This window comes from Schistocerca gregaria, chromosome 9 (assembly GCF_023897955.1).
Source record: "Schistocerca gregaria isolate iqSchGreg1 chromosome 9, iqSchGreg1.2, whole genome shotgun sequence".
Lineage (NCBI taxonomy): Eukaryota > Metazoa > Arthropoda > Insecta > Orthoptera > Acrididae > Schistocerca > Schistocerca gregaria.
The window spans coordinates 140,984,743-141,213,085 of record NC_064928.1 but is presented as its reverse complement, the minus strand read 5'-3'; the positions used below and the strand labels follow the sequence as shown (position 1 = coordinate 141,213,085).

Below are 228,343 nucleotides of genomic sequence, written 5' to 3'. Positions count from 1 at the left end.
TAATTAGTCTGGTAACTCACAAATAATTCGCGGAGGCATGTAATTTACAGCAAGTAACGGAACGATTGAAAACAGATAAAACTGATGATCACAAATAATTGATGACAACGCCCGCCACCGCTATCGCATGATCGATTTACGATCGCATGTTCGATATGTATCGTTTGGTTCCAGCGACTTCGATAGGTAATCATTTTGAAAATTACCCTGTGCTCAAAAAGGGTTTGATTATTTTGTAGTATCGTTCGCTCTTTAACTTTGGTGGATTAATCAATGAATAAAGTCTATAATCTTTAATCAAGTTCTGCCCAGATTAATTTTACACTCTTGCAAGTAAGTTGAATTCACGTCAAAAGTTATTTTTGCGAGCTGTTATAAAGCCAATGTTCATTAATGTTGCCAAAGATAGTATGTCTGTGTTAAATTTCGTTCGACTAATGAAACCATGACAATTGGTGTACTGTGCTGTGTGGTACAGTGATCGAGAATATTTAAATTTCTCGCAGTTTCAACTATGAATTAATTTATATTCACTGAAGCTCCCTATTTCTCTTCTCTGAATTCACTTAAAGAAAAATAATTATCAGTTCATTTTAATAATAAAAATTTCCCCATTCCCAGTGTTAATTACTTCCAGGTAAGGTGGAAGGTACTTCTGAAATAAAAGCATTGAATAGTTAAACACTATTTTCACAATTAAAAGTCGTGAGGGCTCACACGACCAAAGAGAATACAGGCAGTATGAGACAAAATGAGCTGACATAAAATGACAAAAGATAGAAACAAGAGTGAGACTCTATTCTCTCCACTATTTATAGACATAGACAAAACAGAAGTGATGTAACTACAACTTCTTCTGCCTAGAAGTTCTTAATACACTAATTATTCTTTTGAAATGGTTATTCTTAAATGATTCACAGTTATACAAAAACATTAACGAAATTGTTTAAAACCGTGGCTTATGGTCGTATAAGAGTGGCTTCACAGGCCAAAACAACATGTCGACACTCTGTAGAGCATGTTGGTTTACGACAGCTTTATATGAGCGGGCATTATCCTGCAACTGGAATGCTGTTCATAAATGGTATCACAACAAGCCGAATCACCAGATTGACATACAAATTTGCAGTCAGAGTGCGTGGGATAACCACGAGAGTGCTCCTACTGTCATACCAAATTGCACTGCAGTCTGTAACTCCAAGCATAGGTCCACTGTGTCTAGCACTCGGACAGGTTGGTCGCAAGCCCTCAATTGGCCTCCTCCTATCCAACAGATGGCCATCAATAGCACTAACGTAGAACCGGCTCCCATCAGAAAACACAAGAAACCTCCATCCTGCACTCCAATGAGCTCCTACTTGACACCACTTTGTTGCAATTGGCAGTAGTTTGGGGTCAGTGGGAATTTGCACTACAGAACATATGACTCGGAGCTGTCCTTGAAGTAACCAATTTGTAACAGTTCACTGTGTGCCAACATTTGGTCAAATTTTTGCTATAGATGCAGTGTGACGCGCTAGAGCCATACATTGAATACAATGGTCTTACGTTTGGCAGAGCCATGTGGCCTTCCAGAGCCCAATCTTGCTGTGACTGTAATTTCTCATGATCATCACTGACAGCAATCATGTACAGCGACTACATTCCTTCCATGTCTTTATGCTGTATCACAGAAGGAACATTCAGTTCTGCTGTCATACGGAATTGCACCCCAGCCCACAACTCTGGGTGCAGGTCCAGTGCCTCTGCAGTCTACAATGCAGACAGGTTCGTTGCAGGTCCTCAACTTTCCTCCTCCTAACCAACATATGGCCATCACTGGCAGGGAATCAGAACAAACTTTCATCAGAAAACGCTGCAGACCCCCACCCTGCCTTCTAATGAACTCTCGCTTGACACAATTGAAGTCGCAAGTGGTGGTGGTAGTATTGGGTCAGTGGAATGCACGTAAGGCTCTGAGCTGTCTTTAAAGTTACCAATTAGTAAGAGTTCTTTGTGTTGCTGTGGTTCCAACTGCTGCTCAAATTGCTGCGGCAGATGCAGTACGATGCAACAGAGCCTTATGCCAAACGCGATGGTCTTCCCTCTCGGTATTGCTATTTGGCCGTTTGGAGCCCAAACGTCTTGCGAAGGTACATTCTTGTGGCCATTGGTTCAAATGGTTCAAATAGCTCTAAGAACTATGGGACTTAACATCTGAGGTCATCAGTCCCCTACACTTAGAACTACTTAACCTAACCTAAGGACATCACACACATACACGCCCAAGGCAGGATTCGAACATGCGACTGTAGCAGCACCGCTGTTCCGGACTATGCAAAGTGCTTGGCCACAGCGGCCGGCGTGACAATTGGTACCAGCAACCATATAAAGTAGCTATATTCGTTCCAAGTCTTTGTGCAGTATCACAGAAGGAACATCCAGCTGCTCCTAGCCCTATCACACAAGTTCTTTCACTGCCCCCGTTAGCTGAGTGGTCAGCGTGGCTGAATGTCACGCCAAGGGGCCCTGGTTCGATTCCTGGCTGGGGCAGGAGATTTTCTCCGCTCAGGGACAGGGTGTTGTGTTGTCCTCATCTTATTTCATCCCCATCTCCGAAGCGCAAGTCGTCCATTGTGGCATTGAATGCAAGAAGTACTTGCGCTCGGCGGCCGAACTTCTCCGGAAGGGGGGCTCCTGGCCCACAATGCCGTATGCTCATTTCCATTTTTCCACAAGCTCTCTCAAACTCAGTAAGGTGCTTATAATGGCATCTTTGTCGCCTTAATTCATACGTGACTAACATCAACTCATCATGTCCAATATCAAAGGTAACCTAAAGCTCAAGACCGTTACAGCGTATATTTAAAGCAAATCTGATATACAGGGTGTCCGAAAAGACTTTCCCTGATTACATTAATTGAATACTCAGGCTAGAAGTAAGATACAAATATGAAACTTGTGTCGAATTGTTTACAACTATCAAAGTTTTTTTTCTGTTTTAGGTTCGCTGTACGTAAGTAGTGGATGAGGTGCAGTGCCCAAGAAGCCATGTTAACCAATCAGGAGAAGGCACAGTGTGTCCTGTGTTACCATGAGACACGATCACCAACCAGAGTGCAGAGACACTTCCAGACAACATTTGGAAGGAATCCACCTGATGTCAAAAGCATTAAAGCCTGGTATGAGAAACTCAAGAACACAGGATCGTTTGCTGACTTTCCGAAGTCTGGTCGACCAAGAACCTCAGCAGACAGGGTGGAAGCTGTAAGGCAATCTTTTCTGCGAAGTCTGAAGAAATCGGTGCGCAGGGCCTCACGTGAATTACAGATGCCAAAAAGCTCTCTCCATGATATTTTACACAAACGTTTATTGTTTCGTGCATACAAAGTGCAAATCGTTCAGGCCTTGTTGCCCAATGGCAGTACACGTCAATGTGACTTTGTGGTCGAAATGCTATCACGTATTGAGGACGATGATCGTTATCTCAGACGAATTGCCTTTTCAGACGAAGCGACCTTTTTTGTCAGTGGAGTAGTGAATCGCCATAATGTGCGCATTTGGGGTTCACAAACCCCTGGCGAGGTGATGCAGTGCACCAGTGGCAGTCCAAAGGTGAATGTTTGATGCGCACTGTTGCACGATCGAATTATCGGGCCATTCTTCTTCGCTGAGGCTACCATCACATCTGCAGTGTATCTGGACATGTCGCAACTGTATGCTGTTCCTTAGCTGCTTTAGTATCACCCCGACGTCTTGTTTCAGCAAGATGGTGCACCGCCTCACTGGGGTTTGGACGTCCGTGCCTATCTAGATATGCCCTTTCCTGGGCTATGGATTGGTCGTGATAGACCAACGGTTTGGCCTCCACGCTCTCCTGACATAACCCCATTAGACTTCTTTTTATGGGGTTATGTCAAGAAGAGGTCTACCGAACACGTGTACTGGATCTTGAAACCCTGTGGCAATGGATGAGACTCCGTAAATATCGTGTATCTTCGGGAACGAAGTTTATCGCGACGGCACTTATATGTAAAACATTCTCGGTATTCTTGCCGCGTCAGTTCTGGATAAAATTTCGAGCTTTTGACGATTACCTCCATCGTCATCGTCAGCAGCTGACTGTCTTGGTCAGTTGTTGGAGGACAGTACGCACAAATGTCTTAAACGGAACACAACTTTGACGTACAGCAGGAAAACCATGAAGTTATTGAAGAATTCCAGGCTGTCAGACGATGTTAAAAAAAAATCTCAGAGTCCGAGCTCCTAGACCGACCAGGTTGTACGGACTACCGAAGGTCCACAAGGATAATGTTCCCATGAGACCTATTGTCAGTGCCATTGGTTCTCCTACTTATAAGCTGGCCAAATACCTAAGAAAGTTGATGACTTCTATAGTCGGCAGGTGTGAACATCACAACAAAAACTCCCAGATGTTCATTGAGAAAGTCAAACAGAATAGAGTTGGTCCAAATGACATTTTAGTCAGCCTGGATGTGGTATCGCTCTTCACAAAAGTTCCTGTAGAGGACACTCCTCCTGAATCTATAAGGTTGTTCCGGAATGTGATGACGACCACCTACTTCTTGTATGGTAGCAAATTTTATGAAATGTCGGATGGTATGGTGATGAGGTCTCCGTTGTCTCCATCACTGGCTAATATTTTCATGGAGAATTTTGAGGAAATTCGGCTCCCCTCTGTCCATCCTTATTTTATCATTACATTCACGATACATTTATGATCTGGCCACACGGCGCAGAAGCTCTCGAATAATTCATGGAACACATGAACAGCATGCATTCGAACATCCAGTTCACTGTCGAGATGGAGAAGAAAGGGAGACTGCCTTTCTTACACGCTTTAGTACAACGACAGGAGAACGGCGGTCTTGGCCACTCTGTATACCGTAAGCCGACGCATACAGATTTATACCTGAATGCACAGATTTTCCATCATCCTGCTCAGAAGAGAGCCGTTTTGAACACGTTGGTATATAGAGAAAAAACTGTTTCTGACGAGGACCAGTTAAGGTCCGAGATTAACCATCTGTGTTCCGAAAGATTGGCTATGGTGCACGCGATATAAAGGCAGAGTTCTCCAAAAAAAGGAAACGTGAAAATGCTGCACACTCACAGGATGAAATAACGATTGCGGTTCTTCCTTTTTTGCGCGATTTCTAGCAAAATAGTAAGAGTCGTGCGTAGACGAGGTATAAGACCAATTTTTCGGCCTCCTAAGAAAATTAAGAAGATGATGCGCCCTATTAAGGACAATCTCGGCCTCAGGGTCCCTGGAGTTTATAATATACCCTGTGAGTGTGGAAGCAACTATATAGGTCAGACGCTTCGTACCGTTTCCGACACCAGCGCCATATTACAAATAGGGAACTGGAGAAATCGGCAATTGCGGAACACAGCCTCACGAACAAACATAAAATATTGTTTGATGAAACAAAAATTCTGTCCCATGCCTCCACGTACTTGGATTCTGTTATTAAGGACGCTGCTGAAACAAGAGTGAGCCAAAATAACTTTAACCGCGATAGCGGATACCACCTGAGCTGTGCATGGAAGCGAGCGCTTGATGCAGAGAAGCAACAGAGACTTTCCTTCCAAGGTTTACGTCTGCGACAGCAGTACATAATCGCCGACCAATCAGAAGCTGTCCGTGGGCTATAAAAAAGGCTACCACAGCAGCAGTGAAGACAGTCACAATGCCGATGGAGGGAATGGTCGAAAGCTCGAAATTTTATCCAGAACTGACGCGGCAAAAATACCGAGAATGTTTTACATATCGTGTATCTTCGTCACACTAACCGTAAAAGGACATTAATAACTGCTCATTCTTGACTTTAGTATTTAGCATACCCTTTACAGTGACATCTAGAATGCTTGACAGTACCCTTAAACCATCATGCCTGTATCGTAGTTATGTGCATAAACACGATTTCTTCTCTTTAGGTTGTCATTCCATTATGAGATACTTATTCAATGTGACTGATGCTGACACTATCTAATCTAGAATATCCAGTCATCCATTACTGGACATTAACAAGGAGTGTATCCACCCTTCAACTTTGTGACTGCTTGAACTCTGCTGGAGACACTTTCAGTGAGGTGTCTGAATATTCGTAGCAGCCCATTCCTCCTCAAGAGCCAGAACCACAGAAGACAGTGATGTTGGCCACTATGGTCTGGCGCGAATTCGACGACCTAATCCATCCCAAAAGATGTTCCATTGGGTTCCGATCGGAACTCTGGGTTGCCAGTCCATTTCAGGAACGTTACTGTCTGAAAACCGTTGCCTTACAGATGATGCTTCATCGCAGGATGTGTTGTCAAGCAAATATAGGCAATTATCGTTTCCCAACTGTTCCTCTACTGTATGGAATACAGAATGCTGTAAAATGTGTTCGCATACTTCCGCATTTAGTGGTTTGTGTACAGTAATTATGAGGCCATAGCATAATCATGACAAACACGACGATACCATAACACCATTTCATCGATTAATTTACTTTTGGCATTATGCATGATGGTAGGCAACGTTATCCATGCATTTGTCATACAGGTAGAGCGTGATTCATCACTGAAAATCACTTGTTTCCAGTCAGTCACTATCTGGTGGCATCGTTCTTCACACCATCTCAAGTATTGCTGAGCAGTGACTACAGAAATTCGTGGCTTGTGAGGAGTTGTCCGACCATTGTAACTCATTCTTCTTCTGACTCACCCAATCTGCTGTTACTGCTTGTCCACTGACAACACTCCTTTTATAGGGGCAGGTCCTCCTCATGTGGCATCCAGTGGCCTATCTGCATAATATAGGAGTGCCAGGATACTTTTTATTGCATGGTGTGGTTGTCTGTTAGGTGACTGTGGTTTCTCGATGTAGTTCTTAAAGAATAACCTGGTTGTATTATCTCTTGACATGAATTTATTGCAGAGTTTATAAAGAGCAGTATAATGACCTACTTGTGATTGTATTGTTTCATGGGCATGTACGAAGCAGACACTAAATGTTACTGAAGCGGTACACTCAATATTCGTCCATATGGCTTCGTCCAGTTGTTGTGTCAGTGTCAGAAGGGTTGTAGAAGACGTAACCGTCTGGTAATTTACAATTTCAAAAAGCATCAAGTCTTGAAGTACCCACAGTGGAGCAGAACTCACTCCCCGAAAAACTAACAGTTATCCAGAAAAATTTACAGTCTCCAATGCGAAGATTGCAGTCACAATGACTACGACATCGATGTATACTACCGATGACCGTTGTCGAGCGAAGACTTCCGATCTTTCCAAATCAGTACCCCACTACATGGGCGGTCATAATGTGGTCGCTATAATCGCCCAACGTCAGTAACTGAAATTAAAAAAGAGTCTGTTTTCTTCAGTCAGATCGGCCGACGTTCTCACTCACGAAATATGGACTGTGAGAAACTGATAAGATTAGTCCAAGACAGAAAGAGTTCGTTGCATCCTCTGGATGAAAAATATCAGAGTCACGATGTAGTTCGGAGTCTACGGATTGATATCATAGGTTTATTGGAACCCACAAGTAGGCATAATCAATATTGGAAATTTTAGACGTAAATTATAACCTAAAAATTTGTTTAGGTGAGAAGGGTGACATCTTATGTGTAACCCTTCAAGTACCAAGAGGTGGGTGAGGGAGGGGGGGGGGGGGGTTGTGCCCACCTTGTGAAAATATCATAGTCTATTCTAATACAACGTATTTTAAAGTTTTGAAAAAAATTTTCGTTGCTTTTTATTTCTTCTTCTTCTTATTTATCTTCTTCTCCTTTTTTTCATTCCTTCTTTTTCGTATGTCACACCAGCTGTTACCTGTGGCTGTGTTCCCATATCAGTACCTCTGGTATGATGTGTAATGATGAGGGAGTCTTTTAGCAATTTGTCAACAACTGGATATGTAGTTTTGCAGATGTTTGTAGTGGTGGTGTATAAATACATAGTGAATGTGTGTGTATTATTTTTGTCGTATTTGGAACCTTAATAAAAACATTAAAAACTACAAAAATATGATTTCCTATCAATTACTTATAGCAACATCTTATTTCAACACAGTTGTATAAACAATGTTTTTCGTCTTACCTTCTTTTGCTAGGACGTACAGCTTTCGTGGGTTGGATGCACGCGAGTACACCACATAGAGCTGTCCAAGAGAAAACACCTTTATCTAAATGAACACCAGCAGCTTTGAGTGTCTGCCCCTGGGCTTTATTTATGGTCACAGTATAAGCTACTAATTATAGTAGCTCTAACAATATTTCGACCCAGATGTGTAATTTGTAAGCATATAACATTACACAATCTACCCACATCAAGATTTCTCACTGTTGTTGTTGTTGTGGTCTTCAGTCCTGAGACTGGTTTGATGCAGCTCTCCATGCTACTCTATCCTGTGCAAGCTTCTTCATCTCCCAGTACCTACTGCAACCTACATTCTTCTGAATCTGCTTAGTGTACTCATCTCTTGGTCTCCCTCTACGATTATTACCCTCCACGCTGCCCTCCAATACTAAATTGGTGATTCCTTGATGCCTCAGAACATGTCCTACCAACCGATCCCTTCTTCTAGTCAAGTTGTGCCACAAACTTCTCTTCTCCCCAATCCTATTCAACACTTCCTCATTAGTTATGTGATCTACCCATGTAATCTTCTGTAGCAACACATTTCGAAAGCTTCTATTCTCTTCTTGTCCAAACTATTTATCGTCCATGTTTCACTTCCATACATGGCCACACTCCATACAAATACTTTCAGAAATGACTTCCTAACACTTAAATCTATACTCAGTGTTAACAAATTTCTCTTCTTCAGAAACGCCTTCCTTGCCATTGCCAGTCTACATTTTATATCCTCTCTACTTCGACCATCATCAGTTATTTTGCTCCCCAAATGGCAAAACTCCTTTACTACTTACAGTGTCTCATTTCCTAATCTAATTCCCTCAGCATCACCCGACTTAATTCGACTACATTCCATTATCCTCGTATTGCTTTCGTTGATGTTCATCTTATATCCTCCTTTCAAGACCCTATCCATTCTGTTCAACTGCTCTTCCAAGTCCTTTGCTGTCTCTGAGAGAATTACAATGTCATCGGCGAACCTCAAAGTTTTTATTTCTTCTCCATGGATTTTAATACCTACTCCGAATTTTTCTTTTGTTTCTTTCACTGCTTGCTCAATATACAGATTGAATATCATCGGGGAGGGGCTACAGCCCTTTCTCACTCCCTTCCCGACCACTGCTTACCTTTAATGTGCCTCGACTCTTGTAACTGCCATCTGCTTTCTGTAGAAAATGTAAATAGCCTTTCGCTCCCTGTATTTTACCCCTGCCACCTTCAGAATGTCAACTTTGTCAAAAGCTTTCTCCAAGTCTACAAATGCTAGAAACGTAGGTTTGCCTTTCCTCAATCTAGCTGCTAAGATAAGTCGTAGCGTCAGTATAGTCTCACATGTTCCAACATTTCTACGGAATCCAAACAGATCTTCCCTGAGGTCGGCTTCTACCAGTTTTTCCATTCGTCTGTATAGAATTTGCGTTAGTATTTTGCAGCTGTGAGTTATTAAACTGATAGTTTGGTAATTTTCACATCTGTCAACAGCTGCTTTCTTTGGGATTGGGATTATTATATTCTTCTTGAAGTCTGAGGGAATTTCGCCTGTCTCATACATCTTGCTCACCAGATGGTAGAGTTTTGTCAGGACTGACTCTCCCAAGGCCGTCAGTAGTTCCAATGGAATGTTGTCTACTGCGGGGGCCTTGTTTCGACACAGGTCTTTCAGTGCTCTGTCAAACTCTTCACACACTATCGTATCTCCCATTTCATCTTCATCTACATCCTCTTCCATTTCCATAATATTGTCCTCAAGTACATCGCCCTTGTATAGACCCTCTATATACTCCTTCCACCTTTCTGCTTTCCCTTCTTTGCTTAGAACTGGGTTTCCATCTGAGCTCTTGATATTTATACAAGTGGTTCTCTTTTCTCCAAAGGTCTCTTTAATTTTCCTGTAGGCAGTATCTATCTTACCACCATTATATAATCTATCTGAAACCTCTCAGTATCTCCAGGCTCCTTCCATGTATATAGCCTTCTTTTATGATTCTTGAACCAAGTGTTAGCTGTGATTAAGTTGTGCTCTGTGCAAAATTCTACCAGGCATCTTCTTCTTTCATTTTTTAGCCCCAATCCATATTCACCTACTACGTTTCCTTCTCTCCCTTTTCCTACTACCGAATTCCAGTCACCCATGACTATTAAATTTTCATCACCCTTCACTATCTGAATAATTTCTTTTATTTCGTCATACATTTCTTCAATTTCTTCCTCATCTGCAGAGCTAGTTGGCATATAAACTTGTACTACTGTAGTAGGTGTGCTCTTCATATCTATCTTGGTCACAATAGTGCGTTCACTATGCTGTTTGTACTGGCATTCCTATTTTCCTTTTCATTATTAAACCTACTCCTGCATTACCCCTATTTGATTTTGTGTTTATAACTCTGTAGTCACCTGACCAGAAGTCTTGTTCCTCCTGCCACTAATTCCCACTATATCTAACTTTAACCTATCCATTTCCCTTTTTAAATTTTCTAACCTACCTGCCCAATTAAGGGATCTGACATTCCACACTCTGATCCGTAGAACACCAGTTTTCTTTCTTCTGATAACAACGTCCTCTTGGGTAGTCTCCGCCCAGAAATCCAAATGGGGGACTATTTTACCTCCGGAATATTTTACCCAAGAGGACGCCATCATCATTTAATCATACAGTAAAGCTGCATGCTCTCGGGAAAAATTACGGCCGTAGTTTCCCCTTGCTTTCAGCCGTTCGCAGTACCAGCACAGCAAGGCCGTTTTGGTTATTGTTACAATGCCAGATCGTCAATCATCCAGACCTTTGCCCCTGCAACTACTGAAAAGGCTGCTGCCCCTCTTCAGGAAGCACGCGTTCATCTGGCCTCTCAACAGATACCCCTCTGTTGTGGTTGCACCTACGGTACGGCTATCTGTATCGCTGAGGCACGCAAGCCTCCCAACCAACGGCAAGGTCCATGGTTCATGGGGGGGATGATTTCTCACTAAGAGACTGAAACATCAACCTTTAAAGTCAGCTTATGAGAAGGCACTCCTGAGAGTTCCAAATAAGTAAGAAACTTTCACGGGTAAGTAATGGCTTGTTCAGTGACTATAATATTAACGACAGAGAGATACTCTAAAAATTTTGCTTCTACTTGTGACTTTTTTTTTCGTTTATCTGTCGTACAAATTCACTAGTCGGAGCCAAAGTTGCTCTCCGACACAACCAGTCTTTGTTTCCCATATTTGCTTGCATTTCATGATAAACTTTGTTCACCAACTCTTCTCTACAGATAACATATTGCAGAATCCACGACGTAATGTGATCATGCCGTTGGTGTCTTTATCAAAACCATTCTCCACGATTTGCAGAAGAGCATCTGCACATTGACCATGTTTTTGTGTCATTGTGCAGTTGTACAGACATATTTGTTTACAAATTAATTTTTTTTCACTTGTTGCCTTAACACTGACGCCTTTAAACATCCATTCACTTCATCTGCCAGTGTTCTTTTAGTTACTACTGGCAGTGTCTGTTTAAAATCGCCAGCCAATGATACGACCTTCCGTTCTACAACAGTTTGGTTGTTTGTAATATCTTGCATGGTACGATTTAGTGCTTCAATTGCTCTTTTGCTGGATGTTGTACATTCGTCCCAAACCAATAGCTTACACTGCTGCAACATCCATTGACGATCGCTATTTTTTTCTTTTTCTTTGTGAGCTAAGTTAACGGTAGCTTAAGTACTGAATGAGCCACTTGGCCACCATCCAGTAGTGTGGCAACTAATCTTGTGGAGTTGACTGCAACAACAACTCTTATCATTCCAAATTTGGGCTACGTGCAAATTTAAAGGAAAAGTCTTACCAGTTCCTGTCAGAGCATCTAAGAAGAAGAAAAAACAACCACCTTCATCCTTTTCAGTTTGTTACATAATATTGTTGAAAACAGTTGTCTGCTCTGGATTTAATTGTGGAACATATGTATTGACTTACTGTTGTGAGGAAACAGTATCATAACTCATTTTTTGTAGTAAATAACTACTAATATCTTCAGTTCTAATTGATCTATTCAACCCAAAGTCAGATAAGTCTTTTCCATTCATCATTATTATGTGGTCTTCCACATTCATGAGAGCTTCATTGAAGAGTAAATCATTGTATGTAACAGTAAGGGATTCCAATCTGTGCAATACATCTACTGCAATGTCACTTTTGTATTTTTCCCATATTTGTTGCGGTTTTGAAAGCTCACAGATTGCTATTACTATGCAACAGTCTCTCTCAATTTGATCACTAATCTGCATTGTAGGGCCTCCTCCAGTGCTGGATCACAATGATTATCATTTTCAAATAACCCTTTGGTCTCACACCTGTCTGAATGTTAATAAACCTGACCATTGTGTTTTTTAAGTCCTTTGAAACAGGTTGGGCTTTGCACATCGTGTAGAATCATCCTCAAGCAGAAGCATTCCATGTTGCTCACATGCACCATGCGAAATCGTCCCTTCCACATAGACAAAAAAAAAATGCAGTCAGGTTGTTTTTGGCGTGCTTAATATTCGCTCACGAAAATTATTTTCATTAACATGCACTATTTCACCATTCTCTAAGTGAACATTGAGGTGTGTTACAGTGGGATATCTTTCGTGTAGTGGAAAACCTGAAAGATGCTACACAGCTTCGTGTCTGCTTACATAATGGCTGGACTGATATGCGTGTATTTCATTTATGGGATTTGTGAGGTCTTTGTTTCTGAAGTTGAAAATAGCTTGACCATTGCCTTGTTAATGTATTTAGAGATACATTCTATAGCACACACTGAACTACAAGCCTCCAGATTGGTATGCACATTAAAAAAAATGGCCAAGTTGGGGAATGGGGACCACCCAACTATTATTGACATTAACGTCATTGCCGTTTCGAAGCTTTATCATTAGCTTCCAACCGCTGTCTTCTGGTGCTCTTCATTTGTTTTTATTGTGTATGGTCTCCTTTTAAAGCCAACATGAGAACTTTTATGCATATTGTCCATCTTCCACGCAAGGAGGCTGGAGAGTCTTAGGGCCACACGGGCCATGAATCATATTTTTGAAATAATTTTGTGTAGTGTCTTGCCAATGGTTGAATCAGGTATTTCTGTACTGATGATGTTATCAGTTTTATTAGGTCTCAATTTGTCTCTTAACCTAAGTAAAATATGCTCATGTGGTAATCCACGCTTTTGCTATTCAATGGAATATATAAAACATAACATTTCTCCATATAGATTTCTCTTAGTTATAACTGACACTAGTTTCTTTACTTTTCATCCAACAACTCTTGTAACTATATCAAGTCTATCAATAACAGCCTGTCCCGGTAATAATTTGGTGACTACTTACTTCCATGATGAGTTACAAGTGAAGGTTCTGAATAGATCAGTATGTCCATATGTACAGACATAGGCGAATGCATCTTGAGTATTCTCATGCAGGTATCCTATTCTATCAATAACAGCCTCTCCCGGTATTAATTTATCGATTATTTACTTACATGATGAGTTACAAGTGAACGTTCTGAATAGGTTGGTTGGTTGTTTCGGGGAAGGAGACTATACAGTGAGGTCATCGGTCTCATCTGGTTAGGGATGGACCGGGAAGGAAGTCAGCCGTGCCCTTTCAAAGGAACCATCCCGGCATTTGCCTGGAGCGATTTAGGGAAATCACGGAAAACCTAATTCAGGATGGCCGGACGCGGGATTGAACCGTCGTCCTCACGAATACGAGTCCAGTGTCTAACCACTGCGCCACCTCGCTCGGTGAAGGCTCTGAATAGATCAGTATGACCATACGTACAGACATAGGCGAATGCATCTTGAGTATACTCGTGCAGGTATCGTAGACCATTCACAAATGAAGAGGGTAGGATTACTGTCTTTCCCATTATTAGGGTTTACATTTGCAGCATATACCACTCTCTAAGATGAATGAAATTCTTTAGTCTCTGCTTGATTTAATGATTTGTATTGCAGTCATTCACTTTCCACCTTAACATGTGTATCCACATAAAACCGATTGGCCAGTTATTTGCATTATGTTATCAAACTAAAATCTTTTCTCATATCATCATACAATATGCATAATAGTCCGTACATGACACTTTTTGTTTGGCGAGGACAAGTACACTTCAGGGTCGAATTGCAGAGCTGTAAATGATAACCTTTCTGTCCCTTGGTAAAAATTAGTGTATACTGCAATGCATCATAGTATTTATGTATATCAAATACCCTGGTTATCTTGTTGTCAGAGGTGTAAAAAACGATGCCATGACTTGCAAAATGTCCACCCACAATCAAGGCTGCTACTTCATTTACCAATGATGCATTAAATCGCCTCTCATGTTCCCCACTTGGTGTATGGTCCGAGTGGATCACAAATTTGTAACTCTATCCTGCTATTTTCTCCAAAGCAGTTTTAAAATTGGTTATTTGATGGTTACATTCATGCGAGATTCTCTGAAAAAACGAAACTATCTCGTTTTCTACTCAGATATTATTACACACCTAGTCTGCTTCATTGGTTTCATTCCCCACAAAATAAATCTGTAGGAACTTATGCTGATGACTATCTGGTGAAAGGAAAAATCCAGTTATATGGTAAATTTGACCCCAAATCGTAAAAGTAGGTGAAAAACGTCACATTTTGACTTTTGCATACACACCGAATGAAGTCATCTGAAAGCATGCATTATATTTTCTAATTACATTTAAAAAACACTTCAATTAGCTACATTTGGACAGAAGTAGACTTCTCAGGCGTTCTTCAGGAGTCATCTAGTGCCAGAGCAACACATACCAAACATTTTTTCCTTCCATTTCAATGTATTACAATGCTTACATTTTGGCCCTTTCTCCCTAAGATGACTAATGAATGATTAATATAGCCAATTAATGGATCTTAGTGAAACGCTACCTCACTAAATACCTCCCATGCTCTACATGTAAAGGCATGACGTCTCCCTGTTTGTCGCACAGCCTCTAAATGATGCCATCATTGTGAACCTCCAAGCTTCTCAGAAGCTACAAGAAGAGATGCGTGAAGCTCAGTGTCTAAAAAGCGGTGGAGTTGTGTCTGTTCTGCTCTCTCTGTAGCTCTTATGGCTGCATGACGTTCTGTATCTAAGGGCTGGTAGACCTCAGATGATTCTCAGCTTTGTTGCGGTCTAGTGGCTTCAGCAACTCGAGCTCTCTTTGATCTGTGTGCTAAATCAGACATAACGTTTTCGAATCATATCGTAATAGTTTTGAATATACAGTAGTTCTCAGGCTTACCGTCAGATTTTATTGTGTATCCACAAAAACTCTCCAGCTATGCTAGATGGTGTAGCAACTGAATATTATAATAGCAGGATTCACTCTGTCACTGAATAAACACCATAGCTTTTATTAGATTAAGTTGAATACCTCTGCTGTTGTGGCTCATGTGTATATATTTATTCAGAAATGCAGACTGGTTCACGTCACCCAATTACAGTGCGTGCAAAATACTGTTCCTGCTACATGCATAGTCGGCTGCGTAAGCATGGGTAGACTGGCAGTATTGGGGGGGGGGGGGGGTCAGAACTGAGGGGGAAATGCTGAGCGCTGGAGGGGAAGTGCCTTTCTAAACTGAAGCCTACTCTCGCATCTTCTGTAAATATTTGGATGGTGACCATTCAAAAAGATTTATTTTCACCTCTAGATTTGGCCAGTATCTAAAAAGAATTCCGCTGAAAATGCGGTGGTTTATTTTCCCCTGGCTTATTAACCATTTCTAACTTTCTGAGAAGCATCACGAGTGGCGAATTTTGAGTAAAATGTACACATTTATCTAGTTGACATGTCAAAATTTGCTTCTCCTGCCAAAACACAGCAGAGTTTACACTGTCTGACCTCACTAACATGTTGTGCAGACAGTTATGAGAGAGTTCTGAAACAGTGGTTTATTAAATTTATTAAGTGAGAAACTGAGGAAAAGTAAAGTCATTAGCTTATGAAAAAGCCCAGCCTCAGAATAAAAAAAAGTGTACCGTCTTCACACATGTTGTTCCAAAATCCATAGCATTTCTCGTTTCACTAGCTATCGATGGCCCCTAAAAATTAAATTGTTTCACTGAAACAGCCTGTAGTTATTGGAATAACATGGAAAATAATGAAGTTTTATATAATAATTATATGGTAAAATAGTCTCCAGTTTGCATTCTATCACTTGCCAAAATCTCATTTTGATATCTGAAAGCGTTTGCCAAATGTGAGGAATGTTGTGGGTGTTTCACTCTGGTTTTATTAATGGTGTGGCGCAATCGCAAAGGAGTGTACTACATCGGATCAGTTTACTCTGTATTGGTGATAGATAGATACCTCTATGCAAGTGCAAAAGAAAAATTCAATATGTTAGCTAAGTTTCATATGCAAGAACATACTATCTACAATGGTCATTCAGTAATTAAAGAGACAAATTGGTATGGAGAAAAAAGAATTTATTTTTACAAAACAATACTTTTTCTACTTTTCAACATAATCCCCTTGAATATTTATGCACTTGTTCCAATGTGCTACTTGCTTTTTTATTCCACCTGCAAAGAACTCTTTATCTTGATGTTTGAACCAATTTCCCACAAACGTTTTCACATGCTCGTTGCCCTGGAACCTCTTTCCATGTAATGCCTCATTCGGTGCACCAAACAAATGGAAATCACTAGTTGCTAAATCAGGACTGTATGGAGGATGAGGCAGTACTTCCCAGCCCATTTTGTCGATGGTTTCACGGATTAGCTGAACAATATGAGGGCGTGTGTTGTCTTACTGGAGAATCATACCTGTCCTATGAGATCCGTCCACAGCTTATGGTCTCGCAGTCGCGTTCTTGCTTCCTGAGGACAGGGTCCCGGGTTCGATTCCTGGCAGGGTCAGGGATTTTCACCTGCGTCCAGATGACTGGGTGTTTGTGTTGCCCTCATCATTTCATCATCATTCCTGGAAGTGGCGAGATTGGACTGAGTAAAGATTGGGGATTTGTACGGGCGCTTATAACCACGCAGTTGTTGCCCCACAATCCAAACAGCATCATCATCATCCTTTGAGATCCGCGATGTCTGTCTCTCATGGGTGGGTTCAACTCGTTTAAAAGCAAAACCGGGTAGTATTGGCTGTTCATTGTACGCTGCTCTTCGAAATAATCATAAAAAAACTGGACCTTCAGCATCCCAAAACACTGTCAGCATGACTTTTCCAGCTGGTGCTTGGGTTTTGAATTTTTCTTGACAGGTGAGATGGTGTGCTTTCAGTCCATGCTTTGTCGTTTTCATTCTCATAATAGGGAATCCAAGTTTCATCACAAGTTAAAATTTTATTGGGAAAGTGCTCACCTTCTCTTTCATAACGTTCCTTTATCTCTGTGCACACTCTCAGCCTTGTTTCCTTTTGTAGCTGCGTCAACTCCTGTGGCACCCATCTTGCACACGTTTTGAGGTCCTTCAGCTTGTTACAGATAATGTTATGAACCTTATCAACTATAATTTCCACAGTCACACGGCGGTCGCCCGAATAATGGTGTTCGTCAGTCACTGAGTCGTGACCATTTTTGAACTGCTCTACACACTTAGGACATTCTACAGTACATATTCACTGGTTTTCTCGCCATCATAAAGTAAAAAACGAATAACAGATAGTTGTTGAACTAACGTGGAGGTTTCAAGTGGACTCGCCATCTTGAAATGTATTTTTGAGGTTGTAAGCAAAACAATGGTGATGCATCAGCATATCAGAGATCATGCAAGTGACGCCAACTTAAAGCTATAAAAGTAACTAACTTGCCCTGCTAACAGTTTGTTCCAGATCAATTTGTCTCTTTGATTATTGAATGAACCTCGAAATATGCACCAAACGTAAAGACATAGCGACCTCTACTTTTCATTGCACACTTTTCCGAATTTCCACAGTGTTTTACTTTCACGTAAATATCACAATAAGTATAAACATTAACGAAATACAGGGCACATCATCATGAACCTGACACATAAAGCTACAACTAAAGCAAGAATGAAGTTTTTTACCGAATAGTTTCTGTTAAATCGTTTGAGAAAGATTGTAGGATACTGCCATCTCCTGTACATATGCAACAAATTCTGTTAGTCCTATTTGGTACGAATTTCACATACATCATAAATATTCTAGGATGGGTTGCTCAATTGATTTGTAACCAATCTCCTTTGTAGACTGATTATATTTCTCCAATATTATATTTTAATTTATGTTTGTACAGTATTTGGCACAATTGTTTTTGAACCTATTGCCTTGGCAATGTTTGTAGCCCTTAAGATTAGGGCAAGATAACAAATATGAGAAGCCAGATGTTGTAGGAATCAGACCAGTCTGGGAAGTAGAGGCGAAGGCGGTGTCAAGGAATAAATATTTGTCTCTAATTTGCAATATTCTTCAAAATAATGTGTATCTTTTACACTTTTTGAAGTAGCCTATGTTCATCTACAGGGTTCAAGCTATCTCATGTCAAAAATGTGATCGGCATTGGGTCAGTGGTTTTGTGCTGCAAACGTAATAGTGTTGCCTTCACATTTATGATATTAGAGTAGAAGTATGGATTAGTATGGACTAAACACATGGAGCATTGTACAGACATTATATTCTAGCTGTTACCTGAGGCTGCGTTTGCATATCAGTAAAATAAAATGAAATGAAATTTGCATATGGCATTGCTGGTTGTAAGGGCATGTTAGATCTGTTTGGGCTCGTGGTGCAAGCGTTTATTTGATGTCATTTCAATTACTTGCTCTTCAATAATGATAATAAGGTGATTGTAAGGACAAAGCACACACCATGAGGACAAAAAAGGGACCTGCTTGGGAATTGAGCCCAGGGCTGCACAGCTAACATTTTACGATGCTAACCACAAAACTAAGACATGATCTCCATAGCTATTGCCCAGTTTAGAGTTAGAACAGCACATGGCGCTGAGCAGCTAAAATGCGACAGGTATGTGACTGAAACTTCCTGGCAGATTAAAACTGTGTGCCCGACCGAGACTCGAACTCGGGACCTTTGCCTTTCGCGGGCAAGTGCTCTACCAACTGAGCTACCGAAGCACGACTCACGTCCGGTACTCACAGCTTTACTTCTGCCAGTATCCGTCTCCTACCTTCCAGGTATGTGACTGATATTTGTATGAAATCCTGAACTAAACACACAGAGGATAATGTAAACATTGTATCATTACATTGAATCGCCTTATGTAGAACATATCAAATAATAAAGGGTTTTGACAAACATAATGTTCGAAATTTAAAGAGTAAGTAGCTTTGTCAAGGAGTCATTGTTGATCCATATTTCGCGTTATTCCCTTAAAATCAATAAATATTTTGTACCACACAGTTTCTAAAGTAGATTGTGTTTTTCTTCAGCATTCAAGCTATCTCCATACCAGATTTCATCAATATCGGTTCAGCAGTTTAGTCGTGAAAGCGTAACAGACACAGTTACTTTCACATTAATAAAATTAGTTCGGATTCCGCAATTGTTTTAAATTTTTCAGTAAAACTTAACCCAAAAATTTAAGTCTTTATAGTGAATGTTACTTTTTGCAACAAATGTCATATTCATTTTTCAGGTTCTTAGACATTTATATAACTTTAAAAGGTGTGTTGTGAGCGAATATCAACGGCAATTAATGAATTTGTACTTTTTTAAATTTTTTGTGGTGCTCATAAAATACTGCTCCACTCAGTGTGAACATAATGGAAAATGCTTTGGTGTTGCTAAGACAGCGCTGAAAGATACTTTCAGGTTCTGTACCCTACTTATATATCAGTACTAATTATGTTGTTCATAAAAGTTACTTTCAACGAAATTTGTGTTTTTTTGTTGGTGGGCATAAAGTACCGCCCCCCCCCCCCTCCTATTGGTATTATGGATAATGGACAATGCATTGGTATTTCTAGGGTTAAATCTCCTGTAGTGGATCTCTCTTGTGTTGTGGTACCAGGGCATTACTTGCCTACAGATTAATATTGCTGCTTCATGGCGTTTTTATGCTAGTATTTTGGTTGTTCTGCTATATGAGGTGGTTAGCAAATGTTGTGTATATATTTTCAATGCTTTAGGTGTTTAGAGTATCTTATTCTAAACTTCATGTTTGTCTCTTACACGTGTACTGAATGATAGTCACTGAATATTAATTGACATATGTTTACACAATTTCAGAGAAATTCAGCAATATAGAGCGTTTGTAATCTTGCTTTCCAAGATCCCCATGAATTATACTGAGTACCTAAGACAACGCTTTTCCACCTCATGTATTCGGGTAACTTGTCTGGTAGTTCCAATAACAGAGTACAGAGTATACAGTACTCGCCATCTTCTTTTCAAGACAAATATAGCTCATTCACACGTATTGTGTGTCTTTTTTTAATAGCAAAAAGGACATTACAACACTCGTTTCCAACCACAGAGGCGCCATGGTAGCCATTCCACAGTAAGAAGTTAAAATTTGCCATAATTAATACATAGAACAGGATGTAACTTAACCTCATTAACCCCGCCAAAAATTGACGAAGGAGATCTACATCTATGTTGATACTCCTCAATGCACAGTACGGCGCGTGGTGAAAAGTACCCCATACCTCTACTAGTCATTTCCTTTCCTACTTCACTCGCAAATAGAATGAGGGAAAACGACTGTCTGTACGCCTCCATGTGAGCCCTAATTTCTCGTATCTTATCTTTGTGGTCCTTACACGCAATGTATGTTGGAGGCAGCAGACTCTTTCTGCAGTCAGCTTCAATTGCCAGGTGTCTAAGTTTTCTCGATGGTGTTCCTCGAAAAGAATGTCGCCTTTCCTCCAGGGATTCCCACTTGGCTTTTCGAAGCATCTCTGTAACATTTGCCAAATGTTTGAACCTACCAGTAACAAATCTACCAGCCTGCATCTGAATTGCTTTGATGTCTTCCTTTAATCTGCCCTCATATGGATCCCAAACACTTGAACAGTACTCAAGAATAGACCGCGCCAGCTTACTCTATGCAGTCTCCTTTCCAGACGAACCACAATTTCCTATAATTCTCCCTACCGCAATCCTCACATGATTGTTCCAATGGATATTGCTTTGCAACTTTACACTCAGATATGTATTCTCAATGGAGAGAAGTCTTCCGAAGTAAGAGTGATTTCAGGTGTGCCGCAGGGGAGTGTCATAGGACCGTTGCTATTCACAATATACATAAATGACCTGGTGGATGACATCGGAAGTTCACTGAGGCTTTTTGCAGATGATGCTGTGGTGTATCGAGAGGTTGCAACAATGGAAAATTGTACTGAAATGCAGGAGGATCTGCAGCGAATTGACGCATGGTGCATGGAATGGCAATTGAATCTCAATGTAGACAAGTGTAATGTGATGCGAATACATAGAAAGATAGGTCCCTTATCATTTAGCTACAAAATAGCAGGTCAGCAACTGGAAGTAGTTAATTCCATAAATTATCTGGGAGTACTCATTAGGAGTGATTTAAAATGGAATGATCATATAAAGTTGATCATCAGTAAAGCAGATGCCAGACTGAGATTCATTGGAAGAACCTTAAGGAAATGCAATCCGACAACAAAGGAAGTAGGTTACAGTACGCTTGTTCGCCCAATGCTTGAATACTGCTCAGCAGTGTGGGATCCGCACCAGGTAGGGTTGATAGAAGAGATAGAGAAGATCCAACGGAGAGCAGCGCGCTTCGTTACAGGATCATTTAGTAATTGCGAAAGCGTTACGGAGATGATAGATAAACTCCAGTGGAAGACTCTGCAGGAGAGACGCTCAGTAGCTCGGTGCAGGCTTTTGTTAAAGTTTCGAGAACATACCTTCACCGAAGAGTCAAGCAGTATATTGCTCCCTCCTACGTATACCTCGCGAAGAGACCATGAGGATAAAATCAGAGAGATTAGAACCCACACAGAAGCATACCGACAATCCTTCTTTCCACGTACAATACGAGACTGGAATAGAAGGGAGAACCGATAGAGGTACTCAGGGTACCCTCCGCCACACACCGTCAGGTGGCTTGCGGAGTATGGATGTAGATGTAGATGTAGACATGATGGCGTCGAGTTGGACACTACTTATGCTATATCCAGACATCAAGGGTGGTTTATCCTAGTCATCCGCACTAACTTACATTTTTCTACATTTAGAGTCATTTACCATTCACACCAACTAAAAATTTTGCCTAAGTCATCTTGTATCCTCCTGTAGCCACCCAACTTTGATACCATACCGTAAACCACAACATCATCAGTGAACAGTCACAGATTGTTGTCCGTCCTGTCTGGGGAACTCCTCACGATAACCTTGTCTCTGATGAACACTTGCCATCAAAGGCAATATACCGGGTTCTATAACTTAAGAAGTGTTTGAGCCACTCACATATCTGTGAACCAGATCAGTATGCTCTTACCTTCTTTAACAGCTTGCAATGGGGCACCTTGTCGAACGCTTTCCAGAATCTTGAAATGTGGAATCTGCCCTATTCCCTTCGGACTGAGAATATGTTCAAGGATTCAATCAGGCACTGTGACAAAGTTGCTGGCCAATGTCATTCTGCGACTTCTGGCGATGGTGTGCATTTGATATTCACAACAAAGTTTTAAAGTTATCCTAAATCCATAATGTCTTTTACAATTTTCATAATTTTCGGTTTTACTGCTGTTAAGAAATGATTAGGTTCAACAGAGTTTATGTTACTTTCAAAATTTATTGTTTGTAATCTGTTTATAAAAGCAGTATTAACTACATAAAAGCTAACCATTATCCTGTCTCTTGGTTTCGCAAATAAATTAGTGTTAAGGGGAATAGCTTTTCTTCATCACATCTAGGTTTTGGTTCTGCAAACACATTGGTAGAAAATAGAAATTTTTTTCCAATGGTTTACCCACTTTAGTTTCGAAAATTTCATCATCATTGTCAATATTATGATAAGGTAATTTATTTCTCTTATAGTAATCACAATGTTAAACAACTGTGAAGTTCTCCATTTGGCCTCCCAATAATCATCTGTGAATTACTTCATTTGGCTCTTCTGTTTATAGGAAGTGATAAATACCAGCTTTGGAAAAAAAATTAGATTTCCCAAATTTAATACTTCTGCTTTTTTATTTAAGTAACAGGTTATTTTGCTTTCTCAGTCTTCATATATTCTAAAGTATGCTTCTTACATTTATTATTATGTTCATTTTTATGGGAATGATTTATATAAAAACAAATCTTTAATGTATTGACAAACTTTACATTTCTTTGTAAATGAATCAGTTTCCTGCTTTTCAACATTTTCCATTGACATTAGTATTTTCGAATGTTCTTCACCCAGAATCCGCCCTAACTGTTCTTTGCAATAATATTTAGCAATATTTTTTCCACATTCACGAGAAATTCGATTTTCATTGCAAGTTTTTACATGATATTTATTTTCATATGGTCTACACACCGTTCTGTAACCATTTGTTGTGTATTTCTGTAATGTAAAAATATCAATTGGCTTCTCAGTATTTCAATATTTTCATAATTTGGATTTAATCAGAAACAGTCCTAAGGCTGGTGCAGACTCCATTTATATAGAAACTAATTTATTAGACTTGTGGAAAGGTAAAATTTTCTAATTTTTCCAATGTGTCATTCAAACTAGTAATTACTTCAGGAACTAAAGCAGATGGTTGATTACAATCAAACCAAATAGAGATAAATTATTTATATAAAACAAAAATATTTAAAGATTTCACTATGAGATGTACTAAACTTTTTATTATATTTTTAATAAGACTTCTACACACTTTATCATGTTCTTTCAACCATTCATCAATACACCCTTTGTGAAAAATAAGATTACAACCTGTTTTACAAAATGGTGATTTTTGTCAATTAAGCATATATGACATTCTTCTTCTTCAGAGTGCTCAATTAGTTCTTAAGGTTTAAATTATTTTTGTAAGAATAACTCAGGTAATTTTTATATGTTAAAGTTATTTCCCAATTAACTATCTTTAAATACCATTATAAATTCTTCAGAAAGTGCTTTTGCACTTGATATAATTATGATCACAATCCAATTTAACTTGAAATTTTCTCATAAAATCTTCAGACATTTCTTGTGTAAATGATATTTCTTTCCAGTTTAATTTGTCTTGAAATTCTATAATAAAATCTTCAGTTGGTTTATGATTACCTAATATTTCTCCCCAGTTTACTTTATCTTGAAATTCTCTAATAAGCTCTTCAAACAATACTTGTGTATGTGATATATTACCCAATTGAATTTATCTTGAAACTCTCTTATAAATTCTTCAGATAAGACTTGATTTAATGAAATAGAATCCCAGTATAGTTTATCTTGAAATTCCCTTATAAAATTTTCAGATAATTTTTGATAGATTGATAAATTTACCAATTTAATTGACCCTCACAGTCTCTTACAAAATTATCAGATAACTCACAACTTCTTAGTATATTATACAAATCAATTTCCTGAATGAGATTTTCACTCTGGAGCGGAGTGTGCGCTGATATGAAACTTCCTGGTAGATTAAAACTGTGTGCCTGACTGAGACTCGAACTCGGGACCTTTGGCATGTCTGGAAAAGAAATTAAAAAATAAACATGGTATTGTTGTTGATTGGTGATGATATTTTAACTTTTCTATACGGATTTCCAGGTTCTAAATGTTTAGCACCCGGAAATTTTAGACAAAAGAGATTATGATCAATTTCTACCACAGAAATACAACATAACGAACAACGAGCTAGAACTTTGTGAACATACAAGAGGAAAACATTGTAATATTTATGGAATACTAGGGGTGAGCAAATCACGCTCCCTGCAAACATGCAACCAAATATTGTTTCTATCAATGAACCAGCGACAGCTAAAACAGTCTTTAACTGCATCAGGTTTATATTCTCTGATTATGAAATCACTTTACTTTTCATTCAGCTCCTTCTTATTTTTTGCAAATCTAATAAAAATTATTTATAATAAATGGAGGTGATTGTAGATCTGCTCAACAACAACCTTACATAAAATAATAAACAACTGTTTACGATTGTTGATAAAAAGAATAATCTATGGTTTTATGGAAATCAAGCCACTGAACTTCTAGTATATAATCATCTTCGAGATGCTGTAGAACTTCATGTTAAAGAATAGTATTTTAAAACATTTGCAAATTTCAGTAGCAGTGAATTGATACTACCTAAATATATACAAAATTCACAAATTATATCAAGGGACCTTATCTATATTCTTTAGTTATGGACTCTAAAATGCCTTTTGCAGAAAATATCTTAGGTTTGATTATTGAAGAAGGTTAGCTTCAGTTCAAAAACATGGAGAATATAAAATTTAGGAGATGTATAAAGGTCAAAAAACTTAATTACCAAATTTAAATAGAATTCAAGATCACATTCAAAATTTAAGTGGAGTAGTTGGTGGAGCTATAGAAACTTTACATGAAAGAAACAAAGAAATAAATACTTTATTACCCCATGTTGTTCCTCAACTATCCACTAAAGGAAAGAGAATTCACAAAATCGTGCTTAAAATCTTCCTTGCCATAACATAACATCGATCTTTAACAATGTGGTATATGACCAAGCTTCCAATAAACGATACTGTAAACCTAGGTCTAGCTACGACTGTGAGGCTATCAACATAGAGCTACATCTTATCAGAGTGGGGGGCTGTATAGATCAACATTTTTTTTTTGGTCATCAGTCTACTGACTGGTTTGATGCGGCCCACCACGAATTCCTTTCCTGTGCTAACCTCTTCATCTCAGAGTAGCACTTGCAACCTACGTCCTCAATTGTTTGCTTGACATATTCCAATTTCTGTCTTCCTCTACAGTTTTTGCCCTCTACAGCTCCCTCTAGTACCATGGAAGTCATTCCCTCTTGTCTTAGCAGATATCCTATCATCCTGTCCCTTCTCCTTATCAGTGTTTTCCACATATTCCTTTCCTCTCCGATTCTGCGTAGAACCTCCTCATTCCTTACCTTATCACTCCATCCAATTTTCAACATTCGTCTATAGCACCACATCTCAAATGCTTCGATTCTCTTCTGTTCCGGTTTTCCCACAGTCCATGTTTCACTACCATACAATGCTGTACTCCAGACGTACATCCTCAGAAATTTCTTCCTCAAATTAAGGCCGGTATTTGATATTAGTAGACTTCTCTTGGCCAGAAATGCCTTTTTTGCCATAGCGAGTCTGCTTTTGATGTCCTCCTTGCTCCGTCCGTCATTGGTTATTTTACTGCCTAGGTAGCAGAATTCCTTAACTTTATTGACTTCGTGACCATCAATCCTGATGTTAAGTTTCTCGCTGTTCTCATTTCTACTACTTCTCATTACCTTCGTCTTTCCTGATTTACTCTCAAAGCATACTGTTTACTTATTAGACTGTTCATTCCGTTCAGCAGATCATTTAATTCTTCTTCACTTTCACTCAGGATAACAATGTCATCAGCGAATCGTATCATTAATATCCTTTCACCTTGTATTTTAATTCCACTCCTTAACCTTTCTTTTATTTCCATCATTGCTTCCTCGATGTACAGATTGAAGAGTAGGGGCGAACGGCTACAACCTTGTCTTACACTCTTCTTAATACGAGCACTTCGTTCTTGATCGTCCACTCTTATTATTCCCTCTTGGTTGTTGTACATATTGTATATGACCCGTCTCTCCCTATAGCTTACCCCTACTTTTTTCAGAATCTCGAACAGCTTGCACCATTTTATATTGTCGAACACTTTTTCAGGTCGACAAATCCTATGAACGTGTCTTGATTTTTCTTTAGCCTTGCTTCCATTATTAGCTGTAACGTCAGAAATGCCTCTCTCGTGCCTTTACTTTTCATAAAGCCAAACTGATCGTCACCTAGCGCATTCTCAATTTTCTTTTCCATTCTTCTGTATATTATTCTTGTAAGCAGCTTCGTTGCATGTGCTGTTAAGCTGATTGTGCGATAATTCTCGCACGTGTCAGCTCTTGCCGTCTTCGGAATTGTGTGGATGATGCTTTTCTGAAAGTCAGATGGCATGTCGCTAGTCTCATATATTCTACACACCAACGTAAATAGTCGTTTTGTTGCCACTCCCCCTAATGATTTTAGTAATACTGATGGAATGTTATCTATCCCTTCTGCCTTATTTGACCGTAAGTCCTCCAAAGCTATTTTAAATTCCGATTCTCATACTGGATACCCTATCTCTTCTAAATCGACTCCTGTATCTTCATCTATCACACCAGACAAATCTTCGCCCTCATAGAGGCTTTTAATGTATTCTTTCCACCTATCTGCTCTCTCCTCTGCATTTAACAGTGGAATTCCCGTTGCACTATTAATGTTACCACCGTTGCTTTTAATGTCACCAAAGGCTGTTTTGACTTTCCTGTATGCTGAGTCTGTCCTTCCGACAATCATATCTTTTTCGATGTCTTCACATTTTTCCTGCAGCCATTTCGTCTTAGCTTTCTTGCACTTCCTATTTATTTATTTCCCCAGCGACTTGTATTTCTGTATTCCTGATTTTCTCTGAACATGTTTGTACTTCCTCCTTTCATCAATCTACTGAAGTATTTCTTCTGTTACCCATGGTTTCTTCGCAGCTACCTTCTTTGTACCTATGTTTTCCTTCCCAACTTCTGTGATGGCCCTTTTTAGAGATGTCCATTCCTCTTCAACTGTGCTGCCTACTGCACTATTCCTTATTGCTGTATTTATGGCGTTGGAGAACTTCAAACGTATCTCGTCATTCCTTAGAACTTCTGTATCCCACTTATTTGCGTATTGATTCTTCCTGACTAATGTCTTGAACTTCAGCCTACTCTTCATCACTACTATATTGTGATCTGAGTCTATATCTGCTCCTGGATACGCCTTACAATCCAGTGTCTGATTTCGGAATTTCTGTCTGACCATGATGTAATCTAATTGAAATCTTCCCGTATCTCCCGGCCTTTTCCAAGTATATCTCCTCCTCTTGTGATTCTTGAACAGAGTATTCGCTATTACTAGCTGAAACTTGTTACAGAACTCAATTAGTCTTTCTCCTCTTTCATTCCTTGTACCAAGCCCATATTCTCCTGTAACCTTTTCTTCTACTCCTTCCCCTACAACTGCATTCCAGTCGCCCATGACTATTAGATTTTCGTCCCCCTTTACATACTGCATTACCCTTTCAATATCCTCATACACTTTCTCTATCTGTTCATCTTTAGCTTGCGACGTTGACATGTATACCTGAACTATCGTTGTCGGTGTTGGTCTGCTCTCGATTCTGATTAGAACAACCTGGTCACTGAACTGTTCACAGTAACACACCCTCTGCCCTACCTTCCTATTCATAACGAATCCTACACCTGTCATACCATTTTCTGCTGCTGTTGATATTACCCGATACTCATCTGACCAGAAATCCTTGTCTTCCTTCCACTTCACTTCACTGAGCCGTACTATACCTAGATTGAGCCTTTGCATTTCCCTTTTCAGATTTTCTAGTTTCCCTACCACGTTCAAGTTTCTGACATTCCACGCCCCGACTCGTAGAACATTATACTTTCGTTGATTATTCAATCTTTTTCTCATGGTAACCTCCCCCTTGGCAGTCCCCTCCCGGAGATCCGAATGGGGGACTATTCCGGAATCTTTTGCCAATGGAGAGATCGTCATGACACTACAGGCCACATGTCCTGTGGATACACGTTACGTGTCTTTAATGCAGTGGTTTCCATTGCCTTCTGCATCCTCATGTCGTTGATCATTGTTGATTCTTCCGCCTTTAAGGGCAATTTCCCATCCGTAGGACAAGAGAGTGCCCTGAACCTCTATCCGCTCCTCCGCCCTCTTTGACAAGGCCGTTGGCAGAATGAGGCTGACTTCTTATGCCGGAAGTCTTCGGCCGCCAATGCTGATTATTTATCAAAATTTAGGCAGTGGTGGGGAAAGAACCCTGGACTGAAGACGTTTTGATTATGAATCAAAGACGCTACCCCTAGACCACGGGTACAACATCTCACCTGTTAATGTGTCTCATCCCGACCCATCCCCCTGGACAACCACGCTCATGATTTTTCATGTTGTGAGTCTAGCATTGACTAGATAGGCAAGCTAGGAAAATGTGCAAACTTCCGCCAGAAGCCAGCATTGGTACTGAGAAAGCCTGTCCTACGTAGAAGCTCTTTGTCATGCGTCTAAATTGTCCCCGACTACATTTTTATGGTGACTGATTCTAGAAGAACCTTAGAACTTTTGGATCATAAACGGAAGTCAAAATGCAATGGAGTATTCTCTACAATACTCTCATTAGCCAGAACATTATCGCCAACTACCTAAGAGCCACTATGTCCACCTTTGGCACGAATAACAGTGGTGATGTGTCGTGGCACGGAAGCAATAACGCCCTGGTAGAAAACTGGAGGATGTTGGCACCACATCTGCGCACACAAGCCACTTAATACCCGTAAATGCCGGAGAGGGGGCGATGAGCTCTGATACCACGTTCAATCATGTCCCAGATGTTCGCTCAGGTTCAGATCTGGAGAGTTGGGGTACTATCACATCAATTGGAATTCGCCACTGCGTTTCTCGAACGACTGCATCCACACATCAGTGTGTATACGTTCACATTTACTTTGGATAAAAGGAAACACCATCATCACACAGCATGAGACAGTAGGACAAGCGGTAAAGTGGGATGGAGCAGGAGGATACCTTTGTTACCATTGATTTAGTCCCTTTGATGTTGTTTCTATCGTGAACAAGCACAACTGACTGGGATGGCGAGAGATGTGGTAGTCAGTGCAATTCACGAAGATTCGACAGTATATAGCGGTACAGTCTTGTATATCTAAAAAGTATATGTCCGTCAAACTAGATTGTCTAAACGTCAAACATTAGAAATACATTAGAAATGGCGGTACAAGGATGTTACTTGTCACACCTATACGGCTTGGAAAGACTGGCATCCACATGCTGCGATTCTCTTTCGGTCTCAGCTACCTGATATGTGGGATATTCAGAACTTGAAAGGTACCGGGAAAAGCTTGATACATTACTAATCAAAGCTGGAATTTGTCTACCGACATGCATTATGACAACGCTCTGGCAGTTAAGCAATGCGGAACACGTCATCCTTGTGATTTTGGGTTAAGGATATGTAAAAACATGCAATGAAATCCATGTCAGCCAATCCAACAATTGCTAAATATGTTTGGTTATCATGAAGAGGCCAGTCCGCCCCCAGTAGCTGAGTGGTCAGCACGACAAACTGTCAATCCTAAGGGCCCAGGTTCGATTCCCGGCTGGGTCGGAGATTTTCCCTGGTTAAGGACTGGGTGTTGTGCTGTCCTAATTATCATCATGATTTCATCCACATCGACGCGCAAGTCACCGAAGTGGCGTCAAATCGAGACTTGCACCAGGCGAAAGGTCTACGCGACGGGAGGCCCTCGTCACACGACATTTTGTTTTATGAAGAGGCCAAATAAAAATGAGATTAAAAGCGAGCAGTCCTTGAACAGCTTTTTCACGCCACACACGTGAGTCATAATAATTACTTGTCCTCTGTTTCGACAATGGACGTACAGCCGCCGTAACCACGGAAACACTTATTTGGTGCTAAGCTGTCGGACAAAATGGTTCTGATCGTGCTTATCGCTATCCTCGACGAGTTCGCAGTCGGGATTTTATGTTGGTAAGTCGTCGACAGCTGTCGCATCCTCGCAAACTCGTCGTTCTAAACGCTGCTGGCCGGTATCGTTGCGTCAGCCATACTGTTTGGTAGCAGACGAGCTATAATGTGGCTGTCTCCAAGTTTTTACAAAGTTTCGCACCGAAATACATGTTTCGGAAATCTATTGTTGCTTTGAGATTTTACTCTTTGTAAATCAGGAGTGCTAGGGGTGAAACCGTAACAGAGTACATTTGCTGAAACCTGTCTACTAGTGCTTGTTATTACTCAACATAAATAACCTACCTACGTCAATCGATACGAAAGATAATATTGTTTCGTTTTCTCTTTCAGGATTCTCTGGGAGCTCATGTTCTCAACTTAAATGTAAGTACTAAGTATTCGTGAATAGTAGATGGTTTGAAGATTCCTCAGTTATATCAATTATGTAAATTTGTTTACTGAAATTCACATAACTACAGGTGTTCCCTACAGGGGAGGGACAGGAAACTTATGTTGAATATAGCCAGTACACTGATCAACATGAACACAGCGCAATGGGGGAGAACGAGTAAGGGAGGTTGTGTTACTGGTGACTTGACTGTTGTAGACGCTGTCCGTAACTTACACTAACCTTATGGAGATTGTACTGTAACACCCGTCCACATCCGTGTTCTTGGTGATAATACTGTATTAAAAGTTGACCGATTTCATACTCCTTAACAGGCATATAATGATCGATGTCGCGAACACGATCGTGTAGTCCTGCAACATGCAGTCCGCGAGTTATGTCAGTAGTGTCACGACACATATGGAGTTAATCGCTTTAGTAGTATTGAATGGCCAGCATTAGAGATCGATGTACTTTGTTAAATTGTGTTGAAGCATTGTTTTACAATATGGTGAATGTGCAATGTGGGATGGTAGGTAGTGCATGACGAATTCACATATTCAGTACGGTTTAGCTTACCTGTGTGTCGTACCGTTTACTTACAGTCTGCAAACGCTTTGTGTAAGTTAGTCAGAAAATGTGTTTTAGAAGTACGTCGGCTTGCTGCTGATAATGCTTTGGATGTAGCCTCTCCCCGATGTTATTCAATCTGTATATTGAGCAAGCAGTAAAGGAAACAAAAGAAAAATTCGGAGTAGGTATTAAAATTCATGGAGAAAAAGAAAAAAATTGAGGTTCGCTGATGACATTGTAATTCTGTCAGAGACAGCAAAGGACCTGGAAGAGCAGTTGAACGGATTGCACAGTGTCTTGAAAGGAGGATATAAGATGAACATCAACAAAAGGAAAACGAGGATAATGGAATGTAGTCGAATTAAGTCGGGTGATGCTGAGGGAATTAGATTAGGAAATGAGACACTGTAAGTAGTAAAGGAGTTTTGCTATTTAGGAAGTAAAATAACTGATGATGGTCGAAGTAGAGAGGATATAAAATGTAGACTGGCAATGGCAAGGAAAGCGTTTCTGGAGAAGAGAAATTTGTTAACATCGAGTATAGATTTAAGTGTCAGGAAGTCGTTTCTGAAAGTATTTGTATGGAGTGTAGCCATGTATGGAAGTGAAACATGGACGATAAATAGTTTGGACAAGAAGAGAATAGAAGCTTTCGAAATGTGGTGTTACAGAATAATGCTGAAAATAAGGTGGATAGATCACGTAACTAATGAGGAGGTATTGAAGAGGATTGAGGAGAAGAGAAGTTTGTGGCACAACTTGACTAGAAGAAGGGATCGGTTGATATTACATGTTTTGAGGCATCAAGGGATCACAAATTTAGCATTGGAGGGCAGCGTGGAGGGTAAAAATCGTAGAGGGAGACCAAGAGATGAATACACTAAGCAGATTCAGAAGGATGTAGGCTGCAGTAGGTACTGGGAGATGAAGAAGCTTGCACAGGACAGAGTAGCATGGAGAGCTGCATCAAACCAGTCTCAGGACTGAAGACCACAACAACAACAACATCTTGGTTTGCTGTACTGTAACGTTTCCTGCTAGAAAGTGCTATGCGACAGTTATAGTTTTACTAATGCTGTTTAAGGGTACGATAATCGTGGTGCAATAAGTTCCAAAACAAAGCAATTTTGTTGTCTTTGTTTTTGTAGGTGGCAATCGGAACTGGATTTACTGGACAATGAATTGGAGGAGTATATACTGGACATCGAGGCAGACCTAGCCGAAGAAATCGATCTACCCTAGTTTGTCCCTGACCAGACGGATTATTCAGCTCCTCATCTAAGGTCGATTGGCGTGGGTGCCGAACTGATGACAGAAGATTATTTAGCCGATGTAGGGGAGTTGGTGGAGGAGGAAGATTTTTCTCCTAAGAGAGAAGTCGTTGTCATACGGATACATTTCACTGATGTAAAGGAATTTATAATTCCGAAACGTACAATAATGGCTTTCTTTGAGTATTTACGAAGCCAAGAAATAAATTACGTTTCTTAAATTTCTGAAATTCCTTTTTTCACTCCATGGGCGAACACCTAGTGGTAAAGAGCAGTACTGTAAATATTCTGTGTTCAGTCTCCAGAAAATAAATACTGGAATTATTTTTCTTCGGATCTATAAGCAGTCGTTTTTGACACCGTCCGTCACTCAAAATTGAAGTTACCATGTCGAAACTATTATATCGAGCAAAAAATGAAGAAACATTTTCTTGAGAAGTCATTTTCTATTAGTTTTAAATTTTCATCAAAATAAAGGACAGGTGGCGAAAGTTTGTGTACTACTTGTACAGAAATCGAACTTTACTTATAACGGTTAAAGAACCCGAAATGGTCTTATCCGTTGAGGAAAGGGCGACAAACGGTTCTAGTCTATTTTTACCCATGTTGTTTGAATCTGGAGATGGAGCACGAAACAAAGGACATCAAGTATAATTTGCAATGTGAATTAAAGTTTGGGAAAGGAAGGGCTTGCCAATAGCAATGTCAATCTGTGAGAAACGGCAAAGATCCTTTGGGAGATCTCTTGAAAGGAATGAATAGTACCTAGAAATAGGTTATAAGATGAAGAAAAATACAAGTAAACAACGATACTAAGACGCTAAATTAAGACACTAAACTTAATAGACAAGTTTTGCTATGTTATTGTTTAGCCACTGTTTGGAGAAGTTTTTACTCAGCGATAGTCGCAGTTTCGAATTCCGGTCCGGCAATCACATTCAGTCTCTCGAGAAGCTCAGTAATTTTTATTATTTACTAACAAATTTTAACCGATAATAAAATGGCAGACTTATGTGCGGCCTTGGATAGAAGAACGAGGAAATCATTGTGCCATTTAACACTCCTGACTGCTGTGTCCGAAGCAACTGCTCACAGGGGTGCAGAAAAATTCACATTGAAAAGTACGGAAAGTAACGGTAGTGCATCGACGTTAGAGACTGTTGGTGGGAGTGAGAGGTGCAACTGGCTGCTGCAGTGTGTGCATATGGTGAGGACGATCATCAATGGCTCTTTCACTATGACGAAACATTCCCTCAATTAGCAGAATTACGCGAACACGCAACAGGATTGACGCTGGAGTTGTGAAATTTCCCGTGAATTATTACAATAGTTCGTTATTGACGGAATATGATGTGCGATTAGCGTAGTATGACACTGATATATTTCAACAGAACCACGATTTCTGATGGGTGTGGTCACCGTATACAGCGATCCCTCTAATTATACAACCAACGGCTATTTCATGGTGGGGAATGTCAAGAGCCCAAACTGCGTAACTGTCTAGGACAAAATACTACGAGGTGGTTTTGATGATGCGGTATTCGGCTGGTCTCTTTGTTCTACGGCTTTTGAAACCATGTGGATTTTATCCGTGGGGAAACGTTTTAAGAAGTTGTCGGTCTGCAGCAGCTGATTCTCTGCAATCGAGGCCTTCCTTAGTTTCGCAAAAGTTGCACACATACACTCAAGAGAATTTTATGAAAGAATTAGATTATCACCAGTAATTTATGTGTGATGTGATCAGGATGCGGGTAGTAAGAACAGAATAGTGCGAATTTTTGGGTGTACATGTAGAAAGTTTGAATGGCAGGAAGCAAGTTTTTGAGCTCCGAAAAAATGAGTTATGCAAATTTTTGTCGCGATACAAAACCAGGCCGTAAAGAGATCAACTACTTAAAGTGTATTCCACATTTTGAGTGAATAATGTTTTACGGTATACTTATCTGCTGTAACTTAGGGTAGAAGCAGTGGCTGGTACTATAAAAGAAAAGCAGAGAAATAATGTGCGTCTTTCGCCCGCACTTCCACTGAAGGTGTCTCCTCGAAGAGTTATGTATTTTAAGCAGATAGAGCATGTATTCAGTGAAGAAACAGGCCATAAATAATACTTCGAGATTTGGACACAATAGTAATGTCCACAGCTATGACAAATGGTTCAAATGGCTCTGAGCACTATGGGACTTAACATCTGAGGTCATCAGTCCCCTAGAACTTAGAACTACTTAAACCTAACTAACGCAAGAACATCACACACATCCATGCCCAAGGCAGGATTCGAACCTGCGACCGTAGTGCTCGCGCGATTCCACACTGAAGCGCCTAGAACCGCACGGCCACTCCAGCCGGCCCCGCTGAATGTATTTGTGTAACATCCTCAATATATCTTGGACTACTACTCGTCTCAATCTACTGATATATTTGCATCGTGATGATAATCGAATTTCTTCATTCAAGCAACAGAACCCTGTATATTTTCTAGGCGGTCTTGAGTTCGCAACGTTTTATTATAAGATTGTGTCGCAAATCTTGAATCTTCAATCCGTTCATTTCCTCTGGTTGTCACGGTGCTCGTTCTCGTTCGTTGGGAACTTAAACGTGCTTCAGAACTGGCGAGATCTCCTCCTTTTTTAAGTATGGGCACTGTCTAAAATACAAATCAAATCAAGTTTTTATTAAAAATACACTAACAACACTTTCCTTAATTTATTTTCGATTTATAGTCACTGCATCGCTTTGACTACTATTACTTCACTGTTCATTTTTATTCAATCATTGCACTACGTTTTGGGGGGCTCCTCCCTTCGTCATTGATAAGAAACGACGTTCGAAGCGACAACGAGTCTTGCTTTATAAACCGATACCGATGGGGACACGGCAGTGGTGGTTACGACAACATACCAAAAGGGCTTCAAATGGTGCACAATGTTGAAGGACATTTCAAATCTTTCGAGTGCGTTGTAGAATATTCCACAATAATCTGGTCTGTTCCCGAACATTCTGGAATTTTCTCCAATTTTCCAGACTGTCCTCGAACATTGCAGAATTCCCCAGATCATTGTGGAATATTCCGAAACAATATGGAATGTTGTAGAATGTTCTCGAACTCTCTAGAACGTTCTGAAATGTTCTCGAATACTATCGAATATTCAGTAAAATTCTACAAAATTCTAGAGGGCGAAACTTCCCACCCATTACATCTTGAGATGCACGCCCTTCAGGTAAAACCTTCTTCATGGATGGCGTATAGATGACTACCGACCATATATATAATTCGCTTGATCGTTACGGGTCTTGGCACACACATTGTACACTTGCATTTGTAATATGTATTGATTTGTGGACTCGAAGCACTTGCCCACAGAGAATGATTCCACATTAGATTTAATATCTGCTTCACTATGTGCAAGACATTTCATGCTATTACGCAAATGCTCAAAGGTCTGTGTGGAAGCATCATAAGCTCGTATCTCATCTAATTAGGGCTTTAATAATGGTTATCGAAGGTCATATTTTTCCTCTTGTGTCATAGCTGTGGCCTGCCGCGGTGGGCTAGCGGTTCTAAGCGCTTCAGTCCGGAACCGCGCAACTGCTGTGAAATAACTAAAGTAAATATAAATCCTGATTGCAAAACATAGTAAATGGGTAGATCACATAAATAATGATGAGGTATTGAATAGAACTGGGGAGAAGAGGGGTTTGTGGCATAACTAAACAAGAAGAAGGGACCGGTTGGTAGGACATGTTCTGAGGCTTCAGGGGTTCACAAATTTAGCATTGGAGGGCAGCGTGGAGTGTAAAAATCGTAGAGGGAGACGAGGAGATGAATACACTAATCAGATTCAGAAGGATGTAGGTTGCAGTAAGTACTGGGAGATGAAGAAGCTTGCACAGGATAGAGTAGCACGGAGAGCTGCATCAAACCAGTCTCAGGACTGAAGACCACAACAACAACAACGTTTAGTTACGTCGACTATAACTGGAAGGATGGTTTTATTTTAGTTTACCAAAAAAGTTTACGAAAGGTATAGCTTTTCTGTATGTAAGTGCCAATATTCATCAAACGAATAGTTCTACATTCAGTGTAGACTGTCGTCCCCGCATTTCGCTACAGAGTAAACGGAGTAATGACGAGAACGTTCGGGCGGAGATTCGTCACTTGCGGCGTTTTCCAAATACACTCCTGGAAATGGAAAAAAGAACACATTGACACCGGTGTGTCAGACCCACCATACTTGCTCCGGACACTGCGAGAGGGCTGTACAAGCAATGATCACACGCACGGCACAGCGGACACACCAGGAACCGCGGTGTTGGCTGTCGAATGGCGCTAGCTGCGCAGCATTTGTGCACCGCCGCCGTCAGTGTCAGCCAGTTTGCCGTGGCATACGGAGCTCCATCGCAGTCTTTAACACTGGTAACATGCCGCGACAGCGTGGACGTGAACTGTATGTGCAGTTGACGGACTTTGAGCGAGGGCGTATAGTGGGCATGCGGGAGGCCGGGTGGACGTACAGCCGAATTGCTCAACACGTGGGGCGTGAGGTCTCCACAGTACATCGATGTTGTCGCCAGTGGTCGGCGGAAGGTGCACGTGCCCGTCGACCTGGGAACGGACCGCAGCGACGCACGGATGCACGCCAAGACCGTAGGATCCTACGCAGTGCCGTAGGGGACCGCACTGCCACTTCCCAGCAAATTAGGGACACTGTTGCTGCTGGGGTATCGGCGAGGACCATTCGCAACCGCCTCCATGAAGCTGGCCTATGGTCCCGCACACCGTTAGGCCGTCTTCCGCTCACGCCCCAACATCGTGCAGCCCGCCTCCAGTGGTGTCGCGACAGGCGTGAATGGAGGGACGAATGGAGACGTGTCGTCTTCAGCGATGAGAGTCGCTTCTGCCTTGGTGCCAATGATGGTCGTATGCGTGTTTGGCGCCGTGCAGGTGAGCGCCACAATCAGGACTGCATACGACCGAGGCACACAGGGCCAACACCCGGCATCATGGTGTGGGGAGCGATCTCCTACACTGGCCGTACACCTCTGGTGATCGTCGAGGGGACACTGAATAGTGCACGGTACATCCAAACCGTCATCGAACCCATCGTTCTACCATTCCTAGACCGGCAAGGGAACTTGCTGTTCCAACAGGACAATGCACGTTCGCATGTATCCCGTGCCACCCAACGTGCTCTAGAAGGTGTAAGTCAACTACCCTGACCAGCAAGATCTCCGGATCTGTCCCCCATTGAGCATGTTTGGGACTGGATGAAGCGTCGTCTCACGCAGTCTGCGCGTCCAACACGAACGCTGGTCCAACTGAGGCGCCAGGTGGAAATGGCATGGCAAGCCGTTCCACAGGACTACATCCAGCATCTCTACGATCGTCTCCATGGGAGAATAGCAGACTGCATTGCTGCGAAAGGTGGATATACACTGTACTAGTTCCGACATTGTGCATGCTCTGTTGCCTGTGTCTATGTGCCTGTGGTTCTGTCAGTGTGATCATGTGATGTATCTGACCCCAGGAATGTGTCAATAAAGTTTCCCCTTCCTGGGACAATGAATTCACGGTGTTCTTATTTCAATTTCCAGGAGTGTACGTATTTCGACGTTCAGTGGTGTCGGAACTGATTAAGGACGCCATTTCGTGGCTGCATTATCTAACTAGACAAGAAAGGAGCTTCCTGGCAGATTCATTCTGAACAAGACAGCGCAACAGCAAACGATATTTCCATGCCACCACGAATTAACCTCAATCTGACGGAAATATAATAACCGAAGCATGCTTTCGCAATAGCTGGGTAATAATTAACACTATATGCCAGCAAAAAAAAAAAAAAACCTCATCTAACGGCATCTCCAGACATGTGCATTACATTGATTTTCGTACAAAGCCAAGAAAATAAACGACGCACCACGAAGGAATTATCCAAATGGGACGGAAATCATTACATGTGACGTACGTCTACAGACAAATAATGATTACAATTTCCGAAAAATTGATTTGATTTATTCATGAGATAAAGTTTCACAAATTGAGCAAGTGAGTAAAGTGTTGCTTCCCTTCTGTCCCCTTATATAATCAGTTATTCCTCTTGGCACTAATTGATAAGAATAGCGCCAAATTTTGCCGAACTGGCACGTTAGACCATCAACATCCCGAGCTGGTTGGATGGCGTTGGGAATAATGCTGAACCATTTCTAGTACTGCTTGTCATTAATAAAATAAACAACTCAGCTACGTCAGTCTGTTTCAGGTTTCTCTGGGAGCTCATGTTTCTAAACGAAATATTATTGCCAAGTATTCGTGGAGAGTAGATGACGCGAAGATTCTTCAGTTACATGTTACGTAAATCAGTTTACCGAAATATGTAGAACTTCTGGTGTTGCACACGGGGGAGGGACAGGAAAGAGGTGTTGAATATCGCCTGCACAGTGGGCAGGGTGGACACAGCGCTGCAGTGGAGAGCGAGCAACGGAGGTTGAATTAGTGGTGACTTCACTGATGTAGAAGCAGTCCGTAACTGACACTGACATAAGGGAGATTGTACTGTAACACCCGTCCACATCTGTTTTCTTGGAGATGGTAGTATATCAAAACATGACCGTCTTCAGGCCCCTTACGGGCATCATGTAACGATCGATGTCGCGAGCACGATCGTGTAGGCCTGCAATATGCGGCAAACGAGTTAAGCCGGTAGTGTCACGATAGATATGGAATTAATCACTTTAGTAATAGTTAACGAGCAGCATGAGAGACCGACGTACTTCGTTAAATTGTGTTCAAGCACTGTTGTACCACATGTTCTATGTCGCATGTAGGATGGTAGGTAGTGCATGAAGAATTCACACATCCAGTACGGTGTAGCTTACCTGTGTGTCTTAGAGTTTACTCTCAGTCTGGAAACGCTTAGTGTAAGATCATCAGATAAAGTGTTTTATAAGTATGTCGGACTACTGCTTTGAATAAATCACTTTGCAATGCGTTAACGGTTCTTACAAGCACGTGTAATGCGAAGTTACAGTTTTAATGTCACTGTTTAGGGGTAAGATGTTTCAGGAACATTGTGGTGAAATATCTTCCAAAAGAAAGCAGTCTTTGTTTTTGTTGGTGGCAACCGGAACTGGATTTACTGGTCATTGATTTGGAAGAGTATGTACTGGACTTCGAGTGCGACGTAGTAGAAGGAATCCATCTATCCGAGTTTTTCCCTGACGAGGCGGATTATTCAGATCCTGATCTATGGTCGATTGACGAGGTTGGAGAACTGATGCCAGAAGGATATTTAGCCGGTGTAAGGGAGGTACTGGAGGAGGAAAACACTTTCCTAAGGGAAAAGTCGTTGTCATATGGACACATTTCATTGCCGCAAAGGAATTTATACTTCCGAAACGGACAGTAATGGCTTCCTTTGAGTCTTTTCTAAGCCAAGAAATAAATAACGTTTCTTAATTTTCTGAAATTGTATTTTTCCTTCCATTGTCGAATAGTACTAAGGACTATAGTATTATTTGTTCAACCTCCAAAAAGTAAATACTGGAGTCGTTTTCTTTTTCTTTGAAGCTATCAGCGGTTGTTTTTGACACCGTTCGTTACTCACAATTGAAGTATCCCTGTCAAAATTATCATATCGAGCAAAAAAATGAAGAAACATTTTTTGGAAAGACATGTTTTCTTAGTTTTAAATTTTCAGCAAAATAAAAGATGAAGATTTGGACATTCCTGCATGGAAAATGACATTCTGGTGTTACATAAAATACAGATAGCGAAAGTTTCTGTACCACTTCTACAGAAACCGAATTTTACTTGTAATAGTTAAATAAGCGGAAATGGCCTCATCCGTTGACAAAAGGGCGATACACGTTCGTAAGCTATCTTTCTCCATGTTATTTGAATGTGGATATGGAGAAAGAAAGAAGAGAAACCAAGGATAATTTGGAATGTGAATTTCAGTTTAGAAAATAGAAAGAAACTGTATAAGGCTTGCCAATAACAATGTCACTCTGCGAGAAACGTGAAATATCTTTGGAGAGATCTCTTGAACGGAATGAATAGTGCCTAGCAAATAGATTATAAGATGAACATATATAAAAAGAGACGAGGATAAAATGTTCAAATGTTTGTGAATTCGTAAGGGACCAACCTGCTAAGGTCATCTGTCCCTAGACTTACACACTAATTAAACTAACTTATGCTAACAACAACACAGACACCCAGGCCCGAGGGTGGACTCGAACCTCCGACGGGAGGGGCCGCGCAGAACGTGACATAACGCCTCAAACCGCGAAACCTCGCCGCGCGACGCAACAAGGATACTAAGACGCTAAATTAAGACACTAAATAGACAAGTTTTTCTATGTTGTCGGTAATACACGTATATAACTGACAACGATAATTACAAGGAAAATACAAGTTACAGACAGGCAACACTAAAGAAAGCATTTCAGAAGCAGAAATATTTTCAGTCGACATATAAATATAAGTGTCAGGAAGTGCGCTGAATGTATTTCTTTGGAGTTCAGCGTTATAGGCTCTATGGGAATAAAAAACGACGTCCGAATGAGACGAAAATCAGTAGATGTGATGCACACGTGGAACAAACAGTTTATTACAATTCCAGAAAAATTGCAAGTTTTACTCTCGAGAAAGGGCTTCACAAATTGAGCAAGACAATAACACGCTGGACCACCTCTGACCCTTATTGAAGCAATAATTCGGCTAAGCACTGAATGAATTTCTTGATATCCTTCTGAGCAATAAATTTCTTGCAGGCGTAAATACGTGCTGGACAACACATCGCACTTCCACTGGCAAGACCAGGCATTGCTGCCACACTTCCGGAAAGAGGATGAACTGTCCACTCCACCTACACTGCTGATTACAGCCGAAGAACAGTTCCCCATATGTAAAATCCTAAAACCAGCTGGACGGGGTGAACTTCTAAAGCAAGCTAAAATTACATTCTGGTACATACAAATATACAATGGCACGTAAAAAAAAAAAATTACTCGAAGCCATTCACAGAACATTACAAGAATTGCGAGTAAACTATTAAATGAATGGAGGGGTCCAACTCACACTCTCAGGAGTATGAGTATCCCCAAGTCAACACCATCAGACCAGATGAATGCATGCTTTAAAAAAATCATAACACTGGCCACACTAATCATAACACTGGTGACTAACAAGAAATATGAGATCGGAACTGTCGAAAGACGAAACAGCGTCACATTTTGCTCATCAACTTTTACAAATAAGCCCAGGCACATATGCTACTGACCAGATGGCCGGCCTCGTTAAACTCAGCAGATTTCTGCAAAATGACCACTGCTGAAAACTCCTCCGCCAAATTTAGAGAAACACTGTTCGCAGTTATACCAGTCAGGACCGTCTTTTTCAAAGGGCAATTCTGGCAACTAAATAAAGTTTTGTTGACGATATCAGCTTTTTTAATCAAAAGAAACAGATTGCAAAACAAAAACGTAAAATAAACAATGTCCCAGGAAGAAATTATCACTTCTGGTTGTTGGGTCGCATGGCGGGAGACAGTGATCTAGGTATCCCACCGCTTTCATAAGCACCTCGAGACACGGCTTCACTGGTCACTGGTCATTTAATTCAAATCAAGACCCATCACGGGAGACAGTTGTACTCCAGCTCAAGCTCCTTTCCGTGAGCCTCCTGTGAGTGGTCCTTTTGGTCACTGAAGCACCAGCTGTACGTCGAATTGATGATGATGATGAATCGGTGGCTCTGAGTGCCTCTCTGGTGACTGCTGGGTCGTCACGTTGCGTTGTCTCCGTACGTTGACCACTTCCTTCTTGACGTTGTATTCCGCTGTGCTACACTCACTCCTGTCAACATCGTTGAATTGTCGCATAGCTCCTAATCAAATGTCGAACGATTCGGCGATTACTCCAACTGGCTTCTTTGAGTACAACCTCACGTCCTCCCTCAAGTGCAGACATCTGTATATATTTTTCATGATCCTGTCTTCTTAACCGAGCGAGGTGGCGCAGTGGTTAGCACACTGGACTCGCATTCGGGAGGACGACGGTTCAGTCCCGTCTCCGGCCATCCTGATTTAGGTTTTCCGTGATTTCCCTAAATCGCTTCAGGCAAATGCCAGGATGGTTCCTTTGAAAGGGCACGGCCGATTTCCTTCCCCATCCTTCCCTCACCCGAGCTTGCGCTCCGTCTCTAATGACCTCGTTGTCGACGGGACGTTAAACACTAATCTCCTCCTCCTCCTCCTCCTCCTGTCTGCGAGACATAGTTACTGCAAAGACTTTATGCCTGGTATCGAATGCCCCTGTTTACCTTCCTTGCCAACTGCACGGCCAAACTGCATTGCAATGTAACACGTTCACCCATCGGCTGCCAACGCTTACTATTTTGCACTTTCCACCGACACCTGTATGAAAATCGATTTGTGAGCGATTTGCATAACACCTTCATTATGTGCCGCTATTTTTGTTCTTTTTTTTGCCTTACAGTGTATATAACCGATGACGGATGACTTATAGAAAATACAAATACCATACAGGCAATAGTAAGAAATGCATTTATAAACGAGAGATTTTTTAACATGAAATATAAATTTAAGTGTTAGGCAAATTTTGGAGTTTAGCGTTTAATGTAAGTGAACTAACATCATAAAAACTGCCCCAATAACACACAACAAACTTTTGAAACGTGCTGTTGAAGTGCCAACGAGTATGTAGGTAGGCCGTGACTAAAAGAAGGGCTGGTTTGAAACGGCACGCAGTAAGATAGCAAGGAATAGTTAATACGCTAATGGACGAAAGAATGAGACGATGCAAGTCCAGAGAAAGTGCAAAATTGCCAAAAGCAAGGGAATACAACAGATGCAAGATGAGTAGTTGAGCAGAGGTAAGAGGAATTGCTCAGGACACGCGTAGGTGCAGAGAAACGTCAAACCTGATTGAAACCAAATGTAGGTGGATAGTCCGACCTACTTTCTTACGGACAATTGGATGACAGTTAATTATAATAGTTGTTCATGGAATAAAAAATATTGGCTAAGTAGTTAAAAAAAATACTCATCTCATTTCTTGAGAACCACCTTCAATCCTTTGCTTGAATTTTTTCTGTCTGGAACCCAGATTCTCTTGCAGGTCTGGAAACCTAATAGGTTGACGTGTTTCTTGCATAACATAGACGACAAACTGATCCGTATGTAATTTGCATATTTTATAGTCCTAAATGCCTTACTGCCACAATGTTCACTCCGTGAAATACATTCCATTTGCACGCAACTCGAATTTACAATTAGGCCAATAACTGAGCACAACAGAAAACTCTTCAAATGAGTCGAGACTCTGCGACCAGAGAGAATAAGCAGATGATAAACAAAGTGCGTAACAGTAGACTGTTTTCAGTCGTGTGACGTAACCGGTACCTACTGTGGTGCTCCCCATATCTCAACCTTGAGATGCCTAACGGACCGGACTGATGACCTCAGATATCAAGTTCCACAGTGCTTAGAGCCATTTTGAACGTAACGGGCCACCTGTGTGACAGTACAAACAGAGAAGACAAAAAGAAAGTGGTACAGATACACGGAAATTTACACCACCTAGAATCGAACGCGGCATCAGTTTCGGCGGGGAGAGAGAAGAAAATGGTCCGTGTCCTTTGAAAAGGAACTATTCCGCTATTTGCCTTGTCCGGTCTAGGGAGTAGGCAGAGTGGGTAAATTTTGATGCCTAGATTGTAATTTCAAACCCTGTCATTTTGAATGGATTTCCAGTGTTCTGTCCACTCAGCGACTTGGTCGATGCAACAGAATTAAGGCTCCTATGGAACATAGCAGCTCTGATTCCGTAACACTGATCTCCACATGATATATTTTGCCGACGCCAAATCGCTTTTTCTCATTATATGTTTAACGTTTTGTTGTGCTTATTGTAACTTAATATTCACGCAAGGAAATAATTCGACTTTGTTCACTTATATTTGAGAATGACTATATTTACAGTGAGGCTGAGTTCAGTTTACTTTTAGACTTCAGACTATAATCACCTTATGTATCTTTTTGTTTCTCTTCTGAAACATCAGCTTCGACTGTAACATGTGATTGTCGGTAGTTGCACAATTACGACATTTAGTATCGCCATATCATGCTGGCAATAGATTTTAATACGTTTTATCCAAAGTGTTTGCTTCTGTAATCCACGTCACCAACAGATACCCGTGTGATGACATGCAACATGGACGTAGGCGACTGGAATCCCAGTGTTTCGAAAAATGCTAATACCCATAAATGAAGATCTGCAGGACTGCTCCCATGTGAATGCTATGTTGCATGCAAGTCTTTCAGCCCACGTTCATAAGTGCGGAGTGGGCAACGTTCCACAGTATGTGTCACTCTCTGTTTTTCTGCACCAGAGTACCACGCAGCACCGTGGAGACCCCCGCAGTCTGTTCTCAGCAGTGCTGCAGCACAGACGTCTGTTCACACCTCTGCCACAGAGATTCGTGCATGGTGTTGTTTATATCCTCATAGTCTTCGCTGGTGCATGTAACTTTCAGTGTAGAGTGGCTCTTTCATGCCAACAATGTACTGCATAGATCAGATTTAATAATTAATCTGTATCACCGAAATCACCTGAAGTAGATAGTTTACGTGAGAAGAGATTGAAATTGAATCACAGGATATGAATTGAATCTCCTTCTCAACCACAAGCATTTCGATTTACATTACATTGCATTACAATGAAACAGCTGGACAGTCCGATCGAGGAACCAATAATAGTGGCCAACGACACAAGCCCTTCAGCGAGATGCAACTAGCGATGCATTCAACAGAGAGATCGCGAGAGAATAGGGTATCGACACTAGGATAATGGCAACGGCTGCTTTCATTTCAGGCAGCAAAGATGAGAGAGGCGCAAGGCCGTAATCGGATACAGAAAAGCACACACACACTATCAACGATCCCCGAAACGACACAAGAGGTAAGACCTCATCCCATCAGACGACTGCTTAATATCCACGACGGGCAATGATCAACAACTGGTTGAGGGTGACGCCTACACGATAGACGGAACGGAGATCTCACACACAGGAAACTACCACATCGAGAGTATAATGCACCAATGGTGACCTCAAGACCTCGATTACGCAGGGCTACCGTCAGTCTGTTACAAATCTGTAGTACTAGAAGAGACGAGACAGAGAGGCGGGGCTGGAAAGACCCAGCCAATGGCAAACTTGTCCCAAGCAGACTGGGCTGATGACTGTGAAGGTGACATGTTGACGGCAGCAACAGGTGGAACAGCGAGGGTGACACCCCTCTAAAGTTAGATATATTACCAATGTCGGCAGACAGTACAGAACCACATAATGTGTCAGTACGCATTCAAATGAGATAAGCTTCCATGGCCGATACATACACAAGGAGGAACGAAGACAACCATGCTGACCTTCCTCTCTTAATATTAATACCATACAGTCGCTAATTACGATGTCTTTACTCAAAGATGTGTTACAAGCGGCGGAGATCGACAGCGTCCTCCTACATGTAGTATACGCCAATGATCTTCCTGTCATGTACAGAAACGCGCCTTCGAATCCGTCAATGGCATTTCAGTACTTCTTACAGACGGCATCGCAGTGAAGGATATCTTGTACCTTCATCCAGATCCGCGAGGATTTTATATTAGGCGGCGATTTTAGTTCAGTACTCGTACTGAAAGATCAGTTTCCTCGATATGTCACCAGGGAGCGAAAGGCTATTTACAGTTTGTACAGAAATCAGATGGCAGTTATAAGAGTCGAGTGGCATGAAAGGGAAGCAGTGATTGGGAAGGAAGTGAGAGCCTATCCCAATGTTATTCAATCTGTATATTGAGCAAGCAGTAAAAGAAACAAAAGAAAAATTCGGAGTAGGAATTGAAATCGATGGAGAAGAAATAAAAACTTTGAGATTCGCCGATGACATTGTAATTCTGTCAGAGACAGCAAAGGACTTGGAAGAGCAATTGAACGGAATGGACAGTGTCTTGAAAGGAGGATATGACATGAACACCAACAAAAGCAAAACGAGGATAATGGAATGTAGTCGAATTAAATCGAGTGATGCTGCGGGAATTAAATTAGGAAATGAGATGCTTAAAGTAGTAAATGAGTTTTGCTATTTGGGGAGCAAAATAACTGATGATGGTCGAAGTAGAGAGGATATAAAATGTAGACTGCCAATGGCAAGGAAAGCGTTTCTGAAGAGGAAAAATTTGTTAACATCGAGTATAGATTCAAGTGTCAGGAAGTCGTATCTGAAAGTATTTTTATGGAGTGTAGCCATATATGGAAGTGAAACGTGGACGATAAATAGTTTAGGCAAGAAGAGAATGGAAGCTTTCGAAATGTGGTGCTACAGAAGAATGCTGAAGATTAGATGGGTAGATCACATAACGAAAGAGGAGGTATTTAATAGAATTGGACTGAAGACCACAACAACAGCAACATCCCATGCTCAGAAATATGAATGTTGTTGCAGAATGCGGATATGATTCACACCTGGGAGTACGTCTATGGCCTCCACCCGATATACATTCATGTAACGAGTCATTCCGATAGTTCTCTTGTCCGGGTATAAGATGTGCTATCTTAACCCTGAAGTCCTCCATCCCTAACTGTAGCCAGTAACCTACATCGACCATAAGGCATTCACACCGAAGAGCCAAAGAAACTCATACAGCTGTCTAATATCGAATGCGGAAGTGTCGAAAGACAATGTGGCATGGACTAGACTAATCTACATCTACATCTACATCTACATCTACATCCGTACTCCGCAAGCCACCTGACGGTGTGTGGCGGAGGGTACCCTGAGTACCTCTATCGGTTCTCCCTTCTATTCCAGTCTCGTATTGTACGTGGAAAGAAGGATTGTCGGTATGCTTCTGTGTGGGCTCTAATCTCTCTGATTTTATCCTCATGGTCTCTTCGCGAGATATACGTAGGAGGGAGCAATATACTGCTTGACTCTTCGGTGAAGGTATGTTCTCGAAACTTTAACAAAAGCCCGTACCGAGCTACTGAGCGTCTCTCCTGCAGAGTCTTCCACTGGAGTTTATCTATCATCTCCGTAACGCTTTCGCAATTACTAAATGATCCTGTAACGAAGCGCGCTGCTCTCCGTTGGATCTTCTCTATCTCTTCTATCAACCCTACCTGGTGCGGATCCCACACTGCTGAGCAGTATTCAAGCATTGGGCGAACAAGCGTACTGTAACCTACTTCCTTTGTTGTCGGATTGCATTTCCTTAGGATTCTTCCAATGAATCTCAGTCTGGCATCTGCTTTACCGACGATCAACTTCATATGATCATTCCATTTTAAATCACTCCTAATGCGTACTCCCAGATAATTTATGGAATTAACTGCTTCCAGTTGCTGACCTGCTATTTTGTAGCTAAATGATAAGGGACCTATCTTTCTATGTATTCGCATCACATTACACTTCGCTACATTGAGATTCAATTGCCATTCCGTGCACCATGCGTCAATTCGCTGCAGATCCTCCTGCATTTCAGTACAATTTTCCATTGTTGCAACCTCTCGATACACCACAGCATCATCTGCAAAAAGCCTCAGTGAACTTCCGATGTCATCCACCAGGTCATTTATGTATATTGTGAATAGCAACGGTCCTATGACACTCCCCTGCGGCACACCTGAAATCACTCTTACTTCGGAAGACTTCTCTCCATTGAGAATGACGTGCTGCGTTCTGTTATCTAGGAACTCCTCAATCCAATCACACAATTGATCTGATAGTCCGTATGCTCTTACTTTGTTCATTAAACGACTGTGGGGAACTGTGTCAAACGCCTTGCGGAAGTCAAGAAATACGGCATCTACCTGTGAACCCGTGTCTAAGGCCCTCTGAGTCTCGTGGACGAATAGCGCGAGCTGGGTTTCACACGATCGTCTTTTTCGAAACCCATGCTGATTCCTACAGAGTAGATTTCTAGTCTCCAGAAAAGACATTATACTCGAACATAATACGTGTTCCAAAATTCTACAACTCTCTGAACAGGACGTTGCAAGGCATCTCACAGATGTCTTGAAGGTGTGGTTACCAACGGAAGCGTTTTAATCTCAGAAGAGTGTTCCTGGACCCACTCGGTTCACCAGGCAGAATCGTATCTTGACGTATAAGGGGTGCCATATAACTCCAAATGCGCACGCCCCATATCGTTGCAGAGCCTCCATCAGCTTGATCAATCCATACTGAAATGCAGGGTCCATGGATTCATGACGTTGTCTTCATATGCGTACACGTCCATTCGCTCAATAGAATTTAACGTGACTCGTACGACCAGGCAATATGTTACCAGTCATGAACAGAGCAGTGTCATTAAGCTTTGTGTCGTGTAGTAATCAAGAATGCACGAGTGTTCTTTCGGCTTCGAAAGTCCATATGGACAATGTTTTCTTTGGAGGGTCGCACACTGACGCTTCTATCATGCTGATCGATTCTCTTCAGCTGTCGTTGGTCCCTCTCTTGCAGGTTCTTTTTCCGGCTTCAACGATCTCGGAGATTTGATGTTTCTCCAATTCCAGATATTCATGTTACACTCGTGAAATGGTCGTATGACAAGCCACCACCTCTGAGAAGCTCTGCCCCATGGCTCATGCACTGACTATAGCACCTCGTTCAACCTCACTTAAATCTTGATAACCTGCCATTGTAGCAGCAGTAACCGATCCAACTACTGTACCATTTTTTTAAAAAAAGAGGTGGAGCCGTCGTGATGGCCGACACAAAACGTCTACTGTCACTTCTGTTAAAGGGTTAAATTTCACAAGAGTGAAGTCTCCCGGGATGTGGGTTCTGCGATGTCTGGGTACGTCTGGTAAAGGTTAACCATTAAAATGCGCCCATCTGGAGATAGATTGCGTCGAAAGTAGAACGGAGGGTAGCTGTTTAAAGGGAACAGGAAAAAAAGTGCCAAGGCAAGAGCCAAGAGGAAAAATCTTTGCGTTAGTTGGGTCGGATTATAAGGCCAGTCGAGGTTTTCTTGCTGCCTGCGATAGGTCATGCAAGGATAGGCTTTGTTAGTAGTGGGTATCATGCAGGTCGATAACTTTGACGTTGTGCGGTGGTGTTACTCGGCGATGCCGCTGGATGCCGGTGTTGATTACTGGCTCAGCGTCAGCAAACCTGTAACAGTTAGGTTCATCATCGTTTGTACGCAACTTGTCGATAAGCCATTGGAGATGTTTGGATCTTCGTGAACGACGTCTTCAGCCGTATCTCGCGACTATATGTTGGTGGGTGGTTTGTGCCAAACTGGTGCCAAGGCTGTGCAATGATGACATGTTGTCGTGAGCAGGAAGTGTGGTAATGTGAGACAGTGCTACAGAAATGTGCTGACCTCGCACCTTGTCTGAAGTGGCAAGAGGTAGTAGAACAAGCTAAAGGCAAAATTACATCCGTCGTGGCACCTCGCAGGGGCAGTTGTCCTGGCATCGACACTAAAGTGGGTTACAGGCGAACACCCTCAATCTTTCAATTCATTAACAAAAGCAAATTACGATGAAGAGCCCTGATAGATGTCGTGGAGAAGGATGATGGCAAACACCTAAAATAAGAACATTACACATATTTTACCCCTGCAGTGGATAGCGATATGGCGGCCATTACCGAAGTTACGCAGACGATTTCTGCCACCATTAAACCAGTTTTGGAACCCACTACTATTGGAGGAAGGAACTGAAGAGGAACTGGTGGAATCCATTGATAGGGGAGCGGTGAGTAAATCACTCGGAGCAGAAGGGGTCCCTTTGGAATCTGATAGGACCTCTAGCTATAAGATGGCATTCCGATGGACTATTTGTCGTGAATTAATGTCTTCTGATGGCCCTTATCGTAGGCTTTGAGGACCCTCTGATTATTCCGATACACAATACCTCGGATGGCATATTCATACGGGACTACCGACAGCAGACGCTCCATAACCTCAGCTTTGAAATATTCATCAGGCTATTGGCAGCAAGCTTCCAGACAGCATTGCGCTGGTGATCTCCCTCGGTCATACTGCGCCCTACGAAGGTAATGTCCAGACGGTGTTTCGTGAATATCACGATGTGCTCTCCCTAGAAAAGGCGTTCTGTCTTCCTGCAGCACTACAGCCGATAGACATTGATCAAGCTTTCGATAGAAAGGGTCGTACCTACTTAGCAGGATTCCTGACACACATACGGTTTCCACGGCCTTTTATCACAGTCGCGCTGTTGTAATTCGTCCTTCAAAGACCTACTCAATGCCTGTAATTCGGCCTACAAAGAGCTAGTCAATCCACGTAAGAAGAAATTCCTCATTGTATTGAGATACGTCAGACGGAGGTATCCTTCGTCTATGACATCATATGTACCAGCCCTTGATCCATTACCCTGTGGGCTTCGTCACTTACGGACAGGATTGGCTTTTCAAGGGTACACATTTGAATGTAAAGCATTCACTGATGACATGGTGCAGGTGGTGCTGGTGCTGATTGATAAAGATGTGCATGTGGCTGTAGACACAGACTCACAAATATGGAATGGCCACCGGCAGCCATATAAATGTGGTTAAGTCGATAGGAATGGATCTGGTGTTAGGCTATCAAAAGAATATGTAGCACCTTTACGGATCACAGATACATTTAAATGCCTAGGAATCATTGTTACCAACAGCATATGTCACACGGCAGCGAACACCAGTATGAGAATGTTACAATCAGTCTGAGGGTCGTCAAAGGGAACTTCACATGGGCCTTAGACATCCTCCATCGATTCACATATGTAAATACCCACCACGATTCACAGATTCTGCACCTTCCCCAACTACTCCAAGTGTTGGTGGTTGTAGCACGGCGCACATTGGCAGACTTTGGTTCCTTCGTTAGTGCAGGTCTAATTTTTAAACTCAGACACGAAGCGCCCCCCCCCCTCCCGGGGTGCGCACCCCCCCACTCCCACCCTCTTGGTAGGCTTGGACTGGGTCTTGAACATGTTCACAATCGAGTGGCAGCACAATGTATCAATACGATGTCGAGACGACATATCTGAATGGAATTTTAGTAGAACTATCGCCAGGAGGGTCCACCATATTTCACAGTCACTTCGCCATACACACAGTTTTTCGACCGAATACAGCTGTGTTCAGATGGTCCTGGTACAAATCGGACCTGCGACAGCTGGCAACTTCTATCCAATACTAACGGCAGGACGACGTAGATGCCCTGTTGTGAGAAGGCCTCCACGAGTCAATTTTCGTGTGGTATGGCGATCAGTACACCATCTTTACTTAGATACAGAGCCGTGTGCAATGTGGTACCTAAAAGTAAATGGTAAATCGTTGACCTGATGCAGACACCATGCGACGCTGTGATTGATTGACAGTTAAGCCCTCAGTATCAAAGTCTGGCCAATGATAAACACCGACTTGCCTGTGGCTCCACGGCAGCGGTGTGGGCTTTCGTGACACAGGTGATCACTTTGTTTGTACGTGTGAGACAAGATATTGGTACCGGTCTTGTATTCTCCCTGGGTAGGACATACTATCTATTTGTTTATAACAGTTCAACAGTTTGTCGCTAGAGTGACCAGCAATAGCTTCACACAGAGACATGTAATTAATATTTTTGATACAAAATTCTACATATTTATTTCCGTATTTTCTACAGTTTTATGCATTGTACTAAAGTACGCTAGTTACTTGTCGTCATCGTCTCAGCATTGTCCGGACCCACCGAACAAACACTTATTTTCGCGCTCGTCGCTCGACTCCATCTCTATGCAGCGCAGCCGACCACGAGTAGCAGCCACCATTATCACGCCGCCCTGGCCTGTTGGCTTTCAATTCATTTGTCAGCCGCCCAGAATTCGAGTGAGGATTCTCACTGGCGGAATCTATAGGACCATTTTGCTTCCTTAGTTGGTATCGTGGTATTGCATCCGACTACCCTCTTGCTCATCGTTACTACGCATTTCACCTGTTGTCTTTGCTTCCCCTTACCGTAGTAGAGAAACGCACTAGATAACTTGCAGTATCGTTTATATTAAGTTCTTTAAAACATGTTATCAAATGAGGACTATTTTTATGTTTGGCTTCCGTTAATATACTTGTCTGTCCCTTATACATATTTACGATCAATTTTGTTTTCCATTTACAAATATCAATATAACTGTAAATTTTCAGGACAGCATTGATCTGTTCAACAGTTACGTTCGCTAGAATACTTCCCCATCACAATTTTTAGAGCGCAACTTTGATCATTTAATTTAATGAATGATTTATATAAGAAGCTAGCACCCCACCTAGGGTTTATATGACGGCCATCGTAGGATTGCGTTACACAGCTTTTGCACGTCCAGTATAAACCCCCTTTGGTGTAATCTGCATAACATCGTGTTGCTGCCCCCTAACTTGTATAACAGTGAAGTTCAAGTACAGTAGAGACGTGGCCATTTTCCAGGTACATCGTGTTGCCTCATATTGACTATGTCACTCAGTCACAATGCTAAGTCTGGATTTACGTATCATTGGTAAGCAACCATTTCGTTGCTAGTGTCTGACGTCATAGTGTTAGAAGCAATCGCATTCATTGAAACAGTGACGTCATACATAATTCTATAAGCACTACGGATTTCTAATCAAAAATACTGTATGTAAAATAAATACCACATCGCAACAGAGAAACCACCGCTACATTACTAGATTATGGGACGCCACATAAAAACGCATGTGCCAGCATTAAATGTTCGATATTTCTAATGCACTTTGGGGCGGGTCTAGCTTTGAAAAATGGGGGATTATGCTTGGAGTGGACCTACATGCGCTGTAATTGCTGGTTACTGTTCCATGTGGATCCACCCACGTATGATCGGGGGTAGCATCTAAAATGTTAATCAGCCCGCGTTAGGTCCAATGCTGCCGCCAACGACTACTTGAACGATGCCTCCGACAGCAGAGGTGGGAGGGAGCACCTGTTGGAAGTCAACAAGGGTAACAGCGTAGCTGTGCTATGTGTGTTTACGGCACTCAGTGTTGCCAATTTTATGTATAAGTAGATACCCTGGCTGAGTTGTGACACTGTATCACAAATGTTTAGTATGAAAACACAGCAAACAACAGATGGCTATGTAAGCAGTAAGAGCATATTTATACTTGTACACTTACATTATGGATCATCATCATCATCATTTAAGACTGATTATGCCTTTCAGCGTTCAGTCTGGAGCATAGTCCCCCTTATAAAATTCCTCCACAATCTCCTATTCAGTGCTAACATTGGTGCCTCTTCTGATGTTAAGCCTATTACTTCAAAGTAATTCTTAAGCGAATCCAGGTACCTTCTCCTTGGTCTACCCCGACTCCTCCTACCCTCTACTGCTGAACCCATGAGTCTCTTGGGTACCATTGCTTCTCCCATGCGTGTAACATGCCCCCACCATCTAAGCCTGTTCGCCCTGACCGCTACATCTATAGAGTTCATTCCCAGTTTTTCTTTGATTTCCTCATTGTGGACACCCTCCTGCTATTGTTACCATCTACTAGTACCTGCAATCATCCTAGCTACTTTCATATCCGTAACCTCAACCTTATTGATAAGGTAACCTGAATCCACCCAGCTTTCGCTCCCGTACAACAAAGTTGGTCGAAAGATTGAACGGTGCACAGATAACTTAGTCTTGGTACTGACCTCCTTCTTGCAGAAGAGAGTAGATCGTAGCTGAGCGCTCACTGCATTAGCTTTGCTACACCTCGCTTCCAGTTCTACATCTGCATCTATATCCATACTCCGCAAGCCACCTGACGGTGTGTGGCGGAGGGTACCCTGAGTACCTCTATTGGTTCTCCCTTCTATTCCAGTCTCGTACTGTACGTGGAAAGAAGGATTGTCGGTATGCTTCTGTGTGGGCTCTAATCTCTCTGATTTTATCCTCATCGTCTCTTCGCGAGATATACGTAGGAGGGAGCAATATACTGCTTGACTCTTCGGTGAAGGTATGTTCTCGGAGCTTTAACAAAAGCCCGTACCGAGCTACTGAGCGTCTCTCCTGCAGAGTCTTCCACTGGAGTTTATCTATCATCTCTGTAACGCTTTCGCGATTACTAAATGATCCTGTAACGAAGCGCGCTGCTCTCCGTTGGATCTTCTCTATCTCTTCTATCAACCCTATCTGGTGCGGATCCCACGCTGCTGAGCAGTATTCACTATGTTGCCATCCTGTGAGAATATGCATTCTAAGTACTTGAAACTGTCCACATCTTCTAACTTTGTTCCTCGTATTTGGCACTCAATCCGTTTATATCTCTTTCCCACTGCCATTACTTTCGTTTTGAAGATGTTAATCTTCATACCATAGTATTTACATTTCTGATCTAGCTCTGAAATATTACTTTGCAAACTTTCAATCGAATCTGCCATCACAACTAAGTCATCCACATATGCGAGACTGCTTATTTTGTGTTCACACATCTTAATCTCACCCAGCCAGTCAATTGTTTTCAACATATGATCCATAAATAATATGAACAACAGTGGAGACATGTTGCAGCCTTGTCTTTCCCCTGAAACTACTATGAACCATGAACTCAATTTACCGTCAACTCTAACTGCTGCCTTACTATCCATGTAAAGACCTTTAATTGCTTGCAAAAGTTTGCCTCCTATTCAATAATCTCGTAGAACAGACAATAACTTCCTTCTAGGAACCCAGTCATATGCCTTTTCTAGATCTATAAATCATAGATGCACTTCCCAGTTCCACTCGTAACACTTCTCCATTATTTGCTGTAAGCTAAAGATCTGGCCCTGACAAGATCATAAACGGAAGTCAAAATGCAATGGAGTTTCCTCTACAATACACTCATCAGCCAGAACATCATGACCAACTATCTAAGAGCCACTATGTCCACCTTTGGCACGAATAACAGTGTGATGTGTCGTGGCACGGAAGCAATGACACCCTGGTAGAAAACTGGAGGATGTTGGCACCACTTCTGCGCACACAAGCCACTTAATACCCGTAAATGCCGGTGAGGGGGCGATGAGCTCTGATTCCACGTTCAATCATGTCCCAGATGTTCGATCAGGTTCAGACCTGGTGAGTTCGAGCGCTATCACATCAATTGGGATTCGCCACTGCGTTTCTCGAAGGACTCCATCCACACATCTGTGTATACACGTTCACATTTACATTGGATAAAGGAGCATATCACCATCACACAGCATGAAATAGTAGGGCAAGTGGAAAAGTGGGATGGAACAGGAGGATACCGTTGTTACCCTTCATTTAGTCCCTTTGATGTTATTTTTATCTTGAAGAAGCAGAACTTACGGGGATGGGAAGAGATGTGGTAGTCAGTGAAATTCACGAAGATTCGACAGTGTATAACAGTACAGTCTTCTATATCTAAAAAGTATATGTCCGTCAAACTAGATTGTCTAAACGTCAAACATTGAAAATACTTTAAAGAGGGTGGAACAAGGATGTTACTCGTCACACCTATGCGGTTTGGAACGACTGGTATCTATACACAGAGATTATAACACAGGTGATCCTTTCGGTCTTAACGACCCGATTTCTGGATACACAGAACTCGAAAGTTAGCGGAAAATGCTTGATACATTACTAAGCAAAGTCCGATTTTTTCTGTCCACATGCATTACGACAACACCCTCAGAGTTAAGCACTGCGGAAGAACGTAATCCTTTTTTGGAAAAAGCGGATATCCAGCTGCGAACGAGCTGTGTGGATACCAAAAGACTACCGAAAGTGGAACCTCGGGACACCTCTCGAGTTTCTGCCAAATCCAACTTTTTTTTATTTATCAGTCACGGTATTTTCACGGTACTTTTATGTCGCACTTAAGGATATGTTAATAACAACCCTTAAAGCATTATGAAATGCAATAAAATCTATGTCAGCCAATGCAAAAACCGTTAAATATGTTTGGTTATCATGAAGAGACCAAATAAACATGTGATTGAAGCAAGCATTCCTTGAGCAGATTTTCCCCGCCACACACGAGAGTCATGATAATTACTTGTCCTCAGTTTCGACAATGGACATACAGCCGCCGTAACCACGGAAACATTTGGTGCTAAGCTGTCGGACAAGATGGTTCTGATCGTGCTTATCGCTGCGCTCGAGAAGTTCGCATTCGGGATTTTATGTTGGTAAGTGGCCGCCAGCTGTCGCATTCTTCCAAACTCGTCGCTCTAAACGCTGCTGGCCGGTATCGCTCCTTCAGTCACGTGGTTAGTTCGCAGGCGAGCTATCGTGTGGCTAGCGAGGCATACCGACACTAACACCTCTCGTGTCTCCAAGTTTTTACAAAGTTTCGCACCGAAACACATGTTTCGGTAATCTAGTGCTCCTTTGAGCTTTTACTCTTTGTAAATCAGAAACCGTAACAGAGTACTTTTGCTGAAGCGTATCTAGTACTGCTTGTTATTAGTCAAAATAAAAAAAAAAAAACTTATGCATGTCAATCGATACAAAAGTTAATATTGTTTTGTTTTCTTTGTCAGGTTTCTTTGGGAGCTCACGTTCTCAACTGAAATGGAAGTATGAAGCATTTGTGAATAGTAGATGAGTTGAAGATTCCTCAGTTATATCAATTATGTAAATTTGTTTACTGAAATTCACATAACTACAGGTGTTCCATACAGGGGAGGGACAGGAAACTTATGTTGAATATCGCCAGTACACTGATCAACATGAACACAGCGCAATGGGGGAGAACGAGTAAGGGAGGTTGTGTTACTGGTGACTTGACTTTTGTAGACACTGTCCGCAACTTACACTAACCTTATGGAGATTGTACTGTAACACCCGTCCACATCTGTGTTCTTGGTGGTGATACTGCATTAAAACCTGACCTATTTCGGACACCTTAACAGGCATATAATGATCGATGTCGCGAACACGATCGTGTAGTCCTGCAACATGCAGTCAGTGAAATATGCCGGTAGTGTCACGACACATATGGAGTTAATCACTTTAGTAGTAGTGAGCGACCAGAATGAGAGACCGACGTACTTTGTTAGATTATGTTGAAGCATTGTTTCACCATATGTCGAATGTCGCATGTAGCATTGTAGGTAGTTCCTGACAATTTCACACTAACAGCACGGTGTAGCTTACCTTACCGTTTACTTGCTATCGGCAAATGCTATGTGTAAGATCATCAGATAATGAGTTTTATAAGTACGTCGGATTGCTGCTGATAATGCTTTGGATAACTGTACTGTACTGTAACGTTGCTTACAAGAAAGTGCTATGCGACGGTTATAGTTTTACTAATACTGTTTAAGGGTACGTTAATTGTGGTGCAATAAGTTCCAAAACAAAGCAATTTTGTCTTTATTTTTGTAGGTGGCAATCGGAACTGGATTTACTGGACAATGAACTGGAGGAGTATATAGTGGACATGGAGGCACACCTGGCCGAAGAAATCGATCTCCCCTAATATGTCACTGACGAGATGGATTATTCAGATCCTGATCTGTGGTCCATTGACGTTGTTGCCGAACTGATGACAGAAGAATATTAGCCGATGCAAGGGAGTTGGTGGAGGAGGAAGATTTTTCTCCTAAGAGAGAAGTCATTGTCATATGGATACATTTCATTGGTGTAAAGGAATTTATAATTCCGAAACGTAAATGGTGGCTTTCTTTGCGTCTCTACTAAGCCAACAAATAAATGTCGTTTCTTAATTTTTCTGAATCTTTTTTTAACTCTGTCGGCGAATACCTACTGTTAAAGACTAGTCCTGTAAATATTCTGTGTTCAGCCACCAGAAAATAAATACAGGAGTCATTTTTTTCTCTTCGGATCTATAAGCGGTCGTTTTCGACACTGTTCGTCACTCAAAATTGAAGTATCCATGTCAAAATTATTATATCGAGCATAAAATAAACAAACATTCCCTTGAGAAATCATTTTCCCTTAGTTGTAAATTTTTAGAAAAATAAAGGAAGAAGAAAATGATAGCCAGGTCATACATAAAATACAGAGAGCGATAGTCTGTGTACTACTTCTACAGAAACTTAACGTTACTTGTAACTGTTAAAGAACTCGAAATGGTCTCATCCGTTGAGGAAAGGGCGACATGCTGTTGTGTTCCATCTTTCCCCATGTTTCCAACAAAGGAAACCAAGTATAATTTGGAATGTGAATTAAACTTTAGGAAAGGGAAGGGCTTGGCAATAACAATGTAAATCTGTGAGAAACGGCAAAGATGTTTTGGCACATCTTTTGAAAGGAATGAATAGTGCCCAGCAAATAGGTTATTAGATGAACATAAATAAAAGTAAACAAGGATACTAAGACGCTAAATTAAGACACTAAACTTAGTGGACAAGTTTTTCTATGTTGACGGTAATATGCGTATATAACTACGATCATGGTAAGAAAAATACAAATTGCAGAAAGGTAACACTAAGAAAAGCATTTTTAAAAGCAGGAATATTTTGAGACGACGTATAAACATAAGTGTCGGAAAGTGCGCTGAATGTTGTTGTTGGGAGTTCAGTGTTATCCGTTGCATGGGAATAAAAAACGATGCCCACATAGTAATTATCCGAATGAGACGAAAATCAGTAGATAAGATGCACGATTTGCGACAGACAAGCTTCTAGAATTAAAAAAAAAATGCATTATTTGCTCTCGAGAAAGGGCATCAAAAAACGAGCAAATCAATAACACGTTGGAGCAGCTCTGACCCTTATTCGAGCTGTTATTCGGCTAGACATTGATTGAGTTACTGGATATCAGTGTGAGAAATATAGTGTCAAATTCTGTGGAATTGACGAGTTAGATCGCCAAAATTCCGAGCTGTTTGGGTGGCCATACCCATAATGCTACAAACTTTCTCAGTTGGGGGCAAACCCGGCCACCTTAGTGGTCAAGATAGGTTTCGGCAATCACGAAGACAAGCAGCAGAAACACTCGCCGCGTGCTGGACTAGATTATCTTGCTCAAATTAAGTCCTGGATGGCCTGTCATGAAGGGGAACAAAATGAGGAATAAAATATCGTTGACGTACGGCAGTGGTTTATGCGTACCGTGGATGATAACCGAAGGGGGCCTCCTATGAAAAGATATGTCAACCCAGCCCGTCACTCCCTGTAGTCAGGACGTATGGCGGGTGACACTCAGGCTGGTATCCCAGGCCTCAGTTCGAAGTGATCACTGAACACTGTTCTGCTGCAGTCAATTACACTCCAGGCCAAAGACGTGTGACAATGGCTATATTCACAGCGAGGCTTAGTTCAGCTTGCCGTAAGTCTTCACACTCTGACCTTTGTACGTATTCTCTCTTTCTCTTCTTTTTCTTGACTTCTCGAACGTCAGCTGAAGTGTACTATGCGGCTACGAGCAGGTGTAAATTATTTTACATTTAAAATATAAAAATGCAGTAAATGAATCAGGCAAAAAGGAATACAAACGTCTCAAAAATGAGATCGACAGTAAGTGCCAAATGGCTAAGCAGGGATGGCTAGAGGGCAAATGTAAGGCTTATCTCACTAGGGGTAAGATAGATACTGCCTACAGGAAAATTAAAGAGATCTTTGGAGATAAGAGAACCACTTGTATGAATATCAAGAGCTCAGGTGGAAACCCAGTTCTAAGCAAAGAAGGGAAAGCTGAAGGGTGGAAGGAGTATACAGAGGGTCTATACAAGGGCGATGTATTTGAGGACAATATTATGGAAATTGAAGAGGATGTAGATGAAGATGAAATGGGAGACACGATACTGCGTGAAGAATTTGACAGAGCACTGAAAGACCTGAGTCGAAACAAGGCTCCTGGAGTAGACAACATTCCATTGGAACTACTGAAGGCTTTGGGAGAGCCAGTCCTGACAAAACTCTACCATCTAATGAGCAAGATGTATGAAACAGGTGAAATACCCTCAGACTTCAAGAAGAATATAATAATTCCAATCCCAAAGAAAGCAGGTGTTGACAGATATGTAAAATTACCGAACTATGAGTTTAATAAGTCACAGCTGCAAAATACTAACGCGAATTATTTACAGACGAATGGAAAGATCAGTTTGGATTCCGTAAAAATGTTGGAACGCGTGAGGCAATACTACCCTACGACTTATCTTACAAAATAGATTAAGGAGAGGCAAACCTACGTTTCTAGCATTTGTAGACTTAGAGAAAGCTTTTGACAATATTGCAGGAATACTCTCTTTCAAAATCTAAAGATGGCAGGGGTAAAATACAGGGAGCGAAAGGCTATTTACAATTTGTACAGAAACCAGATGGCAGTTATAAGAGTTGAGGGGCATGAAAGGGAAGGGAGTGAGACAGGGTTGTAGCCTGTCCCCGATGTTATTCAATCTGTATATTGAGCAAGCAGTAAAGGAAACAAAGGAATAATTCGGAGTAGGTATTAAAATCCATGGAGAAGAAATAAAAACTTTGAGGTTCACCGATGACATTGTAATTCTGTCAGAGACAGCAAAGGACTTGGAAGTGCAATTGAACGAAATGGACAGTGTCTTGAAAGGAGGATATCAGATGAACATCAACAAAAGGAAAACGGGGATAATGGAACGTAGTCGAATTAAATCGGACAATGCTGAGGGAATTAGATTAGGAAATGAGACACTTGAAGTAGTAAAGGAGTTTTGCTATTTGGAGAGTAAAATAATTGATGATGATCGAAGTAGAGAGGATATAAAATGTAGACTGGCAATGGCAAGGAAAGCGTTTCTCAAGCAGAGAAATTTGTTAACATCGAGTATACATTTAAGTGTCAGGAAGTCGTTTCTGAAAGTATTTGTATTGAGTGTAGCCATGTATGGAAGTGTAACGTGGACGATAAATAGTTTAGACGAGAATAGAAGTTTTTGAAATGTGGTGCTACAGAAGAATGCTGAAGATAAGATGGGTAGATCACTTAACTAATGAGGAGGTATTGAATAGAATTGGGGAGGAGAGGAGTTTGTGGCACAACCTGACAAGAAGAAGGCACCGGTTGGTTGAACATGTTCTGAGGCATCACAAATTTAGCATTGGAGGGTAGCGTGGAGGGTAAAAATCGTAGATGGAGACCAAGAGATGAATATACTAAGCAGATTCACAAGGATGTAGGCTGCAGTAGGTACTGGGAGATGAAGAAGCTTGCACAGGACAGAGTAGCATGGAGAGCTGCATCAAACCAGTCTCAGGATTGAAGACAACAACAACAACAACAACAACATCGTCGTATCGCTCTAGTGCGGTCACATTCGATGCGTACTTAAACGACTCGATTTACCCGTTGTGGTGAATTTTGACGTCCATTATTTTATGTGGTGATTAAAATTAAACATTCCCTATCTGGAAGGGCCCCCATGAACAACGAGAGATCTTTGGAACATGAAACCTTATGGAAACTTCTGTAGAGACATGCCTAAGACAAATAAGGAATAAAGGGTTAAAAAAGCAACATTTTAATTTCCACATGACAGGGTGATACTTGTTACTAGCATACCGTGTTTACGGTCAAGGTTACAAACATAGTTCATTGTGACGACCATCTACATCTTCGACAGCCCAGAGTAGCACTAGTTATGCCGTTTCTTAATTGAATGAGATTTTCACTCTGCAGCGGAGTGTGCGCTGATATGAAACTTCCTCGCAGATTAAAGCTGTGTGCCCGACCGAGACTCGAACTCGGGACCTTTGCCTTTCGCCGGCAAGTGCTCTACCATCTGAGCTACCGAAGCACGACTCACGCTCGGTACTCACAGCTTCACTTCTGCCAGTACCTCGTCTCCTACCTTCCAAACTTTACAGAAGCTCTTCTGCGAAGCTAGCAGAACTAGCACTCCTGAAAGAAAGGATACTGCGGAGACATGGCTTAGCCACAGCCTGGGGGATGTTTCCAGAAGGAGATTTTCACTCTGCAGCGGAGTATGCACTGATATGAAACTTCCTGGCAGATTAAAACTGTGTGCCCGACCGAGACTCGAACTCGGGACCTCTGCCTTCCGAGGGCAAGTGCTGTACCATCATCCATTTATTTTTTTTAATGAACCGCTGCATGAGCACGACGAGCCTGGCCATCCCGCCGCCACACCCATCCAAAGTGTTCGAGTTCGAGGATCGAAGGATCAGGAAGGGGATGTAGTGGGTTTGTCGATGTCGTTTTATTTCTTTCTTTCTTTAAGTTTTAGAACATTTTTAATTTTTTTATTTTATTTTCATTTTGTATTGTATTTACACAACGCTGTATAGTAAAATTCCGATGTTGCCCTTTGCCAGTTCGATCTGTCAAGCCCGTAGGTCAACAAGGTCTTTCGGAGTGCAGGTTTGACACATCGCAACCACCACAGCAACGTGGAAGCATACATGGGTAGGCGCCTGATACATCGACGCCACGTGTCAGTGACTGCTCGCCGACACGATTCCTCGCGAAGGAGGGAGACGTTCAGCGTCCATGGGCCCTTGCTGCCTCTTGTGAGTTGTCGGGGTAAAGTGACAGTGCAGATGTACGCGAGTTGTTTGGAAGGTAGGAGACGAGATACCGGCAGAAGTGAAGCTGTGAGGACCGGGCGTGAGCCGTGCTTCGGTAGCTCAGATGGTAGAGCACTTGCCCGCCAAAGGCAAAGGTCCCGAGTTCGAGTCTCGGTCAGGCACACAGTTTTAATCTGCCAGGAAGTTTCACATCAGCGCACACTCCGCTGCAGAGTGAAAATCTCATTCTGGAAACATCCCCCAGGCTGTGGCTAAGCCATGTCTCCGCAGTATCCTTTCTTTCAGGAGTGCTAGTTCTGCATGGTTCGTAGGAGAGCTTCTGGGGACGAGATACCGGCAGAAGTGAAGCTGTGAGGACCGGGCGTGAGTCGTGCTTCGGTAGCTCAGATGGTAGGGCACTTTACCGCGAAAGGCAAAGGTCCCGAGTTCGAGTCTCAGTCGGGCAGACAGTTTTAATCTGTTTGGAAGTTTCGTTTCTCAATTGTTTGCAGCACTATTCGAATTGTGTAGCATAGAACGGTCAGCTGTCGTGGCACAGAACATAGACTGCCTGAAGATCGCACATATAATCCAGCATTCTAAACGTTGGGAAAAGTAGCTTCTTCGATAATTTGTGGTGCAATTGGCACTCGTCTTCCACCAGAGAGGTGATGCCAGGAAAGAGGATATGTCCGAATTCCTTTACTGCTTCGATATTCACCAAAAGCTGCAGCACTATTACTGTCGTTTTCATAAAACAGCTTTACGAGTCATGTAGAGCGACGAGGAGTAGAAACAACAGCATAAACGTGCATTACAGTTGCAGACAGTCACATGCGGCTGGACAAGGTGAGCAGGAAGATGATCTGTCAGTAAGGGGTGATACAAACGTTTATAATATTGGTATTTCTCCTTGTGTTGTTTACCCACGAAGAAGAACAACGATTAAAAGCAGAATCAACAGGTGAAATTACAGTGTAGCGCAGCTTAGCTGTGTCGAAGTATTTCCGGATATTTCTTGTAGTGAAATTTGCACTGAAACTAAGCTTCTTCGAGTGTTACGTAAATAGCTGCTCAAACGACAGTGTCTGATAAGTAGGACACACAGATTTTCAGGGAAGCTCTTGTGGAAAGTTTCGATCCAATGAAATATCTCGTGTGACTCTAGAGTACCTAGGCTTACGTACTGTCGATCCTACTGGTGCGCTAATGCCGGCACGGTAGGTCGGTGTGTTCTGTCAGCGAACTGACCAGCGCCTTAGTGGAAAAAACTGAGTGGAATTCTCGTCGATGGTATTTGAGAGATGTCAAGTGCACGAACACAGAACTTTCGTAGGTAAACGACGAAGAAAGGGGCAAAAGAATAAAGCAAATAACGCAGTTGAGGCATGCCTGGAATCATAAATGTGAGATCAGATCCTGGTGTAACCAACCAAGCAATATTTCAGCCTACCTTTAACCCAGTCTCCATGTCTGACTGAAGGATCGAGACGTGATTCAGATACTATGTTAAAGTGTTGATCTTTATTCGTGGATAGTATTAGTATGGTTGGTTTGGCACACGCTAGTCACCGAAATGCCGTCCAATTGGCAGTTTTGCTCCAGGCCGTTGTCCCAAACGGGGTTATCGTTTTTGTGGACCTTAAGCGCTGCGACCGCTGTTTTATTGGCTTTGGCTGAAGTCTCCATTTAACAGAAGACAGAAGATATCTCTGGATGCCTGACGCTGGAAGAAAAGGGTTTGAACCAACGATTCTGCAAAATACTAAGATCTCCAGGTTACATGCTTAGGCCAGTATCCTGACATATCTCAAAATTTTAAAAGCTTGACCACACTCGTCATCAGACAGAATAGAGAGCAGATCCCCGCTTAAATTCCCTTCTGCTTGCTTGTCACGAAATAAACTGCACTCCTTTGAAATGTGGCGTGCTACTCACATGCACACCACAAGTATCACAGACAGGCAGGTAGCGAGTTTCCTTCGCCAGATTAAAACGCCATGCGTGAGCGGAGAATGCCATTATCCGCAAGCCAGGAACGTTAAAACTGAATGTGAACGGTTAAGAAAGACACACACAGTATTCTCGGTTGAGAACTTAAGACCCCCCTCATCTCTCTCGATTCAACCAACCGACACAGTCAGTTGCAACTGACGAGTTGTTGTTGTGAGGCTTAGAGAGGAACGAAAGATGGAGAAGCCGTCAACAAATGAAGAATACTGGATGGGAAATTTAACAACAGATGCGAGATTTTTAATAGCTATTGTAAAGACAGTCACACTTACAACATTACAAAATGGTTCAAATGGCTCTGAGCACTATGGGACTTAACGTCTCAGGTCATCAGTCCCTTAGACATAGAACTACTTAAACCTAACTAAACTAAGGACATCACATACATCCATGTCCGAGGCAGAATTCGAACCTGCGACCGTAGCGGTCGCTCGGTTCCAAACTGTAGCTCCTAGAACCGCTCGGCCACTCCACCCGGCTATAACATTACCTCGAGGGATTTCATTCTCCTGTTAAAGCAGTCAGAGAGGACATCACTGGATCGATATCTAAAATAGTGGGGAGAGGAGATGGACCATATAAAGATGTCAAAAAATATACCCAGCAGGTGACAGTGGCGCAGGAAAGCCTGTTGTATGGACGCTTCAAGGAAAGCCATGCTATAAAGGTGGAGCAATATCTCCTGAATCGACACTTAAAGCGATATGGAGCTGTTTGATGCTAAAATCCAGACAAGGCGGCAGTTGACCATCTGCTCCATGGATTTCCCCACACAGCTGGTGAGGTCTGCACTAAGATAACTACTCAGGTAAGTTCGGTACTTTCCAGATTTTAAAAGTGGAACTGAGATGGCTGCTCCCCACGATTTAGGTATGTAAGCTGACGTCCCAGTTAGGTTAAAAATGGCAAAGTGACCTCTTACCTAGCCCTGTGAGGTGCCTTCGCATACAAAAATGTATCTATCATAAGCAGGGAACAACTCACGAGCTGCATAAAATGAATAATCCCGCTCACACATGGATCATAAGTCCCAACCACACCTCTTAGCAACCATTCTGTGGCGCCAGAAAGCTGCATTATGACTGTCAGTGGCAGTAACAGTGGCAAAATAGGTTTGGAGAGTGTTATTCCCCAGAACAGCAGCCACTGAGTACCTCCAATCTCTCCCAGAAATCCTGCTGATAGCCTCCCATACAACTGTACTTTTAACGCAGCGACGTGTGATGGTTAGGAACTGCTGCCACGCTCTCTTCTTGCTCTCACTAACAATTCGGCGATATTTCATCCTTGCTACCCAGAAGGCTGCAAAGTTCTGGACCTGATAGCAGTATGACATTCACTGCTCCACCAATGAAGAGATTGCCTTTTCGACTGGCAGAATTGATGCTTCAGGGATAATTTGGGTAAAATGTTCCAACCATTGCCGGATGCTGTCACGGTGTTCAAACACAGCTAGATTACTGCCACATGTCCAGTCTACCCAACATAGTATTTTTCATGGCAGATGTCTTTCAGGTTCTGAAGGTGTGGGGAAACTTCAGGTAAATTGAGCATATCATCAACTGATGGTGCACATGTACAAGTACAGCGACTGCTTGTTGGGTGATTGTGAGGGAGAGAAGCGAGTAGTGATAGGCGTTGCTGACAAAAATAGTCACTCCTGCTTTAATTGTTCTCTCTCCACACTAAGGTCATCCTCCTTGTGGAGAATGTAGCCACGTAGCTCAAGGATGTCAGGGGATTTAAATGTGTTTCTTGAAGACAGAGACACTTTTGGTTTACCCTGTGCTGATAGACAGAGTTCCTTCACGTGTCCTTAAAGCATTCAAGTTTCACTGCAGTATGAAAGCCATTTTAATGGTGAGGTTTTCCACTGTACTTCCCCTTGTCCTTCCTCTGTGGTGGGGAGATTGCATTGGGACGGGGCGATGGGTGATGGAACTTGAAAGAGTAGCCAGTTCCCTCTGGCAGATATTGATGTTCAACCATCGAAATTACAGTCATTTTCTATTCCATCAGACAGGATCAAGCTTGCATGGTACGATAGTTTCTGAGCTGAACATTTTGCCTTGATGGTTTTCGTCCTCAGCTTGGATATTAGGAATGGTGGCAAGGCTTGGTCTCGTTACTGTCTGCCATGAGGTTCCGTTATCTTTTCCGACACTATGCTCTGCAGCCGGTACTGTTGCTGTGGTGGGCAAGCTGGATTGTTGGACTACCGGTTGCGCTTACACCTGCATTTACAAGTGAAGGTGGAGTTGCCTTGATCAACTGCCGAGGCTTGGGTCCCAAACTAGTTTTCTGTACAGGCTGCTTCAACACTGAGGCAAACAACTGCACGTAAGTAAGTGGATACGAAGTCTTAAACATCTTTTTCGCGTCGGAGCGTGAGAGGTGTTGTGTCACTTTACTCTCCTGGATTTTTTTCTTTTCTGCGAAGATAGGACACTGAATGCCAGGTTAGTCGGCAGTGAAGCCACAATTTCTGCATGTAGCCTGACCATTGCAACCGATGACTGAAGCATGTCACTTGTAGCACCACAATTGGTTAGGATATACAGGGGTGAAATTTAACGTGCGTTTGGCGGCTGCAATACGTTGAGGCAGATTTGGTAAACTGAATGTCAGAATAAAATATGTTGACTCTTTAAATAGCATGATTTACTTCAGTGTCCTTCACGCTTGCCCATTCCCAATGTAGTTAACCATATTCATAATGTCACAGCATCTCACAGCTTCTGTACAATAACTGAGCCTAGTGTTGAGTTCATTGGATGTTCTCGAAGTAAGTTACCATTCAATAGCTTGTTTACTTCGTTAATCCGCACTGTCTCAATCAGAATCAGGCTGTTACGAAGATAGATTTAAGGTGTCCTGCATGTCCCTCTAGAGCTTTATGAAGGTATTTGAAGGTGACAACTTTTCAAACGAACCTTTCACACACCTTACAACAATAAATACATTAATAAGACTGGATGCACTCAAAGGCGTCTCAGGTGGACTAGTCACACGAGGTCTCTTCGAGGTTTATGTTCTAATACTGCCCAAGCGACTCCTGTACCGCTGGGAATTCACGAAACAGGTTTAGACTTCACAGAAGTCCAACGTGTAGCTGGAGAATCAGGTGTCTGCCTCGACAGAGCTACGCTTGTCTGGATAAACCCTATGCAACTGAGGGGCAACAGATTCCCCAGAGGTTGCCTTCAAACGACTGTTCCGCCTTGGCCACCATGCATCATATTTGTGTACGGCACACCTTGGCTTTGATGGTTTATTTTATAGAGGTTTTTACATCTGAACGATCCAGGCAGTCAAGGGAAGATCCCCTTTCGCTGTGGCACACAACATTCCACTGTCGCACCACATACTGGTCACTAAAGCATGCCCAGAGCTTACAATGGAAGAGAACTAGCGCTGCTTACTACTCCTCAGTTCAGGAACCCTGAAGTCACCAATCCCATACCAAACTATCGAATAATGGGCCCCTGAGGGGACCAGTCTTTGAACCGAAAATCAGAACAATAAGAACAACAGTGACAACATGTGGAACTGAGAAAGGGATAGGGAACTAAGAGAGGTTCAAAACAGGCTTTACCTAGGTAGAAAATCTGATAGAAAATGTGGGAAAGGTATAGGCAATCATATTACCAGCTGTCTGATAGATGCTACAACAATTACACGAGAAGCTACTAGCAATACGCAAAGTCAATGTGATGGCCATGAAATCTGCGTTAGGACAATTGCATACACTAAACGAGCATCGAGGAGACGGCTACCCAGGAAACAATAGAAACCTGGGAGAAATTCTGGTCATCTATAAAGGCTGTTGCTGGTGCTAAAGTTAGTGTCGAGACTGTCACTGACGAATCAGAGACTGAAATTGAGAATAACAAAGCAAAAAGTCCATTGTTGAACTTCGTTTTAGAATGTTCCTTTACAATGGAAAACCGAGAAGCACTGCCCCAATTTAATCTTAGTACTTCTGCAAAGATGACTGGTATCGATGTTAGTGCCACTGGCGTTGAGAAACTACATATATCGCTAAAATTGAACAAAGCTCTAGGGTCCAGTGAAATCCCTATCATATGGTATGACTTATTTTCAGCTGAGTTAGCACCTTATATGCATTAACAAAGATCCATGACCGTTAGTTGGAAGAAAGTGCACATCACACCCGTCTACAAGACAGCTAGCAAAAATTATCCACAAAACTACTATCCAGTTTCCCTGATATCCATCTGTTGTACAGTCTTAGAACATATTCCGAGTTCAAATATAATGAGGTATCTTGAACAGAATGTATCTTTCATGCATACCAGCATGGGTTCCAAAACATCAATGATGTGAAAGGTAATACGTAGTTTTCTCACATGACATCTTAAAAGGCAAGGATCAAGGCAGTAATGTTGTTGCAGTATTTCTTGATTACCGAAAACCATTTGACACAGTATCACATCTGCACTCTTTATCTGAATTACGATCATATGGCACATCAAGCGAAATTTCGTACTGGGTTCAGGATCTCTTAGTAGCAAGGATGAGGCATGTCATTTTAGATAGAGTTGTTGATAGACAACTTGTAACTTTTCCAGGGAAGCTACAAATTTATGACGATGTAGACAAAATTAATAATAATCTCAGACTTCACTATATGATGCAGTTATCTATAACGAAATAACGTCTGCAAAAGCAGCACAAATAGTCATATCTTGATAATATTTCAGAGTGGTGCAAAGATTTTGGCAACTTGCTTTAAATGTTCAAAAATGTACCCTAAAACATCAGTGAGTCACAGATGGATTCGGTCAACTCATACAAATACCTCGATGTCATTATATTTATGGATATGAACTGGAACGATCACATAGCCTCAGACACAGGTAAAGCAGCTGGCAGACTTTGCTTCATTGGTAGAATACTAGGCTACTGCAATCAGTCTGCAAAAGATATTGCTAATGAAACACTCGTTTGACCATTCCTACAACATTGCTGAAGCACATGGTACCAGTACACGATACGACTAAAGGGGCGTAGTGAATGTATACAAAGGAGGGCTGCACAAATTCTCACAGATTTGTCACACACACATGAAAACCTCAAAGCGACGCACAACAACAAACTGTCCCGAGAAAACATACTTACAAGAATTCAAAATCCAGTTTTAAGTGATGCATCTAGGAATGTGGTATAACCCCCTACACATCACTCCCATTAGGATTGCGAGGACAAAATTAATTTAACTACAGCGCGTCCAAGGTTTTAAGCAGCCATTCTTCATTGGCTCCATATGTGAATGGAATTGGAAGACGATCTGTTAAGTGGTACAGTGGTATATGCTCTCTGCTATGCCCTTCACAGTAGTTTGAAGAGTATGGACGTAGATGTAGAACTTTGACACAAGACCTCTTAACACAGGCAAATATGATTACGTGCCGCTACCACGACGTGCATCAAGGTGAAGAATTAAGTCAGATTTGAGAGGAATTCTCGCTGAGCGGCAGCTACACGCTCTACCAATCAGAAAACGCAACAATATGGGGAGAAGAGCCAGTAGGTGGGTGACAAAATGACAACAACCATGGTCGGCCACATCACGATATTTGTAATGTAAACTAAACAGTTTTCTTATGAGGTCTGGTGGTGGATGAACGGTATAGTTCCAGTGGTGATGTTGACAGGTTGAGTGGGCAACAACAGTGATTTTCTGGATGACATGTAGAAGAAAATCAGCAAGATACTAGTGAGACAGTACGATTAGTTGTTACGATCTATTTTTGCTTCTTTTTTTTCCTTCCTTTCATAAAGGTGTATGAAGACCTACAGTACATTAGTGGTAGATTTACGGAAACATCTGCAAGGAAAATTAGGTGACCTCATGAGTGGAGGTTAGATCTTTGAATTTCATACATGCAGTTTAAAAAATATATCACTACGTTCAAAGAAAAACAGCAATTGAGATAACTGCTGCATGCTGGTCGTTACACTTGTGGCACTTGCAGTTGACATGCAGCTAGCCTCATAGTCGTAGTCACACGAAAATCAGAACAGAAAAGAAAGCAGTATCAATGATGCTGAGGTACACCTAGCCACTTCTGAACAAGAAAGGAAGAAAATCAACCATATACTGTTTTCAGTAAAAATTGTACAGGAGTTACAACGATTTTAGTTTGTTGTTTAGTTCGCCTTGAGACATGAGACGAAGTAATTTTTTTGATGTTGACAAGAGATACTTGCCAGTTCACAGCTTCAGGTTTCAAAGTTGTGTTGAGAGGCTTAAATTACAACTAGAAACGACCTTTACTCCTAGTATGGTACATGTTGGCACTAAATTTCAAGTTATATGATTATTGCTGAGTATTTGCGGTGAAGTTTAGTTACGATTAACACGAGAAGTGGAAAGTAGGATGTGGATTAAATGTAACTGTGGTGTCGTCCAAAGAGTGACATCCCAAGCGGAGCCGCAAGGTAAGTACAACCACTAACAGACATGTCCAAGAATACGAGACGTCGCGGAAGACGCCCTCAGGAGGTTTAGTACATCACCGCTGGTGGAAGTAAACTTAACATCAGAGCATAGCGCCGCTCGCCCCACTCTTTGATAGCTAAGTCTGATAACAGCATCATCATAACTGAGATCCAGGAGCGAGCTAGTGTCATTAGTCACATTATTCAGAACTGTGTACCAAAGGTTACAGTTAAATGAACGAGTAAAACTGTCTTCAGTGAGGAGTTCCACTTCCAACTGAGTCCCAATTACTGGCAAAGTTGTGCCTTGAGATGCCCCAGACACTAGTGGGATACCAATCTAACTGTCTACCAATTATGGTCCAACAAACACAAGTGATGGTCTGGGTTGCCATTTCATTCCAAAGTAGGACTTTGGTTGTCATCTGTGACACCCTTACAGCACAGTGCTACGTCGACGAAATTTCAATGCCCCCTCTTATTGCCCTTCATGAAATACCCCTCTGGGCTTACATTAAAGCAAGGTAACTCCCTTCTGCACACAGCAAGAGTTTCTTCATGCTTGCCAAACCCTAACTCGACCAACAATGACACCATTTTCCTCGCCCACTGAGAAAGTCAATGTTCTGGGCAGGGCCCTCCAACCAGCTCGAGAATTTGACGATCTGACATGGCCATTGGATATAAATTGGAACGATATCCCTCAGGAGGACATCCAATAACTAACTCGTATATCAATCAATGCGAAGCCAAGTAAGTGCTTGCATAAGGTACAGAGGTGGATCAATGTGTTACTGACTTTCTCAGCCAGCCGCAGTGGTCTAGCGGTTCTAGGCGCTCAGTCCGGAACCGCCTGACTGCTACGATTGCAGGTTCGAATCCTGCCTCGGGCATGGATGTGTTTGATGTCCTTAGGTTAGTTAGGTTTAAGTAGTTCTAAGTTCTAGGGACTGATGACCACAGATGTTAAGTCCCATAGTGCTCAGAGCCATTTGAACCATTTTTTTTACTTTCTCAAGTTGTGAAGCTACACTCCTGGAAATTGAAATAAGAACACCGTGAATTCATTGTCCCAGGAAGGGGAAACTTTATTGACACATTCCTGGGGTCAGATACATCACATGATCACACTGACAGAACCACAGGCACATAGACGCAGGCAACAGAGCATGCACAATGTCGGCACTAGTACAGTGTATATCCACCTTTAGCAGCAATGCAGGCTGCTATTCTCCCATGGATACGATCGTAGAGATGCTGGATGTAGTTCTGTGGAACGGCTTGCCATGCCATTTCCACCTGGCGCCTCAGTTGGACCAGCGTTCGTGCTGGACGTGCAGACCGCGTGAGACGACGCTTCATCCAGTCCCAAACATGCTCAATGGGGGACAGATCCGGAGATCTTGCTGGCCAGGGTAGTTGACTTACACCTTCTAGAGCACGTTGGGTGGCACGGGATACATGCGGACGTGCATTGTCCTGTTGGAAGAGCAAGTTCCCTTTCCGGTCTAGGAATGGTAGAACGATAGGTTCGATGACGGTTTGGATGTACCGTGCACTATTCAGTGTCCCCTCGACGAACACCAGATGTGAACGGCCAGTGTAGGAGATCGCTCCCCACACCATGATGCCGGGTGTTGGCCCTGTGTGCCTCGGTCGTATGCAGTCCTGATTGTGGCGCTCACCTGCACGGCGCCAAACACGCATACGACCATCATTGGCACCAAGGCAGAAGCGACTCTCATCGCTGAAGACGACTCGTCTCCATTCGTCCCTCCATTCACGCCTGTCGCGACACCACTGGAGGCGGGCTGCACGATGTTGGGGCGTGAGCGGAAGACGGCCTAACGGTGTGCGGGACCATAGCCCAGCTTCATGGAGACGGTTGCGAATGGTCCTCGCCGATACCCCAGGAGCAACAGTGTCCCTAAGTTGCTGGGAAGTGGCGGTGCGGTCCCCTACGGCACTGTGTAGGATCCTACGGTCTTGGTGTGCATCCGTGCGTCGCTGCGGTCCGGTCCCAGGTCGACGGGCACGTGCACCTTCCGCCGACCACTGGCGACAACATCGATGTACTGTGGAGACCTCACGCTCCACGTGTTGATCAATTCGGCGGTACGTCCACCCGGCCTCCCGCATGCCCACTATACGCCCTCGCTCAAAGTCCGTCAACTGCACATACGGTTCACGTCCACGCTGTCGCGGCATGCTACCAGTGTTAAAGACTGCGATGGAGCTCCGTATGCCACGGCATAATGGCTGACACTGACGGCGGCGATGCACAAATGCTGCGCAGCTAGCGCCATTCGACGGCCAACACCGCGGTTCCAGGTGTGTCCGCTGTGCCGTGCGTGTGATCATTGTTTGTACAGCCCTCTCGCAGTGTCCGGAGCAAGTATGGTGGATCTGACACACCGGTGTCAATGTGTTCTTTTTTCCATTTCCAGGAGTGTATTTTTCTTAAATAAATCAACCATATTTTCTAATATTTTAATCCTTTGTTTGTCAGTACATGTGTGCCACATCTAATGAGTTCCATCCTATTTGAATATACTTTCGTGGTCCTTTCTTTTTCTGTTTTCCTCTTAAGACTGTATTACTGTGCTCTTTGACAGTGCTAAATACGAGAGTTATTCGGAAAGCAAGGAACGATCGGTCGCGAAATGGAAAACACACTGAAAATCTGATGAAGCTTTGCAGAGATGCGTTGGGCACTGTGTGTAATATGCCCGTCGATCGCATCATGTCGCTCTTTTCGCTTCTGAGCTAACAGTGAGAACGTAAAGATACCTATAAATTAGCGTCTCCCGCCAAGTATGAGGGCCTGGTGAAAGATTTCGCCTGAAACTATGCAATCCACATAACATAATTATCAAGCGGTTCCTTCTACACGACAATTCTCAGCCGCTCTCTGCAGGGGCAGTGAAGATGCTCCTGCAGCGTTTTCGATGGGAAGTGTTAGATCACCCACAATACAGCCCGTAATTGGCTACCCCTGAGATGCATCTCTGCTCAAATGAACCGCTAGATATGAAGAAAATATTTTGACACAGACAACGAGCTTCAGTCCAGAGTAGAAGTTTGTCGAAAAGCACTGGCGGCTGTCTTCTATAACGAGGGAATTGAAAAGTTGGTAGAACGCTACGACAGCGTGTAGAGAAGTAGCTGGAAGGTGTAGCCAACCATTTCAACTAATACAGTTTTGATTTTTCCTCTTCGCGACCAATCGTTCCTTATTTTCCGAATAGCCCTCGTACATGTTGACATACCTGTGGACATGGACTGCATCCAAATTACTGTATTAACGAGCTTTACTAAATTAAACTAATATTCTTCTTATGTGTCACAGTATCTGCTGGACCTCTTCAAGACTATTGAGCTGTCATCTAGGCCTGCTACAACACATACAGGGTGAAGAAAAATTCGCGCACTCGGACTTCGCAGAGCAATTCCTCACATATTGTCTATCCTCTTTCTCCTGACTCAGGGGAAGAGTGTGTACAAAGTTGTTCATCACAGCAGTAGACTGAGATGCTCTTAAGTTTGAAAACGTGTTTTAGAATTATAAGAGGCATGGGTCAGTGCTTTACACGCAGTTGAAAAGATAACTGCTACTATGGCAATCAGAACGTGAGTGTCTGAGCTTGATAAGCCATTGCAGCGCCTTGACAACATAGCCTTTCATGTTGCAACATGAAACACCACACACAGACAACCACAGTCTGCCGTTGTTTACCATCACTGTACCGGCAGTCTGCCACAGTACACCATCTTGCCTGCCACCTTGTCTACTGACATTATATATTATATCATAGTCTGACATCCTCTGACCTTGAGCTTGAGGAGGAAGGAGGGGAGTGACCTTAACCTTAACAACCCATTTGCATAAATCTCGCTTGCATAAAAGTGGCTGAGAATGCCCATAGCCGTACCACTCTTAAATTCCTGTGAATCATGGGACAGTATTTAGTTGATGTGGAACTGGGGCATGATAGTGTTCCAAGTGTGTTGCATGGTTCAGATCACATTCATTTGTGGCCAAGACATCAATGTGAGTTCACTCTATGTCTTCATACCACTGCAATGCAATTCTGGCTGATGATGCAGACTGTTATCTTACTGGCTCATGTACAGGGCAACTGTGTTATTGATGCATGTACAACTACAGTTGTGCTAAGCCCTGCCCTCTGAAAAACTAGCTCTAATTATCTGAATGTATGAATTACAAGTAACTGGAGACATTCTTGCTCCTTGAATCATTAGCTATGATGCAATTGGGTAAAGCTGTAACTAAACTTACATTTCTTTAAATCAGAGATGAGTTTCACACAACTACTGCAAGAGATACTACTTAACTGCTGCTTGTCTGCAGATAAACAATTTCTGTAGTGTTCCTTTCCCAACAATAAGAAGATGTTATCTGATATTTTGTGGGTATAACAGACTGCTTTAATTATTTTCTTTAGTGCAGTCGTTAATGTTACCTCACCAAAGAATAAGACCAGTTGAACTGTATTTTTTTTCTCCAATTGAATTAGGCTGTACATTTCCTATGTCGTTCAGGAAAGTAATCAATACATGCGCTCTTACAACACTTTCAGTAGGCTATAGTTACTTTATACAGAGTGAAGGAAAATTCCCAAGATCAGACTTCACAGTGCAATTTCTCACATGCTAACTATACAAAAAATGCCATTCACAAAATTTCATCCTACTTATATCTCCAGCAGTAAAGGGACGTTAGAGATTGACAACCTGGTAAGACTGTAGTCACATGTACGGTAATCACCTCTGTCAACATGAAGGAGTAGTGTTGTGCAATTGATACAGTGGATAACGTTTTGGGTTAGCATGCAAGAGCTGGAGAGTTGTATTTGTTTTTATTTGCTAATTTCATTCTGGCATATAATACTGTAGTATACAGCGTTAAGCCATATGTATTTGATATTGACATGGTAAAGTTTCTTGCAATGGCGAACGTAACAAGAACGTGGTCAGACAAGTCAGAAATAGACAGTTTAAATAAATCACGTGTCATAGGACCAATTAACTGCAAAAACAATTACAGCTTTTAGATGCAAAAGACGATTGTACGGTTAAATAACTCAACATCCACTGGACATTTATACTACATGCAGTGTGTCTGCTTAAATGTAACGAATTAGCAACCAGTGACAATAATAATTTCCATGTTAATGAACACATGACGTTTACAAAAGAGTACATTGTCTTCAGAGCAGATGCACAAAGTGACCCGCCCCCTCCCCCTCCCTGCACATCCACACATTGCACAACCCACTGGATCATACAGCTCCAGACTCTTCGCAACATGGCTGCATCTGCAGATAGAAGAGCACCATGAAAACACAGGCTATCAGTTATGTCAGCAGAGTGGAATGCATATGCTCCTTCAAGTGCCTCCACATGAAGAAATCAAGGGGATTTAGGTTATGAGAACATGGAGACCATACAACTGGATCGCCCTGTTTGAGCCATTTTCCTGTAAATGTTCTGTCTAAATATCATCACACATTCATTCCAAAGTGTGGAGGTGTTGTTGTTGTTGGAACCATTCACAGACTTGCACTGCAGACAGTGATACGCAGGATGCAGATGTTGTGTTACAGAATAATGATAGTGATGCATTCCATGTTCATCCAGCACATCAATGATATGACCATGTGGTGTGAGACGTGCAGCTACCATGCTATAGAACCTCTGTCATGCAGTGATGGAAGGAGAGAAACTGTAGCCCGAAGACGAAAGTCCAGATGACAAAACACATTTTTATCTGGATGAAGCCGATGAGGAATCTAGCAGCATATTTATGAGCAGCAACATCAGTCCGATGAGCAGATGCACCAAGGACCAGGACTCATCTTCTGTCTATGCCATATGTCTGCCACAATGTCTTAAAATAACACAAGAAGAAAATAGGGTATGTGTACGAATGTACATGGAGTCTGTCTAGGGTGCAAATTCTGATGGCAACTAGTATCTCTCTGCTGAATAGAGCATGCAGTATAGACACATCATTACTCACAGTAGGCTGTTCCAACTAACGCCATCACCTCTCGTTTGTTCTGCATGCTTCATTCTGACACTGCTAATGGTGAAATGTTTGTTTCGAATTACACTGTTTCCCTAATAGTAATGGACATGATGATTCCACTTTTCCACCGATAATAATAATAATAATAATAATAATAATAGAAACAGCAGCAGGAGTAGTAGTAGTAACAGAGAGGTACTTACTAATTAGCAGGCGCTTATCAGATTCAATGTTGAAAGGCATAATTTGTGGTTCCATGGTGATAATACATACAAATGATAACCGAGTTTGGAAATTACTTGCAAAGCACTTTGCTAGCCCTACTGACAATGTAAGGCCCTAACAAAATGTAATGGACCTGAACGTGGCAAGAATAATAGTTGTTATTAACCTGTGGGAAATTGGGGGACAGTAAGCTGAAAACAGCTTTGGAATCTAGTAGATGCAGTAGTGTGAAACAATCGAGTCCACAACATGCAAAAGGCAACTTTAAAAGTAGCCAATCAAAACGATTGTACTTCCATTTTCTGTATCCAGTGCACATAATTGCAAATGTTTTATAGAAGATCCACTGTAATTGCTGTCTGACAATTAATGTACTATATATATACTAAGATGGTATCTGTTCTTTTGGACGAAATATGTGAAGTCTTCATATGACCACAACCATATCTTTCTGCTATTTCCGATCCAGAGAACATTTTCTTAAAAAGGTCACTAGCATGAACAGGAGCAGCTAACAGAATATTATTTTCAATTAAAAATGAAGTGAACAAACATTCTGCTCTTACGAGAATGAAATTTTCACTCTGCAGCGGAGTGTGTGCTGATATGAACGTTCCTGGCAGATTAAAACTGTGTGCCGGACCAAGACTCGAACTCGAGACATTTTGCCTTTCGCAGGCAAGTGCTCTACCAACAGAGCTACACAAACACAACTTATGACCCGTCCTCACAGCTTTACTTCTGCCAGTACCTAGTCTCGTACCTTCCAGACATCACAGAAGTCCTGATGAGGGGTGTTGCCATGACTGCATTAGTGCATGCACACCAAATTCGTTACCCTGCAAGCACTGAGAGCATGGTAGGAGTGGACAGGTGAAGGATTCTGCAGTTCCAGCTATGGCCTGTTCCATAATTATCCATGGCTCTGGAGACAACTTGGGATTCTCAACCACCAGCAGCAGCATCACGACCAGCAACAGAGGCATCTCAGCAGCATCATCAGCCATGTTCTTTGTCATCCACACGGCTACAACATCATAAGAGCGTAAGGTGACAAAATATAAGTAACCTTGTAGTGGCATTATCCAGTACATTTCTTTCACAAAGTATGACTAACATGAATAATAACCTGAAATAGTTAAAACTTGTAGGGCACCAGTGTTGTCATTGTCCTTAGACATTATTACCTAGCAGGGCTCCTTTCTTTTCCAGGCAGTCCCCAAGGGTTATAAAATATGAAAATTCGTTAACTATTTACTGCCAGATTCGTTTGTTTACTAATGACCAGTTTTAGTCTAATGCCTCAGTAATTGTTCTTCCTTGTAAAGGGTAAACTAATTTGCAGTTTTGAGTATTGACTTTGTTCACTTAAAGTAACATAAAATTTCACTGGAAAAACCAATAATTAAGGTACAATACAAATTAAGAGTGCACAATTTCATTTGTTTTGTATTTAGCTAAAGCAAAAGACTTCTGCTGATTTGGTATGTATTTTATTGTTGTTATATTAAAATCAAAATCAATTACTCATTTGATTCAGTAAATTCAATTCAGTCTTTCAATAATCAAAAGTAAACTGCTTGCCTTTTTCTAAATTTTGCATTATTTTATGCTGAAGTGACTGATAGTCATTTTTTACATAGCAAAGTTTACGTTAAAGCAATTCATTTATTTAACCCATAACTTCATTTAACTTTACCTTCAAAATTTAGTATTTCAGAATAAGTGATGGCAAACTCAGGGCTTTCTGATTCGTTTACTTTCTCATGGACTGTAGAGAAGTGAAAAAGTGTGAAAATCTCCTGTTGCCAAGCCAGTGATTACTTGCTTAAATTTCTTTGCCTTAACTTTCTTAAGGTTCTTGAGATTGATTGCCCTAGGGAGCTGGTGACCATTTAATTTGCTCCTTTTAGGTAATCAGTGGCAACGGTGTGGCTGCAGTGGATACACTGGTTCCAGTGAGATAACTGAAGTTAAGTGCTGTCGGGCATGGTCAGCACTTGGATGCACTGTTGCCATTTTTTGGGGTTCCCTCAGCCTCTTGATGCCAATTAAGGAGGTACTTGACTGAATAGTATCAGCTTCGGTCAAGAATACCATCATAACAATCGGGAGAGTGGTGTGCTGATCCCAGCCCCTCCTATCCACATCCTACACTGACGATGACGTGGCGGTCGGATGGTCCCAGTAGGCCGCTCATGGCCTGACAATGGAGTGCTTTTTAGGTAATCAGTAACTTTTTGTTTTTTCCAGTAATCCTGGTATTAAATAGTATGTGTTACTGTTTTCCCCTGAGGGTTGGTTTGTGAGCAGTTTGACTAGGTTTCCATCCATTTCAAAATTATCATCAGTATTTACATGAGGTTGAGAATGGATTCTTCTTTTAGGAGGATTTGTTGTACACTTTCCACATACTAACAGGTATTACTTTCCTTCAGTAACGAGAGCCTTACCCAATGTAAAATTTCATTAGGCATAAGCGATGACAGTCAATTATATCGCAATCCAGCCAATTAGGAAGGGGTAGCCAACAAGTAATATATTCATACCGATTCTGGTTCAAAAACATTTTTGAGTAAAAATTTCAGATTATAAACCAGTTTTTCTCAATTCTACATAAATACAACAAAAACAATATAACCAACAAATTTGAGTTATTTAAAAACTTGAAAATTTATAGAAATTGAAATCTTAAATTAATTAATAGAAAATACAATTTTTTTAATTTAAAAAATTGTATAATGTGAAATGATGAACTTTGTTTTCTTTACCATGATAAATAAAATCTAAATTGACAATTTAATTTAATTTATCATCACCAGTTGAAAAGATTTTAATATATGTATCTGAAAGAGTATTTTTATTACTATCGTCTAAGAGTAATAAAACTTTTTCTCCAAATTTATCAGGTATAATTTATGTTTTTAAGTATCTGATAATATAGTCAAGGCTTCTGAACAACCATTACTATAACTGTTAAGTTCAGTTAAAATATTTTCAGTGCTACCATTAATATTCACTCTTATTTATATAAAAAAAGATCTGAGGAATCAAAAATTAAAACATTTTCCAAAGGTTCGAAAAATGTTGAAAAAGTTTTAAATTTTGGGAAACTAAAGTGTTAAGTTTCTTTTGTCTCTAGTTTTCTGATATTTTTTAAAAACTTCTTCAATTTTATCTAATCTTTCATTCATTAATATAAATCGAAATTATCAGTAAGTATTCTATGCTGTGAATCATAAGCTAAATTCCTTTTACCAGACATAATAATATATACAATTGTATCATTAAAACAATTTCATTAATGCATATACATATTTTCATTGTTGTTCCTGAGTAGTTAAAACATTAGTTCTTCTAAACATATAATCACGAAAATATGTTAATTTTGAATAAGATCAAATGGAATCACATTTACATCATTATTTAACTGAGTTATTCTTTTAAAATGTCAAAAAGGATAATAAGCTTTTAAGAATTTATTTGATAGTTCAACATTCCATAATTCTCAAGGAAGAACTTTTTCCATTTATAACATTGATATTTTGTACTTTAATATGATCAAATAAAGAATAATCAAGCAATTGGTTGTTTTTTCGCTTCATTTGAAAAACATATAAAATAAAGTAAGGCATATCAAATTCTGTAGAATTATAAAGATGAGTAATATCTAATTCAAAATTTGTTTTCTGTGTAAACCAGCAAATTCAACTGTTTGATATTTGAAGAAAGAAATTAGAATCGTTGGATTATTCAGTCTTTCTTGTTCTATTTCAAGTCAATATCCTAGTTCATATATAACAACAGTGATTGTCACGCTTTATACAATAAATTTACCTTCTTTTGGAAGTGAAGAACTATCGTTTTTAGTAGTTCAACGAAAAATAGAATCTTCCTGATCGTTTCTCGAACTGCAAGTAATAATTACAGTTAAATTACCTTCAAATATAGTTTCTTTATAATCCTTAAAAACTTCACCAGATAACTCTAATGGATACAGTCCATGATTTTGATAATTTTTCAGTTTTCCATTCTTAAGAATATGTCCTTTCGTATTTAATTCATTAAAAAGTGAAGTTGTTCAAATGAGTTAGAGAAGAAATAAATGGTTGTTCGATTCTAGATAAAATATTATTCCCTTTTTCAGTTGTAATAAAATCAATCAATTTTAACATATAATTATTTTTTAATTTAAAATTTCATTAACCATCATATGCAGAAAACAAAGTTCTTTCTCTATGAATATCATCAAAAGTCATATAAAGATGTGAAAGATTTGGATGACTCCAACAATCACCAATATTAATATTAATTTCAGTTATGTCATTAGGAAGCTATAAATTATTGTTTTCTCATTAACAGGAATTGAATAAAAATTGGTAACTTTCGATTTGGTTCATGAATTTATTAAGGATAAAATTTAATAATTCATTTCTAAAGCAGCTGTTACATAAGAACCTTTAAAGTAAATTAAATTATCGTTTTCATCAGTTATACTAATTTCTAAATTCTGAATAGTATCAAAATTTGAGGTTTTATAGTATGATTTGGTCATAAATTGTTGTACCACCAAATTCAGAATTAGGTTTAAATGAAGAAATAACATTAGTTTTTTATGAAAATGAGCGGTATTTCTTCCATAAGCCAAATTAAAACATGCTTTAATTACATAAAATGGAATGATTTTAGGAACATCGCTAGCAACAGCGTTTCATTAAGTTCAGTAATTTGATTACTAAATACTAAAACTTGTCCAACAAAATCCAAGTGCAATTTTTTATTAAATAAATAATTTTTTCTAAATTTCTTGAGCTGCGCCCACCAACAATAATTTCTATTGCTTTACCATGAAAATAAAGTTTATTATTAAATGATGCAATATTTGGAGTTAAATATGGTCAGTGAAAACCAACTAGTGAATCGTTTTTTAAGTTTCTCTTATTGGAACAGTTAGATATTATTTCAGAACAGAAGTGTCATCAGTCAACTGAAATAGTCTACTCATTTACGCTAGTAAAAATTATGTAAATAATGGATTTGGAACTAAAAATAAGAATTCCAGAGAAGAAATTAAAAAATAAACATGAAAAACTTTTGTCAAATAGAATTTGTTGTGCAGTTACAGAACCAAGTTGTTGTGGCAAATAACATTAATGATTGATAACTACATTTTAGCATCTGGAGGGTTAAACTGGAAAAAATTATCATTTGTATATTTATTCTAAAAGTTTAGATGAACCAAAATATGAACATTTATGAGAAGATGTGAAAAAATTGTGAATAAAATTAATGGAAAAATTGTTACTTTCATTGAAAATAATGATGAAATTATTCCATTAGGTGAAGGTCAAAATAATTCAGTTTTCATTTCTGATGATGTCATTATTGAAAATCACAATATAATTGGAGAATGTTTTACTAGAAGAAGACATAAAGGAATACAAACTAACTAATGAAAAATGTACACAATTTGTTGTAGATTACTGTAAATTTTTAAATATTTTTAGACAAGATAATAGGTATTGAAAACGTATGTCACACATCAGACTTCAATTGTTGGTGTTGATGTTAAGTTCAATGAATGTAAGGAAATGTGTAGTAATTGGAAGAATAAAGATAAAATGGTTTTATTACAAGCAATATGACAAGAAATACTACTGAAGGTAAATATAGAAAAAAGTCTAAGAATTTTTCAAAAATTGAACATAAGCACTGAACATTATTATTGAATGTACACATTAAACATAGATGTCGAACATAAACGATGAACATAAAAAATTGAATGTAAAGGATAACATAAATGTTAAATGTAAAATAAAAATAATAAATGTATTTTTTATTCTTAATAAATATTTGTAACATAAGAGATGGAAATTGTTAAAAATCCTACCAAAATAAGAAGGCAAACGAACAATTAAAAGATGAGTTTAAGAAATGAAAGAAAAAAGAACAAACTAAGAAAAATTTAAGAGAGAACATTGAACAGTTATCTATATAACAGCAATAATTAACCAAGGAACTGAAGGATTAGGAGAAAATATTTAAAAGCTATTGAAGAAATCAGAGAAGTTGAGAAACAAATGGTTCCTTATAATGTTTATACATTATTTTAGGAATTTAATGATATTCCAACAATTAGAAATATGAAAGTTCACAGCTCGATACTATTTTAAGTGAATCATTAATAATTATTTTGTTACCGAATTATGAAAAAGAAATAATAAACAAAGATTTTCAAAAGAAATATAAGTGAAAGACTTTTAGAACTTGTAATCAAAGTGAAGGAAACGTTTTTGGATTACGATCCACAGGAAAATTTAAATTTTTTGCAAAATTACTAGTAGATTTCCATGGTGAGAAATTAAAAATGGATGAAAAGGATATGATAGAGCAGATGGATTGCTTATACTTTTAACTAGAAAACTAATAATTTTGGACGATTGAGGAACACAATTTGATTCTCTTGATTTGCAAAATTGTGCAAGAATTTATTCGATTCAGCTGTTGTATATATGAAAAATCCGAAAAAATATAGACCAAAAAAGGTATTACATATAATGGGTTTGTAAGAGCAATTGTTGAAGAACATTCCCATAGTTATTCATAAAGAAATCTTGGTGATTCGTTTCCAAATATTGGTGAATATTTAGTAAAAAAATTCAGTAAAAACAGCTGGAAATAAAAATTATCATGATGAGATGTTGGTATAGCACAAATGTTAACAAAAAATTTAGTGATTTCATAATCGATAGTTCAATACGAAGTCCATGTTTGATTAGGTACGGAATAATTGGCACATACATTTTGGAAAAGTGAAGAACATAGTAAATGATTAGTAAAGACTTTGGTTACTAAATTGGCATACATGCAGATGAATGATGTTGCACATTTAACTGAGAGATAAACAGTAATTTATGGTAAAGAATTAGCTGGAATAAAAATTTTCACAATGAGATCTTGCCATAGCATAGATGTTAACAAAATAATTTAGCGATTTCATCATTGATAGTTTATTACTAAATCCATCTTTTATTAGATATTGAATAATTGCCACATACAATTTGGAAAAATGAAGAACATAGTAAGTGACTAGTGAGGACTTTGATTACTATATTGGCATTTGAGATGCATCTTCTGAGCTATCGATTTGGTGGACCAGAAATCACATTAGAAGAAAGATTAGCTAGAGGAGATCAATGAATGTATCCATTACATGAAGCATGTAATGCCTATGAAATTTCTTATATAGATAATATGGAAATTTTCAGTCAGCTGCAAAAGAAATAGTGCATGCTAGTAATGCTTCTTGAGGAGAAAAAAAAAATGATGAAACTGGAGTTACAGGATCTACATATAAAAAACGATAAAAGAGGAATGGGTTTACAAGTAGAAAAAAATTGCCAGGTTTATTAAAATTTGTTATTATTTTTTGATCTATATATATGAACAACTTTTCAAATGATTATACTTAATAACCTATAGGCAAAACTAAACCAAAGTCAATAAAACTTAAACTCAATAATGAACATTATTGAACGATTTTTAACTGATGTTTTAAAAAGAAATAAAGTGGAAAATAACTGCTGGTAATTTTCTTGTTTAGTTAACAAATCGTGTTGCAAAAGAGATTGTTATATATAAAAAAAGTTGAATGTTTACGATTATTAGCTATGTTACTCCTTTTTGCAACAACCAAGTCACTTGGTGGAATTGCAACATTTGCAGATTCAGTTATGAAAAGGTGATAAGGAATTAGAAGAACATGAACGACAAAAATCGAAACTGAAAAGAAAGGAAAAGGAGTAAACAAATTTCAAACAAATAATCGAAATATTTGATAATCCATTACCTAGTTTGGACATAGAATTATTAGGTAAACAATCAAAAATAAATCATTTTCATGGCGCTTTTATTATTGTTGAATTACCAAATGAACCAAAGTAATTCAGTATGTGGAATGATAAATTTAGATACTTCTGATCATCATTATTAAAATAAAGATATAAAATTTGTTTCTAATTCATTTGGAGAAAATATAACAAAACAATGAATTAACTATTTGGGAAAATAACCTTTAGCACAATATGGACAGAATACAAAATTCCTATGCATTAATTAGTGGTCATTTGTGATTGATTTGTAACTGTTACAAATGAATTTTTAGTTTTGTGATATTTTAAATTTACTAAATGGAATTTTTTTAAATAAACTCAATAACAATTTAGGAACAATCAAAGATTTAAACAATTAGATCAAAAAATTAATATATTTTTTAAAATCAAACATATTCATCAACAAGAGATGGAAAAAATGAATTAAAAAATAATTTCTCAGAGATTCACATTACATTTTTGAACTCTCAGAATATTACACTCATTCTAAATATAAAATAATTGTTAACATCAACAATCCACTTGTTGATTTGAATGCATTTAGTAAAAGATATGTGGAAACATGACTGTTAGAACAAAAACAATAATATGTAAATGTGTTAACTATGTTTCAAAATAATTATTCCAAGAATGATAGTCAGAAAGTTTTCTCAAATCTTGTTATAAAACTTGAACTAAAAATTTGTTAAAATAGTTGAATAGTTAAATTAATAAACAAGAACTAAGTAATTATTTACAAAAAAGGAAATTGGAGATAATTTAGCAACAGATTTAACTCCATACTCAAATGTATTAAAAAACTTTAATTATAGAGTATATGAGAAACAAATAATTAAATATACTTTTATGACTGAAGGCGATCGAAACTACACAATTTCAATGAATATAATTTTATTCTTAGAAATCTTTTTGTTGTTGGTGGAAACATAAAAAGAGATTCAACATTTGATGATTTTTATATACAGATGAATGCTGAACACCATTTTTAGAAAATTAAACCGCAAGTTTTGGGAAACAAAGTACTGTCAAAGTCAAAATTTCTGTTACGGTAAAGGATTCTGTAAAACGGTTCCAGTTGATGTAAAGATAATTGTATTTGATGAAACAATTTATTTATTTTCATCTTTATATAAGAACAATGGTAATCATATTTACCAACTGATGTGCAAACATTTTACTCAACCACTTCATATTCAAATTAATAACTAAAAATGGAAATCAAAGAATTGAGGGCATTTGTTCAATTAGAAAAACCAAGAAAACTATTATAATTAAAGCAATTTGTCTTGAAGGTGTGAATATTCGTGAACAAGTTATTAATTATTCCATAATCAAAGAGGCAAAAATTAAAAAGAAGTAATTTTTTTAGAATTGATGATTTACACGATTTATTCGAAATGGATTCAAGTTATCTGAAAACAATTTTGAAAATAAATCAATGGTATTAATATTTCTTAACAATTGTAGATTTTTCAATTTAATACAAGGGGCAATTCCAGTAAAAACAGGTAAAAATACAGTTGACTCATTCGAAAAAAAATTCCAGCAAGGATACCAAAATATTTGCAAACAGACAATGGTAAGGAATTTTATAACAAACAATTTCAATTAATTACTGAAAAAATTTAACATTGATAATTATTCAACTTTTAATGAACTAAAAGCTACTGTTGTGGAATGATTTAGTAGAAAATTGATGGAAAAACTTTGCACTTGATGGAAGTTAGAAATGAGTTGACTCAGTCTCTAAATTAATTGATGAATATAATACCACCATACATTCAAATATATAAATGTAACCAGAAGAAATACATAAAAATCTGTAAATATATTTAAAACTGTTTATGTAACAATTGAACCTTAATATAAAACTGGCCATAAAGTAGAATACATAAAGTAAAGGAATAGTTGAAGAAGGATATAAAACCAATCTGTCAACAGAAAATTCTGAATAGTTCCAATCAAATCCAATGACATATAAACTGTACATGGCAAACAAATAAAAGGAAATTTTTATGAACAGGAACACTGAAAAACGAATTTTCAAAAAGTTTACTTTGTTTATATAAGAAGGATAACAAGGTTTGTTTTAAATGGTTATGTATTGTTAATTCACACATGGTTAACTGTATATAAAAAGAATTATACGCAAATAAAGGTTGTTAGTAAAAATTTAAAATTATTAGGTACTGAACATAACTTTAATTAAAGAAGAGAAGAGATTATTTTGAAATTTCAAATAGAGGTCACTGAACGAGTTAATGTCAAAATTATTTGACGGCCTTATATCTGCATTGGTTGAACAAATGGATTTAATAAATCTTGTTAATTGTGTGCATATAAAATTCGTAATATCATTATTTTAAATCCGATTCCAAAAAAAGTACTTGGAAAACTAGTTTTATATACTAAGAAACGTTTGATAGTTGATTTATAACTTCATGCAACTGTTCTGGTGAATATTAAACCAAAGTATTTAAATAATTACGGTTGCAAACAATTCTTAAATTTTCATTAATTCATTTTTATAAATTTACAAGATTCAGTAAATTATTAATTCTTAAAAATTCTTCACAATATTTATGTCTATGTATCATAACATATATATACTTTTACAAATTCTTTAATAACATAATATTCGTAATAAAAATGCTGTAATCTCAAAATAACAAAACTTGATCTTAAATTTCAATCACTTAATTGAGGAACAACTTTTGTTAATTATTTATTTTTTCATTTATTTCACGATAAATTTCTAGGGCTTTACCAAAGTATTCATGTGATTTTTGAATATAATTATTTTTCATTTTACTTAGTTATTTTAAATGATTTATTTGCACTTTATAAAGTCGTTTTTCATTATTCTTTATCTTATATTCACCATATTTTCTAATGGATGGTAGACTTCTACATAAAGCCAATTGATTTCATAATTAAAGAATATAGTCCAGGTTTATTAATAAATCCTGTTTTCTTGATAGAACAAGAAAGAATTGATCACATTTAAATGTTTACTTTTAATATGGCCCATTTCTCTAATATAATCTATTATTGCCTAACTTGTGTTTATGAATTCTATAAGATGAACAACATCTTTTGCTTTAAACCAAAATTTATCAGTTTTAGCAGCTGTTATTAAAGCATGTTCATTACAAAATTATACAATTACTTTTAGTTCCATAAGACACTCCATGGTAGTAAAATTTTTATTTTTTTTAAGCCCAATAAGTTTTTTCCTTGTATATAGAAAGCGAAAATAAAATGATTTGTCCACTTTGCAATCAAGAAGTAGTAACTGAGATACAAATATAAATAACAAGACATAAGTTATCCAGGAAATTGAAAATTCTTCAATATATATTCGTAACTATGATCAGTCAAATGACATTTTAGATTCAAAATAGCAAAATCATAACAGAAGCTGTTATTATCAATATGCTGAATGTTTTTGCGGAAAATTTCATTGTTAATTGTATTTGAAAGTATATGAAACATTGTCATATCATGAAAAAAATTATAAACAAATTTTTTTATTTTTATTTTATCTTCTATGCAACTGTTTCATTCATGTAAGAAATCATTTTATCATCTTTTATTTTAATACAATTTAATTTATTATAACCATGTGATAGTGTATTACTTAAATAATGTAGTACTACTTTTTTATTATCATCAGAACTAAGACAATTAAAAAAAAATTCAACTGCATATAATTGATGCTTAAATGATATAATCAAATTCATTGTTGTTATTTTATTTTTCCAATTAACCATTTTTATAATCATCAAGAGTAATTTCATTTTTCACAACGATTTCTTAACGCCTATAGAATTTGATCTTCTTTTTCACTAACTAAACAGATATAAATTTTTTATTTTAAACTACAATGTTCTGACATAATTTTTCCACAATTTTCTCTTTTCATTTTTCATAAAACGTCCTTATTAGTTCCAGAAATTCATAAATACCGTCTTCTGGATAATCTCTGCTGTCCAATTCATTTATCACTGATTTCATGTCTTTGCAAAAATCTTCCATTCTTATATAGTGAATAAATGAATCAGAAGGAATATAACCTAAATCATCATTTAAACTGCATTTTAGTTTCATAACACAATGAAACCCATACATTATTATTTTCGTAATATCAAGAATTCTTATACCAATATATATTGATCTATTGAGCATTATTTCAGTATTCTTCATATGAGATGCTTCTAAATTTTCTGAAAACATATTAGTATGTTCATTATTTGCCTTTGAAATAGAATTTGTTTATTTTCTAGTGTCTGTCATTATTTTAGTATTTTGTCCATTTCCAATATTTTCCATTTTTTCCAAACCCTGAACTATTCATTAACTTATAGAAATTGGTTTAAATGGCTCTAAGTACCATGGCATTTAACATCTAAGGTCATCAGTTCCCTAGATTTAGAACTACTTAAACCTAAATAACCTAAGGACATCACACACATCCATTCTAGAGGCCGGATTCAAACCAGCTTGTGCACAGTTGCCAGCATGTAGAAATCATTAGCCGCTTTTTCCACATTTTTGTCTTAAAATCAGTATATATAACTTCAACCAGGCTGATTGTTTTAACAATAAGGTTATATGATATTATGTAATTTTAAACCTTGTATAAGATATCCATAATGTAAAACATATTTCTCTTTATCATTTCAAGTTGTTAAAAATTTATTGACTCTTTCATGTGCTGATGGTAAATCATGTAATTTTCTGTAATATTCCATAACAGCTTCTAATATAAAATCATACTTACAACCATCTGAAATTTTAAGTATTTTTTTAGCATTATAAAGTTTATGTTTATCAACCTGAAATTTTTAAATGGTAAAAATTGACACATTTCCCCACCATTTACATATCTGCAACTGAATATTCAATATAAGTTGAATGTGTTTGGTCAAAATTTCATATATTTATTAATTGGTTTTGCTTATTTTTCAATACTTTGAGAAAACCAACTTCAAATTCATTTTTCAAGAAATAAACTCATATAGTAATCATGAAATAAATCCAATTTAGTATTTGTTATTTTTAAACAAAGTATTCCAAGATAATCTTGGAACTTAAAATACCAAGTTTGATCAAGTTTATATAAGATTTAAGAGATACATATCAAATATTTTCGAAAATATCTGCTAAAATTAGAACTTCAGGTTTATTATAAAATTCGTATATTCATCTAAGTTTTTAAAATTAAATATTTTCCAAACTGTTTTTTGCGCTTTTGTAATCTTCATAAGAAATATAATCTTAATAAGTTTTGAATACAGACATTCTTTTGTATGTAAATAAGTTTCTTGTAACTTTTCTTCAGAATCCATATAATTGTAAGGGTAAACTAGTTTATAATTATTAAATCTAATTTTTTACCTTTAAAATATTTTTCTGTTTCTATAAACTACCTTTTTTTAAGATTAAAGGAAATACCTAAAGCCAAAAGTTTGAATCTATCGAAAAATTTTAATGTTCATCCATCTCCAGCATGTTTACTAATAGAAAAAAATTTCTTCATTATTTGTAATTGCAACAATATTTTTATGATCAACTTCTAATTCAATAATAAACAAACGAGGATCACAATATCGTAAATTATGAATCTGAAGTGGAATAACCTTAGGATTTTGGTACTTATTTATACAATCTTTACATGCTCGAATTTCCTTAGATTTGCCTTTTAGCATTTCAATGAGTATGTTTACCAGTAACTAGACTTTTACAATTTCCTTTACAATATTTAACAGAATAACTGAATGAAATTGGTTTATGTTTTTGATCATTGTTATTATAAATTTTTCAGGATTAGGTTGGCAAGTTTAAAGATCCTTTGATCAAATTCGAAATCTGCATAAATTACAAATGGTACGCTTAATAAATTATAATTTTTGAGTTCAATTTTTGTGACCTTTTACAGGCATATCTATTTTACTTCTTTATATTCTTTACAATCGTATTCATAAATGTCTAATTTTCCTTGTAAGTGAAAATATTATAAATATCGATCAGAAAGATAAATTTAAGTCCATTTTTAGTTACTCGTAAACAAATTAATCTATAAAGATTTTTTATCTACCAATAATGTGAATTTTTTCATTTCGAATTGAAAAAGATTACCGCGTCTTTGTTGTAAATTTTGTAATATGGTAAAGAGGATATACAATTTCTTTTCCTTCTTCATTGCATTCATGTGCATAAAGTTTAAATGAAATATTTCTTTTCCAATTCTTGAATATCTGTTAACTGAACGGGAAAATTAATTTTCGCTTTTTCATAAATTTCATCCACCTGTAATCGAATAATTTTATAATTATTAATTCTTTCTGAATTTTTATCTAAAGGATATAATGCAGATTTTATTGCCCACAGGAATCATTTTTGACCTGAGTCTCTTTTGTTAACTACTGCTTTTTTTCTTTAATTACTTTTCGTTAATCAATATAAGAAAACCAATAATTGGATTCTGTTTATTAAAATTTAATTCTAAACTATCTATATAAAATAAAGACCAATCTTCTATATCAGTTGTTCTTAATAAAACCTGATTGGCTTTTTGAAATTAAATTTTTACATTTCTTCTTGTCTTTTAAAATTACAATAAAATTACATATTAACCTTAATTCCTCTTCTTTGAATTAAATTGCTATAATTTGGTAGTTAATTCTTCTTTAATTTCATAACAAATTTCTCATGCTTCAACAATATTAACATTATTATTAATTCAATAAGTTATTATTCTTGATTTAAAAGTAGAAACTTTTCAATAAATTCGTGTAGTTGATTTCAAAAGATCTTCATCACATAGGAAATTTAATTGGTAAATTTTTTAGAGGTTTTCATTGTTCAGTTTCTTGATATTTATGTACTAGCTGGTTTTGAAAATAATTCACATAAATGTTATATCTGATATTTTTATTATGATCATTACTATTAGGTTTGTGTTCACTTAAAGATTTTCTACTCAAATCTTTATAGATAATAACTTTCTAGTGAAATAATTAATCGACTTTTTCCACATTTCGAATAATTTATATTATTTCCTTTTACAGGCTTGATAAGTTCCTTTAAGATTTTTTATTCAATTCATTATCGTTATCATTGTTATTAGTATTGCCAACAGGACTTAAAATAAGATTTTAGTTATCTCTTCTTTATTTCTTTCCTATACAATAATAAAGAAATTCCAATAAATCTTCTCTAGTTTCATTTGAGTAACCATTTTTTTATAATATTTTCCTATATCTTAACAATGCAATCCATACTTTCCTTTACTATAATTCTGCAATTCTTTAATAGTTTACATTTATAGTTCCTTTTTATTTCTGTTGAATTTATACAGAATGAAATTTGATTCTTTACTTTATTAAAACATTTATGGCAAAAATGAACGTTTCAGATTTTAGGTTAGATGGTTCTTATTTATAAAGTATAAAATTTAATAGATTTGAAAATTTCTAAATTAGAAAATGGTAATTTGGTTTTTTGACATACACAAATGAGATTTTATATTCTTATGCATAAAAGAGAAAATTTATTAGATTTGAAAATTTTTAACTGAAAAAATCTCAATTTGTTTTTTTCGATATAGGCAAATGAGATTTTTTGGTTGGGAAAAACAGAAAAATCAGATTCTTTATTTGCAACTTGGAATTTTTACTCGAAAATGCTCTTTGAATCAGGATAAATAAGAAAATAATACTGTTACATGTGGCGACCATGACAGAACACGCAGGTGCCATATTCGGATAATGTTGCTGATACACGGCAGTACTAAGTGGTGGAAGTGAGATACAAAATTTCTAAACTAGTTTTAATCAGTAAAACAGGCAACATGACGAACATAAATGAAACTGACAATCTGATTGTACTTAACAGTAGAACAAAGGCAACACAGGCAGAGGAAAATGGAATTCATGGCATTGGCAGATGCTACAGAATACGGACTAAAAATCAGAATCGTATCTATACATTGTAGATACGAGGAAATCGTTAAGAAAGAACCAGTGTTGTGAGACAAAACCAGTAATAGCTGTTAATATAAACGATTTATTGAGCAAGTTGAGCAGTACAATTAATGCTCAGTCCTCATCAATTAATGCTAAAATGCTGAGTCAATAATAGCTCAATCCAAATCAATTAATGCGCAATCCAAAGCAATCAAGACTGTTAATAATAATACTAGAGTTGTTAACACAGATGTAGATGAAATCAATAAAGAAATAATTGTAATGTCTATCGAAAATGGTAATCTTAAACAGGACATGAGAGAGGTACAACAAAAATAGGAATCATAAATAGTTGTCTTAAGATAGAAGTAGAGAGAATCGAACAGAATATGGGACAGACTGTTGACACCACTATTGAAAATAAAGTAATTAATAAGGTAGAATTAGCTCGAATAGACGATAGGGAAAAGGTTACTTTGGTATCAGACATAAGTAATGAAGTGAAGAAACAGTTGAATACATGTGATGAGAAAAAGTGGGAAGTGGAAACATTAGCGATGACCACATGCCAAGTATATACAAAAGTAACCAAACTCGAAAAGAGATTATCCAAAAACGTGCACTATGTGTTATGCCACATACATAATACTGAAATATTAGCGGAGGAGGAGCATTTCGATCCCCTCACAAATTGGATGGATAAGAGGAAAATTAATGCTCTAATTGACATGCCAGTGGAAGAGCATAAGTGATGGGAGCTTAAAGCTCGATGTAATCAACTTGGGGTTACAAGAATTTAAGAACGTGTTTCTTGAAAAATATTGATCAGACCAGATGCAAGAGAGTGAATGGTAGGATTTTGTTGTGTCAAAATCCTATGACGCTCATTCGCTTGTCTCGATGAAAGAATTTTGTGAAAATTGTATCCCCAAATTAGAATATTTGCGTAATCAAAAACTGAATTGAAGATTGTCTGGGAGTTGTGGAAGAAGGTTTTAGATGATTCCAGGAGGTACATAGGCAGTAGTTATAGAACAATTACTGCAATCCTAGAAAAAGTGGAAGATGAAGACAATTGGCAGAATAACTGCGAAAATTTAAAGAGTCGTGGTAATAGCAACAATTACCACAACAGCGACAACCACAATAACAACAAGCATGGCAATAATGGTAATCATCACTATGGAAATAACAATACACATCACTGTAACAAAACAGTCATAGTGAGAACAATAATAGTAGAAATAACAGAGGCCAGTATCAAGTGAATATGGTACTTGGGTCTCATGAGAATGTTATTAGGCAGGAGCAAAATCAGCAGTTGTGACAGATGAATAGAAACAGGCCTGTCACATTTAATCATGGATACCAATAGCCAAGATGGTTTGTGATCCACCAGGCAATGGAAGACATTGGCAGCTCCGAAGAAATCCTAGGCAGCGTCGCTACGATAGACCCCAATGGATAAATTAGCTATGGGAGAATGTGCAACAAAACAGAGCAAGGAATGCATCCGCAGTAAGAATTGAAATCGCAGTCAACAAAGTGATCACTGTTCATATTAATGATGGAAATAGAGTACTGGTCAACAAAGAAGAGGTGGTGGCTATTAAAACAACCAATGATACCGCAGGCTATAGTATAGTGTGATTCGCCGGCGGAATTAAAGAAGCCAATATCAGAGAAAACTTCCGCTATCGTGTAGGGAACACAGAATGCGAGGATGTGTGGCTAGGACAATTCTGTCAGATATATGATGAATTGAAGAAATACAGAGGATTGTAAGGGCGGTGTTCTAATGATGAGAGCAGACAATATTTGACGCTTCTCAACCTGTTTGAAAATAGCGTTTATGAAGAAATGAAAAGCTCTCTACCAAAGAGGCAGGTTTCTCCAAATGCTGTAGTCATTGAAGTAGCCAACCACAATCAGGACTGTCCTAAAGAAAACTGAGGTGAAATTTCTGAAGCGAGACAAAGCGAGTTTGACGAAGATGACCAGGTTGAACCAATTGAAATCCACATAGTTTACAAATGTGAGGTTGAGGCTAATGTCAAATAGTCAGACAAGAGTGGTATGGGTTGCATGAGCTCGGGAGAAGAATTGCAAGCAAAAACAGAGCACATTTCACCAAGCAATCAGGAAGATGGTAGCCATTTTTACGAAGAAAATTTATCTGATTTGACAGTTAGCAAATAACTTGGTAATACAACGTTCGTTAATCGAAGAAATTGATAAAATGGTTATATGTTGGGGTCAAAACGACTGCAGAACAGGCAGACAGAAATTAAGAAGTTCAAAGAACAGACAATTAAAAACCACCAGATAAACCGCTATTGGTGTCAGAGCTGGGTGGATTTTTCTGGAATGATCTTGATGTGAATCAGGACTTGTTATATGATAACGAATCCGAAGGTGTACTGAAATTGTACTAATTTCAAGATGTAGAAGGACGAAAGAAGATAGAGTGTATTTGTAAAAGTATGTGTCGTCATCTAAACGAGGGCGAATGCTTGAATATAGTGAAGACCAAGTATAACAAAAAGAATAGAGATGGAGAAGAGATGAGAAAGTATTACAGGATGTACAACAATATCCTGTATACACGCAAACATGAGAATGAAGGAATTTGGTGGGTGTGTTGGCTTACCAAGTACATCAACGAAACAGTAGACTATTATCACTTAGCCTATGGTCATTGCATAACAAAGAAATGTACAGAGAAAATGGCTGAAGTTGTGAATTTTAACATGTTAAAAGAATAACAGATAGAATAAAGACTTGTGGTAAGTGTCAGAGGTTGAAACTGACCAACTGTACAAATAGTGGTCCTACATAGAGTATAACATCTGATGATGTATTAGAGTCAGTGTGTATGGTCTCCTGTCAAAGACCTCTGGTAATTTCGCCTACATATTAGTAGTGCTCGAAGCCTTTTCGAAGTTCATTCAGTTATATATAATAAGAAAAGTAACAGCTAAAGCGGTTAATAATAAACATGAAAACGATTACTTTGTACACGTTGGCAAAACTAAAGAGATTTTGTACGATAATGGGACACAGTTAACTGAACTGGAGGGATGGAAAGCAATGGGGTTGAAGTGATACACATGTGGGCCTATTGTCCACGTGGAAACCCAGTGGAACAATACATGCTTGAGATGCTACAACTTTGCCTGTCACCACAATTACCGGTGTGGGGCAAATATATAAAAGATTTTGAAGAAATTATGAATGCTTTGATGCACGAATCTATGGTGGAAATCCTGTTACACAATAAGTCTAAGAGTTTGGTGTAAGAGAAAACTGATTTCCCTCTGTGAGTTAATTTTAACATTGAGCAGAAGAAAGAATGTTTACGAGAGGTAACGAAAAAGAAAGCTGAGGTGCGAAAACGGCGTCATGACGCGAAATGTTCTCATTAAAGCGAACGAGAAATCCAGTGAGATTCATAATGAGATTTCAAATTTTAAAGTCATATATAATGGACTATGTAAGATTGTCAGTAGACCTCACACTAACGTTTACTGGTTAGCTTTTCCTAAACCTGGCAAGTTGTTAGGTGTACATTGTTCACTTGAAGTTGTATCAGTCAAGAACTTATTAATCTTAGAAAGAATTTCCAGTAAAAAACTGAGTTATTTTTTTATTTGAAAATTTATTGAAAATTTATTTCTTGGACCAGATTGTCATCAACGAATTTGCAGAAAGTGTGAAGAGAAATTTAGTTTACAAAGTAGATGTTCTAAAAGCACCTGAAATTAAAGTAAAAGCCGAGGTATGACCAATGTGTATAAATGTCTCTATGATATACATGTCATTTGTAGTTTAGTAAATAATACAAGGGATATTAAAAAGAATCATCCAATTTGGCATATTTATATTTCTCAAACTAAGACACACATACAATAAATTTTGTTTTTTGATGAATGGTAAGCTCAAAATTTTTTTTTCATACCTATTCCTAGCTGTTCAAAATGGTCCCCTTGAGATGCATGGCATATGCAAATGCAGTGTTCAAATTGTTCCCACACTGCAGCAAGCATGTCTTGAGTTACAGCTTCGACAGCTGCTGTTATGTGTTGTCTCAGTTCATGTATTGTTTTTGGTAACAGTGACACATAAACTGTCTTTTATAAACCACCACAAAAAATAATCACATATAGTTAGGTCTGGTGATCTTGGAGACCAGTAACGGCAGGCTGAACATTTGGTCCAGTGTGTACGATCCATCATCCAGTAATTCTTGTATTTAAAAATTCCATTCATTTAAAGCCGAATTTTGTAGCGTTTCATGTGTAAACGTCAACGCTACACACGCCAGACAGAAATTGGGGTCATTTTGACCTGTTGAGCTGCTTGGCGAACAGGTTTCTACGGATTTCTTGTGAAACTATAACGTAAGCATTCTATGTCTGTATCAGGCACTTGGGGACGGCCAGGCAATTTGTCTTTACAGTAACAACCTGTTTGTTGGAATTGTTCATGCCATTGTCCAATGCTCCAATCTATAGCAGGATCCACACCACAGAGTGAAAGTCATGCTGAACAGTTATTAGCAGCCCACACTGCACAAACATAGAACACAAAACGCTTTCTGTTGTCCTGACATCAGTTTTACTAGAACTGGGCACACACGGCTGCTACCTAGGGGGACCCATTTAAAACTCGAGAGTGTTCCGAAAGATACAACAATCACCGCATCTGACATCATCTCCAAAGCTGTTCTTGCATGATAATTCGGCCAGGGAGAGAAAAAACAATGTAACATCCCAGCAACATACTAGACCCTACAGTTTGTTGGGGTATTCCCCTCTGGAATGCAAGGAAGCAGCAACGACTTTAACTGGGTATTGGTGGAAAAAGGATTACTGGAAGACCATCAATTTCAGAATTTTATTCCTGACATGAAATTCCTTCATCCCCTTAGGTTTATAGGATATTTTAGAGGGGTGCTGCCTATGTTATGGACAGACTACCAGTAAATACAATTCGTGGCAGCTTATATGCAAGACGGATTAGATTGCAATGTTCTAAATACGATCAGTTCGAGCAAGCATTCTTGGCCAAGTACTGGTCACTGCACACACAAGCCTGCCCATTTAAAACCAGAAATGTACACTTGGATAATCCCATTGCATGCAAGGATGAGATCAGGATGCTAAAAGGCAGATTACCAGTGGACATACGTGAGAAATTAATTCGGGTGCAAGAAGATACCATAACTGTCTGTTGTCAGTGTATTAGATTTAACCCGTGACAACACGCGACAGACGAATGGAAACAGTGGCTCACCAATAATGCATTCCTGCAGCGATAACAACAATGGTCAGACAGGCGCTGCTCACAACAATGCGACCCCTCCCACACAAGTCGCGCGGCAACACATAAATTGAAATAGGACGCACATTAGCGATGGATACCAGCGTAGAAACCGGAATAATAAGTTCCACCCTGGTTACCATAATGGTAAAGATGGATCACAAGCAGGGCAGTCATCATCGTTGGAGAACTGTGGTAACCAGTGCAGACTAAAGTGTCCAGAGAATTATAATCAACTGAATGGCAGTCACACTTGGAATCAACCTGTTTCCAACCCGAGACCAACAACTGGATAGTCACAAACCCCACGAAATGAGACAATACAGATTGTGGAGTGCCTGGATGAGTGCTCTCCACACATGAACAATGCATCAAACTGAACACGGTCTCATCGCATTACCTGATTGTGGCCGCAGGAGTTAATGGGACAAAAGTTCTCGTAATCTAATGAACATGCTTTGTTGTAATGATAATCAAGATATCCATGATGAACTGTGTATTGATCTGATATCACATAGGGAAGTCTGGGCACACCAGATACAAGTGACAGCGAATGGTGTAATCAGACCTATTCCAGTCATCATAGTGTCCGACACTGGGGGTAGTATGAGTGTGATGGCCACTCATTTCTTAAAATTTTTTTTGGAAAGAACTAAGGTTCCAGCGTTGTTGATACAGAATTGTGTTGCGTTGGGAGCTATTGATGTCTGGACTCAAAAGTAGAGATATAAGTACTGGTTTTAATAGCATTTGAGAGTGGAGATGTTGGGTGCACATTCTTAGTGGTCAAGGATCTAACGGTACCTTGCTTAGTGAGGATGGAATTCCTAAGATGGAGGAATGTGTGTGTGTGTCTCAAATATGGAACACACAAACTATTTGTTATCGAGAAGAAGATGAAATTAAAATTAATTCGTACCACAGAATGCATGCTACCAGTGTTAAAGACTGCGATGGAGCTCCGTATGCCACGGCAAACTGGCTGACACTGACGGCGGCGGTGCACAAATGCTGCACAGCTAGCGCCATTCGACGGCCAACACCGCGGTTCCTGGTGTGTCCGCTGTGCCGTGCGTTTGATCGTTGCTTGTACAGCCCTCTCGCAGTGTCCGGAGCAAGTATGGTGGGTCTGAGACACCGGTGTCAATGTGTTCTTTTTTCCATTTCCAGGAGTGTAGTTCTTAAGTTCCTAATTAGTAAACCAATTTTAAATTCTATGATTTCTGTGTTTACTATTATGTATAACTTGATACTTTTTCTCAAATGTGTGTGTGTGTACATGCTTTGAGCATATTTATGTATGTATACTTTGTCTATGCTATGAACACGATTCAGACCTCGAGTTATTAGGTAGATGTTTAAAGTGTGTCATGTGAATTTTGTTTTTCTGGCTTTGATCATTTTGCTTTAATTTCTACCATGTTTGGTTTTTGGGGTCTTTATGTCCCAAACTTTTACCTATATTCTCTTTTTTGTTATATCTTGAGCCATTTGCAAGTGTCTGATTGACTAACTTTTACTTATGCTTTGTGTTTGAGAATCACTAATTACTTGTTTATTGACCATTAGTATTTGATTAGATAATACGAAAAAGAATCTTAAAAAGACAGTTGTTATGATCCTGGGACTGGGGTGCAAAATATTAGGCACAGGCCTTGTGCAAAAGTTATTCATACACAGTTGTGTGATGAATAATGATGCACAGACACACTGAAATGTGAGGAAACTCTGAACACTTTGTCAAAGCTAAACTTTCTCATCTCCCTGTAAAGTCGATAAACATGAAATAGAAGAATGTATGTAATAATGATCTTCATTCATTACGACCCATCCTCAATCAGGTACCACACCGATGTATTGTAAATCCCTTGGACACTGTAATCCTGTGATCCTGCAGGTAGTGCACTCTTCAGAAACAATATCACAGAATGAACATGCATGTGACAAATCTAATAGTATGAGAAGATAAGAATTGCCGCCTGCCCATGCACATTAGCCATCACACACAGAATCACCTATAAATCTTATTACTGACACGGCATGTGCATTATTAACCTTTAAATCTTTCTGCTATTGCAGCAAGAATTTACATATATTCCACATGTGGACATTCCAGCAGTGTGTGTGTGTCATCATTTTAATATAAATGTGAATTTCAGTCACATTTCTACTTTCTCGAGCAGTGTTGCTTGTCTAGGATTAAATGTTTTGAACATTAGTGAATGCTGAGTCAGCAGATAAGCTTTAATGTTTCAACTTACAGACAATGCATATATAAAGCGAGTCTCCAGTAAAGCAGATTATGACCCAAGTTTTGCATGAAACCAGAATGGGTGTCAGTACATCAATACAGAGTATAGCCTTCGCAGCAACATGTGAAGTAGTCTTTATTAACCACTGATGCTGAGATTTTACTTTGTTTCATGAACCCTGTGGAGAACTGAGCAAACAGTTGGTAACACTCCAGAGCCATCCAGTGCACATCTGTGCTCTCGAGGCTGATAGATCTTGCATGCAGCCATTGCACTGCAGTCATCAACCCAAGGGGCTGGCCTGCTCTCATCTCCTCTCCCACCACGTGCTCGTGCAGGATGAAACTTTCATTGAGTTTATATCATTAAAACAATTTTATAAACCATCTGCCAGATGACCACAAGTCTACCTTGTTATTGTATACATTTGTCTTCCCAGAAGATTCTGATGTTGCTCAACATAATATGACCTCAAGTCTAGATCGCTTTATTTAAATTCCTTAAAATTTGGACACTTTCATCAACAACCATCACCAAAAGACCTCGAGACTACTTTACTTTGTAAAAATTCAATATCTTCGAACTTTTGCACATCAACAATCGTCACAACTCTACAAGTGTACTTTGTGTTTATAAATTCACTTATTGCCAAACTAAATTCCTTGTCCATCCACAAACGCCATCGAGTCAATATTGTATTTGTATAACTTCAGCCTTTCTTTGGAGGATCGCTGACCACTGATCCATGGAGATGTCAATTCTACTTAGCATTGTATTGAGACAAATTTCTAGGAAACAGTAATGATTTGAAGCACAATGATTCCAAAATTCATTGTTCGCAAACTTATGACATGAAATAATTTGAACCTGCTGTACTATGTGAAATCTTTAACAAACCAAGTTGGTGTGTTATGACCAACTTCTATAGCACTGTAGTTCTACAAAAACTAGTAATCCTTTTAAGTTATCAGTGATCCATGAATACGTGTATCACTTATAAAGATGCAAATACTTGAAGACTGGATCTGAATTATAACTTGCTGAAATATCTACAACATAACCAACTAAATCAAAATCATTATCTGATTCTACTGTATGTAATATGATCTTAATTTCTTATGGTATATGCATACTTAACCTGTGTACCACTGTATGGACTGAAATACTTCGTGGAATGAATATATGGCAACCCATTCCACCATGGCTTTTACCCTAATGTTGGTCAAAGATTTGACAATTTTCAGTATGTTGTGTACCCTCAAGCCTTCAAAGGGGCCATGTATTATTACTTTTAATTTCATCCTATTTTGTATGCATGAACTGTTTGTGAAATAACTGTAAACGATGCACCTGTGTTCATACATTAAATTTACACATTTATGTGAGTGTATCAACACCTAAAACCACATATCTAATTGACGGGCTATTTTCGTTCATCTGATTATTTTCTATGCTGGATGTTTCGTTATATCTTGTGAGTTTTCTCTTTTGTTGCCTCGCTCTTGTAAGGTATGGACGCCATTCTGCTGTGCTCATTGTAAAGATTATCCTGTAACTGATAACTAGGTTTTCTTAATAAGAGTATGAAGCTAAGGTTATTCAGCCTTTTGTGTATAACAAAAACCATGTTACTTTTATATGATTTTTAATCTTTGTGATGTTTTCAGACAATCATGGCTGGAAAACGGGTGCCAGCAGCAGACTGTTTGAACGTTACTACCTGAATACTTTTCATCTTCAGTCATTACTTTTCATTGTGTCTTACACTAGACTTCCCTGAGATACTTCGACCAGTAATTTTTATTGTATCTCACAGGATTTTCACGCAGTCTATGCAATGAGTTATTCAGTCTTCTGTCTAATACAATGATGTTGTCATGCGGCCTACATTAGTTGCATGTGTGCCCACAAACATTTAAGGTTTTTGATGGTGGTTAATATCCCTTATATGTTGCATTCTCAGCCTCATGATGAACTCAATATGAAGCACTGGGTGTATTACAACAGTGGGTCACACATATTTCACACATATTGTAGGTAAAAACACACACACACAGAGAGAGAGAGAGAGAGAGAGAGAGAGAGAGAGAGAGAGAGAGAGAGAGAGAGAGAGAGAGAGAGCAACTCTTGTTAACATTTATGTAAGATATAAGCCTGTCTGAGGGTTAAATGTATATAAATTTAGTATTACAGAATAATCAACACAACTACATACCAACAGTTAATCACATGAAAATTAAAGATGATCCAAGCATTCTGGTAAACAATGAACTCCCATATCTTAATAGAATTTGCAGTAGCATATATCTGTAAAACATTTTTAATGCACAAAACATTATTATCTAAAATGAAAAACATATGTCTACAAGATGAAGGCATTATTTCTATTGTACAACATGAAGCATGATTTCAAAAAGAAGTGAATTCTGAAGATAATCACGTCTTGAAGGCAAAAAATGCTACTGTGACTTTGGATGGAAAAGATAGCCAAATGTCACTGTATCAGATAACCAACCAGCACATTTTTTAATCAGAGAAGAAGGAAAGAGAAGGGAAAAACTAAATTTAGGTAGTTGTTGTTGCAGATAAAATTGTCGAATTCTGATATGCACTAACATCTCCGTGCCAAACTACTGTAGCACACTGCCATAAGAAAGAGAAGGAAATGGCACAAGTTACTGATAAAGGGCAGCTGGGGTTCTCCACTTTCTTTTGGCTACTCTAACTGCATGCAGCTGCATAGTGGCACAGGGATCTCAATGTGTACTGGGTATGTACATAAAAAAAGTAGGCACATTAATAATGTATGTTTACCTTTTAGAAGAGTTAATGAACATTCTGTCGCTACTTCTTGTGACCCTACAGGACATACACACATCTGAATTACACTAGATGTGATATTTCACAACCGGTTTTTCATCTGTTTCTCCTCTTCAGCAGATTACAGTACAATCAAATCATTACCAGTATACACTACTGTACGCTCATAGTGTATTTTCAAGTGCTACTTATACGACCTCTGAGCAAATGTGAATGCTTCTCCAATCTGTGGCTCATTGTGAATAACTGTGGTAACACATAAGTATAGAATGTTCCCTTGTTTGGAGAACTACGTGTACTCTCAAGTTTCTACAGTACAAAAATTACATTTGATAAATGTTGAAAATGTATGTTTTTTTTCATCAGTCTGCAATCACAAGTGTTCCTTCAACTTGATCATGCTTCTGATCTCTTATCCTTTTCCGCCTGATGCCACACGATCGTGCTGATTCGGTTTTTAGTTTTGTATGCCGACCTGTTGCTTCTGCTTTGCTTCCAACCAGCCTGAAACGATAGTTCAACTTGTGTGCTTCACGTTTCACTTGTTTTTGTTCCGATTACACGCCAACAGAGCGCAGCAGCAATGGTGAAAGTGAGTGTTAACAGAAGCGTCACGTGTTCTTCAGGTTAGTAGCTGACTTCTTTGTGTTGTTTAAAGTCTTTTGATGTATATCCATTTGTGTGTGTTTGATATTGTATATACAACAGACTGGCAATAAATAACATCAGTAATCTCATACTTCTTAACAGTAAATTGGGCAGGTTGTTACGTCGCTATTTAGATGGTTTTACTTCTGATTTCCGTACAACATTAGGCATTATATTTATTACTTACCATACACCTTGAATTTTTTTTCTTCTTTGTTACAGAATCCTTCGCCCATTCAGTGCCCCACTCGGTATTTGGACACAACAGCTTGAGAAATTAAGCTCTTTTTTGGAATTAACTATGGGGTGCATAAGGTATCCTAGATTACCTATGTATTGGCAGAAATGCATTTCTCTGAGCACAGTTAGTGACAGTATGCCTCGAGATCGTTTTATTGCCCTCCAATACAACATACATTTTGCAGATGCTGTAGACGAATAGACTGTAGAAGATTTAACCACACATTGATGCTGAGAGAGAGAGAGAGAGAGAGAGAGAGAGAGAGAGAGAGAGAGAGAGAGAGAGAGAGAGATGCCATACTTCATTCTGTACATTCAATTGTTGCAGCATCGATGAACAAATGATATCCTTCACAGGGCATTGTAAATTAAAATAATATGTCAAAGGCAAATCTAGACCTTTAGGGTTTAAGAAATTTATTTTGGCTTCAGCTTCAGGTATAGTTTTAGATTTTGAGATATATCAGGGTGCCAGCACGAATTTTGGTGAGAGATCATTAGGCTTAGGACCGCCAAAGATTTTGCAACTTTCCCAAACTCTACCTCAGGAAAGTTTCATTTACTTTGATAGATATTTCACTGCCATTCCTCTCTTAGAGAAACTCAGGTATGATGGCTATGACCATTGGCCAACAGTGGATGACATTTATTCCCCAAGGAATTGCCAGCTTCAGTACTGCAACAGCAGGACAAAAACTAAATGTAGCAAATATGATCAGTACTTAAAGTCTATTCAAAGAAAGAAACTGTTTCAAGTCATTTCACAAAAAATAATGTTTGATTTTATGATGTAATTATTAAAACATTTTTGCCATGATTGTAATATTTTTGATGACAGCATGAGATCATATGAAATTTCTACTGAATTAAAACCTGACCTGTATGATCATTGTTGTACTTTTTTGGATAATTATACATGAAAAATGTTTGCATTATTTTTTCTGCAATCAATGACATCAGGACACTATAATAATGCTACACAATGAAAAATATTTCAGGCTGTAAAGGGATATGCACACTTGACAGTTTTATAGACGTTCGTCAGTGTGCAGCTGTGAATGCTTCTTCAGTGCTGAACTTCGAGTGAATGTCTTGTTGCAAATGCCACAGCTGTGTACACGTTCACCAGTGTGCAATCGTGAATGCTGGGTAAGCGCCCAGCTTTGCGCGAATGTCTTATTACAAACGCCACATACGTACGGGCGCTCGCCAGTGTGCATGCGCACGTGCTTCTTCAGGCTATTACTGCATCTGAATGCCTTGTTGCAAATATCACAGCTGTGTGGGCGTTCACCAGTGTGCACTCCAGAGTGCCGTTTCAGCGAAGAACTTAAAGCGAAAGTCTTGTTGCAAACACCGCAAATGTATGGTCGCTCGCCAGTGTGGAATCGTGTATGCTTCTTCACTTCTTCTCTGTCTCTGAATGTCTTTCTGCAAATGCAACAGCTGTATGGGCGTTCACTACTGTGCAATCGTGAATGGTGCCTCAGTGCCCAACTTTGAGCAAATGTCTTGTTGCATATGCCACATACGTAGGGGCGCTCGTCGCTGTGGATTCGCAAATGGTCCTTCAGGCTACTACTGTGTCTGAATGTCTTGTTGCAAACACTACAGCTATGCGAGCGTTCACTAGTGTGCACCTGTGAATGCCGCTTCAGTGAAGAACTTAGAGCGAATGTCTTGTTGCACATACCACAGACGTATGGACGATCGCCAGTGTGCAATCGTGAATGATTCTTCAGTTTATCACTGTCTCTGAATGTCTTTCTGCAGACGCAACAGCTGTATGGGCGTTCACCAGTGTGCAATCGTGAGTGCTGCTTCAACGCACTACTTTGTGCAAAAGTCTTGTTACAAACGTCACAGGTGTACGGACGTTCACCAGTGTGCACCCGGAAGTGCTTCTTCAGATCGGATTTTTGCATGAATGCCTTGCTGCAAGCGCTGCAGTTGTATGGGTGTTCACCTGTGTGCCGCCGCGAATGCTGTTTCAGTGCCCAACTTTGCGCAAATGTCTTGTTGCAAACGCCACAGCTGTATGGGCGTTCACCACTGTGGACTCTGAAGTGTTTCTTCAAATAGGTGCTCTTTGTGAACGTTTTGTGACACACACTGCACGAATGCAGTGGAATGCTGGTAATCAAACTGCTGTTGTCTCCGTTAGTGTCGTTGTCCACACCAACACCAATGGAACTGCAGAAAGCAGAGAGAATGGTATCAGAAACTATTGTAGTACCAGTGCAAGTATGTGAATGAAAAATTATAGTAACAAATACTAGGTTCACAAACAACTCAAAAATATCAGTGAACTATGCTATGTAGTAGGAGCACAATGAAGGAAATTAAAAAAATTTTTAGGTCATTTCAAGAGGTGGCAGTGGGAGATGAGTTCATCTGAAGCACTACTTTAGAACCCAGAACCCTGTAAATTTGTCAGAGTTAAATGTAGGCAGATTTGATGATAGTGGAATTGCTGCAAAGTGAAACATCTTTAAAACACAAACAACAATAATTACTCCTACAGATGTAAGAAAGAAAATGGAAGGGTCTGTAGAACTCCAATGCATACCAAATGAACTTCTACATCAACAAATATACGCTACAAGCCACTGATGATGTGACATATACGTAACTTCAGATATGCCTTTATTAAGCTGTTGTATACTGTTTTATAGCTATCCTACTACCTAAAAGTCATTGGTCATAAAAACAAATGAGCGAATTTGTTAGAATGGTTCAAATGGCTCTAAGCACTATAGGATTTAGCATCTGAGGTCATCAGTCCCATAGACTTAGAACCACTTAAACCTAACAAACCTAAGGACATCACACACATCCATGCCTGAGGGAGGATTCTAACCTGCGAGCATAGCAGCGGCCCGGTTCTGGACTGAAGTACATAGAACCACTCGGTCACAGTGGCCGGCGACTTTGTTAGATCATTATAAGCAATTCCACCTTGCTTATGGAGCAGTGGTGGATAGAACCTTGACAGAGTGACGGACCATGGAATATATGTTGCACTATGGTGAACCTAAATTAATCTTACAGTGTTGGAAAGAGCTATTTAAATGATAGTGGGAGGTAGGTAAAGATTAAAGTAGAATGTGGTTGAAATGTGTGTAAATATACAACTTGAAACCTAAAGTAGCCCTGAGGTATACAAGCAATATAACATATAAAATATATAGTTTATTTTTATTGGTTAATATACTTATGCATTCAATACCATCAAATAATTTGATTAAAATGGGTTATTAGTTCTGAAAACAATGGCAATCAATATGATCAAGACACAAAGTATCTCTTTCTGATAGCACAATACTCAACAAAATCAAAACTAATCTGAATGCATATCGTTATTTACCAACTTCAAGAATATGTCTCATAAACTAATGAAGAGCAAATAATTGAGACACTATAATTTATAAATAACAATGATCATACACAATCTCAAGACTTTCATGTTCACTTCTGGATGATCAGATACTACTTTGTAATTCACATGACCTAACCTGTACTCTGGATATGTGAGACTGATATATGCAGAATATATGGTGTGAACATTTTCTCAAGCTGTGCTGATAATTGACCCAGTATCCTCATGTTTTCTTTATTTCTACAGTTTTCCCAACAATTGTCAGGCTTGTAATGATTGGAGAGGGATAAAGACCTAGTAAAGGGTACAATGGAATGTACTCTCTGCCATGCACTTAACGCTAATTTTAAGAGAATGTATGTGGATGTAGAACTTCAGCAGATGGCCTCTTCACACAGGCTACTTTATGACCTGCAGCTACCATGGCCTGCATTGCACCTACCATGAACTGCATCAATGCCAAAAATTACATTACATTGGAGAGGAATTCTCGCAGAGTGGTAGCTGTAGCGACTACCAAGCGGAAAAATGCAACAATGCATGATATTGAGCGAGTTAGCAGGTAGCAAACTGACAACACAAAGGCTGACCACATCATGACATTGGTGAGGTCTTGAAGTGGTCAGATGGAGGAGAAACTGTAGATGTACAATAGTGGTTTGACAGGAAGAGAGGCCAACAACAATATTTTGTTGGATGAACTGTTATGAGAAAATTAACAAGCACAACTAGTTGTTATGACCCTTCACGATCCTTTATTTTTTTGCCCTCCTCCGTGGCTGTACACAAAGACATACAGTACAGTGGTATTAACTTTACAGACTGTCCTACAAACAGCTCATGTCAGGAGTGGAATATCTCTGAATATTCCAGATGCATTTAAAAAAAAAAAACTTTATTAATATGTTCACACAAAAAAAGGAATAGTGGTAAGCACAGCACATTACCAGTTCGATACATGGTACTTTCAGTTCATGAGCAGACACATCTGTAAGTCATGGTGCTAACCACTGTGTTGTACGAAATTCAGAACGGAGAAGAATGAATGTCAGAGATGCCGAGATACATCAGGTTATATCTGAACATGACGAGGAAAAATGACAACTATAAATTATCAATCTCTGTTGGCCCACCGTGGCCAGGGGACATCAGCTGGTATGTAATTTCCAATGTCAATAAAATTCATCAACATAACAAATGAAATTCACAATATCTTAAAGTGTACAGTTGTTGGTTAATTTTATTGATGCTGAAGAAAGGAAAAAAAAAAACAAATTATTGTCAGTAAATACAGTACAGGAGCTAGAATGTTTTTAGTTTGCTGGGAGTTCACGATGAGATGTGAAACAAAGTGGTTGCTTTGATGTCCATGACAAGATACCAGCCAATTCTCAAATTTGGAAGTTGGGTTGAGAATCCAAAATTCCACCATGAAATGATGTAGAGTCATTGTTTAGTGTAGGTTGGCACTAAATTTAGCATTACGTCACTATTCCTGTGTATGTGGTATATAAACTCCAAGAAAAAAAGATGATGAACCATTAAGGACAAATCCGACTGGGCTGGAAATATGTATATGTGATTTACATGTACAGACAAACAAATGATTAAAATGTGACAAATTGGATAACTTATTCAAGAGAAAGAGTTTTAGAAAATGAGCAAATCAGTAATGGGTTGGCCCCCTCCATCCCTTATGCTAGCAGTTGATTGGCTTGGCATTATATTTCATTAACACTGGTTCCATTGCTCACGAAAATGACACTTCGTAATGATCTCGAATATGTCAATTTAACGTAAATTTTCTTTGCACTATAAAACTGTTACTTTCTTTTTTTTTTACAACTACTCTACTTTGTATCTAAAAATGCATCTACTAAGTAGAAGTTAATTGCTCGTTGGCTATTTGCAGAACTTTTAATGTTGTTTTGTAAATAACCAAAGACTTTTGTGGCAGCATAATTCACCCCTACTTGTGCCACAGTCAGACTTAATCCAGTATAGTGAAGATCATCCTTTCATCCAGTATTGTAGCTATGCACTTCAACATTATTTTTGAATTGGGATGGGTTATTAATAACAAATTTCATATGTGAATATACATATTGTGAAGGTACTGTGAATATCCCGAGTTCCTTAAACAAACGTCTCCATGGTGTCTTGGGTGGGCTCCAGTTATTATACTGATTACACACTTTTGTGCAATGAAAACTTTAAAGGTGAATTACCCCAAAATCTGATCTCATATAAAAGTAGGAAATGAAAATGGGTATAGTAGCCCAATTTACTGATTTGTTTATCACCAAATCCTACAATAACCAAAATAGCATAAGTAGCAGAACAAAAACATTTCAGCGTATCTTCAATATGTTTCTTCCAATTCAATCTCTCAGCGATGCACATACCTATGTTTTTGCAAAATTTAGTATGAGTCCATTTGCAGAGAACAACCTAATTTTCTAAAAGACATTATTTACAATTCCCTCAGCTAATTCTTGTTTCTTTGAAGTGATTACTATTTTTTGAATCACCATAAAAAAGAACTAGGTTTGCATTTCCATGAACATAGAGTGGCAAGTCATAAATATATATTAAGAACAATAACAGACCCAAAACTGAATATTGTGGGACATCCTCCTCGATACCTCTCAATTAGAAGACTGTGCTGATTTTTGCAAACTATCTGTGCTGTCAATTTCAACGTTCTGCATTCTCCCTATTAAGTAGGAATTAAACCATTTGTGCATTGTCCCACTCATACCACAATATTTGAACTTATCCAGAAGAATGTCATGACTCACAGTCAAAAGGCTTTGAAAGATCTCAAAAATCCCAATGGGTGATGTTACATTATTCACAGCATTCTACATTTTATTAGTGAAAGCATATATAGCATTTACTATCAAAAAGCCTTTCTCAAAACCAAACTGACATTTTGTTAGTACTTTATTCTTACGAATATGTGAAGCTACTCCTGAATACATTAGTTTTTCAAGATGTTTGGATAAATCTGTGAAAAGTAAGTTTGGGTAGAAGTTGTTAGCATCACACCACACCTATTCCCCTTTTTTGCAATGTTTTAACAATAGCATATTTCCGTCAAACTGGAAAAATTCTCTCTTTCAGTGCACTACTACATATATGGCTACTTACCTATTGGAAACAAGCTTTTATTACTGTGTTGGAAATACCATCAATTCCATGCAAGCTTTTACATTTGAGTGTATTTATTTTTTCCTAATCTCAGTAGGAGAGGTGGGCTGAATTTCAATTTTATCAAACTGCATAGGTATTGTCTCTTACATGGACAAAGACCACTGTGTTTTCTAATGAGCAACTAGCTGGATCCTTTATTTCTACAACAGTTAAAAAATTATCATCAAAAATATCTTCTACTTCTTACTTTTTGTTAAACTTGTCACTCACTCTCACAGAAAAGCAGCCTTCCTGTGCCCTCAGTTGCCGTTTCCCTTTTAACAATATTCCAATTGTTTTAATTTTATGTCATCTCCAATATAATGCACATACCTACGAATTTTTTAATAATTTTCCTTAATACACTGCAGCAGTGTTCATGATTTTTGACTGTTTCCGGATCATTACTCCTTCTAGTTATAAGACACATTTCCCTCTTCTTTTTGCAAGATATTTTTATCTCTCTAGTATGCCATGGCTTTGTAGATAGTTTCTTACAATAATAACATTTTCACAGTCTTCTTACAGAAAACGTTTTGAAATATACTAAAAATAGTATCATGAAATTAGTTACATTTTAAATTTGCGTCATTTTCCCTGTACACCTCATTCCAGTCTAAATGTTGCAAGCTTTCCCTAAGATCTGTGACTGTTATATCATTATTCGAAAACACCATTTTTTGCAGACTGTATAGAGCTATTGTGTATCCTGTAACTGCACTCATGCTCGTAAATTAAGGATAATTGCAGAGTATGGTGCCACACAACGTGGCACTACACAAAACTGGTCCTAACAGCATAGGCACATAGGGAACACACGAGAGAGATCTGTAAATCCACGTTATTGATGATAAGTTGAGAAAAACGTCCCGAAACACATGTTCTACAAAACGCCACTGTTTCCTGCATATGTACCCTGACATCAATATGGGATATGATCACCATGCACATGTACACTGGTCACACAATGGGTTGGCATACTCTGGATCAGGTGGTCTGTGGCCAGTGCCTGTCGGAGCTCCTGAAGTGTCGTAGGGGTTTGAAGACGTCAACCGAGGGCATCCCAGACGTGCTCAATGTGGTTTCGGTCTGGAGAACAGGCAGGCCACTCCATTCACCTGATATCTTCTGTTTCAAGGTAATCCTCCACGATGGCAGCTCGGTGGGGCCATGCATCATCATCCATCAGGAGGAAGGTGGGACCCACTGCAACCCTGAAAAGGTGGACATACTGGTGCAAAACAATGTCCAGATACACCTGACCTGTTACAGTTCCTCTGTCAAAGGCATGCAGGGGTGTATGTGCACAAATCATAATACCACCCACTCCATCAAACCACGACCTCCATACAGGTCCCTTCCAAAGACATTAAGGGGTTGAAGGGTTGGTATCTGGTTTCTGGTTCACACCAGATGAAAACCCAGTGAGAATCACTGTTCAGGCTATACATGGACTCGTCTGTGAATGTAACCTGGGACCACTGTTCCAATGATCATGTACTGTGTTCTTGACACCAGGCTTTACGGGCTCTCCTGTAACCAAGGGTCAGTGGGATGCACCTTTCAGGTTTCCGGGCAAATAAACCATATCTGTTCAGTCGTCTGTAGACTGTGTGTCTGGAGACAACTGTTCCAGCGGCTGCGGTAAGATCCCGAACAACGCTACCTGCAGTACTCCGTGGCTATCTGTGGGCACTGACGGTGAGATATTGGTCTTCTTGTGGTGTTGTACACTGTGGACATCCCGTATTGTAGCGCTTGGACACGTTTCCTGACTGCTGGAATTGTCCATGGAAGGACCCATGCTAAGACCTGCTGTGTCTGACCAGCCTCCAGTCGCCCTAGTATTCTAACCCTCATAACGTCATCAACATATGTTCTTTGAGCCATTTTCAACACACAGTCACCACTAGCACATCTGAAAACGTCTGCAAACTTACTCGCTGCACCATATTCTGAAATGCACCAACACACCTCTGCATATGTGGACTGCTGCCAAAGCCAGCGTGCGATGACCACAGGTCAAATGCGCTGCATTGTAATACCCCAAGGTGATATAAACCGGCAAACCACCTACCACAGCGTTTCTTCACCATGTATCAGCATTGTCCTTAATTTATGAGCATGAGTGTAGCTGTCGGGTTCACAAGTTACATGGCCGGCAGTGCAAACGTTTCTGTTCACAGCAGTATACTTCGGTTTTCACCACAGCACTCTTAGAGCGCGACAGTACATCAATGATATTCTACATCCAGTTTTGTTGCCCTTTATGGCAAGCAATCCCTCGCTTATATTGAGCGAGATAATCCCCACCCATCCATGGTTGAAGTTTCCACTCCTTGTCTTTGAGCTTGCCAAATCCTACGTCGGCCAGAAAGGTCACCAGATCTCTGCTCAGCTGAGAACATTTGGATAATTACGGGCAGAGCCTCCAGCCAGCTTATGTTATTGATGACCCAAAGGGGTAAATTGGTCATAATTAGGTACAGTACCCCTCCTCAGATGGACGTCCAACAACTGTCAGTCAAGAAAATTATTTTTTGTGGGGATTTCAATGCAGATTTTCTGAAAGAGTCTGACAGAAGCACGACCTTGAAGTATTGCTTGGTTCTTTCAATTTGAAATCATTTACTGAGTTTCCTACTTGGGTACTACAGGAAAGAAGCACACTGATAGAGTGGTCAACAACATTGCCAGATCTCTCCCCAGAAGAGAACATTTGCAGCATTATGGGCAACATCCGCCACCATCTCAGGATTTTTGACGATCTAATGGGCAAATTGCAGAGAATTGGCATGTTATCCCTCAGAAGGACATACAATAACTACCAATCAATGCCAAGCCGAATAACTGCTTGCATAAGGGCCAGAGATGAACCAACGCATTAGTTAAGCTCTTTCTCTTAAATAAATCATTCAACTTTTCTGAAACTGTAGACATTTGTTTTTTGTACATGTACATCACATCTGTAATTTTCCATCTCATTCAGCTAATTCCTTCATGGTACATCGTCTTTTTATCTTAGTGTAGTTTTAAATACAGCTAACATGACAAGTGGAAAATAGGATGAGGATTAAATATAAGTGAGGTGTCATCTGAAAAGTGAGGTCCCAGATGGAACCGCAAGCTAAGGACAGTTGCTGCCAGACACATTCATGAAGAGAGACAGCGAAGACACGTCTTCATGAGGTTCAGAATGCCACTGCTGCCGGAAAAATCTACTAACATCAGAGCACAACACTGTTTGCCCCATTCTGTTAGCATTGATATCAGTATCATTGTAACTGGGATTCAGGAGTAATCCAGTATTGTTAGTCAGAAGCGAGTACCAAACTTTATAGTTAAATGAATGTGACACCTCACTGTCATTTAGTACATATCAAAATAATTGACAGTTATTATTCTGTTACGCAACAGAACTAAATATATATTGTCATTTCCATGGGCATGGATTGCATCCAGGTTAAGCATACTGTATTAAGAGTTTTACTAAATTGAACTAATATACGATATGTGTGTTGCAGTATCTGTTCAACCTCTGAACTGCCATCTGGGCCTGCTACAACATACACTCCTGGAAATTGAAATAAGAACTCCGTGAATTCATTGTCACAGGAAGGGGAAACTTTATTGACACATTCCTGGGGTCAGATACATCACATGATCACACTGACAGAACCACAGGCACATAGACACAGGCAACAGAGCATGCACAATGTCGGCACTAGTACAGTGTATATCCACCTTTCGCAGCAATGCAGGCTGCTATACTCCCACGGAGACGATCGTAGAGATGCTGGATGTAGTCCTGTGGAACGGCTTGCCATGCCATTTCCACTTGGCGCCTCAGTTGGACCAGCGTTCGTGCTGGACGTGCAGACCGCGTGAGACGACGCTTCATCCAGTCCCAAACATGCTCAATGGGGGACAGATCCGGAGATCTTGCTGGCCAGGGTAGTTGACTTACACCCTCTAGAGCACGTTGGGTGGCACGGGATACATGCGGACGTGCATTGTCCTGTTGGAACAGCAAGTTCCCTTGCCGGTCTAGGAATGGTAGAACGATGGGTTCGATGACGGTTTGGATGTACCGTGCACTATTCAGTGTCCCCTCGACGATCACCAAAGGTGTACGTCCAGTGTAGGAGATCGCTCCCCACACCATGATGCCGGGTGTTGGCCCTGTGTGCCTCGATCGTATGCAGTCCTGATTGTGGCGCTCACCTGCACGGTGCCAAACACGCATACGACCATCATTGGCACCAGGGCAGAAGCGACTCTCATCGCTGAAGACGACACGTCTCCATTTGTCCCTCCATTCACGCCTGTCGCGTGAAGACGTGGAGGCGGGCTGCACGATGTTGGGGCGCAAGCGGAAGATGGCCTAATGGTGTGCGGGACCGTAGCCCAGCTTCATGGAGACGGTTGCTAACGGTCCTCACCGATACCCCAGGAGCAACAGTGTCCCTAATTTGCTGGGAAGTGGCGGTGCAGTCCCCTACGGCACTGCGTAGGATCCTACAGTCTTGGCGTGCATCCATGCGTCGCTGCGGTCCGGTCCCAGGTCGACGGGCATGTGCACCTTCCACCGACCACTGGCGACAACATCGATGTACTGTGGAGACCTCACGCCCCACGTGTTGAGCAATTCAGCAGTACATCCCCCCGGCCTCCCGCATGCCCTCTATACGCCCTCGCTCAAAGTCCGTCAACTGCACATACGGTTCACGTCCACGCTGTCGCGACATGCTACTAGTGTTAAAGACTGCGATGGAGCTCCGTATGCCACGGCAAACTGGCTGACACTGACGGTGGCGGTGCACAAATGCTGCGCAGCTAGCGCCATTCGACGGCCAACACCGCAGTTCCTGGTGTGTCCGCTGTGCCGTGCGTGTGATCATTGCTTGTACAGCCCTCTCGCAGTGTCCGGAGCGAGTATGGTGGGTCTGACACACCAGTGTCAATGTGTTCTTTTTTCCATTTCCAGAAATGTATATGCAGTAACTATAGCCTACTGAAAGTATAGTAAGAGAGTTGGTTCTTATTATCTTCCTGAATGATATCAGGAAGGTACAGCCTAATCCAGTAGGAGTTAGTCTTATTCTACAGTGAGACAGTATTAACCCTTGTGCTAAAGAAAATGATCAAAGCAGAGTTTCTTATATTCAAAACATATCTTGTGTTTGAAATCACTGCTTATGTAAGGACCATCACAGAAATTATTCAGCTGAGAAAAAGGAGCATTTAAATAACATCCCTCGCAGTAGTTGTGTGAAGCTTGCCTCTGATTTAAAGGCAACTTAAGTTCAGCAGATAGGGATTAGATATTTAGTTATGGCTTTATCTCATAGCATAGTAGCCACTGATTCAAGGGACAATGCCTGCAGCTATCAGGAATTTACTCATTCACACAATTAGAGTTAGTTTCTCACAGGACTTGGAGCAACTGCACGTTAATAACACACTTGCAGTGTTTGTAAGCCGGCAAGATAACAGCCTGTAGCATAAGGCCAGAATTCCACTACAGTAGTCTGGAGACATGGTACTGAACTCATATTGATGTCTTGGTCACCAAATGCAACTGAAATGAGCAATGTAAGACATCTGGAACACTATCCACTTCCAAACCAAAAACTCTCAGATTCACAATTCACGGGAAAGCATAGAAGTATGACTATGGGCACCCAGGACCACTTTTATGCAAATGAACTTAATGTAAATCGGTTGCCATAGTCAACTGTTTTGTTTTGTTTTGAGGCGCAAAAACAACTAGTGGCATACAGTCCACGTGAGAACTGTAGAACATGACGACAGAGAGAGAAGTAAAAAACGACTACACATTACTCCAAATGGTCAGAAGAGAAGCCACCTAGAAACAAGGATGTGGAGAGATGTCTATAACATACGCCATAGAGAAATGGAGGTCCTGAACTAAAAACTAAATGTCCTTCGCCATATTGCTATAACGGATAAAAAGTAAAACTAGGTCGACAGTCTGAGTGTTGTTTGCTAAAACGGCCGGTAAGTCCGATGGCAAACACAAATGAGAACATAAGAGGTTTAAAAAATGGCATTTCATCAGGAAATGGCGGACCGTCAGGGGTTGAACACAATGAGCACAAAGTGGTGGGGGAGCACCATTTAACAAATGGTAGTGGCCAAAAAGACAGTGCCCAATACGCAACCTAGGTAAAATGGTCTCCTCACATGGAGAGGGTCGTCCAAGCCACTAGAAGATGCTGAATAACCTGGCGCTTCTCTCATAAAGGGAAGACCAGTGGTGATGCCAAAGTGACACCAACTGCTGATGGATGGCAATACAGAGATCATCGGAGGAAATGTAAAAACTAGAGGGTCAAGGTACAAGATCTGTAGCCTTGGCAGCAATGTCAGCGGCTTAGTTTCCTATAAGACTGACGTGACCGGGAACCCACATAAACATCACAGTGGCTCTATCAAGAGTGTGCAAGTGACAGCTTTGCTGAACCCACTTCATAAAGGGACGGACAGTTACAGCACACAGAGGCTTTGAAATGCACTGAGAATCAGAGTACTTGACACAATTGAAAAGCCTGTATCCCCAGATGTACTGTGTGGTCTGATACAGTGGAAAGAGTTCAACTGTAAATAATGAGCAGCATACCGAAAACCAATGCCGAAAAATGTCAGTGACAATGACGAAGGCACACCCAACACCGCTGTCAGTTCAAGAGCCATCAGTGTTCACAAAGGTACTATCGCGAAGTTCCATGCAAAAGGTGATGAAACTGAAGGTGACAGGGTGAGGCTGGATCAATGTCCTTAGGGACTGAATGAACGCCAAGGCGAACACAGACCACCGAACGAAGCCAAGGTTCACACCCAACGGTAAAGTGGCAGATAGTGTGAAGTTAAGCTGTCAGAGAAAGAGCTGAAAACGAACTCCAGGAGGTAACTGAGAATAGGGACATGCACCATACTGGTGATCAATGGAGACGTAGGAGAAGGAGCCATACGATAAGTGGCCATGCATAGCAGAAAATGGCATGCATACCTGCTGAGGAGAAAATTACGATTGTAGGACAGTGGTAGCTCTGCATAAAGACACTCTACCCGACTAGTGTAAAAGGCACCAGTGGCCAAATGCATCCCACGATGGCAGATAGTACTGAGACAGAGGGATGGATGTGCTGATGCATAAACACCCATTGTCTATTTTTGAATGGACAATACCCGACTAGTGTAAAAGGCACCAGTGGCCAAATGCACCCCACGATGGCAGATAGTACTGATACAGAGGGATGGATGTGCTGATGCATAAACACCCATAGTCTATTTTTGAATGGACAATACCCGACTAGTGTAAAAGGCACCAGTGGCCAAAGGCATCCCACGATGGCAGATAGTACTGAGACAGAGGGATGGATGTGCTGATGCATAAACACCCATAGTCTATTTTTGAATGGACAAAGGACCAGTAAAAGTGGAGGAGGGTGGTTCGATCGGCTTTCTAGGAACTACCACTGTGGACATGTAGGAAATTGAGGGACCGCAACAGCAGGCTGCCAGGTAGAATACCTTGGAAGACCAAGAAAGTTCCCTATCAAGCAGGAGACCCAGAAATTTCATAGTTTCAATGAACAGAAGGGCAACAGGCACAAGATGTAAAAATGGTGGAAGAAACCAATTGCATACAAACGGTTTTGACAGTGGAAAAATGAAAGCCACTGTCAATGCTCAGTCAGTAAAGAAGATCGAGACATTGCTGAAGGTGCTGCTCAATGAGGCAGGTCTGTGGAGAACTGCAATGGATGCAAAATCGTCGACAAAAAGGGTGTAGAGGAAGCCCAGTGGGAGACAGGCCATTATAGGGTTAATGGAGATAGCAGTCAAAGTAAGCCCCTCACCCACTCCTACGCCAAGGCCAAGGCGAAGGTCACAAGATGATGGACTACGACATCGCACAATATGGGGCCAAACATGAAGAGGGTTTATGACATCATACAAGGTGGGGGCAGTGGCAGGCCATGATGTCACAAGCTGTTGGACTGCGTGTTCAAGGTGCTGCAGTTGTTTAGGAAACTCTGTAACTCATGTTCTGCTTGCCATAGTGGCAGTTTTCTTTTCAACAGCATATAAAGCACTGAACAATGCTTCTCAGAATTCGGAAACATGTTTTGAAGCAGAAGAAGTTCTCAACATGCAGCTGTGATGATGAACTCTGCATGTACCCGCCCGCACGCATGCACGCACGCCCGCCCGCCTGCCTGCACACACACACACACACACACACACACACAACTTCCCCCAAATCAATATAATGAGGGATAGAGTATACTACATCATACAAACCAGGGGATCCAATTTCAAGATGTCGCGCACACACACACACACACACACACAAACACACACACACACAACTTCCCCCAAATCAATATAATGAGGGATAGAGTATACTACATCATACAAACCAGGGGATCCAATTTCAAGATGTCGGCTTTCACAGTATTCTGACAAAAAGTGGAACATTGAAAAACATTAAGGAGCCATGGGATCGTCTGTAAAACAATATGAGGAAGTTATTATTGACAGAAATTGTTACTGTCTATAGACAAACATAATGCATATGTCTAAAGTGAGCTAATGGTAGTGGCAAGACTTGATAATAATAACTAGGAGGTTGGCATTGTTATATAAGCTCATGTATGCTGTTGCCTTCAAGGAGTTTGTCAGAGAAATCTTGCCAGTAAAGAAAATTATATGCATTTGATGAGACCTCATCCATTAGGAAAAAATAATGTTGTTGCCAAATGCCTACTTCTCCTGTCCCATCCCCATTTTCAAACAACTGGTAAAAGTTGGAACAGTTTATGATGTCACATAGCTGTTGGTGCTGCAACAGCTTACCAACCAAGTCAGGAGGAGGAGGAGGAGGAGATCAGTATCTAATGTCCCATCAACAACAAGGTCATTAAAGATAGAGCACCTGCTCAAATTAGGGAAGGATGAAGAACAAAAGCAGCTACGCTCTTTTTAAGGAACCATTCCAACATTTGCCATAAGTAATTTAGAGAAAGTATGGAAGCCTAAATCAGGATGTCTAGATGCATGTTTGAACTGTTGTCCTCCCAGATGCAAGCCACTGCACCACCCAACTCGGTACCAACAAAGCCACTTGTGTACTGTGCACTGTAGTGAAAGGACCATGAAGCCTCATCATCAGAAGAGATCAGCTCTGAAGAAAAGAAGAAGAATACTGCCACACAGGAATGTAACTGCTGTATTATTATTATTTCTTTCCTTTCTCAGACGTTATGTCTGGTTAAAAATGCAAAGTAACATGGACCTTGATCAAGGGTGACTTCCTTTTAACTGTACAGTATATGTTACATTGCATTTAGGAACTTTTGGGTAATTGAACATGAATCAATAATTACAGATTTCTGTAGTTGTATATATATATATATGTTTGATGTAGCTGTATTGTGTTGATGTACTGGTGGATATTGTGTGGTATGACTCCTGTAGTTGATAGTATAATTGGTATAATGTTGACTTTATCCTGATTCCACATGTCGTTGACTTCCTTAGCCAGTTGGATGTATTTTTCAATTTCTTCTCCTGCTATCTTCTGTATATTTGTTGTATTGGGTATGGATATTTTGATTAGTTGTGTTAATTTCTTCTGTTTATTGGTGAGTATGATGTCAGGTTTGTTATGTGGTGTTGTTTTATCTGTTATAATGGATCTGTTCCAGTATAATTTGTATTCTTCATTCTCCAGTACATTTTGTGGTGCATACTTGTATGTGGGAACGTGTTGTTTTATTTGTTTATGTTGTATGCCAAGTTGTTGTATTATTTTTTTTTTTTTACACTGTCATGTCTTCTGGTGTATTCTGTATTTGCTAGTATTCTACATCCGCTTGTGATGTGAGCTTCTGTTTCTATTTGTTGTTTGCAAAGTCTGCATGTATCTGTTGTGGTATTGGGATCTTTAATAATATGCTTGCTGTAATATCTGGTGTTTATTGTTTGATCCTGTATTTCAATCATGAATCCTTCCATTTCACTGTATATATTGTGTTTTCTTAGCCATGTGTAGGATGCGTCTTGATCGATGTGTGGCTGTGTTCGATGATACGGGTGCTTGCCATGTAGTGTTTTCTTTTTCCAATTTACTTTCTTTGTATCTGTTGATGTTATATGATCTAAAGGGTTGTATAAGTGGTTATGAAATTGCAATGGTGTAGCCGATGTATTTATATGAGTGATTGCTTTGTGTATTTTGCTAGTTTTTGCTTGTTCTATAAAGAATTTTCTTAAATTGTCTACCTGTCCATAATGTAGGTTTTTTATGTTGATAAATCCCCTTCCTCCTTCCTTTCTGCTTAAAGTGAATCTTTCTGTTGCTGAATGTATGTGATGTATTTTATATTTGTGGCATTGGGACTGTGTAAGTGTATTGAGTGCTTCTAGGTCTCTGTTACTCCATTTCACTGCACCAAATGAATAGGTCAATATTGGTAAAGCATAAGTATTTACAGCTTTTGTCTTGTTTCTTGCTGTCAATTCTGTTTCCAGTATTTTTGTTAGTCTTTGTTTATATCTTTCTTTTAGTTCTTTAATATTTGTATTATCTATTCCTATTATTATTATTATTAACCCATCCATTATTATTCTGTGTGTTGTCTCGCATACTCATGATCTTTTCTTATTTTCAACAGCTCAATAGCAGCCTACTGATGTGTCACTAGCTACTATGTTGTAACAGGACATGCAACACATGCACTGTTACTTATTGAGTCACAGCATTACACAGATAGGCTATGGATTTATCTGATCAAAATACCCCTGGCTATGAGTTTCCAGCATTTAACAGCCCCAGGCAGGATAAGAAGAGAGAATTTGCATGTAAGTACTAAGTCACACTTCATAATAGTTGTTACTATCTTACATTTATTTGTCGTAAAGTAGTCTTTACATTTGCTCTCTCATTTTCTGTGTGCTTTCTCAAATACTTATAATGTTCTTTTCAACAGCCCAACACACCATTGAGGTATTAGAGCAGGGCACACATCTGTTTGAACAAGTGGAAATCAGCATCTTGGAACTGGATCCCCCAAAGTGATTCACATGGACTCTAAGATGTTCAAACATCTACTTGTTGGGCCACAGCAGTGCATATATATATGATTAAAACACTCACCCTTTCCCAAAGTGACAGTTATGTGGTTTGTTTACTACTGTTTACAACAACACACAATTTGACCATCAGTGGATCTATGTGTGGGAATAAAAGCAATAAAAGCAGACAGTGAATACCAAGTAGTAATAAAAATCAAGAATACTGAACACTGTACTACAGTGCAGTTTGTACAGAGTGAGTGAGATGAGCTACATTGTGCAACACTGTACACCAATAATCAGATGACAACAGAGTATGAACCATCTCAATCTCCTCTTCCAGATATAGTTCTACATCGTATTAAGGTCACCATCACAGAGATGTATGGGAATGCAACAGTCATGGTAAGATCTGGGGACTCATCCATTTACCTGCGTCATTCAATTATTATCAACTTATGTGAACTACAGAGTGCATTATCAATTGTGTTAGAACGACTGAGTCCATGGCACTCATATGTTAAAACTATATACAATAATGATACCTGTTATAGGCAGGAGCACAGTGTACAAGTGAATGACTCAAAGCAATGTACAAATTCATGTACCCAGAGTACCTAAGCCTGCACTTGTTGCACTCATAAGTATTAAATCCATCCATGTTGAATTTGTGAATTCCATACCAAAGTATCTTGTTGCTCCTATTGGTTTGGTCACCATACAGGCAGAATTTATGATGTACAAAAAACAGTTGCTGGGAAAATACTGTATCAGTGAAAAATGGCTCACTGCACCTCACATATGACATAAAACAGTATACTACCACAAAATTGCTTGTATTTCCCAATCAAATGAAGGATAAATATGTGTAAGGTAACAAATGAAATAGAACTGTACATGGAGCCTTCTAGCAGTGACTTAATGGGTGATTTCAGACAGAGTATTGGCAGCTGTGGAAGGACTCTAGATAAATACTAAAGCAGTCATCCCTAATCTGGACCTCAATTATGTAATAAATGAAAAAATGATCATATGGCATTGTCGGCTGGGAGGTCCCACTTGGGTTCAGCCAGCAAGCTCAAGTCTTATTTCAGTTGGCACTTCATTGGGCAACTTGTGACTGATGATAAGGATGAAATGATGATGAGGACAACACACCACCCAGTCCATGAGTGAAGAAAATCTCCAACCTGGCCAGGAATCGAACCCCAGCCCAGTGCATGGGAAGCAAGCATGTTCCCACCCAGATAAGCAGGCATATGATTATGTAATTAACACCAATCAAACTGGCTTCCAGTGCCAATAAACATACATTTGGAACAAGATTAGTCATTCCTTCAGCATAATGGCATCAGGAAAGATATTTCCTTATGTTTTCTTATGTATGGATGAACCATCCAAGAAGACTGCTCAAACCATAGTTCACTCACAAACTAGAAAATGTCATTGTGACCTGTCTTGCAATCGATTAATGGTGTAACACAAACGGCTACATGATCAATGTTAATATAGCAATGGATGGATGATGGGCAGACAAACTCCACATATGAATCCAAGAACTGAATGGAAAGTTTGGACCCCTTGTATCAAGGGAAGTATGAAAACAAAAAACAATGAACTCCAAATATCTTTGTAGATGCAAGTGCAAGGACAAAGATGAAAGAACATTTGCAGACATTTCTTCTGCATTTTGAATCCACATTTCCGGACAATGTCATTAGTACTTTGTGACTCCTGGTCTGGTCATAAGGATGAGGAAGTAATACTGGAAGCCTCTGAAGTAGAGGATGTAGCTTTTATTTTTTTTTTAAGTAGATATCCACCTAAAACTACCAAATATGCTCAACATCTGGACATGTATTTCTTCAGGCAGTATATAATATATGCCAAGGGAATAACAGACTTTCCTAAACTACATTTTGGGAACATGCATCCAAAATCAAACAACAGATTCTGTATCATGAATCTGCATTCTGTCATTTACAGTCAATTATCTGCTGAACTATATAGGGCAATCCTTTGTTATGCATAGCAGAAGCTGGATACGATATTGGCGAAAAACTACAAAACTGTCAGTCACATGATGTTCAGCATTAACATTAGAGATTCATACTGCTTTGAGGTTTGCATTTTAAGTCCTCAATCACATTTATAGTTAAGATATCTGCATTACATTTGACATCTAAAATAACATCTGCAGAAAAACGACTTGCACATTGGGAGGCACGTAATGATTGTGAAGGTATTTAACAGAAATTCTACATCTGACAAGATCATGGCATGATGTACATTTAATATGGATGTAGTGTCCTGCAGACAATCATATCACATTGACCATACATGCAATCTTGTGAATTACATAATATATAATAAGCACCACATTTCAATTATGTATGTATGTTGTAGAGGGACCAGCCCTGAGTACCTGGCGAGTGGTTTTTCATGTGAAGAACCCCGATTTTCGGCCAAAACTGATGCTGAAGTTTTAGACCTATCACCATTATCTGTAACATTAATTATGTTTTGACAAAACAAGTGTAGTGCACACCACATGGGTTAATGTTCATGATTAGAATTCTTACCAGTATACCTTTTTTTGCCATCATCCAGAATATTACTAAGCTGTAAATGTGATGATAAATAGTTAAGAAAATACTTTCACCTTGGTAATTTCAGTAATAAATTAATTGTTTGTGGTGCATAGTTGAAGTTCCAAATGTTTGCACAGTTTTCAATGATGGAACATTAAGACAAAACTATCTGAACCTCATATATCTCCCTGAAAAGAAAAACACACTGCAAAGGAATTACCAAAATAGTGCAGAAATCTGTAGATGTGATGTACATGTATGAAGAAACAAATGATTAAACTTTCATAAAAAATTGGATAAATTATTTAAGAGGAATAGCTCCAAAAACAGACAGTGTTGCTAATGCTTTGGTCCAGCTCTGCCACTTAGGTAACCTGTTATTTGGCTTGGCACTGATTGGTAGACTTGTTGGATGTGCTTTTGAGGCCTATTGTGCCAAATTCTGTCCAATTGTCACATAATATTATGAAATTGGAGGGCCATGCCCACAATGCTCCAAAAGTTCCCAATTGGGGAGAGATGCAGTGACATTGCTAGCCAAGATAGGGTTTGGCAAGCATGAAGACAAGTAGTAGAAACTCTCATCTTGTGTAGATAGGTTTTGTCTTGCTGAAATGTAAGTCCACTTGCCATAAAGGTCAATAACATGGTGCAAAGAATATTGCCCACTTACCAGTGTTGTAGCAATGCCATAGGTGACAACTGAAGGGGTCCTGCTATGAAAAGAAATGGGAGTCATCACTGCAGATAATTCTATTCCAGTCAATGAGATTACAGGCCAAAGAGATGTCTCTAAATGCTCTGAAAAATGGTGGGATGCCATACACACTGCTGTCTAATGCATGGCCTGACAACCTGGGGTAATGGTCTGGAGTATTATTGTTTTCACTACAGAACCCCCCTGGGATGTTGTCTGCACCAGTCATATTGCACAGTGGTACATTGACAATATTCTACTCCCTTGCCCTTTTTTATCGATTGTTTTTATGTAGCTTCCTAATACACTTTTCAGACTTATGTGACTGATTTTCGATGGTCATGCCATAAGTTCTTGAGCTACATGGAACTTTCTCATTTATTGATCTCTTTTGTTATATGGCTTCCTATGATGCTAATTTGAACATATACAATCAGTTTTTTATGATCATGTGATTGGTAGTGAAGCCAACACGTTCCCTAAATTCCAACAGGATAATGGACAGATTTTTTCTACTTGTACAATACATGTGGTGTCATCATAACACAAGTGCCTTAAAAAGGGAGGTCACAATCTATGTGACATAACTGTTCACCATCTTTTCTCTTCTGCCACCTGGTGTGACATCATAGTCCACTGCCCTCTTTTTTCTGCCAATACCTTGTCACCTGAGCTTGACAGTTCATTTGCATAAAAGCAGCCCAGGATATCCATAGCTACATTACTTTGCATGACTTGTGCATAAACATGTGGTGTCACATTCTTCTGGAAACCTATGAAGGAATTGTCAAATCAATGCCATGCAGTACTGCTGCTGTACTGTGTTCCAAAGTGGGAGCAGTATGCTTTGAAGCAGGGAGTCATAATGTTTTGAGTCATCAGCCTATGTTCCTTGTACAGGGCTGCATGAGAATTTTTTTACTTAGTGAATTTAACTTATTTATCTTAACCATTCTCTACATCACTATGTAATATGCAGTTGTTGTTGTCTTCAGTCCTGAGACTGGTTTGATGCAGCTCTCCATGCTACTCTATCCTGTGCAAGCTGCTTCATCTCCCAGTAACTACTGCAACCTACATCCTTCTGAATCTGCTTAGTGTACTCATCTCTCGGTCTCCCTCTACGATTTTTACCCTCCACGCTGCCCTCCAATGCTAAATTTGTGATCCCTTGATGCCTCAAAACATGTCCTACCAACCGATCCCTTCTTCTAGTCAAGTTGTGCCACAAACTTCTCTTCTCCCCAATCCTATTCAATACCTCCTCATTAGTTACGTGATCTATCCACCTTATCTTCAGTATTCTTCTGTAGCACCACATTTCGAAAGCTTCTATTCTCTTCTTGTCCAAACTAGTTATCATCCATGTTTCACTTCCATACATGGCTACACTCCAAACAAATACTTTCAGAAACGACTTCCTGATACATAAATCTATATTCGATGTTAACAAATTTCTCTTCTTCAGAAACGCTTTCCTTGCCTTTGCCAGTCTACATTTTATATCCTCTCTACTTCGACCATCATCAGTTATTTTACTTCCTAAATAGCAAAACTCCTTTACTACTTGAAGTGTCTCATTTCCTAATCTAATTCCCTCAGCATCACCCGATTTAATTTGACTACATTCCATTATCCTCGTTTTGCTTTTGTTAATGTTCATCTTATATCCTCCTTTCAAGACACTGTCCATTCCGTTCAACTGCTCTTCCAAGTCCTTTGCTGTCTCTGACAGAATTACAATGTCATCGGCAAACCTCAAAGTTTTTACTTCGTCTCCATGAATTTTAATACCTACTCCAAATTTTTCTTTTGTTTCCTTTACTGCTTGCTCAATATACAGATTGAATAACATCGGGGAGAGGCTACAACCCTGTCTCACTCCTTTCCCAACCACTGCTTCCCTTTCATGCCCCTCGACTCTTATTACTGCCATCTGGTTTCTGTACAAATTATAAATAGCCTTTCGCTCCCTGTATTTTACCCCTGCCACCTTTAGAATTTGAAAAAGAGTATTCCAGTCAACATTGTCAAAAGCTTTCTCTAAGTCTACAAATGCTAGAAACGTAGGTTTGCCTTTTCTTAATCTTTCTTCTAAGATAAGTCGTAAGGTCAGTATTGCCTCACGTGTTCCAACATTTCGACGGAATCCAAACTGATCCTCCCCGAGGTCTGCATCTACCAGTTTTTCCATTCGTCTGTAAAGAATTCGCGTTAGTATTTTGCAGCCGTGGCTTATTAAACTGATAGTTCGGTAATTTTCACATCTGTCAACACCTGCTTTCTTTGGGATTGGAATTATTATATTCTTCTTGAAGTCTGAGGGTATTTCGCCTGTCTCATACATCTTGCTCACCAGCTGGTAGAGTTTTGTCATGACTGGCTCTCCCAAGGCCATCAGTAGTTCTAATGGAATGTTGTCTGCTCCGGGGGCCTTGTTTCGACTCAGGTCTTTCAGTGCTCTGTCAAACTCTTCACGCAGTATCGTATCTCCCATTTCGTCTTCATCTACATCCTCTTCTATTTCCATAATATTGTCCTCAAGTACATCGCCCTTGTATAAGCCTTCTATATACTCCTTCCACCTTTCTGCCTTCCCTTCTTTGCTTAGAACTGGGCTGCCATCTGAGCTCTTGATATTCATACACGTGGTTCTCTTCTCTCCAAAGGTCTCTTTAATTTTCCTGTAGGCAGTATCTATCTTCCCCCTAGTGAGATAAGCTTCTACATCCTTACATTTGTCCTCTAGCCATCCCTGTTTAGCCATTTTGCACTTCCTGTCGATCTCATTTTTGAGACGTTTGTATTCCTTTTTGCCTGCTTCATTTACTGCATTTTTATATTTTCTCCTTTCATCAATTAAATTCAATATTTCTTCTGTTACCCAAGGATTTCTAGCAGCCCTCGTCTTTGTACCTACTTTATCCTCTGCTGCCTTCACTACTACGTCCCTCAGAGCTACCCATTCTTCTTCTACTGTATTTCTTTCCCCTATTCCTGTCAATTGTTCCCTTATGCTCTCTCTGAAACTCTGTACAACCTCTGGTTCTTTCAGTTTATCCACGTCCCATCTCCTTAATTTTTCACATTTTTGCAGTTTCTTCAAGTAGGAGCCTATATTTGCCACTTGCTCCTGTGTCATGGGACATCTGATATCACACCTCCCCTTCTCTGTTTCATACCCAGAGAAATGTACACATCTACTTATTGAATTTTTTGACAACATTTTTGAAAGGTTTTGCTGCAGAAATGTAGACATACAGCCATATCACTGCCTGGTGCTCATATTGACATCATGCTCCCTGTGAAAGCGTGACTGTAACTGTCACAAATAGCAGTCAAAGTTAAAGAGTAGCATGTATTCTAAGACGTTTTGTCATTCACTACACTCCACAATATTTCGACTGGGCATGTGCCAGTCATTCACCATTCTGCAATTTATTTACATGCTGGGTCTCTGTATTCCATGCATGCTTCAAAATCATACTCACAGAGTGACCACATTATATGGCAGGCACTGTTGTCACATGTGGAATTGTGGAGCTCTGCTTCCTTCAGGGTTGCTGCTCACTGTTGGCATTGGTGTACCCTTTCATTTTCATTTAGAGCAAATGGCAGAAATGATGTGATTCCACAGATCATCTCACTGATACCTGTTGACACAGTTAATTTTCTGCCATGTTTATTTCCACAGATTCTTTAATAATGGAGTCCAAACAGATGTTTCTCTAGCTAAATGTTCATCAAATACAATTGAATTCTCTGTGGGGATACAATGTTGACCAATAGCAGACTTAATTGACCCCAAAAGCTTAGTGCAGTGTTGATATCCAGGGCAGCATTTTTCCCTAGTGTGCATGGCCTGGCATATGTAAGCCCTACCACACAGCCAAGGTATTTTGGGAATTGCAGCCTTTCGCAACAACAAATCTTCTTTCACTGATCACTGGAGGTCTGCAATCTTCAATGGTAGGAGAAAAACCACATGAATCTGAACTTTCTGGAGAATCCTGGGAACATTGATCAAGATATAGTCAACAAATATAAAAATCCTAAGGATGTTGCTGCCTTACACTTTTCTTTACCTACTTTCTAGTTTTTGGCTTTAAATGACAGTGCTTGCGATTCATGAGCAACAAAGATATTTCCAAATGCTCGCTATCACACTGAAGAGTATAATATTGAGCTGTATAATATATGGGCTCTGTCTAGTCTATACGGGTAAATAATAATATAAATATTGCTAGCTTTTAATTACGCGTGACACATCATGGAGGTTACCTAACATGTGCACTTGGGCAGTTTTCAGAAGATGTGAGCATGTATGGATTTGATGCTTTTATATGAATATCAGTGCAAGCAAAAGCATACTCTACAATGTAAATGACATGATAATGATCAAGAAGTGCCAGAAATTTCATTTCTTATCATGTTGCAGAGACTACAGTCATCTGCAATGCAAGAATCGCTCTCACCATTATGAACAGGGACTGAGCACTTTGCATGTATCAGCAACTGTACTAAACAGAACATAATACATATTAAAAGCTGTATACATCAGGCAAGATGATTTTAAATATGGATTGCCATTAGAAATTAGCAACACTTTCAAATGAGTATAGACTGAGAAGTGCAGGAATTTTCTGCTCTCAATATATGAACAATTTTACTAGAGATCCATAAAACTTGATGAAATCAGAAAGAATAAAACCCTGTTTGCTGCTAATATTTTGGCTACAAGCCGTTCATCCACTTTCAGAGTTAGCCAGAAAGACTGATGGCAAAGCAATTTTGTCCACCTGATATACTGATGGAGTGAGCCAAGTGTGTATTACTAAACGGTAAATCATTGTGGAAGAAATACAACAAGGATGGCAAAGATACATCTTAATGTGGTCCCACTGTGAAAGATGTTCCACAATTCTGGTCAACAGTTGTTGTCTATAAGAGAGAACTACTGCCAGTGCCAGATTCAATATTTTGTGAAGGTTGACACCATCACCACCATTAATTACAACATGCATCAAATATATTTCAGTACCCTCCCTGCAAATTGAATATCAGAAGGGTGAAACAGATGTTGAAATCTGCATGTTCTTGCAGTCTACTGCTTGATTTGCTTGACTGCTTCTGGAGACAGCAGGTTTACCATGCCAAAGCAGGAGAATATAAGGTCAATGTTTCATGTAACTTTCTTGAACTACATGTTAAGTATGTCCTATATTTGATAAATCACACTGACAGAGAATCTTATACACATCTGCCATCTGTAAATCAAGTCATCCTTCACACAGTCAAGGAGAGTAGCAATCTTTGGTGCTGATACAAAAATAGCCTCAACCATGTTTTATGAGGGTAGGACCTATTTTACAGCAAAGATTTCTCATGATGTTTAGGAAGGTCATGGACTTGAACCTTTCCTCTTCAGCCACTTGAGATGGTACACACTCCTTCAGTTTTAATTGCAAAGCCTTTCAGATCTTTCATGGCAGATATCATTTATTTTCAAAGAGTTTTTTGAGGTGTTCAAGTTCTACCTGTAGATGATCCCGGTACCCGTCAGCAATAATATGTGCACCATGAACAAGGTTATTGGGGACACAACTGTCTACACTGAATGGCAACAGCTGTCCCCTCGAAAGTAAATATATTTAGTTGTTGGCTTGTGGAAGACACCATGACCCATGGTGATGTCAGTATTACATTGAACCAAGACATCCAACAATGGGAGGCATCGATAATTTCCAAACTCATGGTAAATTTGATGAAGTTTCTCCTCACTGTGGGGCCCTCTACCAAAGTGTAATCCACACATCTTCAAAATATGAAAACTTACGGAGTCCAAAGGCTTCTCTCAAAATCTTCATCATGATACGCAATTTTACTGAAGGTTCATGTAAATAATTTCAAAGAGCTGACATTCTCCAGCACTACAGATACTAACTAATTAATGGAACACAAGCTGGTGGTGGTAACGAGTTCATGGCTGAATGTGTCAAGGCAGATCAAATGTGTAAACACAGCAGGCACTTGTCACCAATGTTCAGATTATGTGCATACATATGTAACATTATTTTCTGCCACAATGCTTACAACATAAAGCTGTAAAACAACATACGCACAAAATGAAAAGACGAGATATAAAAAAGTTACACAATACCTTTCTGGTTCACTGCCACTACTTCTTGACTCCACTTCATGCTTGAGCTCCTGAAAAAGAGTATTAAGAGCATTTACTGTAAAACACACTAACTAGTTTTAACCCGTTAGTATAGATGGTTAATTGTTTTTGCGTTTGTCAGTATCCTCAACCATATTTCCTCACAACAAATAATCTTTGTTTCCATTCTCCTTTATTTAATAGGTCTTTCTGTGTAACCTCACACACCATCAACTTCCACATTAGACAAGCATACCTGACCTCAAACATCCCCACGTTCTCCTGTCTCCAATCTGCTTGTTGCACTATGTGCATCACTCCTTTTCATCACATACGATGTCTGTCTCCAAAGCAGATATTCTTTCTACATGCAGGATTACACTGGAAACAATTTGCAATGGCCATACACTGTAACTTGCCCATGTGAACGTTGAGACCTTAACAGACCAGATACGTATTTCATGTCATGCTCCAGTTGGGAAAGTGCCTAATGCCGGATGCACATTCTTTCCGGTTCTGCAAGTCTTGATGGCTATGTCTTTCTGAGACATAGTAGATATAACTGATGAAGCGGTGGTGTGGTAGCGTGTGTAAATGCAAATTTATTCCCCAAGGTCGTTCTCACGTCCAGACATAAAGACAAACAACCCAAACACATGTTCATTGAAATTAAATCTCTCAACAGAAAGTATCATCTCGTGTAATATATCATCATCATCACCCTCCCTCTCCCCCCCCCCCCCCCCTGCCTCTAAAGTTGGGACAGCTCTTGAGCTTAGAATTCACTCTCAGGTCTGGAATATTTGTGGTGAACACACAATTCTGGCCAGAGATATGAACACAAATATTCTAAACAACAGTCTCTCCATATCAAAATTAACATGTAGACTTTCCTGCTCAAACATTTCACTGCTTTCACTTGGACCATATCATCATGCAGTAGACACTCAAACCAACCAAGTCTCCAAAAAGGGAAATTCACACCGATCAGATCTCCACGGCTGTCTGGTTTGCTCATGGTGTAAGATACATGACTTACTTGTTATAACGTCCAAAGAATGAATTGCAAGTGATGATTTTTAAAGATTTTAAATGCTGGAATATTTTCGAGTTTATAGCTGAGATCTGACATGCAATGGCAAAAAATATGTTTTACATGAATTATGAAGTAGCTAACTTCGCTGAGACACTCAATAATTTCTACAATAAACAAACTCCTATAAAAACTGTATGAGTCAGGTGAAAATCAGCACCACAGCTTACTGATCAACTTGAAATCTTATGAGTATCAGAGATGCAGCACACAGGAAATATACATGGCACCTGACCTCTGATAATCATCACGCATACAATCAATGATGGGAACAATTTAGAATGACTGTAAGAAAAGTAAAACTCAGGTATGCCAAATCATTAGCTGAGGACTTTTACATACTCTTCATATGGCAGAAAAACCTATGAAGACAAGGGAAAGCAAAACCCAAATCCAGAGCTGAACTGCTAATTCCTATTGAGGATCTAAATGAATATTTCACTGCACCAACATTTTCACTTCACCAGGGTATAAGAGTACATACAATCATCCATTCCCTCAACGAATCAGTGGTTGATAAATAAATTTAAAAAATTCTGCAGCCAATAAGCTTTAATAAGGTCCAGAAGACAAATTCGTTCGGCAGCTGCAGGACATAACAACATTACAGTGCCAATGATCAATTTCCTTGTCAATCCACAACTCTGTCCTCTGACCCCCAAAAGCTCCCCAATAGCCTAAAAGCATTGACTCATAAAACCACTCCCCAAAATGGAATATTCCAATCAACACACTGACTACAAGCCCATCTGTGTTCTACCAGCATTATCTAAGCCAATTAAATACATAATTCACAACCAGCTTTCAAATTGCTATACATCAAATAACCTTTTTCCCAGAGAAAGTGCACCATGACAATTGCTCTTATAAAAGTGACTGACAAACTGATACCAGCTATGAACAAATGAGAGGAAATTATTATGTACTTTTAGGATTGCAGCAAAGCTTTCAATACTGCCAACTTGGATGCTCTACTTGCTTAATCAAAAGTCAAATTTTTATACACATGCTGTACAATGATACCACTCACACTTATATTCTGCCAACATTGTGTAATAATATCAAAGCAAAAACACCACAATGGAGGAATGTATTAGCAGAGGTCCTACAAGGACCAGTATTAGGCCCATTATTTTTTCATTTTATGTTAATGATGGTCAACTATCATCTCAAAGTGACAATATTATTTATATGGATTTCCAGCATAATAGGTAAATAATGGGACAGCAACTTGTGTTAACCAGTTTCATGTAGAAAACAGCCAAATTAGTAAGATTCATTTTTTTTTAATTTTCATTTTTAATTCCTGAGCCTAATTTCAAGTTACTCGAACCCATTTTCAAATCATTCTGCGAGACAGAAAGTTAAAATTAATATTTATTCATAAACTGTTATAAAAACTGAGTGCATATTACAGGATACAAAGCATATAATACCATGAGATATTTACCAAATACAGAAAATGGTATATTCTGTAACAGCATGCAATCTGTGTTAAGATTGTACGTACATGTCTACCAAAGTCATATTTTTCTATGAACACTGGCAGAACAAACATAAAACTGATGGTCTAGGTCCTACACTGACACAAGGAAACCTCAGTTGGGGGGGGGGGGGGGCACCCTATCAGGATTCAGGGAATTTCTTTATTACAATTTCCAGTTACCATGCACAAAAATTAATATAATGAAAGTACAGACAACTACCACATTTCAGGTTTTTAAAATTTTCCAGAAACACAGCAAGGCATTTAAAGGCTCTTTCATATATTTTTTTAAAATTTTTCCCACAGCAGTAGTACATTTAAAAGTAATGAACAGTAAACAACAGTAGCACATACTAACAGTTGATGCTACAGTGATACACAACATTGTTCATTGCAAACCATAAATAGTATGGAAAGAAACCAAATTAGTATGAAATTCAAAGTCATCACCACCATCTGAATTATATCATCGTAAACCACTTACTCCCAAACAAACCAAACAGAATGAATAACTATGAAATATTTTTAACATGACACTTCATTGGTGCAAACAGTGTTAAAATGCTAAGCTGTGTCTAACACTACCAAATGTGACAGCATATAAAAGTACGTGAGTGGTTTCATCTCAAATTATACAGGTCATGTCAACTTGTGGTCATGAATCTCCAAGGTAAAAATATATATTAGACCCACATATTTCAAGTGTTAAGAAATAAGGTAGTTCATTTTATCTTAGTTTCTGTAAATGGTACAGCCCTTTGAAAAAGTATATTTTGTAAATAACTCTTAAAACAATGGAGAACAAAAAATATAAATAAGAATATAAGAATATACAGCCTACAGTTGCAGGTTAACTTTATCATTTAACTAGGTTTCAACATTAGTAATAACGTCTTCTTCATTGACTAGAGTCTCTAGTCACACAACGAGGCCCATACAATGGGCTTAAAGTGAATTTGCTACAGCTTGTTTAATAGAAGTGACAAAACCTTATGGTTATGCATCAAGTTTAATAAAGTTGACTTAGGACCTGGTTTGTTTTAGGCAAACATTTAAATAATATTTTATATTCTGAAGAAGACGTTGAAACCTAGGTAAACGATAAAGTTAACCTGCAATTGTAGGCTGTATATTCTTATTTAAAGAATATCAGTTGCTGTCACAGCATAAAAATTTTTAAAAAAATATATAAATAATAAACAAAAAGTACTGGAGAGATGACAGATGTTTTGCATTAACGCTCTCTCTTAGTGTGCTGAAATTTAGCTGACACCTGCTCACTTATTTGCTTCCTTTAACTTACAATTTAAGACAAAAATACAAAATTTAAATTAATTTTTACATTTTTTTCTTATTTGGAAAGTCACAGAATGCTATCTTTTCTGTTGTATTACCAGATACAACTGATGTAATTATAAACAGTATCTTCTCTGCTCCAGCTACCTGCATTATATAAATATGTATTACTAAAAATGTAAAAACTGCATTTTTACAGTTCTTACAAATTATTTACTCAAAAATCCCCTTCTGAAAACTTTTGAGAATCACACAAGATGTTGTTTGGTTAATCTGTTACCAGTCAATGCAAACACAAATAGCAATATTTTTTTGTGTAAAGTGATAAAAAATTTTCAACATTCTGCATATTTTGTAGCACTGAATTTCTAGTGTAAAATATGCATGTTGGCAACAGTTTGCAGCACTGCACATACCACTCTGCACTGAGTTTTCTCATTTGACATACCAAAAGCTCTGGATCAGGGCAACCAGGCAGAGGCAATGTTTCTTGATTTTCAAAAAGCGCTTGACTCGGTACCACGTCTACACTTATTGTTGAAAATAGAATCATATAGAGTATCAAGTGAAATTTGTGGCTGGATTGAGCACTTTTTGGTAGGGAGAACACAGCTTGTTATCTTGGAATGAGAGTCATCATCAGATGCAGAAGTAACTTCAGATGTGCCCCAGGGAAGTTTGTTGGATCCCCTGCTGTTCATGTTGTATATTAATGACCTTGCAGATGATATTAATCGTAAAATCAGGATTTTTGCAGATGATGCTGTTATCTTCAATAAAGTACTATCTGAGAGAAGCTGCATAAATATTCAGTCAGATGTTGATAAGATTTCAACACTGTGCAAAAATTGGCAACTTGTTCTATTTGTTCAGAAATGTAAAATTTTGCACTTCGCAAAAAGAAAAAATGTAGTTTACTATACTATCAATCAGTCACTGATGGAACTGCCCTACTCATACAAATACCTGGATGTAACACACTGCAGGGATATGGAATGGAATGATCACATAGGTTGAGCTGTGGGTAAAGCAGGTGGTAGACTTCATTTTATTGATAGAATACTGGCAAAGTGCAATCAGTCTACAAAAGAGACTGCTTACAAATCACTTGTGTGACCCAGCCTAGCAATCCTAGAATATCGTTCAAGTGTGCGGTACTGTACCAGATAGGAGTAACAGGGGTATTGAATGCATACAGAGAAGGGTAGCACGAAGTACTAATTCTATATTTTGTGCATCATATAAAGTGTTCAACCATATTTGGGCTGCCACAGCAAATGTTTGTAAATTATACTGTTTAGTTTCAATTGCAGCAGATTGAATGACTTCTTCATCAGCTTACAACAAATGGCTACACTACTAACACAACAAGCAGTACCACAGCTGGTTGCTGCACCCAAGTTTCACCCATTTAACAGTAATGAAGAGGATTAGTCAGAATATCAAATGCAGATGGAAGCTCACTTCACCGCATACAGCATTACAGATATGGCACACAATGCTTTTTCCTTTCACTGGTCGGAGCCGACAAAGTACTGTATGTTTAAAACTGTGCTAAATTTCTCACCCAGAAGATGCTAGTTACGATGACCTTGTTCGGCTGCTAGGTGAACATTTTGATGGTCAGGTTCATGTCACTGAAGTGAGGTTTAAAATTTTCTGGCTCGAGCAGCAGCCTGATCTGACTTTAAAACAATGGATATCCAAAATTAGGGGACTAAAAAGTTCAAGTGTTCTTGTGAACTAAGCTATAGCGGTGTTATGTTACATGATGCAATCACTTAAAATGGTTCAGATGCACACATTCATGGTGCTATTCTCAAATAGCCTGAAAAAAGATTTGTCTCTTGTGGAATTACTGAGGTTGATTTTGAGGCTCCATGTATTTCTCATGTTAAAAGTGCACAAGACACTCAGTCCATGCTAATTTTAATGTGAATAAAGAAAGGGTGCAGATTAACAGTAAACCTAAACATAAAAACTTTTGAAATATTTCCAGTGTGGCATATACTGGCCATGAGACATCAGAACTTGACATATGCAGTTTGTCAGCAACTTTTTGTGATGTTAGATAATGTGTTCCATTTCATGTACTCAGTTCTAGTGCAAAAACTTTTCTTTAGACTTGTTTGATTTCTTCAAACTGTGCATACAAGACAATTTGTTACAAATCAGAGTTTCTGTGGTTCATACTAATCTTATGACTTGTGTAATGAGTACAGAGAACTGTTTGTAGGATTACGAAGTGCTAAAGATCTTAATGTGTACATTACCATTAAAGACAATGTGCAACCATGGTTTTCTAATGCAAGGTCTGTCTCCCATGCAGTATGTCAGAAATCTGCTCAGGAATAGCAACAATGGAAAAAGTGGGGTTACACAACATTTTTCTGCAAATCAGTGGGTATCACCTTTGGTCAATTCATAAAACCTGCTAGGAAATTTACTTGTATGTGCTGATTTTCATATATTCACTTCCTCTCCCACAGCTGGAGGAATTAATGGACAGAACTGAGACAGATCAGAGTCTTTTACAGGATTGATTTACATGAGGGATACTACCTGTTACCCCTGGACAAGCTGCCCAAGCAATATTTTGTGGTCAACACTCACAATTGGACTGTTACAGTTTCAAAGAACTGCTTCGGCTCCAGCTATTTTTCAACAGGTGCTGCAACAAATAACTCTGAAAGTCTCTCCATGCATAAACTATTTTGACACTATTGTTGTCATGGTTCGTATGCCTGTTGAATGTATAGCAAATTTAGACCGCTTGTTTCAAGTTCTTTCAGTGCCTGGTTTAAAGTGCAACAAGAAAAAGTGCTCCTTCTTTCAAAAGAACCTGAACATTTAGGACAGGTAATAAATGAACAGTGTTCATCCTGCTAACACACACTTATCTGCGAATGGAGATCTACCAGTGACGTGTAAGATTCAGGAGGAGGAGGAGGAGATTATTGTTTAAAGCCCCATCACCATTGAGGTCATTAGAGACGGAGCACAAGCTCTGATTAGGAACGGAAGCGGAAGGAAATTGGCCATGACTTTTCAAAGGAACCACCTCGGCATCTGCCTGAAGTGATTTATGAAAATCACAGAAAACCTAAAAGAGTATAGCCAGACACAGGTTTGAACCGTTATCCTTCTGAATGTGAGTCTAGTGTGCTAACCACTGCACTAACTCATTTGGTGTGTAACATTCAGTAACTCTAAGCTCACATAGGGAGACCATCTTAAAGATTTTTCTTTCCTTCTACCACTCATTTCCAAGTGACAGGAAGTCACTCGCAGAACAATTATATAGTCATTGCCAGCATAGCCTGTTGTATCTTCCATGGCCACCTTGGAAACAACGTGTTCTGTCAGGTCGGGTAAAGTTTCAATCACAGAATGAAGTCTTATTTTAATATTTTGGAAGTAACAGTGTTGAGACCATGGTGTCATCACAAAGGTTTTTGGATGTACATCTTATGTCTTCCAAGGCTCCACAGGGCTGCATCAGTGTCACTACAACCAGCATCAGCACTATGTCAGTGATTTTGTCACAGAATTTTTACCAGCAGACACAGCACATCACTGGAGTCAACAACAGCAGCAATCTTCACCTCTACTCATCATTGCTGGCACTACCAGAGTGGTGCTGACAGAGATTGATGTTGCACCACCAGTATGACTCATGTCTCCATCATCAGCACCTATCCTGCAGCCTGAGCTGACGTCTGCCAAACCACAACATGTGTCACTGGATGCAGATGTGCGCCCTGTGGCCAGTTTTTTAGCTGGTGTTCCTGGTCACTCACAAGGTGGCTACTGAGGTCCCTACAGCCATCATCTGTCATTACACTCCCTGTCTCCTACATCTACATCTACATACATACTCCGCAATCCACCATACGGTGTGTGGCAGAGGGTACCTTGTACCACAACTAGCATCTTCTCTCCCTGTTCCACTCCAATACAGAATGAGGGAAAAATGACTACCTATATGCCTCTGTACCTGCCCTAATCTCTCTTATCTTATCTTTGTGGTCTTTCCGTGAAATATAAGTTGGCAGCAGTAAAATTGTACTGCAGTCAGCCTCAAATGCTGGTTCTCTAAATTTCCTCAGTAGCAATTCACGAAAAGAATGCCTCCTTTCCTCCAGAGACTCCCACCCAAGTTCCTGAAGTATTTCCATAACACTCGCATGATGATCAAACCTACCAGTAACAAATCTAGCAGCCCACCTCTGAATTGCTTCTATGTCCTCCCTCAATCTGAACTGATAGGGATCCCAAATGCTCGAGCAGTACTCAAGAATAGGTTGTATTAGTATTTTATAAGCAGTCTCTGTTACAGATGAACCACATCTTCTCAAAATTCTACCAATAAACCGAAGATGACTATCTGCCTTCCCCACAACTGCCATTACATGCTTGTCCCACTTCATATCGCTCTGCAATGTTACGCCAAAATATTTAATCGACATGACTGTTTCAAGCGCTACACTACTAATGGAGTATTTAAACATTACGGGATTCTTTTTTGTTATTCATCTGCATTAATTTACATTTATCTATATTTAGAGTTAGCTGCCATTCTCTACACCAATCACAAATCCTGCCCAAGTCATCTTGTATCCTCCTACAGTCACTCACCGACGACACCTTCCCATACACCACAGCATCATCAGCAAACAGCTGCACATTGCTATCCACCCTATCCAAAAGATCATTTATGTAGATAGAAAACAACAGCGGACCTACCACACTTCCCTGGGGCACTCCAGATAATACCCTCACCTCCGATGAACACTCACCATCGAGGACAACGTACTGAGTTCTATTACTTAAGAAGTCTTCAAGCCACTCACATATTTGGGAACCAATTCCATATGATCGTACCTTAATGAGGAGTCTTCAGTGGGGCACTGAGTCAAATGCTTTCCAGAAGTCAAGGAATATGGCATTCGTCTGATACCCTTCATCCATGGTTCGCAAGATATCTTCTACATCTGCACTCAGTGTCTTGCCCCTCCTCTGCCATTGTCATGTGACACAACAATATGACAATGGTATGGAAGTTTGTTGGGGGGAAATGTGTGTCATCTAAAGAATGAGGTGACATGGCAAGATTTGTACTTTGCAACAAAATCACAAGTGAGTACAGCCACTGCCAGGTGCAACAATGAATGGGAGGGAGTTGTGCTTTGTGACAGTCGCAAATATACACGACATTCCTGTGGCCATGGATTATTTCAAAGGTAAGCATTTCATCTTGTTCAAGCCATAATAAAATAATCCATAGTGCTGAAGAGTGTTATTTTGTCTGATACAGAGCAATGGACAGATGTTCTGTGAGAAGTGACATGCTCTTCGAAGAAGATGGTACAGGATAATTGTTTCAATTATTCAACTGCTTAACGTCAAGACATTCATGATGGTGTTGAGGCTATGTTTCCCTGTAGCTGCTCCACAAGGAATCAGTTTGAGCAGAGAGTAATTCCCGTACATTCTAACTGAAGCTTTAGAACAAATAAGAAGAAATAATTTATTTGATCTTTACTGTAATACCTGTCAGGAGTGACATGCTTCACACTTATTTTACCTTCTTTTCAGTTTAATGCATGGATATTGATAGTAAATGCATGACTTTTTGATGTGATTTGGCCATTATTTACATATAATTACATAATCAGTGAACAGTTTGCAAACATTCTATCTGTACTAATGAATATTTTAAATAATTAATGGAAAATCTCATATAAAATTGTGAAACAAATACTAACAAAGAGATAGAGGGGCTGGCCAGTACTTACCTAGCTCAGTACAGCCGATAGATACACAAAAAACAACTGAAAATGTACGTTCCTAGCTTTCGGAATAAATGTTCCTTCATCAGGGAGGAGAGAGGGGAAAGAAAGGGAAGAAGGGAGAGTGAATTTAGTTACTCACAGCCCAGGTTATGAAGCAACAGGGAAAGGAAAACAGGGAGGGTAGCAAGGATGCTTCTTTGACCCTGCCAGGTTCCCTTTAAGAAGAATGTATTTGCTTGGAGCACAAGTTCATAGCATTTTCATGTAAGTTTAATAAACACAACAGATACACATAACAGAGACTTAAGTCATCCATAACATATTCTCCTTCACTATTTACAACAGTCTGCCAATGCTGGAGTAATGTTCCAATACTGTGACTGTAGAAATCATGTAGCTTTCGGGTGAAAAACTCATCACGCCATGTTTGGAGCACTTTTTCATCCTGAAAAGAACTTCCTTCAAGTTTGTTTGACACGGTGGAAAAAATGAAACTCTTAGGGCATGAGATAAGGTGAGTAAGGTTTGTGCAGAATGACTTCTCAACCGAACTCCCGTCTGCCAGAAAGTGACAAGAGGGGTGGAGGGGGTGGTGGGCACTAATATGGAGTTTCATCACTTCGCATAGTCTTCCCAGTTGTCGTTCTTGGATTGTGTCTGCAAGACATCTCAGTTGTTGATAATAAATGTCAGCACTGATGGTTCCACGTCAAGGAAGCAATGCATAGTGCATCACACCACTGCTGTTCCACCAGGTGCAAACATTATCTTTTGTGGATGTGTGCAGGTCTTTGTACAAGGAGTTAATGCTTTCTTTGGGCTCGACCATCTATTTCGTTTCCTTATGTTAACATAAAGTCACCATTTCTCATAACCAGTAATGACAGGATAGGAATCATCAGTATTATTCAAGTGTCAATTGAAGATGAATAGGCAGAGATGCACATCTGGCCACCCGTTGACTTCTGTGATTTTGGCTTACATTACACGGAGTCTATACATCCAATTTTTGAATCATCTCCATTGTATGCAAATGTCATATGATGGTGGAATGACAACAGTTCATCACATTTACCAATTTTAGAGTACACTGAAGTGGATAACTGTTGATTAATGCATTTGAACCATCTTCATCAAGCCACGAAGGTCTTCCTGAATGTGGCAGGTCACTAATGTCAGAACAGCTATCCTTATAACGAGAAATCCATTTTCTTGCCATGGTCTGTATAATGGTATTATCCCCATACACAGCACAAATATTTCTAATCGCCTCTGCTGCTGTCACCCCTCTATTGAACTCAAACAGAAGAGTATGTTGGAAATATTCGGATTTCTCTGCTTGATACTCCGTTTTCGAGCATCCACTATCTCCTAATAACAAAATGACAATATGTAAACTCAAATTCGGACACTTTATTATAAATAAAAAATGAAAATCAATAAATTACCCAAAGCAAATGGAATATTAACACACAAAATGAAAATAGCATAAACTTATGCACAAAACTAATATTTACAGGCCTCAGTAAAACAGTTCTCAACATGTGTCAAGAATTGGAGGTGGTCCTTTTTAGACACCTGCTGTAAATTAATCACCACAAAACATGTCTTGTAGTGGAGGCTGCACATTGTATTCCTGTGAAATATTTTCTGAAAGTTCATACATTTTCAATACAAATGGTTTACAAACTCTTCCTGCCAATACCTAAAGTCCCTCCATTTCACAGGGAAGCAAAGGTTCAATGGCTGCTTCTTCTAAAATGTTCTGGTGAATTGGACAAAAATGTATGCAGTGGAGCAAGCAAATGCCAGTTCAGCTTTCACTGTAGGATTGTACAGAAGCTGAACAAAGTGTCTGTTTGCACTGTTTGAAGTTAGAGCAGCAAGTGTAAGAAACATTTTCTGACACGAGCCCGCAGCTGAAGCATTCTCCCTGTAGCTGATTCCAGGATTAACTGTCTGGATGAACAACACATTATGACATAACACCTAGACAATCTCAATGAATGCTGTTATGTCCAAGAAGTCTTCTTCTCCTTATGGCGAACCATTTAAGACATTATTTACAGACATGCATACACAGTCAGATCAGAAGCATCCTCTCCTAGATGATGCAATTCTTTTAAGAAATCAGTTATGCTGGAGGTGAATATTACAGAAGCCTACATCAATAAGTTTCATTTTTCTTACAAGACAGACTTGTGAATTAAGGAGCCTCATTACTTTCTTATTAACATTTGGGGCTCACTTCCACACATTAACTGTTTATGCACAGAAAGTTTTGCTGAAACTAATGTGCTTGGATGTTTACAAACTATATCCTCAGATGTTGCTTTACCACTGAAAAATTCTGGAAACAATGGCTCACAATTTTACTCTGAGCTGCTGACCAACAGCAAACCACAGTTTCTTATTACTTTGCACCACCACTGTTCGTTGTTTCATTAAAACACACAGAATAATATGCATTATCCATATCATTTGGCAGCTGCTTTTTAAATAAGTTTCTAGGTCTTCAGTCATAATGTACTGGAATAAGTTCTACTCAAAATGAATCATGTGGAACAGCTCCAGGAAGCAGAGCCCGCAAAAAGATCAATGATGCCTTGAGATAAACCACAATAATGGCACTGTCCTTAACAATATGCAATTTCACTGTTCAAAGAGACAGTGATGGATCGTCAGTGTTCACAGAAGATGCTGAACTGCACAATGGACCTGCAATGCTGTGGCACCCATTTTTGTACAAAATAACTTATGTCTTGATGTCATTGCATGTTGGTTCAAAGCCTGAAAGCCTCCCTTTTCCACATTTATGACAATATTACACACAACAACAAAATTAAAGTTCACAGTGTTTCTTTGCCCGCTCAAACATTTTGGCTCCTCTTCCATCCTCCTTGACAAACCAGTTACTTCTCACAGAACATCTGCCCATAGCCCTTCAGATGATGCACCAATGCAGTAAGTTGTTGCAGAAGATAATACGACAATTGGAAACTCTGATGTCACTGTCTCACGAGAGCCTCGAGTGTGTAAATATTTTCATTTGTTAAGACAACAATATCATGTCTACATATCACTTTCCCTACAGATAATTTTTTACTCTCTCTCTCTCAACCAACAATTACAGTTATAAAACTATTACAATTTGTGTAGTAAAACTTAGGCAGCACAGATAGACGACACCTAATAATGGTATAATTGCTGTACCAGTGCACACAACAGAACCCAGAAGAGATCCACCTGAAGCTACAAGTGGGGGTGTGGCCTGTGGAAGAGAACAAAATGTCAAGCGGGAGCCGAGCTGAACAAAGCTGAGTGCGGGCAAAAAGGACACCATGAAGGACAAGAACAAACCAACCTATGTAAACAATGAAGTGCCAATTGGAAACCTTTGCCACTATGTCAACAGGCAAAGGGCAAAGATAGACACAATTCCAATTGCGACCAGAGGGAAGTCCCAAATGAGATTGTTATCCAACAGTCCCGCAGTGAGCTGATGACTGCAACTGACAATATCGGACGTGAAAACGGAACTGATAGACCATTCGCTGGGCAGCCGTATCTATACAGACCACAAGGAACACTATGGGAATCGCATTCACACAGTGAGAACAGTGGTGAGCTCATGCTGTAAGTGCAGGACAGCAGCAAGACTCTGCCCTCTAATGGACATCTAGGTCCATCACCTTTGGCTGGCATTCTACTTCCACAGAGCCAAATGCCAGAGTAATATTACGATAAAAAAATAATAATTATAATATTTAGAGAACTGATGGTAAAAATATTTCATTATTTAGTCTTTGTTATAAAAACACCACCTATTACATACCCAGGCTAAGAGAAAACATACTACACTGAACTGTGCAATGTGACACCCAGGAGAATCAGCTTCTGTCTATAATAGCAGCTTTATAACCAAAAGACATTGTTATTCATCTAAAAAAAAAAAAATACATGTATGACTCAACTACAACTTGATGTATTAAAAAAAAAGTTTCAATAATCAGCTGGTAGCAGAAGCGATATGTAGCCCAATGTCTACATGAAAACTTACTTTGGGATACATACCAGCTGTTCTCAATAGTATTAATTACATGATGGTTAATTATGTTGGCTACCACAATGTATTTCAATTTAAATTGATTCTTAGATGATACTTACTAATATCAGTAACAATAAATATCATCCATGTAGCACACATTATGGCAATTTCAGGTGTACACTTAGACATCATACTTATGATGATATTTGCTCCTTGGTACAAACACACTACTTGCCAGTAGTTAATTAATTACAGCATTTGTTACTGTGCAACAGTTATTACTCTCATAACCTAGGCATCTAGCATCAAGACGGGCATTGACTAAGCTCATGTTGTCAATTCATCCAGCATGATGCAGTTTCATGGTTTATTTATACACAGAACCATTGGCACTATATTGCGATTTACCATGTGTTCAAGCTTGTACCATAGACATAGGTCTACATGTAATATGCATCATTAACAAATAAACATTTTGTTCAGCACTTAGCCATCTAAACACCAACGTCAGCACTATCACATTTTCACAGTATCTGTGGGTGACTGTATTAACAGTCTAACCCCACAGTAGCATGTCTTTTATCATTCCTTGTTCTGCAGCTGACATATATAAGAGCACTGACTTTGCCTTACAGTTTATCATTTGGTCAAATCTGCAATGTAGACATAGTTGTTGTTGTTGTTGTTGTTGAGGTATTCAGTCCAGAGACTGGTTTAATGCAGCTCTCCATGCTTCTCTATCATGTGCAAGCTGCTTCATCTCCCAGTACCTACTGCAACCTACATCCTTCTGAATCTGTTTAGTGTATTCATCTCTTGGTCTCCCTCTATGATTTTTACCCTCCACGCTGCCCTCTAATACTAAATTGGTGTTCCTTTGATGCCTCAGAATATGTCCTACCAATCAATCCCTCCTTCTAGTCAAGTTGTGCCACAAATTTCTCTTCTCCCCAATTCTATTCAATACCTCCTCATTAGGTATGTAATCTAACTATCTTATCTTCAGCATTCTTCTGTAGCACCACATTTCGAAAGCTTCTATTCTCTTCTTGCCTAAACTATTTATCATCCACATTTCACTTCCATACATGGCTACACTTCATACAAATACTTTCAGAAACGACTTCCTGACACATAAATCTACACTCTATGTCAAAAAATTTCTCTCCTTCAGAAACGCTTTCCTTACCATTGCCAGTCTACATTTTATATCCTCTCTACTTTGGCCACCCAAATAGCAAAACTTATTCACTACTTTAAGCGTCTCATTTCCTAATCTAATTCCCTCAGCATAACTCGATTTAATTTGACTACATTCCATTATCCTCGTTTTGTTTTTGTTGATGTTCAACTTATATCCTCCTTTCACGACATTGTCCATTCCGTTCAACTGCTCTTCCAGGTCTTTTGCTGTCTCTGACAGAATTACAATGTCACCAGTCATAAAGTTTATGTTTGACCTCTGCTCTCAGGCATGGAAACGTGTGGTGTCCAGAGGTTAGTTAGGTTTAAGTAGTTCTAAGTTCTAGGGGACTGATGACATCAGATGTTAAGTCCCATAGCGCTCAGAGCCATTTGGCCTCTACTTAAGACAGTGTTACTACTCAGGGGACATATTGGTTGAAATCACCGATGATGGCTGTTAATCAGTTGAAATCAATTTGCAAAACTGAATAAATAAAACATGATTTTGCAACTGGTTGCTGCATATTTGGTAATTTTATGGTTTACGGTTGCTGCACGGCTTGGGAACCACATGGAGCCCACCATTCATTTCAAAGGTACTCACAGAAATATAGTCACTGACAATTTCTTCATAAATCTAACATTTGCAAGGCTTTTGACTTGGCATTTGTCCACAGTTGATACTGGTACTGTGAAAAGAAACAAGCCCTATGCGCCGCCAGAAATGCACCCTTCCTCTTCATGCCAAGAGCTGTCTTCTATATTTGGAATTAGGGAAGGTAATGTTTCCTTGTGTTTGTATGCTCCAAAGAAGGAGAAAGCAGTTCTAATGATATCCTCTATGCATTATGGTGCATCCACTTCTGGCCCTGCTTCAAAGCCAGATGATGTACATATTTTAATGATGGGGCACTGATAATATGGACAAGTTGTGTTCTCATTACAGCATAAAATGGAGGACACAGAGATGGTCATTAGCATTTTTTTTTACAACATTCTAAATATTGCCTGCTTGGGGGTATAATTCACACAGAAAACAATCATCAAGTAAAAAATGTCACACTCATATGCAGACCGTTTCTACTGGATCTGGGGGAACATTTGGCAATGCCTTTCACTGTCACTACATCATCAACTCCTAACTCTATGAGAAATTTTTCTGTGAAATCAAGTATTGACTGCATAATAGGAGGACCTATAATTCTAGTTCCTGAACAAGTGGAGACTCAGCCAAAGCGAGATGCTTCTGGATGGCTGAAAATCATTAGTGACTTGTGTATGCAAATCTCAATTAAACAAAAGATAGAGGAAAACAAGAAGAAGTTGCAAGAAATATAAGAAACCAATATGTGATGAGCACTGCATTTCAACAGTCTACGTACTTTGTAAATAAATAATAATTCCAAGTTTACATTTCTCCTGTAATGAGCAGCAAAACTTAATAGTTATGTCACATTATGTAATTTACTGTCACATACAAAAAGAACTGACATATTTTGCACATATTTATGACTATATCTGTTGTGTTATTACTTGGTTTCTAATAAATGACAATACTATTAATATATTATCCAAAATAAAATTTTTCATTTGTGAACTCCATACCTGCTCTAACGGAGATATGTGTTTACCTGGGTAACCCAAATATAGATGAGAGGGTGCATTACATTACACCAAATTCAAATGCTGTTTTTTGAAGATATTTAAAGTTTGCTTTTATTATGACATTTGTTAAGACAAAATTAGGAATAAACTGAGGCTTGTGTACACTAGTTTCAATACATCTGAAAAACTGCCTGTTATAATTATAAAGGTAACGCAAGTAACCCAATGTGGACACAAGTGTTAAAATGATCACATTCAATGCTCATTCGTACTATTTTTCCTTTTTTGATTGTTATTCTATTCTATGTACCATAATATACACACACATTGGATATACTCTTAATACTATAAAAACAACCATTATTTTCAATGAATGTTTAGAATATGGAGTTTTTCTGGATTCACTCAAAATCTTAGAAGTTACCCCATATACAAGATGGGTGATATGCAGCTCCCTCAGTACTACCAACCAGTTTCTATTGTGGCAATATTTTAAAAATTCTTTGAATTACTCATGAACATTCAATTAAGCAATTATTTTGAAAAACAAACATGAACTCCTCTGCAACAGTCAGTATGAATTTCAACCAGGTAAATATACCACTGCAGTTGTTCTGGAAATTGTTGATAAGATTTTAACAGTTTTAGAAAATAGTAAGACAATGTCACTTGATCTAAGTAAAGCATTTGAAAGCATTCCTTTTGGTAACAAAATTAGGGTATTAAAGTATACAAAAATCTACATTAGCAGTAATTTCTACCTACATGAACAGCAGCAGATGCCTTCTTACAAGGGAACCTCCGTATTGCATCCCCCTCAGATTTAGTTATGTTGGCACAGTGGATAGGACTTGAAAAACTGAACACATATCAATCGAGAAAACAGGAAGAAGTTGTGTGGAACTATGAAAAAAATAGGCAAAATATACAAACTGAGTAGTCCATGCGCAAGATAGGCACATCAAGGATCATGTGAGCTGAGGAGCGCTGTGGTCCCGTGGTTAGTATGCACAGCTGCAGAACGAGAGGTCCTTGGTTCAAATATTCCCTCGAGTGAAAAGTTTAATTTTCTATTTTCAGTTTATGTGACAAATCCTTATGTTTTCATCACTGTTTTGGGAGTGATTATCACATCCCCATGAAAACCTAAATTGAGCAAGGTAGAAGAATCTTTTTACCATTTCGCCAAGTGTACAAGTTAGGTGGGTCGACAACATATTCCTGTCATGTGACGCACATGCCGTCACCAGTGTCGTACAGAAAATATCAGACGTGGTTTCCTGTGGAGGAATCGGTTGACCTATGACCATGTGATCAAATGTTTTCGGTTCCCATTGGAGAGGCACGTCCTTTCGTCTACTACTCGCATGGTCTTGCGGTCGCAAAACACAGGCACTAAACTTATTACAGCGAACAGAGACGTCAATGAATGAACGGACAGATCATAACTTTGTGAAAATAAAGAATGTAAACTTTTCACTCTAAGGAAGACTTGAACCAAGGACCTCTCGTTCCGCAGCTGCTCACGCTAACCACAGAACTACGGCGCTCCTCAGCTCACACTGTGCTTGATGTTGCCTATCTTGCCCATCGACTACTCAGTTTATATATTTTGTTTATTTTTTTCATAGTTCCACACAACTTCTTCCTGTTTTCTCGATTGATCTGTGTTCAGTTTTTCAAGGCCTATCCACTGTGCCAACTTATAACTAAATCTGAAGGGGTTGCGATGGGGAGGTTCCCTTGTTAGTAGAAATGGGTACAGGTGTTCCGCAGGGTTCTGTTCTTGACCGCTTGTGTTTAACTGCTGCTGTCAATGACATGCCCAATTGTGTATCACAGTCAGTTATCAATAATTATGTATGACTTATTTCACACTCTTTTAGTCACATATTTCATATGGCCTACTCATATGGGGACATTCTCCTCATATCAGGAACATAAAAGAAAAGAAAAGAAAAGAAAAGAAAAGAAAAGAGACAGAAAGAAGAAAAAGCCGCCAGTGTCATATGAAAGGCTGGTCCTAAAGAGCACTGCCACCTTCTTTTCACCAAGCTTAGGGTACTAACAGAGGTGAATAAGTATGTCTATGAGTCTGCACTTTTCATCAAGAGCAACATTAAAGAATGTGTTACCAGAGGAACAATTCATAAACATGGGACTAGAAAAAAGGTGAACATTGACATCCCAAAGCACAAGCTAACAATAACAGCAAACTCCCATAAAATGAACACACTCAAAATTTTTGACATGTTTCCTTTCGCTGCTTGATCCTTGTCATTTAAAAATTTCAGATTAAAATTATATGACTGGCTAACAAGAAAATCAGTGCTAAAATGTAAGAGAGTTTGAATGATATGGACAATGCTTCGCACAGAAACTCCAGAAAGATATCAGACAGACACACAGAAAGATATCAGACAGACACACACACACACACACACACACACACACACACACACACACACACACAGTGCCATCACAAACCAAAGACAATCAATTTCAGAACTTTTGACAATGGAGGGAGCAGGATTCCATACAATGGTTAAACAAAATCCACGGACTATAATTATAAGGTTTTATTTGCTTATTTAATTTGGACCGTTTGCTGAATAACATGATCTCAACAGCTGGACGTGCATGCCAGAATCCCCATGTTGTTATATTCCATAGGATGACCGGTGCAAAGACAATGTTCTGCAATGGTGGATTTGCTCAGCTGTTGCAAGCGTGAAAAAGATCCGCTACACTTGCCAACTTAATTGTTTCCAAGTAATTGTTCCAGCTTCATTTAATGACTGCTTCAAAAATTTCAGCTTTTTCTTGGTATTGGCTGGATAGTGCTTCATGGACACAGTCTGAAAGGGAATTACATTCTGTAAGTGTCTGGCATTTGGCAGTGTTTGAACATTTACTGGCCCAGAGTCTAATAATATACCTTGACTAGTCTTGCCAGCCTCCCACATTTCCCACATAATTTTAAATGTTTCGCCAAGACAGGCTCTGTCCCATATTGCGAAATCTTTTGTGCTACAGCTTGTACGTACCTATTACTTATGCATGTGCAGCATGAATATATGACTAGCTCAGGTCTCAGTCTATGATTGTGCCAGGCAGGGCTAATATGCAACGATTCGCAACCTCTTATGCAGTGCTACACATCCCTGTTTAACTCAGTCTGTGTTTTACATAATTCTATTTGTTTATTATCCATCCCATTTTCACTCTACAATTTTGTGTTTAACATTTTTGTCCCTTTGCTAACACATTTAAATGCTGTGTCAACATGTATTAACAATACTGCTAGGATTTTTTAATTCCATTCTTGAATGTCATCCTAGTTTAAAAGTTTCTCATTGTTTTGTGACAACTGCTGAGTGTTGAACGTGTTACGCTCATGAAATGACAGGAATATCTTGTCGACCCACCTAACTTGTACACTTGGCGAAATGGTAAAAAGATTCTTCTACCTTGCTCAATTTAGGTTTTCATGGGGATGTGATAATCACTCCCAAAACAGTGATGAAGAGAGAGAGAGAGAGAGAGAGGGAGAGGGAGAGGGGGAGGGAGAGGGGGAGGGAGGGAGGGAGGGAGGGAGGGAGGGAGGGAGGGAGGGAGGGAGGGAGGGAGGGAGGGAGGGAGGGAGGGAGGGAGGGAGGGAGGGAGGGAGGGAGGGAGGGAGGGAGGGAGGGAGGGAGGGAGGGAGGGAGGGAGGGAGGGAGGGAGGGAGGGAGGGAGGGAGGGAGGGAGGGAGGGAGGGAGGGAGGGAGGGAGGGAGGGAGGGAGGGAGGGAGGGAGGGAGGGAGGGAGGGAGGGAGGGAGGGAGGGAGGGAGGGAGGGAGGGAGGGAGGGAGGGAGGGAGGGAGGGAGGGAGGGAGGGAGGGAGGGAGGGAGGGAGGGAGGGAGGGAGGGAGGGAGGGAGGGAGGGAGGGAGGGAGGGAGGGAGGGAGGGAGGGAGGGAGGGAGGGAGGGAGGGAGGGAGGGAGGGAGGGAGGGAGGGAGGGAGGGAGGGAGGGAGGGAGGGAGGGAGGGAGGGAGGGAGGGAGGGAGGGAGGGAGGGAGGGAGGGAGGGAGGGAGGGAGGGAGGGAGGGAGGGAGGGAGGGAGGGAGGGAGGGAGGGAGGGAGGGAGGGAGGGAGGGAGGGAGGGAGGGAGGGAGGGAGGGAGGGAGGGAGGGAGGGAGGGAGGGAGGGAGGGAGGGAGGGGAGGGAGGGAGGGAGGGAGGGAGGGAGGGAGGGAGGGAGGGAGGGAGGGAGGGAGGGAGGGAGGGAGGGAGGGAGGGAGGGAGGGAGGGAGGGAGGGAGGGAGGGAGGGAGGGAGGGAGGGAGGGAGGGAGGGAGGGAGGGAGGGAGGGAGGGAGGGAGGGAGGGAGGGAGGGAGGGAGGGAGGGAGGGAGGGAGGGAGGGAGGGAGGGAGGGAGGGAGGGAGGGAGGGAGGGAGGGAGGGAGGGAGGGAGGGAGGGAGGGAGGGAGGGAGGGAGGGAGGGAGGGAGGGAGGGAGGGAGGGAGGGAGGGTCTTGCTGCAACGCTTCAAGAAACGGGAAGTTTCTACCCATGACAACATAATCGTCATAGCATTCGCACAGACAAAGCAGCCGCAGTTACTTTCTCGCTTCTGTTGCTATGAATCCACATGTGAGCACACAAGAGCGTGAGCAAGAGATTATTGTTGTTTGTTGTTGTGGTCTTCAGACCTGAGACTGGTTTGATGCAGCTCTCCATGCAACTCTATCCTGTGCAAGTTGCTGGAGTTGTCAGAAAACAAATGAAAACCAAGTAAAAACATAACACAAAATTAACTTTCAATGTTCTAGTCCTGGGCAATGGTACAAGAGAGTCAAAGGTCTTCAAAATGGTGATCTCGGACACTGATACAATGGGGCACACTTTGAATGTAGGAATTGTTTACTGTTTACAGTGTTGCCTACTGAAGAGAATTACAAGCAACCACTTACGTTCCTGCATGTCCTCTGGAGTTGTTGGAATATCATGATAGACAACGTCTTTAATGCATCCCCAAAGAAAAAAGTCCAGAGGATTTAAATCAGGAGACCTAGCAGGCCAAGTAACTGTTCCTCCTCGACCAATCCACCTGGCAGGATACCTTCGATTCAGAACACAATGTGCACATAAGGCATTATGTGCTGGACATCGATCATGTAGATACCACATAAGCATTCTGGTTCTTATTGGCACTTCATCCAGAAGAGGAGGAAGAATTCATCTGAGAAAGTTGACATACACTGTACTGTTTAGACTACCACTGATGAAATAAGGGCCAATAATTATAGTACCAAGCATCTCACACCAGACGTTAACTCTCCATTGACGCTCATGTTCCACCTGCCGAAGCCATCATGGTTGTTGCTGGACCAATAATGCATGTTCCTTGTATTTACCTGTCCTTTGTTTGAGAAGTATAACATTTCAGCTCCTCAACACCAAATTAAAACGTTGCATTAGGAGGTGTGTGCTTCGTGCAAAAGGTCTTGAGTTCATATTGACGACAACAAGTAATTCTTCATTACAGACGTTTATTTACAAACAGAGCTGACAGACTTCACAGACTCAACAACTGACTCTCCGAGCTAACCGCACTGCATATCCGAACTGGCCACTGACAACTCCTAGGTGTATTAATATCTTTCCAAACGATGAGAGACTTTGACAATGTTTTGTTTACAATACGATAGCAATTCACGACTTAAAAACTAAATGAGACATTACAGAATTTTAGTACAGATTAAAGTAAGTAAAAGGATCAGTACATATAAATTCTTACAAGCATAATTTCCAAATAGATTTTATAACATTTTTCTACCAGCTTCTGGATAACCTTCACCAGATTTGTACCGATGTTTCCAGAAATATCTTGACATTTGATTCTGGATATTTCTTGAGTGATTTAGAACAACTATTTATATGTAAAATGATTTAAATCGTGTTTCAAAATGTAAATAAATCTTTTTAGCCATATTTCTTGATACAAATCGTCTTTCGAAATTAGGTTATGAAACAGTTTTCACAAGTTTTCGTATTTTTGCGATCATAATATAGAATTTCTCCATAGAAAGTTCCAGAAGTGTGCATTAAACGTTCATTTACAGACTTTCTCTTTAGCTGGTGAGTTTTTAAAAGTATCTTGTCCATATTATACGAAATAATTTAGCTCAAAACTGATAATTTATACAATTAATCAGAGCTACAGCAAACAGTGATTCTTTCTTTTACAAAATGAAATATAATTACAAAATTGAATGAAAATAGGTTACTAACACTAATATATATTTACATTAATTCTATTTTTGTTCTTTCTGTGCAAAATGTCCTAATATTGACACAGTACAATATTTAAACATCACCAAAGTTTCCCTTTACATTTTGCATATCTGTATCGACATCCCCTAAAAGTCTACAGTATCGAATACTTCAATATGTCCCAATATGTCCTGTAATGTTACAGAAGGAACATTCATTTGTAAATAGAACATTGGAGAAGATGGTCAAGGATTTGCTGCTGTGCCCACTGACAGAACTGTACATCATTCTGGAAATCATTCTCACGTAATTCTTGATGTAGTGTACGTGATAACGATGGAACCAGTGATGTGTAAGAATATGTTGTACACTGGTTTTAGGAATGCCAAGCAGTTGAATGGAATGGACAGTGTCTTGAAAGGTGGGCATAAGATGAACATCAACAAAAGCAAAACGAGGATAACGGAATGTAGTCGAATTATGTTGCGTGATGCAACTTCCATAGAAGAACTGAAAGAATTACAAGGAAAAGAGATGTAGAATGCCACCAGTGTGCATCACAAATTGATTTTGTTACAGAAGATGATATACTATATTGTAAGACACCGGTTGGTAACAAAGTAGTAATATCTAAAGAATTGCAACAACAAATAATAGCACAGTGTCATGACAGTTAACAGGCCTGACAAAATGAGCATTGAGCCACTAATGCAAGAATAGCCTCAAATTATTGATGGAGAGGTTGACAGACAAACATTGTCTGCCTTGTGTGCAAAGGGCACCTCCACCAAGGACTAAAGTTCCCTTACAGACCTTACCAGAAGCAATGAAACCATTTCAAATTGTGGCTCTAGGTATCTGCGGCACATTTCCACAAAGCACAAAAAATAATAAAAATATAGTGTCTATTAACGATCATTTTTCTAGATACTTAATATTGGTACCAATTGCGGATATGACCACTGAAACTATTGCTTGCGCCTTTGACAATCACTTTGTCCTGCCTTTCGAAAGTCCTGATGCAATACTCACTGATTAAGACTCAGACTTTATGTCTGCACTGTTTGCACAAGTTTGTAAAATGTTATAAATCAAAAATGGCAAACTATGCACTTTCAAAACTTCCTGGCAGATTAAAACTGTGTGCCGGGCCAAGACTCAAACTCGGGACCTTTGCCTTTCGCGGGCAAGTGCTCTACCATCTGAGCTACCCAAGCCCGACTCACACCCCATCCTCACAGCTTTACTTCCACTAGTACCTCATCTCCTACTTCCCGAACTTCACAGAAGCACTTCTGTGAACCTGCAAAACTAGCACTCCTGGAAGAAAGGATATTGCGGAGACTTGGCTTAGCCACAGCCTGGGGGATGGTTCCAGAATGACATTTTTGCTCTGAAGTTGAGTGAAAATCTCCAGTCCAAAAAGGTGATATATTCACCATCAAGTAACATCTTGTTGTCCGTGTCTGGTATAACTTTCAGCTTCTTTAGATTGCTAGGATTATCTGTGTCATTTATGTATTTATTAACCGGTGTCAGCAGAGTTCTCTCCCTCCCCACTCCCCCCCCCCCTCCAGATAACACTTTTATATTAACTAGTATGTTAGTTCATTGTAGGAGCCTGGTCGTCAAGTTGGTATAGCTGTCGACCCGATCCAAACAGAACTACCATGGTAGTCAAGAGTCTTAGACACTTTCTTGATGGTGAGATTCTATATTGCATTTGTCCTACTCATTAGTACTGAGGGTGCTCCACCCTTTCCAACCCATCCATCTTCATCAGGTATGGCATTTGAACATTTGGATAACTTCTTGTACCTGTCACATCAAATGTTCATAGTGAGCGACTTGAATTTGACAGTTTTACAAGAAGAAGAAACAGCCTTAAAACAGGTTACCAATTGTTTAATTTTTTATGAATCAATACTCTGCATTTTAGGCCATACTGAGACCCTTCATACCCTATGGGATGTCAAACGGGTACTTACTGCCGCCCAGAAACAATTGGGAAGCACCGCAAACATGGTACCATCCCAACAGGTAAACAGAGCTCAGTTTAATGCAGGTAATACGATACTGAAAACAGTATTTGGCACTCCTGATTAGACTAATGCTGATCGATGGGACAACACTTTGAACCAATCTCGTCCCTTTCCAACAAAAACCATGAGATTCTTGTACCCAAGCATGTATGTGTTGAACGTATTGAAGATAGAAGGTTATCAACCACCCAACAATTTAATACACCACTATGAAGAATTGAGAAACTCGATACAGCTGGAATTGGTTAATGTGTGCCATGAGCTAATGAATATGTCTTCACTTGAAGTAACCAGAGTGCCACAGATCTTACTCTAGAATACACATGCACTCCAACTGCATGTCAATACCCTTCAACTACTATTCAGTTAGGCCTACAACAAAAACTAAGCCCTAACTTACTAACTGTAAAGATGTTCTTACACAGTGTTTCTCACTAATATGTCATCCCACTTGTTGCCACCCATACAGCTGATTTATACTATTTGGGAATTAACTCTATCATGATATTACTCCACTGCTCAGGTACATTTATTCCAATCAGCAAGCACACTACGTGCTCAGATATTGTTACCCATCACATGTGCCAACTGCAAGGTTGAATGCTACCACTTACACCCATTCCCAGTTATCTGGCCTACAATTGAAAAACACGTACTCTAGCAAACCAATGACATACCGGTAATTAGCAGAGATCGTCAAACACATGCTACCTTGCATCTCAATGACCTTCAGTCTTGTTCACACACAAATTACTACATGTGTCCCTCTTTATCACTTAATACCCACGTAAAGAGGTGTGAGCTGACAATGTTTCTAGAAGAAACTACCAGCTCTTCTTGCCCTCGCATTGTTCTGAGAATGCATGGCCTTGGTTAACCCCTGTCGGCAATATCTAATGTATTCCATGCATCAGCTTACTACAATCTTCCCAACTTGTTACCAGACTATGTCCATGTCTCAGGATGCAATATCACCTTAGCAGACAGCGGCCTTTTACTTAACATCACTTCTACTATTAAATTTTCAGCTAATTTGCTTTATACCCATAATGTTGGTCTTAAGCCATTCCTGCTGTACCTGCCTTAAGTATCAGTACCCTTACCACAACTGAATGACTATCTGACATTATCCGACACATCTCAAAGCCACCTCTTACAGTCCATAAATGGACTCCTAGTCAAGGAACATGGACAAATTACTCTTGACCATGCTACCATGCACATTGCTGAATGGCACACTCAGAATTATTCCAGTCGGGTGGTCGTTCCAAGGGTTATGTTTGTGCCTGCAGCTCTACTAATCATTACAATTATTGTATGGCTTTTGAATAAATATGGCTACTGTAAATCCCGTGGGCCACCACCACAGGTTGTACCAGAACCCCCAGCCAAATGGTGAATACGATTGGTAACTTCTGATGAGTTACATCATTTCACAGGCATGGCCCTCCCAACAGCTTTCTATAACAATCTATTTAAGTTACAAGCAAATTTATGAAATACAGGTTACGGGCAAGTAGTTTTCAGATACCATGAGTAAAAGCAAACTACTTGCAATGAAAATAATAATACTTCATTTTTTTAAATTGCCAATTACACCTCTTACAGGCCTGTTCTGTATTCATATTGTTGAATTACCCCTGTTTATTCTGAGTCTGTTGAGCCCCCATTGACATGATTCCTGCCTGTGAGTGTTGCAGTCGCTGGTACTTGACATCCTCTCATTCGGCCAGTCGACCCTCTATCCATTTCGACTCGGGGACGTATTACAGTGCCTGGATGACAACGTATTCCAGCCCAGCCAGTCAGCACCACAGTGTCTACCAGTGCATTGGCTCCAGGCATGCATTCCACTACCGGCTCTTGCACCGACTCCGATGGCTTTGCAAAGTGTGAAGAAAAAAGACATTATATTAACATAGACTTCCAATTATGAACAACTCAAGTGACGCCAATGGATCATGATATTGTAAAGTAAAAACAAACTTTGTACTCCTCTGCCCTTAGTGCATATTTTACGATCAACTTTCAAAATGAGAATTCAACCCTCCACTAGCTTTAATGCCCCTTTTTAAATAAGAAACACTACTGTTGGCCATCTTCCATGTACATCAAAAGAAAAACTGTGTGTTTTGGATTGATCATTCAGAGTGATTAGTGTCAACAATTGTAACAATCACACACCCATAACTGCCTCTCATGGAAGGGCGAAGAAATTGTACATGGCAACAAATAACTATAGTAAAAACTTTTACTGTATTTTACTTCCATCATTTTAACTTAGTCTCAGGCAGTCGCACCGGTTGTTACATAGACTACTCCACAGTACTCTTGGCTGGATCCCATGCTTCCTATTGAGGGTGAAATGCTCTTTTCGTACCATGTGCGGTTTACTCCATGGCCGTAACCAGTTTACATGAACGGTGTATCCCTTAGTGGTAGCTTTTAGCAATAAAGTCCACCTTTTCCATGAATCCTGGCATGAATCAATTTTTGTAGAGGGGAAACACCCCAGATGCCCACCTGCTATCATCCTGACATGCACATTAAATGCAAGCCATGAACTGTGCATCTTTAGCTCTCCTTCTTAGGATCCATTGACAGAAGTGTAATCTGCCATTGAGGTATTGTGGCTTGACAGCTTGCATAGATTGCTCATGGAGAAGTAAACACTTGCACACCTGTCTCAGGATCTATTTCTTTTCATTGGAACACTTGTTCCCCTTTATCTGGTTTACAAACTGTGGGGATTCTACTGCAATCCCTTATCCTACTTGCGAATGATCACATGTCTTTAAGTTGCTGGAAGAGACCGCTGAATACTTTTCCACACACAATGCAAAACTGAAGAGGTCACTTGATGCATACAAAGTATACCTGTCAGTTGACACAATTCTATAAACTGTAGCATTATACTATGACTGCTTTTTTGTCTGCCTTATCCCATATGGAATAATAGAACTCCATTCCTCTGTTAATGTTGTTCGCACTACACAGAATCACTAATCTTATTCTAATTCCAACAGACACCAATCTAAGCCGATTTAGGAGACAGTTTTAAGTGCTACTGTCTGATAACAGCATTACAAGAAGACCTTGCAGATTGATCTGCTCTCTTTGATTTTCTTCACACTTACAGTCTGTAATGAAATTCCTACAGCAGTACAGTAAAAATCTCAAAAAACTCTAAAAACTGCAATTGAAAATTAGAAGATGGCTGAGGTATGTACGAAACATTTGTTATGTTTTAATGCTGTCATTGCAAGCCGAGTGCATACCATGATATTCTAGAAATCGTAAGTTTCCCGGTTAGAATCTCATTAATTGGCACCTTTATTTATTATTACATGCATTTCACTTTTATTAACAAATATGTTATTTTTATTAAAAGTATGAAGCAGTATTTGATAACCAACATTTCTACTTAGTACTAAATATGAAATCTGAAAACAAGTAAAAATAAATTGGGATTTAATCAAGCTACTCCATGACTGCTAGGCTTCTACATACAGACTGAGTTACTGCTAATTATATTAACTGATGATAAAAGCTTTGTACTTAATAGCACTCTGAACTTTTCTCATCTTTAAAAATGAATAACCAAGTTGTTTGTGTGTATTCTGTTACACTGCATTAGGAAACTGATGCCCAGGCAATAACCTCGAAATCCTCCAAGTATGAAGAAGAGCCAGAATGTGAGTTCCCCTTGTACGAATAAAGACAGACAGAACAGTAAGAAATGAGCAATTAATACCAGCAAAAAGATAGTCTGCACCACTGAATAATGCCCACCCCAGGGACAAGCAAAAATGGCTCATACTTCAAGTACTTATTTCCAGACATAGGTTTATAGGACATTTTATTTCTAGTTTTGACAGCACTATCTGTCATACACATATGAGAACTTCTTAAACACACTGCATACCTCTTTGTAAGAAGTATAATGCACTGAGGGGTGCACCTTTTTGTTACTAAGATTCCCTATTCACTAGACTACATTAGCATGAAGGGTGACAGGCAAATTTAACGTTCTGCAGACAGCTATATTTGGAATCACAAATGATGGCGGGGAACTTTACGCTCATTCCACGTACCTACATCACATGTTCTACAACAGCCAATGAGCATTCTGTAGTGTTCTGAGCTGTCTGCTGTGTGAATATCACAGCCAGTGTGAGCATTATATGTGATTGTAGTAAATTATTCACTGAATTTTTAATCCATTTCTTCCGAGTTGCTTTAAGTGGTGGTGGTGGTGGTGGTGGTGGTGGTGGTGGTAGTAAGCAAGAAGTTCTACTTAAGCAGTCAGGGATGCAATCTGCAAGATACAGGCTTTCTTCAAGCACAAAGCACATGTACACAGGTAATGCAACTGTTATTTGGAACAGGCAACAATACAATCCCCATCCTTGCTACAATCTGCACGAACCACCACTGTTTGTGAATCGGACTATACGTGATATATAGCTTGACCTTCCTCTGCTGCACATGGCTGTCAGCAACACACCAGTGGTGGACAGGCCACAGGAAACACAACTCACCTGAAAATCGTCCTCACTCATTGCATCCTCGTCTTCCTCGTCGTCGTCCTCAATACTGGGAGCACTAGGGCTGAGAAAGTCTTCTGAAGATGAACACTCCTAGAACAATTTTAAAAATGCTTCATAAGACAAGAGGTAAAACAAAGTTAATGCAGTGCAGTCAAGTGAAATCGTGTAATACTGAGTGAATTAGATGAGGAAATAATGCACCAAAAGTAGTTGATGGCTTATGCAATTTGGCCAGAAGAGTAACTAATGATGGCTGAAGAAAACAGTACATAAAATGTAGACCGGCTACAGCGAAAAAAATATTTCTGATAAAGAGGAATTTGCAGATATCTAATATCAAGTTAAGCATTAGGAAATCTTTGTTGAGGGTATTTATCTGGAGTGTAGTCTTGTACAGAAGTCAAATGCGTACAATAATCAGTTCAGGAAAGTAGATAATAGATGTTTTTTAGATGTATTGTTGCAGAAGAATGCTGAAGATTAGATGGGCGGATCGAATAATGAGTGAGGAGGTACTGAATTGAGGGGAAAAAAATTATAGTAAAATTTCAGTAAAAGAAGGGAGTGGTTGATTGGACACGTCTTGTGGCATCAAGCAGTCACTACTTTGGTTGCGAAAGGGAGTGCTAGTAGTAAAAGTTGCTGAGGGAGAGACAGGCATTAATACATTAAGCAGGCTGAAATCAATGCTGTTACACAGGTATGAAGAGGTTTGTAAAGGACAGAATAGCATGGAGAGCTACATAAAACTGAAGACCGCAACACCAAGGCAAGAGAGAGAGACAATAAACTTTCAGACAAAATCACAGAGAAATACTCTGTCCACTTTCTTTCTTTCACATCTAATCAAATGTATTGACCGAAGTGATTACAGCTAAATGCATGGTATTCTGAAACATTATATAGAACATTTGTAATGTACAGGTACATGTAGGCATTATAATCAGTCCAGCAGATAATGTCCTTGTTCAACTGCATCAAATGTTAATAACTACAGCTGGTTTATCACCGAGTCACATGGTTGGGGATGATGGAGTGTACGTCATAATGGTGGTGTCTTCACAAGAGAGAATACATAAACTCTGTATCATGCTGCTCAGAGCATTATGAAACAGTGAAAGTGAGTGTATGGAAGGCTATCCATCTTACAAAAGGAAGATTAGGTTTTAATGTCTTGTTGACATAGAGGTGGGCAGTACTGAAGTCTTCTACAAAATCAGAACATAGTATTTACATCAAGGAACTTGCAAACACTGCTACAATTTGTTAACGGCAGAAGCAAAACAAATAATGGATATTCTTGACAAAGGTTGTGTGGTAATTTTTACACATTGCAGAGAACTGAAGGAACAGGAAAACTATGGTACAAACATTTCAAAATGTATGAAAATTTTGTGTAAATAAATAATGGAAAATCTGGAATGGAATGCAACAATATGATGAGAAAGAAACTTGCTACTCACCATATAGTGGAGACGCTGAGTCGCAGATAGGCACAACAAAAAGACTCTCACAGTTATAGGTTTCAGCCGTGAACCACTGCAGTGTGGTTGCAGTTGCATAAGACTGCAGTCATGTTTGTGAGTTGCATTTGTGTGAGTGTGTGCCTATTGTTGACGAAGGCCTTAGCTGCCAAAAGCTATAATTGTGAGAGTCTTTTTGTTGTGCCTATTGGTGACTCAAAATTTCTGCTATATGTTGAGTAGCAACTTCCTTCTCATAATATTATAACACAAAATCAGTTATTTTTAATGACAAAGTGTGATATTGGCAGTGCCCTTGAAACATAGTGAAATTTACTATTTTCTTCATTCCTGTGTAAACATGTTGTACATCTGAAAGCAGAAGTTCACCAATATTGTAAACTGATAGTGGTTAAATGTTGATACTGAACTCAGTTAATCATCATCATCATCATCATGAGGCTAAGGTTTGCATACAACCTTAAAATGACTGATGCCCTCTATTTGACTTCACTTGAAAACAGCCTGCTTTCAACATTCCATTAACAGTTTCACTCAACTACCATATTTACTCGAATCTAAGCCGCACTCGAATCTAAGCCGCATAAGCCGCACCTGAAATTTGATACTCGAAATTCAAGGGGAGAGAAAAGTTCATGTCCGCTCCTCCAAATTAAAACAAAGTTGGTCCATTCTAATATGAGACACAATTTAGGTCGAATGAATGACGATACAGCTACAGTAGTTTGGTTTGAGTCATAAGCTGAGCAGTTACGCTTTACCAGGTAGCCATTGCTATGCGTCAGGCGCTCCGCCCATATTTCTACGGGCACTCTTCCTTCTTCACATGCTTTGTCTCGTTTGAATTCATTGCTTGTTTTTCTTTGATCTGATAAGTGCCGTTCTCTTTGTTATAGGTGTTTACGTCACTCTAAGCTGAAAATGCCTTATTGTACTGTGTCATCCATTGTTTGTTGCATTCTGATGATGAATGTTTATGACCTGTCGCCGATCGTGGCATGGCTTGCTTTAGTGCGTGCTGCCGCTGCTTACAATTAAAAAAAAGAAAGAGGAATCATCTCATTAGCGAAACAACGGCAAGAGACTGCTATTTGTTGTTACTTATACTGCTGCTTTCTTTAATAATGATCAACAAGAACCAAATAATAGACTGTAAATAAAATAGAAAGAAACTTCCACATGGGAAAAATATATTAAAAACAAAGATTCCAAGACTTACCAAGTGGGAAAGCGCCGGTAGATAGGCAGAATGAATAAAACACACAAACACACACACAGAATTTCGAGCTTTCGCAACCGATGGCGGCTTCGTCAGGAAAGAGGGAAGGAAAAGGAAAGATGAAAGGACGTGGGTTTTAAGGGAGAGGGTAAGGAGTCATTCCAATCCCGGGAGCGGAAAAACTTACCTTAGGGGGAAAAAAGGATAGGTATATACTCGCGCACACACACACACACATATCCATCCATACATACACAGACACAAGCAGACATATTTAAAGGCAAAGACTCTTTGCCTTTAAATATGTCTGCTTGTGTGTGTGTGTGTGTGTGTGTGTGTGTGTGTGTGTGTGTGTGTGTGTGTGCGCGCGCGCGCGCGCGAGTATATACCTATCCTTTTTTTCCCCCTAAGGTAAGTCTTTCCGCTCCCGAGATTGGAGTGACTCCTTACCCTCTCCCTTAAAACCCACATCCTTTCATCTTTCCTTTTTCTTCCCTCTTTCCTGACGAAGCAGCCGCCAGTTGCGAAAGCTCGAAATTCTGTGTGAGCGTTTGTGTGTTTTATTCATTGTACCTATCTACCGGCGCTTTCCCGCTTGGTAAGTCTTGAATCTTTGTTTCTAAAATAATAGACTGTGTATGATAGAAGATGGTCTGAACAAGAGTTTAGCGAAAATTTTTCTCTGTTTGAAAATCTTTTCAGGCGCCTTTTTAGTACATTAAACTCTGCACAGAAATTAGATTCATCTTAAATTTAAAAATCTAGTCAATTGCCGTGCTTCATTTCTGACTGTATCACTATTAGGCATAAGAATAATACGAATATAAACATGACGTGATATTTCGTAGTTTATGAGGCAGACAGGATTTAAATGAGATAGCACCAAACACAAAACAATACATGGCAAAATGTTTATATTCGTATTATTCTTAAGGTGAAGAGAATACTGCATGTGATTCACAATTCATAAAAGTTCCTATTAGCAATCCTCTCTTCTCGTAGGAAAAAGTTCAGAACATAGAGTTGGCCATATCGACAAACATCCCAAACAGTCTTGCCGGTGGATTTTCATAGTACATTGAAATGCTGCTACATTCGAAGATGAACAATACGGAATTTGTATACACTTCATTGGATAATGTATGAAAATCCAGTGGTCGAAACACGGGGAGAAGAAAAAAAGCTTGTCTTCCACCTTTTTTTTATTTATTTATTTGCTGATGCAGAGGTTTTGGCGCCAGTATTTATCTTAGTGTCTGCAAAGCATGCCTGTGTAGCGCTACATATATTCGATGGCAGAAGTTCATTGTGGCGGCACCTACCAACATTTTTCAGAACTTCCGCTTGCTTTGCACTCGATTCTAGGCCGTTGGCGGTTTTTTGGATTACAAAAACCGGAAAAAAGTGTGGCTTAGATTCAAGTAAATATGGTATGTATTGACAGTTTTGCACCTCAAATTCTACCCAAACCATAATGTTATTGGAGAGATCTTTAATGTGCAGCATCAATTCAACTGTTTGTTTTTGTAGAGCACCACCAAATATCTCACTTAATCTTCATAAATACAGAGATCACCTTGGAATCTGTTCAATTTCCTTCTTCTAACATTCAATCACAAGCATAATATACACAAGAATGGAAAAGAAAATTATGAGGCTTTGTTAGATGACATTCAGTTGGTTTTCAGAAAGGTACAGGTACCAGAGTGGCAATTCTGAAGTTATGTTTGATAATGGAAGCAAGACTTTAAAGAAAACCAAGATGTGTTCAAAGTATCTGATGAGTGAAGTATTTGGCAATGGTGCAAGATGCTCCCAGCACAACAAATGTAAACCAATGGGAAAGATACAATATGTACAAAAACCAAGAAGGAAAAACAAGAATGGAAAGCCAAAAATGTTTAAAAAATGTTGTAAGACAGGAGGAATACCACATTTATTCAATCTACACACTGAAGAAACAATGATGGAACTGTTCAGAAGTGGAATTAAAATCAATGTGAAAGGATGACAACGATAAGATCTGCTGATGACATTGCTAGTCTTAGTGAAAGTTTAGAGGAACAACAGGATTTGTTGAATGCAATGAAGAGTCAAGAACAGTCCAGAATGCACTACAGAATAACAGTAAACCTAAGAAAGATGAAAGTAATGAGGAGAAGCAGAAATGTGATTATAAGTTAACTTTATATTAAAATTAGTTATGGAGAAGTAGATGATGTCAAGGAATTATGCAATCTTGAAAGGAAAATAATCCCATGACAGACAACACGAGGACATAAAATGTAGATTAGCACTGCTGAAGAGGGCAGCAGTGGCCAAAAGGTGTCTTCTATATTAACATCAGCCTTAATTTGAGGAAGAAAGTTCTGAGAATATATGTTTGGAGCACAGCATTGTAGGGAAGTGAATCGTGGACCATGACAAAACAACAAAAGGAGAAAATCGAGGTATTTGCGAACTGGTGCTGTAGAGACATGTTGAAAATTAGCTCGACTGATAAGACAAGAAATGAGGTGGTTCTCCCCAGAAACACTGAGGAAAGGAATACATGGAGAACACTGAGACAAGATGACAGAATGTGTGTTAAGGAATCAGGGAACAACTTCCTTAGTACTAGAGGAAGCTGCAGAAGGTAAAAACTGTGGGGGATGTCAGAGACTGGACTATATCCAACAAATATTCAAGATATTTGGTACAAGTACTTCTCTGAGGAAAGATATTAGCACACGAAAGGAAGTTGTGGTAGGCTCATCAAACCAGTCAGGAGACTGATAACAACAAACATTATACAAACATAACAGTCATCATAGTAATCACATATGATATGTGGAAGAACTTAAATCATGCTATGTGTCCACCAGTGGCAAGTTATAACAACAATCAAGTTAAAATCTGAAAGCAGGGTCAGTAGTGATTCCAACACTTAGCACTGAAAATATATTTATAGCTAAGCCAGAACAGAACTGAATTTCTGGACTGAGAGTGTAGCTATTCACACAAACATCAAATATTCCAGAACATACAAACGTTACAGACATAAGAAATTTCAGCAGTCTTCCAAAACTGATAAATTCTAAATGACAAGAAATTGTGGGCAGTCAGGTAAGAACTAGTGACCCACATCATGGCAGCCATCGGTACTAATGGCTGGGCCACACCAGACAGAGCACATCTCATGACAGTACGATAACTTTTTATGGAATCACATTCCTTGCCTTTGCCAACTCACTATCAAATTGTCACCTTTCAACTGAATGTAGACCTCAACTTACATTACAGATCAAACTGTCACCCCTAACTTCTTTCATGAAATAGTAAAAATAATACTGAATAAAAATTTGCAGTGTTCTTTAGTACCACCCAATAACACATTTATATCATGTGACATCTTCTACACTGTGACTGGCTGACAGAAGCAAATAGAGCAACTACCATGTTGATTTTGATGTTTGTAAAGCTGAAGTGCCATAATTTGTGTTATTTTTTTATATTTATATCTGCATACTGCATAAATATAGATTCATCGATGCTGCACATGAAAAATTTCATCTAAATGCAACATGCCTCATACAGTTTGTTGTTGTGGGATGGAGTTTCATGCCTGCTGCACTTGATCAGGCAATACAGGGATGTTTAATGCTGTTTATGGATGATGCTGAAGTTGGTATCCAATGATATCCTATGTGTGCTTGACTGGAGATAGATCTGGTGATTAAGCAGGACAAGGCAACATGTAGACACACGTTCGAGTATGCTGGGTTAAAATAGCATGCAGACAAGCATCATCCTATTGGAAAACCCCCCTAGAATCCTGTTCATGCATGGCAGCACAACCGGTCATTTCATCAGACTGATGTGCAAATTTGCAGTCAGGATGTGTGCGATATCCACAAGAGTGCTCCAGCTGTCATACCAAACTGCACCCCAGACCATAACTCTAAGTGTAGGTCCAGCGTGTCTAGCACACAGGCAGGTTGGTTGCACGCCCTCAAATCGCCACCTCCTAACCAACACACAGCCATCATTTGCACCAAGTCAGAACCAATTCCATCAGAAAACCCAACCAATGTCCACCCTGCCCTCTAACAAGCTCTCTCACTTGACACCACTGAAGTCGCAAATGACAGTGGTTTCGGGTCAGTGGAATACACGCAACAGGATGTCTACCTCCAGACTGTCCTTGAAGTAACCAGTTTGTAATAGTTTGCTGTGTGACAATTGTTGCACAGATATCTGCTGCAGATCTGTATGATGGACCAGAGCCATATGTCAAACATGATTGTCTTTCCTCTTCATAGTGCCATGTGGCCATCTGGAGCCTAGTCTTCTTCCATCAGTAAATTCTCATGACCAGTACTGCTGCATCATGTACAGTAACTACATTAATGACAAGTCTTCCCACAATATTGCAGAAGGAATATCCAGCTTCTCGTAGCCCTACTACACAACCTCGTTCAATCTCAGTGAGATGTTAATACCGGTGTCTTTGCCACCTTAAAGGTATTCTTGACTTACGTCAACTCACCACGTCCAATCTATCTCTACATCTATACTCAGTAAACCACCATAAGGTGTATGGTAGAGGATACACTCCATTGTACCAGTCATTACAGTTCCTTCCTGTTCCATTCACTAACGGAGTGTGGGAAGAATGATTGACTGAACATCTCTGTGAATGCAGTAATTATTCTAATCTTATCCCTACGATCCTAAGGGAGCGATACATTGGTGGTTCTAGCATATTCCTAGAGTTATCATTTCCATTTCTTGAAATTTTGTTAATAGACTTTCACAGGATAGTTATGTTTATCTTCAAGAATCTTCCAGTTCAGTTCCTTCAGTACCTCTGTGGCACTCTCCCACAGATTAAACAAACCTGTCACCATTTGTGCTGCCCTTCTCTGTGAATGTTCAATATACCCTGTTAGTCCTATCTGGTATGGGTCCCACACACTTGCGCAGTATTCTAGAAGCAGCCGCACAAGTGATTTGTAAGCAATCTCTTTTGTAGACTGATTGCACTTCCTCAATATTCTACCAATAAACCAAAGTCTGTGTTACCCACAACTGAACCTATGTGATCATTCCAGTTCATATCTTTACAAAGTGTTACACCCATGTATTTGTATGAGTTGTCCAATTCCAACAGTGACTCACTGATATCACAGTTGTAGGATAATATGTATTTTACATTCCTGAACACTTAAATGAAGTTGTCAATCTTTACACCACTTTGAAATCTGATCAAGATCCGAACGAATATTTATACGGTTTCTTTTAGACAGTACTTCATTATAGATAACTGCATCCTCATAGTGGCGCTACCAGCACCTCTCTCACATGAGTGGCACAAAATATGAAGACACTTATTTCAGATTTGGAAACATGCCTATCAACCTTTTTTTACATCACAAAATTCCTCTTTGGTGCTGCAATTTTTTTTCCATCAGTGTACTCTATAAGTCTGAAAATAGCTGATCCACTTTCTGATACAGTCAACACTATTGTTGTTTCTCTTCACTTAAATATTACAGACAGTTTCATGCTCAGTCTAATATTTCTGCTTCTCCTTCATTGCAAAGTAAGTCCATATTAAACGAATGCTCTGAAAACAAGATGTAACTTGACAACCCAAGCACATTTCAAAACCTGCTGCATTTACATGAGAGGAAAAACTGATTGCAGAATTGGGAAACCAGTAACTAGAAGCAGATCTCCAGAACCAATTTGTGGTACCCACAAGCACTATTGGGAAATTAGTTTACGAAATCTGGTTTTGGGAGCCCTTTCCAAACAGATTGGCAGAGCCCAATGCAGTGGTCACTAATTTTCTAAAACTACAAATATATCACAAAGATAGGGGTACCAACCAATGAATACAGGAATCAATACATGAAACTACAAATTGCCTTAAATATCATATGAACTACTGCACAGTGGGTACATGGACAAGAGCAAAATTCTTGGATTTTCCAGTTACAAATACATTTTTTCCCAAGGTGAAAATACACTATAATCCAAGTGAAAGCACCTTTTTTGTGTGTTAAGGGGTAAGATACTGTCCCTCTGAGCTGTAAAATTTATCAATAGTTTAATTGGTAAAGATTTTATACACCAGTATTAAATTTTCCAGCACTTTAAGAAATAAAACCCAGCAAAAAACAAGGCATTTTGGAAAGATCTTTGATACATGGAAACATGTACACTACACATTTTCGTATTATGAAAGTATAAATATGAATTCCACCAAATACAGCATGGTAGCTTCAGCAACACTGAAACCAAGATTGGGATGCACTTTTGTCAGCCAATTATAGCTCACGTCATGTGATATCGCCAGCCAATGACAGCAGATATTCAGGGCATAGGACACATGATACAGTCAGCCAATGTTGTTGGTGTGGACTTCAGTCTAGAGACTGGTTTGATGCAGCTGGTTGGTTGGTTGCTTGGGGAAGGAGACCAGACAGCGTGGTCATCGGTCTCATTGGGTTAGGGAAGGATGGGGAAGGAAGTCTTTCAGAGGACCCACCCCGGCATTTGCCTGGGGTGATTTAGGAAAATCAAGGAAAACCTAAATCAGGATGGCCGGACTTGGGATTGAACCGTCGTCCTCCCGAATGCGAGTCCAGTGTCTAACCACTGCGCCACCTCGCTTGGTTTTGATGCAGCTCTCCATGCAACTCAATCCTATGCAAGCCTCCTCTTCCTCAAGTCACTCTGTAACCTGGAGTCCTTGTTAACCTGTTTAGTTTATTCATCTCTTGGTCTCACTCTATGATTTTTACCGTCCACAGTTCCCACCAATACTAAACTGGTGATCCCTTAATGCCTCAGAACGTGTCCTAACAACCAATCTCTTCTTCTAGCCAGGCTGCACCACAAACTTCTCACCAATTCTGTTCAGTACCTCCTCATTAGTTATGTCATCTACCCATCTAACCTTCAGCATTCCTCTGTACCATCACATTTCTATACCTTCTGTTCTGTTCTGTTCTGTTCCTGCCTAAACTATTTATAGTCTATGTTTAATTGGTATATGTAGCTACACTCCGTACAAATACTTTCAGAAAAGACTTCCTGACAGTTCTACACTCAATGTTAACAAATTTTCCTTCTTCAGAAACACTTTCCTTGCCATTGCCAGTCTATATTTTATATCCTCTCTACTTTGACCATCATGAGTTATTTTGCTTCCAAAATAGCAAAACTCATCCACTACTTTAAATGTCTCATTTGGTAATCTACATTCCATTATTTTTGGTTTGCTTTTGTTGATGTTCATCTTATATCCTCCTTTCAGGTTTGCCTTTCCTTAATCTATTTTCTAAGATAAATCATAGTGTCAGTATTGCCTTATGTGTTCCAACATTTCTACGGGATCCAAACTGATCATCCCCAAGGTTTACTTCTACGTTTTTCCATTTGTCTGTAAATAATTTGTGTTAGTATTTTGCAGCCATAACTTATTGAACTAATAGTTTGGTATTTTTCACACCTGTCAACACCTGCTTTCTTTGGGACTGGAATTGTTATATTCTTCTTGAAGTCTGAGGGTATTGCGACTGTCTCATACATCTTGCTCACCAGATGGGAGGGTTTTGTGACGACTAGCTCTTCCAAGGCTATCAGTAGTTCTAATGCAATGTTGTCTATTTCTGGGACCTTGTTTCAACTAAGATGTTTCAGTGCTCTGTCAATTTCTTCATGCAGTATCGTATCTCCCATTTCATCTTCATCTATGTCCTCTTCCATTTGCATAATATTGCCTTCAAGAATGTTGCCCTTGTACAGACCCTCTATGTACTCCTTCCACTTTTCTACTTTCCCTTATTTTCTTAAAACTGGTTTTCCATATGAGCTCTTGATATTCATACACGTGGGTTCTCTTTTGCCAATAGCAACATGAATTAAGTACCGTGAACACGAAACAGGAGAAGTTGACAGTTTAAACTGATATACACACAGCGTAGCTACAATAAAAGCTAAGTTTTCATGTTTGATACTGGTCAATTTTAGATTGTATTACCCTTTAAGATATGCCCCTAAAATTTTAAATAATGACATAAATAGCTTGTCTTTTAGGCAAGATTTTTTTTTAATGGCTGCTGGTCAAAGAGTTAAGTTTTGAATGAGAATCAAATGCTCCAGGAGTTAAGAAATTCAGCCCACACCCTCACAACTAACATAATTCATCTTGGATAAGAGGAAATATACTTTGAAAGTAAAGCTTCTCAAACCACCATTTGCAATATTTTCCTATGAGCTTTCAGAAATGTAAACAGTTGTGATGTCATGCTCATTGAAAGCAGTTTGTTGTTACATAATATTGCATAGTCTTTGTCCTAAGGCCTTTGACATACTTTGGTATCAGCAGACACCTGCCTGTGCACTGTGCATGTTGTTGTAAATGACACGTTTTCTTTGCAACTAGAGTTTCATTTTGGTGTCCGCCTCTCATTTACATTTTATTGCTGCAGTATTATACTGCAGTAGTAGGTTAAATTAAAATTCTTTGTTAGAGTGACAGTTCTTCCCAGTTAAAATTATTAAACTTAACTGAAAAATGAAAAACACCCAGTATAAAAAATTCCCAGGTTTTCACCAAATTTTTCCTAGATGAAAAAAATCCCACAATTTTCCCAGATTTCCCAGTTGTCTCGGTGCATACACTCCCTGCACTAATGCGCATGAAACAATTCAACACATGTAGGAATCCTAATGTGTTATAGAGAGGACTGAATTCATGTGATTATGGCAGAGATGACAAAGGCAGGCAGTTGCTGTGATTTCCTCCCACAAGGCTGAAGCTGCCATTTAATGGCAAATACCACAACCTACTCCTGCATGGCAAGTGAAAATGGTGGCACCTATATGCAAGTGACATTACTATCTTCTACTCAAAGTAATGAACAGGCAAAATGTATTCTGGCTCAAGGCAGCAAGTGATAAGAGTGGAGTGTGATCATATTGGAGTCATCTAGTTGCAACCAATGGTCAGAAGAGAAGCTGGCAAAAAGTAAGACTGGAGTGGCTGCAATTCACAATTTTATGACCTCAGAGTGTCTACTCATAATGACCTTCTGATCCCAAAAAAATAGGGCCAGTACCAACTACTGAAAGAAGCAGTGGCTAAAAAGTACACGCTATGACTTGGCTACAACAGTTAAAACAGTCGCCTTTGTATCATTGCATCTCCTCAAGGAAGGAGAAAGAAGTCATTTAAATTTTTATCGGAATTTAACAGTTGCTGTCATCTTGATGAAATAACTGTATTACTGTTTCTTTTCTCTTTAAATTTTCAATAAGGAAATAATCTGCATTTAAAGGTTAGCGAAACTTGGAATACAGGAAATAATGCAAGTTAGTTATTAGGTCCGATTCCATAATCTAAACTGTATGTGTGACACAATAACTATTCTGGGTCTCCTTCTTAGATGGAGGCCACATGTCAATGCATGTGTACATGTGCTGACACTTGGAGAGACTGGCTATGGTCATTGTGTTACCGAGAAAAATGACTCACCTCTCAATTGCCCTGGCTAAATGTCATCTTCATCATGCTCACATGAGGAAATCTTTTTAAGGTAACATTCATCAAACAGTTCAAAGAAAATGCCCCCATGAGGTCATAGGGTACACCAAACTAACAATCAAAGTTATAGAGAAATAATTATCCCGTCTCCTTTGGTTTCAGTCTAACAAGTGGCTTTTAGGAAGAGATATAGCTAGGAATGTGGTACTTACAAACATCATACAGAACATTTATACTGTGCATTAGGATAAAGTGCCATCATACTAGCATGTAGGAATGAAATTTAGATGTGCGTAAGTCCTGCACACTTCGAGAAAAACCAAGCTGTCAAGTAATTAATCAATAATAGCAAGAAATTAAAAGAATTGTTCTGGAGGTACTAGAAACTGAGAGAAAGAGCGCAGAAAAACAAATTCCTCCATGACACATCAAAAATACACTATGTGATCAGAAGTATCTGAACACCTGGCTAAAAATGATTTACAAATCTGTGGCAACCTCCATTGGTAATGCTGCAATTCAATACAGTGTTCACCCACCCTTAGTCTTGATGAGAGCTTTGACTGTCACAGGCTAGATTCAGTCAAGTGCTGGAAGGTTTCTTGGGGAATGGCAGTCCATTCTTCACAAAGTACTGCACTGAGGAGAGGTATCAATGTCAGTCGGTGAGGCCAAGCATGAAGTCAGTGATCCGAAACATCCCAAAGGAGTTCTATAGGATTCAGGTCAAGACTCTGTGCACACCACTCCATTACAGGGATGTTATTGTCGTGTAACCACTCTGCCACAGGCCGTGCATTATGAACAGGAGCTCAATGATGTTGAAAGATGCAATCGACATCCCTGAATTGCTCTTCAACAGTGGGAAGCAAGAAGGTGCTTAAAACATCACTGTAGGCCTGTGCTGTGATAGTGCCATGCAAAAGAACAAGAGGTCCAAGCCCCCTTCATGAAAAACATGACCACACCATACCACCACTGCCTCCGAATTTTACTGTTAGCACTACCAATGCTGACAGATGATGTTCACTGGGCATTCCCCATACCCACACACTGCCATCGGATTGCCACATTGTGTGCCGTGATTCATCACTCCACACAACGTTTTTTTTCCACTGTTCAGTTGTCCAATGTTTACACTCCTTACACCAAGTGAGGTGTAGTTTGGCATATACTGGCATAATGTGTGGCTTATGAGCAGCTGCTTGACCATGAAATCCAATTTTTCTCACCTCCCACCTAACTGGCATAGTAAATGCAGTGGATCCTGATGCAGTTTGAAATTCCTGTGTGATGTGTGTATTACACATTATGACCCTCCTCAACTGTTGTGGTCTCTGTCAGTTAAGAGATGAGGTCAGCCTGAACACTTTTGTGCTGTATGTGTACCTTGCTGTTTACACTTCACTATCACATCAGAAACAGTGGAACTAGGGATGTTTAGGAGTGTGGAAATCTTGTGAACAGACGTATAACACAAGTGGTACCCTATCAACTGACCACTTTCGAAGTCTGTGAGTTCCATGGAGCACCCCAGTCCCCTCTCAGGATATCTAATTACTACTGAGGACACTGATTTGGAGTACCTGGCAGTAAGTGGCAGCACAATGCACCTAATATGGTGTGTCCAGATACTTTTGATCACGTAGTGTATTATTTGATAGACAGTAGCACTGTTTAGGCTGTGATACATATGGTCTAGGATAATACTATCTTTCAAACAATGCAAATAATACTATCCTTGGTAGGTGAAAGCATATGCCTTTAGTTTACAGCTGAGCCTTGTTCGAGTTTGATGTCAGATATGAGATGTGCTAGGATAAGTCTTTATGTTTGACAATGCATGTTTCCTGCTGGCCTTTTACATTTGACAGTCCCTAATGACATAGAAGTTTTAAGGTAAAGCATAAAAATATCAGTACTGACAGATAAGACAGTTGTAATATGGTTTCAGAACAGATAATCTAAATATGTCAAAAATTTATGCCATTAAATACAAACTAACAAAGGATAAACGGAAATCTGCATATCAGTGGAGAGAGTCTTATGGTAAATTGAAGGAGTTCCATTCAGTCCTGTTGAAGCATTGTTACTACTGCTGCTCTATCAGAGAAATCCAGAAGAAAAACATTGTCAAAATGGCATTAATACTAGATTGAATCTCCCACGAAGTTTGGTTAGGGTCAGGCACAGTATACACTGCTACTGAAAAACATTAAAAATGAAACCACTAAGCTCCATTATAGTGATTCACCTGGACATCTACATTATGTCACGTGATAGCAAATGGTGGTGTTTTCACAATAGAGAGAATGACAACATCACATCACACTCCTCAGCCACAATGGTCATAGCAGGAGAGGACACAGTCATGGTGATGACTGATTTACTTGAAACAGATAGCATTGGGTGGCACTGTAGTATACAATGTGTTCAGATATTTACTTTACAAACTTCTAGAACTTGTCCTAGGGAGTGAGTAGATATTATTTTGAATAGATACCCATGGCCAGAAATGTACCATTTCCATGCTACAGTAGTTTGAAAGCATGTTGCTAGATAGGTTTGCAACAGGGTACTCATCATTAGGGATGGGGCAGAGGTGCTTACATTAGATTAGCTGATGTCATCTGATGTCTAGCCTATCTCTCTGACTTGGTTTGAGCTTCATTCATATGTCTGCGAGTGTTAGAGCAACATGGCTAAGTACAGGTTCACAGAATACACTGACATGATCCTCGTGTGTGATGAAGCACACAGTACTGGAAGAGATGCTCATCGCCTTTATCGAGATCACTGCACACAATGTCCAACTCCATCACATACCCTTTTAGCCACAATTACACAATGATTTCGAGGAAGGGGTACCTTCACCTTCAGCTGGTGGAGCTATGGTGCTCCAAGGAGACACTGCACACCCAAATTGGAAGAGGTTGTATTGCATCATGTTGAAGAGAACTCATCAATGAGCACACAAGCAATTGCTCATGCAACCAGTGTTGCTCCCAGCACAATCTGGAAAGCTGTGGATGACCAACAACTATATCCATGCCACCACCAACACACCATACCACCTCTAACACTCACAGATATGTGAATGATGCTCAAACCATGTGAGAGGTAATATAGATGCTAAATGACATCAGCCAATCCCATGTAAGCAACCCCCACTGTGACTGCCCTGTTGCAAACCTACCTGGCAAACATGTTTTTAAATGGCTGTAGCACAGAAATGGTACACTATTGTGTATCAGTTCCCATTCAAAGCATTATGTACTCACTCCCCTCTTCAAGTCCTAGAAGTCTGTAACACGGATTTAAAAATGCCCTGTTGTCCTATGAGGAAAAACAGCGCAATAAACTAGGATAACACATTTTTATGTGGTGTTTCAGAAGGTCTCTTACAGGTAGGGTCAGTTCAAGAGCATTTTACCCCCAGAAGTAGCCTAATTCTCCTTAAACATGCAAGGAAAACAGGACCGAACACCCAAAGAAGCTAGAAACACATAATTGAGGAGTATCAGTTTTAGGTTTCCACTAAATGTTATTGTCACAGTTTAAAGGTTGGCTAGTTTTCTTAACAAAAATATTGAAAATCCATACAAATGGCTGACATTCTAAGAAATGAAAGGTTTACATGGCCAGCAACCCCTAACCTAGAGACAAAGAATGCTGAGTAAGCAAGGCTGTTGCACTCTTGGTTCAAAAGAGAATGTAGAGCTGATGAAAGGAAAAGGTTATTAGAGATTTTTGTGTCTGTGAAAAGATCTACACATTAAGCATACAACAACTACCACTGTCATACATTAGCACAAGAACTGGCCGAGAACATGAAAAAATTATGGTCCTATGTAAAACCACTAAGTCTAAGGTTTCCATCCAGTCACTCATTGACCAGTTTGATGCAGCAGCAGAAGATAGTAAAATGAAAGCTGAAGTTTTAACTTTCGAGTTTAAGAGATCATTCTCACAGGAGAATCATACAAACACACCACTGTTTGACCATCACAGAGTCCTGTATGGACAACATAGGATCCCTGGTGCACAGAAACAACTGAAAGAGTGGAAAACAATTAAGTTGCCAGGTTCCGATGGAATCCCAATCTGGTTTTACAAAGAGTACTTTACACCATTGGCCCTTTTCTTAGCTTGCATTTATCTTGCCCAGTGCAATCACCAGTGACTGGACAGAAAGCACAGCACACTCACATACATAAGAACACAAACAGAACAGGCCAACAGAATTAAAAAACAACAACCCTTACATTGGTTTGCTGCAGAATTCCTGAACATATTCTCAGTTTGAATATAATAAATTTTTTTGCGACTAAAATTATGGGTCCATGAATCAGGATGGATTTAGAAAGCAACACTCATGTGAAACTCAGCTTGACCTTTTCTCACATGGTATACTGGGAACTATGGATGAAGGACAACAGGCAGATTCCCTATTTCTAGATCTCCAAAAAGCATTTGACATGGTGCCCCATTGCAGGCTGTTAAAGAAGATAAGAGGATATGGAATAGGTTCACAGATATATGAGTGGCTCTAAGACTTCATAAGTTTAGAATCCAGTATGTTGTTCTTAACAGCAAGTGATCATGGACGTTTTATAGGACCACTGTTATTTTCTTGCATAAATAATCTAGCACACAGGGTGGGCAGCAAGCTGAGGTGGTTTACTGATAATGCTGGGGCATAAGGGAAGCTGTTGAAGTTGAATGAGTGTAGGACAATACAAAATGACAGGCAAAATTTCTAGTTGGTTTGATGAATGGTAGCAACCTCTAAATGTAGAAAAATTTAAATTAATACAGATGAGTGCAAAAATCAATCCTGTTATGTGCAGATACAGCATCAGTAGTGTCTTACTTCACAGTCATATTGTTTAAATATCTGGGAATTATGTTGCAAAAAGAGCATGTGATGATGGTGGTGGGGAAGGAGAATTGTAGACTTCAATTTATTGTGAAAATTTTAGGAAAGTGTGATTCATCTGTAAAAGAGACCACATATAGGAAACTAGTGCAAACTATTCCCGAATACTGTTCAAGTGTTTGGGATCCACACCACTTAGATAGAAGGGAGACACTGAAGTATTTCAGAGACTGACAGCTGGATTTGTTACTGGTAGGTTTGAATAACATGCAAATATTGCAGAGATGCTTTTGGAAATCAAATTGGAATCTCTGGGGGGGGGGGGGGGGGAGGCCATGTTCTTTTCAAGGAATACTATCGAGAAAATTTTGATTGATTGAGAGAGGTATGGGACCAAACGACAAGGTCATCAGTCCCGTGGTTCCAAAGTGAGCTACAGAAGAAAGAGAATCTGCTACAAGTGGACAGATCATCAGGGGAGTCAAATTACAAAATAATGAACATTAAACAAAAACAGTCATAGGCCGAGAAGACTGTAAAAGAAGTCCCTACTACAACCAACCCACCCCTGCTCCAAGACTAAAGGAGAACCTTATACCTGGGAATAAAAACCACCACTTTCCTGGAGGAAACCGAGGACCAGGTCAACCATCTGTGGAACTTCAGCTAATATTAAATTTCAGGAATTGGAGAAGACTACACTTAACATGAAGGACTGAAAGAAGGGGACATTCCACTAATATGTGAGATATCGTCAGTCTAACTCCACAACCACATTGTGATGGTTGGTCGTTACGTACAAGGAAACAATGGGTGAGCCGGGTATGACCAATGCATAAACGGCATAAAACAGTGGGCTCCTTCCAAGAGGAGCAGAAAGAAGAGCACCAAACTGCAGAAGATTCCTTGATTGTGCGGAGTTTTTTTCTATGAGCAGTAGCACTCCAGATGGCATGCCACTGTTGGGCAAAGAGAGATTTGAAGTAGCTCTGAATATCTGCAGCTGGAATCATGAAAGGAAATGGAGGGTAAGTATCTGGTTCTCTAGCCAAATGGTCAGCCAATTCATTCCCTGGGATACCCACATGACTTGGGACCTAGAGACAACTGAACAGATGACACGCTCAGGGGTAGAGAGGTGGTCACGGGTAGCAGAGACCAAAGGATAACGAGAGTAACATCAATTGATAGCCTGCAGGCTGCTCATGGAGTCTGAACAAATTAAAACACTGTGGAGGGAGGCCTGAGAAACAAAATGGAAGGCCCTGGGAATGGCTGTAAGCTCTGCTGTGAACACACTACATGATCCCAGCAATAAATGGTGCTCGAAGCCAGTAGGAGATGTGAAAGCATATCCCACCTAATCAATAGTCGTAGAACCATCAGTGTAAAAGATGGTGGCACCTTAAAACTCCACAAGGACGGCACATACAAGTCACCGGTAACCACCATAGGAGCAACAGAGACCTTAGGACCCCAAGCCAACCAGCAATCCCACCCATGGGTAGGTGCTAGGAGGGAGACATCCCTCATTGGCGAAGAGTACAGGATACACAGGATGGTCAGGGAATTGGCGAATGGCGATTGTGTAAGAAACAAGGAGTTGGCTCTGTTGGATGTGTAGAGAATGAGTCCCCACTTCTGCGAGGAGACTATCATCAGGATTAGTGAGAAAGGCACCAACAGCCAGACACATCCCACAATGATGGACAGGGTCAAGGAGTTTCAAAGTGGAAGGAGCTAGTGAACCATAAACCTAACTACCACAATCTAGTCTGGACAAGAACAGAGCATGGTAAAGATGGAGAAGACTGGAACGGTCTACAGCCAAAGATGTGTGGGCCAGGACGCAAATAGCATTAAGCTTCCACATACATGTAATCTTTAGGGGGCGAATGTGGGCGGTAACCATGTCAGCTTGTTATCAAAAATAAGGCCCAAGAAACGGGAATGTGCTACAACATCGAGGAGCTGGTTACTTAAAAAAAGTTCTAGGTCAGGGCATACTGTGTGTCAATGATAAAAAAGCATCACCCACATTTAGGAGGGAGAAAACTGGAAGCCATGGGCAGTTGCCCACGCAGAGGCCTGGCAGATGGTGAATTGGAGCTGGCGCTCAGCAGACACTACCGAGTGGGAGCTGCACCAGATGCAAAAATAGTCAATGTACAATGCTGGGGTAACCAAGCCCATTGATGGCGATGAGGAAGAACGTGACACTTAGCACAGAACCCTGTGGGATATAATTCTCCTGAATCTGAGGGGCATTGAGTGAAGTGCCAACTTGAACCCAGAAAATGGTTCAAATGGCTCAAGCACTATGGACTTAACATCTCAGGTTATCAGTACCCTAGACTTACAGCTACTTAAACCTAACTAACCTAAGAACATCACACACATCCATGCCCAAGGCAGGATTCGAACCCGCAACCACAGCAGCAGCGCGGTTCCAGACTGAAGTGCCTAGAATGGCTCGGCCACAGCAACGGGTGAACCCAGAAGAGCCAGTAAGATAATAACTCACAAATAAAAATCGGAAGGGGACCACGGATGCCCTAGTCATGGAAGGTAACTAAAATGTGATGGTACCAAGCCATGTCATACATCTTTGTAGGTCAAAGAAGACTGCGACAAGGTGCTGGCAGTGAGTAAAACCCTGTCAGATGGCTGATTCCAATTGGAGTAAATTGTCAGTTGGAGATCGCCCTGCCTGGAAGCCACACTGATACGGGGACAAAAGGCCCCAAGATTCGAGAACCCTACATAATTTGAAGTTGACAACATACATTTGTAAGGGTAATGGGGCAGTAGCTGTCAATAGACATTGGGATTTTCCCAGGCTTAAGGACAGGGATATCTAAACTGCCGTACCATTGAGATGGAATAGCACCCGAGAGCCAAATGTGGTTGAAGACCCTGAGCAGCTGTTGCTAAGTGTTGTATCATCTAGTTGTGGATGGAATCCAGTCCTGGGGCTGTTTCTCATGAAGAGCTAAGAGCCTGCACCAATTCCCATTCAATGAAAGGTGCATTATAGAGTTATAGAGCTCATCGTGGTGAAGGATGAAACAGAGGGGGGGGGGGGGGGGGGGGGTCTATTCTGCTCTTTGTTCCTGCTGGAGAAAGGTAGTAAGGTATGAAGAGGACGACGATGCCATCACAAAATCAGTCGCGAGGTGTTCTGTGAGGACCAATGGATCAGTGCACAGAGTTCCTTGGAGGTTGACCTGGACTGTTGACTGTTGCTAGTGGCCCAGATGGCTATGGAGCTTTGACCAAACTTGTGATGATGAGGCATACATCCCCAGGGAGGAAACAAAGCACACCCAGCATTCCTCTTTACTCCGCTTAGTAAGGTAATGACCCTTAGCACAGAGATGCTTAAAAGTGAGGAGGTTGGTCTGTGAGGGGTGTCACCTAAATCTCTGCAGTCCCTGTCGGCAGTCCTGGACGGCAACTGTGGCATCCCTGGTCCACCACGGTACCGGCTGACAATGAGGGGGACCTGTGGATAGGGGGCAGTAGTGCCCGTAGCATGAAGAAGAGTGGCAGAGATGCCTTGCATGACTACATCAATGGAATTTTGGAGGGGGTTGTTAAAGTGGACAGCAGATATATATAAAGGCCAATTGGTCCTGATAGAATCATTAGAAAGTGGTCACTGTCACAGAGGTTATCACGGGCTGACCAATTTAGGGAAGCCACAAGGGCAGGGGAGGAGATCATGAGATCCATAGCAGAGAAGGTGGCATGAGCGGCACTGAACCGGGTAAAGAAACCATCATTGAGGAGACACAAATCGAGGTCCGTGATAAGTTGGTCAATTAGGATACCTCTACCTGTTGAAGTGACACTCCCCCCACAGTGGATGGTGGGCATTGATGTCTACGAAGAGGATAAATTGGGCTGGAGTTGTGGATTAAGGTAGACAGTGCAACATAAGCAAGTGGCCTCCCTGGAGGGAGGTAGACATTGCAAATGGTGATTGCCGGAGTCATTTGCTTTTTGCTCCCAAGGTGGTAGGGGAATCTAGTCACTTATGACATCTGAGCAAACCAAAGAGTAGACCCCACCAGATGCTATCCAAGGGCCAGCACAGTTCTCACACAATGCCCGATAACCACAAAAGGTTGGAGAGTGGTCATCACAGAAATGCATTTTTTGAATAGCGAGACAGAATGAAGAATAAGAGGAGACAAGATGTTACATTTCCGGTAGGTGACAATGGTATCTGCTGCAATTCCACTGGATGATCATGTGATGCGAGTCCAAGATAGGCATGAAGAAGCCAAGGAGGAGATCAGGTCACTTGGTCAGTAGCTGTCACCGACAAGGATAGGGTGACATAGATAAATAATACGTCAGACACAGGTTGCAAGGGGGGAGTTGGCACCTCCGGAGGCACCGGGGACACCTTGTCTTGGGAGTTATGTTGCTTCTTCTTCTCTTTCTCAGGTGGAGGAGGGCAGGGCATAGGGCGAATACAGGCTTCTGCAAGATTGGGAACCGAAAGAGAGCGGGCGACCTAGATGGTGCACCTCGCGGCCAAGTGGTGGTAACTGATGTCTGGCCTGAGAGACGCCGGAGAAAGAGGTCCCAGGAGGGAGCCCTATCACTGGTGTGGATGTAGAAGAAGGGAAACACTTCTTTGGCTGGGGAGGGGGAGCAGCTACCTGATGGGAGTTCGTAGGAACTGCAGGGGAAGGGGAGGGGAGAGTGGGATGGAGCTGGGGTAAGAACAAGGGAGGAGGAGGAAAGGAAGTAACAGAGGCAAAAGTTGAAGATAGTGACACTGGATGGAGTCTCTCATATTTTTGGCGAGCCTCAGCATGAAACAGATTATCCAGGGACTTGTATTCTTGTACCTTCTTTTCTTTCTTGTAACCTGGGTAGTCCAGCAAGCGAGGGGAATGGCGGTCAGCACAATTGAGCACCAGTATTGGTGTGATTGTCTTTGCGACCATTCTGCACATGTAAAAAAAAAAAATGAACGCCACACTGCTCCACATTAGCCCAGAGTTCCTCATCGGTTTGCAGGATGAGGCCCCCATGAAAAATTGTTCCCTGGACCATATACAGAGACTGGTGAGGAGTGATAAGACACTGGGCATTGCCAAAACAATCACAGGCACCAAGATCTGCAGATTGGGTGCAAAAGGAGCATTGATTGACAGGAGATGTGGTGACGATAAGGGATGGGGTGATGAGGGGGGAGGATATGGGTGGTGATGGGGAGGGGAAGAGGAGGGGAGAGGAGCAGAAGAGATGAGGGGAGGAGGAGGGGAGATGAAAGGATGTGGAGGGGAGATGAGGGAAGGGTGGTGAAGGAAGAGGAGAGGAGGGGAGTAGGGGAGGGGAGGGGAGGGGAGGGGAGGGGAGAAGAGAGGAGGGGAGATGAGGGAGACGAGAAGAGGGGAGGGGAGGGGAGAAGGGAGGAGGGGAGAAGGGAGGAGGGGAGACAAGAAGAGGGGAGGGGAGGGGAGAAGGGTGGAGGGGAGACAAGAAGAGGGGAGGGGAGGGGAGGGGAGAGGGGATGGGAGGGGGATAATGTAAGGGTTTGTGGTGAGGGGAGGGCGGAAAGGGAGGACATGGGAGGGGAGGGCGGAAAGGCAGCAGGGGAGGGGAGAGCAGAAGGGCAGCAGGGGAGGGGAGAGCAGAAGGGCAGCAGGGGAGGGGCTACAGTTTGGTGTTGGCCATTCATTCCAATGGACAGCTGGTTGGTAATTGTAACAATACAAAAAGGTGTACAATGGTTGGATAAGATCCCTGCAGCACAGGGTTGGGATTCAGAGTGGCACAGGGATGAACTACGATGTTGTGGTGTTTGGGTGTGCAACAGAACGCCACTTTAGGAGGGGTGGGAAGGATCCTGGGTAGGATGTCCCTTATTTCAGGGCATGATTAGAGATAATCAAAGCCCTGACAAAGGATGTGGTTCGGGTGTTCCAATCCAAGAGGGACTGGGTGATGAAGGGGGTATTCTTTTGTGGCTGCTCTTGGTTGGAGGATTGGGGTGTGTGGCAATATGGAAAACAAAATCTGTGGACAAGGTCCAAGGAGTAGTGCTTGTCTGTGAAAGCCATAGTGAAACCTTCAATATACTGGGAAAGGGAGTCCTTGTCACTGCAGATTCACTGTCCTCGGGTAGCAAGGATGTATAAAAGTGACTGATATGGGAGGGGTGGCACCTGTCAAAATGTAAGTACTGTTGGTGGTTGGTGGGTTTAATGTGGACAGAGTGTGAATGGAACCAATAGTAAGGAGGAGATCAAAAGCTAGGAAGGTGGCATGCTGGGTTGAGGAGGGTCATGTGAAGTGGACAGGAGTGAAGGTGTTGAGGTTAACAAGGACTAAGTATAAGCTATCTTGGCCTTGAGTCCAAATCATGAAGATATCGTCAATGAACCTGAACCACACCAAGGGTTTAGGGTGCTTGGGGGCTAGGAAGCTTTTCTTTAGATGGCACACAAACAGGTTGACACAGGAGGGTGCTATGTGGGTGCCATGGATGTGTCACAGATTTGTTTGTATACCTTCCCTTCAAACGAGAAGTAGTTATACATTAGAATAATGTTAGTTAGGTGAATGAGGTGGTGGGTTTGGAGTACAAAGGGCATTTGGACAGGTGGGGTTCAACTGCAACAAGACCATGGGTATGAGGGATGTTGGTGCATAAGGAGGCAACATAAATAACGACAAGTAGGGAACCACAAGGTAAAGGGGTGGGGAAGGTGGAGAGTCGGTGGAGAAAGTAGTTGGTATTTTTAATGTGGAAGGCTAGATTATGGGCAATTCATAATCTGAACTCAATGCCAAAACACACTTTCTCTCCCATCCACTTCACTTTGTTGTCCTCAATCCAGTGTGCCATCTTCTTATTAGGTGGCCACCTTCTTATGGCTCCATCTACATCTCTGCCTACGTTAAACCCACCAACCACTAAAAGTGCCTACATTTTGACAACTGCAATGCCTCCTCCATAAAAACATCACTCCCATACAGACTTGATACCTAGGGACAGCATATCTGTAGTGACAAGAACTCTGTCAGTATAGTGAAGGTCTTACCAAGGCCTTCACAGACAGGAGGAGGAGGAAATTAGTGTTTAACGTCCCGTCGACAACGAGGTCATTAGAGACGGAGCGCAAGCTCGGGTGAAGGAAGGATGGGGAAGGAAATCGGCCGTGCCCTTTCAAAGGAACCATCCCGGCATTTGCCTGAAGCGATTTAGGGAAATCACGGAAAACCTAAATCAGGATGGCCGGAGACGGGATTGAACCATCGTCCTCCCGAATGCGAGTCCAGTGTGCTAACCACTGCGCCACCTCGCTCGGTCACAGACAGGCACTACCCCTCCAACATAGTACATAAACAGATTTCCCATGTTCTTTCCCCACACATTTCCAATCCTCCCACCACCCTCATCAGCCAGCTACAAAATTGTGCTCCCTTTGACGCCCAACACCACCTTGAACTGAAACAACCAAAGAACATCGTTCATCGAGGCTTTGATTATCTTTCATCATGTCCTGAAACGAGGGACATCCAACCTGAGATCCTTCCCACCCCACCTTAAGTGATGTTCCATCACCCACCCAGCCTCCACAACATTCCAGTTCATCCCTATGCCACTCCCAATCTCAGCCTCTTACCACAGTGGTTTTATCTCTGTGGGAGACCTACGTGGAAGACCCTGTCCAATCCATCCATCCAGCGCTTCCTAGCCCAGTCCTGTCACAGGCTTATCTTACACATGTAAGTGGCTAAGCCACCTGTGAAAGCAGCAATGTTGTGTCCCAGCATGCTGCAACCATTGCACAGCTTTTTATTTTGGCATGACTGCCAACCAGCTGTCCACCAAAATGAACTACCACCACCAAAAGGGAAGTAGACCACTCTGTGGCACAACATGCTAGGTTTCAACAGCTGCTTCACTACCTGAGCCATTTGGATTTGAGAGTTATCATAAACACACTCAGTACTGGATGTGCTTTTACAATTGTTACCCATATTTTGTTTACCATTGTTATTTACTTTCTATGTGATGGCACAAGTAAATTCCACAGTACAGATTCCACAGTACAGATTCCCCATCTTAGCACAGTGCACATGCAACACAGGTTAGAGTAGTGAGGAAGTTGTTTGTCTATAGCTATAGCAGTCTGTGGGACAGCAACTTTGAGCAACACAGTAGTGGAATGTTTCTATATGGTATTGAATCTGTCAGAATGTGCAATACTTCATCAACACAAGAGGTGGTTCATAAAGATACAATTAATGCAGGAAACAAAAAAAATGACTTAATGGAAATTAAGTCATTTTTCCAAGGAACGCCTCATTTACTAACAAATTCTAGCCTTCCACGTTGTGGGCAAATGGATTTTCTTGATGCATATAATCTTTCATCCACATTTGTGGGAAATTCCTTTAGGGGATGGTGACAGATGTCATGGCCCCAATTTTGTATATGCAGTGTGTTTATATAGGAAATCCATTTCTCTGCAGTATAGTACACGGAAAATTTCAATATTTGATAAGATAATTATTCATCTCTCTGTACTCATACTAATGTAAACTAATACAATTAAGAAGTCCTTGAATCAATAGATCAAGATAACTTCATCTATGCTTCAAGACTTCTCATTACACAGTAACAGAAAATAAATACTTTTTTTATTATTGCTGAGTTACAAGAGGTCAAGTAAGGTGCAATATTATGTTGAATACTAATTGTTTACTGTGAAGACAAATGGATCAGTAGCTTCTATGAGCAGTGAATTCTATATTTGTAAAGTTAACTAATAATCTGCTTTTTTTGTTAGCTACAAACTATTAAAATTTTATATCCAGTTTGTGTCGAAGCACAGAAATTAATATGGTTGCTGTTAGTTGCAATTTTGTCATGAAGTAATGGTAGTAGTATAACATGTTTTAAGCAGTTTTTCAGTTAACTGAACTGCAGAATCTAAGTGAAGTGATTTTTATTTATATGATGAAGGAGTCATTATGTATTTAGAAATTCAGTTTTTCTACACCTTCAATGTAGGGGGAAATGTACATTATTTTCAGGTCAGTTCTCCACTTGCAGAGCAATTTGTTATGTCAATATGCTGGGATTTTATTGCTAGTGAATTAACTGAAAGTCCAACCACATATGGTTAGTAACATTTGTGAAAATCTTATTCATCGGGCCCTCATTAATCTAAATCACCGGTTCATCCCGATCTTTTTTTCATTATTTTAAGTACAGAATAGCACTACAATCATTGATTACAATCATAAATTTAAATTCAGCGAACTGCCACACATGCATCCTGGCACAGTGTCAGTTAACAACAAAGCACTGAGATGTACAGTATTGTCTTGCCGCCATTTGTTGTGAGTGCAAAACGGCATCAAAGGCAAAGAGGATGGACGTGCCCATTGACCGAAAGTTGCACTGCATAGGAAGAATGATGGAGATTAGGCTATAAAAAATAAGTACAGAACTACAATAATGCATCCAGGGAACATAAAATCACGAACATTAACAGCGAAATCAGAACAACTCTGTTTAAATTGGTCTTCCTTGCTAGTTTCTTACAAGTCACAAAAAAATCTACGTGCCAAGTGTAATAAAATCTCTAAAAGAGGAAGATCTGTCTCAGGAGGCCATAATGTCAACTGAAAATGCTCTACTACATCCATGTGTAGAAGAACGGGTCGAATCACATCATTTTCATCGTCATAATCATCATGAAGGTGAACAGTTTCCAGCCTCTGGTTGAGTCTGTCTGTAACGAAAGCCTGCCCATCTAGTCCTGCTTTCCCACCATCTTCTGTGTACACTCTGGTCTGCTCCTCACCTATCTTTTCAACACCTTCCACATTTTTCAGCCATTTACCCCCTTAGTTTTCCTCTAGGTCATTTCCTTCTCACCTCCATTTGATGTATCTTCTTAGGCATCCTCTTGTTGTCCACTCTCTTTAAGTGCCCTTTCCATCTTAGCCTTGATGTATCTGCAGGGGTTCCTATTTCACTATTTCCCTTAGCCTTTTATTCTCCTTGTTACTCCCAGCCTACTTTTGAGGAAATTCATTTCACATGCCTGTAATATGCTTAGATCTCTTTTTTTTTTTTTGGAGGTCTTTGATCCAAACCAGGCTCCTAACACTTCACAGGAATGCTTCTACCTGTCTCCCACATTCACTGATCTCTTTCTCATTTCTTCCATTTTCCTCTGTCACACTTCTCAAGTAATCGACACTTCCGTTTTCTTCAATTGTTCACCTCCAATCTTTATTCCACTAGTTGATCTATCTTTCCTTCCAGCTGTAACAGGATCTCACATTTGCTTACATTAAATTTCATTCCATACTGTCCCACAGTTCTGTCCCAAGCATTCAGCAGTTACTGAATCTCTTCCTCCCTATTTCCCCAGATCATCAAGTCATCTGTGACCACCATTTCTTTCATCTTGTCTTCTCCAGTTTTTTACTGCCACCACAGCCATGATCTCATCCATGATGAGGAAAGGCAACAATGCACAGCCCTTAACACCACTTGTTTGCATAAACAAATCTATTTTTTCATTTTCCACTTCCACACAACTCAGACCTCCACAGTACACCTTCTCCACTATGCTTGTTGTCTTTTTTCCAGTGCTTCCCAGAACTTTCTTCTATATCAACAAAGGTCTCCCCCAAATTCATAGCGGTGCTCCTAGAGCAGCCTCATTGCAGATATGTGGTCAACAGTTGCACTCCCCAGGTCTGATGCCATGCTGTTCCACTCTCAATTTGTTCTTAACCCTTGTCCAGATTCTGCTCTCCAGGATATTTTCATATACCTTTGCACAGCATGGTATCAGTGTGACTCCCCTGTAGTTCCTATAATCCTCCCTACTCCCTTTATTGAATACAGGGACAATTAGTGCCCTCTTATAGTCTTCTAGAGTCTTCTCAATCCACATCACCGTCCCCTGCCGCCTTCACCAATTCAATACTTACCTCATCCATCCCTGGTTTCTTTCCTCCTTTCATCTTGCCCAGTGCCATTTCCATTTTTTACCGTGTCAAGTCCTCCTTCCCTCCCCCCTCCCATTTCTATCCATCATCGTTACATCTTCTCTCAAACCTATCCTCTTACTTTTGACCATTCCATATGGTACTTTCTTACTTCTGCTGCTACCTTCCTTTATCATCTTTATCCATTCTTCCATCCAGTTTCTTCTCTCCTCAGTCACTGTCTTATGTGCCCCTTTCTTCTTCTTTTTTTGTGATATTTCTCTCTTGGTAATTCAGTCCTTTCCAAGAAACACAATCTTAAGGGCTTGCTCTTCCTTCCCACTACCTCCATGACATTTTCATTCTGCCATGGTGTCACTTTCCAACATTTCTGCCACTTGTTTGTCCAGATACACCTACTATAGCTTTAACCATAGCACTTTTGAATTGCACGCCATTCCTCTTCTCCTGCTTTTAGTTCATTGTTTGGTAACCTTTCCCTTATAATTTCAGAGTATTCTTCCCTCACTTCCCCTTCCTTCAGTTTCCATATTCTAAGTCTCCTTTCCTGGTTCTCTCTCTCCTTCCATTCCTTCATGATTCTCATGCTCATTACTAGTAGCCAGTGGTCACTATCCGGTGTGTCAGATGATAGTACATTTATATCCATTACTGTCCTCTTTTTTTCCCAATCACACAGAACATAATACAACAAAGATTTGTGTGTTAAATTCATTCTGTATCACACTATTTTGTGGCTTTCTTTCTTCCAAAACCAGGAGTTGCCTATCACTAAACCATTTCTCTTGCAGAATTCCAGAAAACTGTTTCCTTCTTCATTGCTACTTCCCCATTCTTCAGCTCCCAGTACATTTTCATACCCTTGGCTTTCACTCCCTACATCTGCATTCAAGTCTCCCACAACTTTCTCCATTCAAAAGCTTTTTTGTTTCCTCAAATTCCTCCTCCTCTTGACATTTGTAACCCACCTAAGTGGCATGCATCTGAACCACCTTCATACTTCTTTCCCTTGTCTACATGTACATGATTATCTGCAATTCACAATTAAGTGCCTGGCAGAGGATTCATGGAACCACATTTAAGCTACTTCTCTACTGTTCCACCCTCTAATAGTGCATGGGAAAATCAAACCCTTAAATCTTTCCATATGATCCCTGATTTCTCTTATTTTATTATGGTGATCATTTCTCCCTAAGTAGGTGGACATCAAAAAATATTTTCACATTCTGAGGAGAAAGGTGGTGATTGGAATTTCACGAGAAGGTCCTGTCACAGCGAAAACACCTTTGTTTTAATGACTGCAACACCAATTCATGTATTACATCTGTGGCAATCTCTTCCTTATTTTGCAATAATACAAAATGAGCTACCTTTCTTTCAATTTTTTCTATGTTCTCCATCAACTCTATCTGACGCCAATCTCACACCCCTACAGCAATACCGCAGAAGAGGGAGAACACACATAATGTAAGCAGTCTCCTTACTCGAACTCTTATGTTTTTCAAGTTATCTGCCAATAAATCACAGTCTTTTGCTTGCTTTCCCCAGAACATTATCTATGTGATCACTGAAATTTCAGTTATTTGTATTTAGTTGAGTTTACAGCATTTAAATTTAAACAATGGAAAATCCAGGATGCAATAATTTGTCATCCTTTACATTTGACCGATTTATTGTGTGCCTGAAATTCAGCACATTCCTTTTAGTGCTGGATTACTTCATACTTTTCTTTATTTAGAGTCAATTGTCACATTCTGCACCCTACAGATATCTTGCCCAAATCATTTTGCAATTCATTTTGATCAACTGATGACTTTACATGATCTGCAAACAATCTAAGAGACTTGTCCAGATTGCCTCCTAAATGGTTTACATAGCTCAACAACAACAGAGGGACTCCTGTAACACTTCCTTGGAGACCACCAGATATTAGTTCGGTTTTAAATGGTAACCCTCCATCAGTTATTACAAACTGTAACCTTTCTGACAGGACACAAACCATACTCCACAGACACACAATTTAACTAGAATTCACTTATGAGGAACGGTATCAAACATGTTCTGAAAATCTAAAAATACAGAATTAATTTGATGTACCCTGTCAACAGCACTCATTACTTCATGAAAAACAGAGCTAGCTGTATTTCACAAGTACAATACTTTCCGAATCGATGTTAGCTATTTGTCAATACATCATTTTCTTCAAGGCGATTCATCGTGTTTGAACACAATATATGTTCTCAAATGGTACAGAAAATTGACATTAGTGATATGGGTCTGTAATTCAGTAGATTACTCATTTCCTTTCTTAGGTACTGGTGTGACATGCAACTTTTCAGTCTTAGGGTACAGATCTTTCTACAAGCAAGCGGTTGGATATGACAGCTAACTAAGGACCTTTTGTAACAGCATACTCTGAAAGGAAGCTGAATGGTATACAATCTGGATGGAAGCCTTTCCTTACTTAAGTGTTTTAAACTGCTTCGCTACACCAAGAATACTTATTTCTAAATTACTCATGTTGGCACTTGTTCTCGATTTGAATTCTGGGATATATACTTCATCTTCCTTTGTGAAGGAATTTCAGAAAACCATGTTTAGTAACTCTGCTTTACTGGCAGTATCATCGATAACATCACCATTGTTATCGCACATTGAAGGTACTGGTTGCATTTTGCCAGTGTTGTGCTTTACATATCATGAGAATCTGTTTGGGTTTTCTGCCAGATTTTGAGACAGAGTTTCACTGTGGAAACTATTAAAAGCATCTTGTATTGAAGTTCACACTACATTTCAACCTTCTGTAAAGCTTTGGCAATCTCAGGGATTTTGTGTTCTTTTAAATTCTGCATGCTTTTTTTTTTGTTTTTGCCTCTGCAATAGTGTTGTGACCTGTTTTGGGCACACTTATAAAGTCACTGTGGTACATGCGAGTGTCTGCAAGCAGAAACATATGTTAATAAGGAGCAAATAAGTACAGGCATGGAAGATTCTGGCAGAATGTAAATAATGTATGAGTGCCAGTTCTGACTACCCTACTCTATAAACACCCTCTTCTTCCCTGCAGTCTCTCCTTCCTCTGTTCTGTCACCATGTTCACATCATCACATTATGTCACGTGTGTAGACGTGTGCTGTTGTAACAAATTCCTATCTCACACACCTGCTTCCTCCCTATGAGCCATCGGCCACCCTTCCCCAAGCCTCCCTCCCACTCCCTGCCTCTTTTCTCCCCTCACCCACTCCATTTTGCACAATGAAGCCAAACCAGTACGTGTGTGTGTGCGCGCGTGCCTGTGTATACTCCAGTGCAAAAGAAACATTTGTCCAAAATCTAGGAAAGTTTTCTGTCTTTTTTGTGCGCCTGTCAACAGGTGAAAAATGAAATAGGAGTACAGATTAATGTGTCTAACTGCGGAATAGTAATGGAATGCAGCTCAATTAAATAAGGTAATGTTGGGAGAATTAGACTGCAAAATGAGATATTGGAAACAGAAAAGTTTTGCAATTTGGGAACTTAATAACTGAAGATTTTAGAAGCAAAGAGGATATAAAATGGAGACATATTTCCTGAAAAAAATTTGAAGGGTAGCTTTATGCAGAAGTGAGGTGGGAGATACACAATACCACCTACAAAAGAGAGGAAACTTTTGAAATGTGCTGCTACAGAAGAACACCTCAGATTAATGTGGTCATTGGATAATTAATAAAGAAATAATGAATAAAACTGCAGAGAAGAAATTTATAGCAAAACTTGATTAGGATAAGGGATCTGTTGATAGGACACGATCTGAAGCATCAAGGTGTCATCAGTTTACTAATGCAACTCTTCACATTAGTCTATCCTGAGCAAGCTTCTTCACGTCGGTGTAACAACTGAAATGCACGTACGTTTGAACCTGCTTACTACTGTCTAACCTTAATCCCCCCTGTAATATTTTCCCCTCACACTTCCTTCTATTACCAAACTGACTTTTTTGGCACCACAGAATGTGTCCTTGACTAATCTCTCGTTTTACTCAAGCCTTACCATAAATACCCCCCCCCCCCCCAATCAGTCTGATTCAGTACTCCCTCATTAGTTATTTAATCTACCCACATGCCATACAATTCCTGCCATTGACATTGGTGCAAAGTTAACATCAGCAACTGTCTAACATGATGAACATTGTATCAAAAAATGATTGGAATCAGCTCTTCAGGAAAGTTGAATGGTGTCCTGTAGATGTGATCTTTCATGAAACTCAATATAAAAATGCCTAGTAAAGCAATCTGACAGGCCACTCTCAGAGTGGGGAGGGGGGAACAACCAAACCCAATCTGCCTGCACTCTAATACTTGACTCAAATGTCACCAGACTGCCAGAGTCCTTTGGTGCACGTGAAGAGCATAACGTATATTCAAATGTTGGGTAGTGTTGGTGAACACAATTCTCATGTAGTAAATAACACAATGCCATATGTATTTCACATATTTACATTAATTTATTAAGAAAACAATGTTCATTTCACCATGCTGAGCTGTAAATAAATGACATGTGTATGATTTATATTTATTCTGTGCTGATATAACTTCTTACAGCATTTTACTTTTTGTTAACACTTGCTCGTAAACAAAATGCACTCATTGTATCAAGAGTTTTCACACAAATTTTCAGCAATAAGAACAATATTATTTGTAATTCAGTAATACAGCACTGTAAAGAATTCATAATGTATCTCTGAAAGTGTTAACAATAATGTTACAATGAACCCAGGTATGAAATTACAAATTTAAAATACAGTGTTGAAATTTGCCAACTATTATGTACTTACTATGTTCTTAAAAAGTAATACTTTCAAATATCAAGGTCTGAATAAACAAAAATACCACTAGAAATTTATTACTCTTTGTACACTAACTGCTTCAATTATGATTAAGTTTACTAACAACTGAATACTGCTCTGTATTATTAAAAATTTCATAAATAGCCACACACTTTTAACTAATGTACAGTATTTAGTCAGATAGCATTCAACAACATGTGACTGTCCAGTCATTACATTGTATAGAAAAATGACACTGCTTTTTGTTGGAAGGAGTGAAAGGAACAGGGGTTGTGTGTATGTGTGTGTGTGTTTTGCCATTGAAAAAATAAATAAAAACTGAAGCTATTAAAAAATGTATGTCAGGTTACTCAATAACAACTAGAATGTTGGACTTCTGTATACTACACTGAAGTTAAGCACAATATATATTATTACCATTCTAACAATATCAATTTAATTTACTTCATGTGATAGTACATTTAGATTATGTTACCAAGAAAAATCAGGTGAAAGCTAAATCTTGCATAAAAATAGAAATGAGTTACCTTAGGACAGGAACATTTTCTGGGCAATTCCATTTGCAAGAACTGTTAATAATTGCGTCCACTTATTCAGGGAGGAGGGAAAAAAAGGCTCAATCAAGATGCCCAGACATTGACCAAAAAAAATTTCCTAGTGACCAATTTACTGAATTTGATAAGGATTTTCATATGAATACTGGCGACAGTTGTGGACATTAAATACTGCTTCCATGGTAAAAATTGTCATATACATAAACAAGATGACATACGGAATATTAACATTGTTGAGCACTGATGTTGCCCTCAGCTCCAGCACAAAAATTGGCATAGCTTGTATAATCTTCTACTTTCTCATCTAGGCTTGTCTGCATGGTAAGGATGTAAACCATTTTCCTTTGTTATGTTCCAAACAAAGTAGAGAGTAAAAATGAGGTTGTGAGCTGTTGCTCAGATGCTGACAAAGTATTGTTTTCAAATATTGGAGTTCAGTGGGCCCACTTTTCATTACTGTACAGTGGTAGCTTGTCATTTTAACTAGAAGGTGTACTGTGAGCTTTGTTACTAAGTTAGCAAATCATGTTATCTATGAAATGTTATTTCATTGTACACAGACATTTTGTGACTACATTTTGTGTTTACTTACAACTGCTGATGTGGAAATGCACACACAAACACAATAAATGTTTTGTAGAACTCCACTCCATTGAATGCAGAGTTAATGTTGCTGACATGTGTAGTTACCATTGATGTTCACTTGATTTGATATAGCCACAACTGAAGTTTGTTTATTTTCTCTGTCCACGTGTGTGTGTGTGTGTGTGTGTGTGTGTGTGTGTGTGTGTGTGTGTGTGTGTCACCTGACAAGGCACTATACAAACTACAGACTGTGTAACATAGGAATCAAATTGTTTAACAAGCTTCCAAAGTACCTAATGGGAAGTCACTCTACAGGAATATCTTAGCAATAAGTGTTTTAAAGTATTAATGAATGCACTTTATGGAAGTAGATTATCTTCCTTTGCACCATACTATCCATACTTAATCGAGATAAACTGTGTTTTTGTAATTGTTTCCAGCAAGTTATGACATGACTTGTGGCATATATGTTCAAAATCCAAATACTCTATGGGGAACAAATAAATTACTATCCTACATTGTGTAGTGCAATTATCCATCACAACATTAGAACAACTCACCTCTTTGGTGATGCTTTGTGGATCATGCATACTATTGTGGTCATCAGGCACATCCCACTCCTGCAAACAATGACAAGGAGTAAACAGAGTTACCCTTGTGTGTGTATAAATGCTTAAGTCATATCATAAACGCCAACCAACTTTTTCCCCCTTCTACAACATGCAGCCAATTATGTATGCAGAACCAGCCAGCTCTTTCTAATTTAGAGTCCTTTGCAATTAATAGTTTCTTTTGGCAGAGATGGGGGCTAACAGTTGTAGAATTTGAATTTATGATCCTTAGATAGATAGCTGGCTGAAAAACCCAAGTGTTCATTTTGTCAATCTGCTATTAGAATTTCCATGTATTTGTGAAACCACCTGTAAAATTATGAAACAGTTGTACAAAGAAATATGCATAATGTACAAATGTCTAAGTATAAAATCCAAATTAAGAAATGTGATCCCAGGCAGTTTTTGTATGTTGAGCATAGCTGCTATGTCTGACTACAATAGCATCGTAAAAGGAGGAATAGGAGATTAGTGCTTTAACATCCGATCAATGCGGTCGTTAGAGATCGAGCACAAGCTCCAATTAGGATAGGATGGAGAAGGAAATCAGCTGTGCCCTTTCAAATGAACCATCCTGGCATTTGCCTTAAGTGATTTAGGGAAATCACAGAGAACCTAAATCAGAGTGGCCAGAAGTGGGTTTGAACCCTCATGCTCCAAGATGCAATTCCAGTATGCTAACCAGTACATTGCCCCGCTTGGTGATTTTGTAAATGTTTCTATGGCAATGCCTCTTCACAGCTCTACAGACTTATCATTGGATATAGCTGTTTCAGTTTCACAGTTGAAAGACAGTCAAAAGTGCTGCCAGATGCCAGGGATTTCCTAAATTGACTCGACTCCAGAAGTTTCTTTGTAGAAAAGAATAAGTGAATTAAAAATCTATGCACGATGTGGCATTTTTTCACATATCTCGTATCCCTTGAACTAACATAAGTGTCATACAATGATCTAATTTTGTACTACATTCAGTGACATATGTGGATACTTTCTGCAAAATATGCTCTGAATAGAGTTGCAATGAGTAGTAACAAATTTAAATATCATGCACTATGCAGCAGTTTTTCATGCATCTCAGTATCTATCATATCATGTATCTCCTGAAACATAGATAGGTTCAGTGGGTGGCAAAATATGAGTCAGAGGGGTGGGAAGGATAGTAGGCACACATTCCTCATTTCCAGGTACAACAAGAGGTAATCGAAACCCCGGTGGAGAATGTGATTCAATTGCTCCAGTCTTGGGTTGTACAGAGTCCTGAGGGGAATGCTCCTCTGTGACCAGAAGGTGGGAGTTTGGAAAGGGGTGAGTGACTGAAGAGATTAGGCATGCAAGACAATTTTCTGTACTAGGTCAGGAGATTAGTTTAGGATTGTGAAGATGACCAGAAAGGAGGTTGTAGGTTCAGAATCTGTCATCGTTGGGAAATGTAGTGTTCATCAGTAGCAAGGCCAGGGTCATTAGTGATGTTACTGAAAAGGGAGGTGGCATCAATAGTGATGACTTCACCAGGTGGTAAAGAAACAGTAGTGAAGATTTTTGTCTATGAGAGCAGAGATTTTGTCAGTGGGGCCACAATAAGTGGTGACAATGGGGCATCTCGGATGGTTGGGTTTATGAACTTTAGGAAGCATGCAGAAGATAGTGTGGGGAGTGGTAGAGGTGAGGAGAGAGACGGATTACGATGAAAGGTTCTGCAATGGGTCTACGGATTTGAGGAGGGACCAGAGATCCTGTTAGATTTCTGGAATGGGATCACTGGAGCAGAATTTATAGGTGTACGAATCAAGTCCTTTGCAATGTAATCCTTGCAGTTTAAAAACACAATGGTGGAGCCTTGTGTGTGTGTGTGTGTGTGTGTGTGTGTGTGTGTGTGTGTGTGTGTGTGTGTTTTGTGTACCTCTGAAGGATGCCTATCAGCCAAAAGTATACTTTTTGTGTTTCACTCTGTTTTTGTTGTTTCTGCCTGTGGCTCAGCATTTCCAGTGTAAGTAGCAATCTACCATTTTCATACATTGTCTTTATTCCATCCTGGGTTTACCATTGGTTGATTTTGCAAGAATGATGTGTGTTTGGTTATTATGAGCTTTCCCTGCACCTAAGGTGTGCAAAGGCTCCAGCCGAATGCTGTGTTGTAAAGAGTAAGCAATTAGAATGCTGAAAGCACGCAGGACAGCAAGCAACTGTAAAATGAGGCAGCCATTCCTTCAGAACAGAGGGACAGAATCACCCAGCACTCAAGAAGACAATGTGTTTCTGTGCAGAACAATGTTACTTTTTGCAAGCTCAGAAGACAGGTGAATTTTTGTACTTACTGGAGTTTCTTCCTTAGCAGATACATACTCCATCTCTTGCTTGGGGGATGCAAGTGGGTTGACATCAACCTGAATGAAAGGAAATGAGTTAAGTGCAGGTACAACATTGAGTACAATAATTGCTTATGAAACTAGTTTACAGCATATAAATAATTACATTGTAACAACAGAAACACTGCCTGAATTTGCCAGTTATCTTGAGCAGCCACCTTCTATTACGATATCTGAGCACACTTCCCAATCTGATTCTGATTTCCATTATCACCAGGTTTTCCACCTGTGATTTCCAAATATTGCAACTAGAGATTCTCAAGTGGGATATATGGGAATAGCACCACTGGAGGACTCAAGTCAGTAGAACACTGTGGCTTGCCCTGCCTATACAGTTTCCTCTTTACATAGAATTATCGCAATATGGCAGAAACAAAATGTGTACTCTTAGAATAATGACAAAAGGTGACATTAATTCACTAAGTTTATTATCATAACTATTAGTCATCAGGTTAAATTTAGGTAGATCTGCAGCAGTGATCTGTAAATTATATTTTGAACAATCAGACTTTAAAATTCCCTGCTATGATAAGAAAACAGTTAATTTCTGTAACAGTCGTACATGTGTTACTCATACGACTAAATCAAATAAAGAAAAAAATTACATTATATTATGCTATGTTACATTATATTATGCTATGTTACATTATATTACATTACATCACATTGGATGGTTCTGACTTGCTCTGTTATAAATTTCATGTGTGTGTGCTACTTACATTTTTTTTTACATTACATTGGATGGTTCTGACTTGCTCTGTTATAAATCTGATTTCAAAAGAAGATCAGCTAAAACTAGTAGGAACAGTTGTACGTTATGTAAACTAGATACAGAGGCACTATTGTCATATCTCAATACGGAAACACATTTAGCACTGGGCAGGAGCAGGTAAAGGAACTATGGCTCAAGTGCAAAAGAATGGTTAATCATCCATTTGATAAATCTGTACTCAGTAGAATAGTCCATGGTGGGAGCAACTCTTTGTGGTACACAGTCACTGTAAAAGCCATTAGTGGTACTAAAGCTAGTGTTCAGATACTCACAGATAAGAAAGGAACTGAAGTTGATGGTAGCAAAGTAGAAGTAGAAAGTTCCAACTCTGTTTTAAAATTTTCCTTTACAAAGCAATATCCAGGAGTGCTACACCAATTAGAAAAGCAAATGAATAAAGAAACACAGCAGAACAGGCCATACAGGTTGAGACTTAGAAGGAGTTTAGTGAATGTTCTGATCTTGCTCATTTTCGGAGCACAAGGAATTGTTAAGCAGCCTTTGTGAAAGGGGGTATTGCTAATGCAGCAGCTGGATGTACTACTCACAAATCACAGATGGTCATTCAGACCAACCTTCAACATCTGGGAGGTGATGAACAAAGAGAGAAGGTTGTAAGGTATGCTCTTAAAGGTGCTAATGGAAGCAGAATGGGGAAATATGACGGGAGACATACGGATTTAATATTATGATTTTATGTTTTCCTATGATAAGCTGAGAGAGGAATAGCAGCAAGTAAGAGGTACAATATTCTCTATAAAGGAGCAAGAGAGGATGGCTGAATGTGAGTGGAAAATTACTAAACACCATGTCTGGCACAGCAAATAATGATGATATTTCAAGTTTGAATAGTAGAATAGGTCAAGTGCAAGAAGTAGCATAACAGAGAAACAGCAGTGCACTAGCATATGACTCAAATTATGGGTATGGAGCAAGGATTATTAAATATAACTAAAATGTTCAAAGAATAACAATTGGATTATAGCAATATGCTAATATTCAATGATTAACGTGAATAAGGATTCAAGTATAATACAGAATCACCTGAAAAAATTACACAGCAAAGTAGGAATAGCTAAGCTAATGAGAGAAATAGAAAGCAGTGTAAGTGATGCTAGAACACAATTGGAAATTTAAGAAGTTGTCCACTATCCTACACATAAACAATTAAGCACTATGCTGTTAACACCAAAAACATTTTTTCAGAATTATTGCAAGCAGAAAAGGAATTTCCCTGCATGTCTGAAGGCTGTGATTTCCATAAATAAGAGCAGTATAGCATTTTACTATAATGTTTCCATAGTTAAGGATGTATAATTATCAGCAACTAGCTTTAAATCACAATTTCAATGGTTCATGCACATCCAAGTGGATGGAGTCTTATAGACAGATGGATTAAATTCCTGGTTAATAAAGTATTACTTGTATATAAACAACAGGAAATGCTCATAATTCTATCAGAAAAAATTTGATAAGTGTCCTAAGCGAACAGTTCAAACAGACAACTGGTCATGTGAAGTACAACTATTTTTGAGAAATATGAATGCTTCAGAATGATGTCGATGAAATGATAATATATGTTCATAAATACCACTGTGAACAAAAGGAGAAAGCAATTACCATTAATGTAACCGCTACACGTATAATTGCAATACTAGCAGTCATTTGTGCAGTTTACCTTTTTCTAAGACATGATATAATGTTGTTGTTGTTGTTGTTGTGGTCTTCAGTCCTGAGACTGGTTTGATGCAGCTCTCCATGTTACTCTATGCTGTACAAGCTTCTTCATCTCCCAATATGTACTGCAGCCTACATCCTTCTGAATCTGCTTTGTGTATTGATCTCTTGGTCTCCCTCTACGATTTTTACCCTCCACGCTGCCCTCCAATACTAAATTGGTGATCCCTTGATGCCTCAGAATATGTCCCACCAAGCTATCCCTTCTTCTTGTCAAGTTGTGCAACAAACTCATCTTCTCCCCAATCCTATTCAATACTTCATCATTAGTTACGTGATCTACCCATCTAATCTTCAGCATTCTTCTGTAGCACCACATTTCAAAGGCTTCTATTCTCCTTTTGTCCAAACTATTTATCGTCCATGTTTCACCTCCAGACATGGCTACACTCCATACAAATACTTTCAAAAGTGACTTCCTGACACTTAAAGTCATAGAGTCAGTATTGCCTCACGTGTTCCCATATTTCTATGGAATCCAAACTGATCTTCCCCGAGGTTGGCTTCATTCAGTTTTTCCATTCGTCTGTAAAGAATTCGCATTAGCATTTTGCAGCTGTGACTTATTAAACTGATAGTTCGGTAATTTTCACATCTGTCAACACCTGCTTTCTTTGGGATTGGAATTATTATATTCTTCTTGAAGTTTGAGGGTATTTCACGTGTCTCATACATCTTGCTCACCAGATGGTAAGAGTTTTGTCAGGACAGGCTCTCCCAAGGCCACCAATAGTTCTAATGAAATGTTGTCTACTCCCGGGGCCTTGTTTTGACTCAGTTCTTTCAGCGCTCTGTCAAACTCTTCACGCAGTATCGTATCTCCCATTTCATCTTCATCTACATCCTCTTCCATTTCCATCATATTGTCCTCAAGTACATCGCCCTTGTATAGACCCTCTATATACTCCTTCCACCATTGCGCTTTCCCTTCTTTGCTTAGAAGTGGGTTACCACCTGAGCTCTTGATATTCATACAAGTGGTTCTCTTTTCTCCAAAGGTCTCTTTAATTTTCCTGTAGGCAGTATCTATCTTACCCCTAGTGAGATAAGCCTCTACATCCTTACATTTGTCCTCTAGCCATCCCTGCTTAGCCATTTTGCACTTCCTGTCGATCTCATTACTGAGACGTTTGTATTCCTGTTTGCCTACTTCATTTACTGTATTTTTATATTTTCTCCTTTCGTCAATTAAGTTCAATATTTCTTCTGTTACCCAAGGAGTTCTACTAGCCCTCGTCTTTTTACCTACTTGGTCCTCTGCTGCCTTCACTATTTCATTCCTCAAAGCTACCCATTCTTCTTCTACTGTATTTCTTTCCCCCATTCCTGTCAATTGTTCCCTTATGCGGTAGCTGAAAGTCTGTACAGCCTCTGCCTTAGTCAGTTTATCCAGGTCCCATCTCCTTAGATTCCCACCTTTTTGCAGTTTCTTCAGTTTTAATCTACAGTTCATAACCAATAGATTGTGGTGAGATTCCACGTCTGCCCCTGGAAATGTCTTACAATTTAAAACCTGGTTCCTAAATCTCTGTCTTACCATTATATAATCTATCTGATACCTTCTAGTATCTCCAGGATTCTTACATTTATACAACCTTCTTTCATGTTTCTTGAACCAAGTGTTAGCTATGATTAAGTTATGCTCTGTGCAAAACCCTACCAGGCAGCTTCCTCTTTCATTTCTTAGCCCCAATCCATATTCACCTACTATGTTTCCTTCTCCCCCTTATCCTACTCTCGAATTCCAGTCACCCATGACTATTAAATATTCATCTCCCTTCACTACCTGAATAATTTCTTTTACCTCATCATACATTTCTCTAATTTCTTCATCATCTGCAGAGCTAGTTGGCATATAAACTTGTACTACTGTAGTAGGTGTGGGCTTCATGTCTATCTTGGCCACAATAATTCGTTCACTATGCTGTCTGTAGTACCTTACCCGCACTCCTATTTTTTTTATTCATTATTAAACCTACTCCTGCATTACCCCTATTTGATTTTGTATTTATAACCTTGTGTTCACCTGACCAAAAGTCTTGTTCCTTCTGCCACCGAACTTCACTAATTCTCACTATATCTAACTTAACCTATCCATTTCCCTTTTTAAATTTTCTAATCTACCTACCTGATTAAGGGATCTGACATTCCATGCTCCAATCCGTAGAACGCCCATTTTCTTTCTCCTGATATCAACATCCCCCTGAGTAGTCCACGCCAGGAGATCCAAATGGGGGACTATTTTACCTCCAAAATATTTTACCCAAGAGGACCCCATCATCATTTAACCATACAGTAAAGCTGCATGCCCTCGGGAAAAATTACAGCTGTAGTTTCCTCTTGCTTTCAGCCGTTCACAGTACCAGCACAGCAAGGCCGTTTTGATTAGTGTTACAAGGCCAGATCAGTCAATCATCCAGACTGCTGCCCCTGTAACTACTGAAAAGGCTGCTGCCCCTCTTCAGGAACCACACATTTGTCTGGTCTCTCAACAGATACCCCTCCATTGTGGTTACACCTACGGCATGGCCATCTGTATTGCTGAGGCATGCAAGCCTCCCCACCAACGGCAAGGTCCATGGTTCATGTGGGGAGGTACTTGTATCTAAACAACAGGAAATGCTAATAATTCTATCAGAAAAAAATTTGGTAAGTGTCTTAAACCAACAGTTCAAACAGATAACTGGTCATGTGAAGTACAACTATTTCTGAGAAATATGAATGCTTCAGAATGCTGTCGATGAAATGATAAGATATGTTCAGAAATACCACAGTGAACAAAAGCAGAACACAATTACCATTAATGTGACAGCTACACATATAATTGCAGTACTAGCAGTCATTTGTGCAGTTTACCTTTTTTTAAGACATAATATAATGTAATCAGAGTTAAAAACCTCTTTGTGGAACCAAAGGCCACGAATATTCCATTGGAGGAGAGTCATGATAAGGAAGAAATGAAGGGGTGTTAGCTCGAAGGCTGCCAAATGGTAGCCTGCGAAGACGTGCTGCTACAGGGTACAAAAGGAGGAGGATCCTGCTCCATGAGGTCCACAGAAGCATCAGCTTGCTTGTGAGAGCAGTCCGTGGAGTCCAACACTGAAAAACGGTTGGTGGTGCATACAGGAAACACAGAGGACGAGCGGGCTAAGGTATCACGTGATAACACCGTCAATGAAGATCTTCAAGTCAGCGAAGAAGACCATTTGCCTTTGTTGGTCATCTTTGAGATTTTCCAGTCAGCACAGGAAAGCTCAGATGTTGGTTGGCTTGAGGGATGTTGAAAATCTTCACAGGAGTACTCCTACTGTCCTTTCCACCCCACCAGTTGTGTGGCAGGTGGCTTCACCCCTTGAAGTGAGAGTTTAATGGCTTGTTGCACAGCTGGATGAGGAGGTTGCGATGCTACCTTGACACTGGGCGATTTCACAACCTCAGAGCTGAATTTGAGGTTGCATGTCTGCATGGCAATGTCCTTCATGGAGCGAGAGGTAACAAGAACAGAACTATAAGTGCCAGATGGGAGAACACAAGGTTTGTCACTAGCCAATAACTTGTGAGTGACTGTCTAGGCACTTTTTCCTTTACACGGATCTCCTGGACAGCCCGCTCATCAAGATACATGGGACAATCGCGAGAGGACACAGCAGGGCCGCCGTTGCAGTTGATACAGTGGGAAGAAGGAGGCGGATAATCACCCTCGTGCACATCCGTAACACAGATTACACATTTGGCTGGGTGTTGACAAGACTTCTAGCGTGGTTGAAATGATGTCACTGGTACAGCGCATTGGGTTCAGAACATATGGTCGGAATGTGATAATTTCATAGACTGCTTTGATCTTGGATGGAAGCACCACTCTATCAAAGGTGAGAAAAAGAGTGTGGGTGGGCGCTACAGAGGAATCTACCTCTTTCATCACCCAATGGATGGCAATAACATCCTGATCAGACAGATATGATTGGATTTTGGCATCAGCTAGACCACCAAGCAGCCTAGTGTAAATAACACCATGGGAAGAATTCAGAGTTGTATGAGCCTCAACATGAACAGGACAGCCATCGAGAAGAGAGGCAGCAAACAGTTGTGCTCGAGAATCAGAAGCAGCCTCCAGAAGCAAAGTGTCATTCTGTAAATGAGAACAGGATTTCACAGGACTGGCAATTGCATCAACACATTTCTGAATAATGAATGGAGTTACCATTGTGAAGGACTGAAGATCTTCAGCACGTAAAATTACAAGGAACTGTGGTGTAGCTGGAAGGGTCCCTGAATCATTGGCCTGATTCCATTTACATTTCGTAGACACTGATTGTGAAGATGATTGGCTCATTGCGAGTAAATCCCCCATGACTGACTCTCAAATAGTGCACTCCTTCCAACTGGGGTCGCCCTTCACAAGGGGGCACACCTGTCTTAGACAACTGTCCACACCTTAGGTCACACCTCCCAAATACCTGACAGAGAGACCACGCGGCAATTTGGGAAGGTAGCAGCTCAGGCAATCACCACTCCCTGGTCCTGGCCTGTAGCAGGGGGTACGTGCAAACCCTACCTGTAGACCCAGGGCTGGGAATTACACATTACCCAGTCACCTGTTACGCATAAAACACATGGGCCAGCTGTCTGGAGCACACAGGGAGGAAAAAGAAAAAGAAGAACCTCAAGGGCTGAAGCGGAGGAACAAGAGGAGAAGGGAAACAAAAAAGGAAAAGGGAGCAAAAAACAAAGGTGAGACTGTTCTTATGTCAACGACAGACAATGCAGAACATTCCCAATAACATCCTAGACATGTTCCCCAAGAGAGGGGAAAAAGAATAGCAAGAGAATATACATTCAGCATGGCAGGGAAAAGATGCCAAAGAGTGGCAAGCCCCCAGGATGGTCTGTGAATATGTTATTCCAGTGCTGCCTTTGAGAACTTGACAACAAGTTGTTATGTCTTCAGAGAAAGCACTTGAATAATGAATTCACGGCATGCAGATACTGATGGCACCAGTATGCTAATATCAGTACATATGACGGTCTACATGTGAAATGCATATGGGACTTGAAGATGACATTAAAATATCAGAACTACTTGTCAAAATAAAAAGATGTGGCAATCTGGTGATTGTGCTTGGTTAAATATTTGAACAGCCGCTGTCCCGCATCCACAATGGATCCAGAGAGATTTTCATAACACTGTCATCATTCCATCCTAGATTTTCCAGTGGTTGTTGTGCACATAATCATGTGTGTTTGATTATGATGAGCTATCCCTGCAACCCACAGATGTGTTAAGACTGCAGTGGAATTCTATGTTGTGAAGAGATGGCAATGAGAATGCTCAAGGTGTGCAGGTCAGCAAGTGGCTGTAAAACGAGGCATCTACCTGTTCAAAACAGAGGAACACAATTGCCCAGCACTCAAGACGACAATATGTTTCTGTGAGGAGCCACATTACTTTTTGCAAGCTCTGAAGACAGTTGTCTTTTAGTACTTACAGGAGTTTCTTGCTTAACAGATATGTGCTCGATCTCTTGCTCTGGGGATGCAAGTGGTTCAGTCTCAACCTGAATGAAAAGAAAAGAGTTAACTACAGATGCAACACTGAATACAAGAACCAGCCTACAGAATATAAATGATTGCATTCTGAGAATAGAAACTCTGTGCCTGGATTTCCCACTAACCGTAAGCAGCTGCCATAACTATTAGGGTTTCTCAGCACACTTCTCACCCTGATCCTGATCTCCATTATTACCAATTTTTCCACCTATGACTTCTGAGCACTGCCACTGAAGGTTCTCAAGTAGGATATATGGGAATAACACCACTGGAGGAATGGAGTTGTGCGAGCACTGTGGCTTACCCTGTCTATCCAGTTTTTTCTTTGCATATAATTATCTTTAGGTAACCCTTTTTTTAAAGATAAACAAAATATGTCACCATATGGCAGAAATGAAGTAGGTACCCTTAGAACAATAACAGATACTTGACGTCACAATTTTAATTCAGTAGCTGATCATAATATTTATTAGTAATCATTTGGAGGAACAAATTATTTCTATGTAGAACTGCAGCAGTAATATGTAAATTATATTTTGAACAATCGGACTTCAAAATTAACTGTTGGAATAAGGAAACAGTTAATTTGTGTAATAGTCATACTGTGTTACTCATACAACTAAATCAAATAAGGAAAAAAATTACATTACATTTTATTATGTTACACTGCATTAGGTCATATTATATTGGATGGTCCTGACTTGCTCTGTCACAAGTGTGATGTGTGTGAGCTACTTGCACATTTTTTAACAACAAAATTTGATTACAAAATAAGATCAACTAAAACAAGTAGAAATAATTATATGTTCAGCAAACTAGGTACAGAGGCACTGTCATTATATCTCAATGTGGAACTACAAATACTTAGCTTTGGAAAGAGGCAGGTAAAGGAACTATGCACCATGAGTAAAAAATACGTTAACCATCAATATGATAAATCTGTACTTAGTAGAACAGTTGATGGTTTGTTTTGTTATGTTTTAGGGCTGAAAAACATTGGTATCATACGCGCCCATGTTAAAACTATAAAACACAAAGACAGAGAGTAGTTAAAAAAAATGACTAAACATCATTCCAAATTGACATAAGGGAAGACAGCTAAAATCAGGGACATGGAGAAAGGTCTACAAAAGACACCATACAAAAATAGAAGTCCAAAATAAAAAATTAAATGCCCTTAGCCATATTGTTTCGAAGGATAAAAAGTAAAACGCGGTCGACATCCCATGCACCGTTTACTAAAACAACCAATAACTCTGATGGCAAACCCAGATGGGAACGTAAACAGTTAAAAAACTGGGCATTCCATGAGAAAGTGGCAGAAAGTAAAAATTTGGGCGCAATGTGTACGAAGTGGTGTGATAGCGCCACTTAACAAATGACAATAGCTAAAAATGCATTGCCCAAATACGGAACCTAGTTAAAATGACCTCCTCCTGGTGGGAGGGCTGAGAGGTGGTCATCCAAGCCCCTGGGAGAGGCTTAATAACCCTGAGCTTATTTCCATGGAGGGAAGACCAATGGCGATGCCAAAGGAACACAACCTCCTGACAGACGGCAACACAGAGATCACTGGAGCGAATACAGGAACTAGTGGGCTGAGGTATGAGGACTGCAGCCTTGGCAGCAGCCTCATTTCCTGACAGGCTGATATGACCAGGAGCCCACATAAACTTCGCAGTAGCTCCACCAAGAATGAGCAAGTGAAGAGTTTTCCTGGACCCGTTGCACTAAGGGATGGGCGGTGCACAGTGCACTTAGACTTTGAAGGGAGCTGAGACAGTCTGAGAAGAGGACACAACTGAAAAGTCTATGTTGTCTCAGATGTACTCCATGGCCTGATAAAGGTCTAAGAGCTCGGCTGTAAATACTGAGCAGTGTGCGGAAGTCAATAACACTTCATGATGTAAAAAATTTAAAAAAAAAGAAGAAGACGAAACAGACACTACTGCACAACGCGTATAATAAATCAAAGCATATAGGTACAGAGAGATTGCATGAACCATCTTTGGCTGTCAAGAGGGCAATACATGAAACCATCAAAGACTGCCACAGCAGAATATTATTGAAAAACAAACCCACAGAAATTCAAGTTGTGTGTAACTGTTGTTAGGGGTACTAAAGTCAGTGTTCATACTCTCCTAGATGAGACAGGAACTGAAACTGAGGGTAGCAAAGCAAAAGCTGAAATTCTAAACTCTGTTTTAAAATTAAGGAATATCCAGGAGTGTTGCACCAATTTAGTTTTGCCCCACTACATGAGAAAAATAGATACCAACATCAATGGCACTGAGAAACAGCTGCAAATGCGAAAACAGAACAAAGCTCCAAAGCCCAATGAAATCCCTATCAGATTCTGTACTGAAGCTGTAGCCAAGTCCATCCTGTTTTAACCATAATATACCATAGATCCCTCAAATGAACAACCATGCCCAGTGGCTGGAGGAAAGCTTAGATCACACCCATCTACATACAACCAGGGTGGTGGAAGTTACCAAAAAAACTACTTTCCAATATTACTGACATCCATTTCTTGTATAATCTTACAACATATTTGGAGCTTATAATGGACTGTCTAATCAGATGCCATCCTCCCACACAATCAGCATGAATTCTGAAACTTGGTCTCAACAATGGACACAGAAATAAGTTCAGGTATGCCCCAAGGGAAGTTTGTTGAGACCCTTACTGTTCATATTACACATTACATATTAATAACCTGGTAGACATTATCAGTACTAGCTTTCTTAACTTTTGTACATGGCTGAAGCAGCAATCGTAGAACGAAATCATCTTGATGAAATAATAAACAGCCAATCAGTTGCAAAATGGAAAGTTTATTTAAACTCCTTAATGTTTATGAAACCATCATCTTCAGAAATAAATACTGACAACCTAGACAGCTTAACAACGAAAACATGTTAAGGTATATATATATAAAAAGGTGCAATAATATCTCATTACAAATACAAAAGATTATTCAAACTTACTGCATACTATGTTATGGCAGAGGAACATTAAAATGACATGTACATCTACATCTACATTTATACTCCGCAAGCCACCCAACGGTGTGTGGCAGAGGGCACTTTACGTGCCACTGTCATTACCTCCCCTTTCTGTTCCAGTCGCGTATGGTTCGCGGGAAGAACGACTGTATGAAAGCCTCTGTGTGCGCTCGAATCTCTCTAATTTTACATTCGTGATCTCCTCAGGAGGTATAAGTAGGGAGAAGCAATATATTCGATATCTCATCCAGAAACGCATCCTCTCAAAACCTGGCGAGCAAGCTACACCGCGATGCAGGGCGCCTCTCTTGCAAAGTCTGCCACTTGAGTTTGCTAAACATCTCCGTAATGCTATCACGGTTACCAAATAACCCTGTGACGAAACGCGCCGCTCTTCTTTGGACCTTCTCTGTCTCCTCCATCAACCCGATCTGGTACGGATTCCACACTGATGAGCAATACTCAAGTATAGGTCGAACGAGTGTTTTGTAAGCCACCTCCTTTGTTGATGGACTACATTTTCTAAGGATTCTCACAATGAATCTCAACCTGGTACCCGCCTTACCAACAATTAATTTTATATGATCATTCCACTTCAAATCGTTCCGCACGCATACTCCCCGATATTTTACAGAAGTAACTGCTACCAGTGTTTGTTCCGTTATCATATAATCATACGATAAAGGATCTTAGTGAAGTTCGGTGGCAGGAGGAACAAGACTTCTGGTCAGGTGATTACAGGGTTATAAACACAAAATCAAATAGGGGTAATGCAGGAGTAGGTTTAATAATGAATAGGAAAATAGGAATGCGGGTAAGCTACTACAAACAGCATAGTGAACGCATTATTGTGGCCAAGATAGATACGAAGCCCACACCTACTACAGTAGTACAAGTTTATATGCCAACTAGCTCTGCAGATGACGAAGAAATTGAAGAAATGTACGATGAAATAAAAGAAATTATTCAGATAGTGAAGGGAGACGAAAATTTAATAGTAATGGGTGACTGGAATTCGAGTGTAGGAAAAGGGAGAGAAGGAAACATAGTAGGTGAATATGGATTGGGGCTAAGAAATGAAAGAGGAAGCCGCCTAGTAGAATTTTGTACAGAGCACAACTTAGTCATAGGTAACACTTGGTTTAAGAATCATGAAAGAAGGTTGTATACATGGAAGAACCCTGGAGATACTAAAAGGCATCAGATAGATTATATAATGGTAAGACAGAGATTTAGAAACCAGGTTTTAAATTGTAAGACATTTCCAGGGGCAGATGTGGACTCTGACCACAATCTATTGGTTATGACCTGTAGATTAAAACTGAAGAAACTGCAAAAATGTGGGAAATTAAGGAGATGGGACCTGGATAAACTGAAAGAACCAGAGGTTGTACAGAGTTTCAGGGAGAGCATAAGGGAACAATTGACAGGAATAGGGGAAAGAAATACAGTAGAAGAAGAATGGGTAGCTCTGAGGGATGAAGTAGTGAAGGCAGCAGAGGATAAAGTAGGTAAAAAGACGAGGGCTGCTAGAAATCCTTGGGTAACAGAAGAAATATTGAATTTAATTGATGAAAGGAGAAAATATAAAAATGCAGTAAATGAAGCAGGCAAAAAGGAATACAAACGTCTCAAAAATGAGATCGAGAGGAAGTGCAAAATGGCTAAACAGGGATGGCTAGAGGATAAATGTAAGGATGTAGAGGCTTATCTCACTAGGGGTAAGATAGATACTGCCTACAGGAAAATTAAAGAGACCTTTGGAGAGAAGAGAACCACGTGTATGAATATCAAGAGCTCAGATGGCAACCCAGTTCTAAGCAAAGAAGGGAAGGCAGAAAGGTGGAAGGAGTATATAGAAGGTTTATACAAGGGTGATGTACTTGAGGACAATATTATGGAAATGGAAGAGGATGTAGATGAAGACGAAATGGGTGATACGATATTGCGTGAAGAGTTTGACAGAGCACTGAAAGACCTGAGTCGGAACAAGGCCCCCGGAGTAGACAACATTCCATTAGAACTACTGACGGCCTTGGGAGAGCCAGTCATGACAAAACTCTACCAGCTGGTGAGCAAGATGTATGAGACAGGCCAAATACCCTCAGACTTCAAGAAGAATATAATAATTCCAATCCCAAAGAAAGCAGGTGCTGACAGATGTGAAAATTACCGAACTATCAGTTTAATAAGTCACAGCTGCAAAATACTAACGCGAATTCTTTACAGACGAATGGAAAAACTGATAGATGCGGACCTCGGAGAGGATCAGTTTGGATTCCGTCGAAATGTTGGAACACGTGAGGCAATACTGACCTTACGACTTATCTTAGAAGAAAGATTAAGAAAAGGCAAACCTACGTTTCTAGCATTTGTAGACTTAGAGAAAGCTTTTGACAATGTTGACTGGAATACTCTTTTTCAAATTCTAAAGGTGGTAGGGGTAAAATACAGGGAGCGAAAGGCTATTTACAATTTGTACAGAAACCAGATGGCAGTCATAAGAGTCGAGGGGCATGAAAGGGAAGCAGTGGTTGGGAAAGGAGTGAGACAGGGTTGTAGCCTCTCCCCGATGTTATTCAATCTGTATATTGAGCAAGCAGTAAAGGAAACAAAAGAAAAATTTGGAGTAGGTATTAAAATTCATGGAGACGAAGTAAAAACTTTGAGGTTCGCCGATGACATTCTAATTCTGTCACAGACGGCAAAGGACTTGGAAGAGCAGTTGAACGGAATGGACAGTGTCTTGAAAGGAGGATATAAGATGAACATTAACAAAAGCAAAACGAGGATAATGGAATGTAGTCCAATTAAATCGGGTGATGCTGAGGGAATTAGATTAGGAAATGAGACACTTAAAGTAGTAAAGAAGTTTTGCTATTTGGGGAGCAAAATAACTGATGATGGTCGAAGTAGAGAGGATATAAAATGTAGACTGGCAATGGCAAGGAAAGCGTTTCTGAAGAAGAGAAATTTGTTAACATCGAATATAGATTTAAGTGTCAGGAAGTCATTTCTGAAAATATTTGTTTGGAGTGTAGCCATGTATGGAAGTGAAACATGGACGATAACTAGTTTGGACAAGAAGAGAATAGAAGCTTTCGAAATGTGGTGCTACAGAAGAATACTGAAGATAAGGTGGATAGATCACGTAACTAATGAGGAGGTATTGAATAGGATTGGGGAGAAGAGAAGTTTGTGGCACAACTTGACTAGAAGAAGGGATCGGTTGGTAGGACATGTTTTGAGGCATCAAGGGATCACAAATTTAGCATTGGAGGGCAGTGTGGAGGGTAAAAATCGTAGAGGGAGACCGAGAGATGAGTACACTAAGCAGATTCAGAAGGATGTAGGTTGCAGTAGGTACTGGGAGATGAAGAAGCTTGCACAGGATAGAGTAGCATGGAGAGCTGCATCAAACCAGTCTCAGGACTGAAGACCACAACAACAACAAAAGGATCTTTCTTTCTATGTATTCGCAATACATTACATTTGTCTATGTTAAGGGTCAGTTGCCACTCCCTACACCAAGTGCCTATCCACTGCAGATCTTCCTGCATTTCGCTACAATTTTCTAATGCTGCAACTTCTCTGTATACTACAGCATCATCCGCGAAAAGCCGCATGGAACTTCCGACATTATCTACTAGGTCATTTATATATATTGTGAAAAGCAATGGTCCCATAACACTCCCCTGTGGCACGCCAGAGGTTACTTTAACGTCTGTAGACGTCGCTCCATTGATAACAACGTGCTGTGTTCTGTTTGCTAAAAACTCTTCAATCCAGCCACACAGCTGGTCTGATATTCCGTAGGCTCTTACTTTGTTTATCAGGCGACAGCGCGGAACTGTATCAAACACCTTCTGGAAGTCAAGGAAAATAGCATCTACCTGGGAGCCTGTATCTAATACGTTCTGGGTCTCATGAACAAATAAAGTTAGTTGGGTCTCACACGATCGCTGTTTCCGGAATCCATGTTGATTCCTACACAGTAGATTCTGGGTTTTCAAAAACAACATGATATGCGAACAAAAAACATGTTCTAAAATTCTACAACAGATTGACGTTAGAGATATAGGTCTATAGTTTTGTGCATCTGCTCGACGACCCTTCTTGAAGACTGGGACTACCTGTGCTCTTTTCCAATCATTTGGAACCTTCCATTCCTCTAGAGACTTGCGGTACACGGCTGTTAGAAGGGGGCCATGTTCATTCGCGTACTCTGTGTAGAATCGAATTGGTATCTCGTCAGGTCCAGTGGACTTCCTTCTGTTGAGTGATTCCAGTTGCTTTTCTATTCCTTGGACACTTATTTCGATGTTAGACATTTTTTCGTTTGTACGAGGATTTATAGAAGGAACTGCAGTGCAGTCTTCCTCTGTGAAACAGCTTTGGAAAAAGGTGTTTAGTATTTCAGCTTTACGCGTGTCATCCTCTTTTTCAATGCCATCATCATCAAGGAGTGTCTGGATATGCTGTTTTGAGCCACTTACTGATTTAACGTAAGACCAGAACTTCCTAGGATTTTCTGTCAAGTCGTTACATAGAATTTTACTTTCGAATTCACTGAACGCTTCACGCATAGCCCACCTTACGCTAAATTTCACATTGTGTAGCTGCTTGCTGCATGTAGTAGACTCCTGACCTATCCAGTGGAACCCGAAACCCCACCACCCTATGGCGCAAGTCGAGGATTCTGCAGCCCACACGGTCGCAGAACCGTCTCAGCCTCTGATTCAGACCCTCCACTCGGCTCTGTACCAAAGGTCCAGAGTCAGTCCTGCCGACGATGCTGCAGATGGTGAGCTCTACTTTCATCCCACAAGCGAGACTGGCACTCTTCACCAAATTAGACAGCCGCCGGAAGCCAGAGAGGATTTCCTCTGATCCATAGCAACACACATCATTGGTGCCGACATGAGTGACCACCTGCAGATGGGTGCACCCTGTACCCTTCATGGCATCCGGAAGGACCCATCCACATCTGGAATGACTCCCCCCGGTATGCACACGGAGTGTACATTGGTTTTCTTCCCCTCTCTTGCTGCCATATCCCTAAGGGGCCCCATTATGAGCCTGACGTTGGAGCTCCCAACTACCAGTAAGCCCACCCTCTGCGACTGCCCGGATCTTGCAGACTGAAGGGCAACCTCTTGAACAGGACAAGCAGCCACGTCCGGCCGAAGATCAGTATCAGCCTGAGACAGAGCTTGAAACCTGTTCGACAGACAAACTGGAGAGGCCTTCCATTCAGTCCTCTGGAATGTCTTTCGCCCCCTGCCACACCTTGAGACGACCTCCTACTCTACCACAGGTGAGGGATCAGCCTCAATGGGGGGAGTATCCCGGGCAGCCACAGTCGTAGTCCGATCGGTGGATGTGTGGGACAAGCTGGCCATCCCCGACAAACTCCCATCCGGACCCCCACAGTGATGCCCATTGGCAACAGCCTCAAGCTGTGTGACCGAAGCCAACACTGCCCGAAGCTGGGAGTGAAGGGATGCCAACGCAGCCTGCATCCGAACACAGCAGTTGCAGTCACTATCCATGCTAAAACTGTTGTCCAAAGAACGTCTGAACTAAGTTACTTGCGCACTGCTGACACAGTGCTCAGTGGCAAGGAGACTACACGATTTTACACTATTCAGGTACTAAAAGCACAATGCTACAACTCTCAAATACTGACTGTACCGACAATTACAAAGGACAGATACGGAGACCATTCAAAGTAAGATATAAAGAGCACTTACTAAGTGAAGGTGGAAGAACTGTTTACAATTCTACTTCCCCCGAGCCCTACAATAGCCAATACATGCCCGCACGTACAACAAATGCATCAGCTCCGAAGGAAGTGTGATTTCCAGTTCCAAAGAGCAGAGGGATGCAATGTCTTCAATAGTTATCACTCTGAGCCTCTCCTGTGAAGTAATGTTCTGATCTCACAAGAAATGTTTTTCTACACCTATGTTCCTCAGACCTGTTTTCTTGTTCCAATGAATACTATGATGTCTCTTATTATCTGACTGTTTTGAACACCCTACATACTGCAAATACAAACAAGCAACATGACTGCATCTATGATCTATGGAATTACTATATCAAAAATAAATAAATGGTAGTGCATTAAGACTAGTAAAACACTTGAATAACATCAACCATAAAAACAAAGAGAACACTTCAGTTAGCCAAAGATTTCTGGGGTGTGAAACTGTGAAGAAACATGTTGATAGAACTGGCTCACAGATCAACCCAAAAATTTGTAATAATTCATTCTGTTGTTAATAACCGATGAAACAAAATAGCACAGAAATTGCAACAGGTGAGATGCAAACATTCTGCAGGTAACACACCAGGAAGAGCAGTGTGGCTTAAAATACAACAACTACCTGCTGACAGATCTCAAAATCTACAACATGGTGCTTTGTTGAATCAAATTCTTAAGTATGACAATATTAAGGAAAGGAAAGTTGCTGCTCACCATATAATGGAGATGCTGGATCACACCCTCACCTCACACACACACACACACACACACACACACACACACACACACACACACACACACACACACACACAGTCTCTTGTACCCAAGGCAGTGAAACAGTGCCAGAAACTGCAGTCGTGTGAGGGGGTGGGGGAGCACTTGATGTCTGTTCTGATTACGGCCTGTTTGGCCAAAAGCTTTGATTGTGACAGTCTTTTTGTTGTAGGTAGCTGCAACTCAGCATCTCCACTGCATGGTGACCAGCAAATTTCCTTTTCATAATATTGCCATTATTCCATCTCAGACTTTCCAAGTCCTAAGTATGATAGATACACATAATCTAACTTTAAAACCTAAAATAACAACAAAAAACAGTCAAACATGTACTATATTTTTAAAAAATAAGTGTGACCCACTGAAGTTGGCATGTAGGTGTCAAAACAGGTATGAGCAATAAAATATCTGACTACCTCAATCAATAATTCTGTTTGAAATTTTATGTGACTGCACCAAATAATAAACTATTTTTAACACATATTCCTTTTCCTTTATTGATAAAAAAGGAAGTGGTTTTATTTTTGACTTATTGTCTGAATGTTAACAAACAACATAATTAGTCATATTAACATTACATACTGGCTCTTGTTTGATGAGAGTTGCACCACAAACAGAACTTCTGCATATCCCTGATGCCATATTCTGAAAAACAAAAACATGCAAATGAACACCAATCACAAACAACAGTCTGAGACTAAATCATGTACCATAACAAAAGTAGGTGTAAAGTCCTAGATTCGTTTGCTGGAGAATTAAACGCATGTATTTGAAGGAAGGCTTATTTTGTTTCACTGAAGCTTCAACCAGTTGATTAGTGTTTTGTAAAAGTTAAAAATTAGGCAAATCTTTAAAACCTTAACTGCTATACACATACATAGATGGAGTTAGTTTGCATTCACTCATTATTTTTTGTTTACAAGAATCTAGATTCTTTTAAAATAAACTGCCCTTAGACTAGAACAGGAAAGAGTAAATCTTTCAGAAATTCAATCAAAATGAAATGACTACCTCATTAGGCAATCATTCCATAAATTATCTCAACACTGACTACTGATTTGCAAAGCACTGTTAGAATTCGTAGCAAATAATGTTCAAACGAAATGCTATTTCATGATACAGTATCAAATATATTTTTTCAACAGAAACATAATGGGATCTAGCATTTGATGAATAGTGGCTGAATAATCTATAATACAAAATAGGAGATTTTCTGGTAATAATGTAAGATGCTACACTACATATGTATAACTGTAAACAGAATATAGTAAATGCTTCTATATCCATATCAAAATGTATACTCTGAAAACCAATGTGAAGTGCATGGTTAAGGGTACATTCCCACTGTACCAGTTATTAGGGTTTCTTCCCATTCCATTCAGGTATGGGGCTAGGGAAGAATGGTGATTCAACCTATGAGTATGATGGAATTATCCTCACAATCCCTATGCGAGTGATTTGTAGGAGATTGTAGTATATTCTTGAAGTCATCATTTAAAGCTGGCCTCTTGCAACTAACAGAGTTTCTTGGGATAGTTTACATCTGCCTTCCAAAGTCTGACAGTGCAATTTCTTCAGTATCTATGCGACACTTTCCCATGGATCAAACAAAACCTGTGACCATTGTGCAGCAGTTCTCTGTATATGTTTAATATCTCCTCTTAGTCCTATCTGGTACAGATCCCACTCTCTTTAGCAATATTCTAGAACCTGTCACAGTAGTGATTTGTTTGGAATCTCCTCTGTAAAATGATTGCCCTTCTCCAGTATTCTATCAAGAAACCAAAGTCTACCATCTGCTTTACCCACAACTAAGCCAATGTGATCATTCCACTTCACATCTCTATGAAGTGTTACACACCAGTATTTGTGGGATCTGGCTGATTCCAACAGTGACTCACTGATATTACAATCTAGGATACTAGGTTTCTTATTTTGTAATGTGCACAATTTTACATTTTTTTTATTTTATTTTTTTTTTTTTTTTTACATTTAAAGCAAGTTGCCAATCTTTGCACCACTTTGAAATCTCAACAAGATTTAACTGAATATTTATGCAGCTTCTCTCAGACTGTCTTCATTCCAGGTAACTGAATCACCTGAAAAAAGCCTGAGGTTATACCAATATTGTCCACGAGTCATTAACATGCAACATGAAAAGCAAGGGTGCCATCATCCTTCCCTGGAGCACATCTAAAGTTACTTCTATGTCTGATGATGTAAGTTATAACAAAAGATATATATCTCTAACCACATTTATTACTGTTTTTTTTTTTTTGGATAAGTGGGCTACAGGAATGCATATTTTATCTTTTTCACATTATTGTGGATTCTACTGAATGAAAGAGTCTTCAAAACATGTCTGAATGAACAGTTTTCTCTAGCCCTGACAGCATTCAATTTCATTATAGTTACTGTAATTTTCCTTGCCTCACCCAGTCTCGCCCCTTCACTGTTGTCTCTGCTCAAGGACAATTTTCCATCTTCTTTTACATGTTAGATTCTCAAGAGTAACAGAATTCCTCCTCACACAAAACACAGTTGATAACAAATTATACAAAGGAACTGTCAGATCAGTGTTGATAACCAATAGTTATGTTAGAATACACACTGACTCTAGAGGATAAGAGTTGACAGAACAGCTCAGCAGTAAAAAAAGATTATATTTAAGAGTAGATTCTCCAAATACTGAGAAGTTGCTCTTCTGGCTGATAGAAGTTTCATTTGTGAATAGCAAACTTCCTTACTGCCTCAAAACAAATCAAGGTGCAGCAACATGGATTGATATTACTTCCTCATAATTCTGTTTTGCAGAGCTAGCACTTACGGAACAGAAGACAAAATCTATAAAATGATAGATGTGGACATGCATATTCGAATCTAAAAATGAAACAACTGTACATAGTAGAAACTTAATGTTTTGGGAGGTAAAGTTAAGTACAACCCAGAAAAATACAATTAAACTTCAATGGCCATTAACAGATCCATATTTAGTCTTTGTTCCCTGTTATGGTCAGAAGTACAGACTTATGTGTGTCTTGTTTTGGTCTCTTTCAAAAATTTATATAAGACATATATAATACACAGTAAACTGTACAGATTGCGGTGTTATTTGCACATATATCTCTCTCTCTCTCTCTCTCTCTCACACACACACACACACACACACACACACACACACACACACACAAAGAAAGAATAAGATATTTCAGTATTCTATTGGTGAAGTTAAAAATCCACTGGAGGCTGCTGTTGAGGGAAACAAGATTGACAAGATTGTTACTGCAAGGCAATTATACAATGCTCCAAGAGCATTCAGAAATAAAATTTCTGGTATGTCTCCACAAGAATGTATTGGGCACTGCTGCCCAAATTATTTCCTGTTCCACTCAATTGCTTTAATTTAAAATTTATTTACTTTATGCATGTTTTTTTTCTGATTGTATAAAGAACAAATAACTTTCTACCAAATTGATTTTACAATTATTTAAGCGACAATTTTATTATAATATGCAGTGTAGTAAATATATAGACCATCTCGAACTGTTAGGATAGGAAAATAGCTGAACAGAAAGGGAAGATTAGAGCCCTTAAGGCTGAACTGCTGCTTAATGCTAGGGAGGAACTGATGAGGTTAAAGGGGGAGAAGGGTGAAGACAGGTGGGAAGTGGTAGCAAGGAACAGGAGTCACAGAAAGAGAACAATATCTGACAGTTTCATCATTGGCACAAACAACAGATTTGCCTTGCGACCTCAGTCAATTAAGGAAGAGGCTCAAGTAGATGTAGGTGTAGTAAGCACTCAACAGACTTTCACTAGGAAACCAACCATTTCAAAAAAGTAGAAAGTAAGAGAAAAGTTATGTTGTTAGGTAGCAGCCATGGAAGAGGTATGGGCCAAATCTTGAAGGAAATGTTAGGTGACAGGTACCAAGACAAAACTATTTCAAGCCCAGTGCAGGTCTTAGCCAACTAATAAAGGATGTAGAATCATTGTGCAAGTGTTTTACAAAGCAGGATCATGTGTGATAGTGGGTGTAGCAGGAAATAGTACTGATAGGGTCAGGGCTACAATATTGAGTGTGACCTATTAAAAATAGCATTTGCAGAAAACCATACAGATGTTGGTTTCATTACTGCTTTTATGTGGTATGATCGGCCCCAATTGAACAGCTCTGTCAGCAGAGCCAATATGGAGCAAGATCAGCTGTTTCGGGCTACTACTTTGTCAGGCATAGGTTTGGTTCCTGTTGGTGGTACTGGTAGGTGGGACTTCACAAGACATGGCCGGCATCTCAGTGGGAAGGGAATAGTAAACTGACTGGGGTGATGCAAAATCTTTGGAGGGGGGTGGAACTTAGTGAACCTCTTTTTTAGGCTAGGGTCAGTGTCCAATCATCCAACATTGATTGAAATTAAGATTAATAAGAAGCTCAGAGAGGCAGGTAGTAGAGATCTTAAAACATTAGAAGATTGTCATAGGAGAACAGTGAAAAACAATGCTAGTAGGTCAAAAGATTCTCATAAAAGCAGTGAAATATAATGTTAGTATATTGGATCAGAAGGTCAGCAAATTAAAAACCAAAGTTATTGTTTGTTTAGAAGATTTAGAAATTGAGGGTGGAACAGATGTACTATGCCTGCCTGAACATTATATAGTCAGAGGTATGGAAAAGGTAAATGCAGGTGGATATAAGCTTTCAGCAGACATAAGTAGAGACACTACAGATGGAGGATTTTCCATATACTGTACGTTAAAATGTAATATAGTGTTAAAAATTTGGAGCCTAAAATTTTTTGTGTAGAGTGACATATAGAAGCATGTACATGTGAGCTTAAACTCAATAATGGTTCTTTTATAATTGTAGTCATGTGTAGGTCCCCATGAGGAAATTTTCAGTTATTTTGAAAAACTTGGATCCTTTATTGTGTGTCATACAGAGAGAACCAAATTATTGTTTGTGGGGATTTAAAAGTGGATTTTCTGAAAGATTCCGTACCTCCCATGCAAGTTGGCTCAGATTCGATTCCCGGCAGGGTTGGAGATTTTCTCCACTCATGGACTGGGTGTTGTGTTGTTCTCATCATTTCATCCTCATCATTCATGGGCAATTTGCCCAATGTGATGTTGAATGAAATAAGACTTTCATTGGGCAGCCGATCTAGAAACAGTGAAACATTATAAAAACTGCTGCAGTGTATTAAGAAACATTATTAAAAAGTGCAGAAGTATGTGCATTATGTCTGAAATTAGCACATTCGATGATAAAATTAGGCTAAAACAATTTGGAATATTGTTAAATGGGAAACTGCGCAACCAATAGCATTGGAAATGAAAAGTTTGTTAACAAGAAGTCAAAAGTAGAAAACCTATTTTATACTGATTTTTTAAGTGTTGTAGAGAAAATAGGATCCAGCTATTCATTAGAATAGACAAGGCAGTATATGGAAGAGGCAATACCAACACAATTTGATAAATTCTACCCCCTTCTCCCACTGAAATAAGGAAAATAATTAATTCAGTCAAAAGCAGAACCTCACATGAAATTGATGAATATTTCAACAGAGTATTATAAGGTTGTTCCCAACAGGTAAGTAGGATTCACAGCCACATATGTAGTGGCTCACTCAAACAGGCCATTTTTCCAGACAGACTGAAATATGCTATTGTTAAACCATTGCATGAAAAAGGGGATAGGTCTGATGCTGCCCAATCTCACTTCTGGCAGCTTTATCCAAAATTCTTGAAAAAGTAATGTATTCAGCAGTAGCTTCTGTAAAAATGAAGTACTGATGAAATGTCAAATTTGGTTTTCAGAAAGGCTTTTCAACAGAAAGTGCTGTATATGTTTTCACTGATCAAATATTAAATGGACTGAATAACCAAACATCATCCATTGGGATATTTTGTGATCTCTCAAAGGCTTTTGATTGTGTGGATTATGAAATTCTTCTACTTAAGCTTCAGTACTGTGATACAAGTGTGACAGTGCACGAATAGCTTAATCCATATGTAACTGGAAGAATGCGGAAAGTAGAACTTAACAGTACAGTCAATTTGAAAAAATCGGGATAACACCATTGATAAATATAGTCTATGAACACACATCTGTCACTAAGGTAGAATATTGAAAATTTATGGGAGTGTGCATTGATGAGAAACTGAATTGTTAAGAAACACATCGATGATTTGCTGAAATGGTTAGGTGCAGTTACCTACGCTATTAGGGTCATTGCAAATTCTGGTGATAAACATGGCAGTAAATTAGCCTATTTTCATTCACTGCTTTCATATGGCATGATATTTTTAAGTATTAATTGCACAAAAGTGTGTACTCAGAATAATAGCTGGAGCCCATCGAAGATCACTTTGCAAACATTTATTTAAGGAACTCGGGATATTCACAGTACCTTCCAAAACATATATTCACTTATGAAATTAGTTATTAATAACTCATCCCACTTCAAAAATAACAGCTAAGTGCGTAGCTACAACATAAGAAGAAAAGATTATCTTCACTGTTCTGGGTTAAACCTGACTTCTCTAGCTACCTTTAGGACTTTCAGAATGCAAAAGAAAGCCATGATAATCATTACAGCAAGTAAAACTACAGACTCCTGCAAAATCCAATTCCAAACCGTTGGAGATGCTAACGCTGTCTTGATTGTGTATTTACGACACTGTAAAATTCGTTTTCAAAAAACAGGACACACAGTGCCACCGATTGCAGACTAAAGAAAAACTGTGAAATTCACAGACCAGCATGTGTTACGTGCAAATACGCAATTTAGTCAACAGGAAGCATTCCACATTGGCCTTCGGCTGGTCAATAACGTTCCCAAAAGTATCGTATAAAGTCTCTTGACGACAACAACTCTGGAAATATACGTCAACATTTAAAAAAAAAAAAAAAAAAAAAAAAAAAAAAGTCCTGTTGCAGTGTGTGAAATATCAGATGCTAAGGACAAAATAGATAAAGACATACATCTACAGCGTGAATGTTCTGAGGGTCAGTTAAGGTTATTTCTTTTAGCATGTCACTTCTCTTTCACAAACATTAAGTCAAAACTTGATTACATTTTCAATGAGTTTGTCTGACGTTTCACGTTTGTTTGTAAAATTACGACTAGAGGGTTTGAGCGTTTATTTGCAATTAATCGACCTTGTTCTGATAATCGATTTTACTTAATCGATCATCCTCACGAGTAATTATTTCAATGATTCCTTTTTTGTTTTAAAGTCTGTTCAATGTTAACTTGCTATTTACACGTTGGTTGATGTACATCTGCGATTGATGTTTACGCGTGAAGTTCAACAGCTTTAGAACATTTCAGACAAAGTTGTTTTTAATGTCATTAACACCATGTGAAACGAATTAATGGCTTATGAAAATATGATTCATTACTATTTGAAAATGAGCTGATAGCACTTTCAAATAGTATAGTTATCATATTTTAACAAAAGATCATTAAGAACATTGTAACAACAGATAAATATTGTAACTGCGAGAGAACAGCAGCACCTCTAATATGAGCTGAAGGCTCTAAGTTTCTGGAAAATCGCTTAACTTAAGGCTAACACATGGAATAAAATCATTTTTAGAAATCTATATGAAAAAAGAAACATTTTATTTAGAAAATTACTTGTCAGCTTACTGCAACATCTGCGAAAATAAACATCTTATTCATAATATTATTTTAATATCACAGAAACCAGATGGCAGTTATAAGTGGTGGTGGTGGTGGTGGTTAGTGTTTAACGTCCCGTCGACAACGAGGGCATTAGAGACGGAGCGCAAGCTCGGGTTAGAGAAGGATTGGGAAGGAAATCGGCCGTGCCCTTTCAAAGGAACCATCCCAGCAATTGCCTGAAGCGATTTAGGGAAATCACGGAAAACCTAAATCAGTATGGCCGGAGACGGGATTGAACCGTCGTCCTCCCGAATGCGAGTCCAGTGTGCTAACCACTGCGCCACCTCGCTCGGTGAAAATTAGGTGAACTGATAAGATAAGGAATGAGGAGGTTCTACGCAGAATCGGAGAGGTAACGAATATGTGGAAAACACTGATAAGGAGAAGGGACAGGATGATAGGACATCTGCTAAGACAGTTATAAGAGTCGAGGGGCATGAAAGTAAAGTAGTAGTAGGGAAGGACGTGAGACAGGGTTGTAGCCTATCCTCAATGTCATTCAGTCTGTATATTGAGCAAGCAGTAAAGAAAACAAAAGAAAAATGGGAGTAGGAATTAAAATCCATGGAGAAAAAAAAACTTTGAGGTGCGCCGTTGACATTGTAATTCTGTCAGACATGGCAAAGAACCTGGAAGAGCAGTTAAACGAAATGGATGGTGTCTTGAAACGAAGATATAAGATGAACATCAATAAAAGTAAAACGAGGATAATGGAACGTAGTCCAATTAAATCGGGTGATGCTGAGAGAATTAGATTAGGAAATGAGACACTTAAAGTAGTAGATGAGCTTTGCTATTTGGGGAGCAAAATAACTGATGACGGTCGAAGTTGAGAGGATATAAAATGTAGACTTGCAATGGCAAGGAAAGCGTTTCTGAAGAAGAGAAATTTTTTAACATCGAGTATAGATTTAAATGTAAAGAAGTCGTTTCTGAAAATATTTGTATGGAGTGTAGCCATGTATGGAAGTGAAACATGGATGATAAATAGTTTCGACAAGAGGAGAATAGAAGCCTTTGAAATGTGGTGCTACAGAAGAATGCTGAAGATTAGATGGGTAGATCACGTAACTAATGAGGAAGTATTGAATAGGATTGGGGAGAAGATGAGTTTGTTGCACAACTTGAGAAGGAGAAGGGATAGGTTGGTAGGACATGTTCTGAGGCATCAAGGGATCACCAATTTAGTATTGGAGGGCAGCGTGGAGGGTAAAAATCGTAGAGGGAGACGTAGAGATGAATACACAAAGCAGATTCAGAAGGATGTAGGCTGCAGTACGTATTGGGAGATGAAGAAGCTTGTACAGGATAGAGTAGCATGGAGAGCTGCACCAAACCAGTCTCTGGAGTGAAGACCCCAACAACAACATTTTAATATTCTTATGAGAATACAAACTATGTATCTTTTTAGTTTCAAAAGAATCAAGACCAAATATGTTATCATAAACATATGATTGTAGTTCTGTAAAGGTCACTGATCACGTTTCTGAGCAATACATATCAGGCAAAGCACATGTTCCATGAACGGGAATGTCTTGTCCATTATAAGCCCTCAGTTGCGTGCTAGTTTTAGACAGGCGTATGGAGCCTAATAGTTCATATGTGTGACAATTGAGCAATGTGACAGCCCCTCCTCCCCCCCCCCCCCCCCCGCTTGTCCAACTGAAATTTCACACGTTTCCCACAAAAAAGTAGGTAAATGAACAAAAAGTTCGTTTGATTGACGTAACACTGACAAAACTGCACTCCTGCTAGTTGCAGATTTGGAATCTACTGCATTAATGACGTGGACCTTGTGACGAGTTTTTTGTGAGTGGGCCGAATTCTGACGTTTGTTCCGTTGCAAACATATGGATTGCGCATGTACTTTCCTGCCAAAAACCTGGCGGGAGGGGCAGTATTGGCGTTTGTGCCGTGAATAACACCTAGGTCAAGACTTAATTCTGTTCGCTTGTGTTGCACCCTGTTTAGCGAACTGCTTACGCTGCGTGGAACGTTTTTCAATCGATGTGCCCAGCACACGCCGCAGTGCGGAAATGGGAGATTTGCAACTAAGGGACTAAACCCGACAAATAGCAGGTATGATCCGACAAGACACTGGAATCATACTGATCCAAGATTTGCACTACTTGCTAAAATGATGGCTCTGACCGTTTCAAAATTTGTTCTCTGAATTTGACATCAGGTGCGTTGTACATGATCACATCACACAACATTACATCTGAATATAAAGCATTGCAAGCAGATTTGAATTTGTATTTCCTTGTAATACCCTGAAAATCTGTTGCCCACTCGTGATAAGATTTATCTGACAGTTTTTTGCAATTAAAGAACTGATCGAGCTGCTACCACATTCACTAGTTGGTCATAATAGTTAGTTAGAGAGGCTTTAATTTTTAACGCTATGACTCTTCTTGTTTGTTTTGAGTAAATCAAAGAACACGCAAATAATAATAATTAATGATAATAGTATGTGGTCAGTTTATACAAACTTTGCGCCCTTGATAATGGCTTTTTGCGTAAGGTCCGTTCGTTCTAAATTGACCATGATTTTATTGAAAATATCGGACTTCGTTGTTTGAATAATTCCAAAGCTTTAGTTCGATTTGGACCTTTGATATAATTTGTAACACGGATCCTTTAGCCTTGCCAAGACGCCATTTAGTTGAAGCAATAGCTTGTAACATAAATGAAACACAACATTAAGTGTTAGAACAGCTATAAGTATGCTTAGTGAGATTGGGCCTTGATATATATATATATATATATAAATGGCGGTGTGCCCAATAATTATCTGCAGTGATGGCAGAAATACATGGTCAGGACGGCTTCCAGAACAAAAAAGATGCAGTCTTTTCGGAAAGGCAACTGAACTGCATAATTATTCTAATGTTTCAGCGGTTGCATGTCACAATCAACACAACCGCTCATACTAATTAATATCTTATCTAATTCCTTATTTATATTCTGAACTTATATCAACGTTTTTGCTATATATCCATGCCCATTCTCCAAATGTGCCTTCAAATTGTCCCCTTAATTGCAAGGCTAAAGAACGCACCTGCATTCACTCTAAAGCACATTCAGTACAACATTTATTCAAATACAGTTCATGGTATACAATATTGAATGAGGCGCATGGGCCCAGAAGATTTCAATGTTGGTATTGCTGCTGCTGTGCATGTGCAGTCTCGTATATATCAGTCTGGCAGTAGCCGTTAGTTGAACTCGCGACACTGATCACAGTTTATATACAGTTTGTGTGTGCAAGATATCACTGTGACAGGACATTCCAAGAAGTTTTTACAAAAAATATGCACTAACATCTAAAACAGGTAGAATAATCTTAAAACTACTACATATATTTACCCATGGTCACTAGTGTATATTGTTGTCACGCTACAACTCCCAAGTCAGATTTTTTCTATCAATGAGATCTTGCACCTTTTATATCTCTTTATGCCATGCAAAGACATGTTTATAAAACAAATCATTTATTATTACCAAAGCATTGTAAATTAATATAAACATGGTATGGAACATGTAATTTGCTAAACTTAAAAATATTTCAACATGCAAAGATTTCACAAACTTTTTTGATTACAATCAAAATATCCACAGGTGTACTGCCGGTCTATAGCAGCAGTACACCCGTGGATATTTTGATTATCAAATACGCCGGGAGAAACTCAAGTATCACATTTTTTCATTACAATTACAACACTTGTGTGAACAGCAGTTTGTAATATTTATAGCAAGTGATGAATTAAGATTAACCACACTCCTTTTTACTCATCTAATTCAGATATGGCTTCTTGTGACATACACCCCTGGCAAATAAGATCTATTGATGCTGTATGTTCTTTACAGTTAGGTCTGGAACAAGGTTGGCAGCGATGCTGTGTCAATCTGTTTTTCCTTTTAGGGCAGTAGTGACATCTTGTTTTTTCTCTTGATATATTTTCTTCTTTAGCTGTCAGTAGTTTGCAAATGTGTTCAACACCTTTTATTTTCTCCTTCAAGCGAAGTAATATCC

The 228,343-nt window shown here is 39.7% G+C and overlaps 1 protein-coding gene across 26 annotated transcripts; it reads right to left on the bottom strand.

The window, feature by feature from the left end:
- Positions 1-23,903: 23,903 nt before the first annotated feature.
- Positions 23,904-223,746, bottom strand: LOC126291704 (zinc finger protein 501-like). Of its 26 annotated transcripts, XR_007551849.1 has the most exons (10): positions 223,602-223,709; positions 221,616-221,777; positions 217,199-217,261; positions 207,007-207,075; positions 198,961-199,029; positions 196,595-196,654; positions 161,935-162,033; positions 132,588-132,637; positions 113,015-113,247; positions 107,565-107,652 (listed from the first exon to the last, which is right to left on the bottom strand). XR_007551849.1 is itself a non-coding variant. In XM_049985353.1 (9 exons), exons 2-9 carry the CDS (start codon positions 221,673-221,675, stop codon positions 24,687-24,689), a joined length of 519 nt encoding a protein of 172 aa, XP_049841310.1. In that variant the 5' UTR covers positions 221,676-221,777; positions 223,602-223,709; the 3' UTR covers positions 23,904-24,686. The 26 variants fall into 26 exon arrangements, 23 of the variants coding, with proteins under 23 accessions (XP_049841310.1, XP_049841297.1, XP_049841294.1 ...); XM_049985353.1 differs by lacking the exons at positions 107,565-107,652; positions 113,015-113,247 and adding an exon at positions 23,904-24,735; XM_049985340.1 differs by lacking the exon at positions 113,015-113,247 and having other exon boundaries at positions 106,219-107,652; positions 223,694-223,744.
- Between the last annotated feature and the right edge of the window lie 4,597 nt (positions 223,747-228,343).

Excerpts from the sequence above, each read along its gene's own strand:
- LOC126291704 (XM_049985340.1), bottom strand. The coding sequence starts at position 221,675 with ATGAGTGGAGAAAATCTCCAACCCTGCCGGGAATCGAATCTGAGCCAA. Across the intron at positions 207,076-217,198 it reads CTCTCATCAAACAAGAGCCA|GTTGAGACTGAACCACTTGC; the intron begins GTATGTAATGTT and ends CTTTTCATTCAG. Across the intron at positions 196,655-198,960 it reads CTGCTAAGGAAGAAACTCCA|GAGTGGGATGTGCCTGATGA; the intron begins GTAAGTACAAAA and ends CATTGTTTGCAG.